Below are 288,358 nucleotides of genomic sequence, written 5' to 3'. Positions count from 1 at the left end.
GAATATCGCTCTAGGCCAAGGTCACACATCCATGTGCAATCCCTTGAATTTGGCATGTCCTTTGGATCACATGTCGAAGTTCAGAAAATAATCAAAGATCTGTTTGAATGAAAAGTAGTTACTCTGTGAAGTGTGTTAAAGTCTTAAAACCTGCAGACGCTGGGGTAGGCATTTGATTAAGGTAGTAATTAAAACCACCCTTAGGGTAGTGCATTCTATGTGCCAGGGTCTGGGTTCAAGTTCTAACTTCTCTCCTGATCCCTTGTGCAAACCTGAGAGGCAGCAGGTGATAACTGAAGCAATTGGGTTCCTATCACCCATCTGAGAGGGCTGTGTTTCTGATTCCTGGTTTTGGCCTGGTATTGTAGCCATTTGGGGAGTATGGTACTTTGCTCACAGTCCCAGCAAACTCACATGTGCCCTTATCACAATGCTTTTTAAAGTTAAACAAATAGATAAATGAATCATTATCACAATGATTTTTAAAGTTAAAGAAATAGATAAATGAACCATTGCTCGGTATCAAATAGTAGCACAACTCAGATTGCATAGTTAGAATATGACATGCCCCTGCACTGTCATGAAAGCATTTCCCTCCCAGAGTGACTGGGGCTAAAGGGGACACTTCTCCTTGGGAAACTTTTTAAAAAAGCATATACATGCATATTTGTAGCAGTAACTCTTTTATTAATGTTGTTGGTGTTGTTGGTTTTTTGGTTGTTTTTTTTAGACCCTGGGTTTTCATTCCATGCTAACTTTGTCTTTCTCAGACACCTGAGATAAAATTTACTCTTGCATTTGTTCTTAGTGCAAGGTATGCTTTCTTTTTTTCAACAATACACAGAGGGGTACGTGAGAACGTTCATCCCCAGAAAGAAAGGAGCCTCCATGAAACAACGTGTCCACCTTGGATCAACTTTCAGAGAGATTAAAAAAGATATGTTAGCTGTGTCCACAGCTAGGCACTGGGTAAAAGGTATGAGATACAAGTTTTGCAAGATGTTTGCCACCCAGCCCAGAGTGTAACCCATGGTCCCACAAAAGTGCAGAGGTGGTTGGTTATTCACCAGCATTGTCCAAGTTCTACCTGTTTAAAATTCAGCTTACCCCCATGGCCTGGGCAAGGTGCTACTCTCTCCTTCCACCAGCTCAGAAATTTCTACATTTTACAAAACAAAAAAGACAGTATGCCTCCAGATGGCCACTGTTGCAGAGCACATATGGTGCCTGGGAGGAAAGAGTGAGCCTTGGGCCTCTCTGATAGACTCTGATTGATGTAGAGACTGAAATTCCAGAATGTTTTTGTCTGAACAAGGGGTGGGAAGAGGCTAAGGGCTGCAAAGCGAAGTCACCAAGCACGTCCAGCAGCCTTGGTCCTTCAGCTGGAGTCCTTTGTGAGTCACTCACCTCTGTCTTCAGAATCTTTCATTCCCTGGGTGCCAAATAGACAGTCAAGGCTAAAGACATTTTGTTGATGTTGCTGTACATAGAAAATAATAAAGTAGATATAAGCCGCAGAATGGGAGTTGTGGCCAGAGAAGCAGACCAGGGAGCTGGAAGCCCAAGGTCTGGAAAGAATAAAAGGAGATAAGGAAAAGTAATTAAAGCAGCTGAGGGTGGCATGTAGGAGAAGAGGGGTGACCAGAAGGGAAGTAGGAAGAAACACCTGTGACCTCCAGAGTGGTCAGGCCCCAAGGCTGACCCCTGTGAGGGATGATTTCATATTTCAGCTTGACTGGGCAGGGATACTTGGTCAAACACTGTTCTGGACCCTTCTTTGTTCAGAGATTAACATTTACAGGAATGGACTTGGAGGAAAACAGATTGCTCTCCATATTGTGAATAGGTCCTGTCCAAGCATTTGGAGGCCTGAGCAGAAAGGAAGGGACCTTACCCAATTCAGGGCAGATAGAGCATCAAAACACACTCTCTCCTGAGATTCCAACCTGCCAGCCTGCCAGCCTGCCCTGGGTCAACAGCCTCTACAGCCACATGAGTCCACTCCTTAAAATAAACCGCTCTCCCACCAGCACTGGTGATTTTGTTTCTTTGGCAAATCAGAATCTTATCTAATTGGTTCTGGATGCGATAAGGTAGGATTCTATCCCATATCAACAGGTTAGGGAGCTAGCCCATCATTTGTTTCTTTGACGCATGCTAAGGAATAAACTCCCAACAGCTCTTCTCTTCATGCCAAATAAAAGGGCTTAACCTTTGACTATAAGGTAAACTAAAGATAGGCTATTTCAAAAATTCTTAAAAGCAAGACTGTTCCAGCTCATGCTGGTGGGGGCTACAGCCTAACTCAACCCACTTGGCCCCCAGTCCAGGCCCTCATGTGAATTGACTTGTGTTGCAGCCCAACCAGGCCCAGCCCACACTCCATTCTGGTGCTTGGATTTGCCAGTGGGTGATATGAACTGGCCCAGCCTGGTTCACCCCCATCCTGTGCCAAATATATGCCACTAGGCACCATTCCCTGGCCTGGTCTGACCTGACCAGGCTACAGCACACACTAGCAAATACTGAGATAAGACGGGCCATGCCAGACTGGGCTACAATGCCCAACCAGCACACATGAAACCCTGTGGTTGAGGGAAAAAAACCTGGTTGAGGGGTTGTGGGGGGGAGGGTTCCCCGGCTGGACCACCACTCCCACTGGTGAGCACGAGAACTGGGAAGAGGGCAGACTAGACCAGGCAGGACTACAACACCTGTTGACCTCATGTGAGCTGGATCAGGGAAAAGCCAGGCTGGTTTGAGTGCTCCTACTGGTACATGCACAAGCCAGAATGGATGTGGGTTGGTTGGGCTTTGCTGCAGCATCAGCTGGCCGATGCTGGCATGGGGGTTGGGGGCAGTGACAAATTTTGTCAAATTAAACTGCAGAACCACCTGGAGAGTGCAAGAGTCCGGAGTGGGAGTGGACCCATTAGGGAAAGAGTAGGCATCTCCCTCTTGGGTTGCCCTTCTGACTGGTGAGCATGCAAAGCAGGAGTAGGGCAGGCATGGCTAGACAAAGAGTGGCACCCACCAGCACGTGTATGAGTTGAATAGTGGGACTGGTAGGGAATAACTAGGCTTCAATGCCTATTGACATGTATGAAATCTGAATGGGATGTGGGACAGACTGTCTCAGTCAGCTATGCACACTGGCAAGCACAGGAACCAGGGCACAAGAGACCCTGTGGTGAAGGGAAAAACCTGGTAGAGGGGGCGGATAGGCCTGGTGGAAGTTATTGCAGATTGCTCCAACTAGGCTCCAGCACCCACTGGTTTGCATGGGGGCTGAATGTGTGGTGGGCAGGATTGGGCTGGGTTGCAACACACATTAGTTTGTGTAGAAGACATGGCTGGAGACAGAACTGACCCAGCAGTTGCAACCACCATCATGTGCATAAACTGACTGGGGCTACAGACACACAAGAATTAGATCTGGAATTACCTCAACGAAGTTTCTTTGGGGATCCCCCCAACTGAACCACTGGACTCAGAACCCCAACCATGCAGAGAATTGCAAGTTCCATGGTCTGACTGTGGAGTGCATGGGTCAGAGCTGGGCTTCCTCAGTGGTTTAGATGGAGCAGTGGACAGCATGTCCAGGTTCACATGGAGGATATGACAGTACATTGGAGTCTACAGAGGACACATGGCACTGTAACATGACAGAGGACAGAACAAATTGTTCAACTACCCCAGCCAAGTGTTGGCAGTGAGTATCTGGGCAAATGGAGATCATAAGATGGACTATATCAACCAGTGGATTCTGGAGAGATTTCATCGTGCTTGGAGTGACAAGATTGACAATAATTCAGAACTGTTGAACTATCAAAACTTCTTGAGCAGGACCCTTGGAGCATGCCCTACATCAGGAACCCTGAGATAGTGTTGGGTGACTATCCTCCATCCCTGAGTACAGAGGCATTTGGGAGACTGGGTGTGGCTTCTCTCCTTATTCCCACCTTCCCCCAAACACAGGAAGGAAAAAAAGATAGGATATGGAAATGATGGCTCACCCACTTTCCTGTAGCCCTCATCACCCTAATAAACAAGGTAAAAATCAAAAATTAAAAAATAAATAAAGTGAAAAAAAGAAAGACTGTTGCAGGGGGGCAAGGAGCTGCCAGCATGATGGTTCAACTGCCTAATTCTCTGCCTGCAAGTGCCAGCATCCCACGTGGGCACCTGTGTGTGTCCTGGCTGCTCCACTTCCCATCCAGCTCCCTGCTTATGATCTGGGAAAGCAGTGAGGATGGTTCAAAACCTTGGGATCCTGTACCCACATGGGAGACCCAGAAGAAACTCCTGCTCCTGCCTTTGGATTGACTCAGCTCCAGTCACTGTAGCCATTTGGGGAATAAACCAGCAGAGGGAAGATCTTTCTTATTCTGTTTCTTCTTCTTTCTGTAATTCTGCCTTTCCCATAAAAATAAAATAAATCTTAAAAAAAAGACTCAGGGATGAAGAGATAAAAGTGGTAAGGGAAGTATTATATTCTTAAAATTGCATCTGTGAACCAAATCAAATGTTTTCTTTAATTTGTAACATAATTTAAAAAAAAATTTAAGTAGATCTTAAGTTCACTCTACCTGAATTCAGAGCAGGCCTGTGACTGCTTTGTGACAGATGTGAAATTATGAGACTTTCATTTCCTCCTTCTGAGAACCAGCTGCCCTGACTGAAGAGCTTCTAGCCATATGAAGAGGTTCTGTGGAGGGGGACCTGGGTGCTCTGGTCAACAGCCCCTCCAAAGATGCAGCACTAGCCTGCATTTTCCAAATTCAAATGGGCTTCAGGTGACTGGCTCAAGATGACATTACATGGAGCAGAAGGATCACCCAGTTGAGCCCAGTCAACCCACAGCATTATGGGAGCCAACAAATTGGCTTTGTTTTAAGCCAGTAAGTTTTGGGCTATTTTGTTAAGTGGGAAAAGTTAACCTATCTTGAAGCGTGGCCCAGGGCAGACCATGTGTACTAACAGCTCAGCTTTTCTTGGTGTCTTAGTTGATGTTGAGTGAGAATCTATCTGACTACCCAGAGAAGGGTGGCCTTTACTACCAAAGCCATGATCATCCTTCCCTAGGCCTCAAGACAGTCATTGCCAACTTGGCGGGGCCCCAGATAGAGAACATTAACAAGTGCATCTGCTGCCCTTGAACTCATCAGCTAAATGTGTTCCTCAGTTTTGTTTTCAAGCAACCAGTAGTATGTTCATTAGCAAATGAAAAGGTGGTCTTGCATTGTTTCATATGGTCAAGTGAGGTTGGGGGAAAGGGCAGAAATTTTGCTAGGGAGTCTTTTTGATTTAATGTGTATTCATTTATTTTCATCTACCGAAAGGCAGAACAACACACACACACACACACACACACACACACACACACACACACACACAGATCTTCCATCTGCTTGTTCACTCCCCAGATGCCCACTAGTATGCCTAATGGCAAAACTTGACTAGTCTCAATCCAGAAGCCAGAAACTCCATCCATTTCTTCCATGTGGGTGACACAAACCCAAGCACTTGAACTTTCATCTGCTGCCTTTCCAAGCACATTAAGAGGAAGCTGGGTTGGAAGCTGCAGAGGCAAGATTTAAACTGGCACTGTGACATAGAATGCCAGTGTCCCAAGCGACAGCTTAACCTGCTGTGCCATAATGCCTGCCCCTGCTAAGGAATCATTTGAATTAACCCCACTGTTCTCCTGGCAGGAATCTGGCCTTGATGGATTCCTTGAAAGTTTATATTACACTGCATTGCTCAAGGTCATTATCTATGTAAACTATAGGGAAACTAGGTCAAACTTCCAATAAACTTCCTTTTATGGCCTACCACAGAACATCCTCCATCTCTCAAGAAGAAAGTTCGTTCCAGCTCTCTCACAAATCGGATGGTAAGACCCTGATGGTGATGTTAAGAATTCTGCAATGTTGTTTCAACCTAAAGAAATATAAAGAACTTGTAGCATCTCACAGTCACAGTTCTAAAATTTATATTCTACACTCAGAAGTGCAAAAATTAAAGGATCTGTTTTCTGTAAGTAATCCAAAGTTCTTCAGTTCTACCTCATTGATTAGTTGGAAGGGGGCAAAGCTTGAACTTGTCATGCTTTATGGTGACACGGTCTCCTTCAGTGGTAAGGCATGTCTTAGATGACTCAACCTTCCCACTTCCTGCCCTTTCCAGGGAGAGTGGGCAAGGGTGGTGGAAGGTGTTTGATGACTATATCCACTATATCTCATTGTTCTGCAGGGGAGAGAGGCCTCTCACACAGCCACTACACTGATGACATGGATGTGCCCGTCTCCAGACGTCTACTTCAGTTGTGAACCATCCCATCAGCTCTCCAGAATGATCTACCTTTAGGTTTCTGTTAGCCAAAGCTCACGCAGGTCCTCCCAACCCAGGTAAGGAACAACATTTTTCATTTTACTTTCAGACATAACCTGGTTCTTGTTATGCTACAGAGCAGGAGTGGGCAGACCTTTTCTGTACAGGGCCAGAGAGTAAATATTTCAGGCTCTCTGATACACAGGCTCTCTGGAACAGCTGCTCAGCTCAGCTCTTGTGGCGTGAAAATGCCATGTGCCATATATCAGTGAGTAACAGGAACTGTGTCTCCCCTAAAGTCTTGCTTGCAAAAACAGGTGGAGGGCCAGACGAGGTCTGTGGGCTGCTGACCTCCGCTGTGGAGGAAATCGCACGGGCCACATCTTCTAGATGTGCTTGATCAGGGAATGCTGTGGCTTAGACACAGTTGCTCTAGTCAACAAAGGGTGACTCTGTAAATCATCGCCTTAAATCCAAGAGTGTAGTGGCAGTGACTAGGTGCTCTTTTCTGATTCGATCCTTAAAGGACCAACAGATTCCTTTTTCTGTCTTTCAGAAATGCTGAGCAACAACACAGAAATGTCCAATTGCCCCGGAAAGACTCTAAGATTCTGAGATTATGCAGAATTAAGAGTGGGTACCGTGGAACCCTACCTACCAGCCAACCCCAGAAAGACACCAAGCATGTAAGTAAAATGGTCCTGGATCATTTCCCCCAGAAATGGACTTGTGGGACAAGTGCAGCTGCCAGTTCAACTTTTCTGACATCTCCCAGCCCACGTAACCCGAGGTAGAAACACCCCAGCTAAGCCCAGTCAGAATGTGGGACCTGTAGGAACAAATGCATTCAGAAGTCACTTAATCTAGGTGGGTTGTCAAAAATCAGCTAGGGATGAATTCCCGGAATTCATCAAAAAAACCCTTCTTGATTCCCACTTAAATTTTAGCCAGGCTGCTGCATCTCATCATTTCTGCCTTTGGGTAAACATCAAATAAAACTTCATCCGATCCACCTCTTGACTCACATCTTGAAGCACAGTAAGATTAACTTTTCCTACCGCAACATTCCAGCTGCCACGTTCTTGAATGAAACAGGTGCCAAGGAGAGGAAACAGGGGGGTGGAAAATGAGACTTTACAAACCCCTAACAAGGCATGGGAGGGCTTGGGTCTTCTTCAACATGATTGTGCCACTCCACAGGGTGGCACACAGGACAAGATTTGTGTGTCAGGATCAGGCTGATTCTTTCTTCCTTTGAGAAAAAAAAGTTTGGAGAAGGAAGTGTCCTTGCTTTGTGGCTATGAGCAATGGACTCCCCTTTTTGTGGTAGACTCTGAGCAATGGATAGATGTCTCAAGGTAAATCCACTTGAAGAGACCAGACTTCAGTTGCTAGAGTGCTCTGGGGACAGGGGAGGATGGGAGTGAAGGGTGGAGAGAAAAGAGATGAGCCATGTGGAGGTGAGGGGAAGGCGGGGTGCATGAGATAGAAACAGATTGTCAGCCACTCCTGTGAGTGGGAGATGCTGCCGGGTGGGTGTGGGGGAGGGATTCTGCAGTGAGGGATTGAGAAAGGGGAATAGCTTTATGGAGTAGCAGCTGCTGCCTGTGTGGAAAATAGTGGCAGAGAGGAGGAGGAAGATGGTGAGGAGGGCTATCTTGGATAGCAAAAACCCTATTCCCAGCTCCATCCCTTGGGTCTCCCCTGCAAGACTAAGTAATTCTGTGGTGATTTCATGTTTGCATGTGCCATGGTAAACTACAGTGTCTCCTTCTGGCAAGAAGAGAGCATGCAGAGCCAAAGCCCTGTCTCAGACACCGTCTCTCTCCTTTACTTTGTCCTGACAGCACTGCGCTGTTTGGGGGAGGCACAGTGGACTCAAATGATCTCAGTCAATGGGATGATTCCAGCATCAGCAGGTGGCACAAGTGAGAAGAAAACAAAGATACCGAGTGCAGATTGCATTGTTAATTTCTAGGAGAGCGTTCATAATTGTAATTGGTTATGTTGCCTGTAGACTCTTTTCAAAGATTTAAAAAAAACCCGAACAAAGTGTTTTTATATTGCAGAAATCAAACATAAACACCAGCAAACTGTATCTATCCCTGATTGGATGTTGTTACATGATGTAGAGATATGTCATAACATCACATGGTGCCCCATAAATGGATACAATTTTTATATGTCTGCTAGAATTTCTAATAAAAGGTCTTTAAATGGGAACAAGTAATAAGCTAGACAATTCATCCTTAAGAAAGTATTTCCAATAGTGACATTATACATGCCATCAAAATTTGTTGTGTCTATAAACAATTTGTAGGAAATAAGGATGATGAGTTCTGGAACAAGATAGGAATAATCATTGTTCCAGAAAAAGTGACTCTCATCACATCTTTAGTGATTTTTCTTATAGCAAAAAATATGGGATTTCCTTTTATCAGTGGTTCTTCTACATAAGAATTAGACAGTTGTCTTTATTTCCTGTTTCTCTGCTATTTCTCTCCATTGATCCTGCACAAAAGCTAAGCCATGCTGGGTCCCACTTACATTCCAGCCTTTTTTTTTTACCTAAGATTTACCTAAATGATACAAAAAAAACCCTTTTCATTTAAATTTCATATAAGTGTCAAGAGAAATTGTGGGGTTAGAATATTATTTTAAAGCACTTGCTTTGCATTTCTTGATATATGTTAGAAAAATGCCAGAAATATCTGAAGATGAAATTTCAGTTGAGAAGACATATTCATGCACTTCCTAACGTTTCAAAGGAGAAAATAGAAAAAAAAATTAGGAGAAAATGTATTTAACCTTTGTGCAGATTTGGGACAGGAGAAGTTATGATTAGAGATACTTAGTTTTGTATTTTTCTAGCACTAACCTAGAGGAGGACCCATGAAGTGCCATGGTCAGATCTAACCTAACACACCGACTTGTTTTGCTGGGTTTACAAAGTTTGTTTGAAATGGTTATCAGTTTGTGTAGGTCCTCATCACCATCACCACAGCTCACCTAGACCCTGCTTACTTGGTCATTTTGTGTTATCTCATCGGGCCCTATAAACACCTCACTTTGCTCAACCTTGATGCAACTTTGTAGAAACAAGTGTCACAAGTTCACCTCCAAGGCAATGCAGCGCTGAGCCAGTTGCCTTACCACTGCCACGGTTACCACCCAGTGACCTCCAAAACGAGAATGTCTGATTTTCTCTCCTTACAGCTTTCTAAAGATGACACTTGTAGTTTGTTCATACTTTTGGACCTACAAGTGCATTACCACTTGCATTATCACCAATGATACTGGACTGTCCCCTCTGAACAAAACCTTCAGTACAACAGGTGTGTGACATAAAGCTTCTCTTACATCCATGTTGTCCCCTGAAAGAGAAGTCAATGTCAATAGTGATGGAAGCCTGACACCAGCATCCCACAACTTCCTTGAGGACCTACTAGGGATCCACAGTATTTTCTCCTTGGCAGTATTGACTGCGTATTTCTGTTTCCCATTTTCTAAACTAAACAAATGGATGACAAAGACTTTTCTTCCAGAAAAAAAAAAAAACCTGTCAGGCTCATTATCACCTACTTAAAATGATATTACTATGTGGAAGAATTCTTTACTGAGTCTTTTTCAATTTTTTTCTAGGAAAAAAAACTGGGTAATTATCATACATGTTCAAAAATAAAAACCAGCTGCTCATCACACAATCACGCTCCACCACCCCTTTCAGCCTGCTTTTTGTGCAGGGCATACAGGAAGTCAAATTTTCAGTTTTGCTTTGGTTTTCTATAATCTTATCCTACAAAGCTATTTTCTGATTGAACAGATCCAGTGCCTGGAAGTAAGTATTCTTGTGCCCTGCCTCCCTAAGTAAAACAGATATTTATCCATTTAGCACATGGTATGCTTCAGCACTTCTTAGACCAGAGGGACTAGCCAACAAACTCATTTTGAGAGACTCATGTGCTACAGCATTGATTAATAAAATCACATGTTAGGCAAACATGTTTCCTTACATATTTTTAGAGAAAAAAGATCTAAGATGTTAGATGCAGCAGACTGATGACTAAACTGGACCCATTCTCCATTCCTTCTCAGACCCAAGTCCTTTACAAACGATTCTTTTATTCTTATCGTCAAAAAACAGGTTCTATTTCCTCACTTTCAGATACATGCTGGTCTTGTGAATCCCTTTGACCAATCTGACAAACGTGCATGTGTGCCAGCTCCACCCTTCATCTACAGGAAGGCCATGCAGCTCCTGAAATCTTGCTGCTGCCTGGAGAATGAGGTTGTCCCAGTCTGATAGGCAAGGAGTGACCACGGGTAGCACAGGTCACCCTGCTGAAGCCAAACTTGACCAGGCAGCCTACAGGCAGGCTGACGGCTGACTGCAGATGTGTGAGAAGCACAAGCTAAAATCAGCTACTACAGCTCACATCAGCAGAGCTGCTCAGTCAACCAACAGATTTGTGAAAATAATGAACAGTTGGTTTTAGGACCCTGTATTTTCAGGGTGTTTGTTATGCAACAATAGTCATTTGATATATTCCTTCATAAAATACACCTTTTAAATATATGCACATAAATTACAAAAAGCATGAATATAGATGCTACAGTAATAGTTTGTGATTTAGTGTCAAATTCAACATCTTCAAATCCCATCCTTATCACTTACAAAATATGTAACCAGGTAATCTGTTTGGGCTTCAGTTTCCTGATGGAAACTATGGAAAATGAGACCACTATTGGGCACTGTAGGAATTAGAGATGATGTGTACACACACACAGAGGCAGAGTCCATGTAGTGTTTAGTAAATAGTAGGTACTCCATCAATGAAAGACCCTAATAGTTTTGTATCAATGTGTATGGTTGAGCTTACATCACTTGTAACTAATCACTTTTATCTTTCAGGAGTTCAGAGACAACCATTGTCAGGTAGACAACACTTAGAGTGATCTGTGAATTGTTCCTAAGCAGGAGATCAATGGAAATTCCAACCTCTTCAAGTAACTCCTTTTGCCTCAGTACCTCAAGCTGCTTCTGCTTGGAGGTCTAGTATTTTTCTGGGTCAGGTATTCACCCTCACCAACAGTCTTTGCCTCTGCTGGCCTTCTCCCACGGCCCAGTTGGTGTCACTGGCCTTGGTTTGTGTCGCTGGTTTTGGTCTGTATCACTGGTCTGTGTCACACAACTTAGTCTGTGTAATATATCTTGGTCTGTGTCACTGGTTTGGCCTGTGTCATTGACTTTGGTCTGTGCCACTGGTCTTGGTCTGTGTCACTGATTTGGCCTGTGTCATTAGCCTTGGTCTGTGTCACTGGTCTTGGTCTGTGTTGCTGGTGTCTGGTGGCTTCTGCCTTGGTCTTTATTTTCTGCCGAGAGGCCACCTGTCCCTGTGGTCCAGCCTCTCCATCCACTAGCCTCCTCCTGTTGCTCTCCCTACAACCACTTCCATCATGGCATCATGGCCAAGACTGGCTTGATATTCTGCCAGCCCTTTGTTTCCTCTTGGCACATAGCATTTTCCAGCCTCCTCATATCTAGGGAAGCTATGTGACTTGTTCACCATAATGGAACTGGGATTTTGGGTGGTTTGTTTTTTAAAAACATTTGCCAGAGACACAGAGACACAGAGACACAGAGAGAGCTCCCATCTGTTGTTTCACTCTCTAGTCACAATAGCCAGGCCTGGGACAGACCACAGCCAGGAGCCCAGAGATTAATCTAGGTCTCTTACAAGGAAGACAGGGACCAAACTCCTGAGCCAAAATCTGCTACCTCCTAGGGTGCCTATTAGCAGGAAACTGGACTTGGAAGTGGAATCAGTACTTGAACCCAGGCACTGAGATATGAGATACACATCCCAAGTGTCATCTTGAACACTGCCAAACACACCCGAATAATGAAACTTGGATGCTGAAGCAATTTAGAATTTCCAGGATGAAGAACACAGTTTTGCCTTGTTCTCAATTAAAAAAAAATAATAAGAGAAACTAAAAAAAAGATGTTTTTGAATGGTAAAATTCCACAAGAGGAGGGAGAGATAGAGAGAAAGAGATCTCCCTCTCACTGATTCATTCCCTAAATGGATGCAATGGTTAGGACTGTCCGGTAGGTAGGAGCTTCATCCAGGTTTCCCACCTGGGTGGTAGGAGCTTAAGAAATCGAACCATCTTCCTCTGCTTTCCCAGACAAATTAGCAGGAAGCTGAATTGGAAGTAGAGCAACCTGAATTTGCATGGGCACTCCTGTGAGATGCTGGCATCACATATGATGGCTTAACGTGCTGCACCACAATATCCACTTTGCATGTTGTTTTCTCAGTCTTTGGTTGGCTATTTGGAAAGGTAGGGCTGGAGCACAGCTGCAACCATGGGGTGGCAGGGGGTGGGGGAAAAAGGGTGCTGCATGGAAACAACCTGAATCCTGTGTTACACTTGCAAGAGAGCCACTTGAAGCAACAACCTGACTGGGAATATTGACATTGGATTTGCCGTGAGTAAGAAGTAAAATTTTATCAGGTTAAGTTTCTGAGATGTTAATGGCAATTACCACAGCTTTACCAGGCATATCACAATACAACTTCAGTAATTCCTATTTTCTATTTGCTTGAAGATGTATTCATTTTTATTGAAAAGGCCGATTTACAGAGAGAAGGAGAGAAAAACAGAAAGATATTCTGGCACTCGTTCACTCCCCAGGTGGCCACAATGACCAGAGTGAGCCAAACCAAAGCCAGGAGCCAGGAGCTTCTTCTCGCTCTCCCACTTGGGTGCAGGGTCCCAAGGCTATGGGCCATCCTCTCCTGCTGCATCCTCTCTGCATCCAGGCTAAAAGCAAGGAGCTGGAAGAGAAGCAGAGCAGTTGGGATAAGAACTGGTGTCCATATAAGATCCCGGTGTGTGCAAGGTGAGGATTTAACCACCAGCCATCGTGCTGGGCTCTCTATATTCTTTTCTAACATGCTCCTAGAATAACATCTCTAATTTGCTTCATGGCTTCTCATAGACCCTTTGCATCTTCTAACCTAGTCAAGTTCCATCAAAGTTGGGTGGAAAGAAAATGGGAACTACCTCAACAAATATGCATATTCTACACAGTGAGCTAGGCATGGGGTAGGGGTACACAGATGACATTCAACTGGGACAGCCTGATGCCTCACCCAGTATTGGACTCCCCAGAGCTGGGCCCTGATGTCTCCACTTGGCCCTCAATGTAAATCCCTTCCCACTAAATCCTGCAAGAAGAGTCACAGAATCTTGATCCCTGTGCCTCTCATTTACAAGTTGCATTCCAAGTTAGCCTGTCACTTTCCCTCTTACCCCAGAGGAGACTTCTATACAGCATCCCACTCTGCCTGTCCTGATATGCCAGGACTTCAGAGGGGCTAAGAATAGGCTATCCCTCCCTACCACTGTTGGTCTAAAATATCAATGATTTGGTATGTTTTTTGTAAAAAAAAAAATTTTTTATTTGAAAGGCACAGAGAGATTATCCATCTTCTGATTGATTGCCCAAACAGCCACAATAGCTGGAGCTAGGCCAGTCTGAAGCCAGGAGCCAAGAACTTCAGCCTGGTCTTCCACATGGGTAGCAAGGGTTAAAGCACTTTGCCTTCCAGGTATGTTAGCAGGGAGCTGGATCAGAAGCAGAGCAGCTAAGACCCAAGCAAGAACTCTGATGTGGGATGCTGGCATTGCAGGCAGTGAAAGAACTGGCAGTACCACAATGACATTCCCATGGTAGGCTTTTAGCTTCTTGCTGTTGTTGTTAATGTTTATCACCCCCCACACATGCCCAGAAAACATGGACCACAGAATTGGGAATCTACAGGTCTCATCCTAGCATTGACACCAGACATCAAAGTAAAAGAACTTAAATAAAGCAATAGTCTCTCTCTCTCTCACTCTCCCCCTCTCTCTCTCATTTCCACAGAAGAAAGATGGGACTGAATTTTTTTGTAAAGGACGGAAAATCCCTAGCATGCTATTTATTCTAATCCTAACACATTTGCATTTCCAATTTAGTCTCATGGTTCTGAACATGTTTCTCCTTCGGAAGGCTTGCGGTTTATCATCTGCTGCCAAACAACACGTACTGGGCGATTGGGAAGCCAGGTTGGGGGCCTGTATGAGCATCGCTCTGTGTGTGTGCGTGTGTGTGTTCGCTCATGTGTATGTGGGGTGGGGAGCAGTCCAGCAGAACACACTATTCCCCTTGCCTGTTGCCCCTTGTGAAAGCCAACTTGAAATCAGAGGTGTGTGCCGAGCCCAAAACAGGATCTGCAGAGCCCCGACAGCTGGGGGCTATAAATGGCTCTTGGAGCAGCAGCTTGGATCTCAGTACCTGCACAGCCCCAGGTAGAACACTCAGCTGCAGCACTGGGTCTGCTGCCTTGCTCTGCAGCGTCTGACCATGAGCAAGATCCGGCAGCTTGGATACTGACTGTGTTGGATGGAGATAATTAATTCCCAGCCTTTGTAAGTTAATCATTATTTCCTCTCTACCTGGGCCGTAATCAAGCACCCGCGAGCCTTTTAGTTAGCACAGCCCTCACGTCTCTTCCCTAAACTGTCAAATCTTTCCTACCAAAAAGAAAATCTCCTTTCTAGGTCTGGATGATTTTTTTTTTAACACCAATAATGCTCTTCCATGAACAGTATGAACAGTAGCAAGATTCTACTAATTTCCCGATTAATAGATGAAAGGTAACAGGCTAACTTGGCATCAACGATACTTCAACATGCAATGAAATCTTTTTTTTAAAACAGTGGCAGTTGAATTCCATTTCAACATGATTCAGAAGCTCTGCACTGGAGAAGGAACCCAGTCTCCTGATGACCCTGTGATGACCACAAACTATTTTACTAATGAATCAAAGTGTTGTATTTTCTTTTTGCTCTTTTTTTTCCAAAAGAAAAGCAGACAGAAACTTAGAAGCTTGACTAGACATAGAAAGACTAGCTTCATTTGTTTAATGCTCTGAATCTGAAGTTATAAGAAGGCAGTAGCTAATCCAAAAAGGGCCACTCATCACAGAGATGGGGAACTCAAAACCTTCCCTGTTGCTCCATTGAAATCGTTGTTTTATCTTTTACCCTGCCTCCTATCTCTTTGGAATGTTCGTCTAGCCACAATACTGTGTTTTGACTCACAGTTCTTCTTTTTAGGCATTAAATTCCATGCTGTTGGAATTTTAGATGTTGAGTATGTCCCACTTGGATTATTTCCCATAGAAGCTGGAACTCCTATGACACTGAAAATTTGAATGATGAAAAAAAAAGTTGTTTTTTATGTTTCTGTTCAGCCATAATATTTTTTATCAGTGCTGAATAAATTCAACAGAAGCAGATACATTGCTCAGTCCTTGTGTGCATGTGTGTGTTACTGACTTGATTATTTTTCTCATGACCACCCATAAATTCCTCCTTTGTTAAAATAAAAGAAATCTGGCATAACATTGGCCATCATAGCCAGAGGGGGAAAAAAAGAAAAAGGAAAAAAAGGATAAAAAAGTAAAAGAAAGCTCAGGAGAATGCAGCCTTTGACTTAAAATGTTGATACAGACAATGTACAAAGAAAGAAAAAATGAGAAAATCAAGAAGGGAGGAATCAGAAGGTGCTTTGATTTATAGACATGGCAAAGACCTTGACTTGTGCCTCTGTCCACTGCCAGACTGACAGTTCTGAGCAGGTGCACTGAAAAAGGACACGCAGGCTCACAGAAGTCCAGTGACATGATTGCTAAGGAGCCTAGTGGAAACCACTCTGGTTCTGTCCATTGGTGGGATGCACAAACATCTGGGTGCTTCTGGAGGCAAGGAAAGGAGGGAAACAGAACGTGGGGGAAGGAAAGAAGAGACCAGGCTTTGGAGTGGGACAGGAACTCCTATGGCACGAATACCTATTGCTAGAATCAAGTACAGATTTACTTGAGCTCCATGGCCGAGTCTAAGGAGAGCATGAACGTAAAATTTGCTTCTCTAAAGTATGAAAGGCTCTAATTTAATGCACTTGAACTGGGAAGAGCCCATTAAGGAGCTCTGTTCTATAGATCCCTGCATGAACTTGGTTCTGGGACACTGTACTGGTGGGTGGGCTGGTGTGGAAGGATTGCAGAGTGCAGTGGCAACAGGCAGACAGGGTAGCTGTTCCTGGGAGGGAATAAAGAATAATGTGAGGGATGGCCATGTCACATGGTCATGAGGGCCTCAGGATTCATGAGGGACGCCATCTGCTGATGTCAGTTGTTGTGGGGAGTAGGGAGTTGAGGAGCAGCTTTTGAAGATTGGAAATGCCACGCAGGTGAAGTCACCGGGCCAGCAGCGTGCAGGTATAGATGTGAGCATGGTTTGGTTCACCTCCCTCACCCACACTGAGGCAGCTGAGAACTGGAGACACCTACCATAGAGAAAATAAAGAATGTTCAAGTGATGGTTTCAGGTCCAGGAGTGATTCATTTACAAAATCCGGAAAGCCAGGGTGAAGAATTGGAAACCACTTTGGGTATTATGCACCCCAAACACCTGTGGTTCTGCGGGCTGCTTTCCAGGGCCAAACTCTGTGAAAAGGCAGTGTTTGTGGCATTTTGCAAAGCAGTGAACAAAAGTTTGAGGATTTAAGTATAATACTTCCAGAGGTATCAAGCCCATAATGGTGACTCTTTCAGCTGCCATGCATGCCTCTCTAATTCAATGCCTTAATCCTTTTCATGCTATGTGACAAAAAAACCATGCGAAAAAATGGCAGTAGCTGAGCTGAGGGGAGGAATATAGCTCACTGTGTCATCCTGCTGAGTGGTATTTTTTTCTTAAATAAAACAATAAAGCCATGGAAGTCACACAGGATCACACATGCCAGGTAGAAGGACTCTGATGAGTGATCTTCCATGCTCACCATGACTGTGTGCTCTATGTCCCCTTCCTTGGAGTGGCTCCTCCCTGGATCCCTAACTTAGGCATTCCAGTTCCCCTTCATTATAAGCCACTGGCTGAATCCTAAGTGGTATTTGCCTTCACTTCATGGGGCTGCTGGAAAACAGACTCCGAACTCAAAAATATCACCAGAGCCATGCTCCTTCTTGGGAAAACCCTTGCCCTGGTTCCTCTGGCTTTGAGGAGTGGCCAGGGTCCTTGGCCTTTGGCAGTCTAACTCTGCTGCCACTATCATAGCTATGGCCCCAGGGTCTCTGATTTTAAATCTGCCTATTCTGGTGACACCGATCATTGAAGGTGGCACCCACTCCAATCCAGTGTGATGGTTTTTTCAACCTAATTACACCTACAAAGACCCTGTCCTCTGAATACAGTTGTGTCCACAGGTTCAGCATGGGTATGAATTTGAAATTGTCATGATTCAACTTGGTACAGTCCTCTCAAATACCCCTCTCTTTCCCAGCGTCCTCATGTACAATCTCCATCCCTGGAGTGTAGTCAGCCCTTGGGTGTCTGATGGGATGGCCATGTCTATGCTTATGCTACTGGGGAGTCCACCATCGCAGGCTGGAGAGAGTGTCTTCCTTCAGCACAGAGGGAGAGTGAGACCATGCTACCACAAGGAGAGAGCTGTGTGGCTGGGACCCACAGGGGAGCTCAAGGAGCTGAGAGCACCTGCCAGCTGACAACCAGTCAGAAAATGGGACCCCAATTCCATACCTCCCACTGGAGTGGACACTGAATGAGCTTGCACATGGACTTGCCCTGGGAACTCACGGAAAAGCACTGCTAAGGTTCCTGGAGGGGTCCTAGGCAGAGGAGCCGATCAGGCTGTCTTTGGAGTTTTCATCCAGGAAATGAACTTATGGCACACATGACTTGCCTTAGTTGCTGGATGTCTACAGCTCTAGAACACAGGTGTGTCATCTCAGGACGTTGTTCCTTGTGCATTAGACTACAGTGGATCAGTAGATGATAGAGATGAGAAGATCAGGAGAGAGCGAGCAAGAGAGAGAGAAAGAGGGGGAGAGAGAAAGAGAGAGAGAGAAAGAGAGAGAGAGAGAGAGAAACAAGGTAGAAAGCATTGCTTCCAATTTTTATTCATCTCCCCACTTACAGCTGTCCTGAGGAGCTACAGCTCTACCAGGACTGGGTCAAGATTGGGTCTTTATGAAAGCCAGAGTTGGCTCCTGACATTTGAAATTCAAAGATCCCTAACTCACGCAAAAGCATAGGATACAAACACTGAGAAAGTTCCTGTGGAGTTACCTAAAGGACATTGGGAGTATTAAAACATGACCTTCAATTGTTAGATAAGTTTCACCTTTGCAATTGAGTACTAAGCTGTAGAGGTGTAATTGGGTATTTCATTTTATACTGGTCACTCAATGTAAGCATTTGGAGACTCCATTTAATCCTTGCAAAAATTTCATCAGATAGGCAGTTGCTACTGCTAATTTCATTTCTTGGGGTCATGTTTAAGCAGCAATTGGGGGCCCAGCATAGTAGCCTAGTGGCTAGAATCATTGCCTTGCACGTGCCAGAATCCCATATGGGTACCGGTTTTAATCTCACCAGCCTCGCTTCTATCCGGCTCTCTGCTTGTGACCTGAGAAAGCAGTCAAGGATGGCCCAAAACATTGGGACTCTGTACCCACACAGGAGACCTAGAAGAAGCTCCTGGCTCCTGGCTTCAAATTGGCTCAGCTCCAGCTGATGCAGCTACTAGGGAGTGAATCAGCGGATGGAAGATCTTTCCTCTCTGTCTCTCCTCCTCTATGTGTATCTTACTTTGCAATTAAAAAGTGTGATGGGCAGAGCCGGGGAGAGATGCGATACTCATTGGTTCCAATAGAGGTCGGGGCTCAGAAGAGAACCAACCCAGGGGTTAAAACCATCAGCTGATCGGAGTGATGGACGGTGGCGGGCACTGTGCTTACTAGTAGTACATGTAGGAGCCTGGACTGGGAATGCCTCAAAGTTTTTTTTAGGGGGATTCCCCTGAACAAAATGGAGGAATCAAAGCATTAATCAAAAAAAGATGGAAAATGGAGTAGATGAATCAACCACCTCAGCTTTATGCTTGCAGCAGAAAACTGGACAAGGGGAAACCCTAAGACAGACTATGTCAATCAGTGGACTCTGCACCAGCCTCATCATACCTGGACTGTTGCTGATGATATGTTGGAGCTTCTAATTGATCGAGGTGACGCTCTGCTGGCTCTGCCTACAAACCTGAGAGGGCCTCCCTAAGAGGCCGTTGAACTTGAACTGGACAAGTGGGATGCTGGACTCTGTATGGTGTAAACTTTTAATTAGGGAATCTCAACAGAACTTGAGCTGTGGTTATGCATCAAGGTGAAGGAATTCATGATGGGGGAAGGGTTTGGGGTGAAGGGGGGGGAATCCCAGTACCTATGAAATTGTGTCATGTAATGCAATGTAATTAATGAATAAATGAATATTAAAGAAAAAAAAGAGGATATATGTGTAATTTCCAGAGTTTATCAGTCTCAGTAATGGTATGTCTACATCATCTATGATTAAAGATAAATGTTTTGTCTGCCAGGCATAGTTTCAGCGTTGTAGGACACAGGCCAGACCAGATACCTGCTCCATGGGACTCACTTTCTAGTTAGGGCAGGTGGACTCTAAAACAGAATGAGAAAATTTTGCTGAAAAGCAGTTAAGTATCGTGAAGTAAATAAAGCCAAGTGAAGCTACCCAGAGGGATTTTAATTGGGTAGCTGCTAAAGATCATTAGTGAGGAGGTCAGGTGTGAATTTGCTCATTTGAAATGAAAACAGAAAGGTCTGGAGGAAACCATTCCAGACCCAGGAAGGAGAGGGGACAAAACGCTCCACTGCGGGAACAGTCTTAGCTCTGCCAGGACCTATCCCAAGACTCCGGAAGCGGGCACAGTGAGAAGAGTGGAATCAGAGAAGTCAGCAGCCTCAGACAGACAACCACGGAAAGCGTTCGTGTTGCACTCAAAGTGCTGTGGAAAGCCATTAACGGGCCTTAGGCAAAGGCCTGCTGTGATTCGACTGCATTTGTGAAAGATGACTTGCATTTTCAGGCAGAAAGCAGACTCTGAGGGACAAGATGAAGCAGCCAGCCTGTTTGGAAGCAAAATACATCAGTCCAGATCTACTCAACCAGCATGGCATGGACAGGACATGGTTCCAGTGCAATTATAAGAAGGATGGGTTTGGGATATATTTGGGGAGTGGAGATAATGTCAGAAAGGGTCAAAGGTACAGGAAGGTTGTTACGAATGTTACAAATGTCTGGGCTTCCCCCAAGTTCACAGGAAGATACTGTAGAGGTTTGAGAGGGTACAGCTGGTAAAGCTGCTTCCTGCAACACCGTACATGGGCACCAACTTGTGTCTCTACTGCTTCACTTCCAATTCAGTTCCCTGCTAATGTGTCTGGGAAAGCAGAAGATGACCCAAGTACACAGGCAGTTACCAACTGCACAGGAAACACAGAAGAAGCTACTGGCTTCTGGCTTCAGCCTGGCCCACTTCCAGCCATTGCAGCCATTTGAGGGGCAATGGGGGGTAGGGGCAGTCGGTGAACCAGCAGATGAAAGAACTCTCTCTCCCCTCCTCCTCTTATTCTCTCTCTCTGTATCTCTGTCTTTCAGATAAATAAATGAATCCTAAAAGAAAGGTTTTGGAAATGTACATTATTTCTTAATTTAAAACATCCACAATTTTAATAAATTTAATTTGAAAGGTAGAATGACAGAGCAGAGGGAAGGGGAGGCGGAAGAAAGTAAAAAAGAAGAGAAGAGGAGAGGAGAGGAGCTCATTTGCTTGTTCATTGCCCCAAATGCCCACGATGATCAGGACTGGGCCACAGCTGAAGATTGCACCTTGGCACTCCATTCAGATCTCCCAGGGATGCTATCATTTGAGGCACCACTGCTGCCTCCCAAAGTTCACATTAGCAGGACGCGGCAGTCAGAATCTGGATCTAGGCATAGAAACCAGGTCAGCTGATGGGACACTCGGGTTTCTTACTTGGCATCTCAACTACTTAGCCAGACTGCTATAGGCAGGAATCAAGTGTTTTGAGAACAAACTCTGCTAAGGCATTCTGCATGCAAGACAACCCAAAGTCAAAGCCCTCAGAGGGAGATCCTTAGTAAAAATCAGTAACAGCAAGAGAAGGACCAAGACCTAGCAGTGCCAGGTGTCTGAGACACTGCCTGGAGCAGGCAAGAGCAGAGTTCAGGCAGTACACATTCCTAAGGTAACTGTCTCTCCCACTCCTCTCAACAGGCATTCAGTTGTTCCTCAATCTCTCTCTCCCCTTTTTAAAAACTCCCTTCTTGAATCTGTCTTTTTTGTTGTGTGTAATACTTCCTTCAAGCCTGGGTTCATGCCATGCACATCAATGCACCTCTGATTTTGATGAAGTATCCTACTGGTTGAAACCAACAAATGGAAAGTGAAACAAAGGGTCCATGGTGGGAGAGGAACAGATTTGGCTGCAGAACAAAGTGTTTCTGATTAGGCATCTGTTACACACCTGGCATCCTGAGCGATTTGTACAGCAAACAGATATGGCATCACCACTACACTTTACAAGATCTCAGTAATGTTGGATATAGATGAAGATCTATTCTGCTATGAAAGACTGTTGTCAAACTGTTCTATGATTCAAACATCAACAAACTGGAGGCCATACCTTAGTCTATGAGTGCCGGGGTCCCATATGAGCGCTAATTCATGTCCTGACTGCTCCACTTTCCAACCGGCTTCCTGTTTGTGGCCCAAAGCCTTGGGACCCTGTACCTGCATGGGAGACTCAGAAGAAGGTACTGGCTCCAGGCTTCATATTAGATCACCTCCAGCCATTGTGGCCACTGTGAACTGGCAGATGGAATGTATTTCTTTCTGTCTTTCCTTCTTTCTGTAAATCTACCTTTCCAATAAAGATAAAAAGTCTAAAAAAAAAAAAAAACCAGAAAACTGGCAAGATAACATGTTGATGGTTTTGTAGCATTCAGTGCACACTTCTCACCTGATGCCCGTGTGCATGTAGTGTTTAACTGTACTAGGTTAAACAGGTTCAGCTGAGACAGCTTAATTGAGAGACCCATATCAAGTCCTCTCGCCTTTCATCTTGGCTGCCAACTAACACCCGTGTATGGGAGGGCATTTCCACACATGGCCTGGCTTGTTTTCTGTCTTCACCTTCTGTGTCACCCTGGGAACACAGTATCCAGATGTAGGCAATCTCCCAACTCTACTTTGAGCTATTCCTGGCTGCAAAGGAAGGGTTGGGTTAGAACATGGATTTGGAGGTGTTCACAACATACAAGCTTTGAATTTAAACTGTGAGAAGCTTAATTATTATTGTGGAAACCTTGGAAATTAAAGAAGAGTCATTAAAGACATTCTCAACCCAGACATAGAATGTCTTTGATCTTGTAAGGTATTTTTTTCGGCTCTTTTACAAGTGTGCCCTCATATACTTCTTTCATGGAATCAAAGTTTCCTATTTCTTTATTAAAGTTGTATCTGCTGCATTTTCTCCTATCATTACTTTCCAAAAACCTGACGGTTAATGATTGCAATTATGACTTGCCCAAATTTTTTTAGCCAACCTACAGTGAGGTTATTTCACATTTTTGCTCATATAAATAATGCTATGATAAACATCCTCGATATGTCAGTCTTTGCTAATGTATCTGATTCATTTTCTAAAATGTGAATTCATTGTTATCAATTCCCAGAATTTTATGGCAAATAACCTGCCACCAGAAAATGCCTATCTAACCATTGCCATCACATTCTATATGCAAGATTGTACCAATTTGGAAAAAATAAAGAAACATGACATTTTTATTCATTTTATCTGAAGGGTTAAGGTTTGACTTTGAACACTTGTAAGTGTGCCTTAACTACTATCATGAATTGGCAAGTTGATATTTGTTCATTATTATATTAGGTAAAATTTTATTAGCGATTTTTGAAGGTTCTTTTATACGGCAGTGGATGAAACCCTTTCAAGTGAGGTTGTTGTTAGGTGGGAGTTTGTTGAAGGGGCAACATGTCCTGCATCACGATGTTTGGCTTGAAGTCTTGTGTCTGCTTTCTAACCCAGCTTCCTGCACACCCTGGGAGTCAGTAGGTGACAGCTCAAGTAGCTAAATCCCTGCTACCCACATAGAGAACTAACCCTTCCTGCTGCAGGCATTTGTGGAGTGGACCAGTAAAATAGAGGGGAGACCAGTAGATATAGGATTCTTTCTATCTTCCTCTATATCTCCCTCTTCTTGCTTTTCAACAAACAAAATAGATAAATAAAAGTTTTAGAAATGATAATGCAAGATTTCCCTTATTTGCCCCTTGCCTTTTAATGTTCACTTTGGAGCTTTTTGAAATTGTGCTTTATGGGAAACTATCGTATCAAAATCAACAGCCAATATTTCGGGATTATATCTTAGACCAAATCCTGGCTTTGTCTCTTACTCTGTCTTCTCAAATTATTTAACTTTTCCAAGCCTCAATCACTTTATTTTTAAACTTAATATGATCACACAAGTGTTGGGATTGTAATAAAAAGTGATTAAAATGGTAATAATGAAAAGAATCTAAGTCAAAAATTACATCCTTTTTTTCCACATAGACTGTCTCATTTAATCCTTAGAGCAGCTTTACTTGGCAGTATCCTGACACTATGTCTCCTTACTGTTGACAAAATATAGGACTTCGAGGAGCTAATAAGTCCTGTAGTAAATAAATCAAGTTATCTCTGTTTATCCCAATGCTCAGCCAAATTATCTAATCCCAGAAATTTCCCCCCCCCCTTTTTTTTTTTTTTTAAGATGTTCTTATTTAATGAAAAGGCAGAGTTACAGAGAAAAGGAGAGACAGAGATCTTCCATCTACTGGGTCTGCTCCCCAGTGGCCACCACGGCCTGGACTGGGCCAGGTTGAAGCCAGGAGTCTGGAATTCCATCTGGATCCCCCCTGGGTGGTAGTTACTCAAGCTCTTGGGTCATCTACTGCTGCTTTTCCAGGTGCATTAGCAGGTTGCTGGGTAGGAAGCAGTGCAGCTGGGACTTGAACAGGCAACTGTGATATAGGATGCTGACATCGCAATCTGTGACTTAACCGGCTATGCCACAATGCTGACCCCAGGATGCAGTTGTAGGGAGTATTACAGAGAGGGTTCTTGTACCCTTTACCCTAAGTTCCCCTAATGGCAGCATCTTGCAAGACCATAGTTGCGTAATGTACCAGCACATCAACACCAACAGTTAAAATGTGCGACATCTCCATCACCACGAGGACCCTCAGGATGAATGTCTATAGCCACACCCTAGTCTCTTCTGTCCATGGGACCTTTAAGCCAAATGTTTCTCCCAGAGTGGCTGCCCCATTTTTCGCTCCCATCAATGATGTATTCTTGTTTCAGTCTTTCCACATCTTTACCAGTATTTGGTGTCATTACTGTTTTTCTTTTCAGCCATACTCACAATCCGTATGGGCATTTTTTGGTTTTAGTTTCCATTTCCTAATGGCTACTAAGGTTAACATCATTTCATGTCCTCGTTTGCCACCTAGAAAGTACATTTTCTTCCATGCAATATCTCTCATGTCTTTTTCACACATGTTCTAATTAGATAACTTTCTTAAAAGGAAACTTATATGTTGAGAATTACTTATTCTAGATTCTAATTCTTTGGATGTGTGATTTTCAAACACTGTTCTTTTGCTCTGTAGCTTGTCTTTTTTGGAAAAAATACATGTATTTCGAAGTCAGAATTACAGAGAAAAGGAGAGATCTTCCATATGCTGGCTCACTTCCCAAGATAGCTGTTGTACCACCTGGGGCTGGGCTAGGCCAAAATTAGGAGTCAGGAACTTCCTTTGGATCTTCCACATAGATACGGAGGTTTAAGCACATGGGACATCTTCCACTGCTTTTCTCAAGCCATTAGCAGGGAGTTGGGTGGAAAGCAGAGCAGCCACAACATGAACCAATGCCTGTATGGAGCATTGGTATTACAGATAGCAGCTTTACACACTTCCTCCACAATGGCAGTCCCTATAGTTTGTCTTTGTACTCTTATCAGGGTCTTTCATAGAACACAAGTTTCCCTAGTTGTAGGATTTGGGATGAAGGTCCTTTTCTTTCAGAATTTTGTGAATACTGTTTTTACTTTCTTCTGGCCTCCATGGTTTCTAATAAGAGAACTACTGTTTTCTAAATGACTTTTTTCTCTATAGTGATAAGGTAAGATTTTTCACTGATTAATTCCACTTTTCCCCCCATGTCTTCAGTTTCCAGCAATTTAATTAAAGTGAATCTTGGCACAGATTTCTTTTGGATTTATCCTTTTGAGGTTTATTTGATTGATTGAATCTCTAAGGTTGTACCTCTTACCGAATTTGGGGATTTTCTGCCATTTAAAAAATTATATTTTTCAGCTCTGCTGTTCCCCTTCCTCTCTCCTCTCTCCCGCTCCTTGGGGTTTTTGGAAACAGTCCTTTGTTGCCAAGGCGGAAAATGGTGTAGAGACAGGCAGGAAGAAGCCACAGATGCTCAGAAGCCTACCTCGGAGTGCTGATTAGCTCCATGTATGCCTGAAGATACCTGGCTGTTGAGCTACCCCAGCTGATGAGACCACAGAGTTAGTCACAGCATTATGCTCACAAGTCAGGGCCCAGCTGAATCTTCCTGGCACCTATGAAACTTCTAGTTGAAGCAGCTGGCACAGTACATGTTGGTCCCATTCTCTTTCTCCTTTCCTGCAGGCATGCTCATGATAAATGTTTTTGATTGGCTGTTTCCCCCATTTCACTTCTGGGCTCTGTGAAACAAAGTAAACAGATACTCTGGGGAACTCAACCACTGAACCATTCTTCAAATCCCATACTGTTTAGATTGTCTGCCTTTTTCCTCCAGCTTTTAGAGTCTTATTCATTTTGTATCTAATATCCAAGGGTTTTAGTGACACTTAGAGCAATCAGGAAAGCTAACTTTGAAGAACATCCTTTGAGAAATGTTCTTGATCATACTTTGCCAATGTGCACTGCAACATCCCAACATTTATCAGGAAATCTATTAGCTTAGGATTGTTAAAATGCCAAAGCTTACAGATGATTTACTCTTTGATGCACTGGAGAAGATACAATGATCTCATTCACAAGTTCGATTTTGCAGTGTAACCATCCGTCTGAAATGTACTGCCCTAAAACAGTCAACATATGTTTAGCTCCCTGTGGGTCATAGTTGAGACTGGACTTGATTAGATGTTTCTGTTCTCGACTGGGCTCTCCCATGTGCCTGTATTCTGCCCTGGTCTTGCGTGAAATTTCTCATATTGGAAACTTTGGCTGGAAAACAGGGATGGCTTGAGGGCTGCTACCCATGTTGAAATCAACAGGCTGACAGAGACCGGAAGTCCATAAGGCTCTTGAGTCCTAGGTATGGCTCTGGCATGCCATCACTTTTAGCCCATTCTAAAGTCTAAACCCAGGCACAACCCCCCGGTTCTGCTGAAGGCCCCATAAGCAAGCTCTGTTGGATTAGCAGAACCTGCAAAGTATGGTGCTTGAAACCAGATCCCTTGATACCCTCTAGTGTGCAACATCCATCCACCCTTCTGGAAGGCCCTTTTGTAGAACAAGTCTCAGTACAACTAGTTGAAGATGGGGAGTGTGCCCTCTCTGCCTCCTCTTGGAGCTCTCACCTTCTTTCTCCATGTGGCAGAAGGAGAGCTGGGAGACCTGATTTCCAAACCCAAAAATCCCATCATTTGATTGTATGTAACCTCAAACAAGTACCAACCTTGCTTTATTCAATTTTTTCGTCCGTAAGACAGAGTCACAGAGGTTTGTTCTTTTCCAAGAGTTGTGCTTTTCCCCATCACCTTCACTTGAGTTCCTCTAGCCTCCACAAGGTGTGGGAGCTCTACACTGGGTCTTCAATGTTGGCCAAGAATGCACTTTCTCTCTTGCACCAGAGGAGTCAGAATTTTCATGGTCACGAAATGACTCTGACCACATCTGGTGCTACAGATAAGCTTATAGGTTGTGCCTGCCCAAATGTGCGTGGCAGTCTGGGAGAAATGAACGCTCATAATTGTGGAGAAGGAGCTCTTGTTATGAATGCAAGGGGAAGGATTTCTGAGAATAATCACCATGTGGAAAGCATTAAACAAGCAATGTACAAACAGAGCTAACAATCAGTATCAAATTTATTGAAATCCATGTCTCAGATACTTTCTGCAGTAGTCTGAGAATAGTTATCCCCCAATCTGATTCGGAAGTTGAAGTTCTGCAACTCCCTGCATCCCCTCCCCCCCACACACGTGAGGAAATTTGAAATTCAGTTGATGTATGCAGGGCTTAGTTTTCCGTATTTGGGAGATTCAGAAGTCAGCCAAGGTTGAGAAGCAATGTATTTAGACAGCCCAGGTGCCTGTCAGCTTCCTTCTGCATCAGATTTTTATTTCATATGCCCATCAAAAGCAAATACCAACACTGGAATCCTTTTGTCATCCACCTGACTTAAATCTAGCCTCCTGTGACTGTCATCACCACTTCAGTCTCACCCAGCTAAGGCTTGACACACAGCACACCAAGTTCACATTTCTACTGTTTACAAAGTGGTTCCCGAAGTGCTGGAACCAGGACTTGCCTAGGAGAACTAGCTGTGTCATGATCTTGTTTCGATTCCCTGGTGGCAGTGCCATAAGGCTGGATAACAGAGTTCAGGCACTTTCAGCTGTCACAGCTTCAGCTCCTAGCTCCTCATTGTCAAGAATATGACTGTTAAAAGAAGGCATGCTGGGAGACCTTGCCATGATGTAGCTCCAGCTGAACTTGCCTTCTGGTACCTGATGACCTTGTTTACTTGCTCCCAGGAAGGACTGGCACTTTCTGTTTAGCCCCAGCCCTCCCAGCAGCTGTCCCTGAAGGATTAATGCAGGCAAGCAATTATACCTCAGGTCATTCCTGAATTGGAGAACTTCCTGCAAATTAATACCCAGGCTTTACCTTGTTTGACTAGGATGGAAGTTTCTCAGAGAGGCTAAGATTGCACTTGCTCCAAGCAATAACTCTGTCAGAGATAACTCAATCATGTCTTCAACCTACCAGCCTTTATTGCCACAGTAGCCAGCTTGACAGTCACACAAGTCATACTCCTCAGAAGACTCCAAAGTTGGTATTTGACACATTCTGCTTCCTTCTGTGTCACTAAGACAAAACTGAGTGTCAGAAATTAAGGATATCAAAGAGGAGATCTACCAATCAGATCCAATCACATTCCAGAGTCTGACCTTCCTAAAACACAGAATACTCTCCAGTCTTGGAAGATAGAGTTCAATAAATTTTTTCTTAAGATTCATTCTGATGGCAGGCATCTTGGTGCAAGGGGTTAAGCCACTGTTTAGTCTTCCTACATTACATATGTCTCTGGGATACAGCTTCAGCTCCACTTGCGGTCCTCTTCCTGCTATGCATCCTGCAGTTGGTGATGGCCCAAGTATCTGGGTCCCTGCTACCCAACTTGGAGACCTAGATGGAGTTCCAAGCTCAGACTCTCTCTATTTAGTTCTCTCTCTCTTTCCCTGTTGCATTGCCTTTCAAATAAATAAAAATACACTTGTAAAAATCCTTTAAATACTCATTCTTTCACCTCTACCATGGAGCTCTGTTTTTCATACACATGAAGTCATTTGTGCTATATCACCTTGGTGAACTAGCATAAAATTATAACTATGAGCAGTAGAGAATGGCATGAAAATACAAATAGCATGCAAAAGGAAAAATATAGCAAGATGCCTTTACTATGCATTATAAATATATATAAACACATTAGCTACAAATACAGACAATAAAAGCTATTATGTAGTAGCTGTGAAATTCTAAGGGCTCTTTTTCAAAACTTCTATTATTGCTATTCTAATACTGCTTATGCAACAAAAAGGAGCAATATCATCCTTTTTTTAATGGTTGAAATGTTCTCCAAGTATGACTTAACACTACAGTATTCTCTAAAGGGTATGAACTCACTCTACTCAGTGACAGCTTGACACTTTCTGAAGATTTAATATACATATAAGATTTAATATTTATAACAAGGATAGAATGTGTATGTCATTATACCTTCTTTGATAAATGCAGAGTCAGAGATGCTGGAACATGAATGGTTTGATCTGGTTTGTGTCATTTATCAACAAAAAGCGTGGCTAGAAGGAAGAACATCATAAATCCCTGAGTTTGGAAACTGAAGTCAATTCACAATCCACTCTGTATTTATTCTTCAACAAGCCCAGTAGTGGACCACAGACACAGGATAAAAAACTTGATAAATGATGATGTTTTTTCTTTCCTTCAGTTTAATCTCATTCTTAATTGACACATGATTCTACATATTTATGGGGTGCCATTGGTGTTTCAAACACTTGAGCTTTGTAAGTGTTGGGGTTAGTAGGCTGAGACTCCTTGCCTCATGCCAGCCTGGCCTTCAAGTAATTCATCAAAGATGAACAACTGTGAGATGAATTTTTAACTAGAATGTTCATCCTGCCACTTCCCTCTCGCAGAGTCATGGATGCCAAGCAAATAGTTCAGCCTCTGAGCTAGCCTCCAGGACAATCCAGAATGCAATTCCCCTCCAGTTCAGCTTAATGACTGCTTAGAATTTCCTAGAATATCTCTCTTACCCTTTCAGTCCAACCAGATCCCCCAACACTTTCTATGTCATTGTCATTCTCCCATCCTATCTTTAACATTTTTCATATTCATGTTCATCAAAAATGTATTTTTCCAAATCTAGGTACAAGTGATCCTCTTATAATTGAGTGGTGACGTCTGGTGCCTAAATCTGTGTCTTCACCCAAGACCACATTGGCAATCGAGCTAAACATCTAAGATTTATTTATTTATTTATTTGAGAGTCAGAGTGACAGAGCAAGAGAGACACCATCCCCTGGTTTACTCCACAAATGGCCACAATGACAGAACTTGATCCAGGTCTCATCCAGGAACCCAAAACTCTCTCCTCCCATGTAGATTACAGGGACGTAAGCCCTTGGGAGCACCTCCTGCTGCCTTCCCAGGTGCATTAGCAGGGGGCTGAATTAGAAAAACAGCAGCTAGGGCTCACACTAGTGCTCCCATATGGACCGCCATTATTGCAGGTGGCAACTTAACCCACTACATCACCATGCCAGCTCCAAGTAAAACATCTTTCATTGTTATGGACTGACGAGGAAGCACAGGGAGGCAGAGTCTGCAATGATGCTCTGCTTGCACCATGTGAAGGGCAGATGTCACTTCACACTGAACTAGCAGACTTCCTGGCAACTCCCAGGAAGCAGTGAAGCAGGGTGTTGAATCATCATAGGGGATGTGCAGCCCTACCTGCCAAGAGCTTTCTGCGTAGCCATCACCTTTAAACAAGGTTAGCATCAATTCAGTTGCTGTGAAACATCATCCATTAAAACAAGTCCACCTATTTACACTGATATTTGCTATGAATTTATAGATTTTTTGCAGCTCTTAAATGCTCTGTAATAATGCCTTTGGTTATTTTTCCAGTCACGAGGGTTGAGTAACAAATCGCTCCCAAATTTAGTGACTTGAAGTATTTCCTTATCATCTCTCAGGATGTTGGTAGGTGACTGCAGTCAGGGACACAGTTCTCACTCAGAGCCTCTCTCCCAGTTAAAGTCAGATGGCGTCAGGGATTGAGATTATCTCAAGATTCACTCACATATCCAGTGCCAGAACTGGAGACTCCAACAGCTGGGACCCAGAACCACTGTGACCCCCTTGGACACATGTTTCTAAGTCCAGGGCATCTTCCCTCAGGGTGCCATGCTGGCTTTGGAGTAGCTGACTTCATTCAAAGGGGCTCAAAAGACAGATAGCTAGATGAGAGAGAGAGGAGCAGGGGACATAAGGTCGGTAGGCCCATCAATGGGTGCATCAACAGGTAGATAGGATGGATGGGTGGATGGATGGATGAGAGAGTAATGTTATGTAGATAGGGTAACATGTTTTCTAGTCTAGTAATAGTCACCCAGTTTGTCTGCTACCATATTCCATGCATTAGAAATAAGGTACAGATGCAAAGGGAAGAGAATTAGACTCCATTGGAGTGTCAAGGAATTTCCAGACATGGCTCAAACCACCATAGTTACACATTTCTTTCCCTTTCCTATCTGCTTATCCAAATCCTGCAGCTAGTGTAAGTATCTCTAGGCACATTAGAATATCCCAGGTTGATCCAGATGTCAGTAACTTCTTCTTTATTTGTTTGTAATTTTAAAAACAATGTTCATTTTATTTATTTGAAAGGCAGAATGACGACACACATACGTCTTCTATGTGTTGATTCACTCCCCAAATGGCTGGAACAGCTAGAGCTGGGCCAGGTCCAAGCCAGGGGCCAAGAACTCCATTCAGGACTCCCAGCTGGGTGCCAGGTGTCAGCACTTATGTGGTCTTTTGCTGCTTTCCCTGGTGCACTGCCAGGAAGCTGGATCAGAAGCAGCACAGATACAAGTGAATTAGTACTCTGAAATGACACATTGGCACAACACTGCTCCCATTCTTCTTTTAATAAAAATTCTACAGCCTACATAGTTTATGTTACGAAGATAGGCATTTCTTTGTATTCTGCCTCATCTGGCTTTGTTGCTGATGATGTTACCTGAAGTTACACCAACTAAGTTAAAATCCTTGTCACAGTTCTGTAAGGGATCTCCTATAACCCTGTTTTACAGCTAGGATCCCAAGAAGTTGGCTTGATTACCCAAGGTCACCGAGGCTAGGCTTAAGGCCCCTGCTCTTAAGAACTCTACTGTTTGCTGCCTCCTGTCATTTAAGCTATACACACATAAGCACAGATTGGGAAGCATAAAAGGTGATCAACAGAAGAAGAAAGGATGAAGAAACAAACAAGGGAGGTCCATGAGAATGATGTCAGGGGACCGACCACAGCTGGGGTCTCAAATAGCACCAGCACAGCAATCAGTGCCCCCCCACTCTTTGAAATCATTACCTTTGAAATCACATTCATACACCATGTTTGCATCCACTGTGACATTTGGAGGACAAAGGCCCTTTGCAAATGTAAATGCTATCTAGGCACAATAACCACTCCAAGATAAAAGGAGAGTGGAGAAGCTGTACTTGCGGCCTTCAAATGCCTAACACTAATTTATCCTGAGGTTCAGGCAGACCACAAAACCAACACCCAAAAGATGACAACATCTGTGACATGTCCTCTCACTCGTCACTTTGGGTACCTTATTTAAATATCTCCCAAAAGAGGCTCTCTGGAAATGGGACACATTTTCAGTGTTATCTTCAGCCAGTGAATCTCCATAACATGCCGGGGACATTTCTGGGGATTGGCAACAACTTAAATGAGAATTGATAAATCAAGCCCCTACAAAGGTATCGCTGCTAGAATGCTTTGTATTAGTGGAGGTACCACACATGGGTTCTTCATTAACCTAATGAGCAAAATTTCACTGTGAAACAGGGCTGGGAAAGCTCTTGCCAATTAGATGAGGTGCCACAATGCTTCCACTTGGGCTGGGAGGTCGATCCATTAGTGAGATTGCACAACATGTCTCAGCGTCTAGTTATGTCTCCAGCTATATTTATACCATGCACATGGAATGGTCCTGCCAGAAATCTGAGAGCTGGGCAGTTGGTAACAGCTAGCAAGCTAAATTTAAAAGCTAAATTTTTGTAACCCCAAATCAGTAAGAAAGATAAAGTGAAGTTAAATGAGCTTGAGAACAGGCAGAAATTCAGCATCTGTCACCAGTGAAGAGAGCAGTTTTGGGGCATCTGTCACTGCCACTGACAAGACACAGAACTCAGCACTACTTAAAGTATGTAGCTGGCTTTGGATTGGCCATTGTGGAGCAGTGGGTTAAACCATTGCCTCCAATGCCAGCATCACATGTTAGAGTACCTAGCCAAGTCCCAGCTACTCCACTTCAATCCAGGTTTAAGTGATATGCCTGGGAAGGCATTGGATGATGATCCAAGTTCTTAAGACCTTGACACCCATGTGGAAGACTCAGATAGTGTGTCAGGATCCTTGCTTTGGCCAGGCTCAGCCCCAGTTGCTGCTGGTTTGTGGGGAGTAAACCATTGAATGGAAAATCTCTTGCTCTTTGTCTTTCCCTTTCTGTGTCTCTTTAATTCAGTCTCTGTCACTCTGCCTTTCAAATAATCTTTTCTTATAAAAAGTATTTATGTTCTTTAAATCTGGGATCTCCTCATTTGCGAATTAAGGATAGTTAGCAGCCATCAGAAAACATACTTATATTATGAACTTTTGTTAATGACATAATGATTAGTTGTGATGATAAATGTGCTGACTATGTCAACAAAATCAATTCTGATGTCATAAACCATTCATTGTTACCCTAAAAAAATTGTGATATCATAAACCAACCATTGTGCTGTCACAATAAATTTTGATGCCAGAAAACCCCCCCCAAAAAAAGAATAGTTAGCAGAGTTGTTTTGAAAATTAAATGAAACATCATTGAAAGTCCTTAGAACTACAATGGAGACAAAATAAATGCTCTGGCCCAACCGCGTGGCTTAGCGGCTGAAGTCCTCACCTAGAACACGCTGGGATCCATATGGGCGATCCCACACGGCCCCGGCAACTCTGCTTTTCATCCAGCTCCCTGCTTGTGGCCTGGGAAAATAATCGAGAACAGCCCAAAGCCTTGGGACCCTGCATCCACGTGGGAGACCCAGAAGAGCTCCTGACTCCTGACTTTGGATCAGCACAGCACCGGCCGTTGCAGTCACCTGGGGAATGAATCACCAGACGGAAGGTATTTCTTTGTCTCTCCTTCTCGCTGTATATATCTGACTTTGCAATAAAAATAAATAAATCTTTTATAAAATAAAAATAAAACAAATGCTCAATAGATTATTACTATTAATATCTTCTGGAAATAGATGAAAATGGCTTTACTTTTATCTTCTCTCTCTGTTACAATGGGTTTATTTAACATTTGGGATTTGCAGACACCATAACAACCTGATCTAAACGATAATCTACTTCTCTAAGAAAGTACACACAGGAATGGCACTTCAAACAGTTTGTGAGAAAAGGGAATTAAAAGATATGAGTGTTTAGGTGCAAAAGAACTATTTGGAATTTGATGCACAGTTTTTTCCCACAATCCCACAAACTTCTTGGATATCTTTCATGTGCACTCATCATTGGCAATTTCTGGGTTCCTAAGACGTCTTGGGTTCCCTCCATGCCATTTTGAAGTTTCATGGTCATTTCTATTTTACAGCTGCTTAATGTTCCTCCCTAATGGCAACTTCTGAAAATAAAGGCAACTCTGTAGAGCTACTGGTGTTTATACATCCAAGATCAACGTTCTCAATCAAGACTTCACAGGCTTAGGCTCAACAGTCTTTTTCCAAAAGAGTGATTGTATGTTGATAGCAGACAACTCCAAACACATTATAAACCCATTGAAAATGACAGTTCCATTACAAGGACAGTGCTCAGAACGTAGTGTGCCTTGGAGTTTGACACTGAACTCATTATTTTCTTCAACAAATTCATCTTGAACTGTTGGACCCATCCGGAATTCATCTACTCATTCAGCGGCTTGCATTGAGGTCTGGAAAAATAGGAAAGAACAAAGTAGAGCTTTAAACCCAGAGAAGAAAGACAGGCAAACACATGGATGGAATTTGGGGACCTTCTTGAAAATCTGAGCTGTGTGGAGCGGTATTGGCTGGTCATATAAATTGTGATTTTTTTCCCAGGCATTTCTTCTGTCATTCTCTCTGGGATCAATCTCCAAACCTCATCTGTGTTGAGGTTGACCCGGGCATTTGCTTATGCTAAGAAGAAAGGAGAGCAGGTACATGATGTATCATAAATCAGCAGACACTAAACATTATCAAAAGTTCTCATTAGGCCTCTTATTTGCACTTCTGATATTCGCCACCAGAAGAGCTTGTCCCTGGGTCCTAGGATACAGAGGCAGTTGCAGCAAATCTATACAGTCAACCTGCAATGTGGAGCAAAACTACAGAGTCCACCGCTCAATCCTTGTAGAAATGAACACACAGTAACTATTTGTGATTCTTATTTGGAGTTGTTGCTGCAGCAAAACCTGACCAAGACTGATGGGCTCAAAGAAACCACATGAATCTCTCACCTGAGTAACTGAGTAGGCAGTAGGGTTGGTGTCAAGATTGTGGAGGTATCTTAGTCACCTTAGGGTGCCACAGCCAAACACAGACAAGGGTGGGAATGGGAACAGGACACAATTCAGTACACAACAGCAGGGTTTTTTGTTTTTTAAGATTTGTTTATTTTGCTTCAAAGTTAGAGTTAGACATCGAGAGAAGAAGAAGAGAAAAACAGAAACCTTGCAATTGCTGGTCCACTCCCCAAAACAGCTGCTGCAGTCAGCCTGGAGCTGGTCCCAAGGCGGGAGCCAGGACTTTCTTCTGGGTCTCCGACATGGGTGCAGAGGTCCAAGGCCTTGTGCCATCCTTTGCGGCTTTCCCAGGACATTAGCAGGAAGTGAATCAGAAATGAAGTAGCCAGGATTCGTAATGGTGCCCATATGAGATGCTGGTGGGAGGATTAGCTAACTATGCCACTGTGCCAGCCCCAGCCACAGGTTTTTAAGCAAGATACGTATTTAAATGTTTGGTTTTTTTAAAAAGAGGGTGGCCTTACTAGATCGTGTTAACAGGTTTGTATGATTTTGTAACAAAGACCTTTTAAATCTTTTTAAGCAATGGATCGAATCATGCCTACTATACATATCAAAAGATGATTTAATTGTAGTATGGTTGCATGAAGGATAGTAAATACTCATTGAATGATTAAAATACTCTAGGTATGAGGGCCTGGCACAATAACCTAATGGCTAAAGTCCTTCCCTTGCAAGTACCAGGATCCCATGTGGACCCTGGTTAGTGTCCCAGCTGCCCACTTCCCTCCCAGCTCCCTGCTTGTGGCCTGGGAAGGCAGTCGAGGACGGCCCAAAGCCTTGGGACCCTGTACCCTGTGGGAGACCTGGAAGAAGCTCCTGGCTCCTGGCTTTGGATTGGCTTATCTCTGACCATACCACTTGGGGAGTGGGCCAGCAGGTGAAAAATCTTTCTCTCTGTCTCTCCTCTCTGTGAATTTGACTTTCCAATGGAACTAAATCTTTTTTTAATTTATTTTTTTATTAGTTACATTGCATTATGTGACACAGTTTTATAGGTACTGGGATTCCCTCCACCCCTCCCCAAACCCTCCCCCCATGGTGGATTCCTCCACCTTGTTGCATTACCACAGTTCAAGATCAGTTGAGATTCTTTCATTGTAAGCATATACCAAGCATAGAGTCCAGCATCTTATTGTCCAGATAAGTTCAACGGCTTCTTGGGGAGACCATCTCTGGTCTGAAGGTAGAGCTGGCGGAGTATCATCCCAATCAGTTAAAAGCCCCAACATAACATCAGCAACAATTTATAACATTATGGAATTAATTGACATGGTATTGATAACCAATATGTTAAAAGAAAAAAAAGAATGCAAGTTCTGAAACACATCCTGTGACTTCTTCATTGACATTTCCATTTTAGTTTATATACAACGGGTTCTATACATCTTAAAACAGCTATAGATTACTGTTCAGCTGTCTTGTGTCTATTTTCATTATAATATTTAGCCTTTTATAGCATTGAGTCTAGACTACCCAAAAAAAAGTCAGGTTCAGCAAAATTATGCTTAAATCTTTTTTTAAAAGATTTATTTATTTTTATTACAAAGTTAGATATACAGAGAGGAAGATTTTCCGTCCGATGATTCACTCCCCAAGTGACCGCAATGGCCAGTGCTGCACCGATTCAAAGCCGCGAACCAGGAACCTCTTCCGGGTCTCCCACGTGGGTGCAGGGTCCCAAGGCTTTGGGCTGTCCTCGACTGCTTTCCCAGGCCACAAGCAAGGAGCTGGATGGGCAGTGAAGCTGCCGGGATTAGAACCGGTGCCCATATGGGATCCCGGCGTGTTCAAGGCGAGGACTTTAGCCGCTAGGCCACATGACCCAGCCCTCTAATGGAAATAAATCTTAACAAATAATACTCTGGGTACCAAAGGTTAGCCTCTGTCCGATTGAAGGACAAATAGATTAATTATTTCCAACTTAAAGGTATTACAACCATTTACATAAAGGTTTTTGGGTGTCTTCATTTTGCTGGAATAAACACACAGGTATGCAATTGATGAGTGGTGTGGTGGTTGCATGTTCAGTTTTTAAAGAAACCAATCTTTTCCAGAGTGGCTGGAGTGCATTTCCACATGTGAGAGGTCCCCACCAAGGCTTGGGTTGGTTTTTTTTTTTGTCATTTTGTCACTATATTTTAATTTTAGCCATCCTGTTTGAAGCATAGGATATCTCATTATGTTCTTAATTTACATTTTCTACTGGCTAATGATGTCAAACATCCTTTTATGTGCTTATTAGCCATCTGTATACTTTCTTCAGAGAAGTATTTCTTCATGTCCCTTGTTCATGTTGTAATTGGATTGCTGGCATTTCTACTTTTGAGTTTGGCCCTCTGTGCTTGGTGGTTCACCAGCACCCCAATTCCCACCCTATCACTTGCCTTTATCATCTCTCAACAGGGTTTTTCCCAAAGCAGAACTTTCTGATTTTGACAAAATCCATTCTATCAATTTTTCCTTTCATGAACGGTATTTTTGCTATTGAATCTAAAACTGATAGGCTAATCTAATAATCTAAAGATTTAATATTTTTTTAAAGAATGATAGGTTTGTTTTACATTTACACTTGACATCCATTTAATTTCTGCATAAGAAGAGTGGGGTTCATAGTGAGGCTTGATTATGTGTTTATGGGCACCCACGCACCCCAGTGCCAAATGTTGAGAAAAGCCATTTTTCCTCCAAGGACTCAGTTTGCTGCGTCAGAACACACTGGTGCCAGTCTGTTATTGTCTGTTCTTTCTTATCTGTTCAAGCGTGTCCACCCTTCCCACAGACCACAAAGTCCTGATTGATGTAGCTACCTAATCATTTTGAAATATACTAGATGGTTTCCTCCAACTTTATTTTTCCAAACTATTTTTGCTATGCTTTCCTTTTCTTATTCATGTACAATTTAAAACAGTCTTACCTATATCTAGAAAAACCTTCATGGGAATTTTGGTAGAAAAAGGGCTAAACTTGTAAATCCATTTGGGGAGAACAGACTTCTTCAATACATTGTTTTTCAATCCGTAAACTCTACACGTGTCTCCAACTATTTTTGAATTTCTGTCATTTGCCTTTAGTAGATTTCATGTTTATAAGTCCATACGTGTTTTTAAAAACATAAAGCTAAGAATGCTGTTGTTTCCCAGTGAATGCAAATGCTATTCGAATCTTAATTTCAGTGATGTCTGCGTATTCGCTGTCCACTGAAACACAATTGATTTTGGAATACGTACTTTACATTCTGTGACCTTGCTGAATTCACATTCTGCTTCCTTAGTTTTTTTCTGGTAGACTCCTGAACATTTTTTAAGTAGACATGTCATCTGCAATAAACACAAGCTTCCTCCCCCCCACCCACCTTTTAATTCTTTTGAATCTATTTGATTTTTGTTGCCTAAGCACCAGTAAAGATATCCAACACAGGGAAGAGTGAGAGTGATGAAAACAGACATTTGATCAGTTGCTGATCACCGGGAAAAAGCATCCAGTCTTTGTTAAATTTAATATTAGCTGGAGGATTTTTGTATGTCCTGTATCTTAACAAAATTACCCCTGATTTCAATTTTCCTGAGTTTTGGGGTTCCGAATGATGTGAAATTTTTTTCAAGTGGTTATGTGATTTTTCTTCTCCAGCTTGTGAATATGAGGGATTACAAATATTGAATCTGTGTAGTGTCCTGAAATAATACTCTTGCTTGTAACATCTTGCTGACTTCTGTTTGCTAATATTTTAAGGATTCATAACATCCTTATATTCATAAGAGATGTTGATCTGTAATTTTCCTTTCCTGTGCTATCTTTGGTGTTGATATGAGGTAACATTAACTTCAAAAATGAACCAGAGGTCCTGGTGGGTAGCCTAGTGTCTAAGGTCCTTGCCCTGCACACGCTGGAATCCCAGAGGGGCACCTGTTCTAATCCCAGCATCCCTGCTTTCTGTCCAGCTTTCTGTGGCCTGGGAAAGCAGCTAAGGATAGCCTTGGACCCCTGCACCCACGTGGGAGACCCGGAAGAATCTCTGGGCTCCTGGCTTCTGATCAGCTTGGCTCTGGTCGTTGCGGCCGCTTGGCAGAAGATCTTCCTCTCTGTCTCTCCTCCAGTAGGTATATGACTTTCCAATAAAAATAAACAAATCTTTAAAAAAATAAATATTTCCTTCTCTTTTTCTAACAGAGATTTACAGAATTGGCTACTAATTCTTATGTAAACATGTGATAAATTTGTCCAATGAAGTCTTTTGTACCTGGAGATGCTTGGGGAATTTTCAATCACAATTTTGGCTTCCTGAATAGTTGTAAGGCTATTTGAATGACACACTTTATGTTGGGTACCTTGTTGTAGGTTTCATTTTTTCAGGAATTAGTTTGTTTTGCCAAAATGGTCAGATGTATCTAGTTATTCATAATAATCTTTTACCACCTTCTAAATGCATGACGGGAAGTGCATGATAATCCCCATGCTTCCTTTCTGTTATTGGTAATCTGCACCTTATCTCTTTCTGCTTTGTCAGTTTTGCAGGATATTTGTCAATCTTATTGGTCTTTTCAAAGAGCCATTCTTTGTTTTTCTTTTCCACTGTTTTTGTGTGTGTTTTAAAAAGCGTATTTACTTGAAAACCAGAGTCACAGAAAGAAAGAAAAGATGAACACAGAGAGAGAGAGGGAGAGATCTACCATTTACCTGTTCATCCCCACAACGTCCCAACAGCCAGGACTGGGCCAGACCTAAGCCAGGAGTCAGGAGCCTCATCTGTGTCTCCCACATGGGTGCAGGATTGGACCATCTTCTGTTACTTTTCCTGGGTGATTAGCAGAGAGCTAGATCAGTTATTGAACAGTCAGGACTTGTACCAGCCCCTATATTTTCCTGTTTTAAATGTCATTGATGTCTATGCTAATCAGAACATTCTATTCCTGCTGTTGACTTTGGGTCTACTTTATTCTTTGTTATCTTGGTTTTTGAGGTAAGAACTTAAATTATGGATTTGAGACTTTTCCTTTTTTAAAATACATGTATTTAGCATTATAAATTTCCCCCAGCACCACTTTAGCTGTGTCTCATAAATTTTGATGTGATATGTTGTATTTTAATTCTCATTCAATTCACTATTTGTTTTTAGTTTCTGTGAGAATTCCTCTTTGGACCATGAATTATTTAGAAGTGTGTTATTTAGTTTCCAAGTGTAAATTCCAAGAGAATTTTCTTATCAATTTCTAATTTTAAAAGATTAGTTTATATATCTGAAGCAGATTTACAGAGAGAGGAGAGAAAACACACACACACAGATTGAAAGAGAGATCTTCCATCTGCTGGTTCATTCCCCCAAAGTCTACAATATCTGGGGCAGAGCCAGGTTGAAGCCAAGAGCCTGGAATAACATCAGAATCTCCCACATAAATGGCAAGGGCCCAAGTACTTGGGCCATCTTTCCATGCCTTTTCAGGCAAATTAACAGGGAACTGGATCAGAACCAACTGGGACTTGAACAAGTGCTTACATGGGATGCCAAGCATCAGGAGGCAGCTTGATATTTGTGTTATAATGGTAACCCCTTGATTTCTATTTTGATTCCAGTGTGATAGAAAAACAAATTTGTACTCTTCCCATTCTTTTAAGTTAATTAATACTGTTTCATTACTGAATGTAGAGTCTATTTTCCGTGGACATTACTTGGAATTTATATGCATATTGATACAATTCTATTACTCAGTAGTTTTATTGAAATTCTATATCCTTGTTGATTTCCTGTCTAGTTACTGTACCAACTGTTGGGGAAAGTGGAAAGCCTACAAAAACAATGGTGGAAGTGTCTTTTTTTTTAATCATCTCAATTTTTGTTTCATACATGTTACAGTTCTGTCGTGTGGGGCATTAAGAGTTCTCATGACTCGTTTTTTCCATACAACATCTCTGGTCACTTTCCTCATGCTGAAATGTATCTGCCCATTCTTTTGCATTTACTTAGTATGTTTAGCCAGGCTGCTCTTAGTGTAATGAACTGATTTAAAGTTGACCACCTTGGGAGAAAGGGTACACCTTGTAACTGCTGGGTGGTTGCAGGTGTCTTTGATCCCTACGTGGTCCCCAATGACAGTGTGGTGGACATGGTGCCATTCATTGCCACTGGATGGTGACAAAAGTTCTGACTTTCTGCCCCACTGGTGAGAGAGAGGGAAACCTCATTACTGCTAAGCAGAGGTGGAAGTCAAGGACACTGCAGGAAGTTCAGGCCTCTTCACTGCTGAGCAAAAATGAAAATCCTAAGTCCCTGCTTACCTAACTACAGTGGGGTTAGTGAAGTCCCTGTTCCGGCTTGGTGAGGATGAATTCCAGCCTTCAGCCCTAGGTTGTCACTAGTGTGATTACAGTGGAGTCACATTCTGTTTCGATTCTGTTTGAATGAGCAGAGTAATTATCTCTAAAAGCTTTGGTCTGTCTAGACTCCCCTTTCCTGCTCTTGTGACTAGAAAAAGCAGGATTTTGTTGAGATTTTTTTCTACCCTTGTTGTTAATATTTCCATATTGCCAGCTTCCTCAGCCCCAAGTGTGGCAAATAAGAAGTCAAAGGATAATCAGGGAACTCACCAAAAAATCATTCCTTGAGTGTGGGTATCCTTTACAGTCTGCTTTCTTTTCTTCACCTTATAGAATATACAATGCCCACATATTTTTAGGTATTCTTAGGAGGAGGAAAGGGAGAGAGGTTGCCTATTTCATCTTCCCAGAAACAGAAGACTGAAACGATTTTTAACAAAGCAACTAGCTTGTTCTTCATAATTTCTTGTTTGCATATACTCTGGCCTACTTTGTGTCACAGGACTCACTTGGAAAAGTTGCATCACAGTTTCAACCAGCTCCTCACCTACTTTGTCTTCTGCATGAACAGAATAAAATTTGCTAGGGGGCAGAATACACAACTGCAGACTGGGCTCATTCCATTGATCATGGATTGCACTCCCTCTTTGTCCTTACCACTGCTTACACTCCCACTCTATTTCTCCAACCCATTCTCCAACCTATCCTTGCCCAATGAAAATATTTCATAGCTTTTCTTTTCTCCTCAAGCCCCCAATAGCTCTTTTTCCATCTCAACTCTAAACTCTTAGCTGTTGACCTTGTTTGCTGGTTCACTGTGAAAAATGAAACCAGATTTCTTCAGCTGGAAGAGAAGCTCCAAAAGTTTTCCATTACACTTGGAGTCATCAACAAGTGGATCAACACTCACACACTCTGATTTCCTGCCTGTGGCATTAGGTGAACTATCTTGGATCCCCCTCTATGTTGGATATATCTTGTGTCTTTGAGGAGTGACATGCCAGTTGGTTCTGGCTCACAGTCTTTCTTGAGGTGGTGGTGAAGGTATCATCTTGGGCTTTAGTCTTTGGTTCTGGAGAATCTGCTTCTAGAATGGGACAGTTGCATGGTTATTGGTTCGGACAGCTCCCTACCCCATGGGTCTCTCCGGAGGACTTCTGGAGTGTTTTCACTCCATGGCAGCAGTAGCCTTGGAGTGAGTAAGGCACTGATAATAGGCTCTGCCTTTGGAAGGGAGGAGGACCAAAATATTGGTGGACCTATAGAGAGGGCAAATCCTTCTGCTGCTACATTTGACATCTTCCACCATTCACTTTTCAGATTTCTCCTTATCATCCTTATCATCAAACAAACGTGTTATTTTCCCACCTATAAGAAACATTCCTCTGTATTTTCTATCATTCTTAAGTTTGTAGCAAAAATTCTCAAAGGGGCAACTATTAGTATTCTGTCAGTCTCTCTTCAGCCCACCCCCACCAGACTTGCTTCCTAGCAGTTCATGGGAATTGTTCTTGTCAAGTCACCGGCAACTTCCATGTAGCTGCATCCAGTGATGAGAGCTAAGTGACGTCTTGCTTGGTGGTAGGTAGATGTGCCCTCATACCCCTCAATACATTGGACTTTCAAGTCACTTGAATTTCTTGGTTTTTCTGAGTCACCTCTGGTTCCTCTACTCCCTGGCATCTCAGTGTCACAGGCCTTCAATCAGTTCCAGGGTCCTGTTTGTCATTTTCCCTCACTACTCTCACTCTGACAATTTCATGGCATTCAGTACCATCTGCAGGTCATGACTCACATCTTTATCCCTGCCATGCACACCTGTAGCCTGAATTCTCCAGTCACACATTCAACTGTGTACTCAATATCGCCTCCTCTCAATGATGATTCGTGACATCCAGCATTATCTCAGACCAAAGACCTGCTTTGTACTCAGCTTCTTCTTGTGGCTTAAGAACAATTCCATCCTCCCGGTTGCTGAAGCAAAAATCAGGAAGATTCCTCTCTGAGTCTTGCAGCCTAACTCCAGTACATCAGCAAATCCCTTTGACTCTTTTTTTCTTTGAATCAAAACCTATCTAGATTGAAACCTCTCTATATTATCTCTACCATCGCCCAGGACCTTCCTGTTTTTTCTCAGATGCCACCTCCTCCTTGTAGGCTAAGCTGGCCACACTGTTTAAAATTGTGTAACTAACTTCTAATTAACCATATCCTGTTTTATTCTCTCTCCTGTCAAGTATCTGACAACTTCTAGCGTACTACTTAATTGATGATTGATTATGTGATTATATTTTTTCCCTCCACAAGGAGAGGATGTTTGTTTTGTTCCCCTGTAGGTGTCACAATTTGGCTTCGTATTTTTCATCAGTGTGTCCCCTTGGTGTGTGTACCTAGAAGCATTCAGGTCATATAATAGGTGCTTAGTAAATATTTGGTTGCAGAACAAACCTTGTAAATTTTTTTAAATACCTCCATATCTGCTGGGAATAGAAAGAAAAGATGAATCACTTAAGAATGTTTTCATATGAAAAAATGGGAAAATCTGGCTACCTCAGGTTAAAGAAACAACAGCTCTCTTTCATCTAGAACATTACCTATGAAGGTGCAACTTTCCACTCCTGTATACCAGGGGTAATATCTTTGTGATTCTGGTGCCTTTTCTCTGCTACTTACAAATGGCTGCAGCCATCAAACCTGCATTCTAGACAGGGAGAAGGAAAAGGGTCTAGTGGGGCATTCTCAGCAGTCAGTGATCTGCATTAGTTTAGACAAAAGCAGAGGTGGAGAAATGCAAACTGATTTGCAGTATGCTTTCATGTGGAGTGGGGTAGTAAAAGGAAGAGTGACACCTTGGTTTTTTATGTGAACAGCTAGATGAATAGTGCAACCTCTTCTGAGTAGTTCAAATTCTAGGAGAAAGAGAGCTGGAGAGAAAAATAATCAAGATCTTCAATTTGGACCTGGTACACTGGAGATACTCAGGAATCATTCAAGTGTAGGTTCCATGAAGATAGCCGATTGTCTGGCGGGAACGGGTGAGGTTTTGGCACGAGGCCAGCACTGGAGAGCACATGGGTGCTATTCAATGCCATTGTACTGAATTAGATTACCAGGAAATGTAGACAGAGTCTAAAATCTAGCTGCTGCTGAAAGAGGGGAGGGAAAAAATGTAGCAAGACTTGAAAAGTAGAAAGAGAGAGAGTTCAGGAAAGTGTCATTGAAATGGAATAGAACATTGCAAGAAGAAAATTTACTTAACCTTTCAGAATCCCAATTTTCTCATGTCAGAGATGGGGTGAACAAGAGCAGGTGTTTCCAAGGGTATTTATGAGGATGCAACACTATGGCAGATGTAAATGCTGGCATCATGAGTCCCTGTGATAGGAACACAGTCAATATTGTTCCCCTGTCTTTCGCTGTGTTACCAGGCCCATAGGGAAGAGAACATTTGAGATAACCTTCTTATATTCTAGCAGTCTATGTTGACTCAGTATGGTAAACAGCCTCTTGTCTGGGAAAATATTTATGCAGGATGAATAGGACAAATATTGATTTTGCTTTATCTTTGCATCCTTATAACTCGAGGGCAACGGCAACTCAGTACATGCATTTCCCAAAAAGTAAATGCACTGCTCATGCCTTCAAGTTTGTATCTATGAATTAACTCTCACTGGATGAATAAGTGAATGAATGAATCAAGTGAAAGGAAAAGACATAATGTCTTTTCCAGGGATGTATTAAGATACATATAATGATCTTCAGGTCGTTGACATCTTTAAGTGGTTCACAGGGGTTCTGGAATTTAATACTGCCGGACCACTGCTCAGTCCAATACCACCCAGCCATATATCAGTGACAAGTCCATCACCGTTGTAGGAAAGAGAAAATTCATGTATACAGTCAAATCCCCACATGCCACACTGACACCAGCAAAGAAACACATTTAAAATCAAATAGTGAACATCAAAAAACTGTCGCTCAAGATGCAAATAGCATGGGCAGTTGTTTAACTTTTGTGAGGGCATACCAACAAGGATATGATAAAACAGAATTTTTAAAAATTTTGGATGCAAAAAATAGAATTAAAAGGTTAGTGGGACTGAAGTTGTGGTGTAGCAAGTGAAACCACTTGCCTGTGGCACCAGCATCCCATCTGGGCACCAGTTTTAGATCCAGCTCTTCCACTTCTGATCCAGCTCCCTGGTAATGCACCTGGAAAAGCAGTGGAAGATGATCCAAGTGCTTGTACCCCTACACTCACAGAAGAGACCTCCAGACGGAAGGAAGCTCCAGACTCCTAGCTTTGGCCTGGCCCAGTCCTGGTCAGTGCAGCCATTTGAGGAACAACCAGTGGATGGAAGATCTCTCCGTGTATCTCTCCATCTGTCTCTTCCTCTGTCTACCTTTTGTTCAAAAGGCAAAATGACAGAATGGGAGAGGAGAAAAGAAAAAGAGATCATCCATTCACACAAGAACCTGGGCTGGGCTGAATCAAAACCAGGAGCCCACAACTCCATTGCTCTTTCCTATGTGGATGAACCTTGGCCCATCATCTGTTGTCTTCCCAAGCACATTAGCAAGAGCTGGGGCTAGGGAATGCCAGTGTGGCAAGTAGTAGCCTGATCAACTGTGTTACAAAGACTGTCCTGGATTTTTTTTAAAAATCAAACTTCATACTTACTTTTTTCATTAAAAAGTCAATTTTTTCCATCAACTTTTTGAAAATTTCTCATGTATTAATTCTGAATTCATAGACTCAAACATTTTTCTCATCTCTTGGTAGCTCTTTGGATTTTTCTTTCTCCTTGACTTGATTTGAAACCCCCAGACAAGCCCATGGTGACAATCAAAAGCAGGACTTAAATATTTAGTGTGAAAGGTCCTTGAAACTATTTTTAGCAGCATTGAGTTGACCAACCTCTTTCCTTTCACTGGTGAGTGACTTATGTCTGGACTTGAGGAGACCTGGGTGAATGACCTACTTTAAATGTGTTCAAGCAGCTGAAGAATCAACCTCACAACTACTTCTAGTCCTCCAAATCCCTCAGCTTCTTAACAAATCAATCTGCGATACAGCATTCATGAACAGTCATCCTTTTACCCAATGCAGGGAGCAAGGTTTCCCATAACAGAACATTTCATTGCCTACTGAACGTATGTAGGAGGCACCATTCCGTGGCTTGAGACTGTCCAATCTGTTCAACCCTTTAAATCTTAACTTGCGAAAACAAAGACTTCTAGACCACATTTCCAGAGTTTGTTGGTTGTACTAATCATATAAAAAGAAGAAGTTGATGAAACAAATGTTTTATTGCTGGTGTGTAGGTATCAAGAAACCCTCATCAAATATTTAACATTTGTTAAATGGAATGGGAAGTCAGACTTTATCTTCCAGTGCCTGTTGAAGATGTTATGTTTTTTCTGGCATGCTTTAAGGAAAGGCCAAGTCATAGGTACAAGTTCCATTTCATATGACCCAATTGAGAATGGAGATTGAAAACAGCCAAGAAAATCTCTGATTAGAAGCAAGATTTCTCCCTTCAGATCCAATGTGAGCCCTTTGGGGAAAGGGTTAATATTAACTTTCATGCCCATGATGCTCTTGGAAGGACCAGTATGAGATGTCAAACAACCAAGATCTAGACATGAAAGTGTGAGCTAAGCCCTGCCAGATGCAGGGAAGGGAAAAGGGCAGAGATGAGGGTCAGCAGCCTCTGTGGGAGTTTAGATGAGGACAGAGTGAGTAACTGGCCTGTGAACTGGGGCAAACTGGCAGATAGGCACAACTATAATTATGCAAAAGAGCCTATGCTTGTCAGGCACTAACTCTACCCAAGGCATTACACCAGCTCCACATACAGGCCTTCTTTTGGGTTCATAGAGGTTAGCTAGCATTGTTTCTTGTTTGCAAACAACGAAAGTGAGGTCCAGATGGTTTAAGAGTTTTGCTTGAAAATTGCTGCCACAGTGAGTTGGGCAGGAAGGGTTCAAATCCAAAAGTATGACTCCTGACACTGATCTCTTAACAAAAGGGACTAAATTAGTTCTCTGAACTTCAGCTGCTGGGTCCCAATATAGAAGTGTGATGGTGAAATCCTCCTCTTTTATCTGCTTCCTGCTGCTTATCCTCCATGCTCACAGATAATGGAAGCTCAGAGGAGGGGGGAAGCAGAGAGGATAAGCAGGCAGTGCAGGACCCAGGAAGAAGAGAAGCCAGGCCCCTAGAACACAACTGCCAATGGGCCATGCCATTTTGGCTCTTGATAAATCTGCTAGCTTTGTGTTTTAGAGAAGTCTAACGCTATTCTTTATGGTCACTCTCAATCGTTTCATCATGGAGCCAAAATAATAAAACAGACGATTATAGCCAAATAGAAGACCAAAATCCACATTATGAAATAATATGTACAAGAGTTTCATTTTCAATGGTTTTTGGCCAAAGTAAGAGGGGAAAAATGATAGCTGCAATCACTAAACCTGCAGCAAATTGTTTATAGCCTGCAGATGCTCAAAGAACTATCCAAGCAAGAGGAAGCCAGTTGGGTCCATGTGGCTTCTAGAGAGGCATGAAATCCTGCTAGTTCTGATCGGGTGGTCTTTCCATTGCGGAACAGTGAATCCCACAAAGCAGTCGGTGTTCTTAGTAGGACATCACGACATGGGAATTTGATGGCTGGTCAAAATGTGGTCATACCTTACAATCCCTCAAGAAACGTAGAGAAATACCAGCGACTTAGCCCACTCACAGAAAGTCTTACCTAGCTGCCATGGGGTGGCCTCCTGAAAGTGGGAAGCTTCACAGTCTGCCCGGATGATGCTCGAATGCAGGAGATTTTGAAAACCACCAGGATGGACATCTTATCAAGGAGACTGGAAGTTGGATTCCTCCTTTGAGTGGACGACTGGGGTCATGATGACCTGCAAAGTCTCTTTCAACTTAAGCAAGGTCTTAAATTGCTAAGACCTTTCACTGTCTGTCCACTGTTTGTGATGGCTACAAGCAATAAAATAACACATCTACTGTCTTGAACACCTGGCTTTTCAAAATATGTTCAAGAAAAAGCAGCTAAGGAAACACATGGTATATTTAGAAGGCTGTTAATCCCACTCCACCCTTCTTTCCTGACCCCATATCCTTGTGTCCCTCCCACACAGCAATACGAGGAGTTTCTACACACCAATCATACTCATGCAAGTGGATCTATCGCATCGTGAATACCCAATCCAGTTGTTTCAAGGAAAAATTATTTTGGACTTAGAAGAACTTTCCAAAATGACAAAATGTGAGGTTTGACTGCCTGCTGAAAAACAAAGGGAAGAGCTGACCTATTTCAGTGCTCACTTCGTTTCTTTGTTACCTTGTAACATTTTCCTCACTTCTGAATCTAAGTAATTTATTTGTCAGAAACCATCAGAATCCCCTCAAACTGTGGTCTGAACTTCACACACGTGCCATAACTAATTCTGCAATGGGACTTGCAGTCATGATTGCCAGCAAGCCATTTCAACATGAAGTGCAGGACTTGTATCCACACAATCACTTCCAGTAGATACGACGAGATTCAAGGAGTCCTGCCTAGTGAGACCAAGCTTCTGGTCTGATATTAGGCCATAGCCAGCAATGTGACTTTAGATAAGCTGTGTTCTCCCCTGGTGCTTTGGTAACTTTAGCAGCTAAGGCAACACAAAAGCGCTGAATCACTTCAGAAGAGGATATTGTGAAGCTAACAAAGACTCCCAGAGATCCAAAGGGATGCTTGGCTGGGCCCTCCTGGTCTAATAGTGAAGTCCACAGAACTTTCAACTTGATCCGATTTTGTGTTCTCTGCAACAGGAAAGGCTGTGACACAGAACCCTCAGGGAAATCCTGAAGCTTGATCTTTGGGATGCAGCTTCCTTGAAGAAAAGGAAAAGGTGGCAGACAGCACTGCTCTTCTCTGGGCCAACAGTTAAGCCTGTTTTATCAATGACAAATCAATTCTAAACTGTTGGCATTGAACGTAGCAAGCAGCTTTGCAAGGAGCGGACTGGATTGGCAAATTAATAATTTCCTTGGCATGGGGCTAGCAGGATTTGGAGAGCTTGGCACTCAGGGAGGTAATGTATGTTGGGAATTGTCCACTGATAGCTAATAGCAAAACTCTATGGCCCCTGCAGCTGTAGGAATCAACAACTCAGGCAAGAAAGAACTGACAGGCACTCACTTTCTAGTGAATAGGAATAAGCTGCCCACCAGTCCAAGAAGGAGGCCAGCAGTGGAGGAGCTGGTGGGGAATGGGGGAGATGGAAGAAGGAAGCCACAGTCCCCCTCCCCTCTCTGAGCTGGTAAGGTATGGGTGGGTTAAGCTGCCACTTGAGATGTCTGTGTGCCATGTGGAGTGGTTAGGACCGAACCCTGCCTCTGCTTCTGATCCAACCTCTTGCTAATGCATCTGGAAGGCAGCAGAAGATGGTTCAAGTGCCTGGGTCCCTGCCACCCATGTGGAGACTCAATGGAGTCCCTGGCTCCCAGCTTCAATCTGACCCAGCCCTAGCTGTTGCAAGCATTAGTGAATCAGTGGTTGAAAGGTCTCTGTCTTGCTTCCTCTCTGTACCATTGCGCCTTTCTAGTAAGTAAATAACCCTTTTCAAAACAAGATAAAAGAAAATGGTTCATCCCCATCTTACTACAAGGAAAGAAAGACATATAGCAGTAGGAGGAGATGATTATACCTGAAATCAATGGGCAGAAGATTATGCTCAAAGAAACATTGAATTTATTATGTTTTCCTAAAGAGCAACTTCACACCTCATTCCTACCTACTACTCTAACTCCTCTGCTCTAACTTCCTGGGCCAGAAAACACCTTTACAGAAAGCCACTCTCGAATCCTTGCCTGAATGTTTCTGAGCCCACCCTGTACCATCCATCTTTGTCAATGCTCCATTAGAGCAACCTGCTCTTGCAGCCACCCTGGGATCCTGTTAGATTCCCGAACCACTCCATCACTGAGACTCCGCACCACAACCTGTAATTCCTAACATTATCCCCTTGTGTGGCCAACATCCCCCCTTTTAGCTCTCACTGCACTTGCCTGTTGAGACCATGAGACCTCACAAAGTCGCACCTGTCTCATGGTGTCAGAGTCCACCCATCGGTCCAGGCCCATCACTGTCTAGCCTCCACACCAGACGTCACATCTGGTCTTCCTTTTCAATGACCCTCACTCCTCACTGCCCCCTATCACCTTTATCGTCTGCATCCCATTCTTCTAATCCCCTGCCTGTTGCAAAAGCAACATAAATATCTAAGTCACAGTCTCCAGTTTGTAGATTCCAGTTTCCATTGTTTGGGGCACTTTGTCCTGCTCTGGTCACCTGTCAGTAGCCATGTCATGTCCCCAAGGCTCCCCTATTTCACACTTCACACAAATTGCCTGTTGTCCAAAAGTAACTTCTAACCTTGCCCCTCATGCCACAGGAGTGGAGAGCTGTTGATGCATTATCTCATCGTCAGCAAATGATCTTTCCCATCATCCCTCAGGTTTCTATCTCTCAAAATCACACCTGCTCCAGAATCTCCATTCCTTCAAAGCAAACAGCATTGATCACCAGAGTTTCCTTCAATTCCACAGCTCCTGGAAAGTGTCTCCCTCACTTCTTTCCTTTCTAGCCCACATTCCAAATTATTAGTTTTTTTTTTTTTTTTTTTTTTTTTACATGATGCTTATAATTGACAACTCAGAAAAGTTGCCTTCTTTATTTATACAGAAATCATCACAAGCCAAATTATTAGTTTATCCATCACTTCCAATTTCTCACCTGCCATTTGCCTCCCATTCTTGATCCACTCCAATAAAACTGCACTTCCTGAGATTACCAACTACCAACTTCTAGACCTAAGGGATACTTTTTAGTGTTTCTCCCATAGCCCTGAAGACCTTTTCTTCCTGAACTTTCCTAATCCACTCTCTTCACTTCACCTTCTGCCTCCTAAACTCTTCTTGTCCCTTATGCGCCTGCTTGCTAGGATTCTCTCTTCTTCCCTATTTCCCAACCCTTGTTTTCATTTTTTTCTAGCATCTTCTTTATTAATTTATAAAAGCATATTTATTTATTTGAAAGGCAGGGTTGGGCCCGGCGGTGTGGCCTAGCGGCTAAAGTCCTCGCCTTGAACGCCCCGGGATCCCATATGGGCACCAGTTCTAATCCCGGCAGCTTCACTCCCCATCCAGCTCCCTGCTTGTGGCTTGGGAAAGCAGTTGAGGACGGCCCAAAGCTTTGGGACCCTGCACCCGCATGGGAGACCCGGAAGAGGTTCCTGGTTCCCGGCATCGGATCGGTGCATACCGGCCCGTTGCGGCTCACTTGGGGAGTGAAACATCGGATGGAAGATCTTCCTCTCTGTCTCTCCTCCTCTCTGTATATCCGGCTTTCCAATAATAATAAATCTTAAAGAAAAAAAAAAAGAAAGGCAGGGTTACAGAAAGAGTGGAGGTAGGCATGGAAATAGTGAGAGAGAGAGATCTTCTATCCACTGCTTAACTCTCCAGATGGCTGCAACAGGCAGCACTGAGCCAAGCCAAATTTAGGGTCCAGGAACTCCGTCCAGGTCTCCCACATGCATGGCAGGATCCCAAGCACTCAGGCCACCTTCTGTTGCTTTCTCAGCTTCATTAGCAGGGAGCTGGACCAAAAGCAGAGTAGTCTGTATACAAATGAGTGCGTATATGGGATGCCAGCCTTGTGGGTGGTGGCTTAGCCCACTGTGCAATAGCGCCAAACCCTGCTTTTCATCTTTCCTCATCACAATGATCTCTATTTTTCCAAATGCAAACCTGAATGTGTCTCTGCTCTACTTGTAATTCTCTGGTCTCTCCTGTGCTCACTGGGCTGAAGGCCCTTCTCCTTGTTGCTGGACACAGGACTCCCTCCTGCACCAGCAACCTGCTCAACTTTGTCTTTTCATTTCTGCAAGGCTTTGCATGTTGCAGCCATTCTGAAAACCTCACAGGGACCTTATGAAAGACCAAAAATGATAAATATTAATGAAGCCATATGAAATAAGAGGACATCCCATCAGGGTTGACTCATAGTAGGTTCAATGAATGTCCCTTCATCTTAGTATGATGAAACACTTGGGGCTGGCATGATGGTGTATCAGGTTAATCTTCCACCTGTGGCGCCAGCATCCCATGTGGCCACTGGTTCAAGTCCCCACTGCTTCACTTCCCATTCAACTCCCTGCTTGTGGTCTGGGAAGGCAGTAGAGGATGAGCCAGGATCTTAGGCACCTTCACCTGCACCTGCATGGGAACCCAGGAGGAAGCTCCTGGCTCCTAGCAACCATTTGGGGAGTGATCCAGAGGATTGAAGATTTTTTCTCTTTCTTTCCCTGTAGCTCTGAATTTCAAGTAAAATAAATAAGTCTTGTAAAAAATATTACTTAGCATTTGAATGTCATATTTCCCCTTCCTTATCCTGGAAGGCTTTCTCTTGCCTCTCAGGCTTTGCATGACTCTTTTTTGTTTGTTTGTTTGTTTTTGTTTTATCCACCCAGATCCTTCCCACTGGACCGTTACTTAGCCTTAAAATCAGCAGACATTGTCACATTCCTGTGTTTCCCCACCCAGTACAACTGCTGCCACCCTTTTCCATTCACAGCATCTTGGGATACCCCACCTCCACCCCTTCCAGGCTGTTGCACAGGCCCAATGGCCTGTGTTTTAGTCAAGAGAACTCCCTGAGGGCAGGGCCAATGACTTCATCATCAGCAAAGCCCCAGCCCTGGGCCTATCCAGGCCTGCCACACAGCAGGTCCAGCGAATGATGTGTGTCATTAAGTTAGACCATATGAAACAGTCATTTTCATACTTCATAAAGATCCAAAAACAGTGATTTCATTTGTTTCTGCCCACTAACAAAAGGATTCTGAGCATCTTCCTCTCTATAACTTAATGTAGCATATGCACATTGTATAATTGTGCTAGGGAAATGCCTGCAGAACAGTGTGAGAAATCATGATGCTTGCTTTCTAGAAGATTCAGAGGATGGTGGACAGCCATGGAGCTGGAGCTAGACCATCTCATGATTGCATCCCTGTCTCTAGGACCCATTGTGCTAGATTCCTGGAATTCTCAAGGGAAAATAGATTTGAGAGGTCAGCCACCTGGCAGCCTAAGGCAGCAGGCTTCATAAATCATCCTTAAGTGGTTTTCTGTCTTTCCCATCATTTGTCCAAAGGTGAAGATGATATGCTCTCTCCCAATAATAATTTAATCTTGTCCTCACTCACCCTCACCAGGCAGTCCATTTCTAAGCCATCTCTCACTTGGTCTAAAATGTCAACTTCTGACTTTATGGAGATAAAGCAGTTATGATGCACTCTGCTTATAATAACCCCCTCCCATAACTTTCAGACACTCGCTCTCCACTCAGTTTTATCTGACTCCCACAGAAGTCCCTTCTAAAGTCTATTCATAGGGCCTGCACAAGCAATTTAATCAAAAGATTTCAGGGTCTTCTAAAACAAAACTTCCCAGTTGCATGACAGCATGTTAAGAAATGGAATGCCCAGCAACATCCCACGGACTTATCTCTGATGGAATAAGATTCCAGAGTCTTGCTCTGTGGTCTGTAGATTCCTTTTTTAGCAGGATGCAAGTCAGGGGCAGCAGCCCAGGCAGCACGTCAGTTCTATCACACGCAGAACAGAGATGACTTCCCAAGGTCGTGTTTCTGCTTCCGTCTCCATTGCTGGCAACTGTCGCTAACCACAGACACGTAGTGCAGCCTCAAACATAGAACACACTTGTGCTTTTATAGACTTGAATCATCATCAGGCTTTTATTTCCTGCCTTGCATAATTATTGAGTTTGGGCTTTATTTATTGCTTATATGATCTTATTTGAGTTCTAGCGGCCAATTTTTTCCCTCTGTTTTTACCCATTTTACCTAAATTCCATCTTAGGTCTTAGCGACTATTGTGTCACCCTGACCTGGGCCAGCCCTCAGAAAGGGTGTTCCCTTCACAATGATTAGGATGCTTTTCAAATATGTCATTTGAAAAGGTCATTTGACTTTATTTTTAAGTAGATTGGGTGGGAACCTTAATACATTTCAGCAGGTATTTACTGTACACTTGCTGTAGGTTTAATTCTATGGATTATCTCCTCTTAAAATACCAGTGTCTACGTATCAGAGGATCTGGGTTTGATTTTGGCTTCTGTCTCAAAATTCCCATTAATTCAGACCCTGAGAGGCAGTGGTGCTGTCCAAGTGATTGAGTTCCTGCCACCCACATGAGAGATCAGAACTGAGTATATGATGCCGGACTCCAGCACAGCCTTAAATGTTTCAGACAACTTGAGTGCTATTCTGAAGATGGGAGCTGTCTCTGTGTGTCTGTTTCTCAAAATTTTTAAAAATGATGAAAAATAAGTGCAAGGGAATATTTAAGAAATAAGTACCTCCTAAGAAGGAAGAAGTCAAGATTGGACTGGATTAATGATTTGAAAGGTCAGAATGCCTTTTGGTGTAAAAAAAAAAAAATAAAAAGAAAGAAAGGATGATAGAATGAACTGCAGAGGCAAACAGGACCTCTGTTGTCCAAATGCGTGGCTTAAATAATGGGCGCATGAATGAGGCAAAGCACCCTGTAGTGCTGTTGGTTGTATATACATCTGACATGCTCACTGGTTTATGACTGCAGGGACAGTAGGACCATGATGTTTTTATATATCCAATGATTTCAGGGTGTCTTGCCTGTATGATACAGAGTCAGTAAGTGTACATTGCACTACATTTTTAAATTGATTTGTTGAAAAACCAAGGTTTTTTTTTTAATAAATTATGATTTTTATTGTAAGATTTTACTGCAGATAAGGTCACATATACAATCTTTTATTTATGATCAGAGCAAATTCTTTCTACTTATAGCTGCTTTTGAATTGGAAGCTTCAGCATGGAAGCTTATGTGTAGCTACATGAAAGAAGGTTCTATTTTGAATGGAAACGAATCTATCACTTAGGGAATGTGATTTTGTGGTTGTTATTCTCACTGAAGGAGAGAGTGGGTGTGTGGGTGGAGGGGAGGATGGGTAGGGTTCTGGTTGCAGGTGGAGTTTGTGCTTGTCCCTTAGATTTGGTCAGAGTTCAACAGCACCTCTGTCCTGCTCTCAACTCTCCTTACCATGCCCACTATCCATCTTCTCAAGCTCTAAATTTCCCCACCTTTGACTGGAAAATTTGCTCATGGGCCAAGACTCTATGACACCCCACAGAATTGACTTTTTGTCTTTGTGAGAACAAATGGGATTGGGCGGTGTGACTATTATCTATTGATTCTAAACAATTATGTAAAGAGATGGAAAAACCAAGTTTATATGGAGTGATGGTGACTGATTTCAGATTGCAGAGGCCTCTAAAAGGCAACTGGGCAATTTCAGCCACACGGGGTGGGAACCACTGAACTTGAGCACAAGAATGACGAGATAATGCGGTAGGTAGGGTGTATACCTGGCAACAGTGTTGGAGAGTGAATGAAAAGAGGGAAAAGGTGCATCGCAAGAAGTTATCATTTAATATCTCCTTGCCATTGCATCTCTTGCCCTTCTGTTTCACTCACACTTTAAAAGGATCTTTGGCCTTTTGCTATCTCCATTCCCTATTCATGTCTCAGCTTGTTCCAGCTTCTCTGCTATTCCCACTTCACCGTATTGAACTACTCAGTCTCTCAGCAGCATTCAACATCATTAACATTCCACTCTTTAAAAACAGCACTTTTTTATTACATAATTATTGTAACAAATTTAAACAATACTTAAAATGCAGAGAAGCAAGTAAAATTCACCCGGAACTCCTCTTTCAGAGTTAATCACCACTAACGCTTTGGTGAGCATTCTCCCAAGCATCTCTCTGTAGTCTGTGTAGACACGCACAGACAGATGGCTATGTGTATAGAGATTTGCATAAGTTGGATTGTAGAATACTTATTTTTTAGTAACTTGTATTGCTTTTCCTGAACAATAAATATAAACATCAATAAGCACAAACCAGATAATTTTTTGACAGAGCCCAATGTTTGGCTGACCCCCAAGGGTACATGCATTGGAAATTTGGTCTCCAGGGTGGCTGCATGAGGTGTTGTTGGAGCCTTTGAGTAGGATCCTTTGGTCATTCTGAACTACAACCAAATGGTGGTTCTCTTGAAAAGAATGTTAGGAAATGAATAAGGCTGATCCCACCCCACCTGGCATATTTTCTATATTGAAATGTACACTAAATGCACTTTCTACACTCCTGAAATGCACTTCTGAGTCATTGTTCCTTACAGAAATTGAGCCTATGCAGGTGTCATGCACTTGAATGTCCAAGACTATGAGCTAAACTGACCTCCTCTGTCTTTAGGTTACCATGTCTCGGGTGTTTCATTATCGGGATGAGACTCTAACACGTACAAGTACTTCAATCACTGTGTGTGTACTTACATATGTAACAAGCTCCCAAGAGGATGAAAAGGGTTGGCTCCATTTTTACTGTAACAATGTTACAGTCACATTTGTCCTTCTCACATTTTAGTATTTAAAAAAATTAAGATTAATTTATTTTTATTGGAAAATCAGATTTACAGAGAGAAGGAGAGACAAAGATCTTTCATCTGCTGGTTCATTCTCCCCACATGGCCACAGTGGCCAGAGTTGTGTCAATCCAAAGCCAGCAGCCAGCAGCCTCTTCCAAGTCTCCCACACAGGTGCAGGGTTCCAAGGTTTTGGGCCATTCTCGACTGTATTCCCATACCACAAGCAGAGAGCTGAAAGGAAAGTGGAGCAACCAGGTTACAAACTGGCACAAACTGGGATCCTGGCTCATGCAAGGTTAGGAATTTAGCTACTAGGCTACCACACCAGGCTCTAAAATTTTTATTGTTACTGTTTTACGTGGTACTATTTTGCAGGTTTAAGAATCCCCCCTCCCTTCCTCTCTTCTCGTTTCCCCTTCCTATCATTTTCCCGTTCGTATTATCTCAGTAATACAGTCCTTTAGTAACAGTTACAAATTTAACATTCTGCTATTTGTGTCATGGCATTGTAAGTATAGACAAAGATAGAAAACACAGTATCTTACTGTCAAGGAAGATTTTAGTATTATTTTAATATAACCACTTCTTCTTAAATTCTGCTATGCATGGTACATCCCCATAGTCTGTCTCTATGGTTTATTGGTTCCAGTTTTTCCTGGGCTGCCACCTTTCTGAGGGCTTCTCAGGCTTTGAGGGCTCTTTCCCATGGGCTCTTTCATGTATAATTTTCAACTCGACTCCCCTGTGCCCTCATTCTACTTCCTTTTTCCAACCAATTACATTTACTTTCATAGTTTAGAAGCTCCACCCAGTTGTACAACTACAAATTCAACATCAATATGGCTGACATATTTTCTAAATTCAGATAGATATCTACGTGCTAGCTACTTTACCTAGACATCCAGGGTGACGGAGTGGATCTGCTGTCACTACTCTCACACGACTCCAATTCCTGCACCCACAGCCATTTACATGATTCAGCTAGAAGCGGGAGAGTCATTGCTTAGTCTTTCCTCTCTCATTACTCCCTGTCCAGTGAGCCAGCAAGACTGAATTCTACCTCCTAAGGATTGCGTGGTACTTATTTCCCAGGAAGCTACAGGAGGATGTGATACATGAGCCCAACAGAGTAAACCAGGGAACAGATGGCATGGTGATCAGGAAGCAGTAGTCTCAAGACAGCAGAGAGCTGGGGGAAATGCAGGGTGATGGGAAGAGAATTCAATCAGGAACCCATTTCCGGTAGAGGAAGAGGAACGATGTTACCAAAAAGAAAGGAAAACTGCTACAACACATAATGTATTGGAACATACTGGGCTCAGTGTATATCGTTTGGTAATAGCTTGGGGATAATCAGTGGCTACTTCACAGGAAACAATGATCCATCTCTCTATGAAAGGAAATGTAAATGTAGTCACTCAATTCTATATGGCTCAACTCCAACAAGTAATTATGCAATCATATTGTCAACCTGGAATATTATAGTGATTCAATTTTAAAATATAGATAGAACTGTACTAGAATGATGAAATAATAAACATCAAATAAGTAAAACAATTATGGATTCCTGGTGAGTTTGGATTTCTGAAAAAATCTAATTCTCGTCCCCCATTTTAGGATGTGAGTATACATTATCTAAAAAATAAACACCAGGAAAGAGCACTTCTGGAAAACAGCTCAAAGAGCCAGCTCTGAGAAGAGGGGAATGTGAGTGGGAAGGACTGAGACCAGAGACATCCTATTTTTCATACTAAGCCTAACAGCATTATTTTCCTTTTTAAAGCATGCATTACTTTAATTTAAAAATAAATAGAGGGAGGGTCCAGCACAGTAGCCTAGTGGCTGAATCCCTCCCCTTGCGTGCCCTGGGATCCCATATGGGTGCCATTTCTTATCCCGGCAGCCCCACTTTCCATCCAGCTCTTTGCTTGTGGCCTGAGAAAGCAGTTGAGGACAATCCAAAGCCTTGGGACCCTGTACCCACACGTGGGAGACCCGGAAGAGGTTCTGGGCTCCTGGCTTCAGATTGGGGCCGCTCCAGCCATTGCAGTCACTTGGGGAGTGAATCAACAAATGGAAGATCTTCCTGTCTCTCCTCCTCTCTGTATATCTGACTTTTCAATAAAAAATAAAGCAAATCTTTAAAAAGAGAGAGAAAGAGAGATTCATGTTGCAGTGAGATGAAAGACTGTCTACAATGCCAAGATCCAATATCAGTGTGCTGGCTTGAGGCTGGCTGCTTCTCTTCTGATCCATTTCCCTGCTAATGTGCCTTGAAAAGCAGTGCAAGATGGCCAACGTACCTGGACCCCTGCCATGCACAAGGGAGACCATATGGTGTCCCAGCCTCCTGGCTTCAGCTCAAACAGCTGTAGCAGCCATTTGGGGATTGAACCAACAGATGAAAAATCTTTCTCTTTTTCTGTTTCTCTCTCTATTTCTCTCCGTCACTATGCCTTTCAATTAAATAACATTTTTTAAGATTTTTTAAAAAATGAATATCTATAGAAAAATGGAAGTGTCTGAAATACACTGAAAAGTTTTAAAACCTAAGCTACAAAAAAGCCTTGTGGTATCATCTGATTTTTCCTCCCACTACAATATTTCTACTGTTATTTTTAGAATAAGATGAATTAGAAGAATAGTAGCCAAACCATTAATGATGTGAGGGGTGAGACTTCACTTTGTATACGACTCATTTCATTAATCTCTAGCATTCTGAGTTGTGGAAGAATGGAAACGGAGCAGGTCCCACTGTCTTCCTGCCAACCTTCATGCTAACATAGCAGCAACCACAGATTAGCTGGCAGCGGGTGGGAGTTGTCTGACTAGCTGTAGGAGCAAGTGAGGATGTCTCCTGCTCTATACTGCCACCTGCCCTGCTGTCATTTCTGCCACACAAACACGACACACTTCAAAAGGTTGAGCTTACCTCCCCATTGAACTGGTCCTTTAACCACTATGAATCCACTCACTGATAGTCTGAGTCACACAGTTAGCCCTGTAACTCACTCAATTACATATGTGAAAAGAGCCAATATCTTGACTTCAGTCCAAGCAGATTCAGTCCACAGCCAGGTTCTTCAATGCCCTGCTGCTCCACTGTCAATCCAGCTCCCTGTTGACACACCTGGGAAAGCAGGACAAGATGGCCCGAGGGGAGACCTTAATTCCATCCATGTGAAGACCTGGATGGAATTCTGGGATCCTGGTTTCTTTAAATAATTAATCAATTAATTGAAATAACCATATATTGATAAAATTTTCTAAGTACTTTAAAACACAGCAATCTTATTATTCATAAGTAGAATATACACTACTAACAAAATGAATCATAGAAAACATGTTAAACTGTTTCTATTATTATTGCTGTTGTTTTTAATGATAATGATAGTGTTTATATCTCTGTTCTGACACTATTGAATTAATATTATGGGGCAAAAATGTGAGTAATTAAGTTGGCATAATTGAGTACTAATATTTTGGCATTTGGTAAATGACATACACATGTAAGATTTCTGAGGTTAAGTAGAAACACTGTAGTTCTGAAGTGGAATTGCAAATATCAATACAAACCCACACGGTTTATTTAAAAATGCAAAAGCTTCAGATCTAATCTTGTCCACCTAAAAAGGGGAAAAGCAACCATCAATTCCATGGCAATGAGTTCCCCCCGCAATCAGAATGTGATCTCTCAATACCATCTCTCTCCCAGTAAAGGAAGCGAGACGTGGTTGAATCCAAGTTTGTGATTGAAAGATAGAAGATGAACTTCATTCAAGTGCATCTTCAGAACAGACAGCTCAGCATCTCACCACAGCTGTCAGGGTCACATTGAAGGAGCCACCTCCACAAGGAAAATCACAGTGATGAATTCCTATACCTCAAGTAGGTTTCCAATCAGTAAATTCAAATTACACCAAAAGAAGAAACATCTTAGTCATCATCTTGGGAGGATACCAGAGGGATAGTTCATGGCTCTGAAAACTGTTGCAAAAGAAAGGGAATAAGTAAACATTATGCTTACTTTCTTATCAGTACTCTCCCTTAGGAAAACATTACTTCTGTGGAACTAATTTAACTAATAAATGAAGAAAAAGCAATAACATTAGAGTATCTCCATTTTACAACTTCAAATCTAATAATCATCTAATAATCATTAAAAATTATACAATCAAGAATCATGTACCATCCAATGGAAAAACATAACACTATCTATCATGCAAAAAAAATGAGTATGAATCTGGTCAAACACCCAAATCTAAAAACCAGTTTGTAAGAAATTCATGGAATAGGGGATAATATTAAATGAGCCATGGAAATGTAGTAAGCAAAATTCAACATTTGGGACACTATAAATTGTTTTTAATTGTTTTTAATTATTTATTATTTTTAATTCGTTAATTACATTGTATTATGTGACACAGTTTCATAGGTACTTGGGTTCTCCCCACCCTTCCCCAAACCCTCCCACCATGGTGGATTCCTCCACCTTGTTGCATAACCACAGCTCAAGTTCAGTTGAGATTCCCCCATTGCAAGCGTACACCAAACATAGAGTCCAGCACCTTATTGTCCAGTCAAGTTCAACGGCTTCTTAGGTATACCCTTTCTGGTCTGAAGACAGAGCCAGCAGAGTATCATCCCAGTCAATTGAAAGCTCCAACATACCATCAGCAAAAATTTACATCATTATGGAATTAATTGACATAGTAATGAGTAACCAATATGTTAAAAGTAAATGCGAGTTCCTAGCCACCTTCTGTGACCACCTCACTTACATTTCAATTTTAGTTTATACACAACATATAACATTCATAACATAACATGTTATACATAAGATCATATCATCTTAAATTAAGGCAAACATGTGGTATTTAACCTTTTGTGATTGGCTCATTTCCCTTAGCATTATGGTTTCCAGTTTGGCCCATTTGGCCACAAAGAACTGCATTTTGTTTTTTTTAATAGCTAAGTATTATTCCATGGAGTAGATGAACCATAGCTTTCTTATCCAATCCTCTGTTGATGGGCATTTTGGTTGCTTCCATGTTTTTGCAATTACTGATTGTGCTGCTATGAACATAGGAGTGCATGTTGGTTTCTCATAAAACAATTGTTCTGGATATATTCCTTAATTTTTTTAAAGAACATTTCTAGTAAAGAAAAAGAAATTAGAGGGGAAACCAACAGATTGAAGGAGACTCAGAAGAAACATAAACCAATTGTAACAGATTTTATCTGGATTCCAATTCAAATAAGTCAATTGTTTAAAAAAATTTTAAGATAGTTGAAATACTACAAGCACTAAGTGGATATTGATGATAGTAAGGAATTTTTGGATTTTTTATGTGGAAATCGTGTCGTGATTTTTCCCTTTCAAACTAATCTTTACTTTTCTAGAGGTAAATCATTAAACATTAACAGATGAAATTATAGGATGCATGAGATTTGCTTCAAAGTAATACAAACAGCCCTATAGACTGAAAGCTAGAAGATAACTTTGATGTTGAATGACAGGTACTCTGAAGTCCATTATGCTCTTCTCTGTACTTTCTCACACATTTGAAATTTTCCATGACAAAAGTTGTTGAAAAATAGATAAGCACATGGCATTGGAAAGAATGAGCTGGATCTTGAGTAGATTTTTCTATCCATGTTCATAGCAGCATTTTTTTTCACAATAGCTAAAAAAAAATCCTTAGAGCATGGCACAATGGCTCAGGGGCTAAATCCTCATCTTGTATGCACTGGGATCCCATATGGGTACTGGTTCGTGTCCGGCCGCTCCAATTCCAATCCAGCTCTCTTGTGGCTTGGGAAAGCAATAGAACGGCCCAAAGCCTTGCGAGCCTGCACCTACATGGGTGATCTAGAAGAAGAACCTGGCACCTGGCTTCGGATTAGCTCAGCTGCGGCAATTGCGACCACCTGGGGAGTAAACCAGTGGATGAAAGATCTTTCTCTATGCAACTCCTTCTCTCTGTAAATCTGACTTTCCAATAAAAATAAAGTTATTTTAAGGAAAAAAAAGCAATCCATATATCATCATCAGCTAAACAGAGAAACGCAATGTGTATATATAAATACATACAGGGGAATATTAGTCAGACTTGCAGGGGGCGGAATTTGTGGCATGCGACAACATGGATGCAACTTGAGCAAAATAAGCCAGACACAGAACATTGTATGATTCCGCCACATAATACAATTTGAAAAGTCATGCTTGTGGAAACAGACATTAGGCTGCTGATTGCCTAGGGCCAGAGAGAGGAGTGGAATGAGCACTTGTCTAATAAACACAGGGTCTCACTTCTGTGAGATGAGGTTGATTCCACAGATTGGCTTACGACAACATGAATATGCTTAACATTCCTGAGCTGTACACTTCAACATGGTGTGCATGGTAAATTTTATGTTATGTGTATTTTACCATTTTAGAAAAGAAAAATCACTAATCCACAAGATTTGGGAATAACAGGATAAAAAAGTAGGAAATTATACATGGAAGCTTCAGTGTCCATGAAAACTCATGGTATCCTTTCATTTCATTTTTCCAGGAAATTTTTGAAAACTTCTCGTCTAAATGAGAAAGTTTTCCAATCATGAAACAAATAAATAAATATAAGTGGAGTTGGGTGTTTTTGGACAAACATTAAAAGACCAAGAAAAAGAAGTGGACTTACGTGGAACATATGAGATACAAGGAACCAGTGACTCCTACAATAGCTCATGTGTACAGCTATCTGTCCTGGTGTATATAGAGACCGAGTGAAGGGCCACTGTCCTAGGATCAATACCACCCCATCCCTCTTCATATTGGAGTACATGGACAGGTGGTCAGCACAGCTCATTTTCGTGGGAGTCTTTGTGGTCTGACTTGGATTAGTAGCTACCAAAACAGCATGATCCTCACTGTCACCCAGAAGTGTCAACATGCCCTGACAATAGTAGGCTAAGAAAGATAAGGAGTTAAAAATTGATTTGACTTTAACTTCTTAACCTGGAGATGGTACATGAACCTTCAGACTGGAATTTTCCTTGAAAGCTGAAAAGAAGCCTTTGTATATAAATACTTAAATATCTTTTCAAAGCACCAAGCATTCTATTGAGACATAATGAAGTATTAAGACCGAGAAAATGGTACTTCATGTAATTGGGAAAGGCAGACTATTATGAAATACCCATTACCATCTTTTAAGACTCATGTACAGTAAATTTTAATGCAAGGTAATTAAAAGGAAAAAATAATGCAGATTAAGCATTAGGACTGAAAAGAGTGTCAGCCCTCCTTACAAAAACATGCTCTATGTTCAGAAGAAGTGCTCCGAACTAATGAACAAACACATTCAAAATGATTTGGTAGCTGAGAAAATTGAAAAATGGATTCTGAAAAGTTTCTCTTCTAGGTCATCTTTTCCAGGGCCTTAATGAAGTTAAATAGTAGAACTAAAATTATAATTTTAGATAGATGATTAGAGTTTTTTTCTTTAGGTACACCTTGAGTGTTGGTTGTCAATTGGGCAGAAAAAAGGGACTGATTAGGAAGTGTTGAGAAGTGAACAGAAATATTAGAATGACAGATACTATCTGGATTTATTTCAGGCTGTGTCCACATATTATTTATAAAATTTAATGGAATATCTTTCTTATCATCTGTTGTTCATCTATAGCCACAATCTCTAGTTATTCTATTGCCAGCACCAGGATAATGAGAGGCTATGGATGTAAAAACAAACACACAAAACAGGTAAGATGCTCTCACAGCAGACAGGCCAGCAGGCTAAGTGCCTGTCACAATTACTCTTCAAAGGATTGTGCTGTCCTAGGGAACCCAGTCTGTTCACTTTCCAGTTGGCAGCAGGGGTTGAGGAAGCCACCATTAAGTCAAGACTTCAGTTCTGAGTCTCTTCCAGCCTCAGCCTTCTGTGGTTCCACACCCCCGTTCTGCTCTCAGCCTCGTGTTCTTCTGGTGAGATCAGAGTAGGGTCCACTTCCACGAGTCCATCCCTTTCCTCCAAAGCTTCCAACTGAGCACCCAATTACCAGACTTCTGAAATAAGTTTCCCAGGAGATGCAGAGGATAAAGGACATGATTATTTATTTATTTATTATTTTGGATTGCTGCTTGTGATCCATGTACATTCCTTTTTAAAATAAAAAGAAGCCCATGACCAGGATAGAAGTCCCACTAGCCAGCCTGTGACCAGGATAGAGGCACTCCTAGCCAGGTGTGACAGGGGTAGTGTGTTTCCCTGTACTTCTTGAAATGTGCATGAATGTAACATCTTAATATGCCCTGACCAATCCTAATACTTCCCACAGTCTTGACACTATTCTAGCCGTGCAGCCCAGATTTTTAGCCTCACTGGCAGTCACATCACATCATTGGCTCATATTAAGTTAAGCATTAATTTAAACTCTGAGGCTGATTTCACAGGCGCTCCCACTAAGATTATTCTTGCCTATCCTGAAATAGATGGCTTTAAATCTCAATTCAGAATTTCATGCGGGTTACTGTTATATTTCACCTTATTAGCTTTCCATTTTTTATGTCATTTGTTGCATTTGCTCTTATGCCCATACTTTCATCATGGGAAAAATTAGTCTGCTTGTAGCTTACATTTTCATTCAGGTATTTGATACAAGCAGTAAACAGAGCCAGTAGAAAATAAACAATCAAAGACAGGAGCTGAGAAAAAAACCTATCAACCCCACTTTCCAAAATGTTCTTGCCCAGCTGGCATTCTGGCATACCTGGCATTTCTGGCATAGCTGGCACCTGTGACACTGGCATCCCCAAATTGGTAGTGTCTTTCCAAATACCAGTCATTCTGTTTCTGATCCAGCTTCCTGCTAACATGCCCAAGCACTAAGGGCTCCTGCCTCCCACATTGGAGACACAGAAGGAATACTTCCTGGTTCCTGGATTTGGTCTGACACACACCTGGCTATCATGGGCATTTGGAAAGTGAACCAGCAGATGGAAAATCTTTTTTCTTTCTGCTTCTCATCCCCTCCTTCACCACTCCCAGTTCTCTGCTTTTTAGATAAACAGATCAATAGTTAGATAACTTTTTGAAATGTTATTTCTAACAGTCATATTTCCAATGTGGAATGTGCTTCTTGGAAAGATGTGAGAAGACCCGAGCAAAAGTCAAATGATCTTTGGCAAGGGCCACTGCAGAATGTTTAGATACCTAGACTTCCCAGGATACTCCAGTTTTAGGATTCCATGATTCTATTACTCTTAAGTCCAGAGTTGGCAGAGGCTGGAGCAGAGGGCAGGAGACAGGCCTCATTGTCCTCCCAGCTCAGCTCAGCTCAGATTCCTGTAGGAAACGCTGCCATGGTCCTAAGCTGCTGCACTGTTGCCTCAGTAAGAAGTCCACTCCACTTCGTCCCTCTTCCTGTTTGTACTGGAATCCACCTTTTGTTTCTGTTGCAGGCATAAGCTCCCCACATCCAAGGCCTACATTTGATTTGTTTCTGGACAAAATCTACCCTCCAGGTACAAAAGGGGAGAAGGGCATGGGCTGGGGTTGGACATCCAGGAGACAGATTTACAGGTCTCAGCATACTGGCATTTTAGGACTCCCCAAGAGGGTGCCCCACAAAAGCACAGGCCCAGGTCATTTGTTTCTAGCCTCAGAACCAGCACTGTGTCCAACATATGATAAGCACCCAGCCAGTATTTGTGGAGCAATGAAGAACTTTAGAATTTCTCTGAGAAGAATTTGACTTTGATCCGTCATCTGGGTTAGGGCACGGAGAGTAAAAACTGAAGGGCAGGATCTGACAACCTTCTGCAATCACAACACGTACACAGAGGCCTGGATTGACCTAAGGATTCTGGAAATCCATCTCCAAACCTTCGTTAGGACTTCCCAAACCTGCAACTTGAGAGTTCCTGGTTAGTAGCACCCTCTGGGTTAGCCAATTCTGCCACAAACCTAAGACAACAGACAGAATAAGCAAGCCACATGAGAGGTCTCTATTTTGGTGGGAAAGGCAGCCGTGGGGCAGGGAGGGAAAAAAAGGAGCAGGGAGAAAGTAGAGAACAAAGGCAAGAGGCACCTTTTATAGCCTCTTATAGCCTGAGGTGGGGGAGTGGGAGGGGCCAGGCATTGGCAGATGCCTGCAGGTAGACACCAGGGATAAATGCCTCAGGGGTTGGTGGAACCAAGGCTTTAACTTGAAGGTCACTAAGCTTACTTAGGCAAGTGGCCCTTAAGGAAGCTGAGTCCTAGGGGGTTGATGGTAGTACTGGGTAAACAGGTATTCAAGGGGACCAAGAACTAGGGTATTTAACATAGTGCTGGGTAAGCCATTATTCAAGGTGGCCACTGGATCCAGGATGGCGGGGTCAGTCTTGGGGTCACTGTTTGAGTCACTCATTACACTCTGCCTGTTAGCTTTTAAATCAATCCCATGTTCCAATATGAGGCTTTTCAGATACGGCAGATAAAAATACAGGCAGTCAGATATATATGAATTCCAGATAAGCAATGATTCTTTTTTTTTTTTTAAGATCAGCACATCCCATGCAATTTTGGGGACAAGCTTATACCAAAGAGGAACTCCAGTGTGTGAAATTCGGATGTAGTTGTATTACTGTTACTTGACATCCTTACCCAAGAGACACTGTGATTTGCTTTGCATGCAAACTGGCTTTTGCTCAGCTGTGGCTGGCTTCTAGCCCTCAGCCCCATTCCTGTGCACACCATTAAATCTAGGTTTGTAGGGTTATCTTACACAAGTAAAGTCAAGTGTTCAAGCACCATTCCGCAGTACCCAGTCCTTGAGGGGTCTTCTGATCCGGTGTATTCCTGGTGGATAGGTAGCAATAAGCCTTGAGATACTTTTTGTAATGTACATAGCAAGTCAGTGTCAGTGCCAGCATTAGGATCTGAATGTGGAATTTCATTAGACTATATTGTCTGTGTCAAATTTTACTCACCTTATCCATCTTGCCTTAAAAGTCTCCTGGCCATCCCCTGAGAGGTGGAGGGGTACAGCAAAAGGAGGAGCTAGGAGGAAGCAAGAGCATTGTTCAGAGAAAAGCTTTCCAACAACCGCTTCTGTGACCTAAATCATCTGCATGCAGCTGGAGGCCACCTTGGCAAAGGAAGGCTAACTCCAAAATGCTCCTTTAGGCAGCCCCCGAGGCAAGAGAACAAAAGCAAGCAGTTTCTGACCTGCCTGCTGCCGCCACATTGTTGCAGGCCTTGGAGAAATTACAAAGGGAGGAGAAAAGAAAGGATAACAGGTGATTGGTTCTTGTTTTGTTTTGTAACCTCTAAGTCCCCTAAACTTTGAGAATCATTCAACAAAAACCTTAATTTCTGAAAGTTATTTTTGTGATAAAAGAGCAGATGTTTGATGCCCTGGTCCCATGGATCTCTCCCTCCTGTTCAACCAGGATCTAAACCAACCATTTTGTCTTTAAAACATGATTAGGTCTTAAACATGTACAGAACTCAAGATCTAAGCCCTGACCTAGACTTGGGAAATTTTTTCTTAGGGCTGACTTATTCATAAAGCATCCTTGATTATTTGGAAACAGGTTGGCATTGGTGCCCTTTGCCTGGTCTATTGCTGTATAGACACCGGTAAGAAAAAAAAAGTGATTGGTTTCTGAAGCTTCCAGCTGGAATGGGATGCAGAATCACCTGCATTCCATGGAATAGCAAGAGAGGCATGACTGGAAGCAGGGAATGGAGGCAAACATACAAAATTCAACCAGATCTTCTTCCCTGGAAACTGGGCCACCAGAATCTGAGCTGCAGTCTTCCATGGATCTGGTCAGAAACCCCAGCCATGGAAAGTGTTCAGTGAAGATACCAGAAGACAAGGTCATATGCACTCATCTTCTGCTGACATCTTTGCTAAGAGGCAGCAGCCAGGTCAGAGAAACCCAACTCCCACATGTCAGCCCCTCTCTGGATGGTGGCCCTTTGGAGCTAAGGTGCTGCAGTGTCTGTGTCTCAGAGCTTGAGAACCAAAAACCCGCATTCCAAAGAACCTCAGCTCTCATCCTGTTTTAGCAAGAGATAAGCAATGTTTAATATTAATGAGAAAAAAAAAATCCTAAGACATCCTTACTATAGAGATACACATAGCCTTGGATTCAAACACATGAGACTCCTAAAAGTCCTGAAAGAATCACGACCACAGGCAGGGAACATGATGCTTGTCAATGAGCCTGGCTGGATGAGGAATCTCCGTTCTGCAGCCTGCTGGGGCTGTGGCACAGGGGCAGATACATGGCATGCTCCAAGTCGCTGTTCTGCAGTCCTAAGAGGTGCCACCATCAGAGACAAGGCTGTCTTTGCTTTCAAAGAATTGACTCCAAAGGGGCCTGCTAGTGACAGCTGTCAGAGGGATCAGATCCCCTCCAACATGAAAGTTTCCGTTCACGCTGGAGCCGTACCTGTTCTGCTTCTGTCTGGGAGAGGTTGCCCACGGTCACAGCTGGTCACGGATTTGAAGACAGCCTCCGGCACAGTTGGGTGGGGCATGCCTGTGAATGCCATCTAGTCCACAGAGCACTGCTTGCTGGAGTGGCTCTGGGAGAGACGAACACGGAATACAGATGCGAAGTCTTGCTAGGCACTGAACAGGGACCTACCCTGCCATTAGCTCCAGAAAGGAATGTGGGGTTGCACTCTGCGCACCATGGGTCCACACCGCTCAGCTCAGAGGGTCTCCATTTTGGGGTAGTTATGCCAAGAAAGCCAAGAAGCACTAAATCCTAGAGACACACAAATCCCTCTTCTGGGTAAGATAAATGTTTGGGCTTGCAAATTTTCTGAGATCGGGCTCAAGCAACTTGGAATCATTAGCTGTTCTTATAGAGGTTTACACTGTGTCTCTTTCCTCCTTCTAAGTACTGGCTCCCAGGAATGGTGGAGAAGTGCCCATCTGCCCAGACCCCAGGCAGTCTGCCAGGGAGCTGGCTTGGGTATGACCAACAGCTGCAGGCAACCTTCTTGTGGCTTGTTAGTGAGTCTGTTGGCATGAGATTCGCTGATCCCGTGTACAGCTCAGGGTCTGTCTGGAAGGGAAGATTCCCTCACACTACCCCTCTGTGGTGACCAAGACAAGCACCGGATTGTTCATTCTCACAAGCAGGGGAGCCAGAGTGCTAAAAACTACATGAGGAAGATGGATTTCCTGTGCTCTGGGTTCGGACCAGATGGAGCAAGTCATGAACACCCTGGGGACCACTCCCTTAGCCAAGTGAAAATTAAAACCATTGGGGCTGGAGCCAGGAGCATCCTTTTACTTATTTTTTTATTTATTTTTTCTCAATTTGCCAGGAATCTGATGCTCCTGCGGGGATGAAAGTAAAGGATGCAGAGCAGCTGTGTAAAGGGCACGGTGCTGAGATGGACAGCATGGTCTGGATCCTTTCCCAGTTTGCAGCACTGCAGCCCTTGGGTCAGACCTACTGCCACCGAGGTTCACGCAGCGAGGAGGCAAACAAGTTGTGCTTTATGCTCCCCAGCACCACCCGTGCTAGGGTGCTGAATGAGTACAGGAGCACATGGCTCCCCAGTGAAGCGGATGTGTAGGTCTTACATAACAGTAACTGATTCAGAAATGCTTTCCTTATAAAATCATTTAACTTTTTAGTCATTTATTTTTCTTTGAGAGGCAGGGAGAGAGAGAGTTCCTACCCACTGATTCACTTCCCAAATGGCTGCTGTGGTCAGACAGGGCCAGAGCCAAACACAGGACTCAGGAATGCAATTCAGGTCTCTCAGGGAAATCAGTCACTTTGCGTTGTTGCCACTCAAGGAGATGTTTAGTCTCACTCCACAGAAAACAAGCAATGGAGAAGTTGTGCCACTTGCCCCATGTCACATAGCAAGCAGCAAAGCTAGAACTGAAACCCAAGCATTATGGCCAAAACCTGTGCTTGCAACTGATAGACTTGGCTCCCTCTGAAGTGTCTTGGGTCTTGTTTCTTCTGCTCTAACAGATGTGATGGGATGAGAGAGCACCCGAAACACAGTATTTGGGGATGAATGTTTTCAGTTGTTGATACCTACTCTCGAAGGTAAGTGGTGAACTAAAGCAAGCAGTGCCATCACACATTCATTTTTAACCTGGCATCTGTGAACATCCTCTTAGATGAGTAGTAAGGTCATTGAAAGGCTTCCAATAATACATATGACTACATATGACTAACTATTTTGTTAGCTTTTTTCGCCACACACCCAAAAGCCAGACACAACAAGTTACTCAAGAAGGTCTTTATTTCAGCAGAGGAAGTAATTGTGGGGCAGAGAGAAAGCAGGAGCAGAGAGAGCGAGACAGAGAGAGAAGAGAGAGAGAGAGAGAGAGAGAGAGAGAGAGAGAGCAGAGAGAATAGAGAAAGACAAAGACAAACAGACAAAGATCAGAGCAGAGGATGAGGAGAATAGAGAGAGAGAGCAGGTAGAAAAGAGAGAGAGAGAGAGAGAGAGAGAGAACAAAGGGCAGTGGCATCTTTATAGCCTCAAGGTGGGTATGCGGAGTGCAGGGTCAGGGATTGGCAGATGCCTCAGGGGGTTGGTGGAGCACAGGGTTTGAACATGGAGATCACTAAGGTTCAGGAGGCAAGTGGGCCTTAAGGGGGCTGAGACCCAGGAGATAAGGCAGTACTGGGTAAACAGGCATTCAAGGTGGCCCTGAATCCAGGATGATGGGGTCCATCTCAGGGTCACTGTTCGAATCACTCCTTATATTTTTCATTGAATATTTTTGAAGATCAGCATTTTTTCTAGGTCTCCTTTCCGTAGTTGCTATTAATACTCAACACCACTAAAAACAAATAGAAAAATGTAAGTCCTATCTGCTATTAAAACAGAAAATAAAATATAACATTGCAATATTATTTGAGTGCCACTGCCAATTTGACTTGCTCCTTTGCTGTGCCTTTGATTCATGAGTCAGAACTTCTGGGCCAATCTCAGCCAACATGCACATGGCGTCATTCTTGCTCTCCTGAAATGGCAACCCATGTGGGTGTATTTCACACATGCCCTTCACCTACCCTTGCCATCTTGCTTATTAAAAATGGATTCATGGGTAAAATTTAAAAATATACAGGTGTAGCTCTAATCACAAGTTGCACAGTCATTTGTAATCACAACTCTAACTGCACATCAGTAACTCGCCAAAAAAAAATCATATCAGAGTGAAAAGAGTAGAGCAACATCATTATAACCTTGGATCAGCTCCAATTTCTTTTGAAAAAGAAAATTCCACAACCCCATTTTATAACTCTTAGCCTATTTTGTAACTTGATACAACACATTGATATGTCCTAACATGATAGAAGAACAGGCAAACTGGATGAATTTTGACATATCCTAGTGCAGCCATCCACTCGCTTGTTCATTTGTTCACCACTTACTATCTCCATGTGTAAAGATGCACTTGTCCCCAGGGGTGCACCCATCACAGATTGAGTACCACTCTCCTCTTGTACTGAATGACACCCTCTTTATTAAATGCTTTGACTTTCCTGCCTTCTTTTTTTTTTTTTTTTAATTTTTCCTTCCTGGCATCCTCTCGTCCAAAGAAGTGGTCCTGATTTCTCAAGCAGTACACAGTGCAAGTTAAGGACCTTTAGTCCGAGTCCCCATCACTCTCCGCAGATTTTATTATTTCCCCTCCCGAGTACACTGGAGTTTAGTAATTTCAAACTCTTCCCTGAGATGGCAGCCAAGGCTGCACTCGCTGTCACCTGCCTCTGGCTGTTTGCCATCAGCATGCCAGAGAATGCTGCTGTGTCCTCAACACTGTGGGAAGGCAGAAGGAGCCTGCATAAGTTAGGATGGTGGCTGGCACTGGAAACAATCAGCACTCAACCATTCTAGCAGGAGGCAGACTACTGAAGAAATGAGCCAAGGGTTTTTACTTAAAACAAAAAGTAAACGGTTGTTGACTTCTTACTCAAAAGTTGGTTTTTCCTATTGGCAAGCTGTCAATAGTGTCAGGGTTGCAAGGACAGAAAGGGATCAATGCAACAAACCAGACCCTGGGAGAGTCATGATGTCTCACGTAGTTAGACTTCTGCCACCCATGTTGAGGTCCTGGCTTGAGTTTCTGGCTTTCAGTTTTAGCCTGGTCCAATCCTGACTAAACTAAGTCTTTGAGGAATAAAGCAATGATGGGAGTGTTACGTCTGTTTTTCTGGTTCTCAATGAATATTTTTGTTTATTATAAGAAGAGCCAGCGCTCTAGTGCAGTGGGTTAAGTCACAGCTTATGACACCAAATCCCATATCAGAGTACTCATTTGAGTCTTGGTTGCTCCACTTCCCATCCAGCTTCCTGTAATGCACTTTGGAAAGCAGTGGGTGATGATCCAAGTGCTTGTAACTCTGTAACCCTACGGGAAACCTGGATGGAGTTTTAGGTTTTGACTTCAGTCTGAACCAGCAGATGGAAGATCTCTCTCAATATGTATCTCTCTCCCTGACAGTCATCACTCTTTCAAATAAAATAATCAATGTTTTTAAAAGGAGAAAATAATAGTCTCAAAGATAAAAATCCCTTGAGAAGTTCAAGAACAAGAAATTACCCAATCTGTAAAAGGCCATTAGCAGTCAATCAAAGTACATTTATTTGCTTTTTATTTTTAAAAGTTCATTGTTTAGATGACTGCATTGAATTTTTATGAAGCCCATAATGGAAACTTACTGACTCATCGACAATGCTTGAACTGATTTGGAAAACATGGTGATAAAAATCTCCACTCAGTATTTTTGGCCTTTGTAAAGAGGAAAGGGTTTTGGCAGTACTTTAAAACAGAGTCCATCACAGGAGAGGTGTTTTTGATTTTTTTTTTCCTTAGCATGCCTGAATCTAGGTTTTCTCCAGCAAGCCATCATTCGGTGGCATTCTTTGTTCTGTCCTGAAATAACACAAACAACAATGCACATCCTAACTGCAACATCCATTTATCCATCACACTAGAGCAAATGAATCATGGAACTGCTGGAAGATGGATTTTTAACTTGCCACCAAAGCACAAAACAAGATTTGGGTCTAAGCCAGCAGACTTTTTGCTTTCTGAGCAGATGTGAAATGTGTTCTCTTCCTTGGTGATGAGCCACAAGAGGTTGGGGAACTGGTTTGGTTTAATCCAAAGTCACCTGCAGCCTTGTTTGACATTTATTAAGCCAATGAACATTAATTTGACCAATGTTTACAGAACTACCTCACGTAGAAGGTTTGTGTGTTAAGGGCTATGAGAGCCACAGTGAAGCTGGAAGCACAAGCCATGGTCTAAGACCCAGAGGCTGACTTAAGTAACACATATCACGACCTTCGTCATGATTTGCCTTAGTGAGCCAATAGTCTTTCCTAGGCATTGAACTACCTGAAAAAATACAGTGAGTCTAAACAACCTGTTTCCTGGAACTCCTGAAACTCCCCCATTCTAAATATAAACTAGAATGCATCATTCACTTTGGAAACCCTTTTCTCATCCATCAGTTTGTATGATCATAAGACTTTTATGCTACTGTATTTTCTTAGTGATAATAATTGACTATGTTCTATTGAACTTATTTAGATCATCTAGCCATTGATTAATTCCTCAAATTACTTTAAGGGCTGGGTCTGGGCCAAGGCTGGAGTTAGGAGCCAGGGAATTAATTCAGTCCACCTATGTGGGTATCAGGCGCCCAACCACTTGAACCAGCATGGCTGCCTCCCAGGGTCCACATTAGCAGGCAGCAGGAGTCAGGAACTACAGCCGGGTATTGGACTCAGGCTAAAGCTTTAGTATTTAATTTTATAGTTTCCCCACCATATTTCTTCAAAGCCTGATGATAGTAGCCAACATTTATTGCACTCATTCAGAATGAAGAACTGTATGAAACACGTTCATACATCACCTCATCTAATTGTAATTCTAATCCTTTGAAGTGAGTGCAATTACTATCCCACCTTTACTTGAGATTTTTGTGAAATTTGTCCTAATTTACATGGAGATTTGAGTGCTGCTTAATTGCCTTCCTCCCCAATTCCTCCCATATTACCCTCTTTTTCATTTTCTAGCCTTGCAGACCAAACTTGTTTGCTTCCTTCATACTCCAAGTCCCACAGGAGCCCACCAGCAGCCTCTCCCTAGCTGAGTCTCAGGCTCCTGCTCCCCCTGAGGACCCTCCTCACTCCAGGCCACAGATCAGTGGTCCTCAACTAGAGGTGGATTTTACTACCCAGGGGACACGTGGCAGTTTCTAGATGTGGACAGATAAGCTAGCACTTAATGAGTAAAAGGGCTGTGAAATGCCTTTTTAAAATGTTTATGCATTTAGTTTTGTTCAGAATAGAAAGAGAGAGAGAGAGAGAGAAGTTTTCCATCTCCTAATCACTCTTCTAACCACCCACAACAGCTGGGACTGGCCCAGGCTGACTCCCGAAACCCAAGACTCAATCTTGGTCTCCCATGTGGGTGGCTGGGATCCAGGCACTTGAGCCATCATCTGCTTCCCACGCAGACATTGTCAGCAGATCCAGAACTCCAACCCAGCTACTACAAGATAGGCTGTGGGAGATCCAAGCAATATCTTAATGACTGCATCTAACACTTGCTCTAACAACATACAGCATAGCAACCATACAATAAACGAATCTCCAGCCTAAAATGCCAATAGTGCTAAAAAAAAAAAAAAAAAAAAACAACGAATTATCATCTACATTCCACTCTCCACGTTTAATGTAGGCTGTTGTGTTGTGAACTGCAGGATGTCTCTGACATCCTGTTTCGTTGATTCAGTTGTCCACAGGAGCTAATTCAACATTTTAGATCTCCTGTAGTCTAGCCCAATATCCCACTCAGAATAGGTGCTTAATAAACATATCAGGATGAGTCCCTGATCTCTTCATTTACTCACTTCCTTGCTGTTTCAACTGTATTAATTCAGTATCTCTCGGTGGGGTATGCCAAGTAGAGCACAGGAGGCACAGCACGTAAGCCGCACAGACATACTTGTACCTCCAAGGAGCTTGTGGTGAAGAGCAGAATGAGGGATGAGTGTTGGGAGAAAGGGAAGAAGGTTGAGACAAGGGAAAAGAAAGCTGGAGTATACAACCTGAAGAAGATAGGATGGTAAAATGGGCTTCCAGGAGGAAGCAACAACTAGAAGAATATCTGAGAATGAGGGAGAAAAAGAGAAAAGAAGAGACAAAAGTGACAAGGAAGTGAGTGCCATCTGCAAAGACCAAGAGCAGAGAAGGAACCAAAAAGATGAGGCCGTGGCTTAGGCTGGGAGGAACACGCTAAGGACATGAAGGGCCTGGATGCCACATACAAGTGTGCTGAATCTTATATCAAGAGTAACAGGAAGCCACCGAAAGGTGTGAGAAATATAGAGACAAGATCTGATCATATTTTTAAAGACTATTTCTAGATAGGACATGCAAATCAGAAATCCAATGAGATATCATCCCATACCTTTTAGGATAAGTATCTTCAAAACAAAACCCAAAAGATAATTCGTATAACAACAGAGAAGTTGAAATTCTTGTACACTATTGGATATAAAACAATGCAACTAAAATGGAAAACAGAATGGGAGTTCCTTGAAAAATTAAAATTAAGGGCAAGACTTTGACACAGTCATTGAGTCATTGCCTAGGATGCCCACATCTCATACTAGAATGCATGGTTTGATCCAAGTTCCTCTTCCCCTTCCAATTTCCTACTAACGTGCACCTTGGGAGGCAGCAGGTGTTGGCCAAAAAACAGCAATTCTAGCAATGATAGCCTTAAAATCCAAAATGGCATAGTTTTGTCAGGCCCTCTAAGTCTGCATGAGTCTCAAAGCAAGCAGAAAAACAAGTGTTTTGTTAAGGACACATATGTGGGACCAGAATATTAGAAAGACATCCACTGTCTACTTTAAAACTTGGTTAACTGTAAAACTGGCTTTTGTAACCCAGGCTTGCTTGCTTGCTTGCCTGCTTGCTTCAGCTCCTGGCTAACAAGCTTAGTGTGTACAAACAGTTGCCCATTGGATAGCTTAACATAATTGATGGTGTTATTGTTTTTCCTCAATGGTGCCTGGCAATTAGGTTGCAGATAGCCTACCTTCCCTTTATCCTCAGTTTAGCACTCAGCTATAAAGTTTTCCCTGACAGGTACAGGCCAAAACACTGGTCTTCTACAACTCTGGAAAGAAAGAGTGCTCAACCTTAAGAAGATAAGAATTCCTGACAGTTCCCCCTTCATCATATTGCACCAATGCTAGCTTAGTGGAATGGATAGTATTTTATGCCAGTGTGAGTTTAAAAACCCCTAACTACAGCCTGCCCGGGCTGCTCCTCTCTTCTACTTGCAGTAGTACGGGACAGTCCACCAGCAGTTAAGTAGAATGGTATTTAATTCTGAGCATATAAGTAAATAAGTCTGCCTCTGACTTCTTTTGGGGACAGAACTGTCAACTCACAACAATAGGAGATCCTGGATGAATTCTGTGCTCCTGGTTTTGGCCTGGTCCAGCCTATCTTACTGTGAGCATTTGGAGAATAAGCCAGTCGATGAAATACCTCTCTCCTTTCTCTCTCTCTCTCTCTCTCTTTGTTTTACATATAAATAAAAGTAAAAGAACACCTTAAAGTTAAAAATAGAACTAACAGAGGATCCAACAAACAGTACTTTTGGGTATACAATCCAGAGGAGTCACATCAGGATATCTAGGAGATAAACATATTCTCATGTTCATTATAACAGTTCTTGCAATGGCTAAAATGTGGGAGCAACAAAAATACCTACATACAGGAGAATGAATAAACAAAATATGCATAAGATAAATCTCAATCAAGGGAGGTGATTGTGAAACACCAAAGTTGAAGTCTTTTCAATTGTTTTGCACTTAGTCTGCAGAAAAGGTTGTATTACTACCAGGACATGTCAGCCTGGGGCTGAAGCAATAAGCCCAGAAAGCAAGCTTTGGTCTGCATCTTCGCCAGCAGCACCAATTTGCTAGTTTGCTGAGTCGTGATGACACCAGCTGTTAATTTCACCCAGCCTGCTAGACATTTCAATGAATATTTGTTGGCAGTGAATTGGATGAAATTGGATTCCATGCTCACCAAGAAACTTTCTGATTACAGTTTAGCTTCCTGTGAATCTTTTTTTTTCCCACTTAGGATTTATTGTATTTATTTGAAAACCAAAGTTAGAGCTAGAGAGAGAGACAGGGAAAGAAAGAGCACATACATCCACATTCCGTAAACAACACCAACTGGGACTAGTTGTGGAAGACTCTATGGGGTCTTCCACATGGGTGGCATGGACCAAAACACTTAGGCCATCATGTTCTGCCTCCCAGGGGCATTAGTAGGGAGCTGGACCAGAAGATGAGCAGCTGGAACTGGAACCATTGCTCTGATACGTGATGCCAACATGGCAGTTGGCAGCTGACCCACAACATGGGCCCCATGAATCTATAAGCATAACCCATATGGGCTGAGTGTCTCGCAGAGACTTTCCAGTGTGGGTTACATTTTGACTCTTGCCATAACTGGTGCAGTTGGCATTATGACTGGCCTGCGTATGACTGGTCAGGATTGCTGACCCTGATAGTACTTGACCCAGCATCTGTCTCCCTTCCCTTCTGTCATCAGTAAAGCTTTTCCCAATCAGTTGCTCCATTCACCATGCAGCTCTGGGACTTCTGGGCTAATGGACCCCATTTTCAGGTTCTGGTAGTCCTTGACTGAGTGAAGCCAAACATCATATGTCACGGTGGTAGATTCACATGTTGGCACGTGATCCAACCCAAGATGTTCTGCGTGAACTTCTGGAGGTTTGCTTAGAAAACTAGGACAGAGATGATGTCTACCACTGAGAAGGATGGAGGAAGCATGTAACTCCAGCACACTCCAGGGAGCCAGTTTGCTCCTGCTGTTTATGTGTGATTACTTTTAAATGGATAGACTTTGAGATAATATGTGTGGGATCATCCGACCCATTAAAAGTTTTAAAAAGAAAAGACTGGGATCCACTGCATCAGCTCTTCCATGGGTCTCCAGCCATGCCCTACACCAGAGATGCTGGACTTCACAGCGCTTCTCACTGCTTAAGCCAATTCCTTAGAATCAGTCTCTCTCTCTCTCTCTCTCTCTCTTCCCTACCCCCCCACCCCGCACTTTTAGTTCCATTTCTCTGGAGAATGATGACTAACACAGCTACCCTTAGGGAAGCCAGTCTGAGAACAAAACAAAAACAGAGAGCAAAGCGAAGACAAATGCAGGGGGCACAAATGCAAGCCAGAGCCAGTGTGAAGCTCACACGTATCAGGATGATTTCGGCTGCAAACAACTCAGCCACCCTGAACCATGCTTCTGGAAATGTGTGCTCCACAAAGGAGCAATCCCAGTGACTGGACAGGCCCCTGGGGCAGTGGTCCAGCAGTTCAAGGGTGTCACTGGGAGGCAGGTTCTTCCCTACTCTCTACTCTGCTATTCACTGTGCCTCCTCCTATGTACAATGCATTCCTAGGAATTGGCTGACACTGAGAACAATCAGGGTTATCACCTCCTCCTTTGCTAAATTTCCAAGGTTCTAGCTCCCTGAAGTGAGGATGGTGTGTTCACTGTATTGCATTGGTCCAGACCAACAAAAGTTTACCCACCTACCAGTTACCAAGAAAGTATAAGTTAGTCAAGATCAACTCTGAGAGCCCCAGTGAGTCCCTCAGTCCTCACCATTGCTATACAAGGAGGAGGAAGAGGATGGTTGTTAGGTAAGTGACAATAATACCCACTGCAGAGCCCACCTGCTTTGTGGGCTAGCCTGCATTGGAATCTATGGCCCAGGGTGGATTTGACCCTTATTTTGATCTTGGGTTGACTTTGCAACACACTGCTCCCATTCCAGACCTGCATTCTCTTATACCTCACAGCCCTGATAGCCATCTCCTTCACTCCTGCGGTCTGGGAGATGATTCTGTCTCCAGCCTGCCAGAGAAAATTGAGATCTCTGGCCTAGGCTCCTTTGGGTATGCAGGTCCTCACACGGCACACCCCACTACTGCAGCAGGAGGGCTCTCTTGGGCTTGGGGCTACACCCCTCCCTGCTTGCCACCCACCTCCCCTCTTTCCTAGCTTCAATTCTCTTTCATGTGGCTCTTTCCCTTACACCTTTTAATAGTCTCAGCACTCCCTCTTCAAAAGTATTGACCTTCTTACCTCCTTCTAGTTCTCATCAATTCTCTCTGATGTTCGCTGCAAAGCTCTGTCCTCTCTTGGGGTCTGCTTTGTGGCACATCAGGTTAAGATGCCACCTGCAATGCTTACATGCTTAGAAATGCCAGTTCAAGGCTGGGCTGCTCCACTTCCAACTCAGCTCCCTACTAATTCTTCCAGGAAAGCAGCACAAGACAGGCCAAATGTTTAGGCCCCTGCTTTTCACTTTGGAGACCCAGATGGAATTTCAGACTTTGTTCAGACTGGGCTAGGCTTGGCTGTTGCAGCCATCTGGAGTAGTGAAGCCTTGGAAAGGAGTCCTCCCTCTGTCTCTCTCTCTCTCTCTCTCTCCCTCTCTCTCTCTCTCTCTCTCTCTCTCTCCTGTGTATACTACATCTCTCTGTAACTACCTTTCAAATACATGAAATAAATCTTTTTTAAAAACATAATCTGTCCTCTCACATTCATGTTCATCTTTCAAGAGTTGATTTGTTTTAAACCTCCGACACCACCCTGCCACCAATAACCCCATAGAAACAGAAACTCCCCAGGAATCAGAAACAACCGTCTTCTTTCTAAACTATGGTCTCTTTTCTAGTACTTCATCTTCCACAATTCATCTGCAGCATCAAACACTTCTCATTTCAGGCCCAGTTCTCTTTCTTCTCCCTCCCCGCACCCCAAGGTGCCTCCGCTACCTTGTCACTCCCTCCATGGAGAGGTGCAGCTTCAAACTGCACACCTGGAGTCACACATTTGGACTGGTGGTTAAGACACATACATCCACACTGCAGTGGCTGGAGTCTACCTGTCACTGCAGCTCCAAGCTCCAGCTTCCTGCCAATGCAGATTCCTTATTAGGCAGCAGGTGATGGCTAAGTGACTGGGTCCACATCATTCATGTGAGAGACCTAGGTGGAGATCCCAACTTCTTTTTTTTTTTTTTTTTTTGAGATTTATTTGTTTTTATTGCAAAGTCAAATATACAAAGAGGAGGAAAGACAGAGAGGAAGATCTTCCGTCCAATGATTCATTCCCCAAGTGACTGCAATGGCTGGTGCTGCGCCGATCCAAAGCCAGGAGCCAGGAACTTCCTCCAGGTCTCCCACACGGGTGCAGGGTCCCAAGGCTTTGGACCATCCTTGACTGCTTTCCCAGGCCACAAGCAGGGAGCTGGATGGGAAGTGGAGCTGCCGGGATTAGAACCGGCGCCCTATGGAATGCCGATGCGTTCAAGGAAAGGACTTTAGCTGCTAGGCCACGCCGCCAGGCCCAGATATCTCAACTTCTACTGTCGACCCTGTTCCCATGGTAAGCATTAGAGGCTGTAAACTAGTGGATGGAAGTTTTGTTTCTCTCTCTACCTATCAAAAAAAAAAATCCTTAATTAAAAATGTCTGTGCCTGTGTTGATTCCTTTTATACAGCCCAACCTTTATTGTCATCTCCATATTAAGGCCACCTGTTTCGGCCTCCGCTCATCTCCAGCTGCACATGTCCAGGCATAATTGACCATGTCATCACCCAGGATGGCTTCACCCACCTGCTGTATTTCCTGACCATGTCTGCATGGCTCAGCCAACAGCCCCGTCATCTTTACTCTGGCTTTTCTTTCCTCTCTCTGCTTATTCGGCCCCAGAGTCTTTTGTTTCTGCCCTCAAAAGTCCTCAAATCTTGACTCTTCTCTCCATATTTACAAAAGGAGGAGGTGGCTTGCTGTGCTCAGCACCTCACGAGGATCATGTTGATTCAATCTATCTTCTTGCCTCCAGCTCGCTTGCTCCTTGTCATTCCATTACCTAACAATGTCTTCTCTCACCTGCTTCTAAGCTTGTCCACTCTAGCATGACCAGGGTTTTTCATCGGGGGCTGTTCTATTGAAACCCCACCAACTCCCCTCCCCAGTGGGCTGTGTCTTTCTGACTCATACATCCCAAGCTGGCCCTGCACTGTGTAAACAGCTCTTTTTTGGCAAATGAGCTGTGCAGAGCTAACCAAACAACTTCACTGCAAACATGAAGGATTTGTTTATTCTTCCATTTAGTAGCTTGCATCAATTGGATTCCTTCTATACACCCAGATGCTGTGAAAAGCAAGAGGAAAAGCAGAGTCTCATCCTAGAGCAATCACCATCCAGTGAGACAGCCAAAGAAAAACATTTATAAACCTAAGTACTCAATCAAAACAGTGGGGCTTAAAATAAATCACATACCAATTAAAATCATGATAAATGTATTATATGCATATATTTTTAAAGGTTTATTTTTATTTATTTGAAAGGCAGAGTTACAGAGAGGGAAACATGCAAGTGTACATGCACACACAGAAAGAGAAAGAGAGGGGGAGAGAGAAAGAGAGAGGGAAAATCTTTAATACACTGGTTCCTCCCCAAATGAACACAAGGGCTGGGACTGGGCCAGGTGGAAGCCAGGAACCAGGAACTCCATTCAGGTCTCCCATGTGGTATGAGGAACTCAAGCACGTATGCCATCTTCTTCTGCTTCCCAAGGTAGATTAGCAGTGAGCTGGATGGGAAATGGAGCAGCTGGGGCTTGAGTTGGTGCTCATATGGCATGCTAGCATCTCAGGCAGTATTTTGACAAGCTATGCCCTGACATTGGCCCCTATATGTGCAAATGTTACAAAAGTTTATAAAATAGTTAAAGAAGATTGCTGTTCTGCCTGTCTAATCCCGATATATTAGAATAACCTAATAGAATAGGTGAAAATATTTCCAAATTTTGGGGGGTATACATAACACAAATATTCACACATATTACACAAGTGTATATATATGCATGCATGCATATATACACACAAGTGTTATATGTTATGTAAACATATGGACATACAAATAGTTTATTTACTTTCTGAAAAAGAGAATCATACTAGTTATTTTATCTTGCAAATTTTTGTCATTCAACAATGATGTCCTTTAGTAATATCCCTAACTCATTTTTAATGGCTGCATAGAATACTATGCATTGAACTTAGCCATTTCCCTATAGATAATCACTTATCCCCCCAATTTTCCACATTCAGAAATAGTACTTCAGTGAATATTCCTCCATACATTTTCATTGGCATGGTTCATAAAGGTGAAATAGTTTGCTCTCAGACTTTTAAATATTTGCCATTTTCCATGGTGTTAGTATCCTCTTTTCTGGCTGCTAATATGAGTGACAACATAGGAGGCAAAGACTGGATGAGATGTGTGGCTTCACCTCACCCCTGCCTGCTCAAGCTCACTCCAGGACACCCCCTACAACTTTTATTGCACTCGTCCTTTTCAGTGTTTTACAACACAGGGAAGCCAATTATTAAAAGGCAATTATCACTTGCCAGACTGGGGAAACATAACCTGCTGATGAACCATAATAAAACTGAACCAGAATTAAATACATTCCTATTGGGGTATAGAGAAGGCTCTCTGCCACTGTAAATAATTCTGCTGAAAAGCCAAGGGAATCTCAAAGTGTTTCTTTTCATCCCACCATGTGAGAAGATAATTTAAGGGACAAAGACTTGACATGTGATGAAAATGTGTTATGAAATTGCAGTACAGTTGCTATGAAATTTACCAACTCAGTGGACAGGTGCATGCACACCCCTGGCGAAGGAATGCTGACCTTGATGCTTTGTGAGGCTCTTGGTAAAGAGTTCATTACACACCAGACACAGGAAACAGCCATCTCTGAGTGTGTACCTGAGTCTCAGAGAGCCACAGACCCCACATTTTTTTAATAGGAAAGGCAGATTAGACCCTTGGAGAGAAGGACAGACAGAGATCTTCTATCTGCTGTCTCTCTCCCCCAAATAGCAGGAGCTGAGCCAATGTGAAACCAGGACCCAGGAGCTTCTTCCAGGTCTTCCATGTGGGTGCAGGGTCCCAAGGCGTTGGGCTGTTTTCCCCAGGCCGGAGCTGAATGGGAGCTGGATGGGAAGTGGAGCATCTGGGACACAAAGCAGCACCCATAGGGAATCCTGGCACGTGCAAGGCAAAGATTTGGCTGCTCAGCATCGTGCCAACACCTATTGTGTGCTCTTCTACCACCAGATCAGAGTCTCCCAGCTGGGACTTTCTCGCTGTGAAACCAGTGGCAAATGTAGACATAGACTAAATTAAATTCTTATTGTGGGTCACAGCGTTTGAGAACAATTCTATAGGGAAGTAGTGCTAACTCCTGGTCGCAGAATCAAACATCCCACGATCTGTCTTCTAAGAATGAAACAGTTTGCGATTACTATTAAAGCCAACGGGAAAGGTAGGCTTTCAAAGGGGTGTCTGTCAGAACTTGAGTAGCTCAAACATCTCATTTACCATGGTGGTTACACCGACATCTTGATATAGATTCTGTTCCTGCCACTTAGCTGACTCTGGAAGCTGGTGCCCTTTATTTCTGCTCTCTGGACCTCAGTCTTGCCATCAGTAAAACGGGGTTGACAACAGTAATAGTTACCTAATAGGGTTATGCACAGGGTGCAATCGGCACAGAACAGGCACATGGCAAGCTCTCAGTGACTACTTTGTGGGTCTTACTCTTTAGGCAAGTAAGTTAGGGGAATACTGAGTCAAATTAAGTCAAGAAGCATTTTGCAGGCCTGGTGCAATGGCTCAATTGGCTAATCCACCCCCTTTGAGCACCGAGATCCCTTATAGCTACCAGTTCACATCCTGGGTGCTCCACTTCCCATCTAGCTCCACACTTGTGGCCTGGGAAAGCAATCAAGGATGGCCCAAGTCCTTGGGACTCTGCACCCACGTGAAAGACCTGGAAGAAGCTCCTGGCTCCTGGCTTCGAATCAGCTCAGCTCTGGTCTTTGTGGCAACTTGGGGAGTGAACCGGTGGGTGGAAAATCTTTCTCACTGCCTTTCCTTCTTTCTGTAAAATCTGCCTTTCCAATAAAAACAAATAAATCTGTAAAAAAAAAAAAAAAAAGAAAGAAAGAAAGAAAGAAAGAAAGGAACACATTCTTTTGGGGGGGGGCGGTGCATCCTGGGGAGCAGGACGTAACACAAAGAGTTTCCCAGGGTTCTTTAGCCACAGAACATTTTTTTCAAGCAGCAATTTGAGGAAAATAAATCCTAGAATATTGCTGCAATTATCATAATGGAGTGGTAGAAGGGTCCTTCAAAAAGTTTGCGGAAACTGCATATTACGAAAAAAAAAAAAAAACAAGCATGGATCTCAAAAACTGTACCATAATAAACATGTTTTAACTCTGTTTTTCATCAGCTGATTGAAGTTTGTCATATTTCTGGCCTGAAATAGACAAGTGGAAAAATTGGCCAGTGACCTCAGAAAACATGAATAATGCAGGTTAAATATGTTGATGGTCCATAAGGGTTGTCCACAGCCGTTCTGAAGAGTAATATTTCCCCTTTCATCACTTCTTCCCTGCCTGCTCCTGCCCATCTCTGATGCAGATTTATTCATGCCACTCACAGGCACCATGGAGTCTGGGCATTCAACTCTGAATGAAAGCAGAAACACTCCTGACTCACAGATTTTATCTTCTGGGACAGACAGGAAGCAAATAAATGAGTCAACAGGCAGCTTGTCAAGGTGATGACAGGTAGTGGGGAAGAAGTGGGCCAAAGGGGCGGAGGAGAAATGAGTAGGGCTGTGTGCCCAAGAAGGGGAGATTTCTGGAGGAACGGAAGGGGCCAGCTGTGGGGACATCTGGGGGGACAATCAGATCAGGAAGAGAGGGCACAGGGCAGGGGGAAGAGGGGTCTGTGTAGTTAAAGTGGGGTGAGCCATGAGGGGAAGAGATAGCAATGAGGCTTGAGAGGACCACAGTGGGGCAGGGAGGAAGCTGGAACAACTGCCTTTGTTGTATAAAATGTCACCCCAAAACATACTGACTTGAAACAACAACTACGTATCTACTCCCCTGTTTTCTGTGCATAAGTGGCTTGGGAGTGACCCAGCTGGGCATTTCTGGCTTGGAGTTTCCCATGAAGCTCAGTGAGAGGTCAGCAGGACCACAGCCCCCTGGAGATCAGCCAGAGCTGGGAGCGGCTCCTCACAGTCAGCAGGTCAAGGTGGGCTCAGCCTGGGACCTGCAGTTTCTATCCTTCTGGTCTCTCCAGGGGTTCTGCTCAATGGCTGGCTTCACATTGGCGAAAGTATCCCAAGAGGCTGCGGTGGTAGGAGCTGTAATGCCTTTCACAACCTAACTTTGAGGCTCAGAGCTGATAACGGGTAATGACACTGGAAAGGATCCCAAATGCAAGAACATCGGAAGGTCAGGAGGATGACTAACACACCACTGTGAGATGTGTAGCTTTTATTCTGAGTGAGATGTGGGGCAACTGCAAGTTTGCAGCAAAGGAGGAATATGATCAGAGCTTATGCCTTGTTTAGAAAGACTTTTGTTCAGTGCAGTGTAGAGGACAGGCTTTGGGGAGACAGATGGCAAGAGTTGGAGCAAGGTGAGTAGATAGGAAACGAACTCCATTATCCAGTGGAGAAATTAAGACGGCGCGGACCCCAATGTAGTGGGGAAGGGTGCAAGACGTGACCCTATTTTGTGGACACTTTGAAACTGGAGACATTAGAATTCTTGATGGGACGGTGAAAAAGGGAGAGTCAAGAATAAAAGTTCATGATGGGGACTGAGCAGTCACTGCTCCTGCTATGTCCTTGCCATGGAAACACAGGGAATCAGGAGAGCAACTTCCAGGGTACTGATGGAACATCACCTGGAACCTGTCTCAATGGCATTAACTGAGGCATTTTAAGGATTCAAGGGTCATTTCAAATGAAAACATAGACCATTCAGAAACCTTCAGGTCCTTGGGTGTGTTCTTCAAACTATGGCAAACTTAATCTAATCTTTCTGCCCCAATTTCTCTTACCTAGTTAACTTTCACAGCTCTTTTTTCACTTGTTCGTGTCTGTTTGCTTTAGGAGGTAGATTGATCTCTCATGGCCAGCTTTACTTCCCCAGATGATTGCCATCACACCTGGGTGGGGCTAAGGGCAGGAGCCCAGAACCATCTCCTGGCTCTCAGCAGGAACCTAGTCGGCTGGAAGCCTCCTTGCTGCCTCCCAGAGCCTGCGCTGATTGGAAGTTGGATTGTCGTAAAGGAGCCGGAGTATCGAACCTGGACTCTCTCACGTGGGACACAGGTATCTTAGCCTGAGTTTTAACTGCTGGCCAAGCTCCCTACCACGTAGTTCTCAGATGATAAAATATTGTTCTTTATTTTTTAATTCCACAGTAAAAGGTCCTAAAATCTCTCAGGAGTAGAATACGTTCAAACACCACACAGTGTTAAATAACCTTTCTTTGCTTTAATATGAAAGTCAGGCTTGTCAAAAATTTTTCTAACTTCTTCGAGCACCTAAAATTATTATTTACAGTCCAGGACTGTGACCTAGAAGGTAAAGCTGGGGCCTGCAATGCCAGTTTCCCATATGGGTGCTAATTTGTGCCCTGGCAGCTCTACTTCCGATTCTGCTCCTTGATAATGTATCTGGCAAGGCAGAGGAAAATGACCCAAGTTCTCAGGCTCCTGAACCTACCTGGGAGACCTGGATGAAGTGTGTGGATCCTGGCTTCAGACTGGCTCAGCACCATCCATTGGAGACACTTGGAAGTGAACCAGAGGCCAGAAGATCTCTCAGTCAGTCTCTCTCTTTCTGTAATTCTGCCTTTCAAATAAATAAGATAAAAAAAGTTTTAGTTGCAATTTGAGGGCACAACGCAGTGATTCAGTTAGCTAATCTTCCCCCTTCAAGCGCAGGGATCACATATGGGCACTGGTTTGTGCCCTGGCTGCTCCATTTCCCATCCAGCTCCCTGCTTATGACTGGGAAAGCAGTCAAGGATGGCCCAAGTCCTTGGGACCCTGCACCTCTGTGGGAGACCTGGAAGACTCTGACTCCTGGCTTCGAATTGGCTCAGCTCCAGCTGTTACAGCCATTTGGGGAGTGAACCAGCAGAAAGAAGATCTTTCTCTCAATTTTTTCCTTCTCTCTCTGTAGATCTGCTTTTCCAACAAAAGTAAATAAGTATTTTTAAAACTTGCTATTTGGTCTGATGTCAGAGATTTTATGCTAAATATTTCAGATCGCTATAGAGTTTAACATTCCAGAATAATACTGAACGTAAGAATCATATTTGTCGCTTCATTACAAATTAATTAGGAATGAGTCTATTCTAAACCTAGGTTGCTTTTTTCTAGGTTCTGAGTTTTGGATCAGTGCCAATTGGCGAAACAATCTTACTCAAACCTGAGACTCATGTTTAAGTGTTAGTGTCAGGTTCACAGATCACCAGGGCAACGGAGAGGCAAAAAGAAAGCAGGGAGCCAAGGGAATGAAAAGCAAGAACAAAAAAGGTATGCAAAGAAGCCTACGGAATTTTTTTTTAATTGCAAATTTAGACATACAGAGAGGGGGTGAGACAGAGAGGAAGATCTTCTGTCCGTTGATTTACTCCCCAAGCGGCTACAACGGCTGGAACTGAACTAACCTGAAGCCAGGATCCTGGCTCCTCTTCCGGGTCTCCCACTCAGGTATGGGGTCCCAAGGCTTTGGGCCATCCTCAACTGCCTTCCAGGCCACAAGCAGGGAGCTGGATGGGAAGCAGGTCCGCCAATACAAAACGTCGCCCATATGGGATCCCGGCACTTTCAAGGAAGGACTTTAGCCGCTAGGCTACTGCGCCAGGCTCCAGGAAGTTTTTATACCCCTCCTGAGGCAGAAGCCAGAGGGGATGCCGCTCCAGTTCTTATTAGAAAGAGAATTGCTGGTCTGAGTCCGTCATTGGTCCGTCAGGGCTCCGCTGCCCTGGTGCTTCTGCCAGATTCTGCCCAAAGTCCTCCCAGTGATACCTCGGGTCTGACGCAAACTCCGCCCACCTCTGTAACTGCGGAAACCTTCAGCAAGGCCGGGGCTTTGAAATGGCCGTGGCTCGTTAATTTATTCAATCAGTTATTCTATATTGACTCCAGAATTCCAATGATGCCTGTGCTCTGTACAGGTGATCCAGATGGGGACAAATACTTCGCCTGGAGGAGTTCACTTTGCATTAGAGAGTACAGTTGAGAAAATCACCAAGGTAGCAGCACCGTGCAGAAAGGACATGGCACCGTGGGAATACAGCAGGAGGGCTTCCAGCCCAGCCTCGAAGAGTCAAGGAAAGGAGCTTACAAATAAATCAAGACCGGAAGCTCAAGAATGAATCTGAGTCTACTCCGAGAACAAAGGAACTGGGTACAAGAGACTGTTTGGGGCATCAAACGAGGAGAAAATCAATTCAGTAAATTTCAAACTCAAGATCTGGTGGGAGAAAGTGAAAGAACATCCAGAAAGGCAAGTTGATGTCGGCTCAGGGAAAGCTTAACATTTCCAGGAGCTTACAAAACTGCCCAGAGGCAATGAGGAGGTCCTGAACAGCCTCGGGTAGGGCAGCACTAAGGTAAGTTCGTGCTTAACAAAGACCCCTCAAGCTGTTGTTCAGGGCACAGCCTCGAGGGCATGGAATGGATTCCAACCTTTCTTCCACCTCCTTATCCTCCTACCACATTCAAGTCACCATCATCTCTCTCTGGCACCAGTGTACCAGTTCCCACCCCAACCCAACCCAATCTCAAAAAAAAAACTAAAAGTACAAATCAATTCAGAGAAGCTTAGGCAGCGCATAACCCTAAATGATGGGCAGTTCCTTGCTAGGGCTGCCACATCCCTTCTCGGGGAGCTCAATGTCACCTCGACTGCTTGGCTCTTCCTGGGCCACTCATGTTGGTTTTCTTCCAGTCCCTCCAGGGGGCTGAGCTCTCACTTCCACTGCTCTTGAATCTCAATCGGGTATCCTGTGCCTAGAATGCTGTATGAATCATCAGCTGCCTCTCTCTAACCAGTCAACCAGATCTGAGACTAACTTTCACCTTAGAGATGTGATTGTCTACTCTCTTGACTAAATGAAGACCCCATTCCACCCCCAATGGTACTTCCCATTCCACTTTTCACCTCTGCTTGCATAATGTTTTGTTGACCATGGTGATTGAATGCCAGTCTTCTGCACTACACTCGACTCTCCTTGCTCACTTGTCTCACTAACCAGGGTGCTCCCAACATCCAGCTCAACTCTGGCTCAATGTGTCACTTGGTCATAACATTTGTAAACTGAGTAAGTGATTGAAAGACAATAGAGAGTCGAGATGAGTTGTTTGAACTCAGGGGTTAACGAGAAGGGGCCAGTATTGTGGCACAGGGGGTTAGGTTAAGCTGTGACCTGCAATGCCGGCATTGCATATATAGTTACTGACTTGAGCCCCATATATTCCTATTCTGATCCAGCTCAGAATATTTGCCTGGGAGGCAGAGAAGATTGTTCAAATGCTTGGCCATATGGGAGACCTGGATAAAGTATTCCTGACTGCTGACTTCAGTTTAGCCTAGTCCTGGCTAATGAAATCATTTGGGGAATGAACCAGATGTAAGATATCGCTCTCCTTCACCATTATAGGCTCTCAAATAAACAAATAAAAAAGGGAGTTTGGAAGGGGTAGAAAGGAAGGATGGACTTGAGTTTTGAGTGGTCAATGTGACTAGAGTTGAACATTAAATAGAATGGGGAAACAACTGGTGGAAGGGTAGACCTTTTTAAGTCTGGTTGCCCCGCTGCACTGCATGAGCCTGCATGAGCCTGCAGCAGTATCTGGGACACAGTGGAGCATCCAGTAAAGGTTTGTGTTAAATGAATGAGGTGGCTGAGCAGAGGCTGACCCCCAGGTTCTTAGCATGAGCTTGTGAGAGGTTCCATCCTCTGAGAGAAAGGAAACAAGAGCCCAATTACTGTACAAACAAGGCCACAAACAGCACTTCAGCTCTTTGCTTTTGATGAGACAATGCAAGTATTCAAAATGTCATTGTAGCAGTAGATAGGAAAACAAAATATGAGTGCATGTCAAGTGTTACTGGGTTGTAGTCTGTATTTTGTGTTTAAATGAATATTCCAACACCTTGAATTTTTATCAGATTTTTTTTGTTAGAAATACTTACTGTAATTGGCTTCAATTCCTGGTAGAGATACACACAATACAATTCCCAATGCGCTGCTTCTAGAAGTGGTGCATGGCAACTGAGAAAAAAAAAAAAAGTTCCCTCTCTTTGAAAGAATTATTGAGATTCTCTCAAAACTTCACCTTGACCAGCTGAGTAACATTTATGCTTAACCAATGTAACACAATGGGTTTCTGTTTGGGGGGGATGACAAAAATGTTCTGGAATCAGAGAGTGTTGAAGACTGTACAACATTGTGATTGTGCTCAATGCCACAGGATTTCACAACTTAAAAAGGTGACAATGGAACATTTTATGTGAGATGTATTTTACTGAAAAAAGAAGTAACACAAAACATGGATTCCCCCCAGATTAACAGTCTGGCCACCTCATGCAATGTAAATATCTTCAATATTTAATGAGTTGAGAAGCATAAGAAGCTTCATCTGCTCAAGGGATGCCTTGGAAAAACAGAGCAGCACAATGCCAGGGAAGTTTTTCCTGATAACGAGATCTGCAGCCCAGCATCTGCAAGAGGAGCCAAAGGTGGGTTGGGTGTGACAAGACTTAGAAAAGTAAGACAAGGAAAGCTCAAGTTATAACAAAAAACAATCACTTCCCAGAAAAACACTGTCCTTCATTTTCTTTCCATTTAATTCCATTTGCTTCTAAAGAGTTTTATTGGGGTAAATTTGAATTTCCAATGCAATTCTGTGCTTAGGAAATCCTAGCAGGGGCTGGCATAGCGGCAGACCAGGTAAAGCCACTGCCTGTAATGCCATTTGGGCACCAGTTGGCATTCCAACTGCTCCACTTCTAATCCAGCTCCCTGCTAATGCCCTGGGGAAGCAGCAGAGGACATCCCAAGGGCTGGATCCCTGCATCCATCGGGGAGACCCACACGAAGCTCTCAGCTCCTGGCTTTGACCTGACCCAACACTAGCCACTGTGGCTATCTGGTGAGTGAACTAATGGATCAAAGATCTCTCTCTCTCTGTATCTCTTTCAAAATAAATAAATCTTTCAAAGAACTAAATCGAAGCAGTTTTTAGCTTTATTGTCAATAACATATTTAGCTGTTTTTTTTTCTTTCAGTGGCTACAAGGTAATGTCTAAAGAATATAAAAATGTACAGAAGATTTTTCTGTCTCTCTCCATAACGGAGCCCTGGTGAGCCAAAGACATGCTTGGGCCAGCATTTCCTCTCCTAATAAGGACCGGAGCAGCACCTGCTCCAGTTTCTGCATCAGGAGGGGTATACAAGCCTTCTGCATGCTTCTTTGTGTGTTTTTTTTTTGTCCCCACAGCTTCTGGCTTTTTCTTTGCCTCTGCGTTGCACGGAGAAAAGGCCAGAGGACAGACTTCTCCCCAATAAAGGCCTCTTGTCAACAGTCAGCCGAGGTTTTTTCTTTCCCTGGTGGTTGGCGAACCTTACAATTTTGTACATTATTAGCTGGGCAGTACATATATGCCTCTGCATCTGGGTCTCTGGATGTTAGCATGCAGTAGCTGGCATTGCTGCAGTAAATTAACAGAACTGCAAGTAAAGGCAAAGCATCGACTTACTGGTTTAGCTGCCACCCTGTTCCTTTGTAAACACCTTCACATGTTTTACAACACAGATGATTCATTAGGTTTTGAGAAAGACTGAAATACCTTGGGGATCGCCACTACTTAACTCCCAGGTCTCACCAACCTCATTAGCGGTTCTTATCGGTTTAGCTCAGCAGAGAATAGGCCATCAACTTCACTTGGCTGATCAAATCACCTCAGGAATTTTTTCCAGCTATAAGTGCCTATCTCCCCTTGAGACCTTTGGGTAGGGGTTGGGGTGGGCATCACTCTCTTCTTCTCTCTTGAGAACTGTCACCTAGCAGCCTCTCTTAGTGATGATGGCTCACTGGCCTTTTACACGTGTGTCAGCATCAAGAAAAGGGTGACGCTCCAATTGCGTTTTCTCTTAGTCTTCAGAAGAGGTTTCTAGAGCATAACAAATTCCTTTTTTTTCCCTTAAGACTTATCTTGTTTATTTGAAGGCATAATGACAGGAAAGGGAGAGGCTTATAGCCTAGGAAAACAGTAGAGACAGCCCAAGGCCTTGGGACTCTGCATCCACGTGGGAGACATGGAGGAGGCTCCTGGCTCCTGGCTTTGGATTGACTCAGCTTTGGGGAGTGAACTCACCTGGGGAGTGAGCCAGCAGATAGAAGATCTTTCTCTCTGTCTCTCCCTCTCTCTGTAAATCTGCCTTTACAACAAAAATAAATAAATCTTCAAGAAAAGGAAGAGACTCGGAGAAACAGACTTTTCCATCAGCTAATTCACTCCCCAAATGGCTTCAGCAGCCAGAGCTGGGCTTAGCTGAAGCCAAGAGCCTGAGACTCACCCAGTCCCTCAGCTGAGGGCAGGGACCCTAGCACGTAGGCTGTAATTCATTGCTTTTCAGGGAGCACTAGCAGGAGAATTCAGATCCAGGAGTTGTATCTGAAATGGAGTGTCCATGACTCAAACTGCTGTTCATATGTGATTCTGGCATTGCAGATAGCAGCTTAACATACCACGCCACCTAGCACAGCACAATGACAAGGCTGTCTCACTGCTTAGGCTGCATGTGGGTCAAAACAGAGCCAAAAGTGCTCTCTCGATCAGATAAAAAATAATTACATGTCTGATTTTAAAAAAGAGGGTTACAGTAGAAGGGAAACTGAAGAATATAGAGGGCAAGAGGAAGAGATTAATCTAACCTCACTAGGAACCACACAGGCACAGACGCTGAGCACTGAAATGCATGGGCACATGAGGAAAGCACGAGAAGCCCAGGGAAGACCCTGAAGGAAGGACAATGCTTGTCATGCACACGCTTCCCCAAGCCACCCTGAGAAAACCCATGGCTACTAGGACATTCATAGGCATAGTGCAGTCATCCAGGGCTTAGGAATTACTCATCAACTGGATGTGATCCCAACTAACACTGAAAAAATTATTTGAAAGGCACAGTAACAAAGAAAGCTCTTCTATCTGCTGGTTCACTCCCCAAGTAGCCAAAATGGGTAGGGCTGAGCCAGGCCTAAGCCAGGAGCTTCAATTGGCTTTCCATTTGAGTGACAGAGATTTGAATGCTCTATTGTCCTTCCCAGGCCATTAGCAGGTAGCTGGAATGGAAGTGGAGCAATCGGGACACAAACCAGTACCCCATGGGATGCTGACATCGCAGGTAGTGGTTTTATCCAACCAGTCACAGCATCAGCCCCACTATCACCACCCCCACCCCCATCAAATCTTAAAAACCAAGGTACAAAGGACGGACCTGTTTTCAAATAATTTAACTAAACTTAAGGAAAAAAAGTTAAGACCATCATGTGAATGCCAAAACAGCCATACTCCAACAAGGCAAAATTCATGATATGCAGCATCTAATTAAAAAATTAAGTAAATATGAAAAACTCAAGAAAGACCCATAAGGAAGAGAGATATTAATCACATAGGTGTTAGAAACAGACTGGGGGTGGTGAGGGGATTAACTTCACATTCTTAGAATATTAGAATTAGAATTAGGATATTAGCAAACAGTGTACTTGAAGCCACTGCAAGGGAAACTCTTCAAACAGAATAGGAGAGAAACCTCAGGAAAATGAACACACTCAGAGAGCTCTGCAGCAACTACACGCAGCTGAACAGACGTGAAAGTGGAGTTAATAAAGCTGGGGAAAATATTTTATTTTTTACTTGAAGAATCATCAGAATTTTCCCAAATTTAATGAAAACTATAATCCACAGATCTAAGAATCTAGGCTGAACCCAAGCGTAAGAAACATGAGGAAAGTACAATGAGGCACACAATAATGAAATTATTCCAAACCAACAATGAAGAAAAAAATTTTAAAATCAGCCGGGGAAGAGTATGTGACCCACAGAGGAAGAACAATGTGGAAGACTGTAGCTACCTCACCGGGGGAACAAAATAAGAATGGGAAGAGAGCAGAGCAATACCATTGGAATAACAGCAGTTTTCCTGGGGGTTAAGCTGCCAGGGGAGACGACTGCATCCCGTGTAGGAATGCTTGGGTTTGTTGGCAAGCCGGATTTGCTGTCCATTCCAGCGTCCTAGTAATAAGCACCCTGCGAGGCAGCAATAAGGGTGCAAGTACTAGGCTTCCTGCCACCCACATAGGAGACTCAAAATGAATTCCTGGGTCCCAACTTTTTCTCTGCCTCTTCCCAGGCATTCTGAGTATTTGGAAGTGGAAAGTGGCATTCTATGTCTACACTCTGTCTCTCTCTCTCTTTCTGTGTGGGTGTGGGGGGAGGGGCAGAGGAGTTGTGCCTCTCAAACAAATTCTCGTTTAAGTTTGCATTTAGAAAATAAAATATTGAAAGAAAAACATCGCTGATTTAGATATTTATCACCAAAGAAAATCTGCTAAAGTTGAATGCACATTAAAAATGTCTGTAGGGACCAGCACAGCAGTTTACATTTCTGTTTGCAACACTGGCATCTCAGATTGCAGCATGGTTCAAGTGGGTTCAAGTGCTCCCCTTCTGATCCAGCTTTCTGCTAATGTGCCTGCAAAGAGAGTGGAAAATGGCCCAAGTCCCTGCCACCTGTGTAGGAGACCCCGACGTAATTTCTGGCTCCTAACTTTGGCCTAACTCCGCCGAGCTGTTGTGGCTACTTTGGATGTCAATCTATGGATGGAAGCTCTCTCCTTCCCTCTGTGGTTCTCTGTCTTTCAAAAAATACATAAAGGACACAAAAGCTGAAAGAAAGAATTCATTGTCAGCATATTCGCATTGTCTGATTAAGTCGCGAGCAGAAAGAAACACAGATTGAAATCCAAATAAATGATGAGTTTAAAAAGGAAACATATGGGCAAATGCGATTTTTCCATTACTTAAATCTCAGATACCGACTGCTTAAACATAAATGATAACAATGGAGTATAGGTTTTATGCTGTGTGCACAAGTAAAATACATGATAAAGCATAAAATCCAGGAAGAGAGAAGAGATTTGTAACAGTATTTCTTCTTTTCTATTTAAAGTAGTAAAATATTACTTTGCATGTAAATTCTTATAACTGTTAAAGTCAGTAAAAATACGGAATATTTGGATAACGTTATCAACCACTCAACCACTGTTTACAGGATACTTCATGCAATGAAAGCATAATATACATTATTCTCCAGTGCACACAGAGTAACTTACCCTGGTAGGTCAGATTTTTGGGTCATGAAAGAAATCCAATAAATTCAAAATACTCATTTCACACAGGGTATGTTCTCCAACCATAGTTAATTTGGAAGATAAACTCACCCTTGGAAATCTCCACATACATGGAAAAATAATAACAAGCACACTTCCGAATAACTCATGGATCAAAGCACAAATTAAAATGAAAACTACAAAGCATTTTTAAATTAATTAAAAATGTAAACTACCAGAATCTGTGGGATGCTGATTAAAATTATGTTTGGAGAGTAGTGTTAGAGTAGTAGTGTTAGAATTATGTTAGAATTATGTTAGAGTAGTGTTTGGGGCCCGGTTCAATGGCTTAGTGGCTAAATCCTCACCTTGTAAGTGCCAGGATTCCATATAGGCACCAGTTCATGTCCCAGCTGCTCCACTTCTCATCCAGTTCCCTGCTTGTAGTCTAGGAGAGCAGTAGAGGATGGCCCAAAGACTTGGGACCCTGAATCCTCATTAGAGACCCAGAAGAAGCACCTGGCTCCTTGGCTTAGGATCAATACAGCTCCAGCCATTGCAGCCACTTTGGGAATGAACCAGCAGACGGAAGCTCTTTCTCTGTCTCTCCCCATCTCTGCAAATCTGCCTTTTCAAGACAAACAAGTAAATCTTAAAAAAGAATAGTGTTTGGGGAGCAGCTTATGCTCTTGATTGAAAAGAAGTAATGTCTCAAGAAAATGATCTGTCTCATTCTTTAGTAACAAGAAAGAAAAAGGACAATTTAATCGATAACAAGAAAGGAAGTAATAATGATCAGGACATAAATTCATAAGACACAAAATAGAAAAACCAACGAAAAAACTCCACAAAACCAAAAGCTAATTATTTCAAATCAACAAAATTGATTAGCCAACCTCTAGCCAGACTGACTAATCAAAAAAATAAATAAATAAATAAAATAAAGAAGTTACCAATTGCTGATGTTCAAGATATAGGAGTTGCTATCACTAAAAATTCTACAAATACAAATATCAAGGGAGAATATTAGCAACAACTTCATGCAAAGAAATTCAACAATTTCAACAGACAAATTCTTTGATAAACACAAACAACTGAAATTTTTTCATTTTTTATTTTACTTATTATTATTCTTATTATCATTTTATGATACAGTTCCATAGTCCCTGTAAGGATTTCCCTTACCCCCTCTTTTGTTCCCCCCCTCACTGAGTTCCCCTATATTATTACTATAGCATAGTTCTTCATACACATTCATATGTCCATTATTTTGGGCATGGACAATGGCACCGAGTTCAGCATCCTGTTGTCAAGACATAGTAAACAGTTTCATTGGGAGGTCCATCTTTGGAAGTAGAGATGCATACTGCATTGTATCCTCACATCTGGATATGATAGTCTCCATTACACAGTTACTTAGTATACATTCCCTTAAATAAAAAGCCACAATACAAAATCAACAACAGGAAGAAAAAAATAAGCTTATAATGACAATAAGTTAAATAACATGCTACTAGATATGATAGTTTCTATTGCATAGTTACTATACATCCCTTTAAACGAAAAGCCACAAAACAAAATCAACAACAGGAAAAAAAAAATTAACAATGCCGTGAGTTAAATAACATGCTACCAAATGATTAATGTGTCGCTGAAGAAATGAAAAAGAAAAAAAATCAAGAACCTTCTTGAAGAAAATGATGCTGTTGTATGATCTATGAGGCATTGAAGATTTTTAATGAGAAAGAGTTTTTAAGATATGAAACTAAAAAAAAGTCAAAATCCATGAGATATAGTTTCTGCTGATGTTTGTTGGTGAAATAGGTCTCCTGTAGGCAACAGATAGATGTGTTTTGTTATTTTAATCCAGTCTGCTAATCTATGATGCTTGTTTGATGAGTTTAAGCCACTACATTCAGGGTTAATATGCATGGGTGGTAATTAGGTCCTGTCATTTTAGCAACTGGCTGTTTATTGATTTATTCTTCTGTTGTTATTTTACTGGGATGTTCTTCACATTTGCCTTTGGTTTTAGTGGATGCTATTTCTCGTCTCTGTCAAGAGAACATCCTTAAGTATCATTTGTAGGATAGGTTTGGAAGAAGCATATTCTTTTAACTTTTCTTTACTGTGGAAGAATTTTGTTTCATTTTCAAAGACAAAGGAAAGCTTTGCTGGGTACGTTATCCTGGGCCAACAATTTTTTGCTTTTAGAATCTGGAATATGTTGCTCCATTCTCTCCTGGCCTATAGTTTCCTGTGATAGGTCTCCTATGAGTTTAATTGGCATCCCTTTATATATCGATTGATTTTTTTTCACGTGCACATTTAAGGATATTTTCCTTATATTTAGTTGAAGAGTGCTTGATTATCATGTGTCATGGTGAAGATTGCTTTTGCTCAACCCTGGGTTCCCATTTTCTCGATGTCTTCCTCAGTGAACTCTGAGGTTATCAAAGGCTCTTGCTCCTTTGCAGGGAGACTTCAGTAATATTCATCGTGCCCGTGTCTCGTGTCTCTTCTTTTGCTCTTGGTCATTGTACTGTTGGTTAGCAGAATCTTCTCCTCAAAGCAGGTTTCTAAGCTGTGTCACCCACAGATCTGCAGCTCGATTTTACTTATTGCAGCTGGCACATGGCTCTTTGTTTGCAGTCACTTGTGCCACTTCCTCCAGCAAAAAGAAAGAGCTAATCTCAGTAGCTCTGTATCTATTATGTTAAAGAAATTTAAACAGTAGTTTAAAAATATTCCCACAAACATAAATTCAAGCCCATGTGGCTTCTCTATCCACTAAAGTCTTTCAAACATGTGAGAAAGCATTACACTAACATCAAAACCAAAGACATTACAAGATTTAAAAAAACTATAGACCAGTGGGAAAGTTTAGCAAGCTGACTCTATCAGTATTTTTAAAAGGATAAGGCATCCTGAGCAAAAGGGTATGCAAGTTTAGCTCAAGAGTGATTCAGTCACTTCATAATGCAACCTGCCATACTAACAAATGTTTAAAAAAAGAATAAAATCCCCTGACAATTTCAGTAAGCAGATGCAGAACAGATGGACAAGTGGTGGATTACGAAACTCATTTACACTAACATTCTCAGCAAATTAGGAGTAGAAGGAAAAGGGTGTACAAAGGAACCTGCGGATAATGAGCACGTTCAAAATAAAAAATTATTTCCAGCTGAGATAAAAACCAAGAAAAAAGATGCCTTTTCTCACCATTTCTAGGCAATGTTTTATTAAGGTGCTGGGCAATCAAAACGAACCCAATAAAGGAATAAAGCGACACAAATTTAGAAAAAAATGCATGACCTTTATTCATACATAATGTCATCATCTATAGGAGAAAACCTAATATGAGAAAACCTAATGCGAGAAAGAACAAAAAGCCACTAGAACTGGGCCTGGTGTGGTAGCCTAGTGGCTAACGTCCTCGTCTTGCATGCACCAGAATCCCATATGGGCACTGGTTCTAATCCCCGTGGCCCCACTTCCGATCCAGCTCCCTGCTTGGGGCTTGGGAAAGCAGTCAAGAATGGCCCAGGGCCTTGAAACCAGGCACCCATGGGGGAGACCGAGAGGAGGATCCGAGCTCTTGGCTTCAGATCAGCGCAGCTCCGGCCATTGTGGTCACTCGGGCAGTGACTCATCAGACAGAAGATCTTCCTCTGTGTCTCTCCTCCGCTCTGTATATCTGACTTTCCAAGAAAAACAGAATAATTCTTAAAAATCAAAAAGCCACTAGAAGTAAAGTCACGGGGTTTCAGATCAGGACATGAAATCGAGCGTATTCTTATATAACTATCAGCAAGCAATCAGAAATTAAAATGTTATCTATTATTTAAGATTTATGTATTTGTTTGAAAGTCACAGTAACAGAGACTTTTTTCGTTTATTAATTCCATCTCCGAATGTTTGCAACAAAAGTCCCCTCGTGCTCTTATTCTTACTTGATAAAGCACGCGTGACCAAGATTTAACTCGAGGCACTAAGAAGCTTAAGATGTCAGTTTGAAAAGAACCCTTATGAGAGCAAGAAGATTTGTACTAAAACCAACCCCAAAACAAAACGATCAAATTGATAGTGAGGTTAGCATGAAAAGAGAAACCATTGATGCTTTACAAAATTGTGTAAAGACAATAACCCCAAAGAAATCAGCAATGTACAAACTGAGAACTCATGTTAACAAAGGATGAGATGACATTGAAGACGAAGCAACAGATCATCCATGAGTTTGTGAAAAAGTAATTCGCTTGTCTATATGCTCACTGAACACAACCAACAATTAGCAACAGAAACAACAGCCGACTCTGCAGCTGTATCACTTGTCCCAACGTGGATGGTTCTCACTGAAACTTTTAGGTTAAGCAAACTTTCCATGTCATGGATGCCAAAACAGTGGGACCCAGTGGCTTTCAACAAAGATTTTAAACCAGATCTTGATCAGAGATCAAGAGCTTTCAACAAAGATTTTAAACCAGATCTTGATGAATTTCTTGGCAGAATTGAAACAGAAGAGGAAGCACAGTTTTACCAGTACAGTTCTGAAGAAAAAAACAAAATTAGAGCAACAGCTACCGAGAGTTGAGAAAGGGTCAATCAAACCAAAAATGAACCAGTCAAGTTCAAAGATCATGATAGCAGCACAAGCCATTTTCTTCATTGATCTGGCTGGACAAAGAATGATAACATTTGCTTATTAGGAGTTTTGAGAAAGTTAGGGAAGGCTTTTGCCGAAGTGGTATATCGATAGAGTCCTTCTCCACCTAAATTCTACTTTTTCTCTCCTCAAACAATGTAGTCTGCTGAATTTTCATGGGAAATCATCAGGCAGCTACATTAGATTTGACTCCTTCAGACTTTAAAAAAAATTTTTTTCCTGATCTTAACAAGTCCTTAAGGGCACTCACTACTTTCTCTGCAGTTAGTGATGCAAACAAGCTGTGTTGACGTGGACAGAGTACCAGGACCTCTGCTTGTTTAAGGAACGGACCAAACGGTGTCATCACTTAAAAGTGTTTCTGAGCTTCCTGGGACTTCACATTAAAAAATGAAGCTTTATTTTAATATTTTATTGCTTTGTTCCCTACTTTCATGAGCCTTCTGACACACGCATATTTACACACCTGATCATTTTGTTGCTGGGACGCACACCCACCAGAGAGGCTGGATAGAAAAGTTCGAAGTCATAACAACCGTAAGGCACCCAGGACCTGTTGTCGCAGCCCTCTGGTGTCAACAACTCCACAGTCCAGATATTTATGCCAGAACCTGTATTCTATCAGCTGGCTTATTCTGCAGGGACCTTCTGTTACTCATTTGCAAGTAACCTTTGTATGTATCTCATGTGTCAAACTCTGGGGTATCTGAAACAAGCCAAATGAACAACACTGAATTACTTCCCTAGAAAGTTCTGCAGTACCGTGCATCACCATAGCTACTTAAGTAGCAGAAATTTGGAGTGGAGTGGCATCTCCTGGCTCTGTCAGCAGCTCTACGCGCAGCTCAGCTATGTCTACCCTCTTAACTCACTGAAGAGGAAACGTCTCCAAACAGGAAACTGTAACTTGATGATTTTGTATTTCAGATTTGAAACCATGCCTGGCACCTAAAAAATGCTTTCTAGTGTCTGATACACGAAAAATAAATAACCTTTAGAAAAAATTTAAAAGATCATTTTTCTTTTTAAAACTATATATTACTTTAATTTGAAAATCAAAGTTACAAAGAGAGAAAACAGTGACACAAATGATTACAAGAGCTGGGACTGGGCCAGGCCAAAGCCAGAATCAAAAGCTTCCTCCGGGTGTCCCACAGGGGTTCAGGGCCCGAGACTTGGGCCATAGTCTAGTATTTCCCTCAGGTTCATTAGCAGGGCGCTGGTTTGGAGGTGGAACAGCTAGGACTGGGAAAAACTCTCCTATAGGATGCTGGCCTGACAGGCAGGATCTTATGTCCTTTATACCATAACACAGATCCTTTCTACATATGAAAGGAAAAAAGGAAAAAGAATATTTCTAGGAAGAAGAAATTGGTATCAGAAATCTAAACTTCATAAATCTGCTATTTATTTTTAATAAACACCTGTTTTATTTTAAACACACACACAATAAACCTTGTACACCAAGAAGATACTGATGCCCCATGTTATTAAATTAAAATAGCTGTCTTCACATGGATATTTTGGAATACATGAATATCTCAAATAAATGCTCCATCTTAGTCTTCACTTTAGAGACATTTTCTTCTGTATCAGAACTTAGGAATGGCTTTCCATTTCAATGAATCATGCAGCTTTTCTCCATATGAAAAAGAGATACAAATGACTAGGTTTTACTGACATTTGTCAGTTCTAATCTTACTTTAAAAAAGAAGCACGTCATTATGACGTTGCTTAAAGGTCATACACACTGTGTTCCTTTTTTCCTATTGAAACTTCTATTCTGTCCTAGTCTACTACAGTTCAGACATGAAAAAATGTTGAGAAAAGTAGCAAAAAATGATTGGCAGCAAACACTAATAGTGACCAACCTTCCCCAAAGAGGTTAAAGCAGAGTATGAATAAAGCCATAAATCATAATGGAAGATGAGAATCTGCCAATTTCCACTTTTCTGCAATCCATGTGTTGTAGGATTTCATGAATGCAGGAAGCGTCTGGATGATTGATGGATATCATGTTGTGTGAATCAACGTGAGGTGTCTGGAAGCTGCCAGTGACTTTAGCGCATCCCAGTGAAATTCTTTTGTAGAAGTACCAATGGGGATGTAGTGAATACAGGTAAATGACAGTGCATCCTAAAACTTGGCACACAGTTGTGATTTCAAATCTTTTGCTCTATTGTCCCATGGAAACATTTCTCACGCCATATTTACAACTTTTACTTCTGAAAACAAGGCTACAGAAGTTACAGATGAATTGTATGAATAACTTAGGAACAATATTGCTTTATTTGGGATTATAGATCTGCTCTGCTAAGTGCTTGAAACAAATTGTGAGATTCACCCATAATTAAAAATGACTTGGGGGAAAAAATGACTTGGGTGAAGCCAATGGAATTGTATCGTAAAATTAAAAATAAAATAGAAGAGGAAAAAATTAAAGATCATACTGTATGACTATATAAAGTTTAGAAAATCCAAACTATTATATAGTAATAAAGCAGCTCTGGGGTTACCAGGGGCTAGAAGGGACCTGCAAATATAGACAGAAGAGATTACAAAAGTTCTCTTACAGGAAATTTTTGATGTGCTTTCTGTGCTAATCATCATGACCTACTGGCAGTTTCACAGCTATTTGTACCTGTTAAAACATACCTGTTAGTGATTTGAATATATAGATTTACTACCTGCAATTTAAGCTTGAAAGAATGTTAACATTTTTAATAAAATTAAATGTAAAAAAAATAACTTGGATGAGAACACATGACTGTCCCCCATGACTCCTTCTCAACACATCCATGTACTTGTCCCTGTGGGGTCTGTGTCAGGTCTCCAACATGAGACTTATAACCTGTGTACATCCTCCTGACGACTTTAAACCATCTGTAGATTACTTACAATATCTACTACCATGGAAATAGTTGGTAAACTGCATTGCTTGGGAAATAATTACAGAAGAAATGTCTGCAGATGTTCAATACAAGCAAACACATCCTTCGGAATTGGATTTTCAGTTCAGTCTGCAAGTGAGGAAGCTTTCGCTACAAAGGCTGACTGTCTCAGTAACTACATTATTCCTCACACAAAACAGAGTGTCTCGGAGTATCTGTTAGACTAATTAGACTAGAATTAAGAAAAAAAGTTTTTAGGCCACTCGGGGAAATTAATTTTCTCTTTTTCTAAGCTCATTTTGTATTTGCGTAGAGTTGGGGATTTTCTGGAGTGCTGTCATCCATCCTCTGGTGTTGAGGCTTTACGTCTTGCTCAGCCTCTTTGAAAGCCAACAGAGAAGTGCTTAGATTCTCAGCATACTAACACCCACAAACGCTCTGGCTGCCACCCACTCACCCTGCTCACTGGGCTTCTGAGTATTCCTTTCGTGCTCATTGGTTTGCTTTTGTGGCACTTGTCCAAGAAATTAAAAAGTGTCTTTGTTCATGTTTTTGTTGGATTTCAAGATCTGAATGTTTGGAATGAGGAAAAATAATGCTGAAAAAATAAACTGTCTGCGCTTTATCCCCAAGTAACCTAGTGACTAACTTAGATCTGTTGACTGTGGTGTTTTACTTACCATTTTTAATAAAGAAGTCTTAAGCTTCATCTAAATTCTGGAGACTAAGAAAATTTGGATATGAAATCATGTAATTATAATTTAATTTTACAAATATTTTTTGGAGCAGGTGTTTAGCCTACTGATGAAGATGCCTGTGTCCTGGGCCCAGTGCAATAACCTAGTAGCCAAAGTCTTCATCTTGCACATGCAAGGACCCCATATGGGTGCCAGTTCTAATCCCAGCGGCCCCACTTCCCATCCAGCTCCCTGCTTGTGGCCTGGGAAAGCAGTTGAGGACAGTCCAAAGCCTTGGGACACTGCACCAGCATGGGAGACCCAAAAGAGGCTCTGGTCTCCTGGCTTCAGATTCGCGCAGCACTGGCCGTTGCAGCCACTTGGGGAGTGAATCAACACTCTCTGTCTCTCCTCCTCTGTATATCTGACTTTCCAATAAAAATAAAATAAAATATTTTTTAAAAGATGCCTGTGTTCTATGTTAGAATATCTGGATTTGAGCTCCAGCTCTGGTGTTGCAGCATGCAAGACAGATCATGTCAGATGTATTAAGGAGTTTTTATTAACCAAGCTTGGTGATTGATGGCAGGTGCCAGCAGAAATTAACAAATGACGAGTCCACATGGCAATCCAGTCTGAATCAAAACCCCGAGAGGAACAAATGGTCATCACCGTGAAGTCTGTGAAGTTTGTCTATTAAATTGAAGACCTATGTTTTGGCTTTCCCAGAAATATAAGTTATCCTAAGAAATATGCAGCAAACAACCTGGACACATTTATAAAGTTGTAAACATCCACCTTTTCCTGGCTTCTCTGTCCACAGACCATTACTGCTAGGCTTCGCCTCTCTGGAACTCTTGAAAGTATATAAAGCAGAAATGCAAAGTGTCTTAACATCAGCATCTTCACTGACTAGTCCAAGCAGTGAACACAGGGTGAGAAATACATACAGAGGCCATTCTAAGGGGCTACCTCCTCAGAGTCTGCGGGAAGCCAGAGAGCAGGCAGGTGCTGGAGAGACCTAGAGTCAAACTGCCAGAGTGAGGGAAGATGGCTGTCAAGAGAGAGCCCCTCCCTATGATGGGCCTTCATGGGGGCTTGAAAGGGGAGTGGTTACACAACAACAACAACAACAACAACAACAACAACAACACAATACTACCTCCTCTCGGGTTGCAGGTAAGGACAGGCGAGCAGGTGGGCAGAGAGGATTATGTGAGTGGTGGAGGCATGGCTTTCAAGCTCCTGATCCTGAACTAGCTGCCTACCACCACAACACTGGCTCCTGACTCCAGTTCCCTGCTGCTAATGCAGGTCCTGGTAGGCAGCAGTGACGGCTCAAGTGATTGAGTCCCTGCCACCCATGTGGGAGACCAGGATCCAATTTCTGGCCTCCAGTTTCAGCCCAGCCCAGTTCCATTCATTCATTGCAAGCATTTGGGGAAGGAAGCAGCAGAAGAGAACTCTGTCTCTCTGCCATTCGAATACGTGATAATACTAGAAATATTTGGTTTTTAAACGCATACTTGAAAAGCTTCATACAGTGGCCTTGAGATGTCTTCTGACCATAATTCCTGACTGCTTAAAGCTCTCCATGGTTTGCCATTGACCTTCAACGCCTTCTGAACTTCCCGCCCAGCCTTTAAGGCCTCATCTGTCCCATCCCCAACAAACACACATGCCCCTTTCCTTAAGCCTCACTGTTTGTGTTCCTTTTGCTAACTCTCCTCCCAGGGCCTTTTCATATGCTTTTCCCCATCTGCAACTCTTTTCTCCAGTCACTGCCACCTGGAACACCAGCTCCCACCACCTTCCATATCCTCGCCTGGATGAACACTGAGCTTTCAAGTTTTCAGGTTTCAAGGTGAAAATCACCACCTTGCATAAACGTTTTTATTTGTACAGATTGTCAAATCCCCCCACATCCAGCATTTTCCCTTCACAATTATTTCTACATCTGTCTTCCTCACTGAATTGAATATTCTCTGAATAGGAATTGCATCCAAACTTGGCTTAGTGAATCTTTTGCTCAGGCACAGTGCTAAGGTATATGAGATCTTGCCAATGAACAGCGGAATGTCATTGAGCAGGAAATGGTAGAAACGATCAGGGTTCAGGTATAACATGATTATTTTGAAATCTAGATCTAAATAATGGGCACACACTAAATAAGTATTTTCTACAACTCAACACTTATAGCCATAAATAGCTGAAAGGGGCTGAAGGAATTGTGAAGAAAACACGCCAGAGTGAAATAAATCCTTCTTTCCCAAATACTATTCATCTTCTCCCCTCTGAGCATCTGTGGATTTCAGCCTTGCTTTCCAGTTGTTGACTTTTTCACGTTTATGAAGAGTGTCAATCTCTTAAATGCTTCAACATTTTAGGGATGGAAAGAAGGGAAGTAAGAGGTCAATGTGGACATCCTGTCTGGTTCATAATTAACCAGAGACCTGAAGAAGATCTCTGTTGGATTTAGATTTGTTTACAACTCCCACAGAAAGATAAAATCTACCCATGCGACCGTGAACTCCCAATGACAGGTGAGGTTGGGGGTTTTTAGTCTTATTATCCTTGAACCTACATATCAAACAGCTGGAAATGTTGAGAGAACATTCTTACTGTACTTACTGTATCAGGCTTTTTTAATATAAAAGTATCATACTTTATATAAGTATATACAAAGTGTGTATTACTTATGTGAGTGCATTTACCTTATATAAACTGATGCATTTATTGAGATATACTTCATATAACATATAAATTTTCCATTCATATAATTCAGGAGTTGTGCAACCATCACTGCAATCAGTTTTAAGTTTTAAACATCCCAGAAAGACCTGCTACATACTAACCATCAATCGCCAATCTTCTAGCCTGAGACAACCCTTAATTGACTTTCTGTCTTCATAGATTTACCCATTTTGGACATTGTTAATCAATGAAATCATATAATATGTGGTCGTTCATGACTGCTTCCACCAACATATGTTTCAAGACCAGTACTTCATTCTGTTTATTGTCAAATAATGTTTCATTCTACAGATAGGTCATGTTCTATTTGCCTTTGCATTAGTTTACAGGTACTTGGATTTTTTCCACCTCTTAATTCTTGTCATTAATGCTGATAACACCATTCATGTACACCTTTCCGTGGGAATGTGCGCTTTATTATCTCTTAGATACATACCTGGGAGTGGAATTATATGGTAATTATATGGTAATTCTGTGCTAGGTTTTGGAGCAACTGCTAGGCTTTTCCAAACTGGCTGATCACTGTACATTTCCACCAGTGGGTATAAATATTCCAATTCTTCTGGATTCTCACCAATACGTTTAATTGCTGGTCTTTTTCATTATAACCTCTCTAGTGAGTATGATGAGATGTTTTGTGTTGTATTTTATTTCATGTTCTTTTTTCTTCTGATGACTTATGTTGCACATATTTTTTTTCAAGATATATTTATTTTTATCGGAAAGACAGATTTATGGAGAGAAGGAGAAACAGAGGAAAAGATCTTTTATCTGCTGGTTCACCACCCCTCAAGTGGCTACAGTGGCCAGAGCTGAGCCAATCTGAAGCTAGGAGCCAGGAGCTTCTTCTGGATCTCCCATGTGGTTGAAGGGTCCCAAGGCTTTCCCAGATCACAAGCAGGGAGCTAGATGGGAAGTGGAGCAACAGGAACACAAACCAGAGCCCGTATGGAATTCTGGTGCTTACAAGATGAGAATTAGCCAATTGAGCCAATGTGCCAGTGAATTTTTTAATCTTGATGAAGTACAATATATCTAATTTTTTTTTGCTGTTGTTCATATCCGAGAAGACTTCATCTGACCAAATTCAGAATATTTTACTACTAGATATCTTTCTAAGAGCTTTACAGTTTGAGCTTACACTTGGGTTCTTAGACCCTTTTTAGTTCATTTTTGTATGTTGTACGAGGAGTACAACTTCAATGTTTTACATATACTTACCGAGTTTTCTCAGTATCATTTGCTGAAAATATTAGTTTTAGTTATCTTTATCCACTGCAGATGTGAGGCTTTCCCTCTGGTCTCTCAGTCTTGTTTTGTTAGTATATGCTTCTATCCTTATGAGTATACCATACTGTTTTGATTATTGAAGTTTCATAATGAATTTTGATATTGGGAAGTATGTTTCCTTCCATTTTGTTTGCCTTTTCCAAGACTGTTTTCATCATTTTTAGTCTCTTAAATTTTCATGTGAATTTTAGAATCAGCTTGTCATTTTCTGCAAAATAACATCCACAATTTTATGAGGAACTAAATGAAATCTATAAATCAATTTGGGAATATTGGCATCTTGACAATATTGTCTTCTGACCTACAAACACTATTTATTTAGATCTTCTTCAATTTATTTTAATAGTATGTTATAGTTTTCAGGACATAAGTTGTATATGTATTTTTGTTTAATCTATTCTTCAGTAATTTTAAAGATTTATATATTTTATTGGAAAGGCAAATGTACAGAGAGGAGGAAAGACAGAGAGGAAGATCTTCCATCTGATGATTCACTCCCCAAGTGACCGCAACGGCCAGTACTGCGCCGTTTGGAAGCCAGGAGCCAGGAACTTCTTCCCGGTCTCCCAAGTGGATGTAGGGTCCCAAGGCTTTTGGCTGTCCTCGGCTGCTTTCCGAAGCCACAAGCAGGGAACTGGATGGGAAATGGAGCTGCCAGGATTAGAACCAGCACCCATATGGGATCCCAGCATGTTCAAGGCGAGGACCTTAACCATTACGCTATTGCACCGGGCCCTATTCTTCAGTCATTTTAAAGAGCTATCATAAAAGGAATAATTTTCTTGCATTTCCAATGACTGTACAGAACAAAAACTTAGTTGTAAAACCAGGAGTGTAATGGAATTTATAGAATCCGTATAAAATGTTATGGGGTCGCTTAGTGACCAAAAAATGTACACCTTTACCAAAAAAGAAAAAAAAAGGTAAAATGCTCTGAAACTAAATATGTTACCCGTAGAGAAACACTAAACCACCAGAAAAGACTGGTCTTTGTTAATACTGGGTAAGAGCCGAGAGTTCTAATGACTAGGTTTCAAAGATGACAGTAAACCATGAATCCTTGTTTTGGAAGTTGAGTGGGTCATCTCAGCAATTACGGCTCAGGGAGTATGTTCAGAACAGTAAGTCTTTCTCAGCTTCTATTTTTGCCCTATTCATTAACTGTGTGGCCTAAACAAGTATTTCTTTTCTCTGAACCTCAGTGACTCAAACTGCAAAATACAAGGACCGAACCAAGTGATTTGTTAAGATCTCTTCCAGTAATATTCTTAAATTATTATTTTATTAAGTTTACATTGTAGTAAAAATATCACAAAAAATAATTCCTCTCCATCACCATGCCAACTTGAAGCATATTCTTCCTAAGAAGGCATTGTGCACAAATGGTTTTGTGTTCATGTTTTCCCACTACCCAAGACTATAGCTAATACTGATACCTTTGACCTTATTTTAAAATTTTTCCTACATTTTCTATAAACTTTATGTGTTTATTTTGAGCATAAATCTTACACCCTCTTATTGTGCATTTTAGCATTTGAATTCCTTTGGTGTCTGTTTTGGTCTTTGATTGTTTGCCTTTGAGGAAAGCAGAATAAACCATTTATATGAAATAAACCATTTATATGAAATCCTGTAATACTCTAAGTATATTTTTTAAAATACTCTAAGTATATTTTTTTTTAAAAAAAGCTTTTTAATCATAGAAGCACTAAACATCTGCCGTGGAGGTAGTGAAAACCAATAATTAAGAGGGGATGCAACAAACAGCCGTGAGATGAGACTTCGAGGAGACCAGGGACATTCTACACATTCTTTCTGATCTGGTTTATGCTCCAAAGACCTTGAAGACAATCTCTAAGACACCAATTCTCTAAGCACAGGGAGAATGAGAAAGAGATGGAATCTTCTACCAAAGAAACAAATTATATATTATACATTATATGAAATATAATTTGGAAGACCAAATTTGTAGAATTCACTCTTTTGGACCTAGAAATTATAGTTTACTGCTTGGGTGTGGTCTACCCTGCCTTCCCTAAAGGGTATTCTAAATAGAGGCCAAGTTAGACATTAAAAGTATTCAAAAATTAGAATAAAGAAGAAGATAATCTTATATATACATGATATATAATAAATACACATATGCTTAACACGTACAAGGACATGTGTATACACCTATGCATATATATGCATATGTACATCACTCAAAATACGCCTCATTCATCATGCATGAACCTATGGAGTGTCCACTACATATATGTCAGATACTATTCTCCACCACAGGACACAGCAGTCACCAAAGCTGAGGGGTTCCATCCCTCGGAAAGGACTGTGTCATATGAGGTTTTATTGACCACCACACCTAGACAGTGATTTGCTTCTATTTCCTAATGATCAAGTGGAACACCGTTTGCATCAGTCAGGGCTTGTTCATGGGGACATAATCTTGTGAGAGATAGGAGAGATGACACCTGCTTTAAACATTGCCCTCACGTTTATGGGGAAGGCTGAGGCGTGGCGGTCTGGTGAGGGTGGTGGAGTCACTAACAGTGGTTAATTTGAAAGAAAGCAAAGCCCATAGTTGTGGTGGGAACTGTTGGGAAGGCATTGCCCCTGGGAGGTACTGACACAGTACGAATCACTTCACCCTCCATTGAGACAGTAATGCATTGGGCAGACAGACCCTAGCATAGTTCTGACGATTCCTGCCTCCTGGTGCTCAGGCCTTTGTCTGACACTCCCCACATGCCTACAGATGGGAACTCTAAGTTGCTTCTGTTCAATGGAATGTAGCATTGGTGATGGAAGTCACTCCATTAAGTAGGACCCAGCCTGGGCAGATTGAGCCTGCAAGACTCGCCTGCTGGCCTGAGGAAGTGAACAACCCTGTCATTCCATGGAGAGGATCACGGATCATTCCTAGGATGTTCCGTGAAAGAGCCATATTCCAAGACTGGAAAACCAATCATAAGTGTCATGGATTCTCACTCCCGCACTTTTAGCATAGACTCAGATCACTTTGATTAGGAGGGGCTGTTTCTTGTACTGCAGGAGGTTCAGTGGAATGCCTGGCTTCTTTTCACTGAATATTTTTTTTTATTACTTTCACTGCTTTGCCCCAATTGTGACAACTAAAACCATTTTCAGACATTGTAAATGTGTGCTGGGGGGTAAAATTGCTTTCGTTCAGAATCATTCTTCTAGCATAACAGAGTGCAGCATGAAATTCTAAGTAGCCAAAGGGAACATACAAAAATGAAAAAGATGCACCTTGGGTCCAGTTAGTTTGCACACTGAAAATCTATTTTCCAGCTCCACATCCACAAAGTTTGAAGCTGGTGTTTGCTTCTCAAGTTCCTAAGGCTTTTTTGCTTTGCTTGTCAACCGATAATGGTCGTATGAACACAAGATAGGTAGAAGTTGTTAAGTGGGAAAAAGCTATATTTTAACACTGCACATAGAAGTATTTGATTCAACCATTAAATAACCTAGTGTTGATGTTAAGTTCTGTTCAAACAGCCCCAATTCTATAAGAAAATCCATGAGAAAACAGGCTTCAGAGTTTCTTTGCAAACAACCAAGTACATTCTTTGCAAACACCCAGGAATGTTGCTTAGAAAGGTCTTTCTAAAATATTTGCATCGGCCAGAATTTGTTCTCCTTGTTATATTTTGGCATATGCTCCCACACAGCACAAAGTGTTGTGGCTCAGGTGATATGGAATTCTGATACTTATCCTGTTAGTGACAATAACTGAGTAAAGAATCGTTTTGAAACAGATGGCCCTAGATAGAGTGCTACTAGTATAATCAGTCCTCTGGCAACAGAGCTGTTTTGATAAAGTCAACCTGAATATGAAGACATGGGTGAATGAATTCATTCTTGCAACCAGTCTTTATTAAGAAACTATCAGCCATCAGATACTGCTGTTGCTGCTAAAGACATGATGAGACAAGAGGCAGATCTAACAGCCAGGGTTTCAGACATGACAGACTTGTTGTCCACAAATAGGTGTGATAAGTAGTATGAGAACCCAGGGCATGTGTGGAAGGCACTGTAATCACTATAGAGATCATGAAGCTTCCAACCAGAATGGAAGCATTCATTGGCATCCATCCATTGAGGAAGCTGGAGAACAAGTGTATCCCAGTGTCACAAAATGATGCTGATCACAGGAAGTGAGGACGGTGAAGACACCTTCTACAACGTGATCACAAAGTGGACCTACATCGTGAAGATGAAGGGAACAACTCCAGATTTTGTGCAGTGCTGGAATATGATGAACTGTATTTCTCCAAGTGTTGACCTCTGAGTGGACCACGGGCAGGAGCCAGACAAATCCTGTGGCTGGAGGACCGTCAAGAAGCCAAGCTCCAAGCAGCGCACAGGAGACGCACCGAAGTAAGAGGGAAGAAAGAAAGGACAAAAGAGCGGAGGCCAGTTCTTAGCTCCTCAGGACTGGACTGGAGAGGCCTTACGGGTTCATTAGCAGGGCTGTGACCTACGCCAGGAATCATGCTCATCTCTATGGACCGCTAAGGAAGACCTTCAGAGCCTCCACCTGCCAAGGGGAATGAAGGGCAGAAAGATTTTAACTACTTGGGCTCTGAAGGGAAAAGCATGTTTCCAGAGCCCTCCCTAAATGTCTTACATAATTACTTTATTATTTGGAACATAAATTTACTAATCCCACAAGAGAAGATGTTCTTTGGAGCACATACACTATGTGACAAAGTCAATCTGTCTGCTATGACCAAATATTATTACCCTTAGTATGGCCAAGGAAAATCACCCATGTAAATGTGCCCCTGGTGCTTTCCCTCTCAGGTCTGATCTGAAGATAATCACTAAGTAGAGCAAGCAGTAACTCATCTATTTTACACATTTCTGCTGACAAAAACCCCTGGATTCAATCATATTTCAAATGGCATGAATACAGAAAGGAGCAAGATGCTGCTTTTTCAATTCTGTATTTATTGTGGATGCCACGTTGCTCTTTGACTCTAATAAACATGTTGTTAAAATTTGTCATGCAGCTGACTCAGCACCAGATGGAATTGTAACAAAGACATTCCTTACCTGACCAACAAATGGGCTATTTATTCATTTTATTACAGCCAGATATACACAGAGGAGGAGAGACAGAGAGGAAGATCTTCTGTCCGATGATTCACTCCCCGAGTGAGCCGCAACGAGCTGGTGCGCGCCGATCCGAAGCCGGGAACCTGGAACCTCTTCCGGGTCTCCCACGCGGGTGCAGGGTCCCAATGCATTGGGCTGTCCTCAACTGCTTTCCCAGGCTACAAGCAGGGAGCTGGATGGGAAGTGGAGCCGCCGGGATTAGAACCGGCACCCATATGGGATCCCGGGGCTTTCAAGGCGAGGACTTTAGCCGCTAGGCCACGCCGCCGGGCCCAAATGAGCTAATTTTAAAACGATGGTCAATAGAAATGGGCTGTGACAGACTTGCTTATTTAAATATAGCCTCCAAAACCTCAGGAATTTAGAGGTGGTTTTCCCAGAAGCTGCTGAAGCTGGTCTTGTCATTGCCTAAATCATTTAAAGCAGAATACACTCAAGGTCAAGCCTGAACTGGCAGAAGGGTTCCAAGTGCTTTTATTTTCAAGTTATCCAGGCTATTCTAAAGTTTACATCCACATTTAAGCTTGCTTAAATTGAAACATTCAAATTATAAAAGTATTAAATACTTTGTTGCACATTGAAAAGAGGGCCTGGCCTAGTGGCCTAGCAGCTAAAGTCCTCACCTTGAACACACCAGGATCCCATATGGTTGCTGGTTCTGGTCCCGGTGGCCCCGCTTCCCATCCAGCTCCCTGCTTGTGGCCTGGGAAAGCAGTCGAGGATGGCCCAGGGCCTTGGGACCCTGAACCCCTGTGAGAGACCTGCAGGAAGTTCCCGGATCCTGGCTCTGGATTGGCGCAGTACCGGCCATCGCGGTCACTTGGTGAGTGGATCGTCGGACGGAGGATCTTTCTCTCTGTCTCTCCTTCTCTCTGTATATCTGACTTCGCAATAAAAATAAACAAATCTTAAAAAAAAAAAAAGAGCAGATACCACAAAATCTCCAGATTAAAAAAAAGAAAAGTAAAATCAAGCAACATTTGCCAATCTCATTTCTCTGTCATATGGGATGACTGTGTTTGTTAGGATCTGAATCTTGACATCACCAAACACTTCCGAAGCACTTCCATAAAAACCTTTTACACAGTGTTGCTGATTGGTGAAAGGTCTGGAGAGCTTAATGGAGACGTTGAAAGGGCATGTTTTGCAAAGGCGTCAGATAAGGTGGCACTCACCACAAGTGTTCCGATGACCACATGTGGCCAACTTGGAAGGGAAGAAGGCCCCAGCTCCTGGCTGGGACTCTGCAAAAAACCAGACTACTTTCGCATGGTATGAGTTGTACAGTGATCTCTTGACGAAGATCTGTTTTTCTCTCTGACATTTAACAGTGTTGTTTTATAGTGATGAGAAAGGACAATGATCTTAATACTAAGGGAAAACATAACACATACTCAGTAAGCAGTGAGGAATGAATTAATGAACAAACACACCTCTCCCCCACACATAAACTGCAAAAAACAGAATTTGAAAACTCTAAGAAGCCTTCAAGATGATCTGGCTCAGCATCCACTGACTCAATTTTTAAAATGAGGATCCTGCGACTCAGAAAGTTATTTGCCCATGGTCATACAGTACTCACTTACTTTCTCACCCAGTGAAGAGTGAGCTGCAGATTTAATTATCTGTTTTCATGCAGTCATGGGTCACTTAACCAGAGGGTTGCATTCTGAGAAGTGTGGCATTGGGTGACTTTGGCAAATATTTTAGAGTGTACTCAAATCAACCAAGATACTCTAACTGTATATACACCTGGGCTGTATGGTACAGCCCATCACTGCTAGGGCCACAAGGAACAAACAACATGAGCTGAAATCAAGCCTTGAAAAAATAATGCAATCAAGAGATGCAGTAAACATGAGAATTAGGAAGCTGCTAGAGGCATAAGAGTTTTAACAATCCTGTTTTTGTTTTTGTTTTTACAAATAGAAGGAGTATGCTTTAACACAGTGTTAGAAAGTGTGATGTGGTTAATACACAAACCAGTATAAAGATCATTTGTTGTCATTAGGAAATCTTTTGTGCTGTAAATAGTTGTCATTGTATGTGCTATACTTTTATATCACTGACGACACCATGGAAGGTTTTAACCAATATTACTACAAATATAGGAGTCCCTAGGTGATAGGAAATTTTGAACTCCATATAGTATCCCTATTACAACTGTGGACCATCCACTGCGGGAAAAGCTGCTATGCAATCCATGTTCATGGACCTGGGCCTCCCTTTCACCAGCATATTTTCAACACTCAATAAATGAGCATGTTTTTCCATGATGTTCTTTTTCACTCCTTCCTTCATTCAGATCCTCTGTGTCTCAGAACCTGTGCTAGGCACCCAGTGTATCATTATTTGGATCATTTTCTTCAAATCCATTCCACAGATTTATTTCTTAAGCCAGAACCACTCTTCCTATGTCAGATCATATTATTAGCCTGTCTAGTGCTATGCTCTGTCTCCAGTGCAATTCTCTAGCTGGGATTCTTGTGGGGAACTCAAACCTCCTGATCCCAAAGCCCATTAGCCCATGATGCAAAGCTGCCCATCGCCAGGGGCTTCCCGACTGACTGCCTCAGGCTGTCAGTGAATGCTGCTTCATGGGACTTGACTACCCTTGTTAAGGTGGTTTACATAACCACAAATGTTTCCTGGTAACTGCAAAAAGATTCCAGCTCTTTCAAAATAGTTAGAACTGTCAGCGCCGTGAGCAGCTCACTGAATGCCATTAGTGACTCAACAGAGAGAGTGCTTCTGGCTGTGTTCATGTCACTGAAGGCCTTGCCCCTTTGACTTCACGACATCTTCTGTTCACCTTCTTAACTGGGTACCCATGTTCATCCCAGTCCAGGTTTCACCTCTCAAGGATGAGATGAGATTATCTCAGCCCTTTATCATTTTCTTGCTTGATTGAACACAGCTTGTTATTTCAAACATAACTAAATACTTTTTGATCTGGCACTGTTGTGTTTCCAACTGCAGTCTGGTGAGATGACTGCCAGCAAAGAGTTATGGGTATTGTGCTTCACCTTGAACTGAATGGATCACACAAATCATACAGATTAACTTGCTGTATCAAATACAGTTTAAGATATTCCAAAAATAATTCTAAATCTGTTACAATGGCAATCACTACAGTTTTATTTTCTGCTCCAGGAGAGTTCTCCAAAGTTCACTGTGCATGAAGCATGCAGGGGATTTCTTACAGCACAGATTACCTGGTGGAAACAACCCAGCATCCACTCATGGATGCACAGATAAACAAAATGTGGTGTATCCACATATGGGATATGTTCTTCATCCTTTACAAGGAAGAAAATTATGCCATACCTACCACCTAGATCAACCTTCCGAACACTACGCTGAGTGAAATAAGCCAGGCACAAAAAGGAACAAATGCTAATGGTACTTGAATGAGGTACCTGGGACAGTCAACTCACAGAAGCCCAGAAAGAGAGAAGTGGCTTTCCAGGGGATGGGACGGGGTGGAGAAAGGAGGACTGTTTCACAGAAATCAGGTTTCAGTTTCACAAGATGAAAAGAGTTCTGGAGTTTGGTTGCACATCAACGTGGATCACCGTACAATGCTGATCTGTCGCTTAAAAGTGGTCATCATGGTTTGTTTTATGTCCTGTGATTAAGTGGATACACACGCATGCACACATATACACACGTACACGCACACACACGAATTGTTGGGTTCCACACCCAGAATTATTGACAGAGTAAGTCTGAATCGGTTCCTAAGAATTTGCATTTCAAATTGCTGCTGTCTCTGGATCCGCACTCTGACAATCACCATGATAACAAAATTAGTGGCAGAACCAGAATTTCTATATGAAACAGGTTCCTGGGTAACAAGTTGGGAGAAATAAGTACACTGTGTTTAGACTGTTTACTTGGAGAAGCAGGAAAGCTGAAGAAATGACCTGCTGTACCCACCCCCAAGCTACCTCCTGGGGACATAGCTACATCTAGCTAATTGCTGAGGACACTTCATAATTCCAGAATATTGGGGGGGGGGGGAGAAATCTAAACCACATTTGACTGAACACATGCTTCCTTTTTTGTTACAATATTTCTTTGAAACTGGAAGATAATATTTGTAAAAAGAATATAATAAAGTAGGAAATGCTTACCAAAGGAAGTTAGATATTATACCTACTATAAACACAATAGGTATTTATCATGTCTTTGCAAATTAAGCATGAAGCAATGTGATAGCTCCTACTAAATTAAAATGCATGACACTCATTAGGGTGTGATATAACAGTAGTCTCATCAATTGCTGTGGAGGCTGTATGCTGCTCCAAGACCTTAGGGAAGATTTGACTGTGTATGTCAAATACACATAGCCTTTCATCCAGCAAGCTCACATGTCTAGAGCCATACCATAAAGAAATGAAAGTATGGAATGTAACAATGTTTATGACAACACAACAGGCACTCCCAAAACCCAGAAACAATCTACAGGTGAAGGCGGAGGCCAGGGAGAGGTTACATTTATTGCATCCAGATGCTAGAATTTGCCATTTAGAGGGTATTTCAAGGGTGCTGGTCTTATACTCTATTTCTGCACCTGGATGGCAAATATATAGGCATGTTCAGTTAATGATACTTCATCAGGCTGTACATGTAAGAGGCAAAGAAAGGGAAAGAGAAGCAGGTGGAGGGATTGGGCTGCAAATTACACCTTCCCTGAACCTACCTTGCTATGTGGGTTTGGATTCTGAGTCATGTACAGGTTGCAGATTGATCTGACAGCATTCAGGCACCCTTTGCACCTATTCGACAGTTCCCTACAGAAGATTGGAGCCTTCGACCCCCTACTGGTCTGCAGTTCCCACCACTTAGGCCCCCTAAAGACCCAAAGCAGCCACTGAGTTGTCTTACACTACTTTTCAAGGTTTCTAAAGCAAAACAGAAAAGAGATTGATGGAAAATAAATATCAGTTTCTAAAAATAGCAAAAAAATTAATTCAGTAATATTGCAAAAGAGAAAGATGCACATGTTAAACGGACGTAATTAAAACTGGGGTCAGCGGTGGGTGGGGGGTGGCTCAGTGGCTAAATCCTTGTCTTGAATGCACCAGGATCCCTTTGGGCACCAGTTCATGTCCTGGCTTCTGCGCTTCCCATCCAACTCCCTGGCGTGGACTGGGAAAGCAGTAGAGGACAGCCCAAAACCTTGGGACCCTGTACCCACATGGGAGACCCAAAGGAAGCTCCTGGTTCCTACCTTCAGATTAGCTCAGATCTGGCCATTGCGGCTGCTTGCAGAGTGAACCAGCAGACGGAAGACCTGTTTTCTCAGTCTCTCCTTCTCTCTGTAAATCTGCCTGTCAAGGGAAAATAAATAAATCTTTAAAAAAAAAAATCACAAAACTTGTGTGGGAATTTTTTTTTTGTTTGTTCCAGAGCAAATTCTCAGGGTAGGTAGTATGTGTGTAAGTGTGTGAGTTTGTGTTACGGTTTTAACATAAGCCTAAAACAGGGCAGGGCTAAATCCTCAAAAAGCTAAAATGATAATTTTTAATTTGATCTAACAGCTTGGCAAAAATCATGAATGCTAAAAGCTCAAATCCTAGGAAAGCAAACTGGAAATGTAAAAAAATAAAGAGCTGGAAGAACATTCCTTATTATGCCAGACAAACAGCAGACAAATGGACACGTGTGGTCAGGCACGTACTCATGCCATCAACAGCAGCCTGTCAAGAGAAGCTACAGTGTCTAAGCTGCTGGCTCTATGAACTAAGAAGTAAATTAGGTGCCCAGAGCCCCCACCCATTTGACCTTGGTCCAAGTCAGTGACTTGGAATGTTCGGCACAGACCACTGTGGAACTGTAGGACATGGTGAGGAAGAAATCATGAACAGCTGCTACCATGAACTTTTAGCTTTTGTATGATGTCCAAGATGGTCCCATCTGGTCCTAACATACCTGAAGGTGAAGGGCAAGGGAACAACGGCTGGAATCTTCACGTTGGGAGAGACAAGAATTGTCACAATACAGGTGTGCACAGTGAGCCTAATTGGTAAGGAATTGTGGCTCTCGGTTGGGTCCTTTTACCACAGACAGAATCAGAGGCTTGAACATCCTTGCAGTTGAAGGGTTCAAATCCAGCTTCACTGCTAATTCTGTGACCTTGGCCATGATCTTGAGTCTCCTTGTATCTCAGTTCTCATCTGGGGAGTGATAAGAGGAACTGTCAGGTCACTGTTAGATCGGCTGTGGCCTATCAAGGGGCAGGTAAGTACAGACATGCTAACACTGTCACGTGACGACATTGCATCTTACCCTTACGTGTTCGAAACTGTAAAAAGTAGAGGCAGGCTGAGCATGTATTCACTGCTATATTTAGTGTTAGAAGTTGATCGTGTTTTCTCTGCAAGGTAGTGGTCACCTGGAATACAAATATATACAAATATAAGATACAAATATATATAGAGAGAAATGAAGCAGGCATCTCATGACTTCATCGTCGTCTCTAGCCCTTGTTTATACTATACTATAGCTGGTCTTTGTACTTTTTACTTGTTAAATATTATGGAAAAATTCTTTGCAAAAACCAAAGAAACAAAAAGAAAGGAAGGAAGAAGGGGGTGAGGGTGTTGTAGTTATCTTGGAATTTATGAAATGCATGAAATCTGTTCTCTTTATATCATTACAACTAAATAAACTTGATTTAATCCTAAAAAGAAGCTTCCCCAAACATTTATTTTATCTTTCAAAACTATTATGAGGTTACAAATGAAAAGGCTAAATGTGGCAGAGCAAAAAATTTGATCTTGGGGCTCTTTGTCTCTAAAAATTATTTCTCTGCGTCTACAAGAAAGCCACCAAGATTAAAAAAAAAAAAAAGAAGAACCATAACAAGGTAGTAACTAAGAAAAAAAAGCATTCATCTGTCATTGGTAATTATTCTACAAGCAGCCATCTAAAAACAAGAACGTAAGATTGTCCTGTACAACTCTGGAAAGGTGAATTGTAGACGTAAGCGACAGGTGGGTTCCTACTGAAGTTAAGAGCATGGCGCTGGCCAGGGGCTATGGGTGGAGAAGTGTTTGTGTGTGAGGCAGGGATCAGAACACTGCCGGCTGGAGACAAAGAGAAGAAAGAGGATGTGGACTGAGGAGGGAGGCACAGCCTGCACTCCTCCGTGGGCTCCAGCACACTGACACTTGCTTACACTTCTGATTTTTAAATAATGTAATGGGGATAAGTATTGTTTCATGAGCTTTTCAACGCGTGTTCTGGATTGTACTGTAAAAATCTCTGTTTTGAACTATGGGACCCAGCCAAAATATTCTGGAATCTTCTACTTTGAGGACTAAAGTATGTTTTTTTTTTTTTTTTTAAATGATACCCTTGTCAATGGTAGTCAGGGAAATGAGCTATAGCTGTGGATTGGGAAAGACGCAGGGCCCAGAAGCACTTTGAGGAATAGCAGAAGTTGGACAGCATCACCACTTTCCCAAGCCAATGTCCAGCTGTGTGGGTAAAGACACGGTTAGTGTGTTGGGACCGACTCCTTCACTGTTTCATGGAAGAAGATGGCTGCCCAAAACTGATTTCTATCATTTGCTTTCTTCAGGAAAAAATCTGCCTGGAAAATATGAGAGAATGTGGCTTGTAAGTAGCTTGATGAGGGAAGTGGCAGTGACGTCTGGATAGGAAAAATTCTCTACGGGGAGAGTAATTAATAGCAGCTAACATCTATTGAAAGCTTACTTAGCGCCAAGGTTGCGTGCAACTCTTTTATATCTCATTTTATCCTCACCCTACAAGATTTTTTCATGCGGAAATCAATTTGCCAACAGATGGCATAGCTGTGTAAATCAGTCAACACGCGCTCTCCTAAATACACGCCAACCTGCTTTTTGCTTCCCAGCATTCCTGGTCCTCTTCGGTGGCGCTGTGCTCCAAACTTTGCTGAGTACACTTCCAAGAGTGACAAGTGACCACTCTCACTGTGGGATAACACGGCAGAGGGTCTGAGGAATCTGTCTTATATGAAGGGAGGGAATTTCAAATGTTTATATGAATTAAACTGGAGTGGGGATATTTAGCACAGCCGCTAATACACCATGTGGGACATCAGCACCCCCACATCAGAGTGCCTGGGTTTAAGCCCCACCTCTAGTCACAGCTTCCTGGGAGGCATGGTGCCTACCACCCATTTGAGAAACCTGGAACCCAGACTGAATTCCTGGTTGGCTGCAGCCTGGCTTAATCACAGCTACTATTGGCATTTAGGGGAATGAACCAGTAGATGGAAGGTCTCTCCTATCCCCTACTCACAGCTTTCAGATATGATTTCACATTTGTTGTTTCCCAGGCACATTAGCAGAAAGCTGGATCAGAAGCAGAGCAGGTGGGATTCCAACGAACAGTGAGTTAATATAAATGAGGGCTTAACCTCTTATGCCACAGCGCTGGCTACGGTGGAAACATTTTTAGATAATAAAGTTATCACAGAAGGGCAAAATACAAAACAGATAGAAAGATCCAAGGTTCATTAATTGCAATCCCAACTTCCCCACAATACTTCAGAGCTCACCTTGATGAATTGAATGTCTTAAACTGCATGAGCCCCATGTAATCAATTAATTATTAGGTCTGTCCATAGATAGTTAATTTATTCATTAGTATTTTTGAAGATAATAATTCTTCCTCTTTGAATAAGGAAAAATGCAAATTTATTATAAGAAGTTTTGAAAATCCAGATAAACAAATAAATACATACATAAATTAAAAATAAATTATGTTAAGAGCCTTAATCTCACCAATGAGATAACGGAGTTAATCAACTATGAGCCTGGCAATTATTCCCAGCTCTGAGGCTATATTGTGAATTAGAGGGCCAAGACTTTTGGCCTCAAACACGTTCTACTGGGCTTACCATTGTGGCACCAAAGGTTAAGCCATCACTTGCTACTCTGACATCCTATATCAGAGTGTCTGTTCAAGTCCTGGCTGATCCACTTCTGATCCAGCGCTCTGTAATGCATCGGGAAGGCAGTGGATGATAGCCCAAGCACTTTGGCCCCTGCTACCCATGTGGGAGCCTGCATGAAGTTCAAGGCTTCTGGCTTCTGCCTGGTCCAGTCCTGGCTGTTATGGTCATTTCATGGAGAAAAACAGCAAATGGACAGCGGTTCTCTCTGTCTCTCTCTCTCTCTCTCTCTCTCTCTCTCTCTCTCTCTCTCTCTCTCGGAAATAGCAAATAGAAGGTGGTGTGTACTCTCCTTCTCTTTGTTCCCATCTCTCTACTACTCTGCCTTTCAAATAAATAAACCTTTTAAAATGACATTACAATTTTCATTCTTGTAAATATATGTATATATACACACACACAAACACAAATGTATATTTTTATAAGCTTGGGATATTACTGCACATATTCATTTATTAGGTGATTTTTTAATTTAATAGTTTATTAGAAACAGAAGTTTATTTTATTACATTTTCATCTCCACTGTAGTTGTTTAAAGCTGCATATTAATTTACTTTAGGGACATGAAATATGTTATCTAATAAACCTCTAAACTTACTATTGGAGGTTTGGATTGTTTGCAAATTTTTGTTCTTATAAATGTACTAAAAAACTAAGGTGGATGCTTTCTTGACAAATTTCTGTGTCTATCTATGATTTTTTTCCCTTTGCAAGAATTCTTTTCAGATCAACAAGGTCCTCTTTCTAAATAAAAGAGTATGTATATTTTCTTTAAAAAAAAGACTTATTTTCTTTTTTTTTTTTTAATTGGAACATCCCATATACAGAGAGGAGGAGAGGCAGAGAAAAAGATCTTCCATCCGTTGATTCACTTCCCAAGTGGCCAGAGCTGAGCTGATCCAAAGCCAGGAGCTAGGAGCCTCTTCCAAGTCTCCCATGTGGGTGCAGGGTCCCAAGGCTTTAGGCCATCCTCCAAGGCCCTCCCAGGTCACAAGCAGGGAGCTGGATGGGAAGCGAGGCTGCCAGGATTAGAACCAGCTCCCATATGGGATCCTAGTGAGTGCAAAGCGAGGACTTTCCCTGCTAAGCTGCCGTGCTGGGCCCAGAACATGTATATTTTCAAAGCCTAGGATATGTTGTTAATTGTTTCCTGGGAAGATTTATACCGGCTTATATTACCTAAGGCAATTTATAATAATGTTTATTTTTCCATAGCCTCAACTGTACTAAATATTTATTGAAATCATTTTAAAACTAATTTGTAGGTGAAAATTGGCTTCTTGTTTTCACATACTTTTTCCTTTCCTTATGAGGCTGAACATTTCCCGGCCTCTGCAGGTCATCTTTCATGAATTGCCTTTTCGTGTCTGCTCCTGGGTCATTTTTCTTTTGGGGTGGTTTTCTTTTCTCTCCTACTTCCATTTTTAATAAAAGCATATAATGACCTTTTGTCTGTCACCTCCTCTGATGCAGTTATTTTTCACAGTTTATAACTTGCTTTTTCACTCATTTACTGAATTTGCTTTGACTTGACAGAGTTTAAAATGTGCACATCCATTGATAATTTCATTTAAGAATTTCTGTTCTGCTGTGTGACCCCAGAAGTTTGCCTCTTATCTCAGCATCTATTAACTTGGTTCTTTTTTCTCATTTTGGTGAACCACAACACAAAATGTGCCAGACCCACTCTGAGCATCCCTCAAGTTAGACAGAAGCAGTCTGAACTTGTAGCTTTCAGAAGAAGAAATTGGGTGCTGAATGTAGGCAGGTGGTGTACAAGGATAGAGGAGATAGGAGAGGGAGTGAGGGCACGTTGTGCTTTTCATTTTTACTTTTTTAAATTTCAGAACCATTCAGATGAACAGACAGACCTCCCTTATGGGAGTTCATGCCCTGAATGTCTGCAATGGTCAAGAATGGGCTGAGCAGAAGCCAGGAGCTGAGAACTCAGTGGGTGGTGGGGACCCAACTGCTTGAGCCATACCTGCTTTCTCCCAGGGTCTGCATGGGCAGGAAGCTGGAATCAGGACCCAGAGCCAGGACTCAAACGCAGGCATCCCATGTGGGATGCAGGCATCTCACTCAACAGCTTAAACACGAGGCCCAATTCCCATCCTAGATCATGCTTGCCCCGGAAAGGGGCAATACTCTGGGTGGTGCGAGATAGGGCTCAATCATTTTCATTTCAACAGATTTGATGTTAAGGCTTGAGGCACTTTTAGTTTATACTGAAAATGCTGGAATTCCTTCATATAACAACCAATTTGAATTCACTTATTTGATTCTTTCTTAACTGAATGACTTTCTCTCACCTGTTACACTAAAACATGTCCTGAGTCTATTTTATTTGATATACCTGTCCCCCCTCAACAGTGAACACTCCAGGACTGGCCAAAGAAAATGTTGTCCACACTAGGTTTTTAGAAGAACGTCATGGTTCTCTACCTGAGATGAGATGCTCCTAGGATCAGTGGTCAGTCTGCTCCTGGCTGTGTCTTGGGAGAGGAGAGTGTACACTCCCTCTAGTCTCACTAGTTTGTAGGTAATCTTGGTGGAGACTGTGGATTCAAACTCAGATCCAGAAAGTAGTTGTTACCTTTTTAGCAAGCCAAATTCCCACTTCTGAGATTTATATTTGTTTTCAAAATAAGAAATGATGGCAAGTCAGACCTCAAAGCTGACACCTCCCACCCTGCCTCCTGCCTTTATTATCTTTGCATATAGACAAGTGCCTGTGGGTCCATCTTAAACCCTGGCAGCTCTCGGCAGCCTCCCCAGCACCAGCTTTGCTTCTCACTGTGCTTTGAAACCTGCTGTTCTGCTCCAAATTAGCTCTTCTGTATATTTCCATATTTTTTTCCATATGAGGAACATACCAGATCTTTTCTTCATTCCACATACCCAGACATCAAAGCTCAGACTGTCATTGCAGTATCTTTCAAACTAGTCCATGTTTTTGCTCATCCTTACTAAATTCCAGCTGTTGGGGACTGTCCCTTGGAAGGGCAGCATGGAGCAGAGAGACGAACACAGAGATCACCTGGTGAAAGTGTTCAGAGTATGACCACCCCAACTCGTGAAGCGCAATGTCTTAATGCTAAGGGTCGATGGATTGTCGTTACTGCTTCGTGGCCTGGCGGGTAGAGAGTAGGTCTAATGAGGGCCTCTGGGAGGTGGACGTGCCGGGAAGTGTTTGGACCATTAGGAGTGTGTTTTTGGAAGGGAGCTACTAGAGAGTGCTTGTCAGTGCAAAGTGTGCTTCCCATGTCTCTCTTAATCCTGGTTTTGTCATCCCTCCCCCATCCTCCAGTCTCACCAGATACCTGAACTTGACCTCTGAATCTCTAGACTGTGAGCTTCCTGAGGAACTTCTCCAAATCATGAGGGTCTGACTAGTGCATCTGGCTGCAGAGAGACTTGTGTTTTGAATACCAGATCCAGAGCTCTCTGACATCAGGAGTCATAACTCAGCATTTCTGAGGCTGGGGGCAGGTCTGTCTCACAGGCATGCTGGGAGGGCTGTTGAGACAGAGTGTACGAACACATGTCACATGCTGCTTGCCTGGAGTGGGTCTTCGGTAAGTAAATATTGGTTTTTGCCTTCACCCATGTTTTTGTTCTTCAGTTTTGATCAATGTTTCCTAACAGGTCTCTAAGCAAACATCCACTATACCATCAGGACAGGCTTTGCAAAGCAGAAATCTGGTATTTACAAAAGCAATGAGAGCTCATCACCATGCTCAGGACACAAGCACTCCACAGGTGTTCCCTCCACTCACTGTTCTCCCTCTGCCTTTTACCTGCTATGCCTCCCCTGCCAGATCTGCCCTGAACTGCACACACCAAATTGCCATGTGTACCTTCCCCACATCACAATTCTCATTCATGTCTACAACGTCCTTCCCTAAGTCCTATCTTTTTGTAAAGTTGAATTACTTATGTGAAAGGCAGAGAGACAGAGGGACACAAAGAAAGACAGGGACAAAAGCAGGGTTGTCCCATCTACTGGGTCACTCCCCAAATGGCCACCAGCAACTGGGGTAAGAGTAGGTGAAAGCCAGGACCCAGGAACTCAGTGTGGATTTTCCACATGGGTGGCAGAAACCCAAGGAGTTGGGCAACCAACTGCTACCTCTAAAGAGTTTTGGAGTGAGGATCAAAGCGGGAACTGACTCATGCACTCCAATACATGATGCAAATGTCGCAAGAAATGTCTTGCCCGTTGCACCAAATGCCAGTTCCTTAAGTCCCATTGTAAGCATCGCCAACTCTCAGAATTTCCCCTGGATTTTTTTTAAGATTTATTATTTTTTATTGGAAGTATAGATATACAAGAGGAGGAAAGACAGATAGGAATCTCCCGTCCACTGATTCCCTCTCCAAGTGGTCACAACAACCGGAGTTGAGCCAATCTGAAGCCAGGAGCTTCCTCCAGGTATCCCCCATGGGTGCAGGGTCCCAAGGCTTTGTGCTGTCCTCAACTGCATTCCCAGGCCACAAGCAGGGAACTGGATGGAAAGCAGAGCCTCCAGGACACGAACCAGTGCCCATATGGGATCCTGGCGGGTGCAAGGCAAGGACTTTAGACAATAGAGTACTGCACGGGCTCTTCTGGATTATTTGTATAATTGAACATATCTCCTAATTTTCTTTTACTGTACTTTGCATGAGGTAGAGTTACATCCAGAACAACCCAGTAGTAGGCTCATTATGTGGATGTTCATATCCCTCCCTGACTGAGTTTCATGAGGATTAACTTCACAGGTCAAATAGCTTTTCCTACAAAATCAACCTAACAACCAAAATATTTTTGACTTTAACTTATCTGAACCTCAACATCATTCATATAAGTGTAGCAAAATGAACCCATACCCCATAGTTAACTTTCATTATACATCGAAGGGAATTTATAATTTTCTTTTAAAAGTATTTAGCTAGGGACCAGTACGATGGGTCATTGGCAATCCCCCACCTTCAAGCACTTGCATTTTATACGAGCAATGATTCATGTCCTGGCAGCTCCATTTCCCATCCAGCTCTCTGGTTATGGTTTGGGAAAGCAGCAGAGGCCTGTTACCAGGCAGCTAGCTGGACTGAAAGCAGAACAGCACTCTGACACAAGCAGTCACAAGCAGTGGCTTAACTCTGCTGCATGGCAGTGCCAGCCCCTCAAAGGCCTATCTAATTAACTCAAACCACTGTCAATGTATCAGTTAGCTTGTCATCAAAATAAACGACATACCCAACCAGCTGCTTGTGAAGGAAAAAGAGGGTGTTTTGGTTCACAGTTTTGGAGGGCCACGGTCCAAGATAGGATTGGTTTGGCCTCTGATGATGGTGTTCTTTCTGGCGGAGTCCTGAGGAACAACACAGAACATTAACAAGGCAAAAACAAATGGAGCAGAAAGACGAGTCACAGGGTGAACCAGGACGCAGAGGGAGAGATAACAGCTGGGTGCTGCTCAGGCCTTCATAGCCAACACTTTGCAGAGCCACCTCCAGAGGTTACATCCCCAGGCAGCTAAGGTCCTCCCACCAGCCCCATCTCCTAGACACCAGGACTGGATTAAGTCTTCAATGTCTTGGTACTGTGAACTTGAGACTTTGAGGCTTAAATGTCCACCTTCCTTAGGAGTCTAATCTTGTTCAAGGCATAAGAGTTTGGAGTTGAAAAGAATTCCCCTCTTGGGATAATGATAGGTGAGCTTGGTCCTCCTGCCATGTACTCCCGTAACAGCCTGAACTTTCTGCACCTGCAGAGTGCAGAAACGTTATTACAATGTACATCACTATCATTAAACAGACATCTGGGTAAGGCACCCAGTTAGTTACCACCCAAAGGGAATGCCTGCAATAATTTTAACTCATTTCCGTGTTCCCTTGCCTCCTTATCTAGGCTGTGAGCTCCATGGAGTCAACGGTCATTTTTGTCCTGGTCACCTTTGCACCATAGACACAATTTAACATAATCTCAGACACTTGAAATATTAGTTGAATTGGTTGGTTTAGTAATCCCTACCTGATGCGGATAACCATAGGAAAATAGAAACCAAATATTTTGCCAGTAAATCATTTATACTAAACTTGGGATTGAAAAAAAAAACTAGTATAATAATATTTTCAAAGTAATATGTTGTCAAAACAATTATACGCTAATATAGAATTGTTTTCTATCTGCAGAATCCTATAATGGGTATAATATAAAGAAAATGCCCTAGCTCTAGTATTCTTTTAGCATACGAAGACATGATTAAGATGTCAGAAGAGAATGAAAAGCATCAAATCCATAGTGATATGCAACTATTTTTGATCTAATCAGTTGTGTTTGCTGTCAGAGGAGCACAAGAATGCTAAATATTTCACCTATTGTATGAACATTATTACAATGTACATTCTTACCATGAAACAGCCATCTGAGTAAAGCACCCTGTTAGGTACCGTACAAGATTAATAAAGCAAATCCAGTCCCTACACTTTGGGAGTTAACTCAAATAATCCTCTCGTCCCCAAAAATAAATTCCTTGATACTTTCAATTTTTAAAGCTAAAAAAGAATTATATTTACACTCATTTATGTATTTTTTATAATAATGATGCTTAACACGTTTTATCGCTTTCTGTTCTCTATTAATTTACCACTTGGCTTTCAACTTTGTTCATTGTATCTTTTTTCCAAAAAGATTCATGTAGCTACAATTTCTATCTTTTAATTACAGTTTCTGCCTTGATCTGACGATGCATTTTCTTTTAGTTCTTTATATAGCGTATCTCTTGGGTTTAATCTTTAGTTCATTAGGATTTATTTTTTGACATCAGTTTTTCCAGGGACAGGCATGGTGACACAGCAAATTAAGCTGCTGTTTGGAATGCCCAACCCTCACAGAGGATGATAGGTTCAAATCCCTGCTACTCTATGCTTCTCATTACCTTGCTGCTAACAGGCCTAGGTGGAGACCTGAGAACCTGAATATCTGTATACGTAAATGGGACATCTGGATGAAGTTCCTAGCTCCTAGTTTCAGGTATGGCTGTTGTTATTTAGAAAGTCAACCAGTAAATGAAAAAAATCTCTCTGTTTGTGTCTCTTTTCACCTCTGCCACTCTTTCAAATAAAAGAACTAAATCTTATATTTCCAAATTATCGTCACACCATTTGTTAAGTGTTCAAAACGTTCTCCACCACTTAGATAGAAATTCCTAAATTTCCATGTGAACACTATTTTCTGACTACTTTATTTTATTAATCTGTCTATTCTTTCTGCAAACTGTATGATTAAGTGACTTTGGCAGCATATTTCAATTTCTGGTAGAGTGTATTTTTGTAGCAATTATGAATGGGTATTTTCTTTTTCAGCCTAATTTTCTACCTTGCTTTTATGTTCAAATATACCTCAGAAACTTCTGGACAATGGAATTAACAGAAAAGTTTATTTTGATACAAAAATCATTTGAAATCCATGCAAAGATTCTTTCATAATATTCTACCATAACTTTCTGAAGACACTTCATAAATGGAAAATAAACTGCATTTTATAACTTTTGATCAGATTAAACTGTGTTTCAAAATCTTTATTGGTAAGCTCTTTAAGTCAATATCTTGGGTCATCAGGGCATAATTTCAACATCTGTAACTAGTGGTAATTTGTGTCTCTCTTTCAATTATTATTACCATATTTCTTACAGATCTCTTCCATTTCTTGCGTTATTTACAGAATTTCATATTCATGTTTAGCAACAGTATGTAAAATGGAAATGATGTCTTCTTTGCAAGAAAAAATAACCTATTTTAAAGCATTCCAACCTTATAATTATGCTCCAAAGATAATAAGCAAATAACCATTGCCATTTTACAACTATTGTGAAATAATAATGGTCAATAGTTACACTCTTCTCTTATCAGACATTGTATTGGTTTAATGTATAATCCTTAAAACATTCTTCAGCGTAGGCTTATTAAAGCCACTTTGCAGATGTTGAGAGCAAGGTTATTTGTCTGTGGACAAAATATATCTAAAAGTAAACAGCTCATATGTGATGAATCCATACACAGAACCTGGGTGCTTTGATTCTAAACTTCTTTTGTATCATATTACCTACATTATGTAAATGCCATAATTATTTAATTCTGATACACGTAAATGAGTACCTAACTGCACAATTAGTGTAGGGTTGCAGTGGAATACTTTTTAAAAAAAAAGATTTATTTTACTTTTATTAGAAAGTCAGGTATAGAGTAGAGAGACAGAAAAAGATCTTCCATCCAATGATTCACTCCCCAGGTGACCACAATGGCTGGAGCTGCACCAATCCAAAGCCAGGAGCTTCTTCTGAATCTCCCACACAGGTGCAGGGTCCCAAGGCCTTGGGCCATCCTCGACTGCCTTCCCAGGCCACAAACAGGGAGCTGGGTGGGGAGCAAGGCCGCAGGGATTAGAACTTCACCCATATGGGTTCCCAGTGCATGCAAAGCAAGGACTTTAGCCATTAGGCTACTGCGCCAGGCCCCACAGTGGAATACTTCAATATATCTTAAGCACTCAACTTGTGTGAAAATCATATATGACAGATTAATGAATTATAGTCACTACTTTTTTTTAAGATTTATTTTATTTTTATTGCAAAGTCAGATGTACAAAGAGAAGGAGAAAAAGAGAGAGATCTTCCGTCCGATTGTTCACTCCCCAAGTGACTGCAACAGCCGCAACTGCACCAATCCAAAGCCGGGAGCCAGGAGCTCTTCCAGGTCTCCCACGCGGGTGCAGGGTCCCAAGGCTTTGAGCCATCTTCGACTATTTTTCCAGGTCACAAGCAGGGAGCTGGGTGGGAAGCAGGGCCACTGGGGTTAGAACAACAACAATGGCAGCATCTCATTTGGTTCAAAACCTGGCCATTCTGTTTCCAATCCAGATCCCTATTAATGCTCCTTGGAGGGCATCAGAAGGTGGCCCAAGTGCTTGGGCTGCTACACTCACGAAGGAGACCTGTATGACTCTCTGGGATTCTGGTTGCAGCCTGTCCTGCCCATGCCACTGCAGCTATTTAATTTTTGTCTTTCTTTCTCCTGGTCATTTTTAAAAGGGCTTTTCGATTATAACTTGCATATTCAGGAATAAGTCTTTACCTATAATAAGTAACATGTTTTTATTAATATGTTTTCATTCTAGAAGTTCATCTACTAACAACTTAGTCTGTTCAACAAATGACCTAGTACTTTGTGCAATACTAGGTCAAGTACTGCAGGCATTCCTGTGTACAGCATCCTGGGCTGTTCCCTTCGAGCCAGAGTGGATAAGAGCCAAGTGGTGGTGACAAGAATGTGAAGATAAATATTTGAAAACCTAATCGATGCTATTATGAAGCAGAATGGGACAAGGATATGTGAGGTAGTCCTAATGCTATAAAAATTTGAAGAATAGCAATTCCCTCTGTTTGGGTTGGGGCAAGAAAGGTTTTTGTAGAAGAGTGTAGATGAACATAATAGCTTGAATATTAACCAACAAGAGATGGCAGAAGACATTCCTGAAAAAAAAATTAAGGGGTGGAAACATTAAAGTTTAAGATATGACTGTCAGCCCAGTACGGTAGCCTAGCTGCTGAAGTCCTCGCCTTTCATGCCCTGGTATTTCATATGGATGCCGGTTCCACTCCTGGCCGTCCTGCTTCCCATCCAGCTCCCTGCTTGTGGTTTGGGAAAGCAGTTGAGCATGGCGCAAGGCCTTGGGACCCTGCACCTGTGTGGGAGACCCAGAAGAGGTTCCTGGCTCCTGGTTCCTGGCTTCGGATTGTCTCAGCTCTAGCTGTTGCAGCTACCTGGGGAGTGACTCAATGGACGAAAGATCTTCCTCTGATTGTCCTCTGTATATCTGACTTTCCGATAAAAATAATTTTTTTAAAAAAAAGATAAGACTAACTGAGATAACTAAACAGAAAAGCCTTGAAGATCATGGTGAACGACCTTGAGAATGAAGTTCCATAGACAGGGAACAAATGACTAACCATGAAAAAGGGACAATCAGGTCGAGAAGAGGCCCACAGCAGGGTCTAAGGCAATGGACAAGCCAACCCAACCCACTGCTTTGTCTTTGCAACTTGGTGCAGACCGAGTGAGTATTCCTGTAGAATACCCAGGAAGCCAGCAGGAGGATAAACTAGGGTGGTAGTAGTGAATTTGACTTCAGACATGTGAATTGAAGTCCTGAGTAGCTTACTAGATGAGGATATTCATCAGGCAGTTGCAAGCTGCCTCAGAGGGTTACCAGGTACAGATGTGGAAGCACTGGTGTTAGAGTTGTAAGGAACGATGAGCTCCTAGACTGAATTAATGTCCCCTTCTCCTTATGTCCCTCACTGGAACATTTTTGTGCAGAAGCACGAGGAAATTCCACAGTAAGGCAAGGTCATCCAGGTTGTGTAAGAGATGTCATAGGAAAGGGGAGGTTTGAAAAGTGGGGATGTAGGGAGTGTTAACTTTCCCAGACACTGTAGTGTTTGACTGGCAGGAACATCAAACAATAATTTTATTGTATCCCACTCAATAATTACTCAAGATAATTTGGAGAAGTCTGTCGAAACATTTATGAAACAAACAATAATTGGCTGTTATTAACCATCATAAGGTAGGGGCTATTTGGCATTGTTAATTACTTTATTCTCAGCATTTCTCACCAATGAATGAGTGTATGCATGAAGACATAGATAAAAGTGCCAACTGCAATCCTATGGAGCAACTTCAGTAGACAGGTGGTGGCGGTGGAAGGCAAATATCAATGCCTAACATAGATGAATGCCTGGCAGAGTCGAGGGGATATATTGAGATGCACAGATTTCCTGTTATGAGGGAACATTGCAGAACTTCAAATACTTACATTCTTACAGTTGTTGGACTTAACTGCAACGAAAGGAAAAAAAAATCAACTGCCACTGTGTGGGGGATTGTCCTTTCAGAGGGCTGGTTTAAACAAAGCTCTGCTAAGAAGAATGTTTCTGTTGATGTTGAAATTGTTGACCCAGCGGGACTCCCAGAAGATTTAGATTACGAGAGAAACCTGTGATAGCTACAGATGAAGGCTAGTTTAAAACAGTATTCTACATCATCTACCGTGCTCCAAAGGTTTGTAAACTAGTGCCAGTTGGCAGGCTGGGAGATTTGGGGACAGCGATCTTCAGGCGGCCAGGTGAGACTAATCTGAAAAAGCTTTAGGAAGGAGATAAATTTAAGCTGTTTTGAAAGGGGACTATTCTAGTCAATTGGCAAAGAGTCTTAAGCCACAGGATTAGGTGTTTTAATTTGATTACTCAAGATAATTTGGAGCTGCCCCAGTATTCTGAAAAGACTTGGTATAAACGTTGCTGGAACATGATTCATTTCCAGAAATCTTAACCCCTGGCTGCCTATTAGCATATTAGAATTACCTGGAAAGCTTTGACAGATCCTGGCATCCAGGTTGGGCTCAGAACCAATTAAATGTAGGATTGGACCTGGGTATGAGTTTTTTACTTTTAAATTCTCTGGAGGATTCCTATCAACAGCCTAAATTGAGAAACACTGCTCTGAGCATAGGGTAAATTGCAAGCGGGTAAAAGGGAGGCTAGAATTAGAAAGGGTAGCAAGAATCTGGAAATGGGAGACTGACCTAGCTTTATGAACAGAGATGAAAGGGGTGATGCTAAATAAAGTATTCTGGGAGGAAAAGTTGGTTGGACTTCATGATGCATGCCAGGTGCAATTTTTCATGAAGCTATCCTCCACGAGTGTTGTCGCCCTTATTATGATGGATTAGTGAGAAAATGAGCAGAGAAAAAGGACTGCAGCTTCTCAAAGTGAGGAGCTCCAGGATAGGATCCCTTATCCAAAATGCTGGGAACAAGAAGGTTTCCCAATAATTTCCAATATATTAAAGGAAGTCTCTTGCTGATGGGACCCAAGACTAAACACCAACAAGGCATCACGCATGCTTCCTATTTTCCTCCAATATGTAATCTAAAGTTAATGCTGCATAACATTTCTGATACACCCATGTTTGGACGGTGACATTATCTGAGGACAGGTGTGGAATTTTTCACTTGTGTCATGTCATGGCTAGATACATTCTGGATTTTGGAACATTTCAGATACTGGATTTTGGGGTTGGGGATGCTCAACCCATGTCAGCAACAATCTCAATTTCTGTGTTAGTAAAAGCAGTTTGGAAGAGAACACACGATCATATTAGAAGTATGTAAACTCTTCTTTATATGCGTTCTAATTTTTACTTGCTTTTATTTGAAGTGACAGAGAGAGAGAGAGAGAAAGAAAAAAGAGAGAGCACCCATCTGCTGGTTCAATCTTCTGCAACAGCCACGAGCCATTACTGCTGCCTCCCAGGAAGCCAGAATCCTAACTGGCACTCAAGCCCAGGCATCCCAAGTAGCATCTCCACTACTGTGCCGAACATGTGCTCCTCTTGTGTATATCTGAAGGAAGAAGTAAAAGCCAGCCATGGCTGCTTCTGAATCAAGAATGAAAATTCCAATTTTGAGTTCTGGTTAGGAGTTATCAGGCTGTGGTAAAAATGATGATCCTTTAAAAGTAAATCTTGAAGAAAATGAAAAGTCAGACTGTTAAGAAAATGGAAGAGAAAGCCCAGCTACCATGTTCACTTCAAATACTCTCCTTTTCTGGAGAGCAGAGTTTGTAAGCAGCCTGGGAAATGGATGGGTGTACTTCAAAAACGACGGCCTGGCAGCAGGAGGCCTGGACAGCAATGGTGGCAGCGGCAGTGTGCAAACTTAGACCCCTTGAAATCTGTTCTGGCAGGTCCCACCTTTAAAGATTAGAGGAAGAACAAGGTGCCCCAAGGTGGCCTATGTTTTATAGGGTAGTGTTTTAGAATATAACTTGCATTTGAGTATTTCATAGAATATGTGCAGGAAAAGGGGGAACTTCAGCGTCAAGAGCTTCCTGCTAGACAGTGATTGAAGATAGCTATTGGAAAAAATCACTTTCTGACTCCACAGATAAGGCTAACTAACAACAGTCCTATGCCTTCAATTAACAGTTGCTGTTAGGATTTAAAAAAAAAAAAGGTATTTATTTACTTGAAGGCCAGGGAGTTGGACACAACACACACACACATACACATTCATTCCACCAACTGGTTCACTCCCCAGATGCCTGCAACAGCCTGACTCCAATCAGCACCCAGGAATCCAATCCAAGTCTCTCTCATGGGTGGCAGGAACCTGAGGACTTGAGACAGGACCTGCTGCCTCCTGGAATACACATCAGCAGGAAGCTTGCATTGGGAGAGGGAGTGGAGCCAGGACCTGAACAAGACACTCCAGGGTTTGGTCTGGCTTCCCCAGGCAGTGTGCTTAACCACTGCAACAAGCATCTGTCCCTGCGACAGAGAACGGAGTTGGGGCCTTCAGTGAAAAATCATCACTCCATGGTCTTGCCTCAAATTCCAGTTCTGTGGCACACCCAGAAACAAGGGAGTTGGCCAGAGCTGGTCCCCAGAAAATTCTGGTAAGCCTCCATGTTGCAATTTGAGGGGCAGAGCCCCTTAAACTTCTGCCAGACAAGCTCAACGAACTTTATCCCACGTGTAGGTGCAAAGACAGGGTGGAGTAGCAGGTCAGGCCAGAGTCTCCAAAAGTCCCTTGACAAAATCAGAAAAGGATCAGTAACTTAGGAACCCCGAAATGGCGTTCACCGCCCCCCCCCACCCCATCACTGAGAGCTCCGTGGAAATGCACCAGGAGAGAGAGGTGGGAGGGAGTGAAGATGAGTGGAGTCAAAAGGGAGAAGAGGTCAATGGTCAGAGGTCAGTCTGGGGTGTCTAACAAGACATTCCAAGCAGCAAAGCCTCGTCCCGCCATTCCGCTCCTGGCCACGAAGCCCATTCCATCTCGATTCTTCCCGCAGGTCTGAGTGGGGGCGGGATGGGGGAAGTCACCATCCCACAGCACAAAGCTACTCTGTGCCTCTTGGCACAGTCAAGTCCGCTTCTGCACTTCCAATTTCACTGGCTCAGGGTTGCTGTTCCAGGAAAGAAGGTTCTAAATTAACAACTCTACCCGCTCTCCCCACCCCCCTCCATGTGGGTTTGCAAAATTAATGATCCTAATGGAAAAACAAATTAATCTTTGATGCTCGGTTGCAGAAGCTAAAGACAAAAAAAAAAAAAATCGTTTCAGGCACCCGGCTGTCTGTATGTACCTCAGCCGTCTCCTGAACTCGCCTGCCGCATCTGCCCAGGGTAGAGAGACCCTGGAACTCAGAGCTGCAAGTCCGAACACAGAGGGCCTTGGCTTCAGGCATCCAGCCGAGCTGGTGCGGGGCACCCGGCAGCAGGCCCCGGGCAGGCTCCGTTTAGACCCAGGGCTCCCTTGGCCACGTGCGCAGGTTCACTTAGTGGGAGAAAAAGTCTGCAGAGAAGCTTTTCTGCGCCATGCAATCAGCAGCTCCCCAGAGTCTCCGGGTTTAGGAGGGGCACAAGGCAGCTTTCCCCTAAGGTCTGGGGGTGCCTGGTGATCTCCCCAAGAGGGACGAAGTTCTCCACCAGCCCGCCCGCCTCGCAGGTTGGGTGATTTCAGGCAGCAGCCTCTGTCGCACCGCAGGGTTCTGAAGAAAGCCGCACTCCTGTCCCGGTGTGCCCTCCCTCCGCGCACCGGCCCGCTCGGCGCCGTCCCCGGGCCTCGACACCGCGCGCAGGGTGGCGCTCCAGGGCTGAGAGGGGCCAAAAGTCGGCGAGAGGGGGGGAAGAGGAACCGGGGTGCGTGTGTGTTCGTGGGACGAACGTCACACCCCGCAGCTGGGCCTGTGGGAGAAATTAAAACTCCCCTTCTCTCAAACTCCCCAAGGGGAGGAGGCATGGGGAGCGGTCGGGGTCTCGCTTGTGCCTCAAGCCTGGGCTCCAGGAACCTAAAGTCTGCGAAAGGCCGGCTGAGGCGCCTCCTGAGGGGAGTAGCCGGCCCCGGCGGGTAAAATGCTGACAGACAGGCGCGATTTTCGCACTCTGGAAGCCCAGGCGTGGACTGGAGCGGGTCAGTGCCCTTCCCCCGGCGCTGGGCCGCCTCAGGCAAGCAGAGCGCCGGGCGCGCGTGTGTGTGTGACTGTGTGTGTGTGTGAGTGTGGCTTTTGGGGGGCTCCACCTGGCTGCCGCGCGGGGCCTCGGGGGCGGGGCCCGGCTTCCCGGAGGCGCTGGCGGGGACGGCGGCGCCCCCTCGCGCCCGAGTCCCGGCGTCCGGCGCACGCGCGAGGCCGGGGGAAGCGGGTGAGCGCGCGCGGCCCGGCGGCTGCGGCGGGAGGAGGAGGAGGAGCGGCGCGCGCGGTGGCGGCGGCGGCGGCGACCTGAGCCGGAGCCGAGTGGGGAGCGAGGGAGGGGGCGGCGGCTGAGGGAGGCGGGGGCAGGGAGAGCCGCCTTCCCCGTCCCCAACTAGCGGCCCGAGTTTTGTAGATGGGGCTGCTCGGCGGCGCCTGCGGCTGAAGGAGGAGAGAGAGCAGCGGCGGGCGGGGAAGCGGCGGCGGCGGCGGCGGGGACGCGGAGGCGGCCGAGGTGCGAGCCGGTGAGTTGCGGGAACCTCCCCCCTCCACCCCACTCCCACGCCGCTCGGGTAACGGGCTAGGCGCGCGCCGGGCCGGCTCGGGGGGCACCCTGTTGCTCGTGCGGCGCGCCACGCGGAGACCCGGGCCCGCCCCGCCCCTCGGCATCTGGGGGGCTCCAGGCGGGGGCCAGCGCGGCGAGGGAGGCTCCCCGGTAGCCCACCTTCCCGGCCCGGATTCCCCGCGCGGCAGGGGCTCGCTCGCCTGGGTCCCCCCGAATTCCCGGGGCTTAAGGGGCGAGCCAGGCGGGGCGGGAGTGCGACAACGTGTCCGGCCCATGCTTGCCGCTGGCCGCCGCGCCCCGCGCTCCGCACGCGCGCCTCCCCGACGCGGCCCTGGCTCCCGGCCGGGACTTGGGGCTGCGGGTGCCCTGGGGTGGAGGGGGGCCCCTCTGCGGCGCGGGCGGCCTTAAGAGCATAAATGGAGGAGGAGACGGGGGAGGAGGCGGCGTGCGGCTCTGGGGGACGGCGTGGCCCAGCCTGACACCTTCAGGGTCAGCACCCCCCCAGAGGGGCCGACTGGGCAGGCTTGGGACTTCCTCCCTGGGCTCGGAATTCCCGCGGGAGGAGGCTTTTGCTGCAACTCCAGCCGCTACTTCCGAGGCTTGGGCCAAAGTGCTCGCTCGCGTGGGCCGAGCACACGCTGCTCCGGGGGCGTGCGCCGGGGAGATCCGCTCTCCCAGCCGGGCTGCCCCTAACTGAACCGAAAGGTGCCGGGGCTTTATGGAGGGGGGGATTCTATGCGAGGGAGTAATGGGATGAGCTGTGGGCCGAGGGGGTGAGTGGGGGGGCCGTGCGGTGGTAGACTGTGAATTGGTGGGTGGGCGTTTTTTTTTTTCCTTTTCTTTGCAGAAGGACTTTGGAACACTTAATTGGGAGTTTCTGCTCCATCCTGCCGGCTCCATGGATTACAGCTGGAGCTCATAGCTATTAAACTTCCCGTCCGTTGGAGCGTGCCTGTGTGTCGGTGGGGGTGGGCGAGACCGGGAGGAGAATATTGGGGAGGCTCCGAAAAATTCTCCGCATGACTTGCAAGCTGCCGGTTAAGGTCAGGCTGACCACGTTTTGCTCTTTTCCTGCGCCGTGGGGGGATTGTTGGAATGTGACTGAAGGCTTGGGTGAATGGATCCCGTTGTCACAGAGCCCGAGACGTTTGGAAAGCTCTTGAATGAAGTGTGGTTGCAGCCATGGCTCAGCGTGGGGTCTCTGAAATGCTCGTGGGGAAACTTGGAGGTGACTTGGTGATGGGCGTAGGTGTGTCGGCCGCGGGCCAGAGCACCTTGTCGCCTGGTGGTGGTGGGCATCCTAGGACAGGACGCGGCCAGGCCTGGCTGCAGTTGGGTCCTCCTGCGGCCTTTTCACTGTAAGCCAGGAACTTCGGTGAGTCGTGTCCTTTTGAGGTCATTTGTATCTTAAATCGATGGTGTGTTTAAATGCATGTTTCAATACTGTTTGCACAAGGTGTTGCTCTTGAAGGTCCCTGTTTTCTTTCATCCTAGACGAGGGTTACATAATGCACAAATGGTAACACTTTGAACCACTCTGTTGTGTCCCGGGGAGCTTGCACACGGCCACGGAGGGCCGAGGGCCGCGTTTGTGAGTGAGGCCTTCGACATTTTCCCACCTGGGTGGCGACCTGGGTTATTTTGTATTCTAGGCTGGGAAATCAAGGTGTTTTGGCAACTCGAATGGCTCTATACAAGACATATTTAAGAAATGTTTTTTTCTTTAGGCCAACTGTTGGATTTTGGAAAATGAATCATTTTTCTGAAACCTTCAAGGGAGCAGTTTGCTTTTGTTTTTTTTCCCCCCCTCTCTTTTCTGAGACTCATTTGAGGTTGAACTTGTTCCAACAGAGTACCCAGTCTGCTTCTCTCTCTGTCTCCTCTTTGCTCCTTTTGGCTCTGGATAACCAGGAAAATTGAAATTGTATGACTCTGCATGTGGTTTTTTTTTTAAAAGCTGTCTTAAATTTTAAGTTGTGTGTGTCCTTCTGCATGGGTTAACAGTAATAGATGGTCAGCAGAGGGGGCAACTCTGAATTCAGTGCCCTTGGGTTGCGTCTACAGGATATTGCTGAGTTGCAAAAAAAAAAAAAGTAGGGTTGGTGCTGGGCAAAGGCTACCTAGTTATAAAAACCTCCTAAAAAACGAGTATTAAGAGAGCCTCAGAGATCCCATTTGTGCTTTCACATCGCCTGCTGTACTGTAAACTACCGTGTTCTAGGTGGGTTCTGGAAGAGTTTTGTAAAGCATGCATTAGCTTCCTCTCCCCCTCCCCCCCAAGTTGCTCATTTTGATAAGTGACTAAATTTGTGTCAAGATCCCACTGCGGCTAAGTGCAATCGATTGGCAAGGGGTGTGCCGATATTTATTTCAGGAAGGAGGAGCACCTGCCCCTTTGGTAAATAACATTGTTTTGGGAGTCTTGTCAGTTAACTCCTTAAGCATTACTATACCCAGAAAAAAAAAATTGTGCTGTTTTTGCTTCAGCTCTTGATTCTTTCCCCCACCAAAAAGTAGTCTTCCCTTGTCACCTTATCATTGTGTCATGAAGCATCAGAAACCCAAGAGGTCTCTACTGATGTGGTGTTAAGAGTTGAGTGAAAGATTTGTCTTTGTGGTTGGAGGCACCTGTGCTTCTCTGGTCAGAAGCTGCAGTGACTTTGCCACTGGGCCGTTACCTGTGTGTGACCACTAGGGGGAGACTGCCGTCGGGCCTGACGGCCTAGCGCCCCTCTGCTAATCCTCCTGGGCACTCTGCCAACCCGCCCTCCAGAACCTGTGCCCAGGAGCTTGCACTCGGAATCCAGTCCTGATGAAGGTGTTTAAACAGCTTTTCTTTCCTTAACTCTCACGGTGCCACGTCTATTTCACAGGCTTAACAGTCTGCTTTCTGGTTATAGGTGGGCTGAATAGGCAAATCTAACCAGCCAAGATCTAAGAATACATTGTAGCTTTCAGAGATTAATGGTGACTTCCCTAAGGGAGACTGTATCTGGGCAAATCAGGCTCCTGTTTGCAAGGGCTTCCCCGAGGGGAGATGTGAAGGCATGCCTCCCTACCTAATTTTCATGTTCATTTCACTGTGGCTAGGAAGTTTTTTCCTTTCTACTCACCAAGACAAGACGGAAGCCCACACCTGTTGACCGTGAAAGATGCAGTTTTTCTTATTAAGTACAATAAAATCAGAAACCTGATTCCTTTTTTTTTTAGTCATCTTTTAGATGATTTTGCTTCTGTCCGAAAGACATTTTTAAAATTTTTGTTGCTATTACATAAATATAGTAACCCAGAAGAAGTGCTTTCTGCTTAGGAAATGCCCCTTAAAGTACAGCTTCAAGAGTGTGCTTAGGGCCCAGCTGCGTGGCCTAGCGGCTAAAGTCCGCCTTGAACGCACCGGGATCCCATATGGGCGCCGGTTCTAATCCCGGCAGCTCCACTTCCCATCCAGCTCCCTGCTTGTGGCCTGGGAAAGCAGGAGAGGGCGGCCCAAAGCCTTGGGACCCTGCACCTGCGTGGGAGACCCGGAAGAGGTTCCTGGTTCCCAGCTTCGGATCGGCACAGCACCAGCCATTGCGGCTCACTTGGGGAGTGAATCATCGGACAGAGGATCTTCCTCTCTGTCTCTCCTCCTCTGTGTATATCTGACTTTGTAATAAAAAAATAAATAAATCTTAAAAAAAAAGTGTGCTTAGCCCTTGGGGATGGTCACTTCTAAAGGCAAATGAGAATGACAGGTCATAGGATGGCGTTGTTCCAGCCCCTTCTACCGCCCACTAACTCCAGTGTGTGATCTGGTCACTGCCCACTTCCCCCACTGGCATCTTCTGTGAGGCTTCTCACTTCTTCACAACTTTTTTCCCACCCATCATTTTTAGCAATTCATTGCCTTAACCACTTGGCCACCTGTTGCTACTTCACCCCTCCTTTTATTTATTTTTTATTGGAAAGGCAGATACACAGAGGAGAGAACAGAGAGGAAGATCTTCCATCCTATGATTCACCCCCAAGCGGCCACAACAGCCAGAGCTGCACCAATCCAAAGCCAGGAGCCTGGAGCCAAAAGCCTCTTCCAGGTCTCCCATGTGGGTGCAGGGTCTTGAGGCTTTGGGCTGGCCTCAACTGCTTCCCCAGGCCACAAGCAGGGAGCTGGATGAGAAGTGGGGCCACCGGGATTAGAACTGGTGCCCATATATAGAATCCCAGCACATGCAAGGTGAGGGCTTTAGCCTCTAGACTACTGCACTGGGCCCTCCCCTCCTTTTCCTCTGTGTTTGGAACTCCCTCCCTGGATCCATCCATGGCTGGCTATCTTCAAGTTCATGTATCCCCTCTTCAAACAAGCATCACTATGCAGCTGCCCTTCCAGAATGGTACCATCCTCCTCCCCTTCCATCCTTTTGTTTAAATTTTTCTTCAGACCTTCCCCACTGAGGGCTCTCTGTGTGTGGTGGTTTTCTATGATCTGCATACCCCGAGGAGAAGGCCCTTTTGAGCTTACCTCTGTGGGTTGTCGTTCTGTTTCAGGGACTTGAGACCTGGCACGTCTGCCATCCCCTAAGGAAGGCTTCTGAAGGACCTGCAGCTCTGTCCTGCCTGGGGTTGTGGTGTTAAAACACACCTTTACGAAATGATAGGAGGAGTTGGGGACAAGAGGCAGCAACCCTTTGGGGGTCTTATGTTAGAGAAATCTCCAAGTGTGGGACTGCAAGGGAAAGCTTGCTGTGAAGATCCATTGCATGCCTGCTGGACAGGCAGGGCTGGGACTTGGGAGCTAGGTCCAGCAGGACACACTCGCTGCTCTTCTTCCGCTCCTCACTGGGTGTTTGCCTCCTTCCTTCTCGGGCTGCAGAGGACCGCCTCCTGGTCCTCCTGATGGAAAACAGCGCCAGCAGCTTGGCCAGTCTGGCTCCCACAGCCTAGTGGCTAAAGTCCTCACCTTGCACACGCTGGGATCCCAGACAGGCGCCAATTCATATTCCGGCTGCTCCTCTTCCCATCCAGCTCTCTGCTTGTGGCCTGGGAGAAGAGTAGATGGATGGGCCAAGGCCCTGGGATCCTGCACCCATGTGGGAGACCTAGAACAAGCTCCTGGCTTCAGATTGGTTCAACTCCAGCTTTTGGGGCCATGTGGGGAGTGAACCAGCAGATGGAAGATCTTCTTCTCTGTCTCTCCTCTGTATGTGTGTGTGTGTGTGTGTGTGTGTGTTTGCCTTTCCAATAAAAAATCAATTCTAAAAAAAATAGAGATGATAATGGAGGAACTGGTAAAAATATGTTCGCCATTTGTATTTGCCCAAAGAAGACTAACTGCTGTAATATATGTAAAGTATGTCTGCAAAGCAACAGGAGAAAGACAAGCCATCAAGTGGGCAGAGACCACGTGCAGGTCACGCTCAGGATGGTCCCTCGGCATGGAGAAAGGCTCTCAACCTTAAGCATAGCATGGATGTGTTAAACCTGAGATGTGATGTACACCTGTTAGTGGGCTGAAAACGTTTGGCGATGCTTTGGATGAGAAATGGCAAATGACGGAGGCATTCATGCTGCTGATGGAAAATATAAATCTATAGAATTTCATGTCATAATTTTGCAAGAGGGTTAATATAACTGGAAAAAATAACCCTCCTTCCCTGCGCCGCCCCTCCTCCCCCAGGAAGGAGATCCCTTTCAGGATCCAGTGCAGCTGCTTCTCTGCAGCGTGCTGGTAAAGTTGTTTCTCATCTCTGGAATTACCGTGTGCTTAGTATCCCAGAGCCCAGCACTTCCTTAGCTACTTGGTAGCATCAGGTAAAGACTGTAGTGAAGGAATTTAGCTTACTTTTTTTTTTAATGGACCCAGTCCATCATTTTACAATTTTAGAAGCAATCTTTGCTTATAAAAAAAAATTTAGAATTTTATCTGATAAATGTACTTAGACTATTCGGGTAAGTCAGCAATTGAGTGGGGTTTTATTATTGTTTATTATGTGCTATGTGAGTGGAACTTTTTCTGTTCCTTTGTTCGGGAGGGTGGTGTACATGTAGAGGTGCGGTGAGCAGCTGGAGCTGTGTGGGACCTTTTTAGAGACATTTGTGAGGAAGTGTGAGGATGATGACTCTGAGCTGACGGAAGGCAGGTCATGTGCTTTGGAAGGGGAAAATGAGGAATGAACCATGAGGTTAGGGAAATTCTATGGTGGAAATCACAGGGGCTGCAGCTCGGGAGGCGTTGGAACCCAGAAAAAGCTCAAGCTGATGCGGTTTAATGCCTGCTCTGAGAGCAGACCCTGTGTGTGGTGTTGCTGAGGGGTGGTTTTACTGCACAGGGGATCCTTCCTGCCCTGCAGTCCTCTGTCATGAATCGCACTCTAACACAGGTTCCCATAGGTCTGCTGGATGCAGCCTCTGGACTCACCTAGCCTGCAGGGTCTTATGTCCCTTAGCTAACCAAGCCCGGAACTTGGCCTGTCTCATCGTGGCACTCGGAACTTGGCCTGTCTCATCGCGGCACTCCGCAGCTGTCCCACCCTCTCCTCTTCTAGCCTTGGCCTGCCTGTCCTGCTGTTCTAATAAACGTTCAGGTTTGCTTCTCTCAAGCTGTCATTGGAGGTCCCTTTCCCCCTCCCCCCACACACAATTTATCTTCTCAGTCCAGGACAAATGATAACTCAACACTCATGGAAGCGGCAAGTACATGTGCCATCTGAGTGGATGATGTATGTGTTTTTGTTCACGTGAGCCTTGAGTGTGTACGCTTGGTTCGTCCTTGCCCTTGTTCTCGCTCAGCTTCAGGATCTGTGCAAACGCCTTACCTGCACATTGTCTCCTTTGCTGGTAGTTTTGGCTTCTGGTGGCTGCTGAAACAAGTTGTTACATGATTTGGGAAGACGGGCATTTCATTCACACCAGGTGGGCCGGGGTCAGGGATGCCCCCAGAAGCTCCACAGGAGGCGCCATCTTTACTGTAGCATCTCACACGGTTTCTCTTGGCTGTTGGCATTCCTTGGCTTGTGGCTGCCCCACTGCAGTCTTCAAGGTCAGCATTTCAAGTCTCTCTCTGTCCAGGCTTTTCTTCCCTCCCCTGTGGCTCCATGTGAGCACTCCCTCTGCCAGAGATACCTGTGTGAGGTCAGATGGGGCCTGTTCCCTAATGGATAATCCCCCATCACAGAATCCTGATCTAATTACCTCTGCCAAACCCCTTTTTCCCCCAGCAAAGTGACATTGGCAGGGCTCAGGGATTCAGACCTGGATGTCTTTGAGACTGCTATTCAGAGCTCCTTTGTATAAATTCAGACCGGTTCAGAAAAGAGCTCTGGTGGGGGTCTTTTTTTTGCTGCTCATCTCTCTGTAAATTGGTTTTCTCCACCAACGGTGGTTTTTGCCCTGGGGTTTCTCACATCTGCAGTCACCCCTGGGCAGGGGTAGCTGCTTGGATCTGGGACAGAGAGGTCGGGAGTTGTGCAGATAACGTACAACCCCGTGGCCCACTGCCAGGGATTGTCTGTGGTCCGAAGGCTATGAAACCCGGTTCTGAAGCAGCTCGTGCCTGTGTGGGCAGAGCTCATGAGCAGGACTCGCCCGTCTGATTGGATCAGGACAGGTGGTAGTTTTAAGCGAAGAGCTAGTAACAGACGATTCCCATGTACCATAAATAAGATTATGACTCCAAAACATACAGAAGGTGCTCAGGTCTGTTTTCTGGGTAGGCACCTTTTCCTAGGCATCCCGGGTTATTGTTCTGCTGAACCAGTGATGTCACCAGCTTATGAGTGAGGACACACAAGTCTGTGAGGTAATCAGCATGTGACCTATAGGTTTCCGGTAGTTGGTGATGCCCTGTCGGCACCTGCCTTGCTCATGCTTAGTTAGACAGCCATGCGTTTTCTGTTTGGACACTTGGCTTTCTGGGGTCTTTCCAAAGCATTCTACTTGATTTTCATATAAGGGGCACTGTAACTCCTACTGTCTTGTATCAGATACAATACACAGTATATATAAAGACAAGTTTCATACACACACACACCCCAATAGCACTGCAAGGAGTTAGGAGTACTGGTTCCAGCTGTAGCTCATTTTTATAGCTTCTCACTTATTGAAATGGTGACAGCTAATATCACAGTTGTTTACAAAATCTTGAATGTTTCAGGAAATTTCATTTTAGGTGCTATCAGTATAGAGTTTGTAAATTGTCTGGAGAGTATTACTATAAATACTATGCTAAGGTCACCAGATTAATACATCGGCTCTCTTTTGGCTAACAGCAACATGGATTTGTTTTTCATTAACTGTCATAAATATTATATAACAAAATATTTACTTGCAAAACAGTGTCTTCACTGCTTCCTGTAGAGTTAAACCATAGAATCCTTGAAATTAGGAGCCACATTTTACTCTTTCCTCTCAGTGTGGCATTGGCAGATATGATAGGCACCCCGGTTTTTGTAACACGGCATTCAGGATACATAGTTCCATTCTGCTGAACTCGGTATCTGTCTCCTCCCTAAAGTGGGAATTATATTCCTTTTATGGGGTGAGTGTAAGGTTTCAGTTAGCTAATGTGAATGTTATGGCACAGACACTGAGACAAGGTGAGTGCTGAGTGAATGCCTTTTACTGCGATACACATGGCGCTGATACAGTGTAATAGCAGCATGGACATACTGCAGTGGACAATGGCTCAGTCTGGTTCGTAGTGTTTCTAAACCACCATAGGCAGATCTCATCTTATGAATATATGTTTTTTTTAATTTATTTTATTTTATTACAGTCAGATATACAGAGAGGAGGAGAGACAGAGAGGAAGATCTTCTGTCTGATGATTCACTCCCCAAGTGAGCCACGATGGCCGGGGCTGTGCCGATCCGAAGCCGGGAACCAGGAACCTCTTCCGGGTCTCCCACATGGGTGCAGTGTCCCAATGCATTGGGCCATCCTCTCCTGCTTTCCCAGGCCACAAGCAGGGAGCTGGATGGGAAGTGGAGCTCCCGGGATTAGAACCAGCGCCCATATGGGATCCTGGGGCGTTCAAGGCGAGGACTTTAGCTGCTAGGCCATGCCGCCGGGCCCGAATATATAGTTTTTAAAGATTTATTTTTATTGAAAAGCAGTTAAGATTTACAGAGAGAAGGAGAGACAAAGATCTTCCATCGGCTGGTTCACTCCCCAAATGGCCACAGTGGCTAGAGCTGAGCCAGTGCAAAGCCAGGAGCCAGGAGCTTGTTGCAAGTCTCCCACGCGACTGCAGGGTCCCAAGGCTTTTGGCCATCCTCTGCTGCTTTTCCAGGTTGCAAGCAGGGAGCTAGATGAGAAGTGGAACAGCTGGAACATGAACCAGTACCCATATGGGATCCTGGCTCTTGGAAGGTGAGGATTAGCCACTGAGCCATTGCACCAGGCCTGTGAAATTTTTTTCCTTAAGGATTTTGATTTTAAAGTAATAAGTTATGTACTACCAAGTAAAGTTAATCATTTATTTTTACATGACATTTCCAACTTCATGTCAAGATTTTATAAAACTGACACGTCTTGATTTTTTTTCTGCTTCATGCCTTTCCCCAAATGTCTCCAAAAGTTGACTCATGTTTGATATAAAACATTTTGTTTTAAATAAAGACAATGGCCTCACGTAAAATGCCTCCATGATGGTCTGGTGTCCCATGATAGCACTCCCATAGTATTTTGAATGTGCGTGATTGTCTTCCTTTGTGTTTTACTGGAATATATATGTTTGTGCATATATATATGCATAAGGAAATGTTCTGGAGTGAGTATTTTGGTCCTCATGGTTAGGATGCATCTATCCCAGATGAGAGAACTGTGTTTGACTCCTGGCTCTGATTCCCCACTTTCTGCTCCTCCCCTCCTGCCCCCCCCCCCCCCCCCCAGCTCAAGCACCTGTGAATGTAGAACTGTGAGGCAGTGATGCTATCCCAAGTACTTGGGTTCTTTTTTTTTTTTTTTTTTTTTTTAAGATTTCTTTGTTAGAAAGGCAAACCAATTTTACATAAAGGAGGAGAGACAGATCTTCCATCTGCTAGTTCACTTCCCAAATGGCCGAGTCCAGCCAATCTGAAGCCAGGAAATTCTTTGTTCCAGATTTCCCACACAGATGCTGGGTCCCAAGGCTTTGGACCATCCTCCACTACATTCCCAGGCCATAGCAGGGTGCTAAATGTGAGATGGAGCAACTGGGACATGAACCAGGGCCCAAATAGTTGGGTTCTTGCCACCATGTAGAAGATTGGATTGAGTCCTTAGCTTTGGCCCAGCCCAGCCCTGTTTGTTGTGCGTAGCTGTGGAGTGGATCAATGGATAGAAGATCACTCTCTGTCTCTAAATAATAAGTAAGTGAATGAATTTTTAAAAACAGTTTGCAGGGTAAAAATACAACTACTTGGGCCCAATGCTATTTAGCTCAGTGGCTAAATCCTCACTTTGCAAGCTCTGGGATCCTGTATGGGCACTAGTTCATGTCCTGGCTGCTGCACTTACCATCCAACTCCCTGCTTGTGGGCTGGGAAATCAATGGAGGATGGCCCAAAGCCTTGGAACCTTGCACTCGCATGGGAGACCTGGAAGTTCCTTGCTTTGGATTGGCTCAGCTCTGCCATTGGGGCCACCTGGGTAGTGAACCAGTGGGTGGAAGATTTGTCTCTCCTTCTCTGTATAAAATCTACCTTTCCAATAAAAATAAGTAAACATTTTTAAATATTTACTTATTTTTATTGGCAAAGCAGAATTGCAGAGAGAGAATATAGTTTTTCCATCCACTGATTCACTCACCAAATAGCAGTAGTGGCCAGTGCTTGGCCCGTTGGAAGTTAAGAGCCTTGAGCTTCTTCCACGTCTCCCATATGAATGCAGGACCCTAAAGCACTTGGACCATCTTCTGCTGCTTTCCCAGGTACATGAGCAGGGAGCTGGATCAGAAGTGGAGCAGCTGGGACATGAACCAGCACCTAAAAGGGATGCTGGCACTGCAGGTGGAGGTTCAGTGTATTGTGCCATGGTGCTGACCCTTAGAATGCTATGTTGAAATGGTTACAAAATGAAAATTATTTGCCTTTTTAATTCATCTTTTTGATAGTTTTTCTAGCTGGAGCTTTAAAACCTAGGTAACTGAGGGAAGAAAATTAATTCATTGAAATTACTTATTTCAAAAATGAGACGGTGATCATGCATATTTTTATACAAATTAATTCAAGTGCCCTTCATTTTCTTTTTTGAAACTCGTAATCTTCTGGAAGCGAAAAACATGCTTTGGAACCACGTCTTTAAGAAGATTGGAATATCTTGTGTGACAAGTAGGCACAGTATGCCCTCACTGAAGCATCAAGTTCTTAAAAGACCTAAGGGTGGAGCAATTTTGCATGAAGGAATTCAAGATCTCATGGGGTCAATAAGGAGACAGAGCTGGGGAATAAATGCATAAAAACCCTTGTAAGTTCTAACATTCTCTCCATTAAAACATTGAACAGAATAGATCAGACATGGTCAGTGCTTTGTACCACTCGGCCTGGCAGAATCAGGCAGGTTCTTGGTACCTTTCCATTCACAACTACTTGCTTGAAACAGGCTTTGTGGGATTTTCAATCTGGTCTTGAAGGAGTGCTCATGCGTTCCAGCAGACATTTTCAGAGAGTTCTTCCTCAAACCCTGCCTTAGTTTCAGTCAGTTACTGACTTCAGCTTCTGGTTCCAGCTGCTGCTCCTGCATAACTTGGATGTTTCAGATTTTTTTTAAAAAATGAGCTGTTAGTAACCTTTATTTAACTCGCCAAGTTGGCTGTGTGCATGCAGATATTTATAGTTGGTTTCTACTCATGATAATATCCTGCCAGTGCTCATGAGGACACGGTGTGGAACGCTTGGCTCTGGCGGTCGCTGTCACTCCCATCTTGGTTCTCTACTCCCCAGCAGCCTGTGTGATCTCAGATGGAAGCCATAGGTTGATCTAAGCGCACTCTATCAGTTTGCACAGCAAATGTCTTCTCCTACCCTGCCAGCTCTGTTTCCTTCTCTTGTATTATCCAAGCCTAGACTCCTCTCTTTCCCAAAATAGTTTCAAGAAAAACAACTTAGAAGAATGTGTTACTCTCAGTGAAATCGTTCACCTAAAGTCAGTCTGTGTATATGTGAATGAACTGACATCACAGCGTAATGAAAGCATTGCACTGTTTGACCTGAGGAAGTACCTGTGTTTGGACCTCCCCCAGCTGAGTCTCCCCCTGTGAACAGAGGCTGAGGGTCATGGATTTGCACGTTGTGGAAAATACAGAGTAGTGTTTTATCACATAGAACTAAGTTTTGAAAACTTGCAGTGAAATTTTCACCTATGGGGAGAAACATGATACTCCCTCATTTAGATCATTCTCAGTTGAATTCAGAGAGTCCCATTTTAGTTTTTGACACTTTGATTCTACAGAAGCACAGGATGGATCATAAATTGGATATTGAATAGCAAAGGTAAAGCAAAGGTGTTTTTGTTTCTTGAAGTTTTATCTACATGATTGAAAGGCAGAGCAGTAACAGAGAGGAAGAGGTTTTCTCCTCCTGTGTTTACTCCTCAGACACTGCCACAGCCAGGGCTGAGGACCCCCGTGGGTGGCAGGAGTACAAGCACTGGGTGTCTGCTGTTGGCTCCTGAGCACATTAGCAGGAAGTGGAGTGGGAAGCAGAGCAGGACTCCATCCCAGGCGCTCAGATACAGGGTTCTGGTGTCTCAAGCAGTGTTTTCACCTGCTCTACCCCCAACCCAGCCTCCATAAACCATGCTCTTAGATGGGGAAGACGAATATAAATGGGTACGTTTAGATGGAATGAGAAGTGTGGTTGTACGTTTAGCAATCGTAAAGATCGCTGTGTGGTAATTTTGTTTGAAAGGCAGAGTCGGAGAGGAGAGACAGACATCGTTGGATCTTACATTCTCTGGCTTACTCCCCAGCTGGCCACAGTAGCTGGGACTGGGCCAGTCTGAAGTCAAGGAGCCTGGAGCCTCTCCTGGATCTTCTCTATGGTCTCTAAGCCATCTTCCGTTACTTTCCCAGGTTGAACAGGGAGCTGTATTGGAATCGGGCTGTCAGCACTGCAGATGAAGGCCCCAGAACAGAATTTATATTAAGGAACAAGTGGACTAGGTTGAGGAGCTAGAAAGCTAGATTTTAAGAAGACAAGAACTTAAACATTCCGGATGACAAAAAACTTTGGTCATTAAAATGTTCTGTTACTGTGATGGGCATGAGTGCCTCTGGCTGCTGGGCGGATCATGCTGAAGAAGCCGATAGTCCGAAGACGCTGGCAGCAACATGTAAGGGGAATTCATGAAAGAAAATGGTTGCCGGGAGAATGAAGAATAAGATCAATGTAAAGACAGTGGGTTCACAGTCCGCCAGGGCAGGTGGAATGACGTAGATGGGGCCTCAAGACAAGACACTCCTGCATTTTCAGGGTTTGAGTCTCCCCCCAAAGATGTACAATTTTTTTCTAAGATAAGTCCTGGTCTTGTTTTCAAACTTCAAAAGATGTTTTAGGTTACTGAAAGTAAGTTGTTAGGGCCTGGCAGCATGGCCTAGCAGCTAACGTCCTCGCCTTGAACGCAGCGGGATCCCATATGGGCGCCGGTTCTAATCCTGGCAGCTCCACTTCCCATCCAGCTCCCTGCTTGTGGCCTGGGAAAGCAGTCGAGGATGGCCCAAAGCTTTGGGACCCTGCACCCACATGGGGGACCTGGAGGAAGTTCCTGGTTCCCGGCTTCGGATCGGCGCAGCACCGGCCTGTTGCGGCTCACTTGGGGAGTGAATCATCGGACGGAAGATCTTCCTCTCTGTCTCCTCCTCCTCTCTGTATAACTGACTTTGTAATAAAAATCAATAAATCTTTAAAAAAAAAAAAAGCAAGTTGTTAGATTCCCTAGGTTTTTGTAGGTTGTTCTCAGCTGTTGTCTTTTATTAAAGAGTGGAAAAGGTGTTTTTTTTTTTTTTCACTTTTTTAGACTGCCAATTAAACTTCTCTATCCCTGTATGATCTACATATTGTTAACTTAGAATGGAAGGACACTAATGATGATGGATTAACTGGGGGGGTGTTGCTGTCAATTCAAGGAAGAAAAAGAGCAGAGAAACTGTAAAAACAAATTTTAAAAAGGAAAATTAAAAAATGAAGATACTAACAGCCATAAGGAATATGATAAGCATATTAAGTAGGAATATTTTAGAAGCAGTTCAAGTATCTGACATGTGTTACAGTGTTAGATATTGGAAAATTTAAGATGTGGCTCACTATTTTGATTGACAGGCAATTCAAATTTTACTTTAGTCAGGAGTCTTCCTCTGACAAATTTAACTTTATTTTTTATAAAGGAATAGTGTAGCACATTCCTGTAGCCATGACCATATTGTCTCTAGAAAGCCAGCTTGTGAGAGCGAGAAAACGAGTTTGATGCAAGAAATACCAACCTATTGGCTTGAAGCATCTATTTGCCTTATTAGAGATACACCAATCACTGTGGGAGGAGGAATTTTCTCTCCTCCCTCCACCCACAGGAACTCTTGGTAATATCTGAAGACATTTTCTGGTTGTCACATCTTGGGGCGGGGGGGCTGCTCCTGACATGCAGTGGGTAAAGGCATCCATCAGACAGTTACCCTGATCGCCCTATGTCAGAACTGTCAAGGTTGGAAAACTATGGAACACAGAGGAACCGAGTTCTTCCCTGGACTTTGCTGTAGACCCAGACCAGATTCTTAGTCCCTCTGTTCTCGGCATGCCCTTTTACTGTCCTTCCCATGGGGTGCAATGCAGATCCTTCTTAGCACTTTCTCTGTTGCGTTCTTATCCTGTGTCAGTGACGGGGAGCCTTTATCTGTCAAGGGCCATTTGGATGTTTTATAGCATCATTCACAGAAAATACAAAATTATCAACTTACAAATTAGCCTGCTACAGATCTGTTGACCTGCCTACAGCTTCCTTGGCAGGACCAGAGCATCTGCTCTCAACGTGCCTGAAAGCCCGTCCCTGGCCACCTCGCCCTCCCAAGCCCTAGCCCACGGGTAGACACTTTGGATTAGATATTTCCAAATCTCTTTGCACATTTTTGTTTGGATTGGCAATTTTTTTTCCCCCGGAAAGTAATTTATCTTGCGTTTACTTTGACTAATTTAGCTGTTGAGGGAATCACTGTATAGTTGAATCTCCAGGCCTCTTGTTACGTTTTCTTTAAGGATGCTGTTCTCTTCACATCACTTCCTGTGTGCTTTCAAGCGCCCCTGCCCAGGTCAGGAGACTCTTCTTGCAGCGTTGGTATCTGTTGTCGTTTTTGTGTATGTTGAAAGTTCAGACAATAAGATACTTCAAAGAAGAGCTATTCATGAAGCTACTGCTTTCAGAAAAATCTTAACTCTGCTTACAAAGAAAGGTTGCCCTGCGTAGAAGTTACACATAGACACGTTTTGTGACGGATCTGTAGTGGTAATGAAGAATAGTGAATTGAAATTCTAGGATGAAACAGGACATGCAAGAGTTTTTGTTTGGCTTCGTTATTTCTGTTAATCACAGAAAAATATTTCATTGTGATATAGCAGCAGGAAAAAAAAATATCTTGACAGAGAAAAAGTGGGTTTCCAAAGGACAGTTTTCATTTGGTTGTGATGTGAGTTCTGGAGTGTGCGCAGTAGGCGCGTTGCTGCCTGCCCCCCACTCCCCACCCCCCACCCCGTGTCCACATCAGTTATGTCTCCATCCATCCTTCTCACTGGTGCTGGTGTCTCCTTCCTTGGCCTCATCACATCCGCAACTGAGCTGCTTCCTTGGTGTCAGGGTGTTAACCAGAGCTTCCGGTGGCTTGCTGAGTGGTGTGTTCCGGGATGGTGTGTGCCGGGATGAGCTCCCCCCCCCCCCCCGTCCCAACCTCCGGCCCCACCAGTGTAACCAGTTTACATGGGTACTGTGGAAGCTTGACTTCTTCGTGGCCTTTGTTGGGCTGTGGGAAGCCCAACCTTACTGCCTGAGCACACAGCTAGCAGCAGTCAGTCCATCTTAATTGTTCAGTGTTTTTACTGAAAAACACTTAAATATTTAAAGAGACTTGCTGTAAGCCTAGGGTCATCCAGGGTGGTCAAGTGTGTTGCTTTATCCTGGTTGCTGCTAACAGCCATGTATTACCTGTAGGGGAGAGATTTATGCTGATAAATAAGACAGCTGTCCTCTCCCGTGACTTATTTCTCTATTTTAAATTAAGCTTTACAAATATTAATGTTACATAGTTAATTTGGTGTACAAGAAGGAATGTATAATGAACAGCCCAGGTTTCTTATCCTAGTGCTGTATCACTGCCAGGAATGCGGGTGTAGTTTTACTAGTAAACCATCCCTCCGTGGCCTGAGACCTGTTGTGCCATGCTTTGCAGTGTGGGATTGTCCTGAACGTGACTTGGTGTTTAACGTCCCCTGTTCCCTCCCAGAATCACTGGCACAATCAAAGATGCCCTCATGGCCTTTCAGATGTTCCCCGGGGAGAGGGGTGCCGCTGCCGTTTTTAAAAGTGCACCATATGTCTCAGGAAGCATATGTCTGTATTGTCAGCGTTACCCAGCGGCTGTTGACTGTCTGCTGTGAAGGATGCCTCCCAGGAGAGGCCTGGCTGGGGACGAGCCGTGCTCACCTCTGCGGCCTGAGCTTACAGGATGTGTGGGTCATCTCTCCTCTCCTTTACAATCATACTACTGCTCTCTGATGTTTTTGTTTCTCTCTGGCTTGAGTGTTTATGGATTCTGAATTGGGAGTACTTGGCTTGGCTGGATTTTCATTTTTCGGTGCTGCCTGGCTAGAAGGCGGCTTCCCCAGAGTTGCTAAGGCTTTGCTTTCGCACCTGTCAGAGCTTCAAACACAGGACACTGTGAGTGCTTTGAACCTGGTAGATATAGTTGAACGCTGAATCATTGAGCATCCTCAGCATCCCTCAGGTAGAGTCCACATGGACACAGACTGATGTCTGTGTAGTCTTCCTTGGTCGACTAGCATGTTTTCACTAACACTAGCCTTTCAGCAGTGGAGGGTGAGTCCCTCAAGGTCCCCGCTCTGCATGGTGGGGTCAGGATTGCTCTCAGTCTCTCACAAGCCAACAGCTACCCTGCTGGATTCAGTGCTGACATCAGCAGGCACCCCGGGACTCCTGGGTCCTATCACCCCCAATTCATCTTGGCCTATGGAGATTTCATCTTAGACTAATTTTTTAAGAGAATATTTTTTGGTGTTTTAATTATCAATTTCGGATGTTTTGTAAATGGGAGAATTATTTTCAAATTAACCAGACATACCTTTTTTTCTATATGTAAGATTTTTTTTCATCTTTCATTGGAAAGGCAGATTTACATGGAGAAGGAGAGACAAAGATCTTCCATCTGCTGATTCACTCCCCAAATGGCTGTAGTGGCCAGAGCTGAGCCCATCTCAAGCCAGGAGCTTCTACCAGGTCTCCCACATGGGTATAGGGTCCCAAGGCCTTGAGCCATCCGCTATTGCTTTCCCAGGCTAGAAGCAGGGAGCTGGAAGGAAAGTGGAGCAGCCAGGACATGAACTGGTGCCCTTATGGGATCCTGGCACATGCAAAGCAAGGTCTTTAGCCACTAGGCTATCGTGCTGGGTGCTGATTTTAAAATTTTTAAGAATGAAACATATAAAATCAAAAACACGAAATTAAGTACAGCATAAAAAAAGATGACTTGTGACCGTGGGAAGCAGAGCGGTACCTTTTGAGGCCTCTTCCAGGACAGTTCTGTGTTGGACAACTTAGATTTTTGCTTCTCTGAGAATATCCATGAATGACCACAAAACTCTGATTTGGGGGTTGCAAATCAATTTTACCTAAAAGAGAATTTGTAAATGACAGTATCTGTTAAGTAAACTGTAGTCACTGTATCTGGTTGATGTGTAGAGTGGGTCAGGGAAGGATGAGGTTCCAGTGGTACAAAGCAGAGGATTGAAGGAAGAAAAGGTGATTCACTGTGGCTGGAATCAGTAGATCTGTAAGGAGGGACAAGAGGGGCAGCAGGAGGCTGTGAAGGCTCTTACACCGCATTAAGGAATTGGGGTTTTATAGATGATGAGGAGCTAGTGAACTGCTTGCGAGGCAGAGAAGCAGATTGAGAGTGTGTATTCCTGTGTGCTGGTTCATTCCCCACACGTCCTGTTGGGAGCTGAGGACTGAATCCAGGTCTCCCATGTAGCTAGAGTCAGGAGTCAAAGGAGGGTGGCAAGTCCAGGTGCTCCTTTATGGGAAGCAGCCATCCAGATCCAGGTCCACGTTCCTATCCTTAGTGAAAGACTTGAGCCAAAGAGGAAACACAGCCATAATTCAGACAGTGGCCCTAGGGCAGATGGGAAAGGAAAATAAATGGAAGGTTTACACATGAAAGTGAACAGGGTGGAGAATATGAGTCAAGGTAGTGATGGTGGAGATGAGGGGGAAATGGTTATTGTTTGAGGCTGGAGCAAAATGGCGTAATAGGATGGATATCCTAATAGGTGGATTCGCTGAGGAGAAGTAGAGAGGATGCAATCCTGAGAAATAAGAGAGGACAGACTGATGGCAGAGGGAGCCTGGAGACCCGTTTACACAGGGTAAAGCAGAGACAGCAAAGCAGTGCTGCAGTGAACAGATCTCCCAGAGGTAACCAGAGGTCCACTGGCTGTCAGGTGGGAAAGGAAAATCACCAGGAACTCCGGAGGTGGACCCAACCAAAGAACTGTGAGTCCTGCTGATTTTTGGTAATCCGATCACAAACAGAAGCAGAGTGGCAGAGCCCGAGCGCACAGGTGTAGGAGCAGGGTGGATGTGATGTCTTAACCCCTACCAGTGCCACATTGGATGACATTTTGAGGTTGGTGGTAAAGCTTGGGGTGGGAGTGGGGGGACATCAGCGAGCTGTGCAAGTGCTGAGCCAATGGAGAACTCATTTCCAGCTCAACACAGTGCTCTGGGGAAATAATATCAACTGGGAAAATAATACCTACTTGGCATCCCATAGGTTCCATCCAAAATAGGTCTGGGTCCCCCTCTCCCTGCCGCCACTTTACATACAAATCAGTTCTTAATAGATCAAGGACCTAAATCTGCACCCAGAAGTCATCAAACTATTAGAGGACAACATAGAAAACTCTGTATAGAATATAGGTATTGGCAAAGACTTCTTTAAGAAGTCACCAAAAGCACAGGAAGTCAAAGCCAAAATAAACAAATAGGGCTACATCAAACCAGGAAGATTCTGTACAACAAAGTGAAGAAACAGCCAACAGAATGGGAGAAAAATCTTTGCACACTACACAGTGAATGGGGGGCTAATATCTAGGATTTACAAAGAGCTTCAGAAAGTCAATGACAACAAAATAAACAACCATGTGAAGAAATGACTGAAGGAAATGAACATTTTTCAAAACAGCAAATTCAAATGGCTGATTGACACCTGAAGAAATTCTCAGGTTCCCTAGCTGTTACGGAAATACAAATAAAAACCATGTTGAGGTTCCACCTAACTCCAGTGAGATTGGCCTACATTCGGAAACTAACAACAGCCGCTGGCATGGATATAGGGGGAAAGTTCCATAGTGCAACCACTGTGAAAGTCCATATGGAAGTGCTAAGACAATGGATAATGGCTTCACTATATGGCCTAGCTGTTCTACTCAGGAAATATATCCAAAGGAGGTGAAATCTGCATATGAAAAAATGACCTGCAATCCTGTATTTATAGCAGTGCAATCCACAATAGTGAAAATGTGGAAACAACCCAGATGCCCATCGAAAGAGGAATGGGTAAAGAAACTGGTTCATCTAAGCCATAGAATACTACTCAGCCATTAAAAAAAGTGATGTTCTACTATTTGCAACAAAGTGGTCCCAACTAGAGACCATTCTACTCAGTGAAAAAAAATCCCAAAAGGATGAGTATAATATGTTCTCTCTGATATAAGCCTTCGTGCAAAATACAAGATGAAAACATAGGTAAACATGTAAATACATATGTTCTCATAGATGAACAGTGTAGTGGAGACCAGCATAGTGGGAAGTGAAGATACAATGTAGTATGCATCTCCACTCCTGAATGAAAGGAGGACTTCCAGTGAAATTTAAATATATCTTGACAGTGGGATACCAGACTATCTACCATTGTCTATACCTATAATGTCATGATATACTGATATAGGATGTTGGTCTTGGGACTGTTGCTGAAGATGTGTTGTACTACTGTATTAATATGGAGAGAAATCTTGGGAGGAAGGGGAAAACCCTGTGACTGGAATCATATCATGAAAAATAAAATCAGAAAAAAGGAAATAGTTATTATTTGAGAATTAGGCAAATTATCAAACTGAATGGTCTTGGTGATAGATTAGATAGAGGAAACCAGGCAGAATGAATACCCATACATGATGCCTTTGGTTAAGATGGGGAATAGAGGAGGGTAACCTCAGGGAGGAATGGGCTAATTCTGAAGATGTCAAGTGTTTGGTGCACCTGGGACTTTTTTGGTGGGGAGGGACGGGAAAGTATAGGCATAAATTGAGTCTGATTACACTTAGGAGATGGGGACTTGAGAGAGATTAGGCACTGATAAGTACTTTCATGCCTGCTGTGTGTGAAGCCACTGACAGAGTGCAGAGTTAGATAGAACAGAGTGTGAATGTCTAAGCCGGGGCAGACAGACCTTGTGAAAATGACTCAGCCAAGTGCTGTGTTGAAATTGAAACTTAACCGAACAGGGAGTGACCAAGATGGGGGCTGACTTAGATTGGGTGTTTCAGCCTATTTTGGGAGGTACTGCTCGCATGAAGACAAAATGGAGAGAATCAAGATGTGCACGTGGCTCTCTGAGGAGGTCATTTCCAGCAGAGGGAACAGAAAAATGAGCTGAACGTATTTGAGGAACAGCACAGAGACCAGAGAGGTGGCTTCATGAAGGCTGTGGCAGCTCATGGCGAGGTATGAGGATGTATTTCTAAGTACAGGGGAGGTCTTGGGACAGCTGCAGCAGGAGAGTAACAGAATCTTAAGTTTTACAAGGAAGGCTGTGGTGGATGTTGGGAACTGGAGTGAAGTGCCTGGAACTTGCAGTGGACAGCGAGGATGATGATGGGTCAGTGGTGTGATAGGCGAGGCCAAGTGAGGGACCCAAGTGGCTTGTCTTCAGTCACCTCTGTCACGACGGAATAATCCCCTGGTCTGTTATGACTTCCAAATATCACCGTAGGTGCATATGTCAGATACATGTTGCCTTTAAAAACAGAAACCATCAGTAAAATCCATTTTGCCAAAATTGGTTTTGAGACACATGTTCAAAAAATTTTAGTTTGCATATTTAATAAAAGTAACAGTGATCCTGTACTCATTATTCATGTTTATTGGTAATCAATGGGAATGCAGAAATGCTTTCAGATAATACCATCAAATTTAATCCTGTGTATCTTCCTATAATAAAGTAACCTTTGGCTTACCTTGTTGGCTAGTGCTTAGATCCATCCAAATCTTTGCCAAGTAGGGCTACTACATTGTGAGAGCCAATTAGGAGTAGCTGTCTTTTGTAGATGTAGCTTTTTTCTGTCTTTGTATTACACTTTAATGAGGATGTTTGTGGACCTAGCAGGGGCATAGACTGTGGTTGGGAAAACCTGGAATCAACTGACCAGTGAAGGAGATGTTTCCATAATTTAGGCAAGAGAAAGCCCAAATTGGAAAGCAGTGGGCAGAGTGGAAATTGTGCTGAGGATACTTTTGAGACTTCTGTGAAGCGTAATGAGAAGATTTGGATGTGTGGAGGGTAGGAGAAAGACCACTGAGGACAATTCCGAGCTTATAACTGGTGGAGAACGGGGTGGTGGTGGTAGGTGGTGATGTCATAATGCAGGTGTTAGAATGTTCAGTTGGAGGAGTAGGCTTGGTCAGGACCAGTGAGCAGTCCAGCAGGTGGTGAATCAGAGGTGCCATCCTGGGGCCTGGCGGGGAAATGTGTCAAGAAGACACTCAAAGGAATGTGAATGCAGTCACCAAGGCTTGGAAATCATTACCCTGTGAGAAGTAGTAGACACCCTGTAAGTGAGTGGGATCATACAAGGAAACACGGGAGCCCGAGCATCCCTGTAGTGCTGGTTGGCTGTCCTCAGGCAGGGTGGGGAATAGATGTGCAGTAGACACACCTGATGGGATTCTTTATCCTGTAGAGGAAGCCACAGTAGACCACTGGGCTGGAGAGCGTGAGGAGTTGAAGAGGCACAGGGGTGGGCGGTTATTTTTAAGCTTTGTGTATTTGAAAGAGTTGCAGAGCTAGAGCAAGTGAGATCTTTTGTCCACTGGTTCTCTCCCCAGGTGGCTACAAGGAAGTGGGAGAGCTTTATGTGCATCTCCCCACGTGGGTGGCAGGTGGTCGATGGCCAAGCACCTGGACCTATTTTTGCTGCTTTTCCCAGGCTGTTTACAAGAGGCCTGGATCTGAAGTGGTGCAACCAGGACACAAACCATTGCCCATATGGGATGCTCATGTCACAGCAGCAACTTTACTAGCCACACTGGCTCCAAGTGGGCTGCTCTTCAGAGGAGCCTAGTGTGATGGAGAAAAGGAAGGAGATAAAGCAGGAGCTTAACCGGGGAACGCACTTCAAGATAGGGATTCTTACAAGTTGTGATTTAAAGATGAGGAAGTTAGTGGCATTTACAAATGGCAGAAGTGGGCCACTGAAGAAGAATCACTTGTGTTCCAGGAGAGGAGTAACCAGAGAACCAAGGTCCTCGCTGAGCAGGGGAGGTCGATTCACTGCACAGGTAAGCAGCCTGGTGGAGGAGGGGAACATATTTTCTCCTGAGCCTGATTAGAGCAGAGATCAGGAGTGTAGTGCTAATACATTCAGTTCTCCAGGTGGAGGGAAACTTTGAGTAAGTCACAGATGATAGTCTTTCTATTCTTTTCCCTTCTGACAAAGTCAGATATTGATAATTTGGTGTAGTTCTAGAAAATGGGGGGGGGAGACAAGAAAACTTGACAAGAAACAGGTAATGACATCGTGTGGCCATGGGAACCTTGTGATTTTTATGGGACCAGGAAAGTTTTAGAATACTGAAGGATTTGTTCATAAGAACAGGAAGAAGAGTGAGGATGGGCATTTGGTGGTACAGCAGTTAAGATACCACTCGGGAAGCCCAAGTTCAAGTCCCGACAGCAGTTAAGAGACCACTCAGGAAGCCCGAGTTCAAGTCCTGGCTCCGCTTGCAATTCCTGCTTCCTCTTATGCACACACGCAGGGAAGCAGCGGGTGATGGCTCAGGTCCTTGGATCCCTGTCACCCCTGTAGGAGATCTGGATTGAGTTCCTGGCTCCTGATGTTACCTTGGCACAGTCCTGGCCATCAGGGTTGAGGCCGTTTATAGGGAGTGAACCAGCAGGTGGAAGAGCTCCATCTCCTTCTCTCTTCCCTCCCGCTTTCTCAATTAAAAGTTAAAATTGCTAAGGGAAATGAGCCAATCACAAAAGGTTAAATACCACATGTTTGCCTTAATTTAAGATGATACGATGTTATGTATAACATGTTATGTTTTGAATGTTACATGTTGTGTATAAACTAAAATTGAAGTGTAGGTGAGGTGGTCACAGAAGGTGGCTGGGAACTCGCATTTACTTTTAACATATTGGTTACTCATTACTATGTCAATTAATTCCATAATGATGTAAATTTTTGCTGATGGTATGTTGGAGCTTTCAATTGACTGGGATGATACTCTGCTGGCTCTGTCTTCAGACCAGAGAGGGTATACCTAAGAAGCCGTTGAACTTGACTGGACAATAAGATGCTGGACTCTATGTTTGGTATACGCTTGCAATGGGGGAATCTCAACTGAACTTGAGCTGTGGTTATGCAACAAGGTGGAGGAATCCACCATGGTGGGAGGGTTTGGGGAGGGATGGGGAGAACCCAAGTATCTATGTAACTGTGTCACATAATACAGTGTAATTAATGAAGTTAAATAATAAATAATTTTTTAAAAAAAGTTAAAATTTAAACATGCAGGAAATATAATAAGGACTGAAGGTACGCAGGAAATATAATAAGGACTGAAGGTACTGATGTGGAGGAAAGAGCTGTGGCATTAAGAGGTGAAGGGAGCTTTCTCCTGTGTTTGTTCAGGGCCACCTATGCTGATGTCGGTGCGGGCGAGCTGCAGGCAGGCTCTTAGGTCTTTTTCACTGAGTCAACATGTGAACTGTTTTATTAGTGATGATTTATCAAACTAAAGAATGCAAAAGGAGGCTGATTGCCACAGAACACTATCATTATAGAAAAGGACTTATAAGATACGTTGCGGTTTTTGAAGCAATATTTTTATGTGGCCATTTGGAAATTTGGGAAAGGTACAGATTATCCTATTTCTGCCTCTTTTTATTAACCATATTTTTCAAGCTCAGCACCTCGCTCAGTCTTGACCTTCTAGAAATGCAAGATCCTGCAAGGAGGTTCAGTGGTCTGTGGGCTTGATATTTGCTATGGAGCAGTTTGTAGTCTGAATCAGACTGTGATTTAGATGTAATTCCATCCACTCAGAGTGCTATTTCACAACTTTGAGCATATTATATATTGCTTGAATTTTTTTTTCCCAACCAAAAAAAAAAAAATCTCTCAGGTATGAAAGGTGAGGGAAAACCTAAAATCTGTTCATTCTAGGTAGGATACAGCCCTGTGTTCTCACTGCAGTAGAACTTAGATGTGTGCTAGGCATCCGGCTGAGCGCACAGAGCAAGCATTTCCTCATGTTCCCCGCCAGGGTTTCTCTGTGGCCTGTGTGCGACAGTCCTGGTCAGCCGAGCAAGCACGCTGAGATGGCCTCGGGGCCCTACAGCTTGGGAGAAGAGAATTTGCCACTTGTTTTTCACCATCAAAAATACCATCTCATGCTTATTTTTAATGCAATGCTGTGTGCCTCCTTTTGCGGAATGTTTTGCCTTAGTGCTTTAGTGTGTAGCATAAAGCAGCAGTAGACAGCAGCCTGGGTGTTGAGTGAGGTAAGAATAAAATGTCCTTATGATGAGCTAGTTGTAGTAGCTCCTAAAATATTTTATAGAACTGAGAGCCATGTCATGGGAGCATAGCAGAATAATCTGATTGTATTCATTTACACATTGATGATTTTTGAGCTCTAGTTCCTTGTCAGAATGGAATGATGTGCCAGGTAAGGGAAATAAATGATTTAGGTTGATGCCAGATAAATATGGTAAGTAGGTGCAGTTTTATGATGAATTAAATAAGGTTGAAAAGTTTCCTTTAGTGTATGTTAAATCTTTATACTTGTAGGGAAAAAAATGGCCATATCTTCAAAAATTTGAAAATGTTTTACAACTTTTCAACATGTGAAGTTTTAGCTAAATCTATTGCTAGTGTACATTTTATGAAGTGGGCATTGGCCTACCAGTTAAAACGCTGCTGGTTTGGGATGCCTGAATCGTGTCAAAGTGCCTGAGTGGAGTTCCAGCTTCCAGACACACACTGTTGGGAAGTGGCAGGTGACGGCCTAGTGTTTAGGACCTTGCCACGCCTTTGGGAGACCTGGGTTGAGTTCTTGGGTCCAGGCTTCAGCTTTATAGCTGAATAAAGGGGTGAACCCTTGGAATGGGAGCTTGCTCTGTGTCTCTACCCATCAAATAAATACTTAAAAAAAAAACCCTTAAATTACTGTTTGTGTTATGAAGCAGAATCAAATTAAAGAAATCATCCAAACATGACTTTGTGTCCTAGATTTTCATCTTTGAAAAGTCCTGCTTGTTTTTAACTTCAAGAGAATAGTGACAGGCCTGGGATTTTTTCCATATTCAAACTGGTTGCTGCTTATACATCATAAATGCATGCTTTGCAGCTTTGGTTTCTTATTAAAACTGAGTGCGTGCACAGACGTGAGACCCCTGCTCCCTGGGTTCCTACTGCTGTTTCTTCCTGCAGGTTTGGACATTCTTGGCGGATTTGTTTTTGGTAGTGAACTCCCTCCCTGTTAGTGAATGGCAAACTGATGCTGCTGACTCACTGATTCTTTCAGCTTTATTCTTTTGGAAGAAAATAATTGCACTCTTTCCCCATCCCAGTGTGCTCCCAGTACATGTAATATATATCCCCGGTCCTCCGTCCTCATCATATAGTTAGATTGGTAATTTTGATCAACCAGTGTGCTTTAGCCAATCAGTGGTTACCATTCTCCATTCCTCTGTCTTTGTTTTCTTGGAGTTAATATTGATTTGTTTGGCTTTACAACATGTATGTTCAACAGTTCAGCCGCAGATCTCTCTGGTGCGATTTTTTCAGACTCAGCAGCTTCCTTCTCCACCCTCCAGGAGCCTCTGACCCGTCCAGTGTGGACTCGTCATCTTGTCCCTGGTGGCTTCTAGTCTTCTGTCTTGCCTTTTTTGTTCTGCCTGTTTGTTTCATTCTTAGAAAGCAGCTTGTCTTCTTTTTTTAGTGTCTTTCTGAGAAAAAGCACTTATGGCTGATTAATCTTGTGAAATTTTACAGGCAAGTCTGAAAGTTACTTCTAACCATCCTCATGTGATGATGTGATCGTCTTCTGACATGGGGTGCCATCCCTGAGAGGGTCAGAACCACTGGGACCCCCTCTCTCTAGAAAGTAGCATCTCTGGTTTTCAGTTCCTTGTGATTCCTAGGGAGGGGCAGAAAAGGAGAGTGGGAGAGAGATGCCAGGACATTTGACAGAGTTTCTGTCCTGGTCTCCTTTTTGCAGTCCCCTCACCTCCTCTGCCTGTGCTGCCCATTCCTAGGCCATTGGGAGTCGTCTTTGTGTAAATGAAGTGTGTTCCCACTTTCCCTCTGGCTGGTTTAGGGCTTGTCCTCTTTGGATCCGCTGAGTGAGTGAATTCTTTGTGTGCTTTACAATTCCAAAGTCACATTTTCTTCCATTATCTGCATCTTTGTAAGCCAATTCCTGATAAAAATGAAAGACATAAGTATCTTTATTTCATTGAGAAGACTTTTAGGAAAAAGCAAAAAATGGGTCCAACTCATATTTACATAGAAGTGTTGCTGTTTTTCCTTCTTGAATAAAAATACTCATTTTTTCTATCTACTTTTCTTTCCAGCTCAACTCTGGGTCAAATCCAAGCAAAGCAAAATTATGTAGCCTATCAGGAAAGGAGTTTCTTCTTAGCCATTTTAAAAACATTTTTATATATTTGAAAGGCCAGGTTTCTTTCTCTCTCTCTCTCTCTCTCTCTCTCTCTCTCACACTCACTCACTCACTCACTCACTCACTCACACTGATCTTCCATCACTTTTCTTCCTAGATGCTGGTAATTGCTGGAGGCTAGGATTCAGTCCAGATCTCTGGTGTGTTCCCAGCGTGCCTATTAGCAGGAGGTTAAAATCTGAAGTATAGCTGGGATTTGAATCCAGTTGCTCAGAGAATGTGATGCAGATATCCCCAGGAGTCCCTTAACTGCTGAGCCAGACAGCTAACCCTGGAAAACCATTCGTAACATTTATTGACTTGAAAGGCAGAGTGATGGCAAGACAAAGAGCTTGTCTGCTGATTCACTTCTCCAAATATCCCCACCAACCAGAGTAGGGCCAGGCCAGGTGCTGGTGGTAGCTAGGAGCTGGAGCTCTCGCTCTACCATGTGGAGTCAGCCCTGAGTCCTTGAACCAGCATCCACTGTTTCCCAAGGCACACTAGAAGGAAGTTGGTTATAAAGAAGTATAGCCAGCACATGATGTGATAGGAAATGCAGACATCCCTTGTGGTGGCTTAACGCACTGTGCTGTGGCACCCACTCCTACAAGATGATTCTTAATTGTTTTTAATTATGTTCATGTGAAATCATGCAGTGAAGGATACTGTTCGGCTTTCCAAAAAACATGATTAATTACTCCAAGAGCAGGCTTTGCTTCAGTTTGGGCTTTTTTAGATCACTCTAGGGTTAAGAAATGAATTGCCTCCTTTGCGGTCCTGGTACCATTAGAAACTCAGACTAATTCCACAAGATTTTGTGTTTTACCTTGGGATGTGTCAGTTGTCGGTCACACAGAATTTGGCTTCAGTTAGAGCTGAAAGATAACAAAAATGTAGAACATTGAAACATTGTTTCACACGATCACATTTATCCAGTATTTGTTGTACACCTGAATTTAGAGCTCTTGTAGAGGAAGATAGCTGAAGAAAGAAGCGGATTGCATGAAACTACTTCCCCTTGTTTTGGTTTTTACATAAGAAAAATAAACAGGGAAGTTGAGAGGGGAAAAAGATACCTAATTTGAAAAAAGGGAGAATTTTTTTATTTTGACAAATTTATATTTTTAACACATCCTTTTCAGATGTCGGTAAAGGTATTTGCTTCCATGGACAAGAAACAGCATCTAGGCGCAGCTGTCTATTTACCTTTCACAGCCGAAAGGAGCCAGAAATGGCAAAGCAGCGCAGGGCACAGTGTCTTCCCCAGTGGCACCTCTGGATGCCCCTGCCTGCGGAGTTTCGAGAGTCCCTGTCTGACTGTTAGCCTTGCTCGCGCTGCGGCCATGCGTCGGCCTGGCAGGCATTTCCTTGGCATCCGCTGCTTCTGAGAAAGGTGCGCTGGCAGTCCAGATTCTAACCTCTTATGGATGTTGGCAGCTGCTCCCGTGACTGACATGATGAGAGGGGTGGGTGGGGAGGATGAGAAATGGTTGATACTGACCCTGGAAACAAATCTTGCCACATTTTCAGGGTTACAGTTCTGTTGAAGTCATGCTACTTAGTGGCAAATCTAGGAAACATTTTCTCATGCCCAGTGCTGTCTCTACTAACCAAAATAGATTGTTTCATAATTTTTCTGAGTATCTGCCATTTGTTATAAAGCAAACTCTCAGGGACAGAACTGAGTTCATCTTACATCTCTACACCCTTGGCCAATCCCTTGCAAAAAAAAATGCCCATATATGTGATTTGTCCAACCTTGTTGGGTGTTTTCCTTCATTCTGTTTTGAGAAAAGGACGGATTCCTTTGGGAGAAGGGTCCTGTACAGGGAACTTTGCTTGCAGAATGTCACTGAAACCGAATTGCTGATTTGTTTCTCCTGTTGACTCACCTCTGTCTTAAATTCCCCTGAGCCTCATTTTTCTCACCAGGCAGATGGAGATAATACCTATCCCATCCAATTTATGGACTTTTTGTTTGTTTGCTTGCTTGCTTCCTTGCTTGCTTTTGGAACCTGAAATGGAAAAGAAACATAGGACAGGGTAATGAGCTGTGTATGAGGTTGTTATTTCAACTCAGGTAAGGAAAGAGTGGTGCTTAGGACTAAGTTTTAGAGGGGAATGACATGAATATGGAAGTAATGTAGAGTGGACAACTGATCTAGAGGTGAAATTACAATGAGGTAATCTGAGTATCTACAGTGGTATGCAAGCATGATTGTGTGGTGAGCAAATTGAAGAATAGGGGTTGTGAAGAGATACCAGTGATAATGTTTAAAAGGCTTAGTTGAATTAGGTGTGGGTGTGTGTTTATATTAGCAGAGAAGTTTAAACTTATAAAAGGAGCCATTTAATGCTGTGAAATTCCTATTTTGCAACTGAGAGAACAATATAGTGCAAGAGAGCAAGGAAAGTTCTCTGATGTGATAAATATTTATAGGAATCAATATAGAACTTAATTCTTGGTAATCTCAGAACAGATGTCCTAGAATTCTACGTAGGAATGATAACTTGCATTGTTATGGATGTCTTAAAATGGAAGATAAATTATTTCAATTTTCACAGTGTCTCGTATCTCTTTTCTCTTTGAAGTCTGTAGAGGTTGTGATTGCGGAGAGAAATATTTTTGGCAAAAATGTCTTATTTTCAGAATTAAAATGTAGAAAGCTGAGTAAATATTAATGGTTTCCATTCATGTGGTCCTAGACTGTAGGCATTAAAGCAGTTTTTATAACTTACAGTTCATTTGCTGAAGTTAGTAAAAGATGCTTAATATAACATAGTCTCAAGTGACTTGCTAGGAAAGAAACCTATGATTAAAAAATACAAATAAGGCATGGGCTATTCAGGGGCTGAGATAATCTGTATAAAGAAATTATCTCTGAAGAGACAAATCCATGACTTGAAAAATGATGCCAAGTGGTTTTTTGGGTTTTTTTTTGCCTAGTAAGATTTTCTACCTAGTGCTTAGTTTTATTATTTTTAATCCTTTTGAACCTGCATAAAAACCTCTAAGCATGCTCATGTTACTGAACCTCTTAAATACACAGTCCACAGCTTTGGCAATCCATTTGTTAAATTACTGTTTTTGCTGCACAGGCTTATAGAATTACAGTAATTTTATCAACCTTTTAAGACTTGACCAGAGAGACAAAGCACTTTGCAAACGCCATGCTTCTGCTGCAGGCCTTGTACCACTGGATGCGCTTTGTCGTGGATCTCTCCACACCTGTTCCTACGTATTTCCGTATTTTTGCCCGCAGGAAAAAAAAAAAAATATATATATATATATATATATTTACGTCTCACTTCTATAAAGGTAAGTATACAGAATCTTACAATGCCCATGATACTATTCAAAATTTGCTATTTTTTTTTCCACAGACAAGATGTGTTTTAGAGAGGTTTTCATGGCAGCACACAGAAAGCCTTTGTTAGCTTACTCATAGGCAGTGTAGAGTTTATTTAGCTATTTCCCGGCTGAGGCCTATGAGGTGGTTTTCTGTGTTCCCCATGCATTCAAGTCGTGCCACAGTGAACATTTTAGTGGGTCTTCTTAGTAGCCTTATCACCACTGTCATGACCTTTTTTGCTTGATAGTGGATTGACAACTAAGAAGGCTTTGTAAGATTAAGACCCTGAAAATCTTTTATTAAAAAAGATTACATGAATTCTGGTGATACCGGTATGAAAACATCAGTGCTACCACTCCATGAATAGCAAATAAAAACCTGGACAGAGCTGTGAGAAGCAGCCTTCTCAGGCTACTGCTAATTGACCCCAGGGAGTTGAAAACACGGATCAGTGTTTATTGTCACTGCTATTGGAGCTTTGAGGGAAGAGCAGGGTGAGCCTCTGACCTCGCCTGGCTTTGCTTCCGTGAGCCCCGGCAGGCTGCGCTGCTGGCCAGGCTGCGGGAAGTGGAGCCTCACTGGCTGCATCAGTTGAAACCGTAATCCCATAGGATGGTATTTGGAGGGGTACCCTTGGGAACGGATGAGGTTAGGGTTAGGTTATGAGGGTGGAGCTAACTTCATGACATTAATGTCCTTATACAAAGATGGAAGGATCAGAGCTGGCTTGGGTCCTTACTCTCACGCACCCCTGTACCTCTCTGTATTGTGATGAAGCCTCAAGTAGAGATAACCTCCTGCAGGAACCAAATCCATCCACATTGTAATCCTGGACTTGCCCACCCCCAGAACTAGAAGGAGCAAGTTTTTGGCATGTAAACCACTAGTCTGTGATCCTTCTGTTGGGGCAGCCAGAACTAAACTTGAGACCAACAAAGATAACTAGCAGTTTTGCTAATGTTGAGGAACAACTTTATTCAAGGTAGTACAGAGGAACAGGAGACACAAAAAACCTGGGACTTGACCAACCTGATTAGAGATGGAGAAACCCTACAGCTTTGCTTGTGGAAATGTGTAGGTTTGGTTTGTTATGAGCAGTGGATCAGGAATTTAATAGGGAACCCCTTGACTTGAGAGCCACAGAAGGGCTAAGCCCTGTCTCCGTACAGGGAGATCCCAGAGCACCTGGCAGAAAGTGAGAGAAAAGTCGTGCGTGAAAACTGGCTGAGAGGTTGAACGCACATCCCAGCCCATACTTGAGTAAAGCACCTGAGGATGGAAACTCCAGCGCAGCCATGGCCCCAGTCACTGGCGGATCACTAAGCTAGTGGACATTGGCACCGCCCCCAATGGAACCAAGCTGAAAGTATAAACATAGGAATTGAAAGACTTGAACAAAGATGCCCTGATGCGACCATGGAGGGAAACAGAATATGCAGTATGGGTCCAGACCAGTTATAGCAAAATTCCTGCAACTCTGGAAAAGATGAATTCAAGGTTGCTATAACAAAGACTCAGTATTCAATTAAACCTGCTAGAGAGGGAATTTACAGAAAAGGGGGACAATGAAAAAGTTGAAAAGCACAACTATAATGCAAAAACAAACAAACCCTCTGACTAGAAACTGATTTCCTGGGTTCAGTGTTACCTTTAACCAAAATGTTGGCTTTTTAAAATACACTGAGATAATTAAAGGAAATTGGAGCCAGATTTAGCAAATAATCCCAATAGATGAACAAATTAAGACCAAGTAGAAATTTCATATATGAAGAATACAAGATTAAATGAAATGTGGTCCCAGATAGGCTCCACAGTACATTTGGGGTGTCAGAGAAAATGTCCCGTATAAGCGAGAGACAAAGATTTGTGAGGACAGTGAGCAAGCACGGTAGTCCTCCATTCTAACAGCATACGGTTCCAAACCTACTGTAACTCAGCATCAGTTTTCAACTTCACATGTTGTAAAACGTGACATACATTCATCAGAAGCCATACTTCATATGTTGAACTTTGATCTTAATCCAGGATTGGTGCTAGGTCCTTGTGCCCCTTCAGTGGTTGTGTGTGGTGGCTCTGTCAGCTGGGTAATTACAGGGGTGAAGCTGCCAACATTCCACAGTGCACTGTGCCAGTCAGGTGAAGTAAATCCGTTTTGTTACCTAAAATATTCCTGGCTTAACAATAGTTGGGTTGGGATGATCCATCTAAGTTGAGCACCATCGGTATGGATAGTGAGTCAAAGAAAAAAGAGACAGTGAAAACTTACTTGAAGAAATCATGATACCAATCCACACCAACTTTTCACCCAGCTTTGATGAAAGCTGTAATTTACAGAGAGCAGCAGTAATATGGAATAGGCATATTCCGTGTTTCTCACTGCAGACTTAGTATTTACTAATACTAGACAGAGTATGGAGAAGTATTCACAGACTGTAAAAAAGTAAATAGTAACAGACATGTTAGAGAAGATAACCGGGGATCTGAGTACCACTGAGTCACTGGTGAGTTAACTTGATGTTTTGCCATTCGGCTTTTGTGTCCCCTGACTTGAACTCGGTACCTACAGATGGGCATCAGAATGGACAGGACTGTAGGTCTGCCATGAAGAGCAGGAAAAACAAGTCCAGACGCCCAGCAACATTCTCGTCCCCGCCGCCTGCCTCATTTTTCTCTCACCCTGATCCCTAGGAGAGCTTTGGGCATCAGTGTGGATGCAGCTGTGCACCCGAGAGGAGCTACAACTCCAAAGGGAGCAAATGGTTCTCTTTTTACACAGAGAAACTGTAGCCCTCAAAGTCCAGGGTGAATTTGCTTTCTCTTCCTTTCAGTCTTGTGCTTGAACGTTGGCTTGAGTGTAGTTGTAGGAAGTATGTGACATAAACAAAGGTCTGCATTTTTGAAAGGAGGATTGGTGAAAAAAGCATCCCAGAGAACCAGAAGTTCCCAACAGATTACGAAGAGAAAGAAGCCTGGGAAGAGACCCCAAGAACTGATGGACTCACCTGTGAGCTGAGCATGTGCAGATTTGACCGTGAACAGCATCCTATGATACTGAGTCCTGAATTACACATACTGGTCAGCTGTCTCCCAAGTCCTACTCTGGCCAGCAGGTACTATAGATGTTGATTGGGCTCCGGATAGCACTGTGGAAGTTTTGATAAGTGTCATGAAATTCAGCATACTCTTAGCAACCCCCTCTCTTAGGTGGTTTACCCAGCAGAAATGAATACTTAGGTTCACAAATTAGGTTACAGGTTACCCATAGACGCATGGAAGTAAAATGCCATGAGCACCTCAGAAGGCTGGTCAAAACTCAAGGTCCAGGTTCAGCTGAGTCACTGCTCAAATGAAAACGCCAGTATTCACCACAGAGCATCAGTGGAAGCCCACACAGGCAAAAACCAGTGAACGGACGCCAAGTCCGGAATGACACAGATGTGGGAACTATTCAACAAAGACTTGAGACAGCCATTACAGGTGTGCTACAAGAAATAGGAGTTTATAGAAATAGGTGGAAATCTGTAATACCTAAGAAAAGATGTAGTGAAAGAAGAACCAAGTGGAGGATGTGAACACCAGCAATACAGTAGCAGATTTCACTGGTCAGATACAATATTGGAATGGGAAAAGCAAACCAATGCAGATACTTCCAGATTGACTATTAGAATGGGGAAAAAGTGGAAGAAAGCTGACTCGGGAGCGGTGGGGATGTTAGAAGGAAGACCAGCAGCAGAAGAGAATACAATGCAGAAAGGAATATTCCAGGAGATAATGGCTTGAAATCTTTTCAAATTTGGAGCAAAACTAAACCCTGTGATCACCAAAGTTCAGTGAACTTCAAGCAAGACAAATCCAATGAAATCAATGTCTGGAGGTATCATAATTGCTGCTGGAAATAGGAGACAAAATAATACTGAAAGCAAAACTAGAAAAACGTATTTACCACGAATAAGGGGAACTGTCTGAATGGATGTGTACTTCTTGTCAGAGACCAAGAGGCTTGGAAGGAGGTCAAGCAGCGTTTTAAGAATTGGGCAGGAGGAGAAGCCATCAACCTAGAATTCTTGATCCAGTGGAAATACTCGCCAAGAATGAAAGCAAATCAAAGACATTCTCAGATAATCACTTGGAGAATATGTTGGCAGCATATGTGTTCTAAAAATAAAATTTGAAAAAAAAAATGGCTTGGGAAGGAAACGATGCCACAAGGAAGGCGTGGAGCAGCAGCAGTGAAGGGAGAACAGCAGATGAGGGCAAGCAGAGTAGGCTGTTGTTCTGTTCTTCTGTAAGGTACATCTAAGGACTGGAAGCAAAAGCCATAATGTCTGATGGGGTTTTCAGCGAATGTAGGTGTAATATTGAGATGATTGCAACTTAAAATTGGGAAGGTTGATGCCCTGGAGCGAAGCAGTAGATGAGGAGTTCTCTGTGTCGGTCTTTGACTCTCAGCTAATACAGGAATATGTACTTAAGTGATTCAGAAATCCTCTTCCTTAGCCCAGAGAAGCCAACAGATTAAGTTCACAAAGGAGGGGACAAACGTGAAAGACTGACATACAACTGTTTTACGTAATGAAAATCACAAATCTTGAAAAGGTAATGAGGGGGTGACAGAACTTTCTATATAAAACAATAGATAATGATAGAGTATACTCTTTAAAAGGTTCTGACTGGGTCAGTTGTTTGGTGAAGTAGTTGGGATCCATTTCAGTTGCCTGAATTTTCTATTTAAAAAAAAAGCATTGTTTGAGGTCTAGCTCCTCCACTTAATACAAGTTTCTGCTGATGTACATTCTAGAAGGCAGCAGTGGCTCCAGTACTTGAATCCCTGCCACTCACATGGGGTACCTGAATGGAGTTACTGGCTTCCGTTCCCTGACTGCAGCCTGGCTCAGCCCTGGTGTTTGTAGGCATTTCAGGAAAGAACTAGCAGGTGAAACATCTTCCTCTGTCCGTGCCTCTGCCTTTCAATTAAAAAAAAATACTAATTCCATCAGAAATTTCCTAATGACTAAAATAACAATGAAAAGCCTTGGTAAACCAGCTGGTAAGTAGTCACCTTGACAAGCACGGGATTGTGGACATTGGAAAAGGACAAGATATGTTGTATAATACATACACAGCTGGAACAAAATGACTCAGAAACAAGTGAATAACCAGAAAGTGCGTCCAGCAAACAGAAAACAGAATCCTGACTGATTACACAAAGTAAAATTCAAGTCACTGAGCATTAAATAAGAGCACAATGTGTTTTTCATGCATATAACATGAGTATAATAATGTAGCACCTTAATGAAACTAAGTTACAGCAGATGCAAGGAAACAAACATGTTGTAATGGACTTTATATACCGCTCTCAAGAGTAACTAGAATATGAAGATAGGTATGAATAATAGGGTGGACCTAAACGTGCTTTACATTCTTAGAAATCACACATTTCTTCTTGAGTGTAAATTCTCAAAACTGCCAGTTAGAGTATAACAACAGATCGGTGGTTTTCAAAAGGCAAGATGTAAGGGATTAGGGACACCAGTAAACTAAGGAGATGGTATGTTCACATAAACAAAAAATATATTTTTTTAATTATTTATTATTTAACTTCATTAATTACATTGTATTATGTGACACAGTTACATAGATACTTGGGTTCTCCCCCCACCACCATGGTGGATTCCTCCACCTTGTTGCATAACCACAGCTCAAGTTCAGTTGAGATTCCCCCATTGCAAGCGTATACCAAACATAGAGTCCAGCATCTTATTGTCCAGTCAAGTTCAACGGCTTCTTAGGTATATCCTCTCTGGCCTGAAGACAGAGCCAGCAGAGTATCATCCCAGTCAATTGAAAGCTCCAACATACCATCAGCAAAAATTTACATCATTATGGAATTAATTGACATAGTAATGAGTAACCAGTATGTTAAAAGTAAATGCGAGTTCCCAGCCACCTTCTGTGACCACCTCATTGACATTTCAATTTTAGTTTATACACAACATATAACATTCAAAACATAACATGTTATACATAAGATCATATCATCTTAAATTAAGGCAAACATGTGGTATTTAACCTTTTGGGATTGGCTCATTTCCCTTAGCATTATGGTTTCCAGTTTGGCCCATTTGGCCACAAAGAACTGCATTTTGTTTTTTTTAATAGCTGAGTAGTATTCCATGGAGTAGATGAACCATAACTTTCTTATCCAATCCTCTGTTGATGGGCATTTTGGTTGCTTCCATGTTTTTGCAATTACTGATTGTGCTGCTATGAACATAGGAGTGCATGTTGGTTTCTCATAAAACAAGTGTTCTGGATATATTCCTAGGAGTGCTATTGCTGGATCATACGGTATGTTGAATTTGAGTTGTTTGAATATTCTCCATCCTGATTTCCATAGAGGCTGTACCAGCCTGCAGCCCCACCAGCAGTGGAGTAGGGATCCCTTTTCCCCGCAACCTCGCCAACAAGTGTTGTTGGTGCTTTTATTCATGTGAGCCAGTCTTACTGGCATTAGGTGGTACCTCATTGATGTTTTAATTTGGATTTCCCTTATTGCCAGGGAACTTGAGCATTTTTTCATATGTTTATTTGCCATTTGGGTTTGTTCCTTTGTGAAGTATTTGCCCATTTCCCGTGCCCATTTCTTGAGTGGCTTGTTTGTTTTGACATTTTGGTTGTTTTGTAGCTCTTTGTATATTCTGGAGATCAGCCCTCTATCACCTATGTCGTGTGCAAAGATCTTCTCCCATTCTGTGGGTTGCCTTTTTACTTTGTTGATTGTTTTTCTAGCTGTACAGAAGCTTCTTAGTTTGATGAGGTCCCAATTGTTTATTTTGGTCTTGATTTCTACTGCATACAAAAAATATTTTTTAAAAGGGGGAAGAGACAGACACCCATGCTTTTCTTATCTGCTGGTTTACTCACCAGGTAGAGCTGCCAGGGCTGAAGCCAGAAGCCAAGACTTCAGTCCAGCTATTTCGTGTGGGTGGCAGTGAACCCAGTTATTTTTGGCATGACTACTGCCTGCCAGAGTGCATACCCAGGAACTGGGACTCAGGTGCCAGAGGTGGGAATTGAAGCCAGGTACTCTGAAAAGGGCTGTGGGCATCGTGACTGGCAGCTAACCTAGCAGGCTCCATGCTCACGTATGCACTATCTTGAGTGTTCTGATGGTTACACCTGTCAGAAATTGTATCACTTAACACTGTAAAGAACTTCTAAAAAGTAATTGTAGAATTACATTGTAAGGTGCTGTTTCTTTAAATGCCAGTTAAATTGTATCTATAAAAATGTACAAGATATATCCTGTTGCATAGAGATCTCACTTGTTAAATCTGTCTGGCAGAAATGCTCAAACAGCTACATAATAACAATCCTAGTAACAACAGATATTAATAAGCCATTCGACAGAATGAGATATATGTTCTGAGAAAACCTGTGAAGATGTACATAGTGATTCAAAAAAGTGCACAATGATAAATTATGCTTAATGTATTTCAGACGGCACACAAACATATATGTAAATAGAAGTATGTATGTGGTGTAGTCATAGATATACTTGTTTTATATATATAGCTTAACTATTTGAAAGACAGAATTAGAGGGAGATCTTCTATCCACTGATAAACTCACCAATTAGGCTCAGTGGCTGTACTGGGCCAGGCTTAAGCTTGAAGTCAGGGAGAGTTTCTGGATCTTCCCCATAGGTGGCCGAGATCCAAATACTTGGGTCATCTTCCATAGTTTTCTCAGGCACATTAGTGGGAGCTGAAGCCGAAGTGGAATAGCTGAGGCTCGAGACAGCACTCACATAAAATGCTGACCTCTTGAAGGTAACAAGTTAACTCACTGTGCCACAACTGCAGCCCCAGTGTCAAATTTTTTAGGCAAGGAAGTGTTTATGAGGTTTGATCTTTTTAAAAAGGAGACTCTGTTGGGGAGGAAATGAGATGAGAATTTTGTTCTTACCCTTCAATCACTCCTTGTGCTGCTTGGTGTCTTCAGAGTCCGTACTAGAGGGTCTTTGTGGGGGCAATTCCTTGTTATTCATCATCAAAAAATGAGGAACTGGTGTTGTGGTGCCATGGGTTAAGCTGCTACCTGCGGGTTAAGCCAGCATGCTGAGTGGTTTGAATCTCATCTGTTCCACTTATCATCCAGCACCTGGCTAAAGTGCCAAGGAAAACAGTAGAAGATGGCCTAAGTCTTTGGGTCCCAGCCAGGTGGGAGATGTGGACACACACAAACATACACAGGAGTGGGTTTTTTTTTTTTTTTTTTTTGTCTTTTTTGTTTTTTAAGATTTATTTTTATTGCAAAGTCAGATATACGTAGAGGAGGAGAGACAGAGAGGAAGATCTTCCGTCTGATGATTCACTCCCCAAGTGACCACAATGGCTGGTGCTGCGCCAATCTGAAGCCAGGAGCCAGGAGCTCTTCCGGATCCCCCATGCGGGTGCAGGGTCCCAGTGCTCTGGGCCGTCCTCGACTGCTTCCTCAGGCCACAAGCAGGGAGCTGGATGGGAAGCAGGGCTGCTGGGATTACAATCGGCGCCCATATGGGATCCCGGCGCGTTCAAGGTGAGGACTTTAGCCACTAGGCCACCGCACCGGGCCCAAGAGTGGTTTGGTTTGGTTTGGTTTGGTTGTAGATTGTAACATTGATTATAGATGCAAAAGATGGAAGCAACCTGTATGTCTCCCTGTAGAGAACAGGCTAAATGAATGTTGATATATCCATATAGTAAAGTACTAGGTGTCTTGGCGGGGGGTGGGAATGAGCTCCAGTGTAGAAAGATCACTAAGATATTTATTAAATAAAATAATTACATTCATGTACATTTAAAAAGTATGTTGTATCAGCCAGATTTCCGTTATTATAACAAAATTCTTGAAGCAACTAACTTGATAAGAGATTTATTTAAGCTCAGTGTTTTGGAGATATGAAGTCTAAGTTCAAGTAGCCCATTGTTTCAGCATGATGAGGGTAACAGGTGTCAGGCAGTAGCGCATGGACAAAGGTCCAAATGTTGACATAGGAGTCTGGGTCATTGGGCTCAACTTCAGACTGTTTGACAGCCCTCCTGGGAACTACCTTCAAGGCCATGAGCCTGCTGACCCAGGGACCTCCCGCTAGGCGCTTACAGCCTGAACATTCTGTTTCTCATCCTAGGGGAGCAAGCCTTTTAATGTGAACATTTCTAAATCACAGTAGATATATTTAAATACATACGTGAATTTTGGAGGACTGGGAAAGGATTTGCTTTGTGGGAGAATAATGTTTTATTTGTGATTTATGAATATCTTAATATATCCTGTGAATATATATAATGGTTTTTGAAAAATGATATGTGAAAATTCCTTATTTTTCATCAAAATTTGAAGCCCACTCCATTGTCTTCCAGTAGTTATTATCACTAATAATAAATATGGAGGTTTGATGATTATTCCTTCTGCAATAGTATCTGTTGCTTATGTGTTTTAATTTTACTCTGATATTTTTCAACATCTTTGTTCTGCATTTGGCAGTTTGACTTGATATTCTGGATTAATTTCAATTTTGTTCTGTCATGCAGTCTACTGTTAGATTTTAATTTGATGAAAATGTCAGTTGCCAAAAACTCTTATGCTTGGATTACTGTTTTATCGCTCTTAATGGCTTGTTTTATGAATGCAGTAGCCTCTTCCCATCTCTGAAAACACCCAACAAAATGAAACTTTAAGGTTGTCTTCTGTTCTCAGAACATTCTGTTCTCGGTACTGCAGTGTTAGCCCATTAGGCCTTATCCACTGTGACTGGTGTTTTCTTAAACTGATGGATCTGCAGTTGCTGGTTTGTATTTATAAATGAGCGGCAAGGGCTGACATTTTTCCTCTGCAGTTGCCTCTTCCCCTCTCCCTGCTCGCCCCCTCGGGAATGGGATGGTGGGAGCAGAACCTGCTGTGGTCTGTTGGCTTTGCAAGTAGATGTTTTGGTGTTGTGAGGAGAGTTTGGGGTTGTCAAAGCAACCCTGGGACACTGCGGTCTTTCACTTGTTGGAAGAGCAGCCCAGCACTCAGAGAGAGGACTGTCTGCTCCCCAGTGAGCAGTGGCATCCATTGGACAAGCACCACTCTGGCCCGTGCCCTCCTGAACCGTCTCCCCTGCTCAGTGTCCTCTGCATCAGCCTCTCTCATCCACAGCCGGGGTGACCTCAGCCTCTGTTTCTACTTCCCTGACTTTGGGAAGAAGCCTGTAGTCCTAGTTCAGAAAGCGGGCTCTAGAATACGGGGGCTTTGGTTCCTCGGACTAACTGCCCCCTCCCCTTGTGTCTGACTCCCATGTTTGGGTTTCCTCTAGAAATGCTTTGCTTTGTTTTAAGGCTTTAAGTACTGGCAGTAAGTTCCATATTTCCAGTAGGATGAACTTGGTCATATCCACTGGGATACATTAGGCAGGTGTCTCCCCTGATTTCCTGTCTTATCATCAGCTCACCACCCCCATAAGATCAAGAGCTAACTTTTAAATCCTTTCCTGTTGTGCTTCCATCGTTAATAATGCATAGGAAGCTTGTGTATTATTTAGCAACATTAACCCCGTGTGGTGGACACTATCCTTGTCATTCCCCAGTTGACAGGAAAAAATAGCTTCTTAAGAGATGAAATCATTTATAGCTTTCCAGGACGAGATAAGTGGTAGACTTCAGATTCTTAACTAGTGTGCTCTGTTACCTTACTCTGCGATAGCTACAGGGTATTCTACACATCATGCTTCATTTGGTCTGATCTCTAGAGTGTCTGGAGGACAGATGGTTTGTGTCTGCGTTTCCAACACTTAACCCCATGCCTGGCACCTAATGAATCCTGGGCAACTAATTAAATTAGCTATGCACATGGAAAGCCCCATTTTTTTAAAATCCCATATAGCTACATAAGAATTTCAGGATATTTGTTTGAGACCTAAGATTTTGATAATATACGGACATTTTGCAGAAGTTACTTTTATTAACGTAGGTGGACTCAGCTGTTATCAGTATTGTAGGTAAAAATAGTTGTGTATGATCGCTTCTCGGCCTTTGGCTAAGCTCAAGTGTAAAAACAGTTAAAATTTAAGGGAATTTGGTCTAGAGTTCTTTTTTCTGTGTCATTGCTTTTTTCTTCACTTTTTGGAAATGTATATTTTTAAAAGAAATTTTGCTGCTCTACTACAAACATAAATAATCCAGATTCTTTAAGTACTTCAAAATTATTCTTAAATCGTCCAAGTACATTGAATTGGATTTTGCTTTTCATTTCATGGCTTCCGTAAATTGTGCAATACAGTTCTGGTGAAGTAATTGTTATTTTATCTTTAAGATCAGAAATAATGTCTAACATCTTGTGAATACTTCATTTAGCCATCATATTTTGGCTGGGAAATTCAGTCTGTTGCATTAAATGAGTCTGAGCATGCCTTCAAATGGGGTTACAAAATGATCTTTAGTATTAAAATAATCTCTGGTCTTATTAAGAATAATTCAGAGTTTTAAAGCTGAGTAGAAATGTTTTCATGAGATAATTAACAAAACTTCTGGAACAAGATACAGGTGAATAAATAACACGTTTAATTTGCTTAACATAATGAACTAGATTATGCAAATTAGAAATATATTTATAGGATAGGAACTATTATGGTAAATTAAGCCATTTTAGTAGAAAAAGCATTTAGGAACACCACTGCTGTCTTTCTCTTCTAATCACAGGAAATGATAACTTTCATACTATTTCTATTAACTGTTCTGCATTTTGTTGCTCCCAAATACCACACAGATTTTTTGGGGTAACTTATAATTTTAAAAAGTGTTCTTGACTTTGGCAACATAAACATCTGTGTGCAACAACCTACATTATCAAGAACTAATGCTCTACTGGCCTGTGATCATGTAGGAAATAGAGGAATGAGCAAAACAGGATGTGTGTCCATTGTAAAAGAGTTAGAAAGTATGCCTTGAAGGTCAAAATAGTCTATAGGATTATGAGAAGTTAAATGTGTGGAATTCTGTGAAAATGTGCCCTAATTGGTAGCAGCCAGGAACACTGGAGTCCTGCTTCTGAAGAGTGAGAGTGAATTAGGGGTGAGAGAGTGATTGTACATGCGTGGTGGTAAATGGGGAAAGCTCAGTTTGCCTGAAGCTGCAAAAGGTGCTGAGGACTGAGTCTAGCAGTGCTTTAAAGACTTGTAGGCCATAAAAATCACATTTTAATTGAATCCCTGTGAGTTAAATATAGATAGGCGGTTAAAATGATCGTCTGAGGGCCCGGCAGCATGGCCTATCGGCTAAACTCCTCGCCTTGAACGCACCGGGATCCCATATGGGCGCCGGTTCTAATCCCGACAGCTCCACTTCCCATCCAGCTCCCTGCTTGTGGCCTGGGAAAGCAGTCGAGGACGGCCCAGAGCACTGGGACCCTGCACCCGCGTGGGAGACCCGGAAGAGGTTCCTGGTTCCTGGTTCCCGGCATCGGATCGGCGCACACCAGCCATTGAGGCTCACTTGGGGAGTGAATCATCGGATGGAAGATCTTCCTCTCTGTCTCTCCTCCTCTCTGTATATCTGACTAATAAAATAAATAAATCTTAAAAAAAATGATCGTCTGAGTTGGGATAAGATAATGGCTCATACTCATTAAGGGGTTATAGAAAGATATTGATGGATTCTAGAAATATTTAGGAGTTAGGACTGGATGCTTCATTGGCTATGGCTAGGTTTCTACTATCACTTTCAAGTTTTGAAATATTTTTTTGTATTTGTATATTTTATTATTTTATGATATAGTTCCATAGATTCTGGGATTCCCCCTCCGCCCAGTCCCCTCTCCCAACCCCCCCCCACACACACTGATTTTCCCTTTGTTATTACAATAGTACAGGCATTCATTCTGCTATTTAAGTGTATCCTGGCATTGTAGGTAGGTATGGACAATGACCGTCTCCAGCATCAAGATATAGTGAACAGTTACATTGGGAGTCTATCTTTGATCTGGAAGTAGAGATGCATACTGTATTACATCCTCACATCTGGATATGATAGTCTCCATTACACATTTACTATACGTCCCTTAAATAAAAAGCCATAAAACAGGTCTAGTTTTTGTCTCAAACAATAATCCCATTTATGTGTTATTGATGTTGTTTCAAGCGTCTGCCCTGTAGTGATGACCTACTAGTGGAACTTGCGGGGTAAGCCATGTTGTCTGAGTTTGAGACTTTCTTGTGTTCCTGTAATCTCTACGTAAGGTGGGGACACTCCCTGCTTCTGGGGTCCTCATCCCAACTTCTTAAGATTCCCATGACAGAGAACTTCCAATCTCATGTACAAATCTTGTGGTTATGTATGGCTAAATAATTATTAATACTTTTAATATTTTATGGGTTAATTCTCTTATTATTCATCTATTTTTCCCTTTTTTGTAAATATTGCAAATACTTTGAAGTATGGGGAAGAAGAGGCTTTGATGGCAGAAAACAAGAGAGTTGTTTGCATTTGAAGCGTAGGAACAGCAGACAAGGTTCTTCTAAGATTATAGCTCAGGCTACATTGTCCATAATGTTAGGGAAGTATTCTGCAGAATCATTTCTAATGAAACTTGAGCATAGGCCCATTTTTCATGTTATTTATTATAATTTTATTTGCCTTTTCATATACTTTTGGAATGATACATTTTTAAAAGACTGTGTGTTGTGTGTTTTTTTGCTTAGAAATCCACCAAATGTAGAAGTAGTTTGGGAGTGATTGGCAACTTTGTAGTATTCAAGAGTCCCATTCTAGAACATAGGGTATAGGCAGAATTATCAGCTTCTTAATTAAATTTCATATGATCAAGAATTAGTGACTTATGACAATCTTCAAAATAGCAAGTGGTGTATTTGACCATCAGAATCAGTTTCCTCCTCACAAATGCCAATTTAAAAAAAAATAATAATAAGTATTTAACGAGTATAGAAGGTAGATATTTAAAGATTGAAAGCATAACCTGAAACTTGAGTACTAAATATTTTATAATATTTAAAGATTGTTCATTCTTTAGAAAGGCTAGCAGTGTTTTAAAGAGATCCTGAACTTCGGGACATAAAAGCCGAAATATGATATCTGCGGTGTGCTTCAGTGGTGTTTGAGGTGTGAAATGTATAGAAGAACGAAACAAGATTGGACATTGGTGGTGGTTAGAACTGATAATTGTTGGTTTCATTATTTTATTTTTGTAAGCATTTGGATATTTCTATAATGAGAGTTAAAAATAGAGGTGCAGAATGTCAAGGAAAAACAATAATGAGAAGTATAACTAATTAAATGTGTAATCACAGGAAGCATCCTATTCAGTACTGAGTCTGTTGTTTCATGCCCACTTAGAGCTGAACTGAGGACCAAAAGCAAAAAGGGTGAGATAGACTTCATTTACCCACCTTTATTTTCCGATGTCTTCTCTCCATCTCTGTCTGGCTCTGGTTTTCTTCTGGTGTCAGGTGCACATGGTGCTCTGGTCTGAAACTTTATTTATACCTAGTGAGTAGGAGACCTAGAGATGAACCTGTCCGATGAAGGTCCAAGAGAAGAATGCTTTGGGAAGGAGAGCTGGGATAGAGATAATAGAGTAATAGGAACAAATCTGAGCATTTTGGGGGGAAAAAGAAAAAAATACAGTGATGTGAAAAGAATCCTATGGAACAGACACTATTGATTTAATAAAACATTGAGCCTAGAGAGAGTGAAGATCAAACTTGAAACCTGTAGTATCCTAACAGAGAATAGATACTATCCAAAATAAGTCAGTAAAAATAGTTATTCAGAAAGAAAAGAGATGATTCGTAAATTCATGGTTGTTGGTCCTAGGAGCTAGCAGGATAAGTTGGGAAAAGCGTAGACCTCTGTAACCGGGAACCAGTGTATTTCATCATTAGCCACGTAGTAGTAGTACATCTGAATTTTAGCACTGCCTGTGTATTATTTTAGCAGCAGTGAATGTGAATTGGAAAAAATTAGTATTAGCAGATTTATTTTGAAGAAATATCAAAATGAGATAAAACTAATAAAATTAGCCCTAAAAAAAGAGACTATGCTAATGAGTAAATGGAGGTATGCAGCGACTTAGCCTCATCATCTTACAATTCTGCCAGCACTGGCTGAAACAGCTCATCACCCTCACCAAAAATCAGCTGACCACACATTGAAGGGATGATTTCTGGGTTCTTTGTGATTCCGTATGTGTCCGTTATGGCAGTACCACAGTTGTGATCACTGTAGACTTTCAGCAAGTTTTGAAAGTAAAAATGTGAGTCCTGCAGGTTTGTTCTTTTTTAAGATTTGTTGGGGCTCTTCTGAGTCCCTTACACTGCCTGTCTGTTTCTTTAAAAAAGAAAAGAAAGCCTCAGGCTTTGATAGAAAATGTGATAGATCTGCAGATCACTTTGGGAACTGTTGGCGATCTTCGTAGTAAGTCAGTTGAATGTGAGGTATGTTTGCATTCATTCAAGCCTTAATTTGTCTGTTCAATGACGTTTTATTGTTGCATTTTACAAAGTTTGCACAACTTTCATTATATTTATTCCTCAGTGCATTATTGATGCTACAGTATGAAAATGGTTTTTCTTTATTTCGTTTTTGGGTAGTTTGCTGCTAGTCTATAGAAATACAGTTCATCCTTTTGTATCGATCCCTGGCTGGAACCTCCAGTATAGAGTTGAATAGACGCAGCCAGAACGGACATCCTCTGATCTTTGACAGAAGGCATCCAGTCTTTCAGCATGACCTCTAATGTAGCCAGTGAGTTTTCCTACATGGTCTTGATCAGAATGAAAGACTTCCCTTCACTTCCTAGTTTGGCAAATGTTTGTATCATGGAAATGTTTTGAATTTATTCTCTATTCAAATATCATTGGGTTTTTCCCTTTGTTCTATTAATACATTATTTTGATTTTCATATGCTGAAGTTCTCTGCTATTCCTTGGATAAATTATACGTGGCCATTGTAATACTTCTTATATGTTCCTGAGTTCAGCTTGGTACTCTCTTGTTAAAAAAGACTTCTGCATCTGTGTACATGAGGCTGTTAACCACAATTGTCTTTTAGGATCTTTTAGTATCAAAGTAACTGGTTTCTTTATTTTTTAAATTTTTTTATCATACAGATCCTTAGGCTTAGGGATATGTTCTTTCTGTTATTAGACAATATTAATGCAAAATATAAGGTCAAGAGATACATATGTAAACATGTATATATGTATATTTATCTAGAGGAATTATATGATGGAGGCAAGTACACTGCGAAGTAAAGATATATTGCATCTCCACTTTTGAATAAAAGATGGAACCCCAGTGAAACTGTTAAAACATTTCTTGACAGTGGGATGCTCTACTTTCTACCATTGTCTTTACTTACAATGCCATGGTACACTTAAATAGAAGGCTGATGAAAGGGCTACACTATTGTTAAAATACCAGAGGGATGGGGAGAGTAACTGGTTTTATAGAATGGATTTGTGAAGTATTCTCTTTTTTTGGAATGAGTTTTGAAATATTGGTTTTTAACTCTTTGTCATTTCTCTTCAATGACGTTTTTACATTTGGAAAATATAAAGCAAATGCGAGTTTTAAGTATGTATAAGGTAGTTGGTAAATCCCAGATTGCATGTAAAGATCAATCCTGCTACTGATTCATGGGAAATGAACTTGAGAGCCATACTAACAGTTCAGTTTTGAAAGATGTCGTGTTTCAGAAGCGTTGTTGATCTTCCTGCACAGTGGCATGGGTCCTAAGTTCTGTTTCTCTTCTCCTTTGTGTTGCACGTATCTCAGCAGTGATGCAGCAAGTCTTGGAAAACCTGACGGAGCTGCCCTCATCCACAGGAGCAGAAGAGATAGACCTTATTTTCTTGAAGGGGATTATGGAGAATCCGATTGTGAAGTCACTTGCCAAGGTATAAAGGGCTCATTTGTAAAATTACCGACTTTATTTTGCATATATTTTTGTAGAGTTCTTTTCAGATGTTAACTGTTTCAGAACTTGGTTGATAGTACCTCAGGCAGAGTTAGCAAAACAGTAATGCCTGCTACATAATGAAATTATAAATTTTGCAGAAACTTTTGCCTTCCTGAGTCTAACCCCGGACCACAGGATGAATGGTCTTAGTTTTGACCTAACACTTTAAAAGTCTAGAGAAATGCAAAGTAGGGTTATAATTGGATCTCTGACAAGGAACATAATCCTAGCTCAACAACAAGTTACTGATTTTTCTTAGATTATGATATTAAGCATTATGCATTAGAATAATGTGTTTGGCTCCTTTTCTCTAGTAATGGTTTGAAATTTTGTTTCTTTTTTTATAACCCTTGTATTTTAAGTCTGTTTCCATGGTCCACACTAGAGTAAACTCCTCAATTTGTTCATAAATATGCTTTTACAACCATTTTGGGGGGATCCAGTTTCATTTCACTTACACTCCTTCCCCATCATAATTTTTTTTTTTTGCTAAATGTCATTAGACTTTAGTGCAAGGTTGGGGAAACTTTTTTTTTCTGCAGCGGGCCATTAGAATGCCTGTAACTTTTGCAGCCCCATGTAAACTTTGAAAACAGTGTGCTGTAGATTTATTGGATTTTGACTCCCACCTGCAATTACCTGGTGAGGGCCAGTTGTTCCCCACCCCTGGTTTAGTGTATTCCCTGCTTCTCAAGGTGATTTTCAGAAATCTCAGACCCTCCATGATCATTCCTGCACATTGTCCTCCTAGAATGAGAATTGCTTCTTTTTTATTTTTATTTTTTAATCCTGCTCTTTTTAAAAATTTATTCAAGAATGTCAAGAAATCATGCTTTTTATACAGTTTTCCATTAAACAAGAGGAATTTTGATGGTTTTAGTGACTGTTGACATAAGTCCAGGCTGTTGAAACCCATGTGAAATGTTTCCTCTGGGTTCATAATGGAACTTTCAAAATGTTTTTTATGCTCGCTGGTCTGATGATTTTTAGTTTTTACTGTCTGTGTGTCCGTTGGGCCCCTTCCCTCATTTATGTAATTTGTGGGTTTTGATCTGTGGGTTTAATAACTAAAATAATGTAAGGCAGTTTTAAATATCTTTATATGTTCATACCAGTTGTTGACCTTGTTTCATGGCTTGTCATTTATGGAAATGTATAGTGATGTAGTACTGGGGTCTACCATGTCCAGATGTGGGTGTACAATGCAGCATGCATCCCTGCTGCCAATGAAACTGTTGGAAAGGTGTAGATAATGGGATGCTGGACTGTCTGACATTCTGTACCAGCAGCATTGGGGCACACTTAAATAAGAGACTGATTGAATTATGACTGCTTACAAAGGACTATACCATTGCAGCAACAAGGGGAAAATCTGTCGGGGGGTGGGAGTTTGGAGGGGGGGAATCCCAAGCTATACGGAATTGTACCACAAAATTCAGAATAAAAACATAAAACATAAAAAACTGCATTCCTCAGTAAAAATTATATATATGTATTTTTATAGTTTCCGAAGATATTTAAAATAGATTCTGGTGTTTTTTTCTGCCTCCATTTTATAGTAAAAACTAAGGATCCAGCTAGATAAGTGGTTTGCTTGGGGGTCACTTGGCTGGTAAAGGACAGCATTGAAGTTTGGGATGGTGGTTCTCTCTTTGAAAGGGGTGTGTGTGTTCTAAAGAACTTCACTTTAGTGCATAAAAATATATTAGTTGTCTGTCCCTGGTGCTCAGAGAATCATCCTGTTTGTTGTTACTACAGTTGAAATGGACAGATGGCTTTTGAGCAGGTGAGGTATATCTTTAATCATTTGTTAAGAATGAAGTAAACAAAATGACCCAATAATCTACCATATTCAAATAGGTTGTCAGTGCACAAAAGCAGTGGTAGTTCAAACTCCTGCGCTGTGGATGAAGACATTAGCTTAAGATGAGTGTGAGCCTAGCAGTTAAGGTGCCTACTTCACACGTTGGAGTCCCCAGCTTCATTCCTCGCTCTGGCTCCTGACTCCAGCTTCTTACTGATGCAGACCCACCCTGGAAGACGGCAGTGGTGATTCCAGTCACTGGATTTGTGCCACCCTCATGGGAGAGCTGGATTATGTCCTGGCTGCAGCCTCAGTCCAGCCGTAGGCATTTAGGGAATAAACTCAGTAAGAATGCACACTCTGGCTCCTCCACCTACCCCACTCTCACCTCAGAATAGTTAAGAATTGTGTCTCTGTGTAAGTTTTAAAGAAACTGTAGGAGGTAGGGTAGTTTTGTGCTTCAGAGTGGACATGTACAAGGACAGCCCAGTAGTCTTGATAGAGGTTAGAATTCTGTGAAACAAAGATGCCTGGGATTTGTGAGGCAGAGCATGAGACAGGAGGAAACTGAACAAAGGAAGCGCTCCAGGCATAAGTTGTCTAAGATAACACAAAAATCATGGGAAAAATTTAATTGGTAGGCATGCTAGCACAGCAGGTTAAACCATGGTTTGGAATGCCTGTATCCCATATCACTGACAAGTCCAGTCCTGGCTCCTCTGCTTACAGTCTTTTCTGCTTTTCCTTCTCTCTATCATTCTACATTTCAAAAAAAAATTGTTTTAAGAGAAATGAAGCATAATGAGAATTTCGTAAGTTTGATTTTATGAAAATAGAGACTTAGAAAAAGCCACATTAATGAAAAGGCAAACTGTAGCAGAGCTGTTAGGTGGCCTTTGGGACTGCTGATCTCAGGCAGGGCCAGTCCAGTCCCTCAGTCCACTTACTCTGGCTTCTTGCTGATGGACACCTGGAACGCAGCAGGTGACAGCTCTACTATGTGGATCCCTGTCTCCTAGGTAGGACAACTGGATGGAATTCCAGGCTCCTGGGTTCAGCCTGGTCCAGCCCCAAGCTACTGCGAACCAACAGATGGGAGATGAGTTTTGTGAGTGTGCCTCTCAAATAAATGAGAAAGTAAATGAGAAATCCCGTAAATTTTATAATTAAAAGGAAGAAAGAGGCAAGTTACCATCTTAGGAGGAATATTCACAAAGGATTCATGTTGCTGGTGTCTTGCTGATAGTAATGTGAAATGGTACCGCTTCTTTGAAATACAATCTAGCAGCATCTTATAAAGCTAAACATAGCCTTTCCATATGTCCCAGAAATTCTGCTCTTTGGGTTTTTTTTTTTTTTACATAAATTGATAACAGCAGCCTTCACACCAAAGTGAATAGCTGCTCTATCTGTAACTGCTAAAACTGAAAGCATCTAAGAAGTTCTTCAGTAGGTGGATGGATAAAGTGTGGTTCTTCCACATGCCATTATGTTCTTCAGTGGTAAAAAGAAATGGGCTGTCAACCTATGAAAGGACGGGAAAGAACCTTAAATACATATTGTTAGAAAAAAGCCACATAGACAATTTTAAAAATCACTAGTAGGCCAGGGTTTTGAAGGCGAGAGAGGTGAGAAAGAGGGTTGAATATCTGTCGGGAGTAGGGGAGGTTTCTGAGGCCATGGGACAGTGTGATGCTATAAAGGTTGTCAGCGTGTGTCTGTCAAACCCATGGAACTGCACAACCCAGAGTGAACCTTAGTGTGAGCTGTGGGTTTTAGTTCAGTCTTGGTTCATCAGTTGTGACCAGTGCACCACACCAATACTAGAATGGGTAACAGAAGAAACTGAACAGGGAATCAGGAAAAGTTCCCATGTGTGTGGGACCTCTGTGCTCTTCAAATTTCTGTGAACCCAAAAATTTATCAAGCAAAGTTTATAACTGATGCTAGGGTTTGTGTGTGCATTTGGTTAATTTCTTCATCTGGTTTTGATGTTAAGAGCAGTGCACACCTGATAGAATGCATTAGGAAGTGTTTCTTCTGCTTGGCTATCAAAGAGATCGTAGGAAATTGGTATTGGTTTTAGAAGATTGATAACCGACTTGATTTTTTTGGCAGGGATATTTGTCTTATCTGTGTCTCCTGCATCATCCAATGAACTGGCCCATCTCATCTCTGTTATCAAGTTTGTGAGCTTAGAATTGTTCCTGTGATGCACATCCATTAAGCTCCCCCTTTGATTTGACCAGTATCACTTTATTTTTGCCTTGCCTCTTTATTTCCACTAAGTGGCAAAGGGGTTTTCAATTTTATTGATGTTTTCAAAGAACCAAATTTTCTTCTTTCAAAGAATCCATTTTCTTGATTTCCATTTCTCTCAACACTTCTTTAAGCCATATGTTACTTAGAAGTGTATTGCTTAATCTCTTTTTGAGTGTTTTGGAGCTTTCCATTTATTTTTCTGTGGAGTCTGAAAACGTACTTGGCATGATTTTTATGATGAATTTGTTTGTTTTTTTTTAAAGATTTATTCATTTTATTACAGCCAGATATACACAGAGGAGGAGAGACAGAGAGGAAGATCTTCCGTCCGATGATTCACTCCCCAAGTGAGCCACAACGGGCCGGTGCACGCCAATCCGAAGCCGGGAACCTGGAACCTCTTCCAGGTCTCCCACGCGGGTGCAGTGTCCCAAAGCATTGGGCCGTCCTCAACTGCTTTCCCAGGCTACAAGCAGGGAGCTGGATGGGAAGTGAAACTGCCAGGGTTAGAACCGGCGCCCATATGGGATCCTGGTGCGTTCAAGACAAGGACTTTAGCTGCTAGGCCACGCCACCAGGCCCTTTATGATGAATTTGTTAAGGTGTGTTACAGCCTGTGCTGCGGTCTCTTGGTTGTATGGGGAGTTGGAGAAGAAATGTGTTCTGTTGGGGTACCTTGCAGAGTTCACTGAAGTCCAGCTGATGTGTGGCACTGTTCAGTTATCCTGCCTACTGTCTGCCCGCAGGGCCTCTTAATTACGGAGTGAGGAACTAATGGCGAATTCATGCAGTGATCCTTGCAGCTGTCATATTTTGTCATGTGTTTTGGCACCCTGTTAGGCATGTATACATTCCATTCCGTTACATCTTCTGGGAGAATTGACCCTGTTGTTACGTGATGCCCATCTTTGTCCCCGACAATTTTTCTTGCTCTGAAATCTGCCTTGTAAAATTGGCATAGCTCTTAAAGATACTTCTCTTTATCTTTGGTTCTCTCTAGCTTGAATATTACTGGTGTAGGTTGGATTTGGGGGTTATTTATGCTGCTCCGTGTTCCCTGAGCTTCCTCGGTCTGTGGTTTAGTGTCTACCATTTGTCTTGGAAAATTCCGTCATTGCAGCTGCAGACACTTTTCTGTTTCTTTCTACTCCTTCTAGTATTCCCATTACGCATGGTACACCTTTTGTAATTGTCTCAGAGTGCTTGGATATTCTGTTCTGTATTTTGCATTTGCGCCTCAGAAGTGTCTGTTGCCGTGTCTTCAGGCTCACTTCAGCCGTGCTGAGTGTGAGCTGATCAAAGGCGTGTTATCATTTGTTCATCTTTTGTTGTTGTTTGTATCCCGTACTTTCTTGGGGTTTCTGTTTCTTGGCTCGGCTTCCTACCTTGTATGCTCTTCCGTGATGTCCGCCTTTCCCACAAGGGCCTCTAGCATGGTGGTCCTGGATATTACACATTGCCAGCCAGAGAATGACAACTCAGGTCTGAGTCTGGTTCTCATGGCTTGCCGTGTGTCTTCAAACTGTGTCCTTTTGTCATTTTTGTGGAAAGCCAGTCTTTGGATAAAGGAACTTGAAGCAAATAGCTTTTATGGTGAGGTTTATCTGGCTTTACCATGCTGTAGCCATGGGTGTCAAGCTAACCTTTCCTCTGATGCCTTGTCTTTTATTGCTCATGTTATTTTCATATTTCCCCCAGACTTGTAGTTATGTAAAGTTTAACATTCCTTTAAGTTGCATTCCTACTATTATACCACAGCCGCATTGCTGTGGTGTTGAGGGTGAGGGTTAGTGTTTTGTAGTCCTGTGACTAGGTCTGAATCTTCTGTGTGTTTTCCCTCTAAGTAGATGAATCAAGAAGGATGGATTGAATATTGTCCTTCCCCTGGACTAGACCAACTCTAGCAAAATAGTTTCCTTTAAAGGTGTCTCATTAAGAAAGATCAGATATTTAAGGGTATCTCTGAATAGCTGAATTTGCCTAACCTTCCTTTTGCTGAAAATTTGAACCATTTTCCCTCCAGTTTTTAGTATGAGAACTTTGTAGGTATCCTGGATTCTTAAAATTTATTATTTAAAATGCAAAATGACAGAAGAGGGAGAGACAGCTCCCATTTTGTAGTTCACTCTAAAAATAGCAGCGACAGACAGGGCTGCACTGAAACTGCACCTCCAGCATGCTGGGGCACCTCCAAGCATGGGGTGGCACCGTCACCTGCTGCTTTCCTAGACCTTTAGCAGGACTCTGGATTGGAAGCAGCCCATCAGGCACTTGAACCAGCACTCTAGTATGTGGTACTGGCATTGTGAGTGGTGATTTAGGCCAGTACACCACAGTGCCAGTCCCCAATATCCCATCAGTAAAGCTGACAGATTATGAGAGCTTCCAGGAATGAGCCCATCAACTCCTGGATTTTAATTCCCCGCCTTGTCTACACTGAGCCTGCGCTAACCCATCAGTTGTTCCTATAAATTTCCCTAACCTGGTGCTGATTTCAGTGGAAGTTTCTACTTGTAGATTTCTGTTCAAACAAGCTGTGATTCCCTGTATCCATTTGTCCAGCTTAGTGGGTAGCAGTTTTCCATGTGACTTCCGTTTTCTGATGAATCTAAAAAAAGAGTGGCTGATTTTCTCTTTACTCAGCCCTTTTCCCCCCCTCATTCTGAGAACAGAAGGGATGCTTTCTTAGCTCCTAACATGCTATGCTCTTCTGTTTTCAAGAACTAATAAGCAATGACTGTATGCCTATCCATATTTATGAAATGAAAAATTTTATATGGCTCCTAAGAGTGAAAGACAAATATTCATAGTGATGTTATTATTATTATTCTTAAGTGGGTGTGTCACTTTAGATGTAGTCCACAAGTTTTAGCAAAAATAGTTTTTGTTATTGTTTACCAGTTAGACAGAGACTAGACAGAGTCTCCTGGGCACTGCTTGACTTCCCAGATGCCTGCAGTGGCCAGAGCCAAGAACTCTGTCAGGTCTCCCACATGGTTGCAGGGACTCAGCTACTTGAACCATCGCCTGCCTCCCAGGGTCTACGTTAAGCAGGAAGCTGGAACTGGTAACCAGAGCTGGGTATGAAACCCAAGCACCCCAGAGTGGGGTGTTGTGGCCTCTTCATTGGTGTCCTATCCAACTGGGCTGAGTGCCTCTTCCATAAAAAAATGCTTTGGGTTTACAGGTATGCTTGGACCATGGACCGTGTTTTGGTGAAATACTCAGAAGTTCTGAAAGAACCTTTTCTTTGCAGTTGATTTTTCTTAGGTGCAGTAGTGAACAGGCTTCTTAGAACTGGCCATACAGGAAGGCTGGGCCTGTCAAGTCTGAGTTCCAAAAAGGCATTTGTGGTATATTCTTCTGTCCGCTTCTAGCAAGTGAAATGTTTGTTCAGTTAGACTTGGTTTTGTTGGTGTTGTTTGTTTTTTGGTGTTACAGAGAGTGTTCATCCATTGGTGGTTCACTCTCCAGATAGCCACAACAGTCAGGGCTAGTCTCACAAGGCTGTGAAGTCCAAGCACTTGCACCATCTTCCACTGCTTTCTTAGGCACATTAGCAGGGAGCTGGGTTGGAAGTGAAGCGTCTGTATGAGATGCCAGCAGCTTGACCTACTTTGTCACAATGCCGGCCCTGAGGCCCACTTCTCTTTTTGGGGGGTGGGGGGAAGCTTGATTAAGGCTTTATTATTATTATTATTATCATGAATTACATTGTATTACATGACACAGTTCCATAGGTATTGGGATTCTCCCCACCCCTCCCCAAACCCTCCCCCCATGGTGGATTCCTTCACCTTGTTGCATAACCACAATTCAAGTTCAGTTGGGATTCCCTCATTGCAAGCATATACCAAACATAGAGTCCAGCATCCTATTGTGCAGTCAAGTTCAGCGGCTTCTTAGAGAGACCCTCTCTGGTCTGAAGGCAGAGCCAGCAGAGTATCATCCCGATCAATTAAAAGCTCCAACATCAGCAACAATCCAGGTACAATGAGGCTAGTGCAGAGTCCACTGATTGACATAGTCCATCATAGAGTCTCCCCTTGTCCAGTATTTCGCTGCCAACATATAGCTGAGGTGGCTGATTGATCTACTCCATCTTCCATCTTTTCTTGGCTAATGTTCTGATTCCTCAATTTTGATTGAGGGGATCCCCAAAGAAACTTTGAGGTATTCCCAGACCAGGTTGAGGCCCACTTCTAATAATGTCATTTCTTGAAGGAACTAAGACACATTTATTCAAGTAAGCCCCTCCAGTCAGTCTTTAGTATTGCCTTTGTCTTTTTTAGTTTGATTAAACTCAAGTTGGCACTTACTTGTTGAATGCCAATAAATAAATTCTGACTTTAAAAGTGAATTAGAGGTCCCAAGTTCTTTCACTATGTATCAGAGCTTTAAAAGTTACACCTTAATAAATATGAACCAGTATGTGCTTCCTTGGGAAAAGTAATATTGATCTTTTTTGAGCCTAATGAAGTTTTAGAAATTGGTTTTCCATGTTAATTGTCGCAGTAACTTGATTTATATTCTCAAACCACCCCCTGCCAAGAACTTCTATATTGTCTAATTAGATTCTTTTCTTCTCAGAAACCAATCTATGTGGTTTCTGTACTACACACATGCATAGCACCCTACACACACACACACACACACACACACACACACACACACACACATATATCTACGCTGCTTTGTCTCTCTCCAGTCTTGCTCCATTCTCCCTTACCCTTCCTGATGATGTGGGCAGTAGGTAGCTGCACACAGTAAGGCAGGGACGTAGGGTGAAGTGCCCGAGTGGTTTATCAGTTCTCTTCTTGTCCTGATGCTCTGCGTGAAGCCAGTTATCAGTGTCTAAACTATAGTTACTTTGCTCTGATCTTATGACATAGGATAATACAGGAAAATGTTGATATAGTACCTGAAAAGTAGAAAGTTGGCCATTCCCTGCTTCCTGAAGGAACGGGTAGTCTTTATAGCTCTTACAGTATTTTTGTACCACAGGAATATCAGTATTAGAATAGCTGCCTGGAGGGGGGGTACCCAGGGACTGACAGACACAGGAAAGCAGCGAAAACAAAAGTGGTGTTTCAATGACTTATCCCCTGCCGCCTTCAGCAAATGGCAATCGGAACTCCACCCTGAACCCAGACTCCACCAGCAACCAGCTCAAAATAGGTCCGTGTAGCCCTCAGAACTAATGACCAACAGGTTCCAGCAAGATCAGCACCACCAACAACCTAGCTATGTAGGACACCTGGTGTCTCCCTAATCCTGGGACCTACTCCAACCAGAAGTGGGAGAAAGGTTGTACAGGCAATGGTGCAGCCTCAGCAAGGTATTGTAGGAGGTAGAGACTGGTGAGCCAGGAGCTGGGGCTACAGAGACCATGGTGAAAGTCTAACATAAGAACCCAGACCTGGAACTTGCTGGAGGGAATGGCACAACTGACTGTAAACGAAGAGCCATGTACCAACTGCAGTAAGTAAAATTGAATTGTAGACCTGTGGGTGACACAGCTTAGAAACTGCCCCAAGGAGAAGAATCTGATAACCAAAAGTACAATGACCAAAGGCAAAAGAAGAGACAAAGGCACAGTGAATTTTACTGAAGACTCCTCTGCAAAGGAGAGAAACCATTTGCCAACTTCAGAGTTAACTGAGGCAGGCATTGAGAAAATGGGGAATACAGAATTTAAAACACTTATTATAAAGCTTCTTATCAACGACAAGAAGCATGTAAAGCAGGCATTCAAGCAATATGTCACACTGGAAATGAATCAAATGAAAGCTGATATATCAGAAATGAAGAATACAAGTGGAGCAAACTAAAAGTACAGTGGGGAGTCTCCAAAATAGGATGAAGGAGGCAGAAGAAAGAATCTCAGAATTAGAAGATATTTCCTGTCACCAGGGGGAAATAAATAAAAGTCTGGAAGCAGAGCTGGATCAGGCCAAAAAAAAAAGTATTCAAGAATTGAAAGACACTAAGACACTATTAAAAGGCCAAATATAAGAGTTATGGAAGTCGCAGAAGGTGCAGAAAGAGAAACTGGGTTTATGAATGTGTTTCATGAAATAATAAGGGGAAATTTCCCTAATCTAGAGAAAGAATTGGGAAACAACATCCAGGAGGGGAACAAAACTCCCAATAGTGTTAACCAAAAGCAATCTTCACCAAGACATGTGATAATCAAGCTCTCTTCAATCAAACATAAGGGAAAGATCCTTAAATGTGTATGTGAAAAAAAATCAACTGACCTATAAAGGAATGCCAGTTAAACTCACAGGAGACCTCTTGCAGGAAACTGCACACCAGAAGAGAATGGAATGACATATTCCAAATTCTAAAAGCAAAAAATTGTAGGCCCAGCATAATGTACCCAGCAAAGCTTTCCTTTGTCTTTGAAAATGAAATAAAATTCTTCCACAGTAAAGAAAAGTTAAAAGAATATACTTCTTCCAAACCTGTCCTACAAATGATACTTAAGGATGTTCTCTTGACAGAGGAGAGGAATAGCACCCACCAAAACCAAAGGCAAATGTGAAGAACATCCCAGTAAAATAGCAACAGAAGACTAAATTAATGAACATCCTGTTGCTAAAATGACAGAACCAAATTACCACCTATTTGTATTAACCCTGAATGTAAATGGCTTGAACTCATCAATCAAATTTCACAGATGAGTAGACTGAATTTAAAAAAAAAAAAAAAAAAAAAAAAAAAAAAAAAAACTTTTGTTGCCTACAGGAGACACATCTCACCAACAAAGATCAGTGGAAACTATGTATTTTTTTTTTAGTTTTATCTCTTCAAAACACTTCTGATTAAATTCTTCAGTGTCTCATAGATCATACAATAGCATCATTTTCTTCAAGAAGGTTCTTAATTTTTTCTTCATTTCTTCAGTGACACGGTAGTCATTCAGTAACATGTTATTTAACTTAATGGCATTTTTAATTTCTTCTTTTCCTGTTGATTTTGTTTTGTGACTTTTCATTTAAGAGGATGTATAGTAACTGTAATGCAGACTATCATATCCAGATGTGAGGATACAATGCAGTATGCATCTCTACTTCCAGACTAGATGGACTCCCAATGAAACTGTTTACTATATCTTGACACTGGCATGCTGGATTCTGCCATTGTCTGTGTCCACAATGATGGACATATGACTGTATGAAGAACTATGCTATAATAATGATATAGGGTAACTCAGTAGGAGGGGAGAGGATAAATGAAATCTCACGATCTATGGAACTTTATCACAAAATGATAATAATAAAAAGTAAAATTAAAAAAAAATGAATAGTTGCCTGCAAGTGTGCCTGGGAAAACAGCACAAGTTGTTTAAGTGCTTGGGTCCATGCTACATCGGAGACTGGGATGAAATTCCTGGCTCCTGGCTTCGGGCTGGCCCAGCCCTGACCATTGTAACCATTTGGGGACTAGACCAGCAGATGGAAGATCTCTCTCTCTACCTCTGTGTAAATAAATGTTTTAAAAATTAATTTAAAAGGCAGAGACACATGGAGAGACGATTGCTGATCTATTTCAAAATGCCCACAGCAACCCGAGTCAGGCCAAGGAGTCAGGAAGTCCACAGATGAGTGACAGGAGTGACAAGGATCCGAGTGCCCGAGGGTCAGACCTGCCACCTCCTAGGGTAAGCGTTAGCAGGAATCTAGAATCTGAAGCAGAGCTTGGATTCAAACCCAAACACTGATGTGTTGAGGTTGGGTGCAAGCATCCCAAGTGGGAGCTAACCACTGCCCTACACACTTGCTCCTAGTTTTTTCATTGCTTTAATTTCACCAGCAAATATTTGTATTTAAACAACTGACAATTTTCACTTGTTTACAGGAATCAATTCGTTGTGGACATTACCCACCCTCCAATGATGATAATCATACCATGGTCCGCATTGAAAGTCCTCATCATCCTGTCCTTGTCTGGCTTGTGTTAATTCTTTCAGAAAATCATACATCTATCAATTCCAATTCTTTGTGACATTTTCTAGTCTATAATTTTTGTTTCCTTATCAAAGTCTAATAGAAGCTTCTTCCTCTGTTTAAATCACATTTGCTCTTTTTGACTAATTTCTTTTGATTTAACAGCTCTTTCTCAAGTATCACGTTTTTTCAAGTATCAGATTTTCTTTAAAATGTTGCTTATTATGTAGACATCTCATCCAACTAAGAACTATTTCACACTGTGAGTTACATAGAAAAAAAAAAACTACATTGAAACAAAAAGATTGGAGTTGCCCTGTGGTCTTACGAGTTAAGCCCCCCCTTGGATGCTAGCATCCCACCGGGCATTGCTTAGAGACCTGGTTGCTCCACTTTGATCAGCTCCCTGAAAATGGTCTGAAAAGCAGCAGAAGATGGCCCAAGTGCTTGGGCCCGGCCACCCACGTGGGAGACCTGAAAGGAGTTCTAGGTTCCTGGCTTTGGCCTAATAAAAGTCCCAACCGTTTATTTGCCACTGTTTAGTGGGGCAAATAAGCATATGGAAGACCTCTCTGTGTTTCAGAGAGATAAAAATGAAAATTTTGAAGCAAGGAAACAAAAAAGATTGTCTTTTGAACATTAGAATATGGCATATGTGAACTCTGCAGGATCCCCACCAGTGTGGTGGAAATGCCATGTAAAGTGTGCACCAGGTGTCTGAGACACTATTACCACTCCAATCCGAATTTTTCTTATGCACTTACACAGATGAATCTTTAAATGTTTGGGTTTGACACGTTACATGATTATGTTTCTAAGTTAAATCTTGATAATCAAGGTTTTCCCATCTTCAAAATTACATACAAGCCATTTATCAGGAAACCAAAGGCCATTTTTAAAGTGAGCCTGTCTCATGTTTTCTCATTTAGAATATAAAACTGCTTTGCTGGTGTAATTAAAGGAAAATTGACATTACCAATTTTCTGTGACACTGAAATTCGTGGTCCATTTTCTGTGGGAAAGATTGTGAAAATTGGAATAACAAAACAACCCAAGGCACAGACAGGAGGGATCATTCAGGGCAAGAGTCCCTGCTCTGAAAGGGTTCATCTGCTGATGGTTTTTTTTTTTTTTTACTTCTTTTTATTATCATCATTTTATGATACAGTTCCTTGGATTTCTCTTATCCCTTCCCCAAATCCCTCCCCCCTTTCTGAGTTCCCCTATATTATTACTATAGTATAGTAATACGCAGTCATATGTCCATCATTGCAGGCATGAGCAATGGCAGAGAGCCCAGCATCCTATTGTCTGCTGATTTTAAGAATTAAAAAGCAGTAGCTTTTGGATTCTGGGCTTCCCACCATGATTTTCTGTCTTTCAAAAAATCTGACATGCTGGTTCTGTGCCTTTGTTTTTGCTATGCTCATTTATTTCATTTTAATAAAGTGTAAATAGCTCCCAGCATTTGAGCCTCAACAGGGAAGTGAGGAGGAAATGGTGTCAGTGGGCAGGGAATCCATGGTTTTAAAAGTCGCCTAGCCTCTTCAATTTTTTTTTAATATATAAATGAGTTCTGTTCTATAATGTCTAGAGTAGAAATAGAAGCCAAGGTTTATTAAATTACATAATATATTTATCATAAGACACACATATATCCTCTGATTGAAATACTAAATTTAGTTTCTTTAAATCGGTATTTCAAGTATTAGCGTTCAAAATTATAATTATTGTTGCTTTTTAATCAGTAAGTAAACCATGGTTCAGGGCAAAACAAGTAATTGCTCTTACTTGAAGTCACGGTCACTTTTTCAGGCTCACGAGAGGCTTGAAGACTCCAAACTAGAAGCTGTCAGTGACAATAATTTGGAGTTAGTCAATGAAATTCTGGAAGATATCAGTCCTCTCATCAGTGTGGATGAGAACGCGGCAGAACTGGCTGGCATACTCAGAGAGCCACACTTCCAGGTAACCTTCCCCTGTCACTCTGCTCCCAAGTACCAGTCAAGTTCAAGTTTAGGGCAGTGGATTTCTAAGTCTATAAACCCCAGCTTAGGTGTTTTAATATCCTGATGCATTGAGGATACGTGAATAGATTTACGTGGCCAAATATATACGTTTTATAAACAGACAGTATCTATAACGGGATATGTTAACAGTGGGTTTTCTTTGGTTAAATAAAGCAGCTCTAATTCACCATCAGGCCACATGCAGCAGATGATTTTTCACTGAGATAATGGACTTTTGTCTTGTTTGCTGCTACTCTGTTTTCCAGTCCTCCTGGGGCCCAGTAACACACATTTTGTGTACATTGCTTCTCAGGCCTGGGCTTGTCTGCAAATCTTAGCACTGAAAATCAAATGTTAACATGCTCTTGTTCTGTGCCAAAATGTTCTGTGAGCCTCCAACAGTACTACTGCGAAACATGAAGATTTATAGTGAGATGGTTCCCGCACAAGTCAGTGTAACTGGCAGAGAATAAAAATGACACACGTCACAGCCAGCCTCGTGTAGGATCCAGATGGTTAAGTTCTTCTAATGTGTTTTGGATGTTATCCTGAGGACAGTGGGAAAGCTTTGCAGGAGAGTGTGTCACACCCCAGTTCCCCGCCCACATCTAACGGTGGCATCTGGCTGGAGCCCCCACTTTGCCTTTGATCATGATGTCAACCTCTTAAAAACAGCCCCTTGTAGGATGTCCTCCTCCCTGGATTTGACTAGTTGCTTTCCCCCACTGTGTTGCTTAATTATCCCTTTGATTTCCTGTACACAGAAGTCGTGGCTGAAAGATTGGTGATTCTTTAATTAGTCGAACCTAGTCTGTATTGTAAATGGTATGAAACAATAGGAATTAAGCTACCTGAGTGGGGTGGGAGGTTGGCACAGGGGTTAAGAGGCTAGTTGAGACTCCTGTATCCCTGTCTAACTGCCTGGGTTCTCTTGCTCCGCTCCCAATTCTGCCTTCCTGCTAATGTCTGGGGAGACAATAGTAATGTCCAAAGTACATGGAACTCTGCTACCCGTGTGGGACATCCAGATCCACTTCCCAGCTCCCGTGCACTCAGGGACTGAACCAGCAGATAGGGTGTGTTCTCTCTCTCATAAACGGAAATATAAATGACAGCAGATGATGTATAATACTTGGATAGCTTACTACCAATGCTAAGATTGATGTCTTAATTAAGGATAATGATAATCCGTTCTCCACCAGGAAGTGATCTATTGTGTTAATGTTCTAATTTTTATACAAGTGTCATTTCCTATCAACCACTTACTGTTGATAGTGTTCCTTTTCCATATCAGTGTTTTCATTAGAAGCTGTAGCATGAAGACTATACTTGAATAAATCTTTTTTTTAAAAAATGTTGTAGCATGAATGTTTTACTTTCTTATTTATCATCTGCTGTTTTTCTACAAACAGGTGAGCTGCTTCTCATGAGCTCACAGATTCTGTAGTGTATCTCCTACCAAAAGGGCAGCAGTGTACTTCACCAATTTTCAGTGTTCAAAAGTTACTTAAGGGCTGGGTGCAGTAGTCTAGCAGCTAAAGTCCTTGCCTGACATGTACCACTGGGATCCCATATGGGAACCGGTTCTAATCCCGGCTGCCCCGCTTCCCACCCAGCTCCCTGCTTGTGGCCTGGGAAAGCAGTGGAGGACGGCCCAAGGCCTTGGAACCCTGCACCCGTGTGGGAGAACCAGAAGAGCAGATCTTCCTCTCTGTCTCTCTCCCTCTCTGTATATCTGACTTTCCAATAAAAATAAAATAAATCTTTTTAAAAAGTTATTTAAAGTAGCAGTTTCTTTTTTTAAAGATTTATTTATTTTTATTGGAAAGCCAGACTTATAGAGAGAAGGAGACCGAAATCTTCCATCTGCTGGTTCACTCCCCAAGTGGCCTCAGTGGCCGGAGCTGAGCCGATCCAAAGCCAGGAGCTTCTTCTGAGTCTTCCACGTGGGTTCAGGGTCCCAAGGCTTTGGGTCGTCCTCGACTGCTTTCTCAGGCCAGAAGTGGGAAGCTGGGTGGGAAGTGGGGCAGCTGGGACACAAACCAGGGGAGGATTAGCCAGTTGAGTTACTGTGCCAGCCTCTTAAAAATAGCCCTCTCGAGTAGTAAAAATGAGTTTTGTTACTCCTTTTATTTTTAAGATACAATTGTGAAACTGTGGGTGTTTTATCAAGGAGGTGTTTTAATCCCCTGCAATCCTGACTCTTGGTTTTCTGCTATGACTATTCAGTTGTGGGCAGTTTAACATTGGAATCCAGAGTACCTGGGAGTTCTGGTCCAGAAATACAAAGCTGGGAGTTAGCAGTGTGAGAAGTGTTTCATGTCACATGAGTGACTGATCCTTCGAGAACATAGGATGGAAAACTGAATAGTCCAAGGTAGAGCTTGGAATACTTACCAGTATGTATAGAAAGAACTGATACATTATTATTTCTTACAAGTGATTTCATGAAGTGATCAGAAATTACCAGTTAAACCAATATCTTGATTGTATTCTGAGTCTGTTGCCCTTGGCTGTCTTTTATTTTTGCTTAGCTGTTTTTGAATTTGTATCCTATCTGCTCAAAAATTTCTCTAAATCAGCTATATGATGAGTATGTACAATTGCAGTAAAAATTATATACTCAGGATATGCAGTGAAATTTTTAAAATAAAAGAATAATTGCAAGAAACTTCTTGGAAACTGGATCTTAATTATCCCTGATTGTATCACATATATTGAATACAGAAGGTAAAAATACATTATATTCAGAACTACAATTGGCTGACTTTTTCTCAATGTATCTTTTATTGACTAAAACCTTTATAGGTATGTAAAATGTCCTGACACTGTGTAAAATGCTGATATTTATAATGTAGCAACATATAAGGGTAAAAACCACTCATTATTTAAATACCTGATAAAAAGGGATTCATGATAAATATTGAATGATAATATCAGCGGTACAGTGCTAATGTCTGCATTGCACCAGGCTTACATACCTAGGTTCAGTCTCTAATAGATATGCTGCTTTAAAACGCATGACTGGGGGGTGAGGAAGGCTAGCGCAATTGCTCAACTGGCTAATCCTCCCCCTTCAAGCTCCAGGATCCCATGTGTGCACCGGTTCAGGTCCCAGCTGCTCCACTTTGCATCCAGCTCCCTGCTTGTGGGCTGAGAAAGCAGTTGAGGATGTCCCAAAGTCTTGGGACCCTGCACCCGCGTCAGAGACCCAGAGGAAACTCCTGGCTCTGGTTTCTGATAGGCTCAGCTCTGGTCATTGCAGCCAATTGGGCCGTGAATCAGCGGATGGAAGAGCTTTCTGTAAATCTGCCTTTTCAATAAAAATAAATCTTAAACACTGTAACTGGGTCAGCATTTGGCTGAGCAGTTACTCTGCCAGTGAAGATGACTGTCCGTCATGGGAGGTTCAGCTAGTGCCCCGGGTACCCTGGTCCTGGCTCTTGCTTCCTGCTGATACAAACCCGGAGAGGCAGCGAATAGTGAAGTCATTGTTCTCCTAACACCCATTTGGGAAGCCTAGATTGACTGAATTGCTACTGCTCTGGCCCAGGTGTCTTACAAGCCTTTGGGGAAGTGAATCAGAACATGGGCTGTCACTTGCTCTGTCCTCTACATTCCCTCCCTTTTTTTCTATGTGTCTCTGTGTCTCCTCTGCCTCCTCTGCCCCACAAAAAAAGTGAATTTTTTCAATTTCTTCAATCCTAAAGCAGGAATGTTAATTAATCTGTTTTGTGCCTGGTGACTTACTCCATCCGTGGCTAATAACCACAGGCTGTTCTGGCTCGTTACAGTCCCTCTTGGAAGCCCATGACATCGTGGCATCAAAGTGTTATGATTCCCCTCCATCAAGCCCAGAAATGAATAACTCTTCTATCAATAATCAGTTGTTACCTGTAGATGCTATTCGTATTCTGGGAATTCACAAGAGAGCTGGTGAGCCACTGGTAAGTAAATGAATCACTGCCTTCCTCACTCTGAAATAGTTGGTGGCTCAGTCACTTACCTTTTGTTTTGCTTTGTTTCTTTCATGGTGTATTGCAAAAATTATTCATAATTGTTTTATCAGATAAGTCCATCGCAAGGCATAAATGCTTTTTTCTACTCCCCACATCTTAGCATAAGTTTTATTTGTAGAGTTAACCTTTCTTGATGGAGCAGCAAAGATTGCCACAGGTGCATATAGCTTAATGGGATTGAGATGTCCAGATAGGTGAGAACACAAGAAAAATTAGGAGTGATTCATAGATCTAGTTTTGGAGTTTTCTTACATATATTCATAAATATTTAAATATGTCTACTCAACAAAATACATGGTAATCCTGTTCCTTATTCACTACAGGGTGTAACATTTAGAGTTGAAAATAATGACCTTGTAATTGCCCGAATCCTTCATGGCGGAATGATAGACCGCCAGGGTCTGCTTCATGTGGGAGACATCATTAAGGAAGTCAACGGCCATGAGGTTGGGAACAATCCAAAGGAATTACAAGAATTGCTGAAAAATATTAGTGGAAGCGTCACTTTAAAAATTTTACCAAGTTACAGAGATACCATTACTCCTCAGCAGGTTAGTAATAAAGTTTTTGGTAACATTCCTTATGCTTCTTTAATCACCTTGGATAAAACTAAAAGTTGCTAACTGTTGTACTAATGGAAAGGAAACACCAACTGTCAGACTCAGTGATTCTGAATCGCCTTGTTTATCCAGCAAACATCACTGAGGTGTGTGACATTCTCAGCGTTGCCTCAGGCAGTTCAAATCACCTCCTGCCTCGTGCTACTGTGACAGGCAGGCCAGATGAGGGATGAGGGGAAAGAGGATGGGTCCGGCTGAAAGACGACCTTCAGCGCTTGGTTTGCATACATGGGATCTGTATTTAGATGTACCAGATAACTGGGCTTCAGAATGTTGTAAAGATGATCAGCCTCATTATGTTGGATGAATTTCGATCCTAGAAATCAGGTGGCTGACACACACACACGTATACGTATTTGCATACGCGAGGTGATTGTGAAAGGCAGTTCTGACACATGGTTAAAACTACTGCTTAGGTTTAAATGTTGTTTCTTCTGCTTGCTTGGTTAGTTTCTCTGAGCTGAATTTTTCCCATCTATGTATTCAGAGATAATATTTTTCTCCTCACAAGATTGTTGTGAGGAGTAAACAAGTTAACTCATGTAATGCTCGCAGAGCAGCTTCCAGCACCACTGCTGTGATGGTGGTGGCGAGGTAGCTGTGCCACGAGGAAACGTACAGAAACAAAGTAAGAGAAGATGTACGGAGACACTGGGTCGGCGCGTTGGAACTGAGGAGAGGGTTTCTAAGTCCAGATAATGAAGCAATAGAGGGAATACCTGTCAGTTTTTTAGACGGATACCTCCCCTGTTCAGGTTTGTGCCGGAAATTTTTCTTTTGGTACATGAGTGGAGCTCTGTTTTCACTCTGTGAAACTCTGTGTTGTCAGTGTATCTTGTGTTCTTAAGAGTGACATAGTTCAGTTTGTATACTTCCATATCATTCTTTGAAAGAGCATTGGTTCAGTCGTCTGTTCTTTAGAACACAGGCTAAGCTACGTAACCATGAGTTTTAGTGTATCAGTTGGAATCTGAAAAATAAATCTGATAATGAGCATAGTTGAAATGGAGGTAGAGACTTCATCTTCAAAAGAAAGAATTGTGGGAAATATGTATTTGTTACTGAATGTTAGTTGTGATACAACATTGAGGAAAGTTTTGTTGGTTCCCCCCAACCCCACCCTGCATCACACTGTGATCCAAGCTCCAGAATTCTGCCAGCTCACCATGACATAATGGACATTTTTGGGCAAAACAAAAGTTTCATAGTAGTAATAGCTTGGATTTTGTCCCAGATACCCTTGTAAATTTTATACCTGGTGAAGCGATTTGCATGAAATGCATGGATTTTCAATATGCATGTTTTCTCAAGCTCTGGTTTCCTTTAGTCCTTAGGTGAGGGGGAGCTTGCAAAGTCCACAGGGAATCTCAGGCCTGTCCTGCCCTAAAGAGGAGACTGATACGTGCAGGACTTCATGTCAGGACTTTGGTTTTTTTTTTTTTTTTCATGAGAAGGAAAGCTAAAAGTGTTGCCTGTTACACCAAAGCATTAGCCACAAGCCAGGACCATCCTGGCAAAATCCTGGGCCACTTCCTGCGAAGAAAGCTGTGGGAAAGGAAGGACATTGAGCCTCTCCAGCTCCTCCAACTGCAGCTCCACTGTATATCATGGTAGTCCTCCCCCTTATCGGCAGCATCACTTCATGCAATTTCAGTTGACCATGACCAACCCATGGTCTGAAACTATTAAACAGAAAATTCCAGAAGCAAAATCATAGGTTGTATTTTTGCACCATTCTTGTCCTGCCCCTCCCCAGACACAAAGCATGCTTGTGTCCAGCAGCCATGCTGTGTTCACTACTCCTTGCCCTTCAGTGACTTACCCTGCTTCACTATCAGGACCACAGCTGCTCTGCTGCAGTGCTGTATTCAGCTAGCGCCGCCACCCCCCCCCCCGTTTTTTTTTAAATTCAGTGATGTCTCAGAGAACATGAGAATGATACTAGCAATTCAGATGTGTCAAAGAGAAGTCATAAAAATGCTTCCTTTAAGTGAAAAGGTATAAAAAAATCTCAACTGTAGAGTCTGACGCAGTAGCCTAGTGGCTTAAGTCCTCACCTTGGCACGCGCCGGGATCCCATATAGGAGCCAGTTCTAATCCTGGTGGCCCTGCTTTCCATTCAGCTTCCTGCCTGTGGCCTAGGAAAGCAGTCGAGGACAGCCGAAAGCTTTAGAACCCTGCACCCGTGTGGGAGACCCAGAAGAGTCTCCTGGCTCCTGGCTTTGGATTGGCACAGCTCCTTGCCATTGCAGCTGCTTGGGGAGTGAATCATTATATGGAAAATCTTCCTTTCTGTCTCTCCTCCTCACTATAGGTCTGCCTTTCCAATAAAAATAAATAAATCTTTAAAAATCTCCATTAGGAAAACAGTCATATTCTTAGGTTGCTGAAGTCTGCTTAAGAATGAATCTTTTTTCTATTAAACTGTGAAGCAGGAAAAAAATCCATGCTAGTTTTTCTAACACACCTCAACTTCGCACATTATGGCCAGTGCTCAGTCAGGATGGAAAAGGAATTGGAGTGTGGGATTTGGTGCTAACTGCAGGTATTGGGGGTGCTGTGGAGCCTGTCCCCCACTGCTGTGCCTGCAAAGCAGGCACTGTTCCCCCAGCCACGTGCTGATTCTAGGGTGGTCAGTAGATCTCCTTATTGGAGTCCTTTGAGGTGCTGGTCAAAAGTCCAAGCTCTTCTATGAGACATATACTTTTAAATTTGAGGAATAGGGTAAAGTAGGAATTGTAGCCACTTGTGAAGTTCTTCAGCTTACGTATAGCTTAAGTGTCCAGAGACTGCTGCTGATGGTGTGTGCACGGAGGCCGGCTGATGCGGATTCTAATGCCTCCTTTCAGGTCAGGGTGATGTGGGCACCAAATAAATAAATTAAAAAAAAATAAATTGTAGAGCCATTTCACTCAAGATGTACATGCTAAAATCTCAGCAAAATATTAATAAAGCAAATTTATTTGTATGGAAAAAGGTAATACACTATGCCTGAGCCGGATTTATCTTAGGAAGACTAGCATAGTTTTATGTAAGAAAAATCTGTATGTAACTAACTATATTAACAAACAGAACCTTCTGAATATTCAAATCTTAGTTTTTCCTTTAAAATCAAAAACTGAACTCTCAACTAGCTGCCAACCCTAGTGCCTCATAAAACTCCATTTCCAACAAAATGAAAAACTCCAACCCCATCATAAACCAAGAACAACTTGCCAAATTTCAGGAAAACTGCACATTGAATAAAAATAAAAGTCTCCCTCAGATGATACCGGCAACAGTTTCTCTTCATGAAAATCTTCAGTTCTCAAAGAAATTAAACAATACTGACACAGAGGAGGTGAGAGGGGTTGGTGGAGATCCAGTTTAATAGTACCAGGTTCCACCTCTCTGGCATCATGGGACGCCTTGGCCCTTCCTGGCCCTATTGAGACCAGACGGTGATGCAAATGCCACTGGCCGGTCCCAGCAGCCTGGTGTGTTGAGAAGATTCAGGGCAGGCAGCTGGCCGGCCAGTCCCCACCCACTACTGGGAAGGAAGGCTGTTCTTCTTCAGCATTTTCATGAGGCTTCCAACAGCGAAGCAAACCAAATTGATTCAACTGCTCTAAAAAAAATTTTTTTTCAAGAATTGTAACTGCTTTGTGAAAATGCTTTGGAGTCTAAGGAAGTGTAGATCTGTAATATTTTAAATTCCAGTATTCTTAGGATACTGTTGTCTAGTTATTTCTTGGGCCCAGTTATTTATAAGCCACAGAAGTGAGAAAGTTTAAAATGAAAGTGAATAGTCTTTACATAGTTTAGGAGGAAAAATGACTAGGAAAGGCCCTTCAGAAGCACAGGATAACAGAGGCAAACTATTGAAGGCAGATGGTTTGGGAAGACAGAATGAGCTATCGATAGCAGGATTTGGAGCGTAAAATATGTCCAAACAACTTAGCTACAAGAGTTTAAAGTGTTTGAGAATAAGGTCAATATTCAGAAGTTACTTGCATATTTATGTCAACAACATACATCTATAAACATAATTAAGTCTTCATTTACAATCGAATTAGTGTCACATTTATCTCTAGGAATAAATCTAAAAAAAAAAATTCTAGACCTCAGCACACCAAAGATGATTAAGAGAATCAGAGGGACAATATTATGAAGATATCCGTTTTCTTTAAATTGACTTGTAGATTCAGTGGGATTCTACTCAGTTTTCCAAACGAGTTGTTCACAGAATGATAGAACAAGTAGCCAAAGAGTGAACAGAGGATTATCATTAATATGTAGCAGTCAAAGTATTCCAGTGTTGGCATTGAATAAGCAGCATGATCAGTGAAGTGCAGGGCTCAGGGAAAAAGACCTGCACATATGTGTTACTTTAGTTCATGATAATAACAAATTGCAGTGAAAAAAGAAACCGTTCAATAACAGAAGGAATTGGTGGATTCATAACGGCAGTATTTAAAATTGAAATCCTGTTCTACTCAGGAAAATCAAGCAGAAGGGAACCTGGGTCAGTAATACTGCTCAGTATATGAAGGTATGTTTTTAAAAATGTCACGGTGATAGTCCATGCAAATAACATGTTTAATAAAGTGTATGTTTCAATAAATATGGGCTGTCATGTGTATCTATGAAGCTGTCAACACAACCAAGGTCATGAACAGATCTCTTACCCCAGTACATTTCCTTAAGTCCACTTGTGTAAGGCCATCCGGCCAACCTGCCTGCCTGCTTCCCTCCCTCCATTTCTCTGCCTCGCTCCATTTCTCTCCCTCCTTCCCTCCCCCAGGGTAGCCACTGCTTTGCTTTCTGTGATTATAGATATGTTTGCATCCTGCCACCCTGTTTCTTTTTCTTAATATCATCAAATTGCAAAAGATTGTAGACTTGACTCTACAGAGTGTCTGGTCTACATTGCTGGTAGCAATGTGAGTCAGTTTAACCACGCTGGGAAAATAGTTTACTTTTAATACTACCTCTCCGAGTAGAGTGTTCACAAACACTGTGGGCAGTGATTGCCTGGAGCGATCCTGTGTGTATTTACATACAGCTGGAAGCAGGTAGACAAGCATGCAAATCATAACTACATCCAAAGATACATGTGTGTATTCCTTCTAGTTCACCCCTTCTTATTCACAAGAAGGATTCTCTCGGGTAGCTATATCCCCGTTTGTTTATTCATCAGCTAACTGATGAACATTTTTGTGTTACCATTTGGGGGCATTTACAGATAAACGTGCCATGAACATTTGTGCATTAGTCTCAGATACATAGAAATTAAAGAATTGGGTGATATAAAAGATATATTGAACTTTTAAGGAAGTAAACTGTTTTCAGATGTAATTGTATCGGTTCACACAGATGTGCTATGGTCTGCTTAGTTTTCGCCATCCTGATGGATATGTGGTGGTTAGGGTTTTCATTCACATTTCCTTAGCAGTTAGCATGATTACGTATTCGTGTGTGTGTGTGCAGTGCTGATGGTCTGCTCTCCAGAAGCACAAGTGCCTCATCAGAACTGTGATTTGCCAAGATTATTCTCTTCTACTGTCTGACCTGTTTTTCCATTGCTTAACAGCGTCGGTCATTCAAAGGGCAACAGTTCTTCATTTTGGCGAAGTTCAATCTGTTGTATTCTTTTACTGTGACAAATCGTACTTTTCGTAAGAAATCGTCATATGGTCCAAAACCAGAAGATTTTTTCTCCTGTAGTTTCCTCTGGGAGTTTGACGATTTTATATATTACATGTAATGGCCAAATGAAGTATGCTTTTACATTTCACCCATTTTCCACATATCATTTAAAGAAAGAAAAACTGAAAGAAACACAACTTTAATTGTGTTTTTCCACCAACTTGTTGAGGTTTCCTCAGGTGTTAGGTTCCTTGAAGTTGTCCCATAGTTTTATCTACGCTGTCTTCATTTACTTCTCCATACTTTCCATTTTGGATAGCTGTTTATATCACTTTTTCTTCCTTTTTTAATAGATTGATTTGTTTTTATTGGAAACTCAGTTATACAAAGAGGAGGAGACACAAAGAAGAATATCTTCTGTCCTCCGCTAATTCAACCCCCTGTCAGTCTGAAGCCAGGAGTTTCTTCCAGGTCTCCCACGTGGCTGCAGGGTCCCAAGGCTTTAGGCTGTCCTCAGCGGCTTTCCCAGACCACAAGCAGAGAGCTGGATAGGAAGTAGGGCCACTGGGATTAGACCTGGCGCATGCAAGGCGAGGACTTTAGCCCCATGACCCTGAATCACTCTTTGTGTGACTCACTAATTCTTATGCTCTTCTGCAGTCTGTTGCTAATCACACCTGATGGAGTTACCCTCTTTTATATCTGTCATGTGTCTGCTTAACATGCCAGATCCTTCCTCTAGCTTCTTGAACCTATGAATCCAATATATAAAGTTAAAATAATTATTGTAATATCTTTGTCTATTAATTCTATCACAACAGACCACTTAAGTAATAGAATTTTCTACTCATTCCCGGGCACATTTCCTGCTTCCTTGTGTACTGGTCATTTTTATTGGCTCCCAGGAGTTGTGCACATTAACTCATTGTATTCTGGCTGTTTAGTCTTTTTTTAAAAAAGATTTATTTTTATTACAAATTCAGATATACAGAGAGGAGGAGAGACAGAGAGAAAGATCTTCCGTCCGATGATTCACTCCCCAAGTGAGCCGCAACGGGCTGGTGCACGCCGATCTGAAGCCGGGAACCAGGAACCTCTTCCGGGTCTCCCACACGGGTGCAGGGTCCCAAAGCCTTGGGCCGTCCTCGACTGCTTTCCCAGGCCACAAGCAGGGAGCTGGATGGGAAGTGGAGCTGCCAGGATTAGAACCGGCGCCCATATGGGATCCCGGGGCGTTCAGGATGAGGACTTTAGCCGCTAGGCTACGCCTCCGGGCCCCTCTGACTCTTTAGTCTTAAGCAGGGGTCATCAACCTGTGATGCAGCGGATTAAACTGCCAGGCCACCATCCCACATAGGTCCGAGTTCTGCTCCGCTTCCAAGCCTACTCTGCTAACGTGCCTGGTGAAGCAGCAGAAGGTGGCCGAGGTTCTTGAATGCCTGCCACCAACGTGGGAGATCCGAATGGAGTTTCACACTCCTGACTTCCATGAGGCCCAGTCCCAGCACTCATGACCATGTGAGGAGTGAACTGGCAGATGGCAAATCTGTCTTCTCTCTGTCTCTGCCGGAACTGTATTCCAGTGTGATGAGCCTTTCAGCTCTTGCTTTTTGAAGCTTTGTTGGGTGCTCCTCTTCCTCAGCGTGGAGACCTCCAGCTCTCGCCCAGAATCTGTCTTCCTGGGTTGCAACCTGGGAACTTCCTCTGTACAGTTAGCAGGGGCATCTGCTTTCCATCTTGTTCCCCGCCAGTCTTCACCAGATCCCTGGTGTCTTGAAAAAAACATTTTCATAGAATTTCTCCAGTTTTAATATGTCTAGCTCTCCAATAAGTGTAACATGCTATACTGTACCTTATGTGGTTTGTTTATTTTTATATCTAAATCATATATTAATTATAACGTCATATACAGAGGGGAGGAGAGACAAGGAGAGGAAGGAAGATCTTCCGTCCGATGATTCACTGCCCAAATGGCTGCAATGGCCAGAGCTGTGCGGATCCAAAGCCAGGACCCAGAGCTTCCTGTGGGTCTCCCACATGGGTGCAGGGTCCCAAGGCTTTGGGCTGTCCTCAACTGCCTACCCAGGCTACAAGCAGGGAACTGGATGGGAAACAGAACTGTCAAGATTAGAACTGGCACCCATGTGGGATCCCAGCGCATGCAAGGCGAGGGCTTCAGCCACTAGGCTATGACGCCTGGCCCTAAACCATATATTTTAAGGATCCTGTCTCATTGTTCCTTGATTGCCTCGTGACACATACATGCATACACAAACTTTTTAAAACAGCCCGATGGCATTGTATTTTATAAAGTTGCCTTTAAGTATTTGTTTTATTTTTATTTGAAGGGTAGAGTTACATTGAGAGATACAGAGAGAATCATCCCCCTTTGCTGGTTCACTCAAATGGCAGCAATGGGCAGAGCTGAGCTAATCTGAATTTCCTCTAGTCTCCACATGGGTACAGGAGCCCAAAGACATCCTTTGCTGCTTTCCCATTCCGTAAGCAAGGAGCTGGAATGGGAACTGGAGCCCCTGGGATTTGAACCAGCACCCATATGGGATGCTTGTGCTACATGCAGTTCTCTACCATTAAACAGATTGCTTCTAATCTTTTCCTCTTAGAAGCAAATCTGTACTTAATAATCTTGCAAGTCATTTTGCATGTATCACATTAATATCTGTTTAATACATTCCCAGACGTAGATTACTGGGTCAGAGGGTTTATACATTTGTAATGTTGATAGCTATTACCAAATTGCGCTCCCAGCGGATTCAAGTATCATTCCATAAGCCTATTAGCCCACAGCACAAGCAATACAATGTTTATCTGATTAGATAGGAAAAAACGTTTTCATAATAATAGTTTTTGTTTTTACTCTGAGATTAAACATTTTTGTTTGGGGTTTTTTAATATTCATTTTCACCTGCTCAAAAGAGCAACAGAGAGAGAAAGAAATCATCCATCCACTACTTAACTTCTCAAATGCCTGCCGTAATCAGGTTGGGACCAGGCCGAAGCGGAGCCTCGAACATGTCAGCCATGTGTCCCAAGCACTTGAACCGTCATCATCACCTCCCAGGATGCATTAGCAGGAAGTCGGGTTAAAGGCAGAGTAGCCAGAACTTGAAGCAGGCATTTCAAGCAGGGGGCTTAACCCACTGTGCCAAAATGCCAGCCCCTCGCAAGTTTGAAAAACATCTGCACTTCCTTTTTCTCTGTTCTGTCTACCTCAAATTGTTAACTGTTCTTGGTAATAAGAATATGAAATTGAAATATTTTAAGAGGCAGTATTTTGTACCTTCTTAAAAATGAGTGACATCTACGTGTATAGCCTATCAGTGAAATACTCTATAAAATGTATTTAATGAAGTATCATAATCTAACTAAATCTTTATGGGTTTAAAGTCATTACCTAACATAAAGGTCAAAAATTGGATTCATTGATTTTTTTTCAGAGTTCTTTAAAGTTTAAAATTCAAAGTAAAGTCAGGGTAATCTGAGTTTGTGAACATGAGATTAATGCCCCCAAATTAGCTTAACAAGTGGGGGGAAAAAAAGGCCCAGTGTGGTAGCCTAGTGGCTAAATCCTTGCCTTGCATGTGCCAGGATCCTATTTGGGTGTTGATTCGTGTTCTGGCTGCTCCACTTCCCATCCAGCTCCCCGCTTGTGGCCTGGGAAAGCAGTTGAGGACGGCCCAAAGCCTTGGGACCCTGCACCCGCGTAGGAGGCCCAGAGAAGCTTATGGCTTGGGATTGGCTCAGCTCTAGCCATTGCGTAATTGCCACTTGGGGAGTGAACCAGCCAATGGAAGATGTTTCTCTATATCTCCTTTTCTCTGTATATCTGCCTTTCCAATTAAAAAAAAAAATTTTTTTTAATGAAAGAAAAAAGAATTTTTTTCTAGGAATCTTTGCAGAGATGTAGTTTGTATTTCACAAATTATGGCGTTTCTGAAATGTTTTGAAAGGAGTAGAAAAGTGAATCTGGGTTTTGTGCTCTGTGAAATCTGAGCTTTATGAGGACCAAGCATTGCACATAAGTGTGATGGCTACACTCAGGGCCAGATGGTAGGGCCCAGGTTCTTTCATAACTTTACACAGCAACCCTTTTCCTCAGCCTCATCTCAAACAGTACCTCTTAACTTTTTGCTTCTATCCCTTATAATTTGCATGCATTACCCCTTCTGAAGGGTTGATTAGGGAGAGAAGTGCTGTACACCAAAGAATAAAGTAGTGAAATGAGATGAACCAAGAGTTTATGTTTTGTTAGTTTATCATCAATTCAAAGTCTGGCTTTACTTATACAGTTGAAAAATGTATTTTTAGAGTTGCATCACTACAGAGAGACAGTCAGCATGTGTCTATCAGGTATGGTATTGTTGGAAGAATACTCTCTGGCGCTTGGTTTTGCTGTTGCATCAGTCAACTAAATGTACCTTGATTTAACTTGTCATTTTGTTTTTTGATGGTGGTGTTTTTTGCCAAAATATTGAGCTGCATGTAATTATCAAGTTAGCCAACTCACATTTTTAGCACTCTTAATAGTGTTTGCTTGCTTTTCAGTTACTTCTAAAATCGTGTATCTGGGGGAAGAAATTGACTTTTTTTTAAAGGCATGAATTTCTAGCCTTTCAAAGCTATTAAATGTTCAGTACTTTCTACAAAAATCATGTAATTTAAAATAAAGTTTTATTGCATGTAACCTAGTTATTTTAACATTACTTTAGAATGTATTGATCACATTAGTTTTACCTTTACATTGACTTAATTTAAATGTTTTGTTTGGTTGTATCGTGGAAATATGAACAAGTAGAAACCCTATTTTTACTGATTGTGTGCTTTTCTGCTTATTTAGCTTACCTGCTGATAATCACTAAGGCTGTTCTTTAGAAGATAAAATTTATAACTTCTTAATAATGAACTGTTTATACATATTCCTTAAATATGTATAAAACAAGCCTATTTTAAGAAAGCTACTGGTGTGAACTTGCTATCAAATACTGAAAGTGCTTAATTAGTCTTCAGGGTTGGGCATTTGAAGCAGTGAGTGATTCAATCTGAGTTGCTGCTTGGGACACTCACATCTCATTGTTGAGTTCTTGGTTCAAGTCCCAGCTACGCCAGCTCTGATACAGCTGCCTACTAATGTGTCCTAGGAGGAGGCAGGTGATGGCTCAGGTGTTGGGGTTCTGTCTGGCCCAGAATTTGACGAGTGAAACCAGTGGATAGAAAGTTTTCTCTTTCTTCTCTCTGCCTTTCATACAAAATGGAAATAAATAGAATGCAAATGAACAAAATATTTGAAGTGTTGGAGATTATAATAGTGGTAACTGACACTTTTAACGAAGTAAATGAGATGAGTGCTTAAAAGTGTTGAAGTAGAAAATGATGATCTTAAGACGTTTTCAGTATTTGTCTTATAACTAATCTATGCTAATCATCTAAATTTAAGTGGTTATATAAAATAAGATCAAGACAATTCCAGGAAAGTATTTTGTACACTAGTTTTGGTCAGTTAAAGTTATGCATGCATAAGTTACCAGATATATTACAGGTCTGACATTAAAATGAAATATTTTGTTTAATTTTGTTTTGGGGATTCCTTCGGTCACTTTATAGATCTTTGGTAGATGCTTTAAATCAACTGTACATATTAGAATCATTAGAAAGTAGTATTTACCTGCATGAAAAAGTTTGCAATGTTAGTTGGAAAAGCAAGTGAAAAAAGGACAAAATTTAAGAGTGTTAGGCTAAAATGACGGTCAAGCTCTTTGTTGACTTCAGATGAAATAGTTTAGGATAGGTTAAACCAGAAACAAAGATGTTTTAAATTTATTATCATAAGGAAAAGAGATTTAACAGAGGCAACAACTTCCTGTTTTATTTTTGGATTTTCCCTCTACAGTCTTGTAGGTATAGATCTTCCCTCCTCACTCTTCCCTCCAGAGTTTCCCTTCCCCCAAATTACCACAGTAGTATAGTCCCTTAGTAACAGTTGAAAGTTTATTTTTTTAATCTTTTCTAACTTTTAAGATGACACTTTTGATTTACTTCACAGTCAAAGGCTTCCACAAGTAAAAAGAGAGAAGACAAAAACATGAGCATTAAACTTTTGTCATGATATATTAGTGTTTATGCTGTTTCTCTGTAATGCCAAGTAATTGTATTAATATTCTCAGAGACAAGTTCCTTATCCTACGTGCTCAGTACACTGTTAGTTACATTCAGATCAAGGGGGTTTGAAAAGGATGTCAAGAGTAGTGACAAATGACAGGTGTATAATGTTTCTCATTGTGCTGTGTGTTTTAGGTATTTGTGAAGTGTCATTTTGATTATAACCCATATAATGATAACCTAATACCTTGCAAAGAAGCAGGATTGAAGTTTTCCAAAGGAGAAATTCTTCAGATCGTAAACAGAGAAGACCCAAACTGGTGGCAGGTTAGTATGCCTCTCACAGGTTCCTCAGCTGTCTTTCTAGTCTTCGATCTGGCCACCACCTAAACATTCAGGAAGGTGTTAGTCTGTTCCAGTGAAATTTTCCCCACATGACCCAACTCCTGCTTCACGGCTACGGATTTCTGTGGACAGAAGACCCAACAGAGAAGGAGTTTGTGAGTAGCTATGTAACAGAATTAACCTGCCTGTGGAGCTGTTGGCATTGGCTTGGGGATTGGGATCCTCAGCCCTTCTGCATGGCGGATGCCTCAGGATGTGCCGTGGGGCCAGAAGAACTCACTTGGAGTGGTTCCTTTTCAGCGTTTGCTATTGATTTAGCCTTGTCTCACTGTGTGTGTTCTGCTGCAAGCATAGTCATCTTTCTCTTGTCTCCCCTCCCTGTGTTCATGGTAAGGAAAGCCTGATTTCTTCAGGTCCTAAATCTACTTGATCCACTTGCCCGGAGCTTTGCTCTGTCCGTTGTGTATGTTCTTGAGTCAATGTGTGTGTACAAGAAAATGAAATATTTTTCCCTTTCTCCGTTTACCGGAAGGTTTGGTGATGTTAATTTTTTTTTCCTTCTCCCTAGCATGTTTGGGACTCCCTAGCAGCAGTAGTGAGTTTATTTCTGGTTTTAATCAGCTAGCAACCACCACGGTGTTTAAAACTGGGGATACTGACAAATCTGAGATCTGAAATCTTTCATCAAAGCAAGTGAAATTTCTTATGAAAGAACAAGATGTAATAGGAAAGAACTCAGGGACTGAGCACCTGAGCTATTGGTAACTCACCATCACTAATACATTTTATGGGCAACTTCAATGTTGTCCTTATATTGCACTTAAGACATTACTATGTGTAAGTACAGTGTGTCGTGAGAGAACTAGGAAATCAGTAAACTAGAGTCCACCATCTCAGCAGATTTTTACTTACTGTTTTTTTTTTTTTTTTGCAGTCCTCACTTAAATTAGAACCCTTGTTTTAAAAACCTGCTTTCTGCCTTCTGTTTCCTTTATGAATTTCTCTGCTCTTCCCTCCTCTCCTCTCCCTTTTCTTTGAACACCATCTCACACTCCTGGTCATCTAACCCTGTCACCATTCCAGTCTGTCTTTTTTTTTAAGACTTATTGTTTTTATTAGAAAGGTAGATTTACAGAGAGAAGGAGAGACAGAAAGATCTTCCATCCAGTGCTTTAACTCCCCAAATGGCCTCAATGGCTGAAGCTGAACTAATCTGGAGCCAGGAACCAGGAACTTCACCCAGGTCTCTCCAGGGGCAGCAGGGACCTCTGCACTTAGGCCATCCTCCAGTGTCTTCCTAAGAGTACTAGCAGAGAGCTGGGTTAGAAGGGAAGCAGCCAGGACTCCTGACAGGGCATCATCAACAGGTGGCAGTTTAACCTGCTCTGAACCCCGACAGTGTCTGCAGACATTTAGCAACTAGAAAGATCCTGTATACCATGCTGTTTTAGCCCCATTATTTTCTTGTCCAATTAAAGATGGAAAGATTTTAGGTGCCAGTGCTAAAATGCTGATCTGTTAACCGACAACAAGTACTGTGGATTTAAATCTCTAGGCTATTTTTAAAAGCAAATATGACTGTTTTTTTAACTGCTGATCCTGCTTACAGGAATACGGTTTCTAATTTTGGCCACTGAGAATATACAGTTCACTAATTTGATTCTAGGCTAGCCATGTAAAGGAGGGAGGAAGTGCTGGTCTCATTCCCAGCCAGTTCCTGGAAGAGAAGAGGAAGGCGTTTGTCAGAAGAGACTGGGACAGCTCAGGTGAGAAGCTGGACTCACACCTAAAGCAGCCCTTTGTGGTCACCCTTCCTGGCCCCTCTCGTCTGCATAAGCAAAGCAGTATACTTAAAACAGGTCTAGATTTCATCCCTCTTATCAGTCACTCTGATGGTTCTCTGAAGTAGTTTTTCCCTGTCCCTTTCTGCCACCTGCTGGTAGAATATCAGACTTCAGTGGCTGGCCGGCCCCCACCACCTCCACCCCATTTTGCTTCCAGAGATGTAAACCTGGGGACAGTCTTTCTGTCATACTGACATACTCTAAGTTCCGTTTGTCTTCCTCTCCTCCAGGACCTTTCTGTGGAACTATAAGTAGTAAAAAAAAGAAAAAAATGATGTATCTCACAACCAGAAATGCAGGTAAGTTTCAGTTTCTGTTTTGAGAAGTCTGAGGACTGTTACTGCTTTTGTATGCAAACTTTAAATGTATCATTGAAAATGAAGGAAATTCAGACCAGTCCACAAATGAAAGGACTGGAAGGGATGGGCATATGAACAGGTAATGGTCTAGAGACGTTCTTTAAATCCTAACGCTGTGCGACCAAAGTGCTCTGCATTGTGACTCTAGTTTGCAGCATCATGAACAGGTTAGGATTACACTTATTCAGGGAGTTTTGAAACTGTGCCATTTCTAAAATGCAGAATGCCTTGTGAAGATAACCCGTAAAAATAACACCAGACCAAACTAATCTTAGTCTGAACTCATGGAGTTCTGTCACTCCCTCTCCCTGCCCTGCTCCCTCCCTTTCTTTTAATATTTATTTATTTGATAGGCAGAGGGGAGGGAAGAGAGGTCTTATATCCATCGGTTATTCCGTAAGTAGTCAAAAAGGCTGGGGCTGGGCCAGGATAAAACAGGTGACAGAGGCCCAAGGCCTTGGGAACGTCTGGTGCTACCTTCCCAGGTGCTTGGCAAAAGCTGGGTCAGAAGCAGAGCAGCTCTGGTTGGATTCGTTTAAAAAGTTTGGTATTAAAAGAACTATTTACAGCATGAGGGCATGATAATCATTTCTCACTGTATACATATATGAAAACATTAACTTGTGTAACTTACATATAGACCATTCTTTGCCAGTTACACCTCAATAAAACTCACACTTAAAAAAAAAAAAAAGACGACTTCAGTTCTGGATTGGACGCCCTTCATCTTCAGAAAGGAGGAGTTGAGGATAAATACAGATGCTGTGATGTCTTCAGTGCCTAGCTACAGAGGCCACAGGGTGATTGATGTGAAATGCAGCTCTTTGAGTCAGAAAGCTTGGTGGGGGGGGGGGGGTGGAGGTAAACTTGAAATAATTATTTTTGTGGCTTTTTTTTTTTTAATTTGGAGCCACCTCTATCTTGGTAATACCATACTATGTAAGGGAATAATATAGAAAAGAGGAGGGACTGCCTTTTGTCTGTTAATGGTAGCTAAACCTATTGTGAGATGAGAAATTAACTGTTCATATAATAACCCTAAGCCATAAGTGTTATTACTGCTGATTGAGAGCTATACCAATTATAATAGGTCTTTCAAATCTACCTTGGTCCCCTGTGGTTCATTAACATACATTCACAAGGCTTTTGTGCAAAATACAAAATCTGTGATTTTGCCATTGACTAAGATTATAATTTGAGAATGTGTTTCTAGAGAAAACAGCTCAGATCCAATATTTTGATATCTGTAAATTCCAGTATCTTAAACACCAGTGTGTTGTCCGTATGTGTCGTGCTCATGCAGCTGACACTTGCAGATCAACAGCATGGTGCTTACTCGTTGCTGTCTGGGAGGGCAGCTCACTTACGTCAGCAGTCACGCTAGGTGCGCTGTTGTTCCTGGTACATGATGTACACATTTCAGCGTGAATTACCTAAACCCATCTGTGATTTGATTTTTTTATTATTATTAAAGGAATTATTTCTGATGACAAATCGAAAATAAACTGTATAGAATGAATGTCTGATAAATAAAGATAAAACTCAGAAATCTTTCCAGCTTGGTTAGACAGATTTATAGGGTTTAATGGATGGATGTAGATGTTTAAAAATCAAGATGTAAAATAGCTTATGTTCTGTCCAGTTGGTAAAAACAGATCTACTCTAAGGGGATGCAATTCAAGGGATATTTGACAACTAAGCCATTACTAGACGGAAGAGCAGAGGATTTGTTTTCAACGTAGAGGCATGCTAACTGCTAGGTTTTCCTGTCTCTGTACATTTAGAATTTGATCGTCATGAAATGCAGATATATGAGGAAGTGGCTAAGATGCCTCCCTTCCAGAGAAGGACGTTAGTGTTGATAGGGGCTCAAGGCGTGGGCCGAAGAAGCTTGAAGAACAGGTTCATAGTGCTGAATCCGACCAAATTTGGAACAACGGTGCCATGTAAGTGTTGTGAGTTTTCTTTGCTCTTTGTTTGGCAAGAAAGTGGGCCTGTGGGAAGGGGAAGGGTATTATTAATTATTCTTCCCAAGTAGTGGAAGACTGAGAGATTCAGTAGTTGTGTAACTCTTGGAACGCTGGCACAGCAGTGTTAGTTGTCTGCCCAGATGTGACAGTTGCTTCTTCAAACTGTTCAGCCCAGAAATATTTGAGTTAAATGGAAGTATCTAAGAATTGTGACAGCTTTGGCATAAGTTTGGTATTTTCTCATACAACTGATGTCTGTAAAGTTGTATTTTTTTTCACCCATGTTAATGGAAGGAAAGGGAAGAAGCCTACTGGCCCCTCAGACACATGCAAGGGTGCCAAAACCTTTGTGCAGTGTTGCTTTCTGGCTTATGGCCTAAGAGGTCATAAACCTAATGTTTGATGGCACACATTGAGCGTGAGTCCTCCACGATGAGACATATTAATTAAGGTCACAAACACCTCTGTGTGCAAAATAATGCTGGTGAGAAGCATGACCGTTAAACAAAGCTGACATTGATTTTCTGAATCTTGTCATTCTCTTCCTGTTGCCGTATTTTCATGAAAGGTTAGATCATGAGATCATGAATATGCTTGGTGAGAATTGAATCCAGTCAAGGCTGAACTAATGGATGATATCACTGGCTTATTGCAGTGATTAATGTACTTTCATTTAGGAGATGCGTGAGCCTGGGTGTGGGCTTGCATACTCTCTCCCCTCGAGAGCGGCAGGGAAGCGGGGGAGCTTCTGGGACTCTCTTTTTGTATTTGTAGACTCTGTCCTCTTAACACAGTATTCCAGATCTATGGATGTCTTTAAGCTGCTTTTGAGTCAAATCATGGTGTAAAGCTGTCCCATCTCTTCTAAATACATTTTAGAAGTTTTCATTGGTGGGTTTTGAGGCTTAATACTCGGTGAATAATCTTACTGTTAAAATCTGAAGAAGTTGGGAGAGTAACTGTTAACCTCCCTCATGTGCTGCTTATAATCCCTGAGGGGAAGGCTTGGTGTCATTGTAACCACTGTAAATCCGTAAATTCAGAAAAATCCTACCTGAGCAGTTGCTAAAATAAGAATTTCACTGTTGTCATGTACTTGAAAGGCTGTAATCGTGAAACAAAGGGTTTTTTTTCCAAATGTTTATCAAATTAGTGTACACGCAGTATTTCCAAAGACATAATGGAGTTAGACAATTGGCTTTCTTCCCTACCCTACTTTTGGCCCACTTACCAGAAACAGGCATTTTCTTATGGTACTATTCAGTATTTCTTACTAATATCTTTACTTTGTTATTTCCTGCTTTTCTCATTTTAGGCCTTATCAACTGACTTCCTAACTAATCTCAATATTAAAGATCTATTTCCAGTGCATTCCATTTGCAGTCTTGAGCAGGCTCGCCCTGCATGCAAGCAGCACTCACTAGAGTTCTTTCTTTCCCTTCTGCTGCTCTTTACCACATTATGTTTGTATGTGTGTATGGTTTTTGTTGTTGTTCAAGCCAAAGGCTCACTCCTCTGGTAAGTTATGTTCCTCTGTCTCAGAACCCTCAGTGTCCAGGTCTCATTGAGGGCCACATGTTCACGGTTCCAGCTACGTGACTTAACACTAGGACATAGCTGGCCCTTTGCGGTCATCCATGCTCAAAGCTCCTGTTCCTGGATCCCGTTCTTTTTCGGTTTATAGTGCCTCGTTTTTACTGGGTTGCGTCCTCCCGTAACCACACAGGCAGTGAGGGTGTGGGATCATTTCTGTATCTCTGCATTTAGGATGCTCACTTTCTGCCGAGTATTTGATTCACTGATTGGCTGAGAACAGAAATTGTAGCTTATGAAACCCAACGCAGGTACTGTCCCTTTCTCAGCAGAAGTCCAGTGGCATTGTAATCTTTGCCCTTTCACACGTGAGCTTGGTTTTCTCTCGAAGATGCTTAGGTAGGGCCCTGCTGGGACTATTCTCTGAGAGAAATCAGCCTGCTTCAGCTCCCCGGCGTTCAGCCTCTTGACTCAATCTCGAGTTCATTCCAGGGTCTTTTGCAGGTTAAGTCAGCCTCGTTCTACAAGTCCCTCTTGAACCTTTGGCTTGCTGCATCTCCTGCCTGAAAAAACAGTTACCAGAAGTTAGTTTCAGCAATATGTGACGTATGGTATCTTAGGTTGTACTTTCTCATTTGTGTTGGTTTCATTTGCGTCTTTACGATTTTCCTTCCTTTTATTTACTCATTCATTTTGCCTTTTTAAAATTAAAATGCCAGGGCTAGCTTAAGAATAGTAGTAGCAAATAGGAATAATGCATACACTGTTAGACCCAAAGTTTCTGTTTGCTTTTCAGTTGCATGAATATACAGGTAGTAACCGCAAGGACCTGTGTTTTTCATGTTTTGCCTTTCTTTCACTCCTTGACCTGGTGAGCATTTATGTGTTTATTGGTCATCTTATTTTGGTTTCCCAAAATTTTCTATTCGTTTTTCTTCCCACTGCTTTGCTGAGATAGGATTCACACATTACCAGGCAATTCATGTATTTAAAGTATACACTTCAGTGGTTTCTAATAAATTAGTATATTCACAGTTGTGCAAGCATTGTCAAGATTTCAGAATGTTTATCACCCCAGAAAGAAACCCTGTAACCACCTGCCATCAGCTGCCTCCCCCAGTGCAGCCATGGGCAGTCATTGGTCTTTCTGTCATAACAAATTGGCTTATTTTGAACATTTTATGTAATGGAATTTTGCAAGATGTGTGTTTTGTGACTAGCTTCTTAACAGGATGCTTTCAGTCTTCATCCAAGTGACAGCGTTTGTCAGTACTCAGTTTCTCTTCATGGCTAAATCATGGTCTGTTTTATGGCTGGTCCACATTTTATTTGATTCTGTTCATTTGGTTGATTGGTGCTGGATTGTTGCAAGTTTGAGCTACTGTGAATAATGCTGCTATAACGTTATCAGTGGAGAAATAATGCTTTGCTTCACTTGAACGTCTGCCTAGGACTGTGTTTGTAAGCCCTGTGTTCACTGCATATCCAAGCCTTCATGGAAGGGCCTCTCTGTTTCCCACAGAGGGTGTCTGCACCTTCAGGGCAGTCGCAACTCTGGAGAATGTTTCCAATTCCTCTGCATCCTCACCAACTTTTGTCAACTGGATTTTTTTTTTAAATGTAGTCATCCTAGTGGAATGAAGTTCTGGTTCATTGTGAGCCCAAGTTATATTTCCGTAAAGGTTGATAATGTTGGGCAGCTTTCCCTGTACATACTTTCTATATACATATCTTGGGAATGATAGGTCATTTTTAAATTATGTCGTATGACTTGTTTCTTCGACTGAAGAAGAGTTAATTGTATGCTCTTTAACTCCTTTAACAGATAAATTCTTTACAAATATTTCTCCCAGTATGTACTAGAAAATTTGAATAATGACCTTTAATATATAAAAATTTTTTCCTTTATTCATGCTTTTGGTATTACATCAAATATGATATCATACAAGACTTTGCCTCATCTGTATCTGCAACATTTTACTCCAATATTTATAGTAATAGCTGTTATGTTTAGGTTTATGATGAACTTTGAGTTTGTATATAAAATATGGTGGGTAAAGGTGCCCAGCTTTCATTGATTTGCCTGCAGATATTTACTTAGCATAATTTTCCTTTACTTTCTTGAATAGTTTTGCTACCGTTGTTAAAAATCAGTGGACAGTGAATGTGAAGATCTATTTGTGGACTCAGTTCTTGTCCATTAGCCTGTGTCTGTCAGCATGCCAGTCCTGCAGAGCTTTGATCGATGTAGCTTTATAAAGTCAGTCTCAAAATACAGAACTGTGAATTCCTGTCCCCCTCTCCAGTTTTTTCTTCTTTTTCAAAATTCTTTTAGCTCTTCTAGATATTCTGTATAAATTATACAATAAACTTTCAATTTCTACAGAAGAGGCAGCCAGAATTTGGAGAGGTTTCATATCAATTTTAGGAATATTGCCATCTTAACACAATTTAGTCTTGCAATCCATGAGCATGGGATATCTTTCTATACATTCAGGTCTTTGATTTCTTTCAGTGACATTTATAGCTTTCAGTGGACAAATCTTATGCCTTTTTTGTCTCATGTGTTCTCAAGTATTTTGAGTAAATCAACTATCAAGCATCTTTATTGCTCTCATAAAATATTATTTCCTTAATTCTCTTTTGGGAATTTTTTTTCCTTGTTAGTAAATAGAAATGCAACTGATTTTTTTTTTTGCCTTGACTTTGTGTGTTTACTGATCTCATCAGTGTTAATGAGTCATGTGTGTGTGGATTCCTCAGCATTTTCTAGGTAGTAAATCATGTTATTTGTAGATGTTGCTTTACTGTATCCTTTCTAATCAGGGTATCCTTTATATTGTTTTCTTGCCCGATTGCCCTGCATAAAACTTACTGTGCAGCACAGAATAGGTGACAAAAGTTGGCATCCTGTTTTCATGATCTTAAGAGAAAAATTTGATCTTTAACTATTCAGTGTGGGTGTCTCATTGAAAGGAAAAAAAAAAGTTCCTGTCTGAGTTTGTTGACTTTTATCAAGATAGAGTTGTGTGGTATGTCCTGGGTCTACTGTTTTTCTCCTTGTAATTCTGTTGCCGTTATTGAAAATGTGATACTGGAGCCACCTCCTCTTATTGGTGACCTGCCTGTGAGTGGTTCTCCCTTCAATTCTGTCAGGTGCATATATGAAGGGCCTTCAAAAAGCCCATGGGGAAAAAAAAGCCCATGGAAAATGCATATTAGAGCTTTCACTCATCCTTTTACTTTCAACCTGGTTATAGCTTTGAATTTAAGGTGCCTTTTGTAGGGAGGATGTAGTTCAATCTCGTTTTTCCTAAGCCAGCCTGCCGAGCTATATCTTGTAATTGCTGATAAGTAAATGTGCTTGCAGCTGATTTTTCCTGAGTGCTTCTTCATGAATAGATTCGTCTGAAAAATTGTTGGAAACCCCTAAATCATGTTTTATTCTTCTCCAAAAAATTAAATCTGGAACTACATCTTGTCAATTTTGGGCCCTTACCAATAGGGTGAGTTTTAGTTACTGGTTTAAGTTTGTATCTACTAGATTTTGTTCACCATAAAGGTAACTTTACTCCACTTGTAATTACTAAGTAATCTGTTCCAGCCTACTTGAGAACTGTGTAAACATTTTCAACAAACTCCATTAAACTTGGACCCGGTGTGTATTCTATCAGTAATCAGGTAATCGAAGATATTTCCCTAAACTTGAGGGAATAGCTAAATTATGTCTTCACTTAGTACCTGATGTGATTTTTTGTATGAGCTCTTTGGTGTACAAACAGGAAAGAACTCTGTCCAGGCCCTGACTTGACACAGGCTCTGCCAGGTCTTCCTTCTCTTCTCTTGGTGACTGTTCCAGAGTTCTTCTGTGGCGCCCGATCACTCAGTTACCTCTACACCACAGAATATGTCAGGAGAACAGAGAAGTTATTTTGTATGTTTCTGTAGACCAACACGCAGACCAGGATCTGCCATCGCCTGTGTGCAGTAAATACTTGATGAGTAGAAGGAATGTACATCATAACCTTTTTCCCCAAAGTCATTAAAATGTCTGTGCAACTGAATCTTAAAACACACACACACAAATTCAGGAATGGGCAAAGAACTTACCTAGTCCTTTCTCGAAAAGATATAAATATACTCAGACAGTTATTTGTACACTAGTGTTCATTGCAGTATTACTAGCACTTGTACAAGTCAGAAAATACAACAAAACCCAAGAGTGTATTGATAGATAAATGAATGAAGAAAGTATGTCGTTATGCACCGTGGAATATTATTCAGCCTCAAATAAGAATGGAGTTCTGACACATGGTGCAATATAGTTGAGCCTTAAAAGTGAGATAAACCACATAAAAAAGGGCAGGCATCATATGATTCACTCCCCAAGCAGCTGCAGTGGCCGGTGCTGCTCGAAGCCGAAGCCAGGAGCCAGGAGCCTCTTTCAGGTCTTCCAATCGGGTGCAGGGTCCCAAGCCTTTGGGCCTTCCTTGACTGCTTTCCCAGGCCACAAGCAGGGAGCTGGATGGGAAATGGAGCTTCCAGGATTAGAACTGGCACCCATGTAGGATCCCAGTGCGTGCAAGGCGATGACTTTAGCCACTAGGCTACCATGCTGGGCCCTCAAAGCTGAATTTTAATATGGAAAAAATGTACGTATCTATGCGTCACCTTTCAGATTCTTTTACAAATGTAATGGTGATGTCTTTCACTTTTACTTAAATTATTCACATTTATATAGCATGTAGCTTGTTTTAAGGCCTCAGAATATACACACAAAAAAGCAAGATTGAGTCAATGTTATAATTAATGTTTTAGTAACATGAAAAATTTTTAATTTCTTTAATTGAAAAAACACTAATTATATAGAATATGCAGTAAGATGTTTCCATGTATGCAAACTTTACACATTGATCAAATCAGGGTGATTAACATATTCTTTATCTCAGGTATCCATCCTTGCTTTGTGGTAAGGACATTTAAAATCCTCTTGCGTCTGTTTGAAAACGCGCAGTACACTGTTACCCGCTGGAATTATCGTCTTGCTGTGCGGTAGGATGCTAGAATTCATTCCCATCCGACTGTAACTTGTACCCACTGACCAGTGTCTCCCCTTTTGCTGCCTCTTCCCTGACAACCTCTGGTAACATCATCATCTTCTGTACTTAAAGGAGTTTGATCTTCTTAGCTCACACCTATCACAAACATTGTACAGTGTTTGTCTCTCTGTGTGGCTGGTTTCACTTACAGTAAATGCCTCTAGAGGCGTCTGTGACCTAAGTAATGGACTGCCCGGACTTTTGGAGGACTGGACACTCCATTGAGTGTGTATTCCACCTTGTTAGAGCATTCATCCGTGAGGGACACTGTGGAGGTCTCTGGCATATTGCTGTCCACTGCAGTTTTAGTGAGTCTGCAGGATCTTGTGTGATTCCTGATACACAGGATTGTGCTGCAGATTAACAGGAAAGTAAAAAAGCATTACGAAAACGGTTTGTTGAAAACTTGAATTTATGCATTTATGTCAGTTCCAAGTAGATTTTCTTTCATAATACATGGCACATGTGTGCCATGGAAAATCTGTACATGAATTTCAAAACTGCTTTTGTGTCCAAATAAACTCATACTTGACAAAAAATTCATGGAAACATAGAATTTTCTTAATGTCCTCATAATAATAGCAAAGAAAGTAAGCCCCAGTGCTGTGTTTTTATTTAACAAATCACTTCTGAATCCTGTTTTCAATAGTAACATCTTGAGCTTATGTAAAAGATGAACTGTTCCTTCATGATTATGTCCTCATGACTTGAAGAGTGGCTGAAATCTAGAATTTTGCCAATCATTCACAAAATTTCTGCCCTAACAAGTTCACGTTACTTTGCAAGTCAGTGTTTAAGCTGGAGGACTCAGCCGTCCTTCTCATTTCTCTGTTCTAGGACTGGCAGTGAGGTAGGTTGTGAGCATGGCAGTACGGGTTCCTAGGAATTTGAAGAGGAGAGGGAACCTTCAGCAGAGAATGGTGCTTCAGCTGAAATACACTTGTATATTGAAGGACATTTCTCAGAGAAGTAAGACTCCCTCAGCTTGTTGGCAGGCATGGTTAGAGTCCGTCGACGTTTGTATACCTGTTTATTGCAAGCAGCACACTCCCCTATGTTGTTTCATGGTGGAACTTCACCAAAAAGCTGTGCTCGCTAAAATTATGTTCAGATCCTGAGCCAAGGACTAGTGGGCATTTATTCAGGGAGTGATTAACCTCTCCTGGGAAGCCTAACCATAACCACCTTTGCTGAACAGTCCGAGAAACGACCCCCACCCCATCCGCCAGGTACAGTTCAGATGTGAACAGCTGGACTTGGCAGGTGCTGTCCCTCCTGGGCTGTGAAGTCATTCACAGCTGAACTGAAAGCAACCAAGGGGCAAGGGAGCCACTGCCTGCCACTGCACAGAATGATCTCGGCTTTGATTGAGGCCCTTATTTTGGAGCTTGAGTTTGAAATTCATTCTGTGGTTTTCTTGATACTTGTTTATGACGAATAGCAAAAAGTCTTTCAACATTTTATATGGATTACTTTCTGATTTTAATTTCATGGGTGTAGATTAGTTGATCAGATATTCTGCATTTATAAATACTTAGGAAAAATAATTATTTGAAAGACAAAGAGAGATCTTCCATCTGCTGGCTCACTCCCAAAATGACTGTAGCCAGGAGTTTGTTCTGGGTCCCCCAAGAACTTGGGCAATCTGCTGCTGTTTCTCAGGCTCAGTAACAGGGAGTTGAATTAGAAGTAGAACAGCCAGGACTTGAACCACAGCACCCATATTGAGATGCCTGCATGGCCCACAGCTGCTTAACTCACTGTGTGCAACACCAGCCCCCAAGATTCTGTTTTTTATATCTGATCCAAGCAAGCCCAGATTAACTTAAAGTTGAAATTATACACAGAAAATGACTTTTGGGGTGGGGGAGCAATTCCAGTGTCCTGAGGGGTGTAGCCGCCACTTGGGATACTGCTTTCTGTATAGGAATATCACCTCAAGTCCCAGCCTCTATTTCCAATTCAGCTTCCCACTAACGTACCTGGGAAGGCAGCGAATGGTGGCCCAAGTCCTCGGGCCCATGCCAGCCCTGTGGGCAGCTCGGATGGAGTTCTGCACTGCTGCCTTCAGCCTGGTGCAGCCCCAGCTGTTATGGCCATTTGGGGAGTGAACAAGCAAATAAAAGATAGCTCCACCTCCCTGCTTTCCCTTCTGGGTATTCCTCCTTCCCTCCGTCTCAAATACATAAATAAATCTCTTTTTTAAAGAAAAGCAGGCTTATAGAAAGAAAAGGAGAGACTGATCTTCCATCCGCTGGTTCACTCCCCAAATGGCTGCAACAGCCAGAGCTGGGTTAGTCTTAAGCCAGAAGTCTGCAACTTCTTCCTGGCCTCCCTCATGATGCAAGGGCCCAAAGCACTCGGGCCAGCTTTTGCTGCTTTCCCAGGTGTATTTGCAGAGAGCTGAATCAGAATCGGGGCAGGCAAGGACTCGAACCAGCACTTGTATGGGATGCCATCATTGCAGGCAGAGGCTTAATGTTTTGTGCTACAGTGCCAGCCCCAATTAATCTTTTAAAAAGAAAGATGATGGGCCCGGTGGCGTGGCCTAGCAACAAAAGTCCTCGCCTTGAACGCCCCAGGATCCCATATGGACGCCGGTTCTAATCCCGACAGCTCCACTTCCCATCCAGCTCCCTGCTTGTGGCCTGGGAAAGCAGTCAAGGACGGCCCAAGGCTTTGGGACCCTGCATCCGTGTGGGAGACCCGGAAGAGGTTCCCGGTTCCCGGCATCGGATCGGCGCGCACCGGCCCGTTGCGGCTCACTTGGGGAGTGAATCATCGGATGGAAGATCTTCCTCTCTGTCTCTCCTACTCTCTGTATATCCGGCTTTCCAATAATAATAAAATCTTTTAAAAAAATAAAATAAAATAAAAAGATTATTTCCTTTGCTCAAAGCTGATATTAACAGAGTTGCCAGAGTTCCCCTTTCTAGCAACAGCGTAGTAGATGATGACGTCTGTTTCTGGCCCAAGCCAGGGTGCAGAGGAGTACTCAGTACTCTGAAGTACGGGGCCAGAGGTTCCCCACTTGTACGTTTTGCCTTGGGCCATTCCTTGTCACAGATTCAGAGATCATGGTTAGTTCCACTGCTGAAGCCTAAAATGAAACAGTCGATATTAGGGAATACCAGGAAAGCAGAAGGTCACCAAAAGTATTTGCTGTTGAGGCAAGTTAAAGGACACAGAACTTGTGGCCCAGTTCAGAATGGGTAGTGACATTGGCTTACCTTTAGAGCACATGGAAAGAAATGGTATCATGGATCCCTCAAGAAGGGCAAATGTGTGTTACTCAGGTGGAGAAGATAGTAACTCAGAACACGTCTTAGCAGCAAGAATGGAATTTGGAATTCAGCTTCTAGGGAAATCAGATTTCAAAATGACTTTTAAAAGCACATATTTTGAATACAGATGTTCTGTTGAAGACTGGTTAGGCCGTTCCTCAGACTCAAGGGTGAGCAAGCTTCCCAAAGGCCACACTGTCAATAGTTAAGACTTTGCAGGTCAGTCCACCATGTTACCGAGAAAGAAACCAGGAACTGTACATCAGTGGAAGAGAATGGCCGTGGTCCAATAAAACTTTATTTACAGAAACAGGAAACAGGTCAGAGCTGCCCACTGGCTGGGGCTTGCCAGCCCTGTGGATGTTAGTCTTGGTACACCTTCAAAGTCTCTGTGTACGAACTCTTACCATGCTTCTGTTCAGTTACTTCACGAAAACCCAGGGAAGATGAAAACGACGGCCAGGCATATAAATTTGTGTCACGATCTGAGATGGAAGCAGACATTAAAGCTGGGAAATACCTGGAGCACGGGGAATATGAAGGAAATCTCTATGGAACCAAGATTGATTCCATCCTCGAGGTCGTCCAAACTGGGCGAACCTGTATTTTGGACGTCAACCCACAAGTAAGTTACATTGGGTTCCGAAGCTGTTTTGTAGAGGTCAGTTCCTGTGCACATGTGCCTGTGTGTCGGAGCGTGGCGAGTGGGGGTGTGACTCATCAGTTCCTCTGGGTGGGAAGTCCTCTTAGGTAGGGAGGTGATCCTGCCTGGAGGATCTTTTGGTGCTAGAGAACCTCACCAGGCATCCGTAGCTGCTTAGAGAACCTCCGCTCGGTGAGCCACCAGAAGCTCTGAGATTGGATCTGTGGACAAGAGTTGATACCTGTTTCCTTGCTCAGTCCTTAGGAAATATTACATGTGAAGCAAAACCAGGCTGCAATATAAAGAATAAGAAATTGAAGGAGCCCGCATTGTGACATGATTGGCATCGTATATCAGAGTGCCACTTGAGTCCCAGCTGTTCCACTTCCCATCTAGCTCCTTTCTTTTTGCTTAAATGGGAGAATTTTGTGTAGGTTCTGAGGTTTTTTAGTGTTTCTCAAGGCTCGTTTTGTAGCTGTTACCTTAGGGCTGTTTTGGTTCTTTGTAGTTGCCGCACAGTATTTCACAGTACAGATCTGGCCTCCGTTTAGCCACTCTAATGAAGTCAACACTAACGTTTTTTTTACACTTTCTCAGTAGTATCACAATTCTAAGGTTTTCATAGGCTTAGACAACCCTTAGTGATGTTTATAACTTTAGTTTTCCCTTGTTTGAGAAGAGTGAAGAGAAATGAGAGTTCAGAACAAAATTAGTGAATCACTATTTTAACAGAATCAGAAAAAGGGAAGTGAGGTCCTTAATCTTCAGGGAAGTTGCAGAGCAGCTGGTGTCGTGGTGCAGTAGGTGAAGCCGCCCAACGCAATGCTGGCATCATTTAGGGTGCCTATTTGAGTCCTGGTTACCCCACTTCTGATCCAGCTCACTAATGTGCCCGGGATGGCAGTGGAGGATGGCCCAAGTGCTGGGCCCCTTTCACTCATGTCAGAGCCCCACGTGGAGTTGTAGGATCCTTGTTCTGCCCTGCCCCAGTCCTGACCATTGCAGGCATTTGAGGAATAAACCAGAGAATGAAGGGGGTGTGTCTCTGAGTGTGTGTGTGTATGTGTGTAGCCTTTCAAATAAATAAATCCTTAAAACAAAAACTGAGGAAGATGGCAAACAGACTTTGGCTTTCTCCTAGAGGGTAGCACAGTCCATGTTCTAATGATGCGCAGGTTGGTTTGTAATGGTTCTCTGTGCAGGCACTGAAAGTGTTGCGGACGTCCGAGTTCATGCCCTACGTGGTGTTCATCGCTGCCCCCGAGCTGGAGACCCTGCGCGCCATGCACAAGGCCGTGGTGGATGCGGGAATTACCACCAAGCTTTTGACGGTGAGCAGTTCTTTCCAGGCTTAACAAAGTTTTTGTTTTTGTTTTGTTTTGTTTTCCCTGTTTAAACCTATTCTTTTGAGCATGTGTAATTCAATTTAATCAATGTCTTTGTTTAACATTCCATGTAGATTAGCTTTTTAGGATTACTATCCAGATGACAGTTACAATCAGTAAACATCCAGCATATTTATATCTTAAGCACTTAATGTTGAGAATCTGACCAAACAAATCTGTGTTACGATACGAGCTGTTTCCTTTCAACAGGACTCTGACTTGAAGAAAACAGTGGATGAAAGTGCCCGGATTCAGAGAGCGTACAACCACTATTTTGATTTGATCCTCGTGAATGACAATCTAGACAAAGCCTTTGAGAAGCTACAGACTGCCATAGAGAAGCTGAGGCTGGAGCCCCAGTGGGTCCCCATCAGCTGGGTTTACTGACGGTTCAGTCAGGTTCACAGCGAAAAAGAAAACTTGAAAAATACTGACTCAACCAATAAACCTTCTGTTGAGAAAAAAATACATGCACAGATAGAAAATATCTGCCACGCCCAGGCATTTTCATTGTGTAGATTGAAACAACAGTACGCTATTCTGAATTTTTATATCAAATGTGGTTGGGAAGGTGTACTAATATATAATTTACCTTAATTTTTTCTAACTTTCTATGGATAATCTTTCTATTCATACCACATAAAGAAATGCGTTGAAGCATTTTGTATATGTTTTGATTTAGTGCCCTTGCCTTTGTCATCAAAGGAATTTTCAGATCATTCACTCTTGACATTGTTCTCAACATTTCTCACTGTGATAACAAATACTTGAAATAGTTTTGTAAAGCTGGCGTTCAGTTCCCGTACTCAACTAGCGAAGGGCCCGTTACTCTTCTTAGGAGACGACAGTAGTTACTGACCTTCCTTCCTAATTCAATTTCCTACAGAGGCAGAATTTTAATGGCAGTGCTGCAGCCAGTCTACCCCCATCTAAATTTGACATCAAAAGTCTGTCCAGTGCCACATATTGTTGTTTCAGACCCGTATGGCTATCCTCTCTAATGTATGCAGGGATGAGTTTTTTTCCCCCTTCATCTATGTCATTAGAAAACAAGCAATACCCTGCACTCTCTTAGGAGGTTATCATTTTCATTTGTTGGCAGTGATGCGCTGAACACTAACTTAACATGTACACAGTAAGCTCTGGGGTTGAAAACAAGGTGACGTAGACTCGAGAGAGTGCCTTATCCTGTAAAACCTTACAGCAAAATGACCCTTGAAGAAAGTTTATTTTCACATGCAAAAGTTGAAAGGACAAAGACAAACCTACTACTTTAGACATGCTTTGTGTTTTTGTGCGTGTGTTGCCTTGTAGGTTCTGGTCAGCCCAAGTCTTGTGTCCCTGCCCTTGTCAGTGGTATGTAAAGATGCTCTGAATTGGCAGCTGAGGGTTTTGCAGAGGGTCCGTGTGCTTTTTGAAATGTGATGTGATCCTTAGGGTACCTGTTCTTGTGTTATAAACCAAATCAGTTCAGCAGTTGACACAATTTAGAAATAACTAACTTGTTTATATATGCACACATATAATATATCCATTATATAGTATGTTTTATGTATTATATAATGTATATCAAATAGCATTGTGTATATATTTTTAGCATTTCTGTAAGGGAATATACTTTTTTTGGTTTATTGATTACAAAAAAAAAACTTCTGCAGATAGCTTTATGAAACACACAAATTACACATTCACCTCAATAACTTACTTTAGTATTCTGCGATGGTGTCAGTCTACCTGAAACACATTCTGAGTTGCAGCTCATCATTAAGCCACATTAGCCAGATTTTCTACTGCTGCTTGCTGCTCCCAGCGTTCTCCCTGAAAGCACTGTTGTGCGTCCTTGGTGACAGGTACCAGGCTATAGGGCTTGTTCTCCTCCTCCACCAACATGGTCAGAGAGAAAAAAAACTCACAGGCGGTATTCACAGGTTGTTTTAGAAAATTAATCATCACACTACCAACAGCCAAGTGTGCTGTGTGGTTGAAGCTGGAAATCTGTAGGGTACTTCTTGTTTTGTTTATTAATTCTAGAATATTGTAGCCAGAACACAAATTCATGTTCCTCATTCTGAGATGGGAAATTATTGACCAATGAATCTTCTGATTAAAGTCACATATATTCATAACAGATTCTTGACTCCTCAAAGGAACACACATTAAAGCACACGGTATGCAGGTGATGTGCTATGACCTCATGTGTCACTGCCCTGTGGATTTTAAAGGGCATTTCAGTCCTGCACACTCAGGAAATGGGCTGTATTTCTTGGTGTAGCTCTGCGCAGTTGTGTAGAGCTGGTTTAAATAGCCTTGACATCATCATTGCAGCGCAAGACATTTATCTGCAAAGTATTCCAGCCATGTTGGTGCTGTAGAGATGAACTTCCGCCTCATAAATGCTTTAGCCTTGTATCATGTAATTCAAAAATGCGTACTACTTAGAAAATAGCCCACACATAAAGGAACAATTTCTATTAGAAATGATGATCAGGACTCATTATTTCATTAGTGCCTATCAGAAATGGGAAATGATACCAGTTAGTTCATTTTAGTGCAGCTCAAGAGAATATAGGGGAGTTCCTTGGATCTTGGTGAAGAGACGCTGAACTCAAAACCAAGGGTCATTTCCGAGTATGCAGAAACCAGTAGTGTTAGGCTGGAAAGAGGAGATGCAGAGGATTCTCAGATCTTCCTGCAGCATGGGAGCATAGGCTACACCAGCTTTGGAAAAAGGTGTAAGATAATTGGTTTTCCCAAACAAAAAAATGTTCTGAAGTACAGTTGAGCAGTGGTTATAGGTAAAGGACAGCCATCATACGCTTTTGGGGGAACATGATGTGCCAATGCATAAGTGCCATTGAGAGCTGCTGACGGGCTGATAGGTGTTCCCATTCTGCAGCTGGGGCAGTACTCTGTATATGTGACTGAAGGTGTATATGTTGGATGGTTTTGTTTTTGTTTTTTTCATTTTTAAATGTGTGAGTGTAGAGTTACTGTCCCTGGACAAGCCATTCAGCCAACTAGCAGATTCAAGGTGATGCCCCATAACTTGCACTTTCGCCTTCATTGCAACCATGCCTTTCCTACGCATTCTGCATTTGTCTTTGACATCAGAATGATGTCACATGTCAAGTGCATCAGGACATTGTTTGCCCCATTCAAACACCACAACGGGTGAACACAGCTCTCTCAAATAGAAACTACATCTGAAACCTGATGTGACTCCTGAAATAGTAGCCTTAAGCCCTAGATTGTAAGAATCTAGTAGATTGTGATAGCCTGTAAGAAGAAGTTAGTTACTAAGTTAGTTACTAAGAAATGTGGAGATTAACTCCCATCACCAGGAGTGCACCTGCATGATCCCGTGGCTTGTGGTCACATCCTGAGCATGGTGACTCCAGTGGCAGTTAAATATGACCCTTGCTTTTAAAAATCATGAAAATACTAGCTGTTTTTAGCTGTAGTCACAAGTGGCATTGGTCTTGTGGTTGGACTTGATTTTGAAGTTGGATAGCCATATCTGCTTAGGTGTAATTAATTATGGTGAGTCAGACAACCTCTTGTAAAATTTGAGAACTTGTCAAAATAAGAAGCCCCTGAGATTTTGCTTTTTTATAACTCCTGAGACAGCGTCCCATTTTTCCGTTAATCACAGTCTAAAGAGCCAATGACTTTTGTAGGAATAAACCTTTATACTAAATATGGCAAAGGCAGTCCTAAAGTCTTATGTATATAAATAGCAGTTTACCTTTTTAAAACATTAGAGTCACCACATGTGACACACACACACATGTATATGCACACACACTTAGCTATGTAAAATATGTAAAATTTTCCCAAAACTGATGAAAAAACTGTAATATACTCACCCATATAAACAAGTATTCTAGAACTTTTAATTACGCCCAAATCCCTAGACATTTGGCAGCCATGTTGTTAGATGGTTTTAAAAAGTCCTAGGTTCTACTTTGAAACTAACACTGATCTTCTTCTGGAAAATATCTAAGGAGTTAAACTCAAACTACAAGAAAGACCAAGCCCTGAATGGAAGCCTGTTGAGAAAATACTTTAACACTGGGAAGGAACTTGCTGTGAGAATTCACGCGGCAACATATGTAATGTATGTAGAATTCTTGGGAGAAATGTAATATACAAAATAAGGGGATTATTGTACATAGTATCAGTGAATATTAACAAACCTTAAAGCATTCAGTGACTAACCCAGCCTCATATCAGTTTGTATGTAAGTATGTGTGATAATACTTGAGGAAGATGACAATTTTATATTTTTTAAGTTGCATTTTTATTCCAGCTTTTTTTTCCCCAATGGTATCCATTTAAAAAATATTCCTCATAATTAGTCATGTTACCTTCTGTGTTACTGGAATCGCTTTTGAAAATTGGAAGAATCGAACCTAAGTCCTTTATACATACACCGAAAAGTGAAGGAGCGATGCTGGCTCATGGGTGAGGTAAGAGGCGTGTTTTGCACCGTGTTGGCAGAGTCCTGCAGTCCTGTGCTAAAAACACTCTCATAGTGAAAGCAAAAATGGACTTCCACTCGCTAACATCCTCATTCTGACCATGTGACTTTGGATAAAAAATTTGTATCTCCCTTTCTCTTTAATATTCCAATTACTAAATAGGGCTAAGTTAATCTTTGTCTTCACCTTAAATAGAAGAAATAATTTGTTACTGTGATGTGGTTAAATGCTAAACTGGAAAATCCTGATAAGGTTACTTTATCTGTTCATTAAATGTGTGTGTTTATATGGCGGTTGTTTATCTTTTAGTTCTTTGAAAATGTACAGCTTTCTAAAGTAACGTGTAGTGATGGGGTGGGGGTACAGTCCCAGGATCCTGCCTCCAGGGTTAAAAACAGGCCAGGGACAAAGTTACCAGCCTGGAGGAGGGTCTATACTGCTGTTCATGGGCCTAGCCAGGAAGTCCCTTGCAGCTCAGAGTCCCACTCCCAAGCCCAGACCCTTAGCACATCTGCACTCTCAGGCAGAGGACAGCCAGAGTTGAAGGAAGCCACTCAGGACTGTCTCCTTCAAAACCAACTCTGAACTTTACCCCCTAAAACTGCTCAGCTTTGTCCCTGGGTCTGAAATTTACCACTGCACTCCCTCCCCCGCCCCGTAGGGTAGGCACCCATTTCTTTATAGGAAGAAACATTCACAATGAAATCCAATTAGTGAACCTCAAAATCCAGATAATCATTTTCATTCTGTTTAAATTATTATAAATTACTATTTATGCAAGAGACAAGGGGGTGGGCAAAGAGCTCCTCTGTGCTGGTTCACTCCCCACATGCCCACCACAGCCAGGGCAGGGCAGAGGTTAACCCAACACGGGCCTCCCACGTGGGTGGCAAGGACCCGACATTCTCGAGCCGTCACTTGTTGTCTTCCAGAGTGCACATCAGTAGAAAACTGAAGCCCCAGGAATCGAACCCAGGTACTTGAACAGTGCAGACCCATTCTGGCTCATATTTTGTTCTGTTTCTCAGTCATAACTGATAATGCAGTATGGTGATGTATCTGAATTGTCTCCGTGTAGAAAGTGGGTCCTAAGTGATGATTAATTTTTTTTAAAGATTTATTTTTATTGCAAAGCCAGATATAGAGAGAGGAGAAGAGACAGAGAGGAAGATCGTCTGTCTGCTGATGCACTCCCCAAGTGATCACAACAGCCGGAGCTGAGCCAATCCGAAGCCAGGAGCCAGGAGCTTCTTTCTGGTATCCCACACAGGTGCAGGGTCCCAAGGCTTCGCGCCATCCTCCATTGCTTTTCCAGGCCACAAGCAGGGAGCTGGATGGGAAGCAGGGCTGCCGGGATTAGAACCAGTGCCCATATAGGATCCCAACATGTGCAAGGTGAGGACTTTAGCTGCTAGGCTACCATGCCGGGCCCGATGATTCATTCTTTTCCCCTACTGTTTTTGACTATTTCGTAACTAAACAATTTATGACTGGTAAATAAAACATCCCCCCATAGAAATCCTCTGAGTAGGTACAAGGACAGGAAAGTCTCGTATCGTACTTCACTTGTCTTTATTTCTGTATACAACAGTAGTCCTTACTGCAGTTTAGCCACTAGCGAGCCAGAAGGTGGTTATGTCTAAATAGGACAGGCCATACCTAAAAATGGACTATGTCCAGTTCTCTGAAGGTCTCTTGAGTGCTTAGAGGAATCCAAATGAATTAACAGGTACAAAGCTTAGCACTAATACTCATTAGCCATAAATTGCCCACATAAAGCCAGAGTCATGTGTTACTGTGTGTGGCTCTCCATCTTAGAGGCTGGACCACAGTGTCAGCAGCATTGCTTGGAAGGCCTAAAGCCGGCTCTCGTCAGCGCTGTGCCAGGAAGAAACGGCTCCGTTTTGTCAGAAACCACCACCTGCTGGATGCTCAGCTCCCCTGCAACCCCGCGGGAGGCACAGGTGACCACTGCTTCTCGGCTCTGTCTTCTCTGTAAAAACTGCTGGCTGAACCCTGACCTTCCTTCCTGGAACACACATGTGTGCTTTTTAACTTCCAGTCTTTGAAATGATTGTTGAAAGAACAGCCTTTTTTCTTAAGAAGGGAAAATACTTGTCAGCCCTGCAAAAAGCAAAGCCAGTGAGGCTGCTTAACTTTCTGATAAAAATAAATCATCCCTGCTTTTCAAGTAATTCTGTCCCTAGTTGGTGTAAAAAGGAATGGTGACTATTCCTGCAGCACAGTTAGTATTTTCACAGGTAAGTCTTTTCACATATGTACATGGTCTAAAAAAATGCTAAAATGTCCGATCTGTGTAATTATGCCCTCCTAGTAAAATATCTTCGTATATGTAAAGAAATACTTGGTATTAGGAAAAAGAAAAATTCAGTGTTCTAATTATAGGTATAACTTTAAAGTTTAAAGACATTTTACAGAGTACATTAGGTCAGCTTTAGTCTTTCATTTGAAAAACAGAGATCTAGATCTTCTGGCCTCTGGCCCAAACTCCAGCAGCTGCAACACTATGGCTGGGCCAGACCAACGCAAAGAGCAAGGAGCTTCTTCAGGGTTTCCCATGTGAGTGCGAGGACCCATTGGGCCATTCTCTGCCGCTTTCCCAGTTGCACCTGCAGGGAGCTGAAGTTGTCTGGACATGAACCAGTACCCACATGGGATGCTGGCATCATAGCTGGCAGCTTAGCCTGTTACGGAGGCCCCAGTTCTGGTAACTTCTATTCAGTGCTAATAGTCTTTCAGAAGTCCCTAATGTCATTTATCTGATTGTCACCTTCCTCTTGTGCAGCAAGGAATCCTAATTGTTGTTTCCTCCATCCCAGTCCAAGGGCCCCTGTGGCCTTCGAAGACGGCACCACTCGAAGACCTCCGTGCTTGGGTGACACAGGACACTGTGAGTGCTTCTGGCACACAGGGACAGTAGTCTGGGTGGGCAGGATCAGTCAGCCCTGGGCTTGCAGTGTGAGGGACTGGCGGGAAGCCTCTTTGCAGAAAGAGCCCTTGGCAAGTTTTTCCCAAGCCAGTTTTGGTGGTGCAGTGCAGAGCTACGCTACCCTCTTAGATGGCCCACTGTGTTTGTGATGTTTCCAGAATTGAATTTGCATTGTGTTCCATTATACACTACCTTGGTTTTTATCACAGCAGTCACTGTCACAAAACAGAAAGCTTAATAGAACGCACATGAGGTAGTTCCAAGTCCAGCACATGGCACCAGGCTAAAACCAAGGTGCCAGCCAGGAGGACTGGGGGAGGAGAGCTCATCAACTGCTGCCATCCTAGCACTGGCCACTCTGTTCTCAGGGATGGCAACTTTCTCTGGCTTCATCGTTCCTGCATTTTCCTGGGCCAAGTACCCTCCTCCACCCCCCAGCTACAGGTAGGCTCTTCTGCCTTCTTTACACCATCACCCCGCCCCCCCCCCCCCCCGGTAATGTGCTCAGCTCAAGGTCCATAGAACCTTAAAACATGACCACAGGCCCCTTCTACCACAGAGGGTGACATTCCCAGGTTCCCAGGATTAGGTGGTGGGCTCCCTTGAGGGGCCCCTGTTGGCCCAAGCACACGATTTCATGTCAGTAGACCTGCCTGCATTCATGTGTGACAGAATGGGCTGCTGTTTCATGAATGGAAACATGAGGGACTGGAGTGGCTGTTTTGGGAAATGTGCTTTTACTGTTTCCAGGTGACCTGAGCTACCACCAGTTATTTTCAGATCTAATTGTGGCAACAGGTATGGTCTTAATCTTTTTAAAAACAAAACTATAAGTTTAAGAATCTTGATTGACATTTATTTGAGGCATCAGACAGCCCTCAGAGAACAGATTGAGAGTTCTGGGGTTGTGGTGTGCTAGACAGCATTCACGGGCAGCCAAGGAACGAGCTGGAACTCACCTGCAAAGTGACCAAAATAGCTCGGGCACAGCGACGGCTGGGACCCCACTGTTTGTTACTGATACCTCAGCCTTGGGTTAGTTTATTCTGTAAGTCAAGGTACAGTTTCTAGGATGCATTCTCAGGTATGGAAGCCAAATTAACACAGAGCCACTGAACAAGGAACTATTTTTAAATTTATTGGGAAGAAAACTGGAGGTCCCATGCCACCTCAAGGCTGGCAGAACAGTGTTGCCCACTGCCCTGGCCACTGGTGTCCCTATGGGATCCAGCAGTGTCCAGAGGCTGAGGACATTTAAAACCATGCAGAGCTAACTCCTTCTCCAGGGCTGAAATGTATGATTTTTAAAATAAGATCTGCTATCCAGATGCCCACGACAGCAGAGACTGGGCCAGGTAGGGGGTCCTGGTATTCACCTCAACTCAGTCCAGGTCTCCTGCATGATTTTCATAAACACACATACTTGAGCCATCACCTGTTTGTTATACGGCAGGCCCATGAGCAGAAAGCTGGATTGAAAACAGAAGAGTTGGGATTAGAGCCAAGGCGTTCCAGCATGGGATGCAGGCATCCTAAACTGTGCCTAGCACCTGCCCCTCTGTGGCGGTTTAAGGGCAGTCCCACCTGGGAACTGGCCAGTCTCAGGGCAGTTGTGGAAATGGCAAAATTCTGTGGTTGCCTCTCTAAGGTAATCCAAACTTTTCAGCACTTGTAAGGATGGCTTTTGGCTGTAGTCAGTCTAGAGTTTTATGTGTTGCATTTTAAGTCGCAAGATTATACACTAAACTCTTAACAGGAATAGGTAAGTGCGAATTTTCCCTCTTCCTCTTCTCAGCCTCTTAGTTTCTCTCCCCACATACAGCTTAGGTTTCTTGTGAATTCTTACTATTTTCCATGCATATCAATACAAATCCTTATTTTTGACTCATTCATATTGCAGTTTGGTTTCGTGAAATAAGTATAAAGGACAAACTGCCACCCCCCAAAAAAGGTATGTATATTTTGTATGTGTTTTTGACTTGTATACAACTTAATGTATATTTGTGTAAAGTTGAGTCTCCTCTTTGATAGAGGCAATGAAAGAGTTATTTCTTCCTTGTTACTACTATTCATTACAGTTTGAAGGGAAGGGAGGAAATGGATGGGGCTGAGGTCCAACAGGACCTGCACCTGCTGCTTCTGGTCCCTAAGGAATAAGCCAGCTGCCAGGGATGGAACTAGAGAGACAGCCCAGGCTATTTATAGCACAAAGACATTGAAACAATAACCAAATACCATATTTTTTTTACATAAGGACATCAAAACATTGTTATGGACTATGTTCATCAAAACGTGAAAAGGATGCATCAAGCATGGCTAACCCTCCAGAAGCCGAGGAAGGTTTTTGTGTTTTTTTGCAAAGTGATAATCAGATAACATGGAGCATATCCAAAACGTTGGCTCTTCTGTGAGAAGAAATTGGCTTCCCAGAGAATATACAACTAAAAATGAATGTTGGAATTCAAGTAAGTGTCAGGCCTTGCCAGTTTTTATGTGGAAAATGTGACAGGTGGACCCAGCATTCTGCAGCGAAAGGGTCTCAAAGGTACGCCGGCTCCTCCCCGAGACCAGGCCCCCAGCAGAGGGGGCCTTTCTTGGAACAGTGTGAAGAGTTCTCGGTGACTGACCGTGCAAAAAACATGCCACCACACCAAGTGTTGTGTGAATTCATTTCACCACACAGCACCGTGTGACAGTACCAGGCCTCAGCCGCTGCCGGGTGTCCACCTGTGCTTCCCACATTACGTCTGTCCTACTGCCCCCTGCTTAGGGCGCAGAGTCCACTCAGGCTTATGGACAGGACCACGGGGAAGATGTGAGGGTCCTTGAGGATGACACCACGCACTGATGACTGCAGCCTCTGCAGGTCGATGTCAGCCAAAGCAAACAGGCGCTGCACCACCGCAAACCTGTCAGCATCTACCAGGGCAGCCAGGGCTGGGTCTCCGAGGTCAGAGACCCCCTTGTCAGACAGAGTGCAAAGCTGCAACGACAGTTAATCCAATAGATTCTTTTAAAAGGCTGGATAGCAATGGACATCCAGGTATCATTACTACCTTGTTTTTAAATCACTGCCCCCTCCCCCTTGGCAGGAAAACCCTTAAGCTGTAACAAGCTACACTGGACCCTGGACCCTGGCCAGGACCCCTGGGGTCTGAATGCTCTCCATTGGACTGGAAAGGTCACAGGCCTTGCTTGGCTGTGCACGCTACAGGTTCTGGTCTGGTTTTCATGTCTGCACATGTTCCACAAAGGTAAGTGCCACCGTCTGTTCAATGAGGCTACCCAGGAGTGTTTACCATATCTGCTTCAGGCCTATTCACTATCCCCTCACTGCACCACTGCCCGCCGAAAGGTCGCCGCCAATCCTCTGTCCGTTATCGCAAGTGCAGCAGCTGGGACTCTAACAGTGCCCATGTAGCATGCTGGTACCTCAGGCAAAAGCTTAACATACCATACCATAGTGCCAGCCCTCTTTTTTAAAATTTTGGAAACATAAAACCCATGGTATTGAAATTCCTACAAGAGCCAGGAGCCTCATTATCTTAGGAAAGATCAATTGCAAATCTAAAAGATCCTTAGGAAGGTCTAAACCACCCCTCCCCCGCCAGAAGGCAAACAAATGTGCCTCTGTGAGTGGGTCATTTGTGCAGACTCGAAAAGCCTTCATTCTGGGACTCTGGCTGCTCAGCCCATCACAGCAGAACTGGGCAAAGAGATGAAAGCCCGGAGCAGGAGCTGATCCCCCAAGGAATATGACAACCAACTGTGAGTTCACTGCAGGAGGAGACTCCCTGGGCTTGGCAGGATTTCTTGTTTATGCACTTTCTGAATACAGTTAATGGGCTTGTCAATAGCCAGGAAGTAGCAACTTGCTACATGCTGAGTGCTCCTCTGCAAAAGGGAGCTGAGCTCTGAAAGCAAGACCTTGTGCTCATCACGGAGCACAGTCAGGATAATGACACCTGTTGTTCCCAGCACCCTCAGCAGCCTCGGCAGGTAGGTTTTCAAGCAGCTGTGACCTTGCAGTCAGTATGCAACATCTCAGCCCCTCCTTACCAAGTCACTGGGCTGCCTCCTAGTAACACCTTTGCTACACAGAGCAGCACCACCCCAGAAGAGGTGGAGCACATCCCAGGGTCCTCTGTGGGCAGTCTATGCCAGGACTTGCTCCCCACATCTCAGTGGAACCCTGCCTTGAAGCAGCACAGCAGACTGGCCAGGACCAGGTAGGTGTGCTGTGCTCTCTACCCCAGCCAAGCAGCACCTGGGAGCTGAGAGCAATAGCTTGTTGGCTTTGCCTTCTGCAAGGGTGCTTGTAAACGGTCATGGGAAAATAGAAAGATGTTTGATTTTTAGTGCAAAAGAAAAAAAGCTTTTAAATTCATAGAGTTTTTGTTTTGTAATACACACTTGCCATGAGCCCTTGGAAAGATTTTTGTATTGTCTGAATCATTTTTAGGAAGAACAGCTTAACCTTGGCTCGGGGACTAACCTCATCATTACCTACTTCTTGTTTTTACAATTTTTCCAGAGGGCATTAAGAATGATCTTCCTAAGAGAAGAAAAAGAGCTGGCCTGCAGCCTTGGGGACCTCGCCACCCAGCAGATAGTGGCAGACTCCGTTCCCTCCATGAAGCCCAGGAAGCTGCACCAACATTCTCCAAGCCAGGGGAGCAGCATGAGGTTGGGAGTGGCCCTCAGTCTTTGCACAGGTGCAGGAGGGAGCGGTAAGAGCGTGAGTTGTAGCACTCCCTCTCTGGCCCAGCCTAAAGCACTGCTGATGAGAAAGCTGGAAGTGTGTACCCTTTACTAGCCCACTTGCTATTCAGGAGGCACCTTACCAAGTAGCACAGCACTGGAACTGTCTGGAGCTCACAGCAGGTGCCCAGCAGAGCAGCTGCATCCTCTGGCATTTCTGTAGGAGACAAAAGTCACAGTCACTGTTGGGGGTTCCTTAGTATACACCTCAATCCTTCAGGAGCAGCACTGAACACGCAGCAAAGGCCTTTCTGACAGCAGGCATAGGAACCTGGTCACCCCCTTGGAGTTCAGTTTGCTAATGCAAAGGAACTGCACAGACTCCAGGCAAAGGGAGTCGGGGTGGAAGGACTGAGCAGACAACCTGGCAACAGGTGGGCTGGGTCCTTCCTGACCCACAATGAGACTGCGCCCTTAGGTACTTCTCCCAGGGCCCCGATTTCCTCTGACCGGACTTTCTGCATTTGTCAGCACTCTTCACACATCATCAGTTTCTTCAGGGAGGAAAGCACATGGCCTTATGAAGTGACATGACCGAACCGCTGGGCCTAACACACCCACACACAGGACGGCAGCAGGGACCTGCCAAGCTCCCAGGAAAGTGGCTTTATCTTAGGGGTGGCTGTTTAACCTGGCAATTAAAACTCCAAGTAAGGGCTGACTCACTGCCTATTATACCAGTATACTCATATCCTGGCTCCACTTCTGGACTGGATCCAGCTTCCTGCTAATGGCCTAGGAAAAGCAGTGAAAGTTGGCCCACGCGTTTGGGCCCCTGCCATGCCACATGGGACACCTTGATGTTGGGCCTGGCCCAGCCTTGGCTGTTACTGCCACCTGGGGAGTGAAGCAGCAGATGAAAGATCTCTGGCTTTCAAATAAATATTTATTGGCAGGGTAGGGGGTGGGTAGGGAGCAGTTAAGACTCACTTGGGGCTGGCATTGTGGGACAACAAGTTGAGTTGCTGCCCACGATGCCGGCATCCCATGTTGGAGTCGAAGCTGGCTCTGCTTCAGAGCTCGTTCCCTAGTATGGACCTGCAAAAGCAGAAGACCGCCCAAGGATATGCCTGTGAATTATCTGGAGGGGGTTCTAGGCTCCTGCCTTCCACCTAGCCCGGCCCCAACCACTGATGTCACCTGGGGGGGTGAACCAGTAAGTGGGAGATCTGTCACTCTGCTTGCCAATAAGAACCTTTTTCAAATGAATGGGTAGGTGTTAGTCCAGCAGTTAGAACACCCACATTATATCAGAGCTGGAGTTTAAATTCCAGCCCCTGATTCCAGCTTTCTGCTAATGCATTCTAGGACATTCTTTATTTCCCTATGGGTCTCACCTCCCAGGAGGACAAGGAGCATAAATGACCTCTTGCTTTTAGCACCTGGTGATGGCATGTCTAGTGTTTCTTAAACTGAACCAACTCCAATTAGAAAGCCAAAAGCTGGCTTTTGGGCCCGACAAACACCTGTTATTTTCTCTCCCAGCACTTTCCCCAGAATCCACGTGGGTAGTACCACATAGTCTAGGTGGGAAAAGGTCAGCCCAAAAGGCTCCAGCTGCCTGAGCTGCCTCAATCCCCACCTGACAGGAAAACAAGAGCAGCAGTTAAGATAATGGCTGCACAGCCCTAGAGCCTCACAGCATGTGCACAGAACACAAGCCCTGTCTAGCCTCAGGTGCAGAAGAACCATGGAGCATTCGCAGTGAGCCACCTGTGACGCCTGCAGATGGCAAAGTCCCAGGGTGTACCAAGGTGGTGGAGAAAAGGTCCTCTCGAGTGGGGATCCCTGGATGAGCTCCCACAGAGCACCAAAAGGTGAGTATATTTTTGTGCAGAAAATCTGAAATCCATGCATTTCAGGGATCTTGGGAAAAGTTCATGGAAGAATGCATACTATGAAATATGTGGATTTCAAATTTTTTTTACCCCCACACAAGGCTAAATTCTGTAATTCTGTTTCTCTGTGTACATTTTGAACATCTCCTGACAAAAGCTCAACTGACTGGTGCCCCTCTAAGCGAAGTGTGGGGGCTGCGGGTGGCCAGCTGGTCTGCCATTTCTTGCCAGAGAATGAAGAGGGACCTCCCCTTTCTCACAGGGGACAGCGACCTCCTGGTGCCACAGGCCTTCAGCCCAGGGACTCCAGGAGGCCACTCCCCAGAGCAGACTTTAAAGACCTAGGCAGAAGCTGTGGAGCCGCCAGGCACAACCGCAGCCCAGGGTGGGATTGAAAACTGCAGAGAAAGGGCAAAGGGTCAACTTTGCTGTGAGGCAGGGGCCCAATGGGAAAAAAGGTCCCCCAAGTCCAACCAGCCAGGGTCTTCCCCAGCCTCCCCATATGGGGACAGAGGGGCCTGGAAGCATTAGGCCTTCCACACTGTGGTCACTCCTGCCCCGCAGGGGGATGTGCTGTGAACAGCAGCAATCCCCATAGTCTTAGCTTCCTTACCTGCCAGGGCGCTGACCAGGAAGTGGGCGGTGACGAAGAGCTGCGGGTCACTGACCTCACTGCCGGTGCTGGGGTTCCCGCCTTGGATCCTGCATCCCACCAGGCTCAGGAAAGCCTCCAGCTCCTGCTGCTGCAGTGGCTTCAGCCCTGCTACCACTGACTGCAATCCCAGGGGAGGCCACACCCCGCCAACCACAGAGTCACACTGCAGGAGACAGGAGAAGTGACGACACTGGAGGCCACACACACTGGCCACCCACCCTCAGGGTGAAGCAGAGTCCTGCTCTGTCAGAGGTAGGCGTGTGGACGGAGAACTCCAAACCAGGTTGTGCCAGGCTACATATGGCAAGGACCAGGAACAGGTGGTTACATGGAGAACTAAAGAGGGGAAGTCCTCACACTTTGGGAACTTAGCTCTCTGGACTCAGCCTCTTCTGTCCCCCAGGGCCTGCTGAGGGGTTGGATGGCCCTGCTGGGTGAGCCCCTTCTGCACCAGCCAGTTCCCTCCATCCAGATACCCACCCCAGGCGGCCATCACCTCCTGCACGTGCTAGGGAAACTGAAGCCGCACTCCACAGGGTGCTGGCCTGACATTTTCCTCGGGGAAGGAGTTATTTCAGGAAGCGAAAGCCTCTGGGTTTCCTGAGCTGGTGGATGTCAGCCGCTGCAGATGCCAGCCCTGGTGGCTAAGCTCTTTCAGCACCGTCTAATTTCAGAGGCAAAAATAATACCTTCCTGGGAACTAGGAAACAGTGAAATCAATGATTTAAACTCCCTGTCAGAATGGAAAACATGAAAAGCAGAGGGCGGGCACTTGCGGAAGAACTAAGATGTCACCAAGAACACCTGCCTCCTGCCTCAGTGTCTGGGTTCCTCGTACGGCTCCCACCTGATTCCTGGCTTCACACGGGCCAGTCCTGGCCCTGTAGGTATTTTGGGAATGGACCAGCTGAAGGAATATCTTTGTGTATGTGTGTCTTTCAAAAGAAAAAGCATTAAAAAAAAAAAAAAACCCTACGTCTCTGTTCTAAACAGAAGTATGATGGGCTGAATAGTGTCCAAAGTGTGTGTCCTCCTGCAACCTGTAAATAGGACTTTGGGAATAACGGTCTTCAGAGGTATACTTTAAAGACAAGGATCTCAAGATGAAACCATCCCAGATTGGAGTGGGCTCCAACTCCAATAGCAGGCACTCTCATAAGAGACAGTGGATGAGAAGCCACAGGGGAGCAGGGCCATTCAGGACAGAGCAGAGGACCATGGCTCCAAAGCAAGGAGTGCGGGAGCCCACAGAAGCTGAAAACCAGCAGGGGTCCTCCCTAGCCAGACAACCAGCCATGGCCCTCAGCCATGGACTCCCAGCCTCCGGGGCCATGAATCTTTCTGTTGCTGGAGCTTAGTGAAGCTAACAAGGCACAGCGGCCCTGGCGGACACATACCCTCTCTACTCTTGTCTGCAGTTAGGAAAGCAAGCCCCTGTGAGGGAGAGATGAGGCTTAAGAGTGAGGCCAGCTGGCAGCAGCTCCAAGCTGTATCATATCCTCGGGGATCCAGGGGCACCTCACCACTTGTTCCAGGGCAGCAAGTAGCTCTTTGTCGAACAACAGTGAGTGCATTACTCCCCACAAGGCCGACCGTCGGTCTTCCGGTAGTACCTCAAAGGGACGGAAATTCTTCTCCGATTGCTGAGTGGCTGTTGAGAGAGTGTGCCCAGGCTTGTGGCTGCTCCAGAGCTAAGCATAGGCAGCACAGCGTGGCACAGGACATGGATACAAAGGACATGAAGCCAGTCACCACCTGCCTGGGCTCCAATAACAGATCTACACCTGAGAGGGAAGAGGGAAGCAGCCCCAGCTTGTATTTTAGGCTTCCTCTGGGTGACTCACGAAGCAATCAGAGCCTCAGCTTTGATGCAGAAGGGACACTGGATTATCCTTCAGCAGGATTTCCACAGAAGTAAATGGGGGCTCAATCAGACCCAGGTCAGCACTTGGACGAAGCCGAGAGCCTCACAGCATCATCATTCATGCCCTGCACCCCCTTTGTACCCCACGTTCATGGCAAACAATGCTCTCCCACTTTGTCCTCTTCCCACGTCTCAGCAGTGTCACATCCTCCACAGGGTGCCTGGGGACTCTTCTAATAAGCCTCTTTACTATCTTAAAGATCAAGGGGCTGGCATTATGGCTTAGGGTTTAAGCCACCTCCTACAGGCGTTGGCTCAAGTCTCAGTTCCCTTTTAGTGCACCTTGGAAAGCAGTGGAAGAGGGCCCAAGCGCTTGGGCCTCACACCCATGTGGGAGACCTGGATCAGTCTACTGGCTCTTGGCTTCAGTCTGGTCCAAATGTGATGAGACATGCTCAGACGTGGCTGCACCTCAATGCACGCATGTCATGTGGATGGCAAGTCTAGGGGGCAGCTGCAGGAGGAAACCCAGGAACGTAGCCTGGGCTATAAATACAGCCAGTAAACCACAGCACACCCTGAGAACACAGCTGGGGTCCAGGGCACCCACTCCCCTGCCCCCAGCTGGCTAAGGACAGCTAGCTCCACAGGGACACCCCTGGCAAGGCACACAGCCTGCCTCTGCACTTCCAAGCTGCAGGGCCTTGACTGCTGGGGCTACCACCACATCACTGGTAGGCAGAAACTGCACACCAGCATCTATCTTACACATCCAAAGCTGGGAACCTTCATCCTCATCTTGGGCTTTTACTGCCATTTCAACCAGCACTGTTTGCAACTGAAAGCATGCAGAAGCATCCCATGGTCCAAAACGCCTGATGCCCACAGATGACCGACCCTCCCTTCAGACCTCCTATCCTCAGCTGATGCCAAGCTGAAGCCAAGCTGTTACCCGCCCTCTTCCCCTCAGTCTTTACCTGGAGCTCTATTCTTCTTGTCCTTTCCTGGCTGCTGCTCATCTTCCCCACAGTCTCCCTGCAGCCCTAGCAAACAGTAACCACCTTTCTAACATGGCATGCAGAGGGCAGCAAAAGGGTGTGGCTGCGGGCCTGTCCTGGACACTGTCCCCTTCCTGCCACAGCCCATAACCAGGCACAGAGCCTCCAAGCAAACATCCTGCGATGCTAACAGCATGGCTGGCTTTAGCAATGAAGCTCACTGCTGCTGGGTCATCCTTAGCAGAGCTGGCCTTCCATATCACAGGCCCTTCACTGCCACACCTCTGCCCCATAGAGAGTCCTTTTCTGCCAGTCCTTTCCTTGAAACATGACACCTACAGCCTAGTGCTCCCTAGGAGCCAGCCAAGGAGAGTCCTGCAGAGTACACAGGGCCGAGGTACCTCTTCTCTTCACATCCCCTTCTGAGGTCCAGGGATCACAGAGCTACCCGCTGACCACCCCTCACCCTGCTGCAGTACCTTGGTGTACAGTGCTCAGCAGCTCATCCAGGAGAGACGCGCCATGGCTGCCATCTGGTGCATCCGTGAACACAAAGTCTTGGAAAACAACGGGATCCAGGTGGACAGGGTCCTTGTGGCTCTCACGCTCAAATCCACCATGCTTCCCATGGAGGAGGCAGAATTCTGTAGAGCAGGCAAGGCCCAGGGTCAGGCTGCTTTGCTGGAGCATCTTACAGCCAGCTTCCCCTAGCCGCCTTTGTCCCCCTACCTGCTTCACTCATAGGGTCATGCTGCTGGACCACACATCCAGCTGCACCCTACAAACATGGAAGGAGCACCCTCTTCTTCCCAGGAGGCCCTGCAGCAGGCAGCCTCTGAGCAGGCAGGAAGCAATCGGCCAGACATTGCAAGTACTGTCATCTCCTGACAGCCTGCTCTAGACAGGCAAAACCTGCCAGCGATGTAGTCTACATAGATACAAACACAGGGAGTTATGTGGCTAGATGCTGAAGGGGTCTTCACTTAAAGGCAGTAACAGACAGCAATTAAAACGGAACCACTTCAGGGTCAGCACAACGGCATAGTGCACTAGGTCATCATCAGCATTCTATGTGGGCATTGGTTCTAGTCCTGGCTGCTCCACTTTCCATCCAGCTCCCTGCTTATGGCCTAGGGGGTGGGGAGTAGCAGATGATGGCTCAAGTCCTTGGGACCCTGTACCCACATGCGAAACCCAGTAAAAGCTTTTGGATTCTGGCTTTGGACCAGCCTGGCCTCAGCTGTGCAGCCATTTCGAAAGTGAACCAGCGAATGGAAGACCTAACTATGAGGCCTTTTTAGAAAATGGAACCACTTGGGGTGGGTATTTGACATAGGGGTTAAGATACCCGTATCCATATCAAAGCGCCTGGATTCAAGCCTGAACTCTATCCCAATTCCAGCTTCCCGCATCCTGGAAGTAGCCAAGTCCCTACCTGCCACATGGAGGATCTTGATGGAGCTCCCAGCTCCCAGGAACGGGTACCCAACGATGGGGGAATGCTCGCTCTCTGCCTTCTTTTCCCAGATGAAATAAAAAGAAACTTGATTTCTACAATTCTATAATGGAGCCTCATAAAAACTTTGTTGATATAAAAAAAGCCCAACACAAAAGATTAGATTTTACATGATCCATTAATATGGAAGCTAAGGTACTTGTCAGCCTTTTACCCATAATTATTTCCAAATAGCATTAAGATATAACTATATGATCCCATGGGCCCAGCATGGTGGCTTAGCAGTTAATGTCCTCACCTTGCACCAGGATCCCATATGGCCACCAGTTCTAATTCCGGCAGCTCCACTTCCCATCCAGCTCCCTGCTTGAGGCCTGGGAAAGCAGTTGAGGACAGCCCAAGGCCTTAGGATCCTGCACCAGCATGGAAGACTAGGAATGAAGTTCCTGGCTCCTGGCTTCGGATCAGCTCAGCTCCGGCCGCTGCAGCCACTTGGGGAGTGACTCATTGGACGGAGGATCTTCCTCTCTGTCTCTCCTCCTCTCTATATATCTGCCTTTCCAATAAAAAAAATCTTTAAAATATGTAATTGTGTGATCCCTAGGATTTGCTTCTGAATTCTCCAGTGGGAAAGGAGGGGGAGAAGACGCCCCAAATGGACCACTAGCCCCATGGCTTAGCTGGGGTCCACTTTCTCCATGAAGAGTCTTCACACCAAGTTCATGGGAAATGTGCTTTTTGGGGGAGGAGGAAGGCAGGAACAGATATATGGACTTCAACATTTCTTGCACCAAACAGCCTTATCATTTAATTCCATTTTCATAATAAAAAGGGTTTTCTTAAAAATAGAGCAATTTTTTTTTTAAGCAGAGCCCATCCAAAGAAGCCAAGTTGTAGGTAAAAATCTCAGAGTTGCTATGTCCTGGGCTAAGCAAAAGCAGTCAAGAAGAGCCAGCTTTCGTTCCGTTTGGTAACAAAATGCAGTCCTACTGAGCTCTGGGTACCACCACCCACCTCCATCCACCCAGATACAACAGCCACAGTGACGGGGTAACTGCCTGAGGAGCAAAGAAAGTCGTGCCAGCTTGCTTGGCAGCCAGGGAACCCGGCTCCTTCACACCATGCACCTGCTGCTTGGCTCCCGGGTAGTGGCCATTCCCACAGCATCAAGTCCTGGCTGGACCAGCTGGACCAGCTGGTACTTGAGCCCAAAGCAACACACAAATACACACACCACCACCTCCACAGACTCGACCCATTCATTCTCATTCCTCCATCTTCAATTGCAGAACAAATACACTGTAACCTCTACCAGACTCCAGGCTAGCACCACACATCCCAACACAGAATGGCACAGTGCAGGGGCAGCAGTGAGCCAGGCAGGGGGCGGGGGGACTGGAAGAGTCGCAGAAGCAAGGGTGGGAGGAGAGGGAATAGCTCTCCTTCAATACTTCCTAGGTTCTTAGCCGCATCACAAGACAGATGAACGAATATAGGCAGGAAAGGCAAGGGAAGAAAACTGGTATGTCCCAGGGGTCGGAGGGCTCAGCAGAGCCGGGCCAGGGGAGGGGTAGGGAGAAGGAAGTATCTTCTGGGCACCTCCTGTCAGCAGCAGGAAAAGGAGCTTTTCTTTTTAAAAGATTTATTTATTTCATTGGAAAGGAAGATGTACAGAGAGGAGGAGAGAGAATATCTTATGTCCGATGATTCACTCCCCAAGTGGCCGCAGCAGCCAATGCTGCGCTGATCCGAAGCCAGGAGCCAGGAACTTCATTCCTGGTCTCCCACGGTGGTGCAGGGTCCCAAGCCTTTGGGCTGTCCTTGACTGCTTTCCCAGGCCTCAAGCAGGAAGCTGGATGGGAAGTGAAGCTGCCGGGATTAGAACTGGCAGCCCATATGGGATCTCCCTGCGTTCAAGGCAAGGACCTTAACCATTACACTATAGCGCTGGGCCCAGGAGCTTATTTTCAAAGACCACAGATAAAAGGCGTGGAATTGAAATGCAAACAGTGAGATGAGCCAGAAAAGGCAAGCATCCCTGTGACTCTGGCAGCTGCACACATAACAACAGGGCCACCTGCTGGGACCAACAGGAAAGGGCTCAGCTCAGGGCCCAAGTCCCCAGAGGCCTGGGAGTGCTCTTGGCACCCTCAGGGTGCCAGCCACAGTTTCCAAAGGCTTGTTAGGACTTTGACAAACTGCTCACAGTGGCCAAAAATCACAGCCACACACACACACTGGGACACCAAACCAGGAAACAAACTGTCAAGGCAGTTAATGTGGGACTGGACAAGTCAGTCTCCCACATGGGATCTCAGGCAAGCTCACAGAAGCATCCAGAACAACAGTGGGGCTGTGCAGGGCCAAGAGGGAGACAGTTTCTGCTCTAAGTAACCTTTGGGGACCCAACATACAGATTGGTAGCTATGTTAATAAGACTGTGTTCAAACACCCAGAAGCCCATGAATAGATCGATAATGAGATCCAACTCCTCCACAGAAACTACTCAGCCTTGAAAAGGAAGGGAATCCCCGTACTTCAGACAACACAACCTGTGGGATGTTCCACCGAGCGAGACAGGCCAGACCCAGGAAGACAAACCCAGTCTCACACAGGTAATCTGAGCAGGTGCTCTCACAGGACAGAGGAGACCCCAGGTTAAGAGGAGCTACAATGAGACATGAGGAGTCCGCTCTGCCATTTGACTGCACCCCACAAGGACTAGAATGGACAATAAGGTCTCATGCAATTGGAAATAGCTGCAAGACAGGCTTTTGCACATTTTCAGCAGACAAGTGATACATGCACATCGTGACAGATATGCCAATTTCCTTGGTTTGACCAGCATGTAATGTGTATGGCTGTAAAGAAGTGTGTATGATTTTGAACCCTCAAAAGACAATACTTTTGACATGACATCTGCTAAGAGCACAGATCTTGAAGATCCTGACCACACACACAACCTCTCAAGTGTGAGGGGCTGGCTGTGCTAATGGGCTTGTTTGTGGTCATCGTCTCAATACATCCACATATTCTAATCAGCAGGTTGTACACCCTGAACACAAGTGAGGCTCGTCACTTATCCCTCAAAGCTGCAGTGGTGGGGAAGATGGCACGTTCATCTCTGAACATGCTGCACGGGGCTGGGACAGAGTGACAGGAGCCTGAGATGCCAGTGTTGCTGACCGTGCCTGACATAAGAGACCACAGGCACAACTAAGCATCTTCCTCAGGTGCTTGGCTGGCTGGACAGAAGCCTTTCAGAGGCCAGCAGGATGGCTCAACTGGCTCATCCTCTATAAGCACCAGCATCCCATATGGGTGCCAATTCATGTCCTAGCTGCTCCACTTCCCATCCATCTCCCTGCTTATGGCCTAGGAAAGCAGAGAATGGTCCAAAGCCCTGGGATCCTGTGCCTACGTGGGAGACGTGGAAGAGGCTCTTGGCTCCTGGCTTCATATCAGCTTATCTCCAGCCACCACAGCCATTTGTGGAATGAACTAAAGGACAGAGATCTATCTCTCCTTCTCTCTGTAGATCTGTCTTTCCAGTAAAAACTCATTTTTTTTAAATAAGCCTTTCCAAGAGAATAAATAAAAATATCACAACACCCAAAAGGACATGAACTTGGAACTACACACAGAAACAATGCAGGTCACGCTTCCTGCCATTGCGGCATCCCTGACTCAGCTCCCAATACTTAAAACCGACAGCTTCTCTGCATGCAGCTCAGGCCGACCATCTCACCTTCTGAAGACACAGCCAGTGAGAGGGAAGCTTGGGCATAGACTCCATCTATGCCCAGCTACCTCCTTAAACACCCCTGTGCTGCAGGACCTGGCCACACCAACCTGCTCTGCGCTGTGGGCAGGGGCCTTACAGCTGCAGCTGGGGCTACTGCATTCAACTGGAGGAGTGCAAAAGTTTCTTCTAGCAAAACTTGCCAATCGTTGCCCTGCCTTCAGCAAAGACAGATGGGGAAACAGCCAGAGCTCGCTTCCTGCACTTTTATGATGAACATGCCACATTGCACCCAACTAAACAGAGCTCACTGAGGAGCTAGCACACACAACCCTCACCAGTGACCAATCAGCTCCTAGCCGAACTCTTCTTCCAGCCCTATACTCCTGCCCCGTTGCACTCTCCACTTGTCATGTTGGAAGCAAAGCCCAGACATATTCCCATTCCACCTGTGGAATTTTACTGTAAGTCTTGAAAAGGTAAAATGGCTCTTTTTATCATGATCACCCCCAGGAGGGCTCACAGCCCTAAGTTACGGCACATTCACCTGTCAGCATCCCAAGGCGCAAGCACTTGCTTCTCCTGGGCTCCACACCCCTCGCCCAGGGCATGTGAAAGAGGGGGCAGCTAAGATGAGCAACCCTTGGCTGCATCAGTGCCCTCACTTCCTTAGAACCCTAAGGACCATCCAAATTCAGCAGAGGAAGAGCAAAGTCAAGCATGCCTTGCGGGGGCAGAGGGGATGGATGTAGAAAGTGATGAAGCCATTCAGTAACAGCTGAGGTAGAGCCATGAAGCAACACTGTGCCAGGTGCCCGGCATGCCCCCTCTAATTCTATCCTTGCCACAGCCCCATAAAGAACTGGCCAGGGCTGGTGTCGCAGCCTAACGGGCTGAGCTGCTGTCTGTGTCCCAGGCATCCTACATGGGCGACAGTGTCCGTCTGGGCTGCCTCACTTCTGATCCAGCTCCTTGATAATGTACCTGGGAGAGTGGCAAAAGATGACCCAAGTCCTTGGGCCGCTGCACCCACAGGAGAGATCCAGAAGGAGCACCTAGTTCTTGGTTTTGGCCTGGCCCAGCCTCAGCCATTGCAACCATCTGGTGAAATGGACTCTCTCCTCTCTGTAACTCTGCCTTTCCAACAGATAAATACATCTTTGGGGGACAGGGAAGGAGGGAACTGGTAGTCCCTTCCAGAAGGTTCTGTATGGTGACATCACAAAGCTCTGTGTGATGACCTCACACAGGCCATGGCAGCTCCAGCTTAACAGCCCATGCTCAGGAAAGCTCCTGGGCAGTCTTCATCAAAAACCACACACCCAGGGACCAAATCATGGAACACCCCCAACTCCCCTGATGTCCCAGCCTCTTTCTCCAAAGCCCACCTCCTAGAAGCAGTGAGGGATCCCCCCACAAGGCAGCGTCTCGGGGGTTCCCTTCAGCAGCCTGAGGAGGTGACACTCACCAAATTGGCCATCCAGTTTCACGTACAGCTCAATGACACCATAGGCGATGGTGGTGGCAGCAGGGATCTCCAGGACCACGTTGCTGTCCTTGACAAAGTTCCCGTCCTCTGAGGCTGACACCTGAGAGTGACAGCACACACACACTCACACATGCTCCCACCTGGACTCACAGACTCCCCCCTCCCTGGCTGCAGGGTGCAGCCGCCTGCCCTGGACACAGAGGGGCTGCCCAAACATCCCCGAGCAGAGGCCGAGAGAGAAGCCAGCACAGCTGTGAGGGTTTGGCACTGGCTGGCACTGTGGGAAACAGCACAGGTTCCTCAGCAAATGGCCAACTGAGCAGCACACAAGCAAGACCACAGAGAATGGGGCAGAGAAGAATAGAACAAAGCCCATAAACAAGAAGGGCATTGCACCTCACACCAAACCACTATCCAAGCTTGACTGTAACAGGGAGACCCGAATGAAGCTCCTCGCTCCTGGCTTCAAACCCCACCCTGCTCCAGGCATTGCAGCCATTTAGAGAGCGAACCCTTGGCTGTCCCTGTTCTGTTCTCTCTCTCTTTCTCTGTCACTATGCATTCCAAGTAAAATAGCAACCTACCTAAAATTTTTTAGAAAGTTTGGCTTGGGAGGGATGACCCATGATGCAAGCCATTCAGACTGCTGGCGTTGATAAAGCCAGTAAGAGCCAAGGCCAAGGGGAAGGGCTGGTGTGAGGGGAAGCTGTCCCTGAGCAAGAAGAGCAGAGAACACTGGCCAGGCGCCCAGTCTGTCTCCTTTGAACCCTTGGAAACAAATGTGAGCCCTTCCCACAATGCTCGGGAGGATCTACCTGCAGGCGAGACACTGGATATGACAGCACCTTTGGCCACGTCACCCTGGACAGAATGTGACACATGAACTGCCAGCCTCCTGACTCCCAGAGGGGGCTGCTGACGGCAGTGAGTGGAGGCCGTGTACAGGCCCAACCTGAGCCATTTGCCACTGGGCATCACGGTCAACCGCTGCTGGCCGCCCACCCCAGTGCAAGCGGATACAAGCTCTCCTGCCCTGGAAGTGGATCTCAGAACACATCAGGCCATCCTAGCAAGTCAAGTGGACACAGTCTGTGGCTGATGATCAACCTTTCCACAGGCCCAGGGATCATCACCTACCCCAACTCAATCCACAAAGGATTTCAGGGCCTAATCATCACGAGGGTACTGGCTGTCTGCTATGTGACCTGGCCAGTGCCCATATCACGTGTTAGGGAAGCATCGCTCTGCCACACGGGGAAGCCCCTGACCCAGGCCTGCCTGGCCCACCCTTCACCTTGGTCTAGTTAAGGTTGAGTGTTGATGGCCTGAGCAGAGTCCACCCAGAGCACTTCCTTCCTCCAGCCCACATCTGGCAACGCTGCTAGGAGAGAGTCCAACGTCCTAGGGGTCCAACCTCGACCCCTTGCCACCGCAGTGAAAGATGCCATGTGCTCCTTAACATGTTAGTCACAGGAGCCCAAGAACTCTCGCTCACTGCAGCAGTGAAGTGGGATCCAGCCAGAGCCCTGTCCCGGGCGCGCACACCTGCACCGTCTTGGCGTGGGTCCCCAGGGCGCCGCCACACGTCTCCTCCACCTGTATGTGTTCCGAGATGACGCACTTCTGTGTTGTCATGATCCTCTGCGTCAGCACGCACAGGACCTCGCTCCTCTTTGCCAGCAGGTATCGCAGCAGGGAGTGGCTTAGCTTTAGCTTCCTGAAGAGAAAGAAAAAAGAAAAATAATTTTAAAAGATGCCTGTAGTGGGGCCTCCTGAGCCTCTGGAGAAGTGGACAGGCACAGGGTGCAATTCCTTCAACAATAGGGATGAGCCAGCCCCATCGGGTTCCTCGTGATGACACAGGAATGAGATGGGTCATCCAGAGACACAAAAGCAGAACCTTCCCAGGAGCTGTCCCAGAGCTGCCACACACACCCCTGCCGGGGTGGCCAGATGCCCATGAACAGCAGTGCAGGCTGTTGGGGAGGTGTGGGCTCTACTCCCTGTGCCTGCGGCCTTGGGCACTCCACTTGGTAGTTTAACCAGAGCTGAGGCAGCCCAGGCACCATCCAGGGCACACAAGATTACTGTGGGGGACCCCACGGATGGAGGCCAGCCGCTTCTCCTAGGAAGGGGAGGGGCAGGCTGAACCTACAAGCATGAAACATGAAATGTGATCCAAACTACCAAGGAGCTTATCCACCTGCCTGTCCAGGAACGTGGGATCTGTTGACCAAGGCTTAGCATCATTTCACAGATGGAAATACTGAGGCCAGTGGGCAAATACTTGTCCCAGGGCTCCCAGCAGGCTCTGGGAATTTCAAGGCTAGGCTGAATATCCACAGCTCCTGAGAGACACAGAGACTAACTGAGGAAGAGAGAGCAAGGTCCACGTCCTCAACGCCCACAACAACCCACACTGGCCCAGGCATCAGTCAGGGTCACCACCCTGGGCGGCAGGGACCCAAGGACTTGAGCCCTCACCTGTGGCCTTCCAGGGCACTCATTAGCAGGCAGCTGGACCAGGGAAGAGCTAGACACCTCATGGAAGCACTAAGATGCAAGAAGCAGTGAGCACCCGAGTGGCATCATTAACCTGGTTCCACAAACAGGAAATGTCCCCAACAGCCAAGTTCACAGTGAGAGGTACAGACCGCAAGTGACCAGCAGCTGGGAGTTTTAGCCGCTTCCTGGTTACAGAGATCTGATATGGGGGGGGGGGGGTGGCGAAATTCTAGAAATGGATAATGGTGACAGCTGCAGAGCATGAACACCACTGGACTGTGGTTTATAAATGGTGACACTGGGTGGAGCTGTATCTGCCATGCCAGCATCCTATATCAGAGCTCAGGTTCAAGTTCTGGCTGCTTTGCTTTGAATCCAACTCCCCGTTACCGCGCCTGAGAAGGCTGCCGAAGATGGTCCAGGTGCCTGGGCTCTCGCCACCTACACGGGAGACCTGGATGAAGCTCCAGGCTCCAGCCTTGGCCTGGCCCAGCCCCGGACACTGCGGCCATCTGAGGAATAAAGCAGTGAATGGAAGACACATCTCTCTCTCGCTTTCAAATCTAAGACATGGTTAAAAAGGAAACCTTTGTGTTACATATGTGTGTGTATTTCTACAACTTCAGAGAAGACACTGGTTCAGTCAAAGAAATTCAGATGATCACCATCTGTCACACATGGTGAAACTATGTTCATCACAACAACCAAAGAACAAGTAGAAAGCCGCCCAGGGACTCCATCCCAGGAAGGAATGGGAGAAAGGGAGCCCAGCCGGGTTCAAATCTCAGCCCTTGCCCTTGGAAATAATGCCCTCTTCACGGGTGTTGCCAGGTGCCCCTCAGCATGCCAGGTGGGGTGAGGGGGTATGGAATTGCTCCACACATCTCGCGCTCCCCACTCAGGCCGCAGGGGTGCATGTCAAGGGCACTGCGGGTCATTCTCCCGTGTGGCAGGTGCTTCTTCCCATCACTGCCTCACTTAAAAACCTCCCACAGCCACCGTGTCCCATCTCAACAGCTCTCCTGGCTGCGAGGAGTCGGCAATCCAGCCCCTGCTCCATCCTGACCATACCTTCCCTGGATGCCTCCCACACTCATGGGCCCACCCCAGGGCCTCAATGCCAGTATCCCCCGACTGCCACACCAGCTCTAGCAACTGCTCATTCACCGCCCGCTGTCTGGGTCTAGAACACAAGCTGCCTAGAGCAGGGACCATGCTGCTTCATGTATCGGGACTGGATCAGCACCCAGACCAAAGGAAGAGCTCCACAAATACAATACTGTGGACCAGACGGTGGCAACAAGCAGCACAATACACAGCCTTTTTATCAGCACACAGAACACTGGCTGGGACAGACCAAAACTCCCCTCCACATATGTGCTATATAGGACTCTTTCAAAATCAGAGTTTTTTAAAGGGGGGGGGGACCACTGAAATCAAAAGGAGCACTTAAAAATTCACTGAGGGGCTGGTACGTGGGCTCAATTGGCTAATCCTCCACCTCCAAGCGCCAGCATCCCACATGGGCTCTAGTTTGTGGCCCGGCTGTTGCATTTCCCAACGAGCTCCCTTCTTATGGACTGGGTGGGAAAAGCAGAAGATGGCCCAAAGGCTTGGGACCCTGCACCCGCTTGGGAGACCCAGAAGAAGTTCTTAGCTCCTGGTTTCACATCAGCTCAGTGCCAGCTGTTGTGCCCATTTAGGGACTGAACCAGTGGATGAGAGATCTTCCCATCTCTCCTCCTCTGTAAATCTTCCTAATAAAAACTAATACATCTTTAAAAAAAGACTAAAAATCCACTGAAATTGATTAAATTAGACAATATATCAAAACTTATGGAATACAGCAAAATCACTACTGAGTGAAGTTTATGGTAATAATTGTGCCCACATTTAAAAAATATTAAACCTAACAATGCATGTTAAAGGACCAAAACAAACAAGAAAAAAACTCAAATTTACTAGAAATGATCAGATGAAATAGGAACTAAAAAAATACACAAAATAAAATGCAGTTTTTGTTTTTTTCGAAAGATGAATAGCAAATCCTTAGCAAGACTAATTCAGAACAAAAGGTGAAGAACTGAGAGAATTGCAACTGATAATCCGGAAATGACACCATCACTTCCTCACTTAAAGACCTCCCACAGCCACTGTGTCCCATCTCAGCAACTCGACTGCTTCCCCAGGCCACAAGCAGGGAGCTGGATGGGAAGTGGAGCTGCCAGGATTAGAACCGGCGCCCATATGGGATCCTGGCGCGTTCAAGGCGAGGACTTTTGTTGCTAGGCTACCGCACGCGGCCCAGAATTTATTTATTGAGAAACACTACAGCTGATCCCACAGGTACACGAAAAAAGCTGCTCAGCATCATTGGCTCCAGGGGTGCGCCAATCAAAACCACAGTGAAATGTCTTCTCAGCATGGTCAGCGGCCACTATCAAAGACACAAAAGTGAATTACTGGCAACAATGTTGAGAAAAATGGAACCCTTACCTAGTGTTAGTGGGAGGGCAGATGACTAAAGCCAGGAGAAAAGTGTGGAGGTTCCTCAGAAAGCTAAAACTAGATCTACCATGTCACCAAGCTGTCCCAACCCCAGTGTATATTCAAAGGAAATGAAATCAGCATAGGAAAAAAAGCTGCACCCCATGTTCATTGCTGCATTCTTCACAATAGCCAAGGATGGAATCAGACAGCTGTCTGTTGGTGGATGAATGCATATATAAGACATGGTGTGTGTGTGCACACATGTGCATACATACACAGTGGACTAACAGCATAAGAAGAATGAATTCTTGACATTCGAGCAAAAGAGAACTGGAGACCATTATGTGAAGTAAATAAGTCAGAAGACAGACAAATGCTACAAATGTAGCCTCTCCTACATGGAAGTTACTAACATGATTAACTAGATGGTGGAAGGTTAGGGGAAGCGGACCAGGGAAGCTGAACAGCCAGCACCAAGGCACAGCCTGAAACAAGCACAGTGGGGGCACTGACATTTCACCATGATGGTTTCAGGTACCCAAGAGGAAACTGGAAGACGAGCTGAGGGACTCCAAATGCAAAGATAAAGAAATAAGATGGCTGGTTGCCGGCTCTGATGTGAGGTTTATGCTGTGCCCGTGTGTGAAATCATGGCATATCAAGATGTACATGAGCTGCATCAAACCTTCCACAAGTCAAACTATGGCAAATGGAAGTCTAGAATGAATGCTGTGAGGTTTGCCCTCTGCCTGCCGGAAGGTCTGAAGGTGCATCCAGGTGTGAGATGGGGCAATGTCAGGAAGAGGGAGCCATGGTGGCTGGGTGTAACCAGCAGTGCCAACAGAGGGCTTCCTGGGAGACTGCCCTACAGTCTGAGTCTGAAAAACAGTGCTAGCATGTGCCACCACAGGCCAGAAGGCACAAGCTGGCCCAGCCGGGACTTCCTCTGCCTCCACCTTCCAGTGGCAGGTAACTTGACCTGATCCCGGCAGTCACAGTAAATGCAGGATTGGCTCATCCCTGCGTGTATACATCAGAAGAAGCAGCACCAGCCAGCTGCCCCTCTACAGCCAAGGGCAGGTGAACAGTGGCTCTCACCGCCCAGGCGGTGCCAGGTAACCGCAGAGGAAGGCACTGAACTACCCGACACTGCCCTCTGGTGGCCAGCTTGCTCTGACAAGAAAACACTCCCCAAACTCCATCAGCTTCCGGCACACACACACACCCCCCCCCCCCCCGCCCCCGGCTCAAAAACAGAGGGGCAACATCTGTGATGGGCGTGGGACTTCCTTCTGCCTGTGTGAGTGGGACAGCCCCACACCTGAGGAGGTTCCTGGGCAGGGAAGAGGTCACTCAAGGACAAGGCCCACTCTCAGGCTGCCATCAGGGTGAGCAGTGCCTGGGACACCCCTCACCAGCTGCAAAGGCAGGCCAGGCCTCCACCGGGTGCTCCCCCCCCAAGCCGGCCACTTTCGCAGGTTCTGCTTCCAGGACAGTGCTGCCACCTTTTGGAAAGCGGCTGCTGGACAAACCTGTCTTCAGTTCCAAGAGGTCTCCTGGAGGAGATCGGAACAGATTGGCCAGATGGATCAGAAAACAAGACCCGCCAATTTGCTGCCTACAAGAAACACACAGCACCAACAAAGATGCGCACAGACTGAAAGTCAAAGGATGGAAACAGATTCCCCACACCAATGGCAAGTGCAAATGAGCAGGTGTCACCATTCTAATACCAGATAAAATATACCTTAATATAAAAATTATTAAAACAAAGAATGTCATTGTATAATGATCAAGGGATCAATTGAAAAAGTGACAGTAATAAATGTATATGCACCCAATGCTAGGGAGCCTGGCTACTTAAAACAAATGCAAATCATCTCCAGGGGGACAGACTCCAAGACAATTATAATGGGGGATCAACTCCCCATTTCCATCAATGGGCAGATCGATTAAACAGAAACAAAGAAATAACAGAGCTAATCTATTCCACGAACCAAATGGACCCAATTGATATCTGCAGAACAATATTCCTTTCAGCAGTGCGTGGGACTAATTCTAGAAGAGGTCATATGCTAGGTCACAAGACAAACCCCAGCAAATTAAGAAAAAAAGAAAAAGATTGAAGCTGACAGCACAGCACATCAAAACATGGGACACAGCGAAAGCAACATAAGAAGGTAGTTCAGGGGCCCAGAGCAATAGCCTAATGGCTAAAGTCCTGGCCTTGAACGCACTGGCATCCCCTATGGGCACTGGATCTAATCCTGGCAGCTCCACTTCCCATCCAGCTCCCTGCTTGTGGCCTGGGAAAGCAATAGAGGACAGCCCAAAACCTTGGGACCCTGCATCCATGTGGGAGACCTGGAGGAAGCTCCTGGCTTTTGGTTTCGGATTGGCTCAGCTCCAGCCATTCGGGCAGTTTGGGGAGTGAACCATCAGACGGAAGATCTTCCTCTCTGTCTCCCCTCCTCTCTGTATATCTGCCTTTCCAATATAAATAAGTACATCTTAAAAAAAGAAGGAAGTTCAGAGCAATTAGTGTCTATCAAGAAATGAATTAACAGACCAATGACCCAGAAAAACAACCAAACCCAAAGTGAGTAGGAAGACAGCAATCATTAAAATTAAAAATTAAACAAGATTGAAACCAGAAAGATACATAAGAGCAGTGAATTGAAGATCTGGTTTTTAAAATAAGGCAAGACCACTGGCCCAACTAACCACAATAAGTAGAGACCCAAATCAATAAACTCAGAAATGAAAAGAGAAATGAAACAAACACCACAGATATTCAAAGAACCATCAAGAATTACTACAAACAGCTATATACCGACAAATGGAAAACCCAAGAAATGGGTTATTCTAGACGCATTGAATTTACCCAAATTGATCCATGACAACACAGAAAACCTACAAAGACCAATAACTAAGGCAGACCCTCTCAATCAAAGCCCAGGACAAGATGGCTTCATTGAATTCTACTTAACTTTTCAAGAATTAATTCCAATGCTTGTCAAACTGTTCAAAGGAATTCTAAGGGAAGGAATTCTTCCAAATTCCTTTTAGGAGGCCAATTCATGAGGCCAATAACCTTAATGCCGAAACTAGAGTAAGATTTAAAAAAAAAAAAAGTTGTAGATCAATATCCATGATGAACACAGACACAAAAATCTTCAACAAAAACTATCTAGTCAAACTGACAACATACCAGAAAGACCACGTAAGATTTATTTTTGGCATGCAGGCATGTCTCAACATAACCAAATCCATGAATGTAATACATCATATTAACAAGCTGAAAAATAAAAATATTTGATTAACTTGGTAGACAAGCTAATCAAATATTAACTATTGAACTCAGGAGAATTTGGTAAAGTTACTGGGTGTAAAATCAACACACAAAAATCAAGTCCGTACACACTGACAGTTAAATGACTGAGAAACTTGAAGAATCAGTCCCGTTCACAATCATTGCAAAGAAATTGAAATGTCTGGGAATAAAATAAACTAAGCACTGAGGGGTCTCTATGAGGAAAATTACAAAACATTAAAGAAATAGAAGGAGACACAAAAACCTGGAAAACTTCCATGTTCTTGGGTAGGTAAAATGAGTATCATCAATTTACAGAGTCAGTGTAATCCCAATCACAACACCTATGACATTCCTCTCAGAGCTAGAAAAAAATATTGCTAAAATTCGTATGGAAACACAAGACACACTGGATACCTACAGCAACCATCTATTTTTAAGGCTTATTTTTATTGGAAAGGCAGTTTTACAGAGAGAAGGAGACACAGAAAGATATTCTATTCCCAAGAAGCCACAATGGCCAGAGCTGTGCCAATCTGAAGCCAGGAGCCAGGAGCCTCTTCCAGGTATCCCATGTGGGTGCAGCGTCCCAAGATCCCAGGCCATCCTCTATTGCTTTCCCAGGCCACAAGCAAGCAGCTGGATGAAACCAGAGCAGCCAGGACATGAGCCAGCACCCATATGGGATCCCAGCACATGCAAGGTGAGGATTTAGCCACTGAGCCATCGCACCAGGCCCTAAAGCAATCATCTTAAATAACAAAGCTGGAGCTATCAAAGTAGTGGACTTCAAGACATAACAGGGCAGTTACAGTCAGAACAACCTGGTAGTGGCACAAAAATGGAACAGAACAGAAACCCCAATTAACCCACACACCTACAGCCAACTGATTTGACAATCAAACTGAAATCAATACAAAGAGAAGGGGCAGTCTCCTCCACAGGTGGTGACAGGAAAATTGGATCACATGTGCAGAAGTATAAAACAAGACTTCTCTTACACCCCATACAAAAATCAACTCTAAATAGATCAATCACATTATTAAAGAAAAACATTGGGGAAACTCTGCAGAACATAGGCTAGGCAAAGACTTCTTGGAAGACCCCAGAAGTGTAGAAAATTAAAGCAAAAATAAATCAGACTACAAACTAAGAAGCTTCTGCATTGCAAAGAAAACAGTCAACAAAGAGGCCATCAATATTAGAGCAGAAGATGTTTACAAACTATGCAATTGATAGAGGATCAACATCCAGGATCTATAAAGAACTGAAGAAACTCAGAAACAAAGCAGACAATCCAGTTAAGAAATGGGCATTGGGAGGGGTGGGGAGAACCCAAGTATCTATGTAACTGTGTCACATAATACAATGTAATTAATTAAGTTAAATAATAAATAATTAAAAAAAAAAAAGAAAAAGAAATGGGCATTAAGGGGGCTGGTTCCACTAAATTCTACTTGAGGTGCCAGCATCCCATATGGGCAACAGTTTGAGTCCCAAGCTGCTCAACTTCTGATTCCCCCTGCTTGCTAATGGTCCAGAAAAGTCACAGGCAATAATGGCCCAAGTGCTTGGAACCCCGCATCTATATAAGACACCCAGAAACTCCTAGCTTCAGACTGGTCCAGCCCCTGCTGCTGCAGCTATTTAGGGAGTGAACACTCAGTTTGCTAATAAATATTTGGAAAAAAAAGAAAAAGGAAAAGAGACAGGCAAAGGATACTAATAGTCATTTTTCAAAGGATCAAACTCAAATGACCAACACATTAAAAAGTGCTCAAGGGCCCGGAGGCGTGGCCTAGCAACAAAAGTCCTCGCCTTGAAAGCCCCGGGGTCCCATATGGGCACCGGTTCTAATCCAGCAGCTCCACTTCCCATCCAGCTCCCTGCTTGTGGCCTGGGAAAGCAGGAGAGAACGGCCCAACGCATTGGGACCCTGCACCCGCATGGGAGACCTGGAAGAGGTTCCTGGTTCCCGGCTTCAGATCGGCACAGCACCGGCCTGTTGCAGCTCACTTGGGGAGTGAATCATCAGACGGAAGATCTTCCTCTCTGTCTCTCCTCCTCTGTGTATATCTGACTTTGTAATAACATAAATAAATCTTTAAAAAAAAAAAAGTGCTCAGGAACACTAGCCATTAGGGAAATGCAAATGGTGATTTGTCTAAATGAAATCAGTATATAAAACAGCTATCTGTACCCCCACATTCATTGCAGCTCAACTCACAACAGCTAAAATAAGGAATCTATGCAAATATCCATCAACAGATGACTGGATAAAGAAAATGTGGTATATACACGCTAAGGAATACTACTCAGCCATTAAAAAAGATATCTTGTCTTTGGCAACAAAATGAAAATAACTGGAAATCATTACGTTTAATGAAACAAGCCAGCCCTAAAAACACAAATATCATGTGTCCCCTTATCATCCCTAAAACAGAGCACAAAAAAATATCTATAGGAATAAGATTTTGAGAACTTATGCTTTACAGCCATTTTCTACCTTCTAATTGTTGAGTGCTTTACCTAATGTTAAGCCTGTGATTTAAAAGTGAACTGAAAGTATGTCATGATAAAAACTTAGTATAATAAAGGAAGGAAGGAAGGGGGGGACTATCACTGTGCCCCCTAACTACTGGGATACATGTGGAATCTGTTTACTTTATATGAGTAAAATTTTAAAGAGGCAAAAATGCTGTTCTGGCTGTCTTTTGGCAAAGCAATCCCCAGAGGATGTGCTCCGTGTCCCCCCTCCTAGGCCACACTGCCAGCTCCAGGCATCCTCAGAGAGGTGAAGGTGCTTTGCCAGGGACAATGTCAGTGAAGACCCTGGGCAGGGCAAGGGAGCTGGACCCCGGCTCTGGCCCTGTTAAAGGCAGGCATTACCACCCAATGGGGTTTCCTGGGACCAGCAGGTGGGGAAGCAGCCCTTTGCTGACTTTGTCCTACGTGTTTTATTATGTGCATTCATACATTCATTTCTTCAGACTGTCAGCAAGTTCAAGGAATCAAAGCCCTGAACCAGGAGATGAGAGGCTCAGAGGGGCTGGAGACACAGCCCAAGTCACATGAGCACCACCCAGCCACTGGCCACCAACCCCCTTGTCTGCTGTCTCCCTCCTGTGGTACATAGCCCCACATCAGCTGCATTAGCCATCTGTTCTCCACCTCTACAGATCCATCCAGACCCTCAGGGAGCCTGTTCCAGATACCCAGCCTGCCCACCTGCCCTGAGCCCACCTCCAGCCCTGGACCCTCAGACGCTCTGCCTAGCCTTATCCTCACTGCTCCTGCTTTTCCCAGCCCTGGTAAGAACCTTTGAGCAACAGGCTTTAGAAACAGACCCAAGAGGGGCTAGCACTGCTATGTGGTAGGTAAAGTTGTCACCTATGGCACCAATATCCTATATGGATGTTGGTTCAAGTCCTGGCTACTCAACTTCCAATCCAGTTCCTTGCTAGTGTCCCTGAGGAAGCAGTGAAGAATGGTCCAAGTGCTTGGGCTCCTGTACCCAAATGGAAGTTCCAGATGAAAGACTTTCCATCCACTGTTTTATTTCTGACATGGCTGCAACACCAGTGCCAGACCTGGCTGGAGCCAAGAGCCAGGAGCTAGGAGCTTTGGGAGAAAGATAAAAATCTTCCACCCACTGATTGACTCCCCAAATACCTACAACTGACAGGATGAGGCCAGGCCAGAGTCAGGAGCCCAGAATCCACTGGGGTCTTCCATGTGAATGTCAAGGATCCAAATACTTGAGCCATCACCTGCTGCCTTCCAGGGTAGGTATTGGCACAAAGCTGGAATGGGATGTGGAGCTGGGCCTTGAACGTAGGCACTGTGAAATGGCATGGGAGCATCTCAACTGTTGTGTCCAACACTGGCCCTCAGGCCCAGCTTTAGCATTAAAAACTAGACTGTGGAAACACAGAAGGTAAGGTGTAAGGAGTAATAAACACAGGAGACTAGGAAGAAACTCCTGGCTTCAGACTGGCCTAGTCCAGCCACTGCGGCCACTTAGGGCGTGAACGAGCAGATGAAAGCTCTCTCCCTCTCTAAAAGTTCTGCGTTTCAGATAAACCAATCACTATCTTCACAAAAGACCTTCTGGACAGACTGCAAGCTCCTGGAGGGCAGGGCACTCTGTTTGCCCCATGTCCCCCACCCAGCCATCACTACACAGATACCCTAGCGTACAAACCCCCAGAGACAGGGCTGCGCCAGGACCTGCTCTCCCAGGGCAGTCGGGGTCAGCCCCCTCAGACGGCAGGAACCAGGCAGAGGCTTCGGCACCAGCCTTGGCCTGCTCATACTCAGCACAGCCTCCACCAGCACTCAGGGACAGCGACAGGAAACAAGGACAGGCAGGCCCCGGAGACAGGGCAGACGGTGACCAGCTGCAAAGGGTGGGAGCATATCCGGAGGCCAGTGGAGGACACGAGGTCAGGAAGAGGGGAGGATCCTCCTCCATGGCCCTGCATGGACTCCGTGCCCCTAGCCTGCCAGTCTTTCTGCACCTGGCAGGTCTGTGTGCCCTCCCCTGGAGTCTCTGCCTGCGAGTGGAATTCACGACTCTGGCCCACGAGCCTTGATCTTGCTAAGCTGTTTGAGAACATGCCGCAAGGATGAGGTCCATGAGGCTTAATGTGCAACAGCCCGCACACTCCAGCACGTGGCAGGCGTTCCATTAAACACGGATTTCTTTCCCTCCACTCTGGCAGGGTAGCTGCATCAAGATCTGCTTCCCAGCCAGTCGGAGCCACAGCCACAACTTCCAGAATGCCTCCCACAGTGAGGCATCATCAGCAAGGGAGTGGCTGCCCCACCTGGGGGCCATTAAGACACGGGCTCCTTGGATGCAGGATACAGGACCAAAGGCTCTAGGAAGCAGGAGGCACTGGTGGAGGATGCGGGGCATGGCTCAGAACCCAGCGCGCCTGCTGGACATCAAGAGGAAGGAGGCCTTAGCTTCTAACATCCCTCATCCTCCTGCACTGACCTTCCTTCTGGCCAGGCTAAAGCTTAACCACCACACACCCCAGGGGAAGGAGCTTCCAACAGGGTCCAGACCAAGGAGGTGGCGTTCCTTTAGACGAACGCCCCACCACCACCTCAGAAAATGCTGGGATGCAAATGCCGCTCCCTCTTTGTTTGCAATGTCAAGAGTATGCTCTTTGGGCCCCTGTAACATCTGGACACTCCTTGGCAGTGGGTGCCAGGAAAGCACCCCCGCTCAGACCATCTCAGAGCAGGGCGGGGTGGGGGAGGGGCTGCTACTGGCACTGCACTGAGCTCCGGCAGAGGCCCCTGGGCGTTTCCCACTCGTGCCACCCTCATAGCTCTGCCATATGCCAGGGAGTCTGCCCAGGCGCCATGGGATCTGGCTTCATCTTTCCACCACTCCTGGCCCAGAACAGGAGCCTGGGTCTCCACCCGTGTCTTCCATGGGGGAGGCAGTGGCATGACCTGCTGCAGCCCACAGAGCACATCAGAGGAAGCTGCACTCAGAAGCAGAGCCAGGACTCGAACCCACACACACAGGATGTGGACATTCCAGGCAGCATCTTGACTATTGAGCTGGGAGCCCCACTCCTCAACTCTTAAGGGCATTTCTGGCTCTTGAAATCAAAGGAAAATAGCTGCTGGGGATACTGGGAGAGTTTTCCTCCTCTAAAAAGCGGAATATGCAGGACTGGCATTGTGCAGCAGGGGAAGCTGCTGCCTTAGATGCTGGCATCCCACATCCAAGAGTGTGGGTTCAAGTCCCGGATGCTCCACTTTTGATCCAGCTCTCAGCAAATGCACCTGGAACAGCCGGAGACACTAACCCAGTGCCTGGAAGCGTACCACTCCCACTTGGCAGGTCCAAACGGAGATTCTGGCTCTTGGCTTTAGCTTATCCCAGCCCTGAACCAGCAGATGGAAGAGTTTCTGTCTCTTCCCATTCCCTAATTCTGCCTTTCAAATAAGGCAATAATTTAAGAAGGAAAAAATGAGGGCTGTAGAGGCAGAGTCAGGCAGACATGGACACAGCCTTTGACAACTTTAGGAGTTCACCTTGCTGGAAAAAAAATTGAGATCTTGGCACAGTGTTGGCAATACACCTTACAGCCACGATCAGGCCTCCCCAACAGGACCGTTCCATCTCTGTTCACGTCAGTCTCTGGTACTTAACCTTCCAGACAAAGAATCAAGTACAGAGAGAGGAAAAGCAATAACTGTTCAGCCTCCTAAGAGGAACACTACAGGTGAGTAGCCACAGCAAGCCAGGACATGCCGACGGAGCCTACGCCGAGCCACTGACTCACACACGAGCCACTGGGGCAGCTCTCTCCTGCTGAGCTCTACAGCCTCACCCGAGGCCAGCTACACTTTGTTTCTGTATTTCAGAAACTCCTCAGGTGTGAAATGAAAATAAACCCATGGTTCTTTCAAGCAAGCAGCAAGAGCACGCTGCAACACCTGTGCCAGCCCCTCAGCCAGCGAGGGGGCACAGAATCAGAGCAAATAACCCCACGGCAGGCCAAGTGAGCCTTTTCTCCTTATGAGCATCACTGTGACTCTGCTGCAGCGGTGATGAGAAACTAACCAGTTCCCCATCCTCGTCAGAAGCCATCCGCAGCAGAGGTGGGCAGGGGGTGTGGCCACTGTACCCGAGGCAGCACACAAGGATCGCCTGGCAGAAAAGCTCCAGTCTCCTACAAAAACCGTCCGTCACAGGAGGGTCTCAATAAACTTGTTATTCTCTATTAAACAAGGGGAAAAACATGATGCATCTTAGCATGGATTACATCCAGAATGTTGGGATAAACATCAAGATCTCCTTCAAAAGGGCCAGCTCCAAGGATCTGGGGGCTTCATTACCCTGGGTTGGCTCTGCCAGGCACATGTGCACACGCTTGTTAACAGACATTTTCTCAAGATGTGCACAAATCCCATCGACAAGAACGCTCGCACTCTGACTTGGTATCCACATGACAGTGTATTTAAGGGGCTGAAGATAAAAACGGTTTACTGCGGCTAAGTCTTCTAGAACGTCTGATACATAAGCATCCCTAGTCACCATGCCAAGGCTATGTGCTTATCAACGCCTATCGATACTGTGGGAGTCCGTAAACACGTGGACCGTGCGGATAAAGATGTACGGCAAGATGCCTGGCCTTAGCCACGTCCATCCGGTACTGGGAGAGCTGTACCTCTCCCCACTCCACCATCCCGCAGCTCTTGAGTCCCATAGTGACATGACGAGGATCAGGTGACTCTGGGCAAAGACGCCTTCAGGGCTGCTAGGCTGTTGGCCTCCTCTTCATCACTGAATGGTCTCACGGCTCCGTGTCAACATGTACACAGCTAATCCAACTCCTGGAAGGACTTTCCAGGATCCCAGATCAGGGCACCTTCAGGGAAGCAGATACACCTGCCTGGGATGGGAGATCCTGCATCACACCCCCCTCGGACGTCCTCATGGTATACTCATTCACATCTCTGCCTTTATGCTCCATGCTGTCCTGGGCACCTCCTTTCCTCTCTTGCCAGCCACGTCAAGCATGACTTAGAGGAAAGAACGGGAGCTTTGCAGCCAGAAAACCCTGGGCTGAATCCTAGCTCCAGCACCCAAATTAAACCATGTGTCAGGGAACAAGTTTTTTTCTCCCTGAGTCTCAGCTCCCCTAAGTACACGAGCAGCCGGCTGTGCAAACACGAAATGATGTCACTAAAGAGCACACAGTGGGGGCTCTGAGGGGCCCCTCGCCATTCCCCACTTCCTCACCTGTGCCTAAAAGCTGCCTCTTGCTTCTCTCCTATCTCCATTCACATCTCTCCTACAACGATCCTGTTGGCTACAGCATGTACACCTGAATCAAAGCGTTAAAAAATAACAAAAGAAACACCTCTATCGGGAAGTGTGATTACAGAGCATTGCCAAGCGGCAGCTCTGCAAATAGAAATAACAGCAAACAGCTCAGCTACAGGTGCAGTGTGAAGACAGGAGTGAGTGTAGGAGTGGCCCTGGGCCCCCAGCCTGCCTGTGTCCCTTTCCCAAGAGAAAGTGTGGCCAGATTTCACAGGAAAATGTAGAATATCAGGTGACACTTTCATTTCACAGGCAAATTTGTTTCACAGGCATGTGTCAAGTACTGTCAGAGATAATCAACACCTTGCTAAGCGAGAAAAGCAGCTGGAAAAGAGAACAGGACAGTCAAGACTGCCAGGTGCAGGGGGGCAGCTGTCCCCTCTTCTTGGTGCCACCCAAAGCAAACTCCAGGTGGAAACAACTAGGAGGTCACAGAGTCCTAGCAAGGGACAGGAGGTGGCTGTCACATGCGTGGTCATGGTCTTCCAACCCCCCTACCCCTGACCAATGCCTGGGTTTAACAGCTGCTGCAGTGGCGAGGGTGTCCTCCATAACAAAACAGTATGTTCTGTGGTATTCTGTACCCAGTAGCTTGTAGGCATAATCTCATTTAACAAGCACATGTTTTACGTTTCATGATTGTAAGGATGTGGGAAAAGAGGAGGTAAGTTGCCCAAACCTAAAGGAGTTCTCTCAGTTCATTTGGCTTTGCCTTTTCTTTCTTGGACAAGAAAAAGGGATAAAAATGACATGTGAAGGGGCCAGTGCAACAGCTCAACTGGCAAGCTCAACCTGCAAGCGCCGACATCCCACACGGGCACTGGTTTTTGTCCCAGCTGCTCCACTTCCCATCCAACTCCCTTCTTATGGCCTGGGAAAGCAATGGAGAATTGATCAAATCCTTAGGACCCTGAATCCATGCAGAAGACCTAGAAGAAGCTCCTGGCCTCAGGCTTCAAATTGGCTCAGCTCTGGCCATTGTGGCCACTTGGGGAGTGAACCAGTGGATGGAAGATCTTTCTCTTTCTGTCTTCCTTTCTCTCTGTAAATCTGCCTTTCCAATAACAATGAATAAAACTTTTAAAACTTTTTAAAACTGACATGTGAAGGGCCCAGCATGATAGAGTACTGGTTAAAGTCCTCGCCTTGCACTCCTAGGATCCCATATGGGTGCCAGTTTAATCCCAGCAGCCCCGCTTCCCACCCAGCTCTCTGCCTGTGGCCTGGGAAAGCAGTCGAGGACGGCCCAAAGCCTTGGGACCCTGCACCCGCATGGGAGACCCCGAAGAGCTCCTGGCTCCTGGCTTCGGATTGGCTCAGCTCCAGCCGTTGTGGTTCACTTGGAGTGAACCATCAGATGGAAGATCTCCCTTGTCTCTTTTCCTCTCTGTATATCTGACTTTCCAATCAAGATAAATAAAATCTTAAAGACATGTGAAGATGAATGTTTGTTACCGCACAAACTGCAGTATCATTTCAACCAGATCATGGCAACAGTTTGTCCACTGGCCTCATGCAGTGCTGGGGTCCATGCAATGGGCGTGGAGGACAGGAAGGTGTAGAGAATTGTTCCATTGCAGGAAGGGCCGCAAGGAATTACCCGCTGTATGGCAGGGCCCAGCAGATGTCTCTACAACCACCTGAATGCGGCTCTACCTCCCTTTGCATGGACACCGGACAACCCCGCTGAGACTTCTATAAATTAGGCACTGTCTGCCTCTGCAGAGTTAATGTTTACTACCAATGTGAGCTTGGAAGTTGATGTTGCTGATACCGTTTTAGCAAAAGGGCCTTTTATTATTGCTGTCCCCACTGACCATATACTAATCAAGGGTGTTCCATCCCCAGGTGTAGTGGGAATCTATTCTTTCCCTCTTTCTTTGATCTTTAGTTCCTTCTGTGATGCATTTCCTCCCTTAACTGATTCAAGATTAAGTTGCAGAATGAGGATTGTAGTAGTAATGTGTTACTGATTGATATGCACCATCTATTGAGAACTTCCTGACCACAGGGTCAGGATGGATAACATCCTGCTTTAAGGTGAAACAAATGGCAGAATTACCCTTGGAAACACCCACTTGACCATGACATAAAAAGTCTGAGCCAGAGTTTGACTGGTTCTGTATAAATAAAGCAGACAGCTTTCTCGCATTGTCCACGATGATCATGGAATCCTAGTGGTCCGTGTATTTTCTTTACGCCTCATCCAAACACCCTTCTTGAGTTCCTAACTCAGCTGGAGCTGGACTCCGGCAATGCAGTTTGTTACTGCATGAATGGGATCTGGCTCCCCAAGTTTATGGACAGCTGGAACCCCAATCTTTCATGAATGCTTGCTATATGGTACAGCCTACATCTGTCTGTGGCCTCTGGGAGGTAGGGCAAGGCAAGAAAGGTCAAGTCATTCCCCAGGCAGAGTTGAATGTGCAAGGTACAGGTACACCCAGCTTTCCTCCCTGCAGCCCAGCTCTGTGTCATTCTCTGGCCTCAGACACCTGACCCAACAGGGATGACAAACCAACAGCAGCAAAAATAAACCTGCTTCCCTCCTTGGCGGCACCTCTCAAGGATTCCAGCTAAAGCAACAAAGAGCCAACCAATGGGAACTCCCTGCTTCTGCCCATTCACAGCCCTTCCTCATGACAAATCAGGCCACTTCCTTGCTGAGAAACCTGCCCAGCTCCCATCTCTGAGCCAGAGTTCAAGTCTTTCCAACAAACCTTTACCATCTGGTGGAACTGAGTGCCCCACTTTTATGCCCCCCAACCCCAGGGCTTCCTGCCCTGTGACATGGCTACAGCCCATACTTCCTTGCCTAGATGCCTCTGCATCCCTTCCCTGTCCACAGGGTCAATTCCAAGGCCAGGTCACAGCCCTCAGCCCCAGCACATTCTCCCACTTCCCTACAGGGGGCGCCATGCTGGCTCATTAACCTACCGTGCAGGTGAGGTCAATTCTGCACTTTGCATCTCCCCAACTCCAGCTCTGGGCAGAAATGCCAGCACAGAGGATGTGCTCAATACAAATGACTTCCAGAACACTGAGACCAGAGAGTGCCAAGACAATGAGGATCCATGCTGGGGCCAAAGGTGTCTCCCCAAAACCACACCTGGCACACGTGCCGCAAGATTCTCTTCAGGACATCAAAGCTCCAAAACAAGCCTTTCCCTGAAGCCCAACACGTGCTTTCTCGGCTTCCTTATGCAAACACTGCCAAGATCTGGCCGGGGCTCTGGATGGCCTCACTTCCAACATCAACACTCACACCTGTAGCACAGAACATGCTCCCCATGAGCACTTTGGGGCATGCAGACAGGACGGGTGTGCCTGAAGGGACAGCCTTTTATTTAAAAAAAAAAAAAAATCTTTAGGGACTAGTGCAATAGCTCACCTGGCAAATTCTCTGCCTGCAAGTGCCAGCATTCTACATGGGAATCAGTTCTGATCCTAGCTGCTCTACTTCCCACCCAGCTCCCTGCTTGTGGCCTGGGAAAGCCTTGTGACCCTGCACCCATACAGGAGACCCAGAAAGAAACTCCCGGCTTCAGATAGGTTCAGCTCCAGTTGTTGTGGCCATTTGGGGAGTGAACCAGCAGATGGAAGGTGTCTCTTTCCTTATCTCTATAAATCTGCCTTTCCAATAAAAACAAATCGTTTTTAAAAATCTTCCGTAAGATACCTGAAGAGAGCAAGTGCACTTCAATCCATTGGTTCACAACTGCAGCCCATCCCACCAGGACTGCACCAGGCTGCAGCCAGGAGCAAGGAACTCAATCCAGGTAGCACCTGAGCCATCACTTACTGCCTTACAGGAAACTGGAGCCAAGCAGCCAAGTACTACACCTAGGGACTCCAACACGGAAGGCAGGCACTTTCATGGCTGCCTCCCCACCCACCAATATCCTTTGGTACTGCTTCCCAGGTCAACCTGCTCAGGCGTAGAACAGTCAAAACTCCCAGGCTAAAGGACGCGTTCCTCACCAAGTCTCACACGACAGGGTCCACCGTGAGCAACTCGCACCTCTCCCTGTTCCCTCCTCCCCCTCCTCGCCCAAGTCCCAAGAAAAGGAACTCGCCCGTGCCCGCCTCACCTGTCGACCGAATTCCTGATGAGCTGCTGCAGGTCGGCCTCCTGCTTTCGGAGGGTCCCAAAGGAAGACTGTCTCTCCACGACACCTCTACCCTGAGCATTCAGCTGGATCTTGCCCAGCGCCGTCTCCACGGATCCTCTCAAATGGTTCTCATACTTGCCCTCGTACTTCACAAAGTCCGACTCCACCACCACTGCAAGGAGGAAGACACAGCAGCGGACTTAGAGGCCTCGGCCGCTCTGCATTGAGTCGAGTCTGAGAAGCGGGAAGGTCGGCTTTGTGCGCCAGGCAAAGCAAAGCGGCCACACCTGCGCTCCGCGGAGTGATTTTGGTGTTGTTTTTCTACAGTTCCAAAGAGCACAGGAAGTATTTGGACAGTTTCACGACTCAATACAAAAGGACTGCTTTATCACCTTCCAGGGGAAGATAAGAACACTTGAAAAGATCCTTCCGGGGCCGGGGTCATAGGATAGCGGACTTGAGCCCCCAGCATCCCATACGGGAACTGGTTCAGTCCCGGCTGCTCCACTTCTGCCCCAGCACTCTGCTAACGACTTGACAGAGCAGTGGAGGATAGTTCAAGTCCTTGAGCCCTGCACGCACATGGGAGACTTGGAAGAAGCTCCTGGCTTCTGGCTCCTGGCTTCTGGTTTAAGACCAGTCGGCTCCACCAGCTGTTGCTGTCACTGGGAGGACGAACCAGAGATGAAAGACTTCTCTGTAACTCTGCTTTTCAGATAAAAATAAACCTGAAAACCAAAAAAGCTGTCAAGTGAACTAGACAGAAGAGCACCGCCTGACTCAGCATCGGGCTGGTTGGGCCCTGGGCCTGGCCTTGAACATCTTCCCTTCCCACCAAGCAGCCTTGAACGTAATGCCCCTGTGACAGACCTCCGCCCTGACATCCGTTTCCTCACGGTGTAATTCCTGCGCCGCTCACCGGAGTCGGCAGGCGTCCCGTCCTCCCTCAGACAACGCCGCGTTGCGCACCAGCTCGCAGACTATGTCCCTTCCTGGCTCCCCGGAAATAAGGCTAGCAGCCCACCCCCTCGTGCCCCAGCTGCAGTCAACTAACCTAGAGCTCAACAGGCATCGCAGCTGACCCCGACCAGGTGCCTGCCATCAGAGCTCCTTCAAGAGCTGCCCTTTGCTCTCCAACCCAGAAGATACAAATCAATCAGATCTCACATCCGAACAGCCACTCAAGTCATCTCTAGGCTTTTGCTGCTCTTTCTAAAAAAAAAAAGTTTATTAATTTATTTGAAAGACAGACCAAGACAGCCTCATCGCATCCACTACTTTAACATCCAAAGTTGTGCAACAGTCAAGGCTCTGCCCAGGAACCCAGGAACTGGAACTGAACTACCTCTGATGTTGACGGTTCGAAGAGCTGTCGTAGCTGCTATGCCACAACCCCAACCTCTTTTCATTTTTAATCTGATCAAACTCCACAATAAAACCTGTCTCAATCTTCACACTCAGCAAGAACCGAGTAGCAATCTGCTGGGGATTTCACACTTGATTTTTCCAGCCCTGGATCCAAGGCCTACCAGGGCTGCTGGGCGCCCTTCCCAAGGGATGCAAATCATCCTGGAGTCCATAAGGCTTCTTCCCACCCACCCACCCGGGGTCCCTCACAGCCAGATTTCCTTACACTGCAATCAGGAAAACCCACGCTCCACGAGGATTCCCAGGAAGCTTGACCCACACTCAGCCTTCCTTCTCTTGACAATTTGCAAAGCTGAGGTTCATTTTCCCCAGTATAAGAAAACTGTAAAAATGCCCCATTCAAAGTCTTTGCTACTCCCCACAGTGTGGGACATAAATGCTGGGAATGCTTTGGGGAGCAGCAAACAGCAAACATGAGAAGCTTTAGAGCCTGTCCTCACTCTACTGCCACCGGCCGCCAACCGCCAACTTCCGGGAGACCTCGGGCTGACTCGTCCTGCAGCAGCTGGGACTTGCACGTGTAATCCGCAGCCCATCAGGGAGAGCGACCTGGGCAGGCGCGAGGCAGCTGATGCACATGACTCGAGTGATGCCGCGCCTGGCCTGTAGCTGGGGCCCAGCTTATGCTCACGGAAGAGCCAGCAGGTGGATCCTGTCGTCAAGACAGACTGTCCTGAGGACACTGTACTGATCTAAAGCTGGAAAGTCTGTCCCCAAGATGGGACCTCACAGCATGGAGGGACAGCCGAGAAAGACATTGCTTCTTCTGAAAAAGCCACCCAAGACTCACCTCCAAAGAGGAGGGGGTGTGGAGGTTTGACCTATGGAAGAAACCTCCGCTCGAGTTAAATACAAAAATAAATAAGGTGTACATAAAAATTGCATAAGATTTCTTCATTGAAGCTATACAAAATTAAGAAATGTTTCTTTTGCTAAAAAGTTTTTGAAAGCTATACAGTTTTTCATGATACATATTTTTCCTGAATTTTTGAAGACTTCCTTTATGCATGAATCTTAAGTTTTTCATGACAAAATATCCTAATTCACATTTCCATCAAGTTTGTTAAAGCACCCTCAGATGTACTATGTGCCTAATTTTTAAAAAATTAAATACAAAGACTATAATCCACATTTTAATTAGAATTAACAAATGATGGTGGAGTTTCTGTGATTTAAAAAAGATATATTTAAAGCTCCTACCTTCTTTTTTTAATGTTTATTTATTTATCTGAAAGGTAGAGTTAGAAGGGGGTGGGGAGAGATATCTTCCATCTGTTGGTTCACTCCCCAAAATGGATAAAATGGCCAGACTTGGCCAGTCTGGAGACAGGACGAGGAATGCCTTCTGGGTGATGACACATGGACAACAGGGAGCCAAGTACTTGACCGTCTTCCCTTGCTTTCCCAGGCACATTAGCAGGGAGCTAGATTAGAAGTAGAGCAGCCAGGACTCAGACTGGGCTCAGGTGGGATGTCAGCTTAACCCACTGCGCCACAACACCAGCCCCATTTTTTATTTGCTTTTTCACTTCTCCCTGTATTTTATAAATACTCTTCTATAACAATATGCCCAAATCCACTTTTTTCTTCTTCTTCTTCAAGATTTTATTCATTTGAAAGGCAGAGTGATAGAGATCTTCCCTCTGCTGGTTCACTCCCCAAATGACTGCAACAGCCAGGTCTGGGCCAGGCTGAAATCAGGGGCCAGGAACTCTATCCTGGTCTCCCACAAGGATGACACAGGACCAAGGCTATGAGCCACCCTTTGCTGCCTTCCCCGGTGCATTAGCAGGAAGTCGGGTGGTCGGAGGAGTGGCTGGGACTCAAACAAGTACTGAAACATGGGATACCAGTGTCACAGGCCAAAGTATTGCCTGAAGCACATAACGCCTCACATAACCCCCAAACCACACCCACTTTGGATGTCTACCAGTTGGCAACTTTCAAATTCCCCCACCCCTAACTATCCTTTCTGTTGTATAGCTGGACAAGCAGGTAAGGAAACTCAGGTGCTCCCTGCATTTGTGCCACTGAAGGCCCAAACCCCTCAGGCCCCAGCCTCCTCTCCCACCCCCACCCCATTAATCCCAGGAAAAGTTGAGCTTGTCCGTGGCCACTCTGGGAGTGACCTGGAGGCTGCTTCTTACACCTGTCTGTACCTGTCCGGGGGCCTGCAGCATCAGCGGTCTCAACACCAAGTCAGACTGTGGGAGGACCATGTGCCTGGCCACAAAGCCTATAACGGGCAAGACTTCCTTGCATACATGAACCGAGCTGTGATTTGTAAAACTGCATGTTGAGCCTGCAGAATTCCACCAATTCTAAGAAAGGATAAGTTTTCAAGACAGTGAGCCAGGACGGAGGAGGACTCCTTCAAGGCACTGGCTCCATTCCTGACAACGCAAGATAAATGTGGGAGGAGAATCATCACCGGGCCTTCTCCCCCATCCTCCCCACCCCCGAAAGGAAACCCACCTGGACCTGGGAAGTCAGCATCTGAGAGCACATCTCCCAGGGTGAGGGACAACGGCTGGTACTTGGGCTTCTGCCAGAACCAGTATCCCTTCCTTTTGGTCACCAGACTGAGAAGCTGCAGGCCCTCCGCATCATTTAGTTTCGACACTGCAATCAAGTCACCACCAGCATCAACTTCTTTAAGAAAATTCCTCGTTGCTTTGGCAAACATTTTGGGAGCTCCTGATTACCTGCAAGGTGGTGGGGGAGGGGAGGCGGGGAAGAGGACATTACTCTAAAATCAAACATGAAGTCATCATTTTATGGCTTAGGCTAGGAAATACTCAAAAACAAGCAGCCTCTGAAACTTGACGGTTTGCAACAATACAGTGCTGCCCACCCTGCACGTCCAATACAGGCACTTACAGGAAAGAGTTTTGTTCACAAAAGTCATCCAGGAATCCAGCCCAGAGAATTGAAAAAGCCAGGTTTACAGATAGAGAAGAGAGATCGAGAAAGATCTTCTATCTTCTGCTTCACTTGCCAAATGGCCGCAATGGCCAGAGCTAAGCCAGTGCAAAGCCAGGAGCTTCTTCCAGGTCTCCAAAGTACATGTAGGGGCACAAGGACTTGAGCTATCTTCCACTGCTTTCTCAGGCCTGTTGGCAGGGAGCTGGATGGAAAGTGGAGCAGCACACATACACGATGTCATCACTGCAGGTGAAGGATTAGCCCAATACACCATGGCTCCGACCCCATGTGTGTATGTCTTCAGGGTTCCTTGAACTAACCCATCTTTGCTTTCTTTGAGAGCTCAGCCAAATGTAAGCTAGAAAGTTAATACATGACAGCTTTCCATGGGACACAGGAAACAATACACCATCATTGTTAAAAACCAAAAGTAATGGGCCCAGCAAAAATTAGATAGTATGTCCAGGTCCAAACAAAGGAAATATATAGAAGTCAACATTAATTCACACAGACATGCTTAATATCACTGAACCAGGGAACAGAATTTGGATTCAAATATATACAACGTTCTAACTTGGAAGTTGATGAAGATTCTACTCAAAATGGTTCCTGGCCTAAAACCTCACTGGTCCAGATTTTGGACTCTCAAAGGCTTAAGACTTACATTAGCAGGAGGCTGGCACAGTGGCATAGCCAGCTAAGCATCCAACTGCTAGTACCAGCATGCGTAAGGACGCCAGCTTGTGCCCTGGCTGCTCCAGTTCCAATCCAGTTCCCTGCTAACATTAACACGCCTGGAAAAGCAGCAGAGGATGGTCCAAGTCCTTGAGATCCTACACCCATGTGACGAATCTGGAAGAAGCTCCTGGTTCCAAATTGGCTCAGTGCAGGCCGTTGTGACCATTTACAGAATGTAACTCTACTTTTCAAATGAATAAATAAATCTTTTTTTAAAAAGATTTGTTCATTTTATTACAGCCAGATATACACAGAGGAGGAGAGACAGAGAGGAAGATCTTCCATCCGATGATTCACTCCCCAAGTGAGCCGCAATGGGCCAATGCGCACCGATCCGAAGCCGGGAACCTGGAACCTCTTCCGGGTCTCCCACACGGGTGCAGTGTCCCAATGCATTGGGCTGTCCTCAACTGCTTTCCCAGGCCACAAGCAGGGAGCTAGATGGGAAGTGGAGCTGCCAGGATTAGAACCGGCACCCATATGGGATCCCGGGGCTTTCAAGGCGAGGACTTTTGTTGCTAGGCCACGCCGCCGGGCCCAAATAAATCTTTTTAAAAGAATTATATTGGCATGCAGTACTGACGCACCTGCCTATCTGGCTTCCCAGCTTAAAGAAGATGAGAAGTCACCTGCAGGAAGTGTGCTATGTATATCCTAGGCTAAGCCAGTCTCCTGGACAGAACAATAGTAAGTGATGACACACAAGGTTAATAGAACACACCACTGCCTGTGCTCCTGGCTTGCAGGAAGAAAGAATCTTAAAAATAGCCACCAAACAAGGCAGGCATTGTTACCGTGGTTAAGATGCACGTGGGGGACACCCACATGCCACACTGGGCAGCACAGGTTCAAGTCTCAGCTCTGCTTCTGATTCTACCTGCTAACAGGCGCCTCTGAGATGGCAGGTGATGGCTCAGGTAGGTGACTCACCTGCCATTCATCCATCCATCCATCCCGACTGAGTTACTGACTCTGGGCTGAGGCCTTGCTGAGCAGAAAAAAGCACACACTCTCTCTGATCAAAATAAATCAAATTTTGAAACAAAACCCTCCAAGGCAAATACTGCGTGAGAAGACACTGTGCTACCACCTGACAAGGCTGAGTCAGAGCCAAGGACTTACATAGACTTTGAACTACAGCCTTTGAAGACACATGACTTTTTTTTTTTTTTTTGGACAGGTAGAATGACAGAGAGAAAGAGAAAGGCTATCTCCCTTCTGCTGGTTCACTCCTGAAATATCTACAATGGCTGGGGCTGGAGTAGGCCTATGTGAAGAGCTCTGAACTCCACCTGAGTCTCCTCTGTGAGTGAAATATTCCACATACTTGGGTCATCACCCACTGCCTCCTGGGCACAGCAGCAAGAAGCTGAAGCAGAAGCAGATGAGCCAGGGCATAAAGCAGGCCCTCCAAAATGGGGTAGGGGTGTCCCAAGACGACACAAAACCCACCCACAGACCCGGTTCTTTCTGGCACTCCATTCAGGATTCTTCAGGACAGTGCTGGAAGAGTTCTGGGAAGTGAGGCTAACATCAAAGCACACTGGACATGGACAGGGCACCTGCTGTGAGTCAAGCCTTATACATTTAGTCTTGGCAGGTCATCTGATGAACAGGTTTCACACACTTCTACAGGTGAGACACTGGGGTTCTAAGACACTAAGGGGTTGTTCAGTTGCCTGGTACCCAGGAGCCAGCCCAGGACCACCATCGGGGCCTGGAATTGCCAAATACAAGACATGTCACAGAATGTGACTTTCAGGCAAGACGGCTCCATGACCACATGGAATTAGGACACCAGAAGTTTCCTTGGTAATCATGCCTGACCATCATCCAAACCACAGCTCTGACCAAAGACCTTCCCTTCCCGAGCAGCAAGTGCCGCCTCTTGACCAACTGCGGCCCTAGCCTCCCTCCAGCTTCCTCTCCCACCTCTTGACCAACTGAGGTCCTAGCCTCCCTCCAGCTTCCTCTCCTTTCAGACAAGACTGATGCAGGAACTGGCGAATGGCTGGACCAGAGTCTGTCCCTCCCTCTGAGACACTGGTAAGAAAGGAATCCCCATTGCGACACAGTAAGAGGAGGTGGTCCATGGGACCTTCATGCTGTAATTAGGACCCTGACTTCATGAATGAATTCATTCATTCACGTGACGTATGTATTGGAGGGTGGCTAAGAGCAGCTGGGCTAAAAGAACCAACCAGGCTGGGTCTCTGGGACACCTATTTTTGTGGTGTGGTGCCTGGTGCTGCCCCAGGACGCGGCCAGCAGGGCTTTCCTCAGAGGCAGCTCCTCAACCTGGGACCAGCAGCACCAACCAAAGCAGCCCTTCTCATCACAGCCTACCCAGCCTGCGGTACCATGACAGCAGCACCGGGAAATGGACCTGAGCCCACACTTGGCCACAGAAAATCCGACTTTCTGACAGTCTTCCTGCATCTTTCCACCCTAACTACAAGGCTGGGAGAGAGAAGGCTTTTCCTCCTGTTGGCTGTCTTCCCATGCCCTTGATGCCCCTAAACCACTTCAGGCGGCCTCACCAGAAATCCTTTTCCAAATTCGTGTCTGTCCTGCCACCTACAGTTTTTAAATTTTATATATCGATTTGATTAAAGGTTTTTAAAAATGTATTTGAAAGGCAGAGAGAGCGATTGACCGCATTCCTCCATCTGCTGGTTCATTCCCCAAGTCCACACCAACCAGGGTTGGGCCACACAGGTGGCCTCACCTGTGCTCATGGCTGGCTGGTCCTTTTCACACTTATATATATACTCCCCAACCCCCAGCCCCCAAGGAAGATACTGAACGACAGGTAAGGTGGCAAAGGGGTGCTGGCTAGAAGGCACCAGACAAGCAGTGTCCCAGGTCGAAGTGGCGCCGGCCAGGGGCGAGGGACGGGGATGGGCTCGGGGCCCGGCTTCTGGGAGCCCAGCCACTGTTCTGGCCGCTGGGGTGCAGAATCAGGCCGCCTTTTCGGAGAGAACTTCAGAAAGCAGGGGTAGCCCGGCGAGAGCGCGCCACCTACTTGCTCGGCCGCCGCTAGGTCCCCCGCAGTCGAGCGATCGGAACTGGGTACCCCAGACAAGTGACTCCGGCTATCGGATCCCAGGCCCAGGCAGGAGCCCTAGGCTCATTGAGGACCCGGGCAGGACCAGCCCGGACCTGGGCTCCGTCTCCGCCCTCCGGAAGCAGCGGGCCGGAGGCGGGGCAGCCTCCCAGGGGCCGGACGGTCTCCAAGTCCTAGGGCGCCTGGGGACAAAAGTGAGCTCAGGCCCCTCCTGCGCCGAGACCACACACTGCGCGACTGCGCAGCAGGTGCCTCCGGTAGTGGGGTGTAGCCTGGCGCTGTGGTTTCCGGGGCAAACTGGGTAAGACTGCTTCATGCTCAGGCTTGGGAGTATCCTGATTCCTGGTGCGACCTCAAGGGAAAGCTGACCCCTGCCTAGGTGGAGTTTCAGACCCCAGTAAAGCCAGAGCCATGACTCTGAATCCCAAAAAAGCAGGCGGCCCTTTGTGAACAGCTCAATGCCAGCCACAGCGGAGCGCCTCTGGAGCTCAGACCCTGCGCAAACACAGCCTGCCCAGTTCACATCCAGGCCCTGCACAAAATGAGGCCAACACGCAGCCCAGAAGGCCATGCCCACTATGGACCATCCCAGAGACCCACGCATGAGCTGGCAAGGTAGTTAGTTATCAGCCCCTGCTTTGTGAGATTCGGGGAAAGTCGTCTCTTTAATCTCAGAACGTTGTTCCCTGAGCCTTTACTTTGTATATCACGAGTCACCTCTTTCCTCCATACCACTGGTCAAGAGCTACTCCCTACCTTTTTGAGGACAGTGTTTGGAGATCTGGCCTTCCTCTTCCTGCCTGAGCAAGCTCCACAGGGCTGGTGTTGTCACACAGTTCAGCACCACATGCATTGCCAGCATCCCATGTCAGATGGCAGCCAGTTCAAGTCCCAGTTGCTCTGCTTCCAATCAGCTCCCTGCTGATGCCCCGAAAGAAGGCAGTGGATGATGGTTCAATACGGTGGCCCCTGCCACACCCTTGTGAGAGACCGGCTTAGGCCTAACCCAAAGTGTTGGCTGTTACTTGTATTTGGGGAATGGAAGATCTCCCTCTCTCTCTGTTTCTGTGTTTCCACACACATAAACACATCAAAGAAAAACAGAGTGAAAGAGTGAAGAAAGAAGAGAGAAGAGAGGAGAAAAACCGTGGGTACTTCATTTCTCCAATTTGGGTTGAATCCAGGGCACAACTTACTAAGTGACCTCATCAGGCAAACTGTCTTCCCATTTAAAAATTAACTGACTGCATTGCCATGAGATTATCTAAAGTACCAAGCACACAGTAGGACTCATATCTGTGAATTTTCAGTGAGCGATGACCTTTCCAGCATTCCACCTGTAGCTGATCCTGTCTTTCTCCATGCTGACTGCTTCCCAGAAGAAGACAGTGACTAACATGAAATAAAATTTGGCATGCCCTGATATCTTTAACTGATTTAATTTACCTCCCCCTGAATCCCAGAATTGCTTTTTCAACCAGAAACTATCTTACCAATGCACAATATCAATTACAGATTTAAAAAAATAAAAGGTTTTATGGATGATTAATATGATTCACAATTCAACCATCTCCAGCACAGACAGAAGACAGAAGAACTGAAATTCACAAATGGCCAACCACCATTGTCACAATCAGAAGGCTTCATGCCAGTATTATTGGATATGGGGTCCTTGGCTGTCTCCATGACCAACTGTTGCATTATCAATTACCCTAAAAGTTACTTTTTTAAAAAACATAATCTTTTTTTATTTATTTATTTTATTTTTATTACTAAGTCAGATGTACAGAGAGGAGGAGAGACAGAGAGGAAGATCTTCCGTCCAATGATTCACTCCCCAAGTGACTGCAACAGCTGGTGCTGTGCCAATCCGAAGCCGGGAATCAGGAACCTCCTCCGGGTCTCCCACGCGGGTGCAGGGTCCCAGTGCTCTGGGCTGTCCTCGACTGCTTTCCCAGGCCACAAGCAGGGAGCTGGATGGGAAGTAGAGCGGCCGGGATTAGAACCAGCACCCATATGGGATCCCAGCATGTTCAAGGCGAGAACTTTAGCCACTAGGCCATGTGGCCGGGCCCAAAAACATGATCTTTTTAAAAAATTTTTATTACTTATTTTTATTTGAAAGGTGGTGCTACAGCAAGGAGAGAGAGACATTCTGTCTACTGTTTTCTCCCCCAAATAGCCACAATTGCTGGAGCTGAGCGGATTCAAAGCTAGGAGCTTCTTCATGTCTTCCACATGGGTGCAGGGGCCCAAAGATTTGAGTCATCCTCTACTGCCTTCCCAGGCCATAAGCTGGGAGCTGGATCAGAAGCGGAGCAGCTGTGACACAAACTGGCACCCACAGCACATAATGGCAAGTACAGGAACCAGGATGGGGGCAGGCCTGGTGGGGGTTATTGTGGGTCGCTCCTACTGGGCTGCAGCTCCCACTGGTTTATGTGAGGGCCGAGTGTGTGCTGGGCAGAATCAGGCTGGACAGCAAAACC

At 43.9% G+C, this 288,358-nt stretch overlaps 2 protein-coding genes and 1 long non-coding RNA gene across 11 annotated transcripts; 2 read left to right on the top strand and 1 right to left on the bottom strand.

The window, feature by feature from the left end:
* Window positions 1–138,611: 138,611 nt before the first annotated feature.
* On the top strand, window positions 138,612–233,871 carry PALS2 (protein associated with LIN7 2, MAGUK p55 family member). Of its 9 annotated transcripts, none has more exons than XM_058677999.1 (12): window positions 138,612–138,754; window positions 186,143–186,264; window positions 200,160–200,312; window positions 204,148–204,300; window positions 204,696–204,923; window positions 216,933–217,064; window positions 218,749–218,848; window positions 219,157–219,225; window positions 221,070–221,231; window positions 231,594–231,796; window positions 233,017–233,145; window positions 233,410–233,871. In XM_058677999.1, the coding sequence occupies exons 2-12, from the start codon at window positions 186,148–186,150 to the stop codon at window positions 233,584–233,586; spliced, it is 1,623 nt and encodes a 540-aa protein (XP_058533982.1). In that variant the 5' UTR covers window positions 138,612–138,754; window positions 186,143–186,147; the 3' UTR covers window positions 233,587–233,871. The 9 variants fall into 9 exon arrangements, with proteins under 9 accessions (XP_058533982.1, XP_058533983.1, XP_058533984.1 ...); XM_058678000.1 differs by having other exon boundaries at window positions 138,716–138,754; window positions 186,146–186,264; XM_058678001.1 differs by lacking the exon at window positions 138,612–138,754 and adding an exon at window positions 160,680–160,734.
* A 6,212-nt stretch (window positions 233,872–240,083) lies between these two features.
* Window positions 240,084–241,075, top strand: LOC131482731 (uncharacterized). Its single transcript, XR_009247253.1, has 3 exons — window positions 240,084–240,408; window positions 240,521–240,591; window positions 240,999–241,075. It is a non-coding gene; the product is annotated as an uncharacterized LOC131482731 (long non-coding RNA).
* Window positions 241,076–243,257: 2,182 nt separating this feature from the next.
* Window positions 243,258–285,918, bottom strand: GSDME (gasdermin E). The gene is made up of 10 exons (XM_004582556.2): window positions 285,828–285,918; window positions 281,615–281,844; window positions 277,691–277,883; window positions 258,979–259,150; window positions 257,413–257,533; window positions 251,226–251,390; window positions 249,408–249,535; window positions 247,843–248,047; window positions 245,475–245,548; window positions 243,258–243,613 (listed from the first exon to the last, which is right to left on the bottom strand). The coding sequence occupies exons 2-10, from the start codon at window positions 281,823–281,825 to the stop codon at window positions 243,383–243,385; spliced, it is 1,500 nt and encodes a 499-aa protein (XP_004582613.2). The 5' UTR covers window positions 281,826–281,844; window positions 285,828–285,918; the 3' UTR covers window positions 243,258–243,382.
* Between the last annotated feature and the right edge of the window lie 2,440 nt (window positions 285,919–288,358).

This window comes from Ochotona princeps, chromosome 20, assembly GCF_030435755.1.
Source record: "Ochotona princeps isolate mOchPri1 chromosome 20, mOchPri1.hap1, whole genome shotgun sequence".
In the NCBI taxonomy this organism is placed as follows: Eukaryota; Metazoa; Chordata; class Mammalia; order Lagomorpha; family Ochotonidae; genus Ochotona; species Ochotona princeps.
This window is presented reverse-complemented; position numbering and strand designations above follow the sequence as displayed.

What these genes read in the sequence shown, in the direction of transcription:
- PALS2 (XM_058677997.1), top strand. Translation starts at nt 160,803, where the DNA reads ATGCAGTCACCAAGGCTTGGAAATCATTACCCTGTGAGAAGTAGTAGA. An exon ending in AAGACCCAAACTGGTGGCAG is followed by an intron (nt 217,065 to 218,748) that starts GTTAGTATGCCT and finishes ATTTGATTCTAG; the next exon opens with GCTAGCCATGTAAAGGAGGG. An exon ending in ATTTGGAACAACGGTGCCAT is followed by an intron (nt 221,232 to 231,593) that starts GTAAGTGTTGTG and finishes GCTTCTGTTCAG; the next exon opens with TTACTTCACGAAAACCCAGG.
- GSDME (XM_004582556.2), bottom strand. Translation starts at nt 281,825, where the DNA reads ATGTTTGCCAAAGCAACGAGGAATTTTCTTAAAGAAGTTGATGCTGGT. An exon ending in CCCACGCCAAGACGGTGCAG is followed by an intron (nt 257,534 to 258,978) that starts GTGTGCGCGCCC and finishes TGTCACTCTCAG; the next exon opens with GTGTCAGCCTCAGAGGACGG. An exon ending in TTGCTGCCCTGGAACAAGTG is followed by an intron (nt 248,048 to 249,407) that starts GTGAGGTGCCCC and finishes TGTCTCCTGCAG; the next exon opens with TGTGACTCTGTGGTTGGCGG.